This window comes from Mustela erminea, chromosome 7, assembly GCF_009829155.1.
Source record: "Mustela erminea isolate mMusErm1 chromosome 7, mMusErm1.Pri, whole genome shotgun sequence".
In the NCBI taxonomy this organism is placed as follows: domain Eukaryota; kingdom Metazoa; phylum Chordata; class Mammalia; order Carnivora; family Mustelidae; genus Mustela; species Mustela erminea.
Genome location: NC_045620.1, coordinates 17,891,600 through 18,137,664, shown reverse-complemented (window position 1 = coordinate 18,137,664; position 246,065 = coordinate 17,891,600). Strand labels below are relative to the sequence as shown.

General features: G+C 45.8%; 1 protein-coding gene and 1 long non-coding RNA gene across 10 annotated transcripts; one reads left to right on the top strand and one right to left on the bottom strand.

Moving 5' to 3' along the window:
• Positions 1 to 28,206: 28,206 nt before the first annotated feature.
• Positions 28,207 to 222,606, bottom strand: CHD6 (chromodomain helicase DNA binding protein 6). Of its 8 annotated transcripts, XM_032350647.1 has the most exons (40): positions 222,504 to 222,606; positions 209,785 to 209,868; positions 170,771 to 170,828; positions 170,001 to 170,069; positions 159,152 to 159,672; positions 141,471 to 141,618; positions 139,524 to 139,673; positions 127,343 to 127,405; positions 126,473 to 126,531; positions 125,724 to 125,841; positions 121,216 to 121,302; positions 120,888 to 121,022; positions 116,505 to 116,626; positions 115,068 to 115,311; positions 113,714 to 113,890; positions 112,992 to 113,135; positions 109,299 to 109,554; positions 108,089 to 108,299; positions 98,777 to 98,972; positions 84,284 to 84,448; positions 82,586 to 82,765; positions 81,242 to 81,352; positions 79,359 to 79,561; positions 78,492 to 78,691; positions 77,652 to 77,811; positions 72,787 to 72,876; positions 70,517 to 70,620; positions 65,057 to 65,186; positions 63,171 to 63,231; positions 58,691 to 58,731; positions 51,414 to 51,474; positions 50,505 to 50,716; positions 48,881 to 49,089; positions 46,007 to 47,584; positions 43,066 to 43,217; positions 42,483 to 42,689; positions 40,842 to 41,294; positions 39,045 to 39,236; positions 37,926 to 38,045; positions 28,207 to 31,557 (listed from the first exon to the last, which is right to left on the bottom strand). In XM_032350647.1, exons 4-40 carry the CDS (start codon positions 170,019 to 170,021, stop codon positions 30,661 to 30,663), a joined length of 8,178 nt encoding a protein of 2,725 aa, XP_032206538.1. In that variant the 5' UTR covers positions 170,022 to 170,069; positions 170,771 to 170,828; positions 209,785 to 209,868; positions 222,504 to 222,606; the 3' UTR covers positions 28,207 to 30,660. The 8 variants fall into 8 exon arrangements, with proteins under 8 accessions (XP_032206538.1, XP_032206534.1, XP_032206537.1 ...); XM_032350643.1 differs by lacking the exon at positions 170,001 to 170,069; XM_032350646.1 differs by lacking the exon at positions 209,785 to 209,868 and having other exon boundaries at positions 222,504 to 222,604.
• Positions 83,522 to 92,139, top strand: LOC116594950. Of its 2 annotated transcripts, none has more exons than XR_004287479.1 (3): positions 83,522 to 84,263; positions 86,363 to 86,460; positions 91,133 to 92,139. It is a non-coding gene; the product is annotated as an uncharacterized LOC116594950 (long non-coding RNA). The 2 variants fall into 2 exon arrangements; XR_004287478.1 differs by lacking the exon at positions 91,133 to 92,139 and adding an exon at positions 87,262 to 87,985.
• Positions 222,607 to 246,065: the final 23,459 nt, after the last annotated feature.

Here is a 246,065-nt window from a genome sequence, read left to right as displayed (position 1 = left end):
TTTCTCCAAGTAAGGTCATGTTCTAAGGTTCAAGGTGGATGTGAATTGGGGGGGAATACTATTCAGTCCACAACAGGGTCTCTGAAAGCTGGTGAAGGGACGGACCCTGGTGTGCTGTAGCATAGCTATGCAGGACTTAGAGAAAGGTTAAGTAAGAGAGTTTGGTAGAGGAGAGTAGGGTCTGTCCAGAGGGTATGGTGCTCTGGGAGAGGTGTGGGAGGAGCCAACTGGTAATGGGCTTCCCCTGTCTGCTTCTGGTGACCCACCTCACTTTAGCTAGCTCAAATGGGTTTCTGATGCCAATCAATGATGTCTAAGACAACTTTGGTCCTTTGCCACAATTCCACTGAATGTGCTTTTATATTCTCCAGCCTCTAATAGAGATGTCCTTCTGCTGGGGGCAGGATACACAGTATCCATAACATGCTCTTGACCTTGTAACCACTGGATTTTCCCTGCACTCACAGTGAGAGACATCTGGGTGGGACATAACAGAGCCAGACTCCTCACTCCGGGGCTGGGTTCTGATTGCCTGGCAGCACGTCCCAGGAAGTTCTAGAAGAACCCGCCCCCGCCTCCCCCTCCCCCATACTACAGAAGCTGTGATCCTTTTCCAAGGGGCCCCAGCCCTGCCTCTCACTCCCTACCCAGCCCAGATGTGGGACCCAAAACTCAGACAGAGGAAGCTGGACCCTGTCTGAACTTGGAAAAGTCCACATAACAGGGGGCTAAAAGGACAGTTGGACCCCACTTCCCCCTTCCCAGGTGGCTGACCTCAAACAACCTCTTCAACTGGAACAGTTTCGGGAACCAGCCCTGGGGCCGCGTCCTGGGGGAGGCGAGTTGAGCGGAGGACATCGGCAGAGGAGATACTCAGGGTCTTGGCGGGATGCAGTCCTGCCAGAGGCTGGGGTCTCCCCCGCATCTGCCAGACAGGAGACCTAGGGAAGGCAGAGACGGGGAGGGAGGCATTCATGTTCCCGCCCCCGCACTGCCTCCCCTCCACCCCCGCCACCCCTTCTCCCCCCGACTCAGCCTGGAGACTCAACACCTGGATGGAGCCAGGCCGAGGGGCCACACATAGGATCCCAGTTTCTGTTCACAGGGACCCACACATCCATTTGCCGACACATTCTGTCTGTCTGTCTCTCTCGCACACACCCAACTTCCATACACACACGCAGGAACATACGTTCCCAGCCCTTGGTAACAGATAAGCCACCTCTCTCTCCAGGGATGATGGAGGAGACCATCAGGAAGGCAAGAGAACCTTGGACAGGGATAGTGGAGCCTCGCACTTGGGGACCATCAGGGAGTGGCCCAGTGGGCGAACATGAGGGGGAGCCTCCGCCAGATACTGCAGCCTCCCTCCTGCCTCCGTGGGCTGTCTAGGGCAGAGGGGAAGAACTGGTGTCTGGGGATCGAGAAGAGGAGAAACTGGGTCCCTGGCAGCTGCAGAGATGCCGGCTCTGCATCTGGGTGGCTCTGCATCTGGGTGGCTCAGGCGGTTGGGCGTCTGCCTTCAGCTCAGTTGTGATTTCCAGTTCCTGGGTTTGAGCCCCGTGACAGGCTCCCTGCTCGGTGAGGAGTCTGCTTCTCCCTCTCCCTCTGCCCACCCCCGCCCCGCTTGTGCTGTGTCTGTCTCTCAAATGAATGAATAAATAAAGTCTTTTAAAAAAAGAGAGAGAGAGAGAGAGAGAGAGAGAGATGCAGGCTTGCCTGGTGGTAAGGCCACATGGGACTCCGGCGCTTGGCATCCTGCCCACCTGGAACAGCGCCTCCTTACCTCCATGTCCTTCTCAGGGGCCAAGGAGTTTCCTCTCCCCTCTCCAGGCTCCTTCCACCCCACCCAGGATGCCCTCCCTGCTTTATCCAGGCCCTCTGCATCTTTTAATTCCCCTAAAAGAGACAGGAATAGAAAGCTCTGGAACAACCAGTTTTGTGGCACAAGCCCTTCTAACCACAGGTGAGCCCCCGCGACAGGGAGAGGCAGGCGCGCCCACTGGTTGCCTGGTGGGGGGGGCAACCAGTGGGGGCGCCAGCCCTAGGATACAGGCTCCTGACTCCATCAGCCCTTTGTCCCTACCCACAACCCCACCCTGTCTCCTTTCTTCTGAGTGTGCACAGCCTCCCTCCCTACAAGGGGCCACCTTTGGAAGTTCTGCACAGTGAGGATCTTTCCCTGGGGCTCACTCTCTCCCCAACATAAACACCAGCATGCTCAAAGCCCAATCGGTGTTTTGATTACACCCACACTATAAAAAACAGTCACTGTCAAGTCCATACGTGTTTCTGGGGCAGGGGTTTGGAGTGACCCTTTCTAGTGAGGAAGAAGCAGGGCTTCTCCAGGGCCCCAGGGGGTGGGTAGAGGTGAGTCCTCCAGGTGGGGGCCTGGGAGAGAGGCCAGAATCATGGAAATTGGACTCTGTAAACCCTGGGGGGACTTCTACTGAGTGAGAGTTGCTTAGAAGCAACTTAAAAATTGTACTGATGGGGCCCCAACGTCGACACATGCAAACCAGATGCAAATCGTTATGCAAATACATGCAAAATACATGCGTGGGCCTCCCAACTATTGCAAATACCAGATGCAGGCCTTAGGGACCCTGACTTTAGCTGAGCCCTGCCGTGGGGCACGGAGATGGCCCTGGACGTGCCAGTCTCTAATGGTGGGCAGGGAGGCCTGAGCTCCAAGGCGACTCACATACGGGGGGGTGGGGGGAACCAGGCAGAGCTGGGTTCACTCAGGTCCATCTCTTCCACTCACAAGTTGCTCGACCTTCATGGAGTCACTTCACCCCTTTGAGCCTCTGTCTTCCCATCTGTAAAATGGTAACTACGAGGACTAAATGAGAACATTGGCTAAAAAGCTCCCATCTGCAAGGTCAGGCATCTATGGGAGCCTTAGTGAGGAGGTAGGACTCAGAGTCCCTCCCTGGGTAGGGGGTGGATGTCTGGACTTCTTTCCACTCACTGAGATTGAGGCTGCCATGGACAGGACCTCCTCCAAGGTCAGCAGTGCCGCTGTGACCTTGGGCTAGGTCAGTGCCGGATGGGCCAAGAACCCACATAGTCTTCATTTCTTTAGAAATCTGTCTGAGGGGACGCCTGGGTGGCTCAGTTGGTTAAGCAGCTGCCTTCGGCTCAGGTCATGATCCTAGGGTCCTGGGATCGAGTCCCACATCGGGCTCCTTGCTCGGCAGGGAGCCTGCTTCTCCCTCTGCCTCTGCCTGCCTCTCTGTCTGCCTGTGCTCGCTCGCGCTCTCTCCCTCTGTCTCTGAAAAATAAATAAAATCTTTAAAAAAAAAAAAAAGAAATCTGTCTGAGGTCCTACTTGACCAGGGGGCAGGGCAGATGCTGTTGGTACCCACGCCAATCCCCCTTTCCCCAGCCGGTGCCTCCAACATCTCCGCACTGTGGGAGTGATGACTGCAAATGCTCAGGGCCACCCCTACGGCAAATTGCCCCTAGCAGAGGACAGCCATCTCCCCAGGAAGTTCACACCCTGCCTCTCTGCATAGCGAATGACAGGCTGCTCCAGGGATACAGAAGGCTGGTCTCCTGGCCTACGGGGGCAGCTTAGCAATGCAGACAGGCTCTAGAGTTCCCTGGCTCAGACCACATCTAGATGCCACCTGAGATCCCATTTTATTCTGGCCCTCCCCTCCCCTCCCCTCCTCTCCCTCTTGTGTGCGTCTCTCTAGTAAATTGCATAGTCCTGAATCCCGTCTCCAGCTCTGCTGCTGGGGAGCCTGACCCAAGACAGGGGACAGACCTGCAAACAGAGAAGGACAGAGCACGTGATACTGTTATGGTCCAGGACCCTCAGGAGGCATAGGGTCTTAAGCCCCGGGAGCTGGGTCTGGGGTGGGCAGAATCCCCCCAAACAAGCAACACTGCAGCTCACCTGTGGGGAGAAAGCCTCCCAAGTGGTAGGCATGGCCTGCACAGGGCATAGAGGCAGGAGATGGCCTGGTGTGTCTGGGAAATACCACGAGCTCTGGGTGGGGACGGGGCAGGTCCCCTGAAAGGTTAGCCGGGGCCAGACAAGATGAGCCTCGGCTACTTCAGGGAAGGGTCTGGACTTAACAGCAAGGTACCAGCGCACAACAAATAGTTTTGAAAAACGTCCCCCGGCTGCTGCAACACAGACCAGGCACTGGAGGCAGGCTGCGCGGCCGCAACTGTCAGCCACAAGGGCGACAAGGGTCCAGTGGGGGTGACGGGGGTGGGTTCCAGAAGCTTTCAGGACAGAAGGCTGACGGGCCCTGGTGGCTGATGTGGGGGCTGTGCAGTATGGGAAGGGTTTACAAGGTGCCAGGCAGAGGGAAGACAAAACATCAGGCCTAGGGCAGGGGTGACTGTACGTGACCAAGTGTAGGGAGAAGGGAGGACTTACTGAGCTGTCCAGGACAGGAGTCTGCACCCCCCTGTGCTGCTCCAATGCAGCCACGGCCGGCCAGAGCCTTGACTAGGAGGCCTCTGGTAGGCAGGTGCTGACGCGAGTGGCGGCACAGGCAGGGGGATCCCGGGGAGGCTGGGGGCCGCTCCCTGCAAGGGGGGAGACCCACAGGGCCCCTGGAGTGGTTCACCCCGCTCTCCTCCAGCTCTTCTATTCATGAGCACAGGAGTAGAAACCACACTGGATTACCAGCTGGTAACACAGGAGGCAGGCATGCGATGGGCCCTGGGAAGGGGGTTGCCCTCCACTGGGGCGGGGGCGGGGGCCGGGGGCGGGGAGGTAGGTCGTTGCCATGGCAAACTCATGCCTGGATAGGCAGAACCTGACCTCCACACAGACAATGCCCTTATCTCAGACCTGCTCTGCCTTAATTCCTTAATTCTCTAGGACATTGCTGGGCACCCGCTCCGTGCTAGAAGCACAGGCAGGTGGGCCCCAGGCTGAGCTCAAGGCACTGGAGACTGGGGGCATGCAGAGGTGGCTGTGAGTTGGTAGGAGTCCCAGGAGGGGTCAGGAAAGGGGCCTGGGGAGGGGAGGGGGCAAAGAGAGTGAGGGGTGTTTGTGGAGTGGGGTGGGGGGCAGTGTGTAGGCTGAGGACTGAGGGTGCACGATGCTTGGACTTCAGCCCCAGTGAGCTCACTCACCCGCCAGCCCCTACACGGGCCTGTCACTGTCTCTGCCCAGAGGCCCCCTCCAGGCTGACGGTCGGTCGCTGATGCAGGGGACGCCTCCTGTCTGTGTTTGCTGGATGGTGAACTGGAGGTTTTAGTCACGCTGGAGCCACGAGGAGCATACCCTGGGGAGGCTGGTGCGGGACACAGGCAGGAGATGCTGGCGACGAGAGGGAGCTGCCAGGCATCCATGGCTCTGGCTGGAAAGATGGGTCAGGGCCAAGGTCACGGTGTGGACTCACACCCTGGCAGGGTCCCACCCCTGTCTCCCCGCCCATCTCACACTTGGTGCTTGGCCATATATTCGGCATTTATTCAGAGGGCTCCCTGCCATGGCTTGACTACTCCAGTTCCCCAGAGCAGCCCACCCACCAGCTCTTGCCTCCCACCAGGGGACCCATGGGGTCTTCCCTGCCGCCGCCCCCCCCCCCCCGGGAGCTTCTGCAGCCAGGGACTCCCACATTCCCGGCTACACTGGCATTGGCCTCAGTTCCTTTGGGAAAGGGCAGGCAGGAGGCTCCCACGGTGGGACTTTATCTCTCCCTTCCCTCCCCTGCCCCAGGGCTGTGCTGGGAGGAGGGGAAGGCCACCTCCACCCCCCCCACCCCCACCCCACCCCCCACCCCTGCTGTGTCCTCCCAGCGCCTCTCACCGGCCAGGCCACTGAATGCATCAGCAATTCCAGCTCCTCTTGCCCTCACCTCCTCCTCCTCCTGTGTGTCTGTCTGGCCAAGGGCCCCACTGTATGTTCAGCACCCTCGTGGACTGCCTGGCTGGGTGATGGGGAGGGTGGGGGCCAAGGAAAGGGATCTTAGTGCTAGGTTAGGTTAGGAGGTTAGGTTAGCGCTAGATCCTAGGTTAGGAGGCGATGCTGGTGCCTGGGGGGCAGGTCAGGACTCGTGTGTGGAGGTGAGGAGGGAAGGGAGTGGAACATACCCGGGAACATTAGGAGGACGGGGAAACCCTGGTGGGTTCCGAGGGGCTACAGGAAGCCTCTAGGTTTCCAGTCTGGGGGTCCTTTTTGCCGAGACAAAGAAAGAGGGGCGGCACAAGCTTGGAGGGAGGCCTGCAGACACCCTAGAGGAGAAGGGTGTCCATGAAATGCACGTATTTGGGGTGTCTCGATTGTCCGCTGCCCCTTCCCAGCCTGGGGGGCTGGGGTGTCCTCAGCAGGCCCTCTAGTGCAAGGTCAGGAGGTCTGCCCAAGACATACCCCTCCACTGCGGTTTAGGGTTCTTCCCGGAGCCATGGGGAAGGGACCAGCCCATCGTCATGGTCTCCTCCTTCCTCCCAGAGGCCCAGTTCTGTCTGGGCAGCTGGCAGAGGCCCTACATGGCCCTGCTGTCCCTCGTTTCCTGGCCTGGCACCTCCCAGGCAGCTGCTCCACCACCAACGCCCCCCTTTGAGCTGTGGTGTGTCTTCATCCTTCCTCCTCTCTGCCTGGCCTCTGCAGGCTTCCTGCCCCGCTGCCCTCCCCCTCTCCTCCCCCAAACCTCCTCCTTCTCCTTTTCCATAATTAGGAAAAGCCTTGATAGGGCCCACTGTATCTGGGACTCAGGCTGGCAGCCAGAGAAAAAGTCGTTTCTCCCACCTTCAGGGCTTATGACTTCGACATTCCAGGGCCAGGCACATGGCCCTCCCAGGAAGAGGTGGGAGATGTCTACCTTCTGCCCTGGGGAGGGTGACTCCCCTCCCCAAATGGGCTGAGTGACTTTTAATTCAGGAGGAAATAAAGACCAAAAAAAAAAAGGTTTTGTGCCCAAAACAAATGGAAGTTTCAAAAAACTGCCCTGCCTGGTTCATCTGAATGTACCAGTTAATTCCTTGACCAAAGCTAAGGTCATGGGAATGAAGAGGTATCCCAAGGAGTTCGTGTGGTGTAAAAAGGAAGCTGGGGACATTTAGGGCGAGAACCACAGAAGAAGAGGCATTGAAGGAGAGCAGAGAGATGTGCTCAGAGGAGCAACAGGGCTGGGGGGAGGTGGCAGGGGGCAGGGGAGAGGAAGAGAGAGATGCCAGCCTAGACAAGGGAAGGGAAGTCTCCGGGAGACTCAGGGAAGCCATAGGGGAGGCCTTGACTTTCCTGACCTGGAGAGAAGGCAGGACGCCCCTTTACTAGGGCCAACAAGGCTGGGCTGAAACAGGGGGTGTAGGGAGTAGGGGGTCTGTGGTGGTGGGGAGGGGAGGATACTTAGAGAAGGCCAAGGGGAAATGCAGAGGCTCGACCATGGCGTCTGCGGCAGAGACACTGTAGTTTGAAGGTGGGGGCAAAGCCGTGGCTCACAGGGCTTATCCAGGGCTATAAGCATGGGTTGGGGGAGGGAGGGAACACCAGGCAGAGTCGGGATTGGGTGCTCCTGGACCCAGCTTCCTGGATGCAAACAAATTTAGGATCAGCAGAAGCACGACAGTGCCTTTTTCCCAAGTTACCGCACCTGGTTACGTATGTTACAAAGCATGGCTTCTCCTCTTCGTCTTGAAGCAATGGAAAAAGGAAAGAGAAAATCACCCATTTTCAACGAGGAAGAAAAGAAACAATGGAGGAAAACGTGAAATGTTTGGGAGCAACCCAACTGGTGTTTCCCTGGGCCCTTCCCACCCGGTCGGTGTCCCCAGCCTGCCCCTCTGCCCGGCTTGTTTCTCACCGGGCCGGCAAACATCTCCTACTCTTCAGTTTCCAACGTGTTGACCCAAGTCGGCTGTGGGTTCTTTCTTAGTAGTTGTGATCAGTTAAATACAGCCTGTTGTCATTTTCCCCCAGGAATCTCGAGGCTGCCCAGCTGATTAAGTGATGGTATGCACTTTTCCAGAATCATGGACACCTGGCGCCCAAGTCCAAGGGCGCGAGGGCGTGCGGCTGTTCTGAGCCAGGTGCCACTTCCTGAGTGAACGCTGGCAAAATACACAAGTTTTGTGCAAATGATAGGATTTTTTTCAGAGTCTTGGTAATGAGATTTTGCGTTTTGTGACTTTTGCCAGCTTGTGGACCATAACAAGAATGAACTGTGTGAAAGCTGGGAAGTTTACTGGAATGAGAGCGTGCTCGTCAGTCTTTTCGTGAAGGCGGCATTAGGGGGTTGCTGGAAATCAGAAAAAGGACTCAGGCAAGAGACGTCTTTTCATCGGTAAGGACGAGTGGGGGGATCTACAAGAGTGTGCCAGTTCTAAGTAAATCGCTAGGAAAAATAAAAACAAATGTCACAGTTTTGAAACAATCAAGGTTTTCTTGGCTTTTTGGGGGGAAAAAAATGAGTAACGAACCTCAGATTTGGATCCACAGAGATTCCTTGTGCTGTTTCCTCCCTTACAGTGTGTGTTTAGAAATTTCCGTAATAAAAGTTTTTTTTAATTAAAAAAAGAGAGAGAAAGAAAGGATGGAACAAGTGACAATAGACGCTGGTCATTCCTCTTTCCCCTTCCCATTTTGGAAGCTCCACTCTAGGTCATCCTGCGCTTGTGCTGACCTTCCCCTTTTCTGTTTTTTCTGGAATTTCAAAAAGTTCTATTTTGCGCTTTTAGCTGCAAGCTACCAGGCAGTGTTACTATATCTCTCTAATGTGTGTGTGTGTGTGTGTGTGTGTGTGTGTTTTTCGTTAAAGCTTATTTGGTGCTTATGCTGCAAACTTTATCGCTAACTACACATGAATTAGCAGGCTTTTCGCTCGCTCTTGGGGGGCTCGCTGTTGGGGGACCATCTCCTCTTTTCTTCATCTCCCTTGCCTGCAGTCGGATTCAATTATCGCCCAATTAGGTTCCTTTATCTGGTGTTTCCCTCTGTCCAGGGAGCCTTGCTCGGGGCCGGGCATCTTTTGTATCTCCATGAGGCAAACGGCACCTTGGCTGGCCATAGGCTGCTTTGCTCTTTTCTTGCTTTGTCAAGGAGATGTGTGGCTTCTGTCTGATTCTCTTTTCCTCCCTGGAACGCGTTCCCTCCTTCGAGAAGCTTGTAAGAGTTTTCCCTTTAATCATGGAATTCAGGACTCTTCCCAGGCCGTGCCTAGATGTCTGCTTTTTTCCATCACTCCTGCCTGGAACTCAATGAGCCCTTGCAAACCAGAGTCTTTCTTTGAATCACGGAAAATCTTCTTTCTTGTTTTAAAGTTATTGCTTCTCCTCCGTTTCCTGGGTTTTCTCTCCCCTTGTAGGCTTTTTTTAGGCTTCGCATATCATGTCTCCTGGATCTCTCCCCTCCTAGGCTCTGGTTTTCCTCCACATGTGTTCTATCTTCTTCCATTTTTTAAAAAAGATCTTATTTATTTATTTCACAGACAGAGATCACAAGTAGGCAGGCGGAGAGAGAGGGGAGGGAAGCAGGCTCCCTGCTGAGCAGAGAGCCCAATGCGGGGCTCAATCCCAGAACCCTGAGACCAGGACCCTGAGACCAGGACCTGAGCTGAAGGCAGAGGCTTTAACCCACTGAGCCACCCAGGCGCCCCATGTCTTCTTCCATTTTTGCTTGGGTTTTGTTTGATCTATTTCACCTGCTCCCAGCTCTCCTTTAGTTCGTGCTAAATTTAAAATCATGCTTTCCTGTTTGGAAAGCATTTTCTTATGCATCTGATTTAAAAAAAAAAAAAAAAAAGCCCTGATTATTTCCTTTGTGTCATTGTGTGCACGCTGTGGTCTGTCTCCTCCCGCGGCTCTGACGGGCTTTCTCCCCAAGGCTGGTTCTCTCTGGCGCTCACTCTCTTCTCTGCATCTTTTCTCCCCCCAGGATGTCCATATGCATCTTACTAAGTTCCCACGTTTCCCCAGCTTTATTGGGGGTATACTTGACAGGAAAGACTGGTACAAATGTAAGTGCACGAGGTGAGGTTCTGGTCGTGGCAGAGGGATCGCCGCGATCAGGCTGACGGACGTGTCTGTCTCTTCACAGGTGTTTGTGGGTTCTTTGTGGAGAGCACTCGGGATCGACCCTCTCGGCCGAGGTCAAGTATACAATACAGGGCTGTTAACCATGGCAGCTGCGCTGTGCATCGGGTCCGCAGCGCTCGTCCGTGCTGTATAACTGAAACTTTGTACTCTTTGACCAGCCTCTCCCCCTGCCCCCCAGCCCCTGGCAAGCCCTGCTGTCCTCTCGGCTTTGAGGAGTTCGACTCCTTTTAGATTCCACGTACACGTGAAATCCTGCTGCGTTTGTCTTTCTGGGTCTGGCTTATTTCCCTTCGCACGACGCTCTCAGGGCTCATCCATGTTGTTGCAAATGACAGCATCTGCTCCTTTCTCGTGGCTGAGTGATACTCCACGGTACATATATATACACCACGTTTTCGTTGTCCGCTCATCCGACACCATTCCAAGTATCTTTTTCAAGCACAGTGAAATGGAGCTTAGAAATCATGAACAGTAGGAAAATGAGAAAATTCACAAGTAGGTGGGGACCAGCTAGTACGCTTATGAAAGACCACGGGGTCAAACAGGAAAGCGGAACGGAATTTGAAGAACACCCTGAGACAAATGATAATAAGAACACGGCGTCCCAAAACTTAGGGGACGCAGCCATAGCTGTGCAGAGAGGGAAGTCTGTCCCTACACATTCTTGCGGCTCTAACCGGCTGGAGGCTCAGGTGGAGCAGACAGGCTAGGCTGGCTGTGCCTGCAGGTGCCCCAGGAGGGTGGGCTCTGTGTCCCCATCTCCTGGGGACAGAAAAGGATTCTGCAGGTCCTTCCAGACCACCCGCGGCTGCTGGCCCCAGCTCTCTGGTGGCTCCTTGCACCAGGTTCTACCCTGGATTTGGGCAGATCTGAGTCTCACCCAAGTTGCTCTCTGCTGCAGGCCCCTCCTGTCTGGTCCGGGGTGGGGGTGGGGGACCAGCGCCCTCAGTCTAGGGCCCTTCCCTCTCCCCCACTCCCGCCGCAGGGAGCCTTGCTGTAGGAGCACACTTGTAGTTGGGAAGCAGGGAGGGAAGTTCTCCAGGAGGTTTCATTAAAAAAGAGGTTCTTGGGTCTCATGGATGCTGATGGGCTGACTGGGATCGATGGTCTCCTGCAGGGTCATAAAAATATACCTGCAAAAAAAAAAAAAAAAAAAAAGCAGCAAAGTGGAATTGAGTTGAACGTGACACCAGGTCTCTGACTGCATCTGGAAGGTACCAGCGCGCTGAGTGGCACTGAAGGCAGTTTGAGGAGGTGGGCGTCTTTCGGTTCAGGTAATAGCTCCATAAGGAGAAGGACGACCTCAGATGGCCTCCGTTATGTTCTTGGCACGACACAGTGCGCCTCCTGAAGGAATTTCCCTGGGCTCTGGAAGTGGGGTGCAGAGGAAGTGTAGTGGGAGCTGAGATGATTTCTCTAGAACCCCCGTGGCTGGAAGGAAGAATGTTCCGAGGCCAGGAGGCCGCAGCCTATCGTCGTAAAAGGCCCTCCTCACCCTGCGGCTCTCGGGGGGTCCGGTGGATGGCCCTGGTCCCGAATTTGAACTTATCTCATGTTTTAAATTTCTTTACCGCATGGTAAGTGTCCCAGGAATTTTTTTCTGAAGAGCTTCAAAGTGAAACTATAGATGCTTTCTTTGTCTCTAAAATCCAAAAAAGATCATCATCTGAGAGAAATTAGGAACATTTCAAAGCCGCTTGGGACAGAGCGGATATTTTATGCCAAAAACCAATTCCTAAGGACTTCAAAGTTGAAAAGTCCTTCTTTCAGAAGGAAGGAACTCGGAAAGAAAGTAGATGGTGGTGATTCGGTTGGTGCATTCGTTTGGCTTCCTTAAAAGAACAGTATTGAATCAGTATCTATTATAAAGGAGGGGCTCCTGGATTATGAGAGTGAAATGAAGCCTTTCCTAGAAGTGTTGGTGACAAAGTGAAAGAAACTTCTGAACTTCCCTACTCAGATGGAACAAAACAACAAACAGAAATGGTCAAACATGGGCGCGACTTACGTAGCCTGGGAGCACTTAGGGTCCCTCTGTTCAGGGTGGGTTTTCTAAACCCCCCAAAGCACCCATTCTGCTGGGATTGCATTGGGCTGATTGATCTCAGCGGCCCCATCTCTTGGTCTCTGAGATCATGCCGGGCAGGGCAGAAAGCTCATTTTCTACTCTCTGTGGCCTAGAAACCCACTTCTGCTGCCCTATCACGAGAGAGGCTCTGGCTTTTGATGGCGGCCCAGTGGGATAAATGCTTCCTGAGTCCTCACTTTTTCCAGCCACTGGGAACACGCTGAACTCACGAGTTAATTCCATCTTCAAGCAACACTTACAGAAGGGATTATTAGCCTCACTTCCTGGGTGAGGGAAACAATCCTTCCCGGGTGAAGGAAATGAGGCTCAGAGAGCTCCAGGGACTTGCCCAAGAAGATCACACAGAAAGTAAGACTCGAGTTCAGGAACCCTTCGCAGCAAAGCCACTATGATCACTACGTCATTTGTAACCAAAAGGTTGAGATCCCTCTGATGTCCTGGATTTGCCTGCATCCGCTGAGATGAAAATAATGTGCTACTACTTTAATCTAGTTAAGAACTCATTTTGGGAAGTACAATGCATCTTAATACATTTTAGGATGATTAGACGTTCAAGTGTAGTTCTGGAGCTGCCCGTTGAGTGGGGCTGCGGTCCACTCTGTCACGGAGATGACACAAAAGACAGACAGTAGAGGGAAATGTTTTGTTTTAGAAGATTTTATTTATTTGACACAGAGAGAGAGATCACAAGTAGGCAAAGAGGCAGGCAGAGGGGGGGGAGAGCAGGCTCTCCCGGAGAGCCCGATGGGGGGCTCGATCCCAGGACCCTGAGATCATGACCTGAGCTGAAGGCAGAGGCTTAACCCACTGAGCCACCCAGGCGCCCCTAGAGGGAAATGTTCTGAAACAATTCTGTTAAAAAATAAACTGCCTTGGCGAAACCAACTGTGGGTTAAACCAACTATTCGGGTATGAAAAAGGAACACGGTCCTGATTCATGCAGCAGCAAGATAGACGCTGGGCCAACTAAGCCACACACCAGGAATACTTAGTGTAGGATTTTATTTATATGAAATTCTAGAAAAGGTAAACCTGGCCTGTTCCTTTGCGCCGGGGGCCACAGGTGAAGTGGCTTGAACAACAGAAACTTACTTTCTCCTAGCCCTGGAGACCAGAAGTCTGAGCTCGAGGACCCAGCAGTGGTCTCTCTCCTTGGCTTGTAGAAGGCTGTCTTCTCCTGGGTCTTCTTCCCATGTGCGTGCACATCTGTGTCCCACTCTCTTCTTAGGAGGACACCAGTCATACTGCATTAGGGCCCACCCAAACAGCCTCATTCTTTCCTCTTCAAGGAAACCATCTCCAAATACAGCCACATTCTGTGGTCCTGGGGTCAGGACTTCAACTTACGAATTTTGGGAGAACACTCGTCAGTCCAAACTACCTAGTGTACGGTGAACATAGCCAGCGTGGCGGCTGCCTCTGGGACGACTGGTGGTAGGAAGGAGTGTGGCGGACTTCCTGGGGTTGATGGTAAATTGTACTCACTGACGGGAGTATGGGTCCCAGAGGTACCAGCCTTGCCAGAATAGTACACTTAAAACTTCCACGTGTCATTGTATGTCAATAACACCTGCAAGAAAATCAGAAACAAACATTGAATTCTAGTTAGTTGTTTGCATGCCCAGTGTTAAGGGGTGAAATATAGTGACATCTGCATCAGGGGTGAATAGAAGGGTAGAGTCAGCAACGGGCTGACAACTGCAGGATTGAGGTGGTACATTAACAGGGGTGTTCACTGCACAATTCTTGCAACTTTCCATATGCTTGAAATTTTTCATCACAAAATGTTGGGGGGAATTATATATATATATGTGTGTATGTGTATATATATATATATATATATATATATATATATATATATATATATATGAATTTCCATTTCAAAATGTTCACCAGACATTTCTCATAAAGCCTCTTCAGTGCTAGATCAAGGCCCATCCACAGACCCACCACGACCCCAAGCCAAAGTCATCGGTACCTAGGTGACCTCTGGAGTTTTGGTCTGGGTGGGAAGGGTAGAAAGACAATTCACAGACAGAGGTCTGAAGATCCTAGGGAGTTCCAGGGACTGGCTAAGGTGTCAGAGGAAACTGAGGGACAGGGTTGTTCAAGCATTGCTGTTTGGAATCCAAGACACACCACGATCTGTTTTTTTAAGCCATGACAGGGTAATTAAGGCATGAAGGGTTGGGGGTGGGCATATAACAGTAAGGACCTGGCAGCAGACAGTAGGTGCACAAGGGCTGAATAAATATTTGAATGATATTCGAGAGGCGCCTCCTGAGCACGTGGCCCTCAGGAGGCAGTGAAGTATCCGGTAAAGGGAGTCTGTCTCTACCTCTGCCCTGGCCCACCTCTGGTCTGGCCCGAGTCACCTCGACAATTGGGCCCAGGAGAGGTGGCCTGGGCTCTGGGTTCCTGGACAGCCAGAGTGAGGGCGCTTTGCCACATTCTTAGGAGAGAGCACATCCAAAACAATTTCTTTTTCTAAAAACTCAGTGTTAACGGGTTCCAGATGTCCATTTGTTATATAATGGGGTTTGTTTTAATAGCGTCAACTTCCAGATGTGCAGCCTGGAATCAAGAAGCCCATTGGCCCCCTGAGGACACCACGAGCCAAGCCGAGAGCTGCCCGGGGCGGGGGGAGAGGCAGACGTACGTGCAGAACCGGGCACGGGAGAGGAGCTGGTGGTCCCAGCCCGCCGCCTCCTGGGCCCTTCACCTGCCTAGCGCTGCCCCCTGACCAGGGAGTGGAGAGGGCGGTCCCTCCAGCTGCCTGATGGCCAGCCCTGTCCCTGAACAGGGGCTCCTAGGGGACAATCACGGCAACCTGAGGGGTGTGTGCCTTGGGATTTGAGGTCCCCGATGCTACTGGATGACCCTGATTGGGTCCCTTGGCTTTGCTGAGCTGCACTGTCCTCCGACCTGAAGTGGGTCAGCACCTTTCCACCCATGGTAGAGGCGGGGTAGGGAAAGGACACAGGGGAGATACCGGAAGCCTTGGGCCTTTTCCTTTGGTTACAGCACAGGGACCAGGCCCTCGTAACCCACCACTTCCCGACTCTCCCACCAAGCTGGGGAGCCCCTAGCCAGCCCCAGCGACATGTTCCCCCGGGACACTGGAACAGTACCACTGCCGGGCTCTCACCACCTCCCCCTGAGGCTGGGTTCGTGGCCCTGTGGCTATTCTCCCCTGAGGTGAGATTTCGGCTCTCTGGCGCCTTGCTGAGCACGTCACTCCCCGTGTACCTGAGGAAGACAGGGCCTCAGACCCCCAGGCCCTCTCCTGCCGGGTGGCTGCTCCTGTAACAGAGATGGATGCAGCTTTAGGTGCCCTGAGGAGGGGTGTCCAAGATCCCAGACAAGAAAGATCACACAACCTGGAGGTAGTCACAAGACACACACACACACACACACACACACACACACACACACACACACACACACATCTTTATCCCCAGAAGAAAACTTGACTACCGTGAAGAAGATAATCATCCCCAAATTAATCCATAAAAATAATGTGAGTCCAACAAAATTCCAATCAAACTTGGGGGGGGACGAGCTTATGATATCAATGGAAATTCTTGAAAATGAAATGGAAAATTGATTTATTGAAATTGCAAATGATTGAAAATGCAAAAATGAGAAATTGAAATGGAAAATAAATACAGTTACTAATTGCTAGGGACTGAATGTTTGTGTCCACGTCCCCCATTCATATGTTGGAATCCTAAACCCCAAAGGGGATGGTATCAGGCGGTGAGGCCTTTGGGAGGTGATGAAGACCGAAGGCAGAGCCCGCATACATGGGATTCGAGAACACATGGAAGGGTCCCACAGAGCGCGCTGGCCCCTCTTCTGTGGCCTGAGGACACAGCGGGAAGCCAGCAGCCTGTGACCCAGAGGAGGGCCCCGTCTAGAGCCCAGGGGTGCGGGCTCCCTGATCTCAGACTTCAGCCTCCAGAACCGTGAGAAACACAGCTGTTCACACACTGCCCAGTCTGTGGCGCTTGGTCCAGCGGCCTGAATGAAGACCCAAGAGCGGTAAGGTAGGACTGCCCCGAGCAAGCTGTCACAACACGGGCTCACACTCTAATACCTTGTGCAGGACCGGCCTCGTACCGATGGGACCAGCACCGGCATGGCAGGCAGAGAAATGGCACAGCAAACTGGAAGCCCAGAAATGGGCCTGTCTACAGCGCAAGAGGTAGAATGTGGTGAGGAAATGCATTTCAGAGGTGCCTGGGTGGCTCAGTGGGTTAAAGCCACTGCCTTCCGCTCAGGTCATGATCTCAGGGTCCTGGGATCGAGCCCCGCATTGGGCTTTCTGCTCAGCAGGGAGCCTGCTTCCTCCTCTCTCTCTGCCTGCCTCTCTGCCTACTTGTGATCTCTGTCTGTCAAATAAATACAGCTTTTAGAGGAAAAAAAAAAAAAAGAAATGCATTTCAGACTGAAGTCAGTGGGAATGGTTGATCGGTTCCCTTCGGGAAGAAGGACTTGGGCAGTAAGAGAGGAGGAGGGCTTGGTTTTCATGTTGTCTCTTTCAGGACTGTTGACTTTTCTGACACTGGATATGTAGTACTTCTCTCTCTCTCTGTGTGTGTGTGTGTGTGTGTGTGAAGATATTTTTATGTCAATGATGTGTTCTCTGGAGATCTTTGTTTCTTTTAGGTTTTTTCCCTTTGTATATCTCTGTATTTAAGAGAAACCTAATAGGGCGCCTGGGTGGCTCAGTGGGTTAAAGCCTCTGCCTTCGGCTCAGGTCACGATCCCAGGGTCCTGAGATCGAGCCCCGCGTCGGGCTCTCTGCCCAGCAGGGAGCCTGCTTCCTCTTCTCTCTCTCTGCCTGCCTCTCTGCCTACTTGTGATCTCTGTTAAATAAATAAATTAAAAAAAAAAAAAGAGAGAGAAACCTAATAAATGTTGAGACGCTAACAATAAAAGGTCGTAGAGCAAGCTGCTGGGGGCTGTTACCTCAGGAAGCTGGGCCCGGGGAAGGCGCTCTCACCTTCTGAGTCATCAACATCTATGACAACCGGATTACTTCTCTCCCATCTCGTCCCCCTCCTGCTTCTGCTTCTCTTTCTTCTTCTTCTTCTTCTCCTTCTGTCTCTCTTTTTTGTTTAGGTTGCAGGTATGACTTTAAACATCGAAAAGATGAGAGATGTATTTTGAACAAAATACACCAGTTCGGAAATGATGGATTACTCACTGAACGGGATTGGACAGCTGGCTAACAGTTTGGAAAAAAACGAAGTTAGATTCCTGCCTTACACCAAAATAAACCAAAGATGGCTTAACGATTTACATGTTAGAAGTTAAACCATAAGGAGAAAAAAAAAAAAAAGTTAAACCATCAAGAATCCTGATGCCTACACAATAATTTTATGATAAACAAGAATTTTCTAAGAGAACGTCAAATGAACATGAATAGATAGAACCAGACAACAAAAATATAGAAGGCTCCCTTCCATCAAAACAAAATAAAATTAAAGCCAAACGGCAAAAATAGAAAGAGAGAGGAGAAAGACAAGATAGCTATGTAACAAAGAATCAAGAATTTCTATATATAAAGAGCTCTTACAAAAACTCCTGCCCACAGTTTTTCTCTTCGAAGCCAAGAACAGAGGGGACGGAGAGCACAATGAAAGCCGAGTTTCCTAGGGCAGGCTGCAGGTGGGTCGGGCAGGGCTGGGCCAGAGGGTTCAGAATGGGCGTGAAGAGCTCAGTGGGGCAGCTCCAGGGCTGGGTGTCCTCCATGTGGCTGGGGTTCCCCAGTCTCCCTGGCATCCACAGTCCCATCTGGTGCCAGCTTCTCCAGCCCAGCCTGACATACAGCCCGCCCCAGCACATCTAACATTTCCCATTCCTTCACACACATCAGATCCTTCCCATTCCCATGACTTTTCTAAATGCTGGTCCCTCTGCTGAGCTCAGCCTCTCTCATCTCTCCCAGAAGGAAAAAAAAAAAAAAAAAAAAAAAAAAAAAACCAGCTGCTCTTTGAAAGCTCAGCTCAAATGTCCCTTGTTGTGCAAAACCATCTCTGAGCTGCCCGGGGATGGAGGAGCTCCCTGCAGGCTCCCGCAGCACCTGCCCAGCCTTCTAGCCACCGAAGCACACTTTCCTACTTACCTGTCCCGGTCCCCTGCTGGACTCTTCTTCTGGATCTCTCCAGACAGGGCTCTCTGTGGGATTCCCCCCAGTGCCCCACGGCTCCAGGTCCGGCAGGGAGCAGGTGTGCGAACATGACATGCACAAGTGAACCCTACCGTGAGCGACAGAGCTGAGCACTTGGACTTGCTCGGTGGAGCTTGAGGGTCAATCAGAGTGTTTCCTAAAATAGTACAGTTTTATTAACAGTAAGGACATGCAAATTATTGGACTGTCGTGCAATTATGAGAAATACGTAAAAGGAGAGGTGTCAAGTCGCCATAAGAGCAAAAGAAGGAAACCCACCCAGGGGCAGTGATGGCCAAATGCCCTTGAACTTCTGTGAGCCGCTGCTGGGTCTGGCTGTCATGGGCTCCTATGAGGCGTTGAACCAGGCATGCTCTGCCCTTGAGAGATACCCCAGGGGAGGGGAGGAAGAGCTATGAGAGTGACATTCACAGGCTTCGTGGTGACCCCAGGAGGGAAGCCATGGCCGTGATTGCAGGATGCTGGTGCGGGGAACCGTGTCCGAGGACATGCGAGACCCCCCAGCAGCGTGTGGTGTGGCAATGGGGACTGGAGCCCTCAGGGCCAGAGGATTTGCTCTACCGGTTCCCTGCTGAATGTCCAGCATTGGAATCGTGTCTAATGCACAGCAGGCCTTCAGCAAGTGTGTTGACAGAACGCCTGGAAACGGTCCGGGAGCTGCCTGGGGATGATGCACAAGTCCACCGGGAGGGGGTCCGCAGACGGAATCCTCTCGGGCTAGAAAACGGGACTGTTCTCACTGGCGGTTTGGCCCACAGAAGATTTGGCTCTGAGGGAGCCAAGGGTGGGCCTGGCCTATGGCAGGAGAGGGGCAGAGCGGGGAGGGGGCCACACCTGGCACCAGGGCAAAGACCCAGAGGGAGGAAAGGGACCAAAGGAAGGAGGGGAGTTGCAGGGGTGTCAGATGTGGTTCTGGGCGCCCCACTCCTCCCTGTGGCCAGAGCAGCAGGAGACAGCGGGGCGCTCCCGCAGCTCCACCAGGCCCGGGGACAGCCTGCTTGGAGAGGAGGCTACCGTGGGCTTGGGAAAGAGGCGGGCCTCCATCTGGGCTTCGAGCACGTCATGGGGGCTCGAATGAACACAGGGCTCAGAAAGGCCGGGTCTGTTCTCAAAGTCACCCAGCTAGCGACAGAGCCAGGATTCAGTGTCACAGCTTTCTAATTCCAGAGCCTGACCTTTTTTAACTGCTAAAAAAAGCGAGATCGCTGGCCCAAGGCAGGCGTGGAGCCCCGGGGCCAGCTCCATGGCCACAGCCAGCCACCAGGGCCACGGTTAGAAGCACGGGTCACTCTGGGGACAGGGCCAGGCACAACTGGGCAGCCCGCAGAAGACAGTATCCCGGGGTGAGGGCAGGGCCTGCCGGAGGCCCTGGCGCTCTCTCCACCACCCTCCACCCCAGCCCCGGCCCCACCTGACCTTCCTACCCAGAAGCCAGGAACCGGCCTGGCCCCTGGCCTGGAGGGGGCCGCCGCTGCTCCCGCAGCCCTGGTCCCAGCAGACAAAGGCGCTTTCTTTCCCAGCAAGGGTCTTGATCGTGGGCTGCCTAGAATCCAAAAGTTCTTAAGAAGTGATTCCCTGCCAGGGTGTGTGTGTGTGTGTGTGTGTGTGTGTGTGTGTATGCGTGCATGTGCACATGCATGGGTGCACGGGTGTGTGGTTCCGGGGGAGCCGGGCTGTGAGGGTGGTCACGACCCCTCTCGACCTCCCGGGTCTGGCTTGGTGTTTCTCTCTGTGCGTCCTTTGTGCGTGTCTTGGGCGGTGTGTTCTCGGGGCGGACGTGCCTGGCGGGTCTGTACGTGCGAGTGTGTCCCCGCAGCTTCCCCGCAGCTCGGTGTGGGCCTGTCTGCTACAGGGGACCCGCGCAGGTCTCTGTGTACACCAGCACACGTCTCTACATGTTTCCAGGCCTGTGTATCTGTGTCACTGGGTGCAGACCCAAGTGCTTCTGGGGTCCGTGTAGGTCTCGTATGTGAGTCTGCAGGAGACACCTGGTCCCGGCCCTCCCACTCCTCTGCCTCTGGCCGTGCCTCCGCACCCTGGCCCAGCCCTGGCGGGGGCTCTGCAGAGCGCCAGGCCTCCTAAAGGAACCCCCTTCCTCCTCCCCTCCCCTCCGCCCCCGCCTCGGCATTTGCCTGGGAACAACCTGGCCCCTTTCAGCTCTGGAAGGAAGACAGGTTTGTACAGCTTGGCTTGGCCCATATACTTACCAAAAGTTCCCTGGCTCCCAGCCGACTCTTTACAAAAAGGCTTGTGGGGAAGAGCCCAACAGGAAGGTGGGGACCTCACGAGGGGGCTCAGGACCCCCGCTCCTCCCACCAAGATGAACTGGGAGCATTGGTCAGCTGAACGTCAGCTAGGGAGAGGACCCTGGGTCCTGAGGTTGTGCTTGGTGTGAGGACAGCCCACTCTCAAGGAAGGGACACAGCAACTCAGGGCCTCATACCCAGGCTGGCAGAGGGGGCCGAGCACAGAGAAGGGAAGACCCAGAGAGGTGCCCCAGACTGTTCACGGAGCTGAGCCCCTTCCAGGCATCCTGTTGGGCAGGTCCGTGGTGAGCCTTCTGTAGGTCACCCTGGGTCTGCCCACCTTCAGGGAGGGTGGGTGCTGCTGCCAGTCTCTGACAGCCTTAGTGGGAGGCTCTGAGGCCTGGATGTCCCCTGCTCCTGGCCTGCAGGGCCTCTGGATTCCAAATCAGAAGGTTCGAGTTTGCACCGTGCTGGTATCTCGGGGTGGGTTTTACCCTGCACCCCTCTGCTTGGACTGATTCTCCCAGCCCCACCAAAGCGCAGGAGTAGGGGCTTCTGCTCCGTTCTCCCCACGCTGATATGGGGGGCACCACCCTCTAATGGCATAAGGGACGCAGGGGCCCTAGGATGTTGGAAGGAGGGTTGCCCAGTGCGGTAGGATCTGATCCTGAGTGGAGTTCAGAGCACAGAAGGCTGCCACTCTCCGTGGCTGTCCGTGGGGACACGTGAGCTGGTGCCGAAGGAGGTACCACAGCCACAGGGAAGGGCAGGCTGGGGCCACCCAGAAGAGTAGTCCCAGATGTCTGTGGTGCGGACTCGGCTCCAGGAGGCTCCTGGGTCCTGGAGTTGGATAGAACATGCTTGAAGAGGCTCCTTTGTCCAATCCCCACGGCCCCTACCCCGGCGGCCCCTCTCCTCTTGCCTTTAGGAATCTTTCCCTAGAATGGGGAGGGGGAGGTACAGTACTGGGAAGCTCTGCTCTGACCTGTCATGTGTCCAGGCCGGGGACTGTGTTTGGAACGCAAGAGCCAGGCAGAGTCTCTATTCTCGCTGCATCTCATCTCTGAGAAATGAGCACAGACGGGCTGCCTCGCTTAGCGCCAGAGGGAGAGTGGCACCAAGGATCCAGGGGAAACGGAAAACTAATGCCAGCAAGGTCAGTGTTTCGAGAACATCCCCAGTGCATCCCCAGTTGACTCTGCAAAGTACCGCTTTGGATGGATGTTTAATGTCTTTCCAGTTGCCCTGGGGGGCGGGGGAGTAGCAAGGTCCAGGCAGTGGAACATGGCCCCTGTGCCCTGGGCTTGTTTGGGGTGCTGGGTTGTGCACTAAGAGTGCCCCTTCTGTTCCCTTCCTCCATGGGACACTAATTATCTCCGATTTGTCTGGGGGAGGGAAGGAAGTGGCTGCGGGGGCTCAGTAGCAAGTCTACCTGCTGCCGGGCCACTGTCTGTCTGTCCCTGCCTCCACCCCTCTGTCTGTCTGTCCCTGCCTCAGACGCACCCCAACCCTGGCACCACTGGAGTCCGGGCCCTCGTCCTTATACACGTATATTCTGCCTCCTGATGGGGACATTGACAAGGGACTGCGTCAGAGCAGGAGGGTCCTGCAACCTGGGGGGTCCTCCAGAAGCTGGGGTTCCTCAGGCCCCTGTGATCCACCTGACAGGCCTGCACGTGCGACCCTCACTCCTCCCCAAAGACATTCATCCGGGCCTTGGCAGTCCCTCTGGCTCTTCGCTGGCCTGGAAAGTTTGGGATCTGTGAATGGAAAAGCCTGGCTCAGAGCTGGACTGGGGAAGGGGGTGGGTGGCGTGGGTGGGAGCGGTGTCTGGAGTTTTCCTGGTCTGGCCTCGTCCTGGTCAGAGCCAGGAAAGAGGTTTAACACCTCAGCCGTCCTGAGTCACTGCCTGGCCTCCTCAACCCGGACCACCCTCACCCCTGCCTCCCTCTACTCGCACCTGCAGGGTGGCCCTGGGTGCTGTCACCCCCTCTTCAGAAGTCCCTGAGGACTTGTGGTGAACCCAAGTGCATGAAGAGAGTGGAGGGGGAGGCCCAAGCATCATCCTGAGGGGGACAGGGGAACAACGGGCCACACACCCAGCAGGACCATGGAGTCCGGGGGCCTCATAATGAGACCGAGGAGGTCAGGCCGTCGGGCCTCCTGTCTGCTGCTGGCCAGCGTCTGTCTCTGCAGTGTGGGTCGCCCCCGGGGTGGAGGGCTCTCCCCTTCTGGGGGCCGTGGGCTGTGGGCGCTGCACTGACCTGGGCTCCGCATGCGTTCCTGGTGTCCTGGCTCTGAGCACCAGGGGTGACACGACAATCCCCTCCCTACGACGCCTGCCCCTTCTGCATCTTGCAGGTCAGCACTGGTGGTGCAGGGAGCCCGCCGGTGCCCGGAGGAGCCCCAACTCCTCATGCAGGGAATGTGTGCTCTGGGAGCCGGATCCAACCTGCACACACGTCTCTGGCAGCCCCGGGAGCTTTTGTTTTCTGAAAACCAAGCTGACTGCATACATTTACAAATCAGGGGTTTTAAAATATCTGAATTTTCGGGGCGCCTGGGTGGCTCAGTGGGTTAAGGCCTCTGCCTTCGGCTCGGGTCGTGATCCCGGGGTCCTGGGATCGAGGCCCGCATCCGGGTCTCTGCTCAGCGGGGAGCCTGCTTCCTCCTCTCTCTGACTGCATCTCTGCTTACCTGCAGTCTCTGTCTGTCAAATAAATAAATTAATTAATTTTAAAAAAATCTGAATTTTCATCCTCTGTTGGAGAAAAAAACCCAAAAACCCAGTCAGGGTACTGGGGACATACAGCCACCCTCCCGCGTGGCATCCTTGGGCTGTCCCTTTCAGTCAGGGCAAGAGGTTTCTGGTTTCCAGAATCCACACCCCTTCCTGTTGCCTGACATCCGGCCCCCGGCCCTCATGTTCGTTCGTCAGCCGCCTCGGCCACTAGGGGTGAAAGTCCACAAACACAGCCACAGTTTCTTAGTCCTCTTCGGGCTTGGCCATTCAGGTGGGGACGGACTGAACTCTGCACTCTGCCCGCACAGAGCTGCTCCCCTGGCCCAAAGAAGGTGGAGAGAAGTGTGGCTTGACAAGTTCTTGATAACCCCTGGCACAACTTTAAAAATCCCTCTGACCATGGTGCCCACTAGGGTTGATGTCACACGGAGTTAGCCGGATCGCCCACCTTTCTTTCCTGAAAACGTCCTCTGCCACCGCCCACGACTGCTGGCGCCCGGTGCCCGCCGGCCCATCGCCGCTCCTTCTGGCTGCCCTGCCGTAATCCCACTAGAGGTCGGGAGACCGCGACGACTGGCAGATGTAGCGGTTCCTCGGGCCAGTGCTGTCCTCCCGGCCAGACTCTGGGGTCCCCAACTGCAGAATGCTGTCTGATCTGTCTCCCCAAGCCCCGCCTCGCTCAGTGCACAGCAGAAGAGGCCGGGGGTCAGGCAGTGTTCAGGGCCCCCCTGCTGTCGGTCAAATGAAGGTTGAATGGGCCATGGGCTGGGGCCCGATGAGGTGTGTCTGCTGTCCTCAGTCACAGGTGTGGGAGGCGGAGAGATGGAAACTCACTCATCCCTGTACAGATGTGGTCCCAGCTTCTCTTTCCTGTGTTCCTCTCGACTCTGCTTCCAAGCCACGGAGGGCTCCCAGCCATGGTGACTTGCACTCCACGCTCCCACATCCGGCCTCCTGTTGCCCGGCTGGGTGAAGGTGACCAACGAGGCCTCCTCCCCCAGGCCTGTCTTCCTGGAGGTTTCCCCTCTGGCCACTCTGCAGGTAGAGAGCTCACAGCCACTGGCTGAGGCCTGTGTCACCGGCCCCTTCCCAAGGCATGGGCGGGGGGGTGTTGCCTTCTGGTCCTCAGGCCATGTCACACGTCTCCCTCTGGGCCGTGTCCTCCTGACTCTGCCCCTCCTGTCCCTGCTGGGTCCTCTCTCTAAAACCTGCCTAGCTCCTGATCTGTCCTCCAGCACTCTCGAGGGCGAGGTGGCCCCTCAGGACGCATGTCCACGGTCCCGTGCTATCTTGAAGTCTGTTTTATCTTAAAAGTAGATGTCACTCTTACAAACTACTGTATGATTCATATTTAGGCAAAACCATGTTCAAATAAATAAAATACTTTGACTTAGTTTTTGGACTAAATCTGTGAATAAAACTGATGCTCTATGACCGGGGTCACCGGTGGTTTCCGTGAAGGGCCAGATGGTGCAGACTTCTGGCTTTGGAGGCCTGGCGCTTCTGTGCAACAATCCACAAACAGCCACGGAAAGGACAGAAAGGAATGGGTGTGGCCTGGGCTCCGGGCTCTGAAACTGGAATTTGGTGCGATTTTCACATGTCACGAAATAGTCTTCATCTTTCGATTTTTCCACTATTGACAAACGTCGGGTCCCCTCTTGGCCTGGGGGCTGGGCAGCAGCAGACGAACGGCTGTGCTCTACGGACTCTGCGCTGGGACGGGGCTGGGCCTGTGGTCCCGCCCGTCAGACCCACCCCGGAATTCCCGCTGATAGCAGGTGACAGCCTTCCTGAGCCTTGTCCTCATGTGGAGGACACGCTGTGGGATGAGCTCCCGCATGTCAGGGCCAAGCGCAGTGGGCAGAACCAAATGGACGCCAGGAGGCAGAGCTGAAGCTTCCACAGGGGAGGGTCATGTCTGGCCCCCACCCCCGGGGGTGGGGGCGAGGAGCTGTATCACCTCCTGCGCTTCCCCGGCGGCTCCTGCAGCACCCAGCATGGGGGTGGCAGGCAACCCACGGACAGACACCCTGGGGTGAGGGGTGAGCAGACTACACACGGAAAAGCTGGATCAGAGCTCTCCCAGCTGGGGTTTCTGGTCCTGCGTACTCCAGCCTTGTCGCGGACCCTCGGTTCCAGCCTCGAGAGATGGGCTGCTGTCACTGGCCAGCTGCCCCCCCTCTCAGTCCCGGACTTCCCTCGGCCCCTTCCAGCTGAGACATTACACACCCCCTGCCATTTCTCACGAAGACCAGCTGCTGCTTCTCACGGGGCCCCCTTCACCTGGGCTGGTGAGTCCGAGGCCATGAATGAGACTCCAAGAACATCCTTCGGCTAGCAGCGCAGGATGGGAAGGAGACCCCTTCCCCCAGGATAACTGGGCTCAGGGTGGCTGGCACCAGAATGGCCCCTTCCCCCCGCTCATCTTTCCCAAAGCTGCCTTGGAGGGGCGGCTTGCTCCAGGCCTCAGACTAGATCCCGATCTGCTCAGCGGATGGCTCTGGAATCTTCCTGGGCCCCCAAATCCCAGCTCTGCCAGGTACTGGTTGGGTGAATTGGACAAGTTATTTCACCTCTCTGGGCCTCAGTGCTCTCATCTGTAAATTGGGGATTTTTGAATCATCGAGGGGATTGAGAATATGACCGCAAAGCCCTCAGAGCGAGCCCCCACCCGAGGAAACGCCTCGGAAACGTGCACTAGGACGCTGAGGGAGGTTATCGGAGAAAATACGGGCTGGCGGGTAAAATTCAAATTCCAGATAAGAGTTCTTAGTAAGTGCGTACTGAATACTGCATGGGGTATACTTACATGAAGAAAATCAGTGTATCTGGAATTAAAACTAACCGGCTGTCATCTTCTTCTCTCCATTTGGCAACTATGCTCAAGGAGGCTCCACGGATCCTGGAGGGGCCCGGGGCCCGGAGCAAGCCCTTCCTTTTCTGTGATTTCCCAGCGACATTCTTGATTCCACTACCCTCTTTCCAGGGGACCAGTGCTCCTTCCCTCACCGGCTACTCAAAAGCAGTCAAGACACACCGCTCAGGTACAAGCCTACTTTTCAGCACTGGACGTCGGTCGTTGCCATCAACCCCATCAACAACTCTCTGGGTGCGAGTTAGAATTCTCCCTTTTCCCTCCTTCTACGGATGAGGAAACAGGCTTGGAGCAGGTAGGGATGTGGCCCCCACCCTCCCTCCCCCAGAAGCCATCTGTTTTCTCCTCGTCTCCATCTCCATTCTGGGGGCCCCTTCGTCCTCAGACAAGGGCTGAGAGCCAGAACTGACAACAGGACAGTCTCCACAGGGCCAGCTTCAGTCATGTCCAAACGGCTTGCTCACACCACCTTCCTCGAGGGGCTATACTTAGCTCACCCCTTTCCCTTACTTCCCAGCTCACCCCACAGACCCCGCCGAGTCTGGATTAGGAGGGGGGCTGGATTAGGTGCCGGCCCCTGGGCAGCGTGTGAGCTGGGGCTCTGAGCAGCCACGGTCTAGAACCAACGTGCTTGTTACTGGGCTTGGTGAACCCCACTGCTGACCTACGAAAGAGATCCTCCTCTGACCAGGCGGATCAACAGCAATTCTTGCAAGAAACCATTTTAAGGAATTCGCTATAAATGCATCAAGCATAGAGGTTTCCAGAGGGTGTGGCACAACTGTTCTGTTTTCCTTGGTACCCATTTTTTTTTTTTAAAGATTTTATTTACTTATTTGACAGACAGAGATCACAAGTAGACAGAGAAGCAGGCAGAGAGAGAGGAGGAAGCAGGCTACCCGCTGAGCAGAGAGCCTGATGCGGGGCTCAATCCCAGGATCCTGAGATCATGACCTGAGCCGAAGGCAGAGGCTTTAACCCACTGAGCCACCCAGGCGCCCGGTGCCCATGTTTCTGAGTGCCACTCAGTCCTATCTGGTCTCTGAGGTGGAGAGGGGTTCCCAGATGGGCATCACGAAGGCTGGCCTGTTCCAACCTCAGGCTGGTGGGACCTAGCTCCAGCTCTGCTCTCTGCGCTTGATGACATAGCTGTGCAGCCTTCTGTTGGCTTTCATCCGGCAGCCTGGATGCCAGCGTCCCTCTACCCAGCAACCAAGACGCTCTGAAGACAAGTGAGGTCACTTACGGCACACACACACACACAAAACACCGCAACACGAGCCCAGCGTGCTCCGAATGCTCTCCTCTGCCCTCATGGAGGGGAAATCTACTGGGGCAGGCTCCCAGGTCAAGAGTGAACCCAAGCCTCTTTCCTGCTCTTGCTGCATCAGTTATCACCCTGCCCAGAACGAGGGCTCCGCACATCTGGATTGGAGGTCTAGGAGGACTGTGGTACATCCTGCCTTGAAAAACTGCAGCGGAAGACTCCGAGGCCTTGGTGAACCATCCCTCAGGCGTCCTCCCTGCTTTTCAGTCACCATCTGTGGGTGGGAGGCACCTAGTAGGGACCCAGCGAGGGCGAAACTGGGTGGGTCTCCTGCTCCCAGTCTGGGACTTCGACTAAAGACCACCAAATCCTTAATGAGCCTCAAGGACCCCAGCTACTGAGGCATTCCTGTGTTCTCGAGCCCGTTCTGAGCCCACTGAGGTACCCCGACCCCTGAAGTCCCAGGTGTGTGATTTGAGGGGCGAGCTTCTAGAAAGGGGTTTAAGAAAGTCGCATGGTTGAGGCATCAGCTGAGTGTTCAGGCCCCAAGCCTGGGAAGCGGGAACTTGGCTGCGCTCCCCTCCATGGCATAGGTCTTAAGCAGTGTTCTGGTGAGGAGATCCGGCCAATCCACCCCCACAAGTGAATCCTTAACGAGCCCCAACAGTGTGCCCAGAACAAACTGAGCACCTCGGAAAGATTGTGGACTGCTGTGTGCATAGGGGCCCAGGCAGCAAGAGACATCCAAGTGCCACTGAATTTTACTTTTAAAATTGTTTTTTTTTTTTTTAAATCCAGGATCAAGACCACAGACAATTTATTATGTGAGACACGGGGGTGAAGAATGACCAAGGAAAGTTATGGCTGTGAGTGACATGGAATTTAGATGAAAAGGCTCAAGTTTGCTGAAGAGTTTTAGATTTGGCTTTTGCTCTTGGAAACGTCAAAAATAATCATAAGAAGCACTTATGCCTTACAGAGCAAATAATCCACAGAGTGTCATTTTCATTTTGCAAACAGGGACACAATAGCAGTCAAAGATAAGCCTAAACACCCAGAGAGTTAACATACAGGTTCGGTAAGATATAACAAGGGATTCAGCATGCTGGTGGGTTTTTAAATCAAATCCATATTGAACCCTGTGACCTACGGGAGGTTCTAAGCGGAACCTGGGGAAAGCAGCTTTTCCATACAAAACAACGCCGACACCGACAAAGGGAAACCCAGGCTCTGCTGGATGTCTATAATACTCATTTGCAGTAAGGCTTTCAAGATACATGAATTTTTATAGCATTTGTATTTTAAGGATTTAGGGCAAATACATTTTTTTTCTACTTGATAAAAAGAAAATTAGTACTTAAAAGGTTCAAAAATATATCGATTGAGTGATTTTTTTTTTACATAAATAAATTATATTGATTTTTAGGATTTAACAGCTGAAAAAACCCTTTCTGCTTCCACTGGAGGCAAAACTGAACAAAATGTTAGTTAAATAGAGAGCAGCATTTCTAAGAAATCTGTTGTCAGCATTTAGACCATCTATGCTACAAAGATGTCATTAAATAGGATTTGCTCATTCGCTGGATTCTTTCTTCATACTCATGTGATCAGTTACAGAATTCCTTATTTTTATCTGATTCATAACGCTGGGACTCCACTGTCTGAAAATACATCTGATTTTTTTTTTTTTCCGGTCACAATTTAACAGACTTCTTTGAGATGCTCATTTTAACATTTACATAATTTATAATCCCAAATGTATAAAAGACAATGACAAAAGCATCATAAATAAATAATGCAAACTGAAATAGTTATGTCGAACTTTTGGACCTTCTGATAAATTAGCAGAACTGTAACAGAAAAAGTAAAAAATACAGTAAATTGTGACAACACAAAGTGAAACTGGTACTAGTAACACTTCCAACATTTCCAACGGTCCTGCACAGCCCTGTGCCCCCCCCAGAGTCCTGAACCATGAGCTTATTTCAAGTCTCAGAGCGTGAATGGTCGATAAAAGAGTTAAGACCCTCAGGAAGGATGGGCAGAAGGTGGGGTGAGCGCCCCTTAGGCAGGTGCTTCCCGAGGGAGGAAGAAGGGAAAATGATGTTGATTTGCAACGGTCTCAGCTAACTTGATTTGGAATCTGGGTCCAACTGCAAAATGGAAACCGGAGAGAGGGGAAAAAAAAAAAAAAAAACAAACGTTCACAGTCATTTTATAAAAGGTGGCATACACATGTTCTGACAACCTCAAACAATTTTGACGAAGGGACCTAACAAAGTGTAAAAAGTGTGGAGTGACGCTACTCTCCCAGGCTCCAGAAAGAGCCTTATTCTTGCTGAAGGGAAGCACAAGGTAAAAACCCGTGCGGGCCCCGGTAGCGGCCGGAGCGACTCTTGAGAACAAGGGGACCAGATGCCAGCCGCGTGCTTATGAGCCGCATGCGGCGCCCCCCTTGGAGGGTGAGCCCTTCGCCAGCCCCCCGCGGCCGGCAAGAACTCTGGGGTGTAAAGCTTTCTCATCCTGAGTGAGCCTCCGACCCGGGGGAGAGAGCACGCGTGCGCGTGACGATGCCCGGTCAGTGTTTCTCTTTGCTGCACGTGTCTGAGTACCATAAAGGGGATGTCCTGCTGCTAGCAGTAAGGTTTCTGTTTTATAAAGAAATGAATATATGCATTTTCAACCGTTAGTTATATACTTCTGTCTACACTACTCATTTAGTCATCATGATAAAATAGGGAAATATTGGAACGAAAAAATATGCACCAGCATTTCCTGTTTCTGTGCTTTTCGGTTTCCCCATCACATGCTTCCCATTCAACACAGCTCAGGGAAAAGAGCAGCTCCTCGCGGTCTCCGTTCTTCGGCCCTCCGGTGGGGAGTCCCTAGACAGCTTTCTTTTGCCATTGTCCCGCCTCAAATTAGTGGGAAACTTGGAGGAGCGGGGGAGGGGGCGTGTCACCAAGTACTGTATCAGCTACGGCTGCTGGAATGAACGAGTGGGTAGCAGAACGAGAATTCTGTGCCTCCTACACTAGGTCGACAACACTCAGCTAATGAAGTGGCAAGACCCTGCGACTATTAACATCCGTGACCACAGTTCTCAGAAAATTAGGTAGATAGTCTTACTTATGGAAACACAGGTTCTTATGAAGGTGAAGTGAGGAAGTAACAAACCTTTATGGGATAAGAAACTTACAAGTCACAATCATTTCTTAAATGAAAAAGTTCTAATTGGTGTCACTGTTAGAGTCTTTGAGGCCCCCCTCCCTGGCCTGGGCTGCATGTTCTCTATCCGGGGGCCCGGGGGCCCTGGATTCGGGGCAGTTCTGGTCGCTGCCTGGCTCCTTTTCGGACCCGGCAGCGGGCTCTGGGTTGGGGTTTAGACTGTCCCCTTTTGTTTTCTTCTTCTTCCTCTTCTGGCTCTCCAGACCCATCACCTCAGAGTGTCTGGCCTGCTGCATCGCCGGCAGAGCCATGCCCATGCCAGGGGAGAGAAACATGGATGGGTAAATGAGTCCAGGAGACACTCCTGGGATGAGAAACGGGTTAAAAGCCACAGGACTACTGGTAGTTATTGCGGGTTCGGACTGATCAGAAAACGGACCAGGACCAGGCTTGTCTTCAGCCAATGTGTCCGTTTTTACATCATGGCTACTTGGCTTGTCCTCGACAGTCTTCTCGGGCGCCGCGGTCCCACTCTTCGTTGTGCTTGGCGGAGGCGCGGGAGCGGCGGAGGGGCAGGCGGCGGCCATGGGCGCGTTGAGGAGGCCCCCGACCCCGAGCATTGGGGGCACCGCGGCCATCCCCGGCAGCATCAGGGGCAGCATGCTCAGGGAGCTCTTGACCTCTTCACCCGTGGGCATCGCGGCGAAGCCGGCCGGGAAGCCCACCAGGCCCGTGAGGGGGATGCCCGGCACGTTTCTCATGTTCTGGAGTCCTACCAGGTCCATCCCAGCGATGAGGCCGTTCATGAACAGGGGCCCCATCCCCGCCGGAGCGTCCGCCACGATAGCCGGCGCCTTCAGGAGCTCGCTCCGAGGCCGCCTCCCCCTTCTGCGGGGGCCCGCATCTCGAAGAACAGGCTCAGCCAGGGTGTGATTGAACTTGTTTTCTGGGAGAAACCCCTGAAAAAGGACAAAGAAACACAGGATGCGCAAGGTTACCGGGTGGCACGTAACGGTCTGGGGACAAAGACCAGGGTTCTGCACCAGTCTGGCCTGTCCCTGCTGCACGATGGACCCAGGTGGGAACACCCCCCCCCCCCCCCCCCCCCCGCCCGGCCTGCCTGCCTTGCCGGCTCCTGCCTGCCTGCCTGAAGTCGCTCTCTCCGAGGCTAAGAGCCACCAACCAGCACAAGCAGGCGGCATCTGCTCTGGAGAAGCCTGTCAGGGCTCTGGGAGCTGGAGCCCCGATAAGGACACCCAGGTCTTAGTGGAGACTTGCAGCTGGAGCCCTTGACCAAAGCAAGCATTCCTCTTCCTCGTGACACAGGAAGCTTTTTATGGGAAGCAACAGCAACAAAGCAGAGGAAGGGAGACGGAGCTTTGCAGCGGTCGGACCTGGACCTCGGTCCCAACTCCGTAACAAGCTGTGGGACTTGAGCCACAGAGGTTAGCCTCTCAGAGTTCTGGGGAGAAAGGTCCATGACAGCTATCTGGCAGTTACTGAAAACCAAGTGTGCAAGACGTTATCTGGCCCACGGGAAGTGCTCACTGAAGGGATGCCAGTATCTGCGCGCACCCCACTCCCCCTGGGTCCCAAGCTCCTGCAGGACCACCACTCAGACGCCGATCAGGAAGCCTACACGGGTGCCGGGACGAGGCACTCTTGCACATTGCTGGGGAAAGGCATCGCATCAAAGTGACGTTCTGGGTGGCCTCAAGGGAGACAATCTAGTTTTGCTCTGATCAGAGGGCTAGGTTGTGCTCGTTTTCCTGCTGAGTGAAGACCCCCAGGGCCAAGTGCCTGCAGCCGGGACTGCGACTGCGCCACGGATGTGCAGCCACGCCGGCACCCGGGTCACCAGCCCTGCTCATGGGACACCCTGCCGCTGCCTCTGTGGATGCCAGAGAGGCAGGGAGCCGCAGGGCCAGTGCGAGCCTGGCAGTGGGCTTGCTGCAGCCACACTCGCTCCTTCCTCTGTGCCTGTGGCCCAGGAGCCCCGCGGGGCAACGAGGCCGCACCAGACCCCGCTGGGGAGCCTGCTGTGCCAGGGCTCACTGCCTGCCTGCGGGGAGAGAACGGAACTACTGCTGCAATTACCAAGCATCTAACTCGAATCTGCTTCCAAAATAGCCTGAATAATCTCTGTATCCAGAGCAATGTTTCCCCCAGGAAGCCCCACCCCTCCACCCCCTGCGGTCGTCCGGCTCATCTAGGAGGTGCACGTCCACGGACGGCACGGGGGGTGCACGGGCACAGCTGCGGCTGCCACGCAATCTGTCTTCTCCGTACAGAGGAGCATAAAGACGACGCCCGTCCCTGTGGGCCCCTGAAGTCCTCTCCCCCTCCTTGTCGCTCCTGTCACAAACCTGGTATCATTCTACCACCTTCTCTGATCACAGCCACGGTGAGCCCCCAGATGTTCACAGTGGCCCTGAGGGACCTGTAACCCTGGGTCTGTCCTGGGGATGCATGTTGCCATTGGGGCCGGAACGCAGAAGCGGGGACGGGGCCCTGCACAGAGGCAGCAGGTGGGAGTGAGGCTCCGGGCGCTGCTGAGGCTGGAGCAGCCCACGCTTCTCCAGAACCACCTCGGCGGCCTTTGCAGGATTCTCAGCCGTCTGTGTCAATACCTTCCCTTCCTGCAGGGCTGGAGTGGGGAGTGGGGACGTGACAAGACACGGCTGAGGGTCCAACTGTCTAATTGGAGGCTCGGACTCGGGGACCCAGATGCAGGTCACACCAAGAGACGTGGGAAGGGCCCGAGAAACACTTTTATTAGGGCTGGAGTGCTAAAGGAGACAGGACAAGAAGGCCAGGAGCCCACAGATGCTTAAGGGCTGAGACTGGCAGCCAGGTGTGCGCACAGGCAGGAGGCCGCCTCACAGCCTGCCTGAGGACGCCCACTTGGACTTGATTCCAGGAGCTCTGGCGTCCCCGGTCAGCTCACTGCCGAACTGCTGACGAAGTCAAATCCCTCGAAAACCCAACACCTCTCTGCTCAAAGGGGCAGCTGGGGAGACGGGGTTGGTGGGTAACATGGGTTCAGGTTCCCCGGGAGCACAGGTGGGGGGCGGCAGCTGGGGAGGCAGGCACGAGGCCCATGGCGTGGGCAGCACGGGAGACCGGCGACGGTGGCCGACCCAGGGGCCGGCAGGGAAAAGAAGAGCAGCAGGAGGAACAACAGCACCACTCACCACGCCGTGACCCCGAGTCAGGCAGATGCGAAGGGCTCTGTGCGCATTACCTCAATGAGCAACCCCACCAACCCTGCAGCACCGGCCCGATCATCCCAGCCATTTCATAAAGAACTTAAAGATCTGTAGACATGTGAAAAACGTGTACTTGAATGTTCCCACATCCCCAGGAATTATGTCATTTTTGAAATTCTACATCTGTCCTTCAAAGTCTTGAACAATATTCAAGAAAAACCGGATCGTGAGCAAAATGCTTTATGACGGTCGACTCTTAAGAAAACTCTTCTCAAAAAGCCTTGTTTAGGGGCGCCTGGGTGGCTTAGTGGGTTAAAGCCTCTGCCTTCGGCTCAGGTCATGATCCCAGGGTCCTGGGATCGAGCCCCGCATCGGGCTCTCTGCTCAGCAGGGAGCCTGCCTTCTCCTCTCTCTCTGCCTGCCTCTCTGCCTATTTGTGATCTCTCTCGTCAAATAAATAAATAAAATCTTAAAAAAAAAAAAGCCTTGGTTTAGAATAGCAGAGGGAAATGAGATTGTTATGCTCTGCACCCCTTCTTTCTCATGGGACCTGCTCCCCAGGGCACAGGGAGCCTGCTCTTCGTGGGGCAGCCGCTCACTCCGGCTCCGGGGACGATCACTTGCAGAGCCATTCCCGCCTGGTTCCTATTTCCGGAGACAGAGAGTAGGGCTTGATGGAACCACGGCCAGACTAAAAGCAGGACTTCTGATGCACACCACCTCAGCCGATGGCCCTGGCCAGAGGAACCATAAAAGGACCACTGGGCATTTCCAAGACCTCTTCCCTGAAGCCCACCCACAGCCAAGAGCCAGGGAAAGGCGCCGGGGTGTGTCTTCTTCCTTTATACCCACGGAGTTCCTTTGTAACTCTCCAGCGGGCAGGGTGTGGACAGAAGTCCGAGGTTGGGAGGCAAACCCAGAGCTTGCCGTCAATCAGACACTCTCTACCATACTCTGAGTTCAACCGGGCATCTAGGGCCAGACAGCTCATCCAGACCAGCCTGCATCCTACAGGAATCTACGACGCTCCTCAGGTATCGGGACGTCCAGAAGCATCCCTCTGTTGCCCTTGTTGTGAGCCTCTGATGTAGAGAGAGTGCTGAGCTCTCTCGGAACTGGGACCCTGCCAAGGAGGCAAGTAGGAGTTGCCTTCTCCTGCTCGGATCGGAGGGGCAGCAGCAGAAAGGCCCCAGGGGTGAAGAGAACAGCTCCTCATCTACAGCGACAGACACCAACAGGGGTGCTGGCACAGGAAGTCGGATCTCACCACTTCCCGTGGGAGTGAGAGTCCCTCTAGCCGCCCAGCTGCTGCCCACCCCCTCAGCTGCCCCTCCCAGCCGCTCAGCGACCACACACAGCGGCCAAGCTGGGATTTGGCAGCTCTCCCTCCTGGTAATTATACCCCGAAAGCAAACCTGCCTCCTCTTCCAGGCGAAGCCTGGGGAGAAGGCAAGGAGAGCAAGGAAAAGGAGCGTCAGATGTTAAGCAACACTGGAGGCAAATGTGCTTTTCCAGATGATACACGGGCATTCCAACTCAAGACATCTTCACCAACACAGGTAGCGTTTACTCCAAAGCCCATGGGTTACAGCTCTTGAGCTGAACTCCGGAGTAGAGGTGGAGCGGAAGTGGTGACCAAGACTTCCCTACTCTCCCCAGCAAGGCGAGGAGATTTAGCCCACAAACATTCACTGAGTGGAGAGAGGCCTGACAACCAAAGAAGGAAGTACATGTGGGAATGAAGCTAAAATTCCAAAACACACAATAAAACAAAAACTGGCTCTAAAAGATATTTTCTTGGGCGGGGGGGTTTGCCGCGTGAGTGGCTCAGTTGGTTGAGAGTTGGTTGTCGGCTTGGGTCATGATCCCGGAGCTCCTGGATGGAGCCCTGCGTCGGGCTCCCTGCTCAGCGGGGAGTCTGCTTCTCCCTCTGACCCTTCCCGCTCTCATGCTCTCTCTCTGTCTTGCTCACTCTCTCAAATCCAAGAACAAAATGTAAAAAAAAAAAAAAGGACATTTTTGGGGATAACTTGGGGAAATCAGAATGTGGACTAAATATTATTAACATTCCCGTGTGTGGTAATGGTAATAGTTAGGTAGGAAAATATTCTTAGGAGGCACACGCTGAAGTGTTTAGGGGTGACGGGTTATCTCTGCAAGTTACTGTCCAATGACTCAACAAGAAACGAGCAGAAAACCCTACACACACGTGAGACAAAGGTAACTTCCACCTACACGCGCACGTGCCCATACACCTCTCACGCGTGACTACCACGTACCGGCCGTCCTGGGAGCTGAATCCCATGTGCAGCCCATGGCGCTCGCCCAGCCGAGCCACAGCGCACACAGCAGAAGGGGCTGAGGGAAGGGAGAGGCTTCCTGATCTGAATCTGTTTCCAGAAGCAGGGGGTCTCCGCGGGAAAGAACGAGCGCAGCACACCCGAGAGGGCTCCTGTCCCAGCAGGAGCTGAGGGAGACGGGCCCTCCTGGAGTCAGGCAGAGTGTCCGGCCTGCGCCATGCTGGCTCTTCCCCACTGGGGAGGCTGGGCAGCCCTGGGGACCAGGTGCACGAGGGCTTCCTCGCCTCACCTTCCTGCAGGACAAGGGCCTCTGAGGCAGGGACTTGTGTTTATTTCACCAAGGAGGGAAAATGCGTCTCTGGTAAAAGGCTGGCTTGCAAGAACAGCTTAGAAATGGGTTTTCTGGCAAGGCTTCAGAGCCTGTAGGAGCGTGAACATTAATTTCCAGAGAACACAAGGGAAACTGTTAGACATGTAGAAAGAAATGGAAAAGCCAAGGAGGAAACCATGTGTTTTTTTCTGATGTGTGCCTACAGCAAGAGCTAAGAGGCTACAACAAAGCAAGGACCAGAGTCTGTCCTGGATGACTTTCGCGTGACGCCATGTGTGGAAATGCCCAGAGAGGGGGCGGCAGCCTGCGGGCTGGAGAAAGGCCGTTGGGCTAAAGACTACATACAGCTGCACCAGCGTGCACAGCACAGGTTGGTCTAAGCAAAGGGGTGCTAGAGACACCGTCAGACAAGAGAACAAGACAAGGGCCAAAGGGCACCTGCCCAATGTGATGAGTTTTCTAACAAGCAGCCAACCTCGGGACGGGGCCCCGGCCCCATTCCTGCAGTGGCTGCGGTCGGGGACGGAGGTGAGGGGGCGCAGTTCTGTCTGCAGAGCTGATGGAACAATCCAACAGGTGACAACATCAGTCACAGACTCCTTGAAAACATTAAGTTACAACTTTCTTTTGCAAAAGGAGGAAATGACTAGGGTGGGTGGTCTTCTGGAGCTGAAAGAAGAAATCACATCCAGGCCATCCCACTAGGAAGAGAATTCATTCCCAGGGAGAGCTGCAGCTGGTGGAGCCTCGAGGAGAAGGCGTTCGGGGAAGCCTGTGCGTCTGGGGGGACAACCCGAGAAGAGCAGATGCCCGCGACGCTCTTCGGACGCTCCCTGTTTGGGGAGGACGCACTTTGCCAAGGTTGAAAGCACAGTTACGGATCGTTTGCCCAAGCCTGACGCATTTTCAGGTTGGAATGTTATTACTGCCCCCTAGAGGTTATGACTTTTCTATTCCAAATCGGTCCTCCTCTGTGAGCTATAATTAACTCAGATGCGTTAGACTACAACTATTTCACAGATGTCTTTTGAAGTCTCTTCCAGGCTCAGGATTCTATATGAGGAAAAGGGCAGTGCTTGGAGTCGGCTGCTTTTCATTGCCAGTGGGATAGACTAGGAGGAAATGTTTTAAATGGAAATTTCCAATAATGACATTTGTTAACACTAGAAAGAGATTCCTGATAGGGGTTAAGGTCTATTTCCCTGAACGCTCTACACTGTACTGGGACGGGGGTGCCGGATACCAAATTTTGGGAATAGTTTTACCAATTCAAACCAAAAGTTTTGGTGGTAGAGGTTGAAAACAAATGACCACGGGAAGCCCTACTGCTGCTCAAGAGGCCCCGATACCACTTATCATGACTTCTCAGCTTCCCGTGCCGGCCTCTTGTCCTCTGAGAAGGCGGCCCCTGGCTCCCCACTTCTCAGCTGGAGCTTTTCCCGAGTCTGCAAGGCTTGGCTTCACTGGGACACATCCCTCTTCCTCACCCGTAGTCCTGGCTCCTTGGGGACAGCAGGAACCCTCTCTTCCCCACTCAGGGAGTTGATGTCTAATTTTCCAGGTTCCTTACAGCGTGGCCTCCTCTGCTTTGGTTTGTCTGAAAAATTCTAGGAGGCAAATGGAAACCAACATTACAAACCATCCTGTCACAGATTCTTCTGATGAGGGTCGTGTTTTTCAGCTGGTTTTGCTCTTCTCTCATTAATGGACCTCTGTACAGGACCCCGTCAGGTCAGGCTGACAAAGGAAAGAGCTACCGGGCCCTCACCCAGGCTTTCTTTGAAACAATGGCGTTCCTGCAGGGAGCCGGAGAACAGGCTGTGTGGGCCTCTTGGGTCAGCCTAGAGCCGACCCAGTGCTCTCTCTGTGTACTGCTTACTCCCCGGCCTTCTCCTCCTCCTCCTTTCCCAGATTCTCTCTCCACGGCTACCTATCTGGCGGGCTTCGTCTCTTTGGAGGGTGTGCGTCTGTGAACGCGCTCTCCTCCTCCTCGTGAGCTCTCCGCCGTCCACATCTTATTAGTCGGATGCACCCGGGACAAATGGCGACGGGACAGGCGAGCACGTGAGAAAAGAACACCAAGAAGAGACCCCAGCGCTCAGGAGCCCGCTCCTACAGACTTCCAATCTGGAGGATCTCGGGCAAAGGCAGTTCGGAGACTTGAAGGAAGAGTGGCAAAGTTGTGACTCAAACAAAGAACGCACACCTCCCACCCCCTAAGGTGGTGATGTGTTAACTCAGAAAGAACACAGAGAAACACATTCCTGCACTGGCAGTGTTTTATCAACCTAAAGATTTCTCCGTGCACTTAGATCTTGCATGGTGATTCTGGGGGAAGGGGGTGCTGAGCTTAGGCAAGTCCTGTCCATGTAAGATGCTGCGCAACGACCTGGCACAGCATTCTGATGTGGGCTGTGATTTCTGTTACTAGAAAACTTCATCAAAATGTAAACTGAGGAAACAAAACCCCAACTTGAAAATGATGTTCTCAGTTGAAACAGAGATCTCTGCCCAACTTCCTGGTCTCCCCGAGCACGCTCCTTATCAAACGCGGCAGCAAATCAGCAGGAAGGAAACGGCAAGGTCAGAGCAGCGACAGCACTTACTGCTCCAAAGCTGGGAACCTCTAAGGAGTAGTCCGCCTGCTGCCTCAGCCAGTCCAGCAGACTCTTGCTGGGAATGGCTTTCTCGGCCTGGCTGCCGGCTGCTGGGGCTGGCTCGGGGGCCGAAGCGGCAGGCACCGGCCCTTCAGGGTGTGAGGTGCTCGGCGGGGCCTGCCCTGGGTCTTCGTGGACTTCCTGGACAAAGGAGAAACAAGTGTGTGAAGTCAGCATGACAGAATGAAAACTGGTTTCTGAAAGGAAAATGCACCTTGTGTCTTCCCATCCTTTTCCCTGAGTATTACTGTGCTGGTGCTTCAGCAAGAATCCTCCGCAACACTGACCCACGCATGGGCCGCTGCACGTGCTGGCCTTCCCTCTCATGCTCCTCACCTTCCCGTCTGCTCAGGTTGTGCTACCGCCTCTGCCACCGTCAGGGACAGTCCAAGGCCACCCTACTTCCCACACGCTGCCTCCCACCCCCGACCCCCAGCACCGCTCACAGATTTTCCAATACCAGGAAATGCCACACTGCAATTCACTTACCGGTTTCTCCCTCTACAGGCGGAATGCCTGTCTCATCTCTGCATTCCCAGTGCCCGTAATAGGTCTACAAAGTACCATGTGGCACTCAAGAAATGTCTGCATGATACATTTAAAAAATACTCTGATCACGACAGAAGAAACTATGGCTTTGCACTTCTAAAAAATGAGACAACGGTCTTAAAAGCTTGCAGGATTGGGCAGGGAAGAACCTGTCACCTCAGCCTCCCAAATTATATAGAAAGTCTAGAAGACAAAACTTTAAAATACACCAAACAAAAGAGCTTAATAATAAAGCTCACAGGCACTAGTGAACGACGTCTTTGGCTTGGTTCCCTGACCTGCCACCTTACTGGATAATCTTGGGCAAGTTATTCAATCCTTGTTAGCCTCAGTTGCTTCATCTATAAAATGGGAGTAATAACATCTTCACAGAGTTGTGAAGATCAAATAGGACAGTTACACGAACACCTGAACCCAGTGCCTGGCACAGAGCAAACAATGAATACTGGTTATTATTATTCCTTTTAAAATAAGAAAACATGAAATGTGATTTCCGCTTTGGAGCCTGAAATTCAATAAATGGGAAAAACCAAAACACAAAAGGAAGTCAGTTGTCTTTGACACATTAGGCAGAGTCTGAGGCGACCTCTCTCGGCCAGGCATACAGCTTCGAACCTTATCTGTTGTTTACAATGATCTCCTCTGGGTTTAGACTGTCTTGGCATGACGCTGGTGAACCCTCACAGCAGCTCTCTGGGGGAGATGCGACTGGCCCACTTCACAGAGGAGCAAGTGAGGCACCGCGGTGTGCCCCACGGAGCCCAGCAGGTCAAGTAGAAAAGCCAGGATCAACACAGAGAGCAGAGTCGGGATCCTGACCCCTGTTCCCCCCACAAAGCCCAGCTCCTGGAAAACCCGCTAACCCAGAGCACCACTGGCACAAACTCAGCCCCGCTGTTCTGCTTCACTCAGTCACCAGCAGCTCTTCTGAAACACGGGGCCGGGTGTCTGGGCTGTGTGTGTTTGAAACGGCAAGACCCCTGGCTCGTATCTTCAGGTTGCATGCAGGTGAAGGGTCTGTAATGGGTTAAATGTGTTTCTAGAAAAGACTGGGCAACTTGTAACAAGAGAAATTAACCAGGATATTTGAAATGGGATAAAAGATCCACAAATTTAAAAATCGTGTGTCTGATGAGGAAGGGTTTATTACTCAGGGTGGAAAGGTCAAGGTTTTATTTAATGGTCTCATATACCCACCAAGATTCCTGCCTGAAGCGTCTGCTCCTTCAGAAAGATGAGGTCCATCCCCCCTTCAACATGTTTCCGTCTCCCTCTCCGCCTCCTCGTGGCAGCGTCGTCTCTTCTGAGGCTTCCGTTGACAATCTGTCCCGTCACTGGATGGATCAGGCCGGCTTGCAGAATCCCAGACAAGTCCATGCCGAGGGCTCCTTGAAGTGAACCGATAGCCCCGATCTTAGGGGTGCTGGCGCTCACCGGGAAAGGAGACGTGGCTCCTGGGGACCCCTCTGACGTGCAGGAGAGATCTATTGCAGACTCCCCGTGCCAGCCATTGAGGACGACGGGGGGGTGCCCGTGGGTGGCAGAGAAGTGTTCCAGGCTCCGGGCCTTCACATCCCTTTCCACCTCAAACTCGTAGGGACGTCTGTGCTTCTGTTCGTCCTTTGTGAATACTGGAGCCAGGAAGCTCTCCTGCAAACACACACAGGTGGCGAGAGAGGTCTGAATGCCACTTCTGCGGCTGAATGGCAGCTCCTTCTCCGGGCCTGACTTCCTTGGGCCGACTAGGGTTCCTAATCAACTTCTGAGAAGTTCTTTCCACTCAAGCCTTCTCAGATTTTAGCACCAAATAACCTGGAGAGCTTGTTTTCAATTTTTTAAAAAAAGATTTTGAGAGAGAGAGAGCGTGCACGCTCCGCAGAGGTAAAGGCAGCAGCAGACTCCCCTGTGAGCAGGGAGCCCGATGCAGGACTCGATCCTAACACCCTGGGATCATGACCTGAGCTGAAGTCAGATGCTTAACCAGTGAGCCATCCTGGCACCCTCGCCCGGAGAGCTTGTTCAAATGTCAATTCCCTTCAGTGGGCCTGAGATTCTGTAGGTCTAACAGGTTTCCAGGTGCTGATAACGCCGCTGGTCTATGAATTACCCCCAGAGGTGCAGGACCGTAATCTGGGGAATCAACCTCAACTGTACATTAGAATCCACTGGAAAATTAAAAAAATTCCAACGCTCAGTCTACAGCCCTGACGCATTAAATCAAAACCAGCAGCTTTTCAAGGTCCCTACAGGTTCGCATGTGCACTTGGGAGAGCGCGAGCCTGTGTGCTAACAATGTATCTCAAATTAAACTTGAGTTATAGCCTGTGTTTATAAAAACCATTCTCTGATTTCCCTAATTTCTATCAGCTGCCATCATTCTCGTGGTCTTCCAAGTGTGGAATACACTGGTCCATTCACGCCTCCCGCTCTCAGTATGTTCGCCAGTCACTGGGCCGTGCCCGCCGACGCCCGCCCCCTTGTTAGTACCCACCCCACCACCAGCCTGGTCGAAGACCTCATCTCCTCCTCAGATCCCCACTCGGCCTCCCAGCCTCTGGCCCTCTTCTTTCCCGACCCTCCTCTCCCAAGGACCTGCACACCACTTACTCCTGCCGAGCTGGAAAGCCCGGTTTTCACCATGCACTTCCCGGAGCAAACTTCCGTAGCTCCCTGCTGCCTACAGGACAAAATCTAAATTCTTCAATGAATACCAGTGACTTTATAGAAGGAAAAGGAAGAAACCAAAGAGAAAACCAAAAGTAGAAAGAGAAGGAAGTCCTCTCCACGCAGTATTTGCTGAACGAATGACTCGAGTGAGAAGTGCCAAGCGGCCCTCACCTTTTGGATCTGGGCCACCAGCGCCGCACTGCTGCTGAAGCCGTGTTCCGAGGCCTCCGGCTCCGAGGCGCTGCTCCGAGAACCAGCACTGCTGCTTAAGGCCGGTGTAGGCAGTGTGCCCGAGGGCTCGTACGGCTGGCTGGAAGGCCACTTCCCCTTTAACACCACATGGCAGATATTATCCAGGCGGTTGATTATCACGCGATCCTATAAAAAAGACCAAAAGTTTTGAGGAGTAAGTACCAAGCTACCCAAATTCACAAAGTCCCTAGAGATCACGTGTCACCTTTTTCTAACCAGGAGGAGCTGATTAGGAAGATAGCACACGCAGATGTACTCACTTTACAAGTCTTATAATACTTAAGTTCTATGGTCTAGACAGTGAAAATTAAAGCCATAGTGCTTTATATATGAAGACAGTTTTATCTTCTGGTCTAATTAGCCAAGTGTCTCTTTCCTTAATGTTTAAATGTGACATTATTAATACTTTTTCAAGACATTACACATTTCTCTGAGTTTATACTCAGAAATACTCTACAAGCTGAGAATGCTTTGGGTAGAGAACGCATGCTCTGGGGAGTACCTTCGGCCACTCGGAGAAGGAAAAGAGGGTCTTCTCCTGGAGCAGCTGAGCAATGGTGGGAGCCCGAGCCTCCTGCAGGTCATCCCCAAGGTCTCCTGCGATGCCTGATGTCGAGCTTTTGCTCTCCTCCTCAGAGTACTTCCCTGGGTAATCTGCAAAGAAGGGTTCAGAAAATTAATCTGGTACTTGGGAGACAGTAATGAGCTGAACGATTAGGCCACCTGATCTCTCTTTTCAAAAACTTAGCCCATTTAGTGCTTATTTGAAATTGAACAGTAATTACCATGCTATTTCCGGCAGAACCCTATCAGTTAAGCCATACATGCAGATCCTTTCTCTAGGGCTACCCGTGCAAGTCACGTGGTAACTCTGCATGCACACACCAACGGAAACAACCAAAGAAAACAGGAGATTGTCCTGTGTACCCAAGAGTGAGAGTGGAATGAGCACCGAGAGGCTTGTACATGCAGTGCGGCTGGCAGGACGGAACTGAACACTGTAATACTCTTGTCCGTTTGAAGGCACAGTCTTTGAAATGTAACACAGCAAGATGCTGATGTTAATGACAATAGGTGAAAGGTCCTGAAACTTATAACAAAGGTAAAATAGACCTGCTTCATGTAAAAAATGATGCAAAGAAAGCTAGAACACTCAAATTACTTCACTGATGGAAAGAAATGGAAATGCAGCTCATTCTTTAAAGTTTCAGTGGTGAAACTTTATTATCCGTGTGAAATGGATACTTACTACTTACTACCACTTACTACTAAGGGAGGGAATGATAGGGAATGAGCACAGAGTAGCAAAACATCCAGTGCAGGAAAAGTTGTGAGCCTCTGTTCTGGTGAAATGACATGGAATTTGATCCTCTGAAATGTGGAGATTTCACTGGAGACTGTGCACCAAGTCTAGGGAGCTGCAGGGACCTCTCACCACGAACAGGTCCTTGCTAGGCCAGCGGATTCAAGGATATACGAGACAGATGTGGCCCTCAGGCTCTTATGGTTCACGGGGGACAGACAGTCAGGAAAACAGTAGTAATAAATGAACACAATTATAAACAGCGGCAAGTGCTACGAAAAGAAACAAGCTGCCATGATATGGAGTAAGAGTGGGCGGAAGGGAGGGCTTCTCAAAGGAGAGAGCCCCCAGGAAGAGGAGGACAATGGCTATTCTGGATGTGCTGAGGAACTTTCCTGGGGGGAAGTAAAAAGGTGAGAGCAGAAGGGTAGAATCATTTAGATAATGCTGAATTCTGTAATGGTAGACAATTTGAATTTTATTCTCGATCTGAAGGGAGGCATCACTGAAAGGTTTTAAGCAGAGAGGTTGGATTTGAGTTTTAAGAAAAAGTAATGATGTGTGAGAGAAAACCCTGGAAACACAGCCAGGAGATCTGGGGCTGGCCCTGACAGCTGTAAAGTCACTGCTCCTTTACGGCAGACTTCCAGGTGCAGAAACAGACCGAGCCCTTCTGCCCCACCTGTTCCATGTCTACTGTGTGTGGAAGACCCCTTCTGAGGGCTGCGAAAGCATTTGGAAAAGCACTGGTGCAAGGGGGCCCACCCATGGGTGTGTGTGCCGCTCACCGAAGCTGCAGCAGACGGCATTGGTAGACAGATGCTTCTCCTCTAACCCATACTCTCCCAAACTCTGTACTCAGTTCACTGCCTCGATGTCCACGGACTATTTGGTGATTTCCCCCACAACAAGGTTAAAAGAACAATGTGCGTTTTATAATCTAACACATGGCAGTGATCCTCTGTGGCCTAGGCTGAGGGCAGACAAGGTCAGAGACGGCCCCCCTACCTCCCGCCCCGTGTCAGCTGGGGCAACAAATCGATTAAATTCCTTTCAGTAGCCTCTCTTCATTATCCTAGCTAGCGTGTCAATTTTAACTTGAGTTTGGAACCCGTCTCAAGGGAGTCACTAATCACAAGGACTAGGCCAAGGGTGAGCTTACCAAAAAAAGGAAAGTTAGAACATGCAGGGGAGCTTGCCTGAGCTCCCCTCCCTTTCCTTCTGTAATATGAAAGTCACTGTCACAGAAGGAGACGGCTCTCTCTCTAAATCCCGGCATACCAGTCCCGGCATCAGGCCAGATGTGAACAGGGATTTTGGGTTTTTTTTGACAGTAATAAGGATAAACAGAATGATCTTTCTTCACTATAATATGCCCTCTTGGCCCCGAAGAAGTAAAAACAACAGTAAAAAAAAGTTAAAAACCATTTCTTGTTGCTCAGAATCTCTAATCAATGTATTTAAATCCTCCGAGGCACAGAAATATCTGAGTCATTTAGACTCTTAACATTTAAAAAGTCCTCTTAACTTGAAGCCTTATTTAAGACTTCCCTATTTAAAAAGCTCAAATCTATCTGTATTTTTGTTGAGTTACTTGTAATTGTTATTTTTATCCCTGTTGAGTTATTAAAATGAATCTAAACCAAATGCACCAATATCAAATCACAAGGTTTGGATAATGATATGAATAAACAGCACTATCTTTGCTCACCTAAATGAGGTAACATTTACTCGTATTTTTGTGGAGTTCCTGAAAAATTAACTCTCCCTCTAGAAAACTGGAGGTGCTTGATGCTCCTAAGCTTTTCTACTTTAACCGGCTGGAAGGTCCTCACCTGGTGGAAGAACAAGCTCCTTCCCCTCCGAGCGGCATCTAGTGTCTACCACCGAGAAAGCAGCTTGTAAGCCCCTCCCAAGCTACACGGCTGATGCAACAAAGGTGCTACCACTGTTCACAATCCTCCTCAGTGTTCTAGAATGATCAGTGCTAAGCTACTTTGTCTCACCTTCAGACAAGGCCTGGTCTTAGACCGCAGGGAACGTGTACAGGTGTGACTCAGAAGCCGCACATCTCCCCACCCCGCACCCCGCCACGTGAGGACCGGCTCACCAAAAATACCACAGCCCTCACCGACTGTACCTTGAGTGTGGCCGTTCCCCTCTCTGTCATAATCATCTTTGCTCTCAAAATCCGCATCTTCGGACTTGAGCTCACTGGCTTCTGGATACACAGCAAAAGCTTTCTTCCCCTCTGCACTGTCTTTCCAAGGCTCGCTCAACAGCTCGTGCTTCCCCTGGGCGGGCTCTGCGGGAGGAGCGGGGGGCTCAGCCTCCACTGGGATGCTACTGGTTTTGCTTTTGTACGCGTCTGCGTTATAACCCTTGGGTTTCTCCCCTTCAAACTCCTCGTTCTCGAGGCCACGCGTCCACCTCCCCGTGTGCTTGCAGTGACACTGACAGGCTGCTTGAGGAAGCGCCCCCCGCGGTCCAGGATTCTGGCTGACGGCCTCCAGGGTTCCTCTCTTGGCCTCCTCCACATGGAAGCCTCGGCTCTTCTCCCTCAGGATGTCGGCTGTGGGATCGGCCAGATGCACAACCTCGGGCCGTTCCCTCAGGCCTGCCGCCGCGCCCACATTGTCCTCTTCATTCTCCTCCTCCTCCTCCTCCTCATCGCTGTGGTTCTGACTCAAAACCAATTTGCTTTCTAAACTTTTGTTTTCTAATAAATCAATTAATTGCTGATCTGATGACAGGCTTCTTCTGGAGTCACAGACACTAAGATTGCACATGTCTACAAACCCACTTTCATTTCCTTGATCCAAGGAAGGGGAAGCTAAGCACTTGGCTTCCAGCTGCCCGATGCTTTCAGGTCTCTGCCCTGTCTCACTGCACAAGTCCCCTTTCCTGGAAAGAGAGAGCAACAGATGTTTTCCATTTTTGATGTTCATCTGAGCTACTCCTGCTTCTAAGCTGCTCAGAAAAGAGGGGCCCGCAGGTAGTTCTGCCTCTCGGCCACCAGGCTGGCAGTTCCCGTCCTCGCCTGCTGAGAGGGCCAGCGCATCCCTTCTGGGTTCTGTCCTGGTAGTGGGGCTCTCCTGGAAAGAGCCTGGCTCCCGACTCAGGGCCTTCTTACCATACATCATGCCCTCCAAGCACTCGGGCAGCAGACTTTCGTCGTGGGTGACGGACATGACATCCTGAACTTTAGAAATAAAGTTTTCACAAGTCATGTCAGATAAACTGACCCCAGGTGGAGTGGGGTGACCATCTCTACCTTCTATTTTCACGAGGTTCTCAGGCTCACTTTCAAGGGGCTCTGAAGTCCTGCTCATCTGAGTGTACGTGAGAGATTCGTATAGTTTAGAGTTGGTCTGGTAAAGGCAACAGAGACTTTCTGGGGCCTGGGTGTCCGTTCTCTTGTGCTGGGCGTAGTTCCTGTAGGCGTCCAGGAAGGACAGCTGGGGGTCGGTCATGATGTAATAGTCAGTGCGGTTCAGGCCGTGTTTGGCGGTGCCGACGAGCAGGTCTCGGTCGTGCTTCCCGCACTCCCACCAGACCGGGAGGTAGAGGCTGGGCCTGCAGAGCTGGAGGCGCTCGTGCAGCTGCGGACACCTCAACACCTGCTCGCGGACCTTCCGCAGCAGCTCGATGCGGTACAGAGTCCTCGCGGCCCGCTCCTCAGTGATGGGCTCCACGTAGATGCTGGGATCTGGGGGACCTGGAAAGGCCAACACAGAGCCTATCACTGAAGGCAGCCCCAGGACACCCGCCACCCAACTGAGCCCCCGTGTCTCCGGTCTAAGTGCTTCCCTCCCTGGCATACAGTCTTTGATGTGTGTGCCCCCGACACCATGAAAAGCTACGAGAAGGGAAGGTTTCTATGAAACTAGGACAGACCCAGTGAGGGTGAGGGAGGAGCACGAGAACTCTGGTTCTAGAAGATAAGCTCTCGTTTACTAGGCATGTACTCTGTGCCCAAGTACTGTACACACGTCACTGAGTTCTCACGGCAATGCTAGGCTGTAGCATCATTGCCCCCATCTGAAGGATGAGGAAGGAAGCTCAGATACGCTCCAGGGGCCAGAACCAGGATTCGAGGCCAGGTCTCGTCAGTGGGGCTGTAAGGCCCAGGTCCTTACAATCTATCCAGCTCCCTGGTTTTAATGAGAACACCCTAACCACGTCACACGGGGCATGCTGCTGTCAGCCCAGGACCCACACGGGCTGGACTCCAGGCTTGTTTTAGCTTTTCCACAGCACAGTCAGATGGGCCGTATCTAGTTCACCTACAGGCGCGAGGCGGGAGAGGGACGAGGAGGAAGCGGCTGCATCCCCGCCAGGAAGCAATTTCTCAGAAGGCGTCTCTCCCGGCTGGGGCATGTGGAAAGACAGCCATTTACTTTCCGTAGCTACAAGTCAATACACGGGAAACGAGTTCAAGTTCTTACAATATAATGTACGGCAGAAGCGAAGTTCACCAGAGTCAATCTCTGAGACTTAACAATATGCTGGAGAAGGTAATTAACACTAGCCTCTCAATACTTCTGTGCGGTGTTAACCTCAATTTCTTTTTTTTTTTTTAAGATTTTATTTTTATTTATTTATTTATTTGACAGGCAGAGATCACAAGCAGGCAGAGAGGCAGGTAGGAAGAGAGAGGGGGAAGCAGGCTCCCTGCTGAGCAGAGAGCCGGATGCAGAGCTTGATCCCAGGACCCTGGGATCATGACCTGAGCGGAAGGCAGAGGCTTTAACCCACTGAGCCACCCAGGCGCCCTGTTAACCTCAATTTCAATTTCTGTTGACATGGCATCGTTTTGGGAGAGAGATTTCATTTTATGAGAGTGGACCCAAAGAGCAGTTCACGAATTTGTGAAAACTCACTTGTCTTTCCCTGAATTCTTCAGGCAGATTCTACTCCTAGAACCGAGCCTACCTGAAGTGATTCTGTACCTGAAAATACACATGCCCTCTCCCTGTCTCATCGGGGACCCACGGACGGAGAGCATTCTCACCGCCATCCTTCCACGTGGGCAGACGACACACGTTCCGGCACATAGCCACAAAACTATAGAAGTAGTGCTCCAGGCTCTCATCCGACTTCTTGTCCAAACGGGAAATGATGCGGAACTGTGTCCAGTCAAAAGTTTTCTTTTCTTGATCATAAACGACGCCGAAGGAGGACACCGCTCTGTAGAAGTCTGCTTGCTCTCTCCTAGTCCACCTTGGGATTTAACCAGAAAGGAAGAGTGAGCTGCTTTCCCTTAAGGAAAAAAAAAAAGGCCAACAACTACTTACTTAATGAGAGCCTACTAGGAGAGTCCGCGGACTCAAGAAAGCAGGTAGGCCTGGTTTGCCTACTTTATACTTTATTTAAGTTAAGTTGGGGTGAGAGGCTTATAATGAAAATAGCCCGTATCCTACCACCACTTTCAAATCTCAACTTTTTCTCCCAGTATTTATCTATGTTTCAGTCACGTGTGCAGACTTGTGATCTCTTCATTTATTAATTTTAGAGACTACCTAGTTTGTTTCCACTGATGGGAGATGAAGGTCTTAAAATACTATGTATGTATGACAACACAGAATCCTGGAGGGACCTGAAATTTACCCCCCCCCTTCCCGATGAAGAGACTGGTCCAGAGAAGGGAAGCAACTCCCTGAGCTACACAACTCTCCCCACCCTAGTTCATGTTGGCTTTGTTTTGGTTTTATGTAGGCACGTAGCCTGTATCTGGGACGCTAAGGTTCTCCAGCCTTTACATTCTTCATGGTTGAGATAATGACAGGAAGTGGCTGGATGATTATCCCCTACCCACAGTCTTCATGAGGGGCTCCTGGGCACGGTACTCTCCATCCCCAGAGCGAGTCAGGCCAGGAATGTGGGGTGAGGGGCTCGGTGGAGGAGTGAGAAGCAGGGAAGACGGGCTTGAGTTCTTCTCTTTGGAGTTGTGAAAGACAGTATTTTCCCTGAATTACCGAATTTCATAAAGTCAGAAGGTGGTTTTACTTTTTTTTGTTTTTGTTTTTGGTATTGGTATTCTTTTAATTCACTGGATGGTACATCAGAAGGGTGGGTAGAAAGACTCTAAGAACTATAGCTTTGTTGATTTCTCCTGGTGGCATCACTCCTAGCTTGTGCTGGTCTTCTGTAGCCATTTTTGGTGTGACTCTCAGATGGGCAAGTAATTCCTGATAATTCATCTCTTCGTTCTGGGCTGGCATTTTATAGTACTTTCTGCTCTCACAGGCTTGATAAAGACTGGTAGCTACAATATGGCAGCTTCAATGCACACTATTTACTTGGCTGCTAAAAGAACGTGATGTGATATATACGCTAGTTTTAAACCACATTTCCAGGGATTGAGGTCCAACTTAAGGAAGAGGGTCAAGTTGGAAAATCATTAAAGTCTGGGGATTGTGAACAAAGGTTTTCCTAGATCTCATCAACTCCCCAGCCAAGTCCCTAGACCTCGTCAACTCAGCCAACATCATCACTGGAGGCTGGACTTAGTTCTGGAGACCACTTAAGTTCAAGATGAGCACACTGAACATGTTTGGTCTCTAGCTCTATCAGCATCCCCTGGTCACCTTTACTCATCGGCAGCTCTGTATGCACTTTTGGCCCTTGACTTTTACCTCTTTTGAGCTTCCTTGTTGATGAGATCCATTTCTGAGGTTCTCCTAAACATCTCTTCCTGGACCCAGTATCCTTGGTTACCTGGTCCCAGAATTTCTGGTCGACAGAGTTCTTTGCGGTTACAGCGCTGGTACACGGTGACCAGACGTCGGAGGCGAGCCGTGAGAGCAGATGAAACTGGCCAGGGTGATTTGTCTGGGTCGGAGCCATCCTGGGCTTCAAACATCAGTGAGGATATTAGTATTTACAAACGGAACCAAAACAAAGGTGGCTATTTTGTTGTTTTGTTTAAATAAAACCACAGCTGACTCAAGGACCAGATCAACCCGCTCAGAAGCCCGGCAGGGCCGGAAGGGCTGCGACTCTGCTCTAGAAACAGCTTTCGCTGTGGCTGGCTCGGTCATCTCTCGCATACGGATGTGTCCGTCCACAGGGCCAGAACTGATCCAAGGATCTTGCTCTAAGGCATGGGAACAAGCAGACCCTCTATGGCCTTCTCCATAATAGAACTACGGGCTTTTGTGTAGCTGAGTCTTCCAACTGCAGAACATTTTATTGAGTTTAAATTCAGAAAAAAACAAAACGAGAGAACAAACCCTCTCTAACATTTCTCTCCCTAAATTAATTAAATAAATAATAAATCAATAAAACCACAATTCCTCTTTCTCTCTCTGACTCCATCCTGACCTCAGATACCACAGATCTCACTTCTGAACTTTAAGAACGGTGGCGGGAGCTGGCCAGAGCTACATTAAAGCTCTGTGTGGGACTCCAGGAGAGTCTGATGAAGGTCAACTTGGCTTTAAAAGAGCCTCCTTAAAAAAGCCTATTTTCACTACATGTAAACCCCAAGATAACTACAAACCGCGACCTTACTCTTCTTTGCCTTCAGAGGGACGTAGTCTCACCTGCCCGGCTGTCCTCCTTCTTTTCGCCAAAAATGCCATCGCCTCCATCACTGGAACTCTCCTAAGGGGTAAAGGAAGCCACGCCATCAGCAAAAGCCGCAGCCCAGGACAAACTAGCTCAGACAGCCCTCATAGAGCAGGAGTTCTTTCCTGCCCACGAACACCTCAAAGACCTCAATCGTCCCCGGTCAATAAAGCTTACTTGTGCAGTTTTAAAAGAACCAGAAAGCAGTTTATTTCAAATGAGCATTTTTAACTGGGACTGTACGAATGATTCTGTAATGATCCTGTCTACAGAGAATCCGCTGAAAGAACGATGAGCTGGCGTGCTCTCCCCGGCAATTGCATTTTACAAGCACGACTTGAGCTGTGAATTTAAATATTTGCATTACCATCATCTCTTGCAATTTAATACTGCCACTTCACAAAGGTGGTGCCTGCATTCTGGTTTCTTTTTTTTTTCCTTTGCTGTGGAAAAGTATCATGTTCATGTTCATTACGGTTCGCTTACTTCACAGCAACAGATGCTCTTGTCCTAAAACGTGACTGCTCCAGACATGAGTCCTGATGGCGCAAAACCCCCAGGAATTTAAAATTAAAATCACAACTGAGGCTCCAAGTGAATCTGGAGTAATTTTGCAGGCATGAGCTTATCCAAGCTGGAGTGTTTGTCAAACTAGCTCTAATGGATCCCTTTACAAACCCTTTCTTGGTCTCAGAAGGGAACTCTGAAAGTTCTTTATGTATGGTGTGTGGGGGAGTTTGGGGATGGGAGAAGAGAGAGTGCTATTTTTCAACTGGGCCCCATTTTTAACATGAAAACTTACTGTCTTTTGACCTGAATGATGAAAGAGAGTAACCCCAGGATTTGAGACTCTGGCCTTGTTAGGGAGGGTCATATCAGAGTAAAGGTCAGGGATCTGTGTGGCCTGTAGAGTCTTTGTATGTCCCTCAAGCTACGAAGAGTTTTTACACCTTTGAAGGGAAGAAGAAAAAGAACGGGAAGGGAGAAGAAGAAAATGGGCACAGGGGAGAGGCAGAGAATGTGCAACAGACTGAATGTGGCTCCCACGCCTAAGATACTCACTACCGGTTCCTTTACCGGAAATGTCCGCGGCCTCCTGGACGAGTGCACACAGCACAGACCAGGAATCTAGGCTCGGTAGGAACGGACACCTGTGATTGGAAACAGTAAAAATTCTATCCGTTGTCCTACGTCCCTAATACCACGGAAGAGGCTGAAAAGAGAAAATTGAAAAGGCAGAGAGGAGCAGGGGCGCATTTTCTCTGTTACAAAATAACATCATGGAGAACACGTGAAACCCTTTACGTGGCTCATCTCCTTTAGTTCTCTGAAGTGCTTCACGAGGTAGAAACTACGACTCTCCTCCTTTTACAGATGCAGAAAACAAGCCCTAGAAAGGTTCAGTAACTTGCCCAAGGTCACACAGCCGGGTTTCACACACAGTAGTCTGATGACAACCACTCCAACCATCCAAAAAAAAAGGGAAAACGAGAGTTTGGGTTGAAGGTCTGTTCTGGAGCGCGAACGTACTTAGAGCTGGAGGACATCACTTCAAACGCTCTCGCTTGGCCCACACGGCTTCTGGCCATCTAAGTGGAGAGAGGGCGGCCTCAGGCTCATCTGCTGTACCGTTCTGGAGTGGTACTTAAATATGCTACCTCGTCCTTTCCCGCTTCTTGGGCGGGTACAAAACAAGCAAAACACTACCAACCATGTCCTGGATCCTTTCCTGCCACGGAGCACATGTCTGAGTATCCTCACAGAACCCGCAAAGATCCTCTGAATGCTCTCATTTATAATTATAGATGCTTCCAGACGGAGGAACGTTCTACAGCCTACAAAACATGGGAGTGAGGCGCCAGAGCCACCATGCTCCTTATTACGTCAACGGGTGGCTAACTTGGGCTTCCCCAAACCCCAGATCTGCACGAGGGCTCCCAGCTTGGGGTGAGGCAGACACGCAGGCCGTGCACATTTCCCTTTGGGTCCCGCTCGTGGCTTCTGCAGGTGCACAGTTAGGAACGTGAATGGCCTCAGGCGGACTCTCGAGTAAGGCAAGACTGTGGGATCGGCAAGTGCCTGTCCCTATACCCTGCCCTCTCCTGGAGGCACTTCCTCCCTCTGGAAATGACAGCACAGAGACCACCTGGCCCAGCAGCAGCCCGAGTGGGAAAGCCTCATGACTTCAGCTAACGGCCGCGGCAGAGTGAGCGTGGTCTGTGCGGCTGCCGTGGTGGGCGGGGTCACAGGGAGCCCCCGGGCAAGTCCTGCGTCTGAAGGACACAGGCTAGCATTGAGCGTTTCAACGTGTGCTCTCTCAGACCGTGGATCGATCTGAATTCAGTATTCATTTTCGAGGACGTGTGAATCTGTCATTTCAGCATGAAGGGTCCAGACTGCTGACCACAAGAACCGCAAAATAAAGGAAACTGGAAAGGTAACAACAGCAAACAACACAAAGGAAACGGGTCACACCATGTGCTGTCCCCATCTGGAGTGTGCGTGTGATCTGATTTGGGTCTGCAGTCTGAGGGTCCCCAGCCCCTTGGCCTTGGGCACGCTGTTTCAGTCTCTCCAGCTCATTTCTTCATTTGCAAAGTGGAGGCAGTAATACTTTATAGGGTGACTGTGGGGCACAAATGAGTCGATTACGTCCCATGTCGAACCAAATGCTGGCCCAAAGCAAACGCCTCCCGAGTGGTGGTGGGGGCTGTAAGATGCTGATCAACAGTCCCCACTACCAGACAGAACCTCCCTCCCTGGTCCTGTCTTTCACCTGCGCTGTGTGCTGTGAGGCTGGCTGGAGGACGCAGGCAGCAGCAGCCACGGAAGTCTCCTGGGACCCGGGTCAGCGAGTCTCCAGACACTATGGTACTTCTGACGCACTTTCCCTTCATTCATTATTCTATTTAGACAGGAGGACACTGGAATGGGGAGGATGATCATTCTCACCCAAGATCATACATAGTTATTAAGCGGTGAAGGTGGAATTGAAACCCTGAAGATCTGACTTCAGAGGCTGAGCTCTAACCACCGGGCAGGACTGCTCTGGCCAGTGGAAGCAACAGGGGGCGGAATCCAGAGCAGTGTTCATGAACTAAGTCCAAACACGTCACTTCTCCACTGAGGGCAGTGACATGCACGGACTCCTAGTTACTGAGAACAGAAGGTCCAGTCTCCCTTGTTTGTGGCCGGCCCCTTCGGGCCTGGCTGCCTGCCCTATTTGGCCTTGACGTGGATGGAGGCGGTGGCAGCAGCAAAGACCCCGTGGGACCTGCAGACCCGGGGAATGTCTCCCGAGTTCTAACAAAACCCTAGGATCAACACAACAGGCAAGGAGCTGTCCTCTTACACTGAGCAAACGAGTGTCTCGAGTGCTAGGAACTGCCCTGGATCCAAGGGCTGTACCAGTGGGAAAAATGGAACCTTTGTCCTTCCGGGGCCCATAGTCTGGAGGTCATGAGAGATACGCTGGCCACGCTGTGTGATCAGTGCTCCTAAACACAGTGGGAAAATAAGACAGAGTCACCAACTCTACCAGACCCAAATCAAATAGGGGGAAAGACATACACGAGGCTTTTGAGCTCCCTACTGAGGGACACAAAGAGGAGGTGGCCAGAAGTTAAGAGCTCTATGAGAGGTAACAGGATAAACAGAGGCAGAATTAAAAGGATCCCACTGTGGCTTCCATTTCACAGGACAACATATCCAGCATTCTACTCTTGCATAAACTTCATGTGGAAAGTAGATGCACACCAAATGTCATTAAAGTGATTCAAGGACTTTAACAGGGAAAGAGGGCAGGGTACAGAAAAAGACTGAGAAGGAGAGACACAGCTCTTGTGCCCTCTAGCCAGTAGGACTTCTTTTTTTGAAGCTGATGAAAATTATTTCAGCTTCCTGCTCTCACTAGAACGGGATAAGAGTAACGCCTAACTGGAGGGGAAGCACGCTGTTAGCTGGGAAGTACTTCACACTCAGACATTGCTACCGAGTGCAAAGAACCCTCAATGTCTGAACTTGGAAGAACAGAATAATTATTACTTCCTAACTGACTTCTTCTTACGTTGGGATTTAGACCATTTTAGGCATTAAGTTTCTCAAAAGAGTTCTTCTGAGCTCACTCTGGCTCTGACTTCTTCCTCCAGTGACAGACCTTCTGTGTCAGAAGTGGGCACGGCTGCAGAGCGAGGACAAGACACCTCATTAGAAGATGTGACTGTATCAGTGGGCTGCTCCTTGTCACCGTTTTAGTGAAAAGAGCTGTTACTCTCCCTATATCATACCGTGTTTGATAAAGAGAGATTCTGTTTACAGTTCGAAGCTCTAGACCATTCCAAACACAGGTAAACTTTCAGCCTAACCGCTGCAGAAAGTCTCTGCATATTCACGAACTCCAGATGCGTGGGCAATCTGTAACTGTTTACCAGTCAAGTTCTATTGGTATTAAAGCAGAGAGAGCGGGGGGAAAGGGTATAAACTAGATCTCAAATGTCCCTTCTAACGCTGACATCCTGATTCTCTGACCCTCTGACATCTTAAGAGGGTTGTATCTATAGTGTGCTCTGGAAGGCGCCGGAACAGCGAGGGTCTGGAGACAACACAATATAAAGAAAGCAGACAACTAGAGGCACTTCACCTGAAGAGACATTAAAAACACGAAGGTTAGTAGTTAGCTGGCCTCAAGAATTTAAAATCCTGGGGCACCTGGGTGGCTCAGTGGGTTAAGCCTCTGCCTTCGGCTCAGGTCATGATCTTGGGGTCCTGGGATCAAGCCCCGCATCGGGCTCTCTGCTCAGTGGGGAGCCTGCTTCCCCCCGCCCTCTCTGCCTGCCCCTCTGCCTACTTGTGATTTCTGTCAAATAAATAAATAATTTAAAAAATTTAAAATCCTATCAGAGAGGAAAGAAAGAACAGTTTTGTTCTTTGCAGCACCAGGAGAAAACTAACAGAATGCAGGGAACGAACTAGGAGCCAGATTTCTGGGATGGTATAAGGAAGTCTCCTTGGAAGCCAGTTTTTTCTCTTTCTTCTTCCTATGGACTCTGAGAATTACCTAAACCTACCTGGAATGACCTGAAGGCAAGGCTGCGGAGGGGACAGAACATTCAGAAACCACTTACACACGTGTTAGGGCTCCTTGTGATACTGGGATTGTGCCAATCTATTAACTGTCCCCTGTGCCCATGTGTATTTAATTCAGAGGAATTCCCCTAGTTCTAGACAATACAGGCTCTTTGGGCAGCTTTAGCCCTGCCTGATGATCTGCCTGTGAACAGAACTGGGAGAAGGAGACACCCAGCCAGTGTATTTGGGGTTGGGGCAGGAGGTATGGGAAGGAAGGGAAGCAGGGGTGGGAGAGCAGACCGCGTTCAGACGTTGACTCTCCCTCTGCATCAGAGGTGAGCTTAATCTATTTATAATATGTCCACCTCAGAATCTGGCAGAAGCCGTGCCCCATTCTATCTGCTTCTGATTATATTCTATAGCCCAGGTTTTAGGGTTTCAGAAGCAAAATAAACAATACAGGTGTTAATTTAAAAAATGAATAAAATGTAGTTCTAGAGAAGTTTAACCCTACTGTAAGGAAACTTGAGTTATTTTACAATTCTGTCATAAGGCATTCGGTGCCCAGATGTCTCCACAATCGACGGATCAGCTCAGCGTATAAGCCTGACTGTGAACATCTTTCAGAGCCCGGCTGGCGGTGGCAGCCTTTCCACAGAAGCAGTGGCAGCCTTTCCACAGAAGCGGTAGGTATGGCAGCTGAAATACTTTCTGCTTTCTTGGCTATGAAAACAATACCTGATTAGGGAACACGAGACGAGGATATCCAGAAAATATCTAGTCTGAACTCTAACCCCTGGTAGCTGTACGAATTTGGCCAAGTTCTTTAAAGCTCCTGGGCCTAAGTGACCGCAGCCCTCCAAGGGGGGCAGTAACATCAGAAGTGCTTATGTCCTCAGACGAGGTAAGGATCGATGGCAACAAATGGAGAAAGTATTTTGGAAAAAGTGAATTTCCATGAAGTATAAGGCATTACTTGCATTTCTCTGGTACTTGAATTGTTTCTACAGAAAAACACATCCTAAATTCCAGACAAAAGGAGTAACAGGAGAAGCCAGGGACCGGAATAGCAGAACCTGGATTTCAACTGCTGACATCAGAACCCAACTTCCTTTAGGTCAGGGTCAGAAGTTTCATGCTGATCTGCTTCAATCCACTGCTTCTCAGACCGAGGGGAGATATAGAAACAAAACTTTGAACAATAATTATTTCCTACTTTGGGGAAGTGATGTCATTGTTACTGTTACAGGAATTAGAGCTGATGGAAGCCAAAGTAAATACCACACATTCTCCCAACTAGAACCAAAAGAAAAGAACTGGTAACTTCTGGGTGGTGGTGAAGAGAAGATCAGAGATTATCCTGGCAATGCACTCAGTTGGGGACAACTGTACAGTAACCTCGGGGATTCAGAATCCATGAAATCCTACCAGATTCATCTGCTCTCTAACTCAAAGCCAGGGAACACGTGTGGTCAAATGGTGCTGGGGCCCTGGTAAGGTCTCAGTCTGCTTATGGAAAGCCCCAGAAACTCATTTGTAAAATGCAATGCAGACTTCTGGGAAAATGCATGTATCCCTATTGCTCACTCTAAGCCCTCTTAAAACCCGGGACATTATATATGAAACAAACGTAAGAGAACTCTGAAAGGTGAGAGAAAGCAAACCAGCTAGGGACTTTGGGACCCAGAGAATGACACAGTGGTGAGTTTCATGATTTTCTTTTTGAACTTTTATTACTAGATTTGGGAAGAAAGAAGCTGGCTACCTAGAAATGCCAAAGGGTACAGACAAAACAAAACAAAACAAAAAAGCCTCAACAAAAGCATGTTAGGAGTACACAAAATGTTAAGGCAATACCTGCTACCTCCTAGCCCAAGAACACAAAAATACTGGCTCAACACACCCATGGCCAAACACATCCGAAGGCCAAGTGGTGAATCTAGACCTCCACCTTCACCAGGCTGCAACAGAACACCCCATACTCCTGCTGGGGTGGTGTTAAAAAGCCAAGTAGGGAGCTGGGACTTTCATCGCTGAGAAGGAGTAATGAGGTCCCCATCCCCATCCACAGTGTTAGCAAAGACCATGGGCAGAGGTGAACTTCCATTCTGGTGTAGCAATAATGAAAAATATCCCCCTCAGGTTTCATTGGGGGCTGGCTGGAAATGTGAACCTCTACTCCTACCTGGCAGCAACAAGGCAGCATCCATCCCCTACCCGACTCCCCTGCAAGACAGGAGTCAGAAGTAGTCAGCTAAAACAGAAGTTTTAGTAAGATCCCAAGTCTTACAATACCAAAATATCCAGATTTCAGCAAAAAATCTTATCATTTCATACCAAGAAATAGGAAGATCTCAAACTGAATGAAAAAGGACAATAAATGCTACCACTGAAATGACAGAAATCTTAGAATTTGACATAAGATTTAAAGCAGTCGGGGCACCTGTGTGGCTCAGTGGGTTAAAGCCTCTGCCTTTGGGCTCAGGTCATGATCCCAGCGTCCTGGGATCGAGCCCCACATCAGGCTCCCTGCTCAGCAGGGAGCCTGCTTCCCCCCCACCCCCGCCTCTGCCTGCCTCTCTGCCTACTTGTGATCTCTGTCAAATAAATAAATAAAACCTTTAAAAAGAAACCTATTAAAAAAAAAAAAAGAATTTAAACCAGTCATCAAATGAGCAATTCTGAACATGCATGCCACAAATGAAAAAAATCTCTGCAAAGAAACAAAAATCTAAAGAAGAACCAAAAAGAAATTTTAGATTTGAAAAATACAATAACCAAACTCTAAAAAACAAAACAAAACAACGACGACGGACAATCTCCACAGCAGAATGCAGGAGAAAAAGAAAAAAATTAGGGAACTCAAAGACAGAAAACCATAAAGTACCTGATCTAAAAAAAAGAAAAATAGATTAAAAAAAAAAAAAGAGCATTAGGGGCCTGTGGGATTGTAACAAAAAAATTAAAAAAAAAAAAAGACTTATTTATTTGAGAGAGAGAGACAGACTGAGAACATGAGCGCGCACACAGAGAGAGAGGGAGAGGGAGAAGCAGACTCCCCACTGAACAGGGAGCCTGACATGGGGCTCCTCGCTGAAGGCAGATGCCCACCTGACTGAGCCACCAGGCTCCTGAGATCAGTGAAATTAAAAGAGAAGACAAAGAGCTGAAATAAAGAGCTGATTACTGAAGAAGATAACGTAGACAAATTTCTAGTAAGACAGATAAAGAAAAAAAGGGAGAAGACACAGATTTCCAGCATCAGGAAGGAAACAGGGAACAGCACTATAATTCAAAAGGATAAAAGAATAAAATGAACATCATGCAGATTTGACAACTTGAATGAAATAAATCAAATTCCTTAAAAAACACTAATGATTATAACTTACTCAATATAAAATAGAGTAGGAGTCATAATTTTAAAACTCCCTCAAAAAGGAATCTCCAGGATGGTTTCATGGGAGGATGCTACTAAATATTAAAAAAAAATTAATACCAATTCTAGACAACCTCTATCAAAAAAACAGTTGGAGGCAACACCCAATTCATTTATAAAGTTAACATTAAACTGGTATCAAAAGCAGACAAGGATAGTACTGAAAGACAACTACAGACCAATATTCCTCATGAATATAGATGCAAAAATCCTTAACAAAATATTAGCAAATAGAATTTAACAATATGAAAATAAAACAATTTAACATTAAGAATCATATACCATGACTGAATGGCATTTATCCCAGTTTATCCAGGGATGCAAAGCTGATTCAATATTTGAAAATCAGTCGATGTAATCTACCACAGTAAAAGCTAAATAAGAAAAATCACACGATCATATTAATCGGTGCAAAAAATTTATCTGACAAAATTCAACATCTATTCATGATAAAAATTCTCAGAAAACTAGGGATACAAGGAAATGCCTCATTTTCAATAAAGACAACCTTCAAAAAACCTAGACCTAGCGTTATATTTAATGATGAAAGACTGAGTATCCTCCTCCTTAGTATCAGGAACAAGGTCAAGAACATCTGCTCTCAGCATTCACTCAACACAGTCCCAGAAGCTTCAGACAACGCAATACGGCAAGAAAGAGAAATGTAAAGCATATACGTCAGAAAAGAAGAAATAACACTACCCTTGTATATGCAGATGACAGGATTGCTGACATAGAAAATCACGAAATACCTTAAATTGAAATAGTGCTGATCAAGTTTGCAGGATACAAGATAAACATAAATACCCCATTTACAATCACACCAAAGGAAATGAAATACTTAGATGTAAATCTACAAACATGTACAGAAATTGCTCTCTGTAAAACTACAAAATAGTGGTGAGAGAAATCAAGAGCTTGAAATCAATGGGGAGATATATAGTAAGATTCGATATAGTAAAGGTCAATTCTGAAAGGGATATATGGGTTTAATGCAATTCCTAGCAAGATTCCGGCAAGAACTTCAGTAGATACAGATAAGAGTATTCTAAAGTTTATATGAAAAGGCAAAAGAATAAGAAAAGCCAAAACAATTTTGGAAAAGAAGTGGGAAGAATCAGTCTATCCAATTTTAAGATTTCTGATATAGCTACAATAATTGATACTACATACTACTGGCAGAGGGGCAGACAAATGCAACAATGGAGCAGAACAGAGAAGCCTGAAATCGATCCACACAAATCTGCTCAACTGATACTTCGACAAAGGTGTAAAAGCAATGTAATGCAGAAAAGATAGTTTTTTGTTTCGTTTTTTTAAAAGATAGCTCTTTAAAACCAATGGTTCTAGAGCAACCGGCCAGCAACAGGTTAAAAAAAAGAACCTGAATCTAATGCTCTCCATTTACATGAAAACTAACTTAATATGGACCCCAGAATTACATGTTAAACCTAAGGAACTTTTAGTAGAAAGCAAAGAAGAAAACCTTTGAGATCCACAGAAAGGCAGAATTCTTACACTTAACACCAAAAGCATGACCCATAAAAAGAGAAATTGGTAAGTTGGACTTCCTCAAAATTAAAAACTGTTACTCTGTGAAAGACAATGTAAACAGGATAAAAAGACAAACTATGGGTAGAAGAAAGTACTCCGCAACCACATGTTTGACAAAAGCCTGGTATGCGGATTACATAAAGAGCTCTCAAATACCAACAGGAAAACAAAGAAACAAACAATGCAATTAGAAAATGGGCAAAAGACACGATGAAACATTTCACTGAAGAGGCTTACAGATGGCAATTAAACCTATAAAAAGACATTAAACATCATCAGTTATTAGGGAAATGTAAATTAAAACAACCAGATATCACTATACACCTATTAGAATGGCTCTGTTACAATGATGACAACTCCAAAAGCCAACAAAAGATGAGGAGAAAGTGGACCAACCGCTCCTGCGTGGCTGGAAGCAATGGGAAGGGATATGGCCATGCTGGAAACAGCTTGGCAGTTTATCTTATTTTATTTCATTTTTCAAGATTTTATTTGTTTATTTGACAGAAATCACAAGTAGGCAGAGAGGCAGGCAGAGAGAGAGGGGAAAGCAAACTCCCTGCCGAGCAGAGAGCCAGGACCCTGGAATCATGACCTGAGCTGAAGGCAGAGGCTTTAACCCACTGGGCCACCCAGGCGCCCCAACTTGGCAGTTTAAAAAAACAACTAAACATGCAGTAACCATATCATCCAGAAACTGTACTTATGGACATTTATCCCACAGAAACGGGAATGCGTGGTCATGGAAAATCTGTGTGCAGATGCTTCTAAAGTTACTTCTAACAGTCAGAAACTGGAGACAATGCAGACCCCTGCACTCGGACATCCAGACCACGGACTGCTACACAGCAATGAAGAGGAGGGCAGTACTGTTACAGAAACCAGCCTGCAGGAGTCACAGGGGATTATGATGAGTGACAAAAGCTAACCCCCTAGGGCCCTTATTGTTATGATTCCATTTAATAATATATATTCTTAAATTCTTAGTACATATCTTAAGAAATAATCTTAAAGTAACGAATTATAGAAATGGAGAACAGGTTAGTGGTCACCACCAATTACAAAGGGAAAAAGGCAGGAGGGAAGGGGATGTGGCCATCAAGGGCAGCATGAAGGATCTCTGTGGTCATAGAAATGTCCTGTATCTTGACTCTAACAATGTCAGCATCCTGTCTGTGATGCTGGACTATGGTTTGGCAAGATGTTCCCATGGGGGAACCTAGATAAAAGGGACACGGGAGGGCGCCTGGGTGGCTCATTGGGTTAAAGTCTCTGCCTTTAGCTCAGGTCATGATCCCAGGGTCCTGGGATCGAGCCCCGCATCGGGCTCTCTGCTCTGTGGGGAGCCTGCTTCCTCCTTTCTCTTTGCCTGCCTCTCTGCCTACTTGTGATCTCTGTCAAATGAATAAATAAAATCTTTAAAAGAAAAAAAAAAAAAGGGACACGGATCACCCTGTATTTTATCTTACAGCGCATCTAAAATCTATAGTTGTATCAAAATCAACTAGATTAAATGTCAATGCAGTCTGTATGTTGATGATTTCTATACTAAAATGCTGGGCAGAATGCAATGCAGTTGCAGCACTGCAACCAAGCTCCCCAAGCCCGCTGCCGAGACGAGGACGCGTCCCGACCCTGAACACCACGTGGATAATAACACAGCAGCGGGACTCACCGGTTGCTTCTGCGGGCTGTCTGACTTGTCTTCAGTGTTGTCTTCTTTATCCATATTGCCTCTGAATGAAAGTAAAATAAAAAGTATCATGTACCACCCAGGAGCTATTCTGCAAACAGAAAACCAAGAAAACCCCCTGAATCACTGACTGAAAGGAAAATTAGTGGATCCCTTTGCCCACAGGCCTCAAAATCTTGGTTTCTACCAGTGTTGTAACTGTTACGGGCAAGGACCCCCACTCAGTTGAAACTACAGCGTGAGACGATCTACTCAGACACACGGGTGTCCTGCCCTCAGGTGCTCTGTGCTAGACAAGGGCATGAAGCAGGCCAGCTTCTTCCGGCAGCCTACCACCTGGCTGCAGTCTACTGCAAGTTCAGAGGCCAGCTGTCTGACAGTGATACTGTCACTAACAAGGTCACGACTGCCCATCGAGAGTTACCTGAACATGGGCCTTAAATAAGAGAAGAGACTCCAGAGACTGAAGCCTGTGCAAATCTAGCGAGTCCAGAAGCACTCCCAACCCTCTTCCCCCACAGCGGGGTGAAGCTTCAGGCAGAATCCCTTATGTGGTGGCAGCCATTTCCTCAGGAGGGAGCGGAGGAAGGACATTTTGCCCTCTCAGCAGCAGACACCTACCTCGAGCTCAGTTGTCTCAAGTCTTCTGTCTTATGAGCTTAACCACAGCTGATGCCCGATCTTACATGGACTTTGAAGTGTTCCTGTCTCAAAGACTCTCATCGATGCTGCTCCTGCTCAGGAGGCAGGAGAATCTCACCTACCCTACCTACCTCTCGGACGCCCGACAAAAATGTAAGCTTTCCGCCACGTTCAGGTACCTCACCCATGAAGCATTTCCCCCCGCATCTATGATCAGTGTCACCGCTCACTTGGGCTTCTGTTAACATCTCTCCAATTGAGTCTATTATCTGCACAGAGGAAATTTCTCTTTGGAGCAGAGAATGTCCTAGTAGCTAAAGTGTTCATCATGGGTTAAGGACAGATGGAAAATCCATTTCACCCTTTTCTTGGCCTTAGCAAGTGGTCAGGAGCTCCTGGCAGTGCAGGTCCCCCTGGCTGGGCCTGGCCATAGCCCTAGGCAATGCAAAGCAGTATCTGCTACTTTTGGGGAGAAGATCAGTTCAAAGCTTACCAAACACAAGCTAAGAGATAACATAAAATGTTTCCCTATAAATATATATATACATATATTTATATATATTTACACACACACACACACACACACACACACACACACACACACGTATGTGTGGGTATATGCATGTGCATATGTATAGGTGCACCACAGTTTATGGCCATTTATTTAGCTTTCCAATAAATTTACACATTTGGAGGCTATGCCAACAGTAAGTAAAACTCAGCCAAAGGAGATGCTTCTATGCTTTTTCGCACACAACCCATAAATAAGGCCTAGATGCCACAGCCATGAAGCAGTGGCTCCTAAATTCACCGTACGCATGAACAATGCATTCTGAAATGCTGCCAGGATTTCATCTGAGGAATTTCAAGGTCACGAAGACTGTACTCGCAATGCCTTTTAGCTTTTTGCCAGGTATGAGAGGTCTGAATTCTTCCTCAAGAATCTTCTGACCAGACAAGAGATGAATAGGGTAGGATGGTGGACAGCTTGAGGAACCCAGGAAGAACAGAACTAGTATTTGGTTCAAAATGCTTAGAAGTCAAAGAAAAGGTCCGAGATGTAACAGGATCTAGCGAATGTGGCAGTCCTGGAAAGTGGCTCCAGCATGGCAAGATTTAAGGGACATGCTGGGCTGTGAGAAGAGACTGTGAGAATCCAGAGACTGGATATCCAGAAAGGAGGTCAGAGAGTCACGGCATAACATGTCACATCACGGATGGCTCACCTTTCAGGAATGTCTGAGGTCCCATCCGTAACACCCTGCTCTGCAGAAAGGGACTTCTCATCTGGCATCCCAACTTTCTCCAGGAAGCAAAGGGCTGGGTCTGCTCGCATGGCATTGTACCTCTCATACCCTGATCGGGGGTAATGAGAAATGTTAGAAGTCACCAACTCTCCCCTGGGCCCTGCACAATCATGGTTTCCCTTATTGAGTGAAAAATAAGACAATCAGAAACATTATTTAAGATTAATCCTGTAAGATCTTCCTATCAGAAGAAGATCCCTGAGCTAAAGTAGATACCTATGAGTAAGTGTTTGACCAAAAACAAAAGCTGACGTAAATGTTCTGTGTCCATGAAGAGACACAAGGTACAGATGTAATGCTCACTTGTTTACTTCTTTTGGACAGCAAAGGGGACCAGTGAAGTTGGTTTTGCAACTTCTTCCTCTCAACCCCCAACTCTGGACACACTGTTACCTCCTGATGGGCTTGTTTTCTGACAGTCCAATTTTCTCCCATGTCTTAGAAACAGAAACTGAACCAAGTGATGGATACAGGGGATAAAATACAAGGAGGCCTACCGTGCTTGTTAATCAGATTAAAAGTGATTTATTGCCTCCATATTCACCAACTCAGTATGAAATCCTAATCCACTGGCCAGGGCTTTGGAATTACCTCTCACCACATCCCCAAAGTCAAACAGAGAATGAGCATATTTCACTCAGAAGAGACCCCTGAAAGGGAGCCAAAACAATGAAATAACATCACTTTTACTTTGATAATCCCAGGCATGAGAATTTTTGTTTGTATTTTTTTTTTTTTTTTTTTTTTTAACTGAATGGAATCTGAGACAGGATCTGGTCACAGAAAAGATCCAAATCTATTGTTCTGGCAAACTATCTTGAGGGAAACACTTTCGAGATAGTCAAAACCCTTTCTGCATCGCTCCCAGGAAACAAGGTTCATTTCCAGCTCTGCAGCACGTACAGAGAGGGCCCATCGCAGGTGACGGAGAACCCGCACGGGTGCTAATAACAGACTCGGGTTTACTTTGCCGGGTGTGTGGCCTCCATGCTGGCTTTTGTTCTCTCATCCCTATGGCTGGAGTTCTGTCCTCCACCCCGCAGGCAGCACCTGGTTCTCCAACGAGCCGCAGGTACTTCATCTTTTAATCCAAAGTGACTCTTCTGCCGTCTCAACGACAGGTGCTGCCCGCATGAGGCATATGGCAGAAGAAACTGTGAGGCCTTATGTTCTTTATTTGCTGTTCCTTAGGACGATTACTGGATTATTGTCAGTCTCTCTCATGAGACTGTGGGCTCCTTAGGGAAAGAATCTGGCCCTGTTTTCTCAGCATTACACATTCTGTATCTAGTGCGGGGCCTAACACCACACACGCACAACGGAAGATCGAAGGAGGTCAGTTTTGCCCAGGTTTTCTCCAATAATCATTGTAAAAGAGCCATCTGCACCCTCTCCTCGTGTTCTACCACAGTTCGTGACGAAACAGGAATGTCCTCAATGCTCCTGCTGCCCTGAGGAAAGTCCTGCTATCTCCACCTGCTACTCCCCATGAAAAGAGGGGTGCTTCCTCTGAAGGGTGAGAGGCTGAAAGTTTTTGCCGCCAGCCTGTACACCCGAGGGAGGCTCACTGTCCGGGTGTCCTGCCCTCAGGTGCTCTGTGCTTGACAAGGGCATGAAGCAGGCCAGGTTCTTCCGGCAGCCCACCACCTGGCTGCAGTGCACTCTGCACTCTTTCTCTTATCTTGTGTCGGTCTGAAGACCAGACAGATTCGGCATTCCTATTTCTCACTGAGCTAAGAAGCTGGAGGCAAGGAAGAGTCACCGATTCAGTGTCCTAGAAAACCCCAACAACTGCCCTGCGAGTTGCAGGCCCTCTAAGAGCAATGCCAATGAACAGAGAGTAGGCGACAGCCTTTGAGGGGTATGGGCTGCTCGTCTCTTCAGTCTAGAAGCTCCTTTCTAAGAATGTCAACAAAAATGCTAAACTTCGTATCCTAATACAAACTGTGTAAATCCAGGTTGCCTTAGAGGGCACAGAGAGCTACTGAGAGCATCACTCAGAACAGGTCTGCTGCAGGGCCCTTCTTGCTGCAAACAACCAAAGGTGCAGGCAATTCTCTCACTGGGGTTAGCTCAGACACGGAACCATGGCTCTACCCCTCTGATCTGCTCATAGCAGGGTATGTCTGGGATGGCCTGCAGGAGCCATGGAACTTCAGACAATGGACGGCTGTGTTTCTTCACAAAGAAAATGGTGGCAGCATCACAGCTCATATTTAGGTCTCCCTGAGATGGAAGCAGAGGCAGAGGGCTTCCCGACACAAATTCCTGAAAAGTGAACACCACACAGCTTGGCTTTCTGGGAACCTCATACCTCTACCAGCTGCTGGGTATCTGGGGACTCGACTGTCACCTGGTAAGACCTGTTGTGGGGGCTAAGTTACACAGGGGTGGCTGGTACGTTGTCTGGATGAGGATGGGTCCAAGCCTACACTCACAGAATGTTTGATGGGTAGCATCCAGTCAGGGGCAGCATGTGATCTGGATTCTGGAAGCGTCCAAGGAGGACAAGTCCATGAAGCCAGCCACAGGCATCTGCCCCATGTAGTCTGGTAGATCCAATGTCAACATTCAACTGAACAGGGCTGAGTGCGCATGTGTGGCTTAGGTCCCGTCCCCTAGTGCTGGGTACACCTTACAGTGTCTGAAGTCGTCATACGCCACAACCAGCCACTTCAGGCATCATGCACCTGCCCCCTAAGACTACTGAGTTCACCTCAACTGGCAATCTGGGGGAATCTGAATGGACTGGGTGATATATCACCTTAGGACCTCAGGAAAATGATCAGCTTAGGAATGATTCACTTAGACCCTCCCAAACTGCTTCAGGAAGCAGAGCAGTTTTAGGTACAGAAGTGACCTCTGACACCATCTGGCTGACCCCTGAACATTCCTAATGTAAGACTAAGAGAGATCAACTGCTTAATCCTACTATCCTAAAGCTGGCTCAAGGATGATCAAGTTAGTAGGTACGGTGCCAGTGCTAACTTGCCTTTCCTACAAGAGAAACGGTCTTGTGCCCCCTTGGAGTCCTGTCCTCTGACGCATTCTGAAGCCACACTGTTGGCCACATCTTCCTCGTGAACTACACCCACCATCGTTGTGCAAAGACTCTCTTTATCCCAAACTATCCTTCCTTCCTTAAAGACCTTTGGAAAGATATGGCCTTCGCCACACCAGGTCTTCTAGGTCTTCCGTGCTCGGTTTCTGGCTGTTGTCAGTATCTGCCTGGCACACCTTGCTTTGCCCTCCCCTGGCAACCGCCTTCTCTCTTCCACCTCGTCTTCCATCTCCACTTCCCTGGGCCAAAGAGCCTTTTCTTGCCCTCTTTTCCTGGAGGGGCCTGTTTCCTTTTTCTGTGTGGGCATCAGAAACCCAGTCCCTCTGGTTTGCTGTCCTGGCAGTGAGCTTTCAGCTCTGGCTTTAAGTGACCTCTTCATTCGGGGATTTCCCTTTATTTGTTTCATGGGCAGCTCGGTAGTTTCACATTATTGTCCTAACTACCCAGGCCTTCTGTATGTCTGTGGCGTGTGTGTGCTGGGCCGGAGGAGGGCCGGAGGGGAAGTGTGTAGATTCTGTCTGCCATCCTGCTGGGGCTTCACACTGTGTCCCCTTTCCACCTCACAGTCTCTCTTCCAAGGGTGTGGTCATGTGCCCTAAAACTACCACTGAAATGAAACACAGGGTCAACAGACTTTCTTGCACACCAAGTTCAGATGCTCTAATTTGGCTGCTTCTAGCAACTGGTCTTTGGGTTCTTTCCCAAATTAGATAAACCAAGTTATGGCTGCACCGTGGTTCCCTGAGCTCAACAGAGAAGTCATGTGTTTCTTCCCACTTCAGTGCTGAGTTCCTGCACAGCCCTGCACTGTCCCAAAGAGGAACCACATGTGGTTATTTAAATTTCAATTAATTAAAATTACATAAAATTAGGAATACAGCTGCTCACATGTATCAATCATATTTCAAGTATTCAATAGTCACATGTGGCCGGTGGATTCCACAATGGACATTTCTTCCATCATCACAGGTAGTTCTAATGGACAGCACTGCTCATCCTAACCCCAGTGGTTTGACAAAGGGCTCTGGGCAGCACTGGGCCTTACGCTCTAACACCAGAATCCAAGTGTTGATGGGATTCCTCATTAAAATAAGTATAGGCATAGTTGTTACATGATTGGCTGGCCTCCAAATGCGGAATACCACGGATGACACATACCTGAGAAAGTTAACTTTCCAAAGGGAGAGGAATAAATAATAGCAGAATAGTTCTAAACATCTCCTCCGCTTCTATCTACTGCTGAGCCCTGCCCTAGGCAGTCTACAGGCCTGCTATCACTGAATCTTCAAACCACCCTCTCTAGGTGGGCTGTTTGATACTATCCCATGGTACAGGTGAGGAAACTGGTCAGAGAAATTTATGATTTGTTCAAGGTCTTAAATTTAGTAAGTGGCGAACTGACAGTGAAAGTCAGATACGACCAACTCTCCCTACTCTGAATCCTTTTCAATTTAAGATTTCAGTTATTCGGGGCGCCTGGGTGGCTCAGTGGGTTAAGCCGCTGCCTTCGGCTCAGGTCATGATCTCAGGGTCCTGGGATCGAGTCCCGCATCGGGCTCTCTGCTCGGCAGGGAGCCTGCTTCCCTCTCTCTCTCTCTCTGCCTGCCTCTCCATCTACTTGTGATTTCTCTCTGTCAAATAAATAAATAAAATCTTTAAAAAAAAAAAAAAAAAAAAGATTTCAGTTATTCACCAGGCAAGGAAGGGATCTACCAGGCACATTACACTGACTGTCACATGGCACTTCCATCACTGACCCTGACCGCTGGCTGAGGGGAGGGACAGGTGCTTAGGACGCTGCCAAAAGTGAGGAAAGGAGGTACTTACTTCAGTTCTTCCAAGATATTCAAAACCTCCCTCAGTCTTCTGGACTCTTGGTTACCATATTTAAAAAAAGAGGTTCGTACCATCTTGTATTCTTATATTGTTACACCAAGGAGGCAAAAAGATACACGCCAGAAACATGCAGATTATCTAGAATGATTTTAGAATTCTACATATATATGAAACGCTAAAACCTAACATTTTCCCTATTTATTCCTTCACTCAAGAAATGCTACGTGCCTACTGTATGCCAGGAACCAGGCCAGGCGCTGGGATTCCAAGGGTGAGGGAGAACGAGGCAGGCCAAGGCCCAACAGGCTCTTTGCTGCCACAGCAGCCCTTGTGAAGCTCCTCACTGATCCTACAAACATTCACCATATTTTCATGACTCACACACTCATCTGAGAGGACAGAGGTGAGGCTACTTTCTAGCAGAGATGTGCACAGGTTATGGTGTTTCTCAGGAAGGGGAGAGCATTTACTGAAATACACACCGTGTTTGAACACGCCTATCAGAAGGGACTTATCGGCTTCAGCGTCCCACCAATCCACCGGGATCTCCACGTAGTCAATGTCAGGCAGAGGCACTTCTAGTTCCCTGTGAAAGGAAGGGTGTGGACTCAGAGTTCCTTCAATGCAGACAGAAAACAATGCAAGAACTACTGGCTGAACCCTGTATCAAGCCACATCCCTAGTCACATGCTAAGAGGCTGAAGTTACAAGGACTTAGAAGGCTGTGGACCACGGTTTCCTAACCAGGACCTCCCCTCACCCTCATCCAGGAAACTATTCCCACGTATATACTTGCTTCCCAGGCTTCTTTGACTGGAAGGCTGACTGACACAAAACTCTGAAGCACCTCCTGGAGAACCCATCAGTACGTCTGAAAGTGGGGTCCACATGTAAGATGTAGACACCCATCTTCAGTTGAGAACCACAGCAAAAGTCATCAATGTATTGGTCAACTGAAGGAAGAACATCACCCACATGGTCGAATTCACACATAATCAAATGCTGAAAACTCCTTGAATCATCTTGGTTCAGTAAGTAGAGATCTTGAGCACTGAGAAGAAGACAGTCAGCACTGGCACATGCTGGGAGCTGAAGACAGCCTTTCAGAGTCCCACAGTAGGTGGCACCTCCTGGCAGTGGTCTGCTGGGTCAAAACTGATCACTAATTCCACTGCTCCTGGCCAAAGGGATGAATGTAACTTGATCTCAGGAGCAGGCCTATAGCACTAGCAGGCCTGTACCATCAGCCCCTCACTGAATTCTGTCCGTGTTCTGAAAGCTCACATGGACCCTCAGCTCACTGTCTTCATTTGAGCACCATCCTTACTTTAAGGCTTTGGGTCTGGGGGAGAAAAATCCACCTGATGGCTCCTCTCTCCCACCTCTCAGCTGTTTGGGATGGCTCCGCTGTAGCATCTTAAGTTTCTTCTTCCAACAGGCTCTTCTTGTGACACACGGCTAACTGCCCCTCCCCAGGCCCAGCTCCCTCAGTGGGAATGGCGGTCCAGGGTCCCACCTTTCCAGGCAGTGCTCCCTATCTGGCTCCACTGTAGGGCCCACTGCTCTGCCAGGGTGTGACCATGAGCTGAATGACTTTTCGGGGATAAATGCTTTTTATTCCTCATGGCAGTATAAGGGCCAATGACAGCCAAGATTGAGGAGAGTAGAAAGGAGGGAAGGGTGTGGGTAATGGACTCTCCATGTTCTATCCGGATCCCTCCATCTACGTGTTCTAAGAAAGCATGGTGGGATGAGAAAATTCAGGTGGTTTACTTCTGCCAGATAACACCTCATAGAAATCATCAGGTTGGATTCTGTTGCATTTCTATGACCCATAAATTGAACCTTTCACCAAAGCACTCAACCTCCTTATACCCATTAGAAATGACTACAGTAACTACAGAAAACTTTATCAGGTAATGAAGGTCATTGTAATGGCTGCTCCCCACTACAACTGCCCCGTGGGTAGGAAGGTCAATGTTGCTTACCGCTCTCCTTCTTTATTGTCCTCCCTCCCACCCTGTGACCACTAAAGCCATCAGTATTGCCCAATGGACAGAAAGAAGAAGAAACCATGGCCACAGGTAATCTCAAAGCAAAGGTGAAATCCCACCCCCTCTGGTTTTCTCCAGCAACGACAGGCACTGTAGAGGCCTAGAACAAAGAGCCTATCTGCGGAAGGTGAAGAAGCCTGCCTGGCTTTATCTAGTGGTAACTGGGAGCACGGCAGCCTCATTCTCCGCAATCTTGGGAGAGTTCCGCAGGACTCTACAGCTGTAGGAACACTTATTTACAAAACTAAGGTGCAAACAATCAAACGGGGCACCAGGTATTATTAGTATGATTAGCAAATACAGAGAACTCCCCAAATGTGGAAGAGCACCGTGGCCAAGAGTAGGATACTGACCAAAACGCCCAGCACACACCTGTCGCACCAAATGTATCAGGGTATGAAACACTTGTACCTCAGTGACAAGCTAAGGCAGAGAATTGACTGTTCAATGTTACACCACCACTGGGAAAAGCAAACCAACTCAAGACCTCGCCAAGAGCTGTGCTGTGGAGAAACGGTTTCTCCTTCATTTCGCGTGGAGAGGGCCTGCCTGCCCGACCGTGCAGGTAACTGACCCCGGGCTGGGTGTGAACACGGGCCTCCAGGAGCACAGGAGGTTTTGTCCTTCGCCAAGAATAGGCCTCGTGTGGCAGCTCTGTAGCACCGAGAGCTCGGAGAGCTCCAGCTGACTTGGTTTACCTGGCAGGGGTTCCTTCAAACGCTTTCTCAGCTGCCTCTCCCAGTATTTCGGCTTTTAGGTAGTAGAGCATCCGGACTCGCAGAAGTACCCTGTGGAAGGTGAACACATGAATGCACAGGTGTCAGAGCCACGAGCTGCCTGTCAGCTGCCACCCCAGGTGGATGCCGGGAAATTCCGGGTGTTCCCACGTTATTAGTGACAGGAAGTGATATATGAGAAAGCGCTAGAAAAACGAAACCCAAGGTATTGATGACAGATGCTACTGGGATTATCCCCACTTAACATGGAAAAATGCATCTCACCATCACCTGCCGGGTCACCCTGTGAGCCCTGGGCGGCAGCACAAACAGCTCCCTGGGCTCTATGAAAGCATACTCAACCCTCCCACAGGGACTTCCCGGGCAGCGCCGTCCCCTGAGAGGCTGGTTAACGTTTTCTCATCTCCTGAAGAGCAGGTCAGGCTGAATGGTGCTGCCTTCAGTTTCACCTGCACACAGTTTTAAACTGGATATTTAGGACTCTTTTTAACGGCAACTGCTAGGATATACCACGTCTTCTCTCCTGAGGGGCTCAGTTCCCTAGATTCTGCACGGAGCACATTCAAGCTCCGAGGGCAGGCACCAAACGAGTTCGAGACAAGGCAATTAAGCAAGTATTGGTTGGGCAACTACTGTGTGCTGGGCTCCACGCTGGGTCCCGTGAGGCACACGACGAACATAAGGGATTTGGCCCTGCTCTGGACGGGTCTACAGCGTCTAACTGTGAGATGAGACCAACCAGGAAAGAATCACAGCACAGAAGAGGAGCAGGGGGTGGGGGGCGAGGGTGGGGAAGGCTCGACAGACCCAGAACCAGGCTGAAGGGGAGGACAGGCACGGGGACGTCACCCGCGGCAAGGAGATGCTTCACATCCGCAGCAGAGTTGCTAAGGGGCTTCAAAGGGGACTGGTAACCTGTTCAAAACCAGGCAGGAGTAAAGGCCAGCTACTGTTAAAAATAAAGTCCCATTTACATACACAGGAACTGACCTCCACAGAAGTTATTTTAAAAAGAGAGAGAAAGAGGGCACAGAGCACAAATAGTATGTAAAATGCATGTTATTTTAGGGAAGATAAAAGAAGGCTGTGCATTCACCTAAGCTGGTCCATACCCAGAATATCTCTGGAAGAACCAGGTTAGCAGTGGTTGCCTCTGGGGGGCAGGGAATGGGAATTGGAGGAGGGAGGAAAGGTTATTTTTGACAATTTTTAAAAAATATATAAAGTGCCACTGTGGGCTCGAGTAGTAGGTGGCAAAAGACAAAGTAGAAGTTTCAGAATGGAAAAAACCCACTTATCTTTCTGGTAGCCATTCCTTACCTCAGCTGTCAGTTAATTCAAATGGTTCTGAGATTTATTTTTTTAAAGTTCAGATAGTAACAACTCTGAAGAACTTACAACAGTCACTGACCCTTCTACCTTGCCGACAGCAGCTGCTGGCCTCCTCAGTAAGAACCGGAACAAGGAGGCCTTGGGAATGGAAATCCTGCCTGGTTAGAGCTAGCCCCACTGGAGGAAGCGTCTCCTGAAAATGAAAGAGCTGTCTCTATTTTTCTAAACAGAGATGTGTTGATACTTGGAAAAATCTACCGCACGAGGGAACAGAATTTAAAGTAAATAGTATTCGCTTTTCTCTCAATGAGAAGCCAATCAGTTCGGAGGACGGATGGGGCAACCCTGCCCAAGTGAGAGGATAAGCCCCGCTGACCCCTAAACTCAAAGGGAAGGAGAACTGGGATAGGTCTGTAAGACCCTCACGGGAGCCCAACGAAACCCACTAACATGTGGGTGGCATCACTGCTCTTCCTTCATCTCTTTCTTGAAAACAAACACAAAAACTCTGTAACATTTTGTTGATATGAACTATATTTCCAGAAAGTGCACTTTAGGTAAACGTATAGCTAGATGAATTTCCACAAACTGTGACTCTAGGACCGCGATCAGGAAGCAGAACATGTCAGCAGAAGGCTCCCTGGGTCCGCTTCCAGTCACTACTTCCACCCCCAAATGGATGGCCACTCAGGATCCTGGCTTACAGCTTGGATCTGAAGCAGCTGTTCTTTAAACTTTTTAAAATTCTCTTGATGACAATTTCCTATCCTTAAAATCTGTGCTTCCACTGCTACTGAACAATGCCTTGGGCGCTGACTACTGGCAGTGTGTGTTAGCTCCCTTAATCCAAACAGCAGTGCTAAGAGACGGGACTGTTATCATCTTCATTTTCTAGATGAAAGAAAAAGAAGGCACAAAGAGGTTAAGTCATGCACCTGCTGATAGGTAAGAGGGCCGGGGTTTAAATCCAAGCAGCTCCGACCTCACAGTCTGTCTGAAACTTTATCAGGTGCTGGAATGGCAACACATTTGCTAACAGAGCCCACAATTCTAAAAGCACACAGTCCAGTTTTGCTGCAAAAAGTCTTCCTGTTCTCCAAGGTGCCTCAGGGCAGAACAAGGACCCCAGACCAATGGGTGGAAGTCTCAAGGAAGCAGATTTTAGATTCGATATACAAAGGATGATTAATTAGAATCATCTGGTAATTAAATGAGCCTTGCTGAGAAATGGTAAGCAAGGGGCCTTCCCGTCAGCAGGAAGGCTCAAGCACAGGCTGAAGGTTCCCTGTGGGGACCGCCCACAGAACTCCCCCGCCGAGTGGGAAGAGCTGCAAGGTCCCTGCCCACTCAGAGCCTCGGACTCTTGCCGAGCCAGAACTGAAGAGGACAGCCATATCCGTAAGATTCACGGTAGCAAATAATACTCAGCATCTCTGAATGCAGAGAAATGCTTTACTGCATTCCTTTTTAAAAAGTAATCTACACCCGGGGCACCTGTGTGGCTCAGTGGGTTAAAGCCTCTGCCTTCGCCTCGGGTCACGATACCAGGGTTCTGGGTTTGAGCCCCGCATTGGGCTCTCTGCTCAGCAGGGAGCCTGCTTCCCCTTCTCTCTCTGCCTGCCTCTCTGCCTACTTGTGCTCTCTGTCTGTCAAGTAAGTTTAAAAAAAAAAAAAAAAAAGTAATCTACATCCAACGTGGGGCTCGAACTCACAACCCCTAGATCAAGGTCGCAGGCTCTGTGGACGGAGCCAGCCAGGCGCTCCTACCGCATTCTTCAAGTCAGGCATGCACTCGGGAGACGTCTTGGGGGTGGTGGTTAAAAACATTAAGGCCTTCCTCAAAAGGTTCTGGTCACCTTCTGTGATCATCGCCGCAGCTGCCCAGGGAAGTTCTCCATCAACCTCTCTGGTTCAGCCTATTTTCAGTGCTCCACACCCACATGTACAGCTGTGAATAGAACAGCCAAATGCTGCTGCCGCCGACTTAGCAGGGCAGAAAGACCCCAGTCCTTCGTTTTGCTTTTCTTCGGTCAGTGAGTGTAAGGATCCTGATTCTGTCCTGGCCCAAACACCATTAGGCCCTCAGCCAGCGAAGCTCGGGATCAGAGAGTTAGCGTTATTCCTTGGTCATGCCTCTCACAGTTGACCCTTTCTCCCCAACTTACCCTCCTCTAGGTCCTCAAGATCAATACGTAAATTATGACAGAACACTCCTAGATGGCCGTTCTGCTCTAGGTTGACCCACTCCATCTTGCTGTTGTCAGATTAATTTTTCTCCTCAAACATCATTTTTTTACCATATGTCTCATTTGTTCAAGAAAGATGGCTGCTCAGAGTAGCAGAGCACCCTCAGTTAGCTTGCAGTGCGAGGTCTCCTGTGAGTCCTCTTACCGAGGCTGCGGTAAGTCACCACCATCTGTGGTGACTCTGAGTCAGTCGCGTGGAGCCTGCTACCAGGTCCTGCCCTAGGCAGGTCCCACCATTGAGCATGGACGTGCCCTTGGATTCTCGGTCCCAAAGAGCCTATACTTCTGGGCGATTTTTACAGTTTGGGACATGAGGCCTCTCTTTAATGGTTCGGTGAGATGGAGGTAAAGGACCAGATTTCATCCATAAAAGATAAAGAATACAACCCAGCGACAACCACAGGACTATTAGGGTGATGTCAAAGGGAGGAAAGTAAGCCCTATCAAAACATACTAATTAGGAAGTTAAACTCTTACTTATCACTCGAATTCTATGGATCCAACCAGAGGTGCGGCGGCAGAGGCCTGCTCACTGCCGAGCAGGAGTGCCAGGGAGATCACCCTTGCCAGGCCTAGGAAGCTGGAATTGGGGGGTGGGGGGTGCATCTCCAAGGGCCCTTTAAGTTCTGACAGATCCCCCGTACCGTGACGCGAGTATCTGGCTCGGGTGCCCCACCTCCCCAACCTCAACTACACAAGGGCAGTTTCATCTTCCGTCACGGTTTCCTTCGCATTCCTCCCGCGGCACGGGGCTAGCCTAGGACCCAGGGATACAGGGATACACTCAAATGCGTGTCTGTCAAACACCAGGAGACACAAGCAGCAACAGTGAATTAGGAGAGGAATCAACTTGGCATGGGGGAGGGAAGAGGCTGAGAGCAGTGGCCACTAAGGTCCGTCTTCTGCTCTCCCTAACGTGACCTCAGGGGCAGCAGGAGAGAGAACAATGAAATCACCGGTGTCCTAACTGGATTTAGAGAGTTGAGTCAGAAAACCCTCAGGCGTACAGGCTGCATCAGTAGAGAATCAAGGCTCTGGGGGGAGAGGAGATGTTGCTAAAGGAGTAAGACAGGCTTTAGGTGATGGGATCCTGACCCAACCTAGACCACACATCCTACCTTTCCAGACCGTGCACGGAGGTAAGGATCAGCAGGAGTCCCGCACAGGCCCACGGCGATCCCAGGAGTCTGGACAGCCCAAGTGGAGCTGCCAGGGGCGGGGGGAGTGGGGAGAGCAGGGCACACTCACTTGTTGCAGTGCTGTTTGAGGTGTTTCTTATAGCCGTCATCATGGAGGACCACCTCGGGGTTGCAGGTGGCCAGCCAGTCCGCATTCTTTAACTCTGGGAGCAGCAGCTGGTTCTTTGTCTTCTTCCCCTTCCTCCCTCTGGGCACCGGAGCAGACAATCCTGGAACAGAAAGGCAGTGGATGAGCCTAGGCAGCTTAAACATGGGGGGCAGAACAGAGCTGGGCTGGGGCTGCAAAGAGGCAGCCAGGCTGTGCGTGGTGGCCCAGGATGACAGACCCCACTCCTCGGTCCGCCAAGCAGGGCCGATAGTGAGGAGAAACGCCTGGGCCCCAGCTCAGTCAACTCCAGGACCGCTCAGTCACGCAGTAATGTGTACCCATGCGGATCAAGAACGTCACCTGTGTCCCCTGTGGACCTTACAACCTGGCCAGGAGAAAAGGCACCCTCGACCTGAAACGTGAGGGTGAGCTACAGCCAGACACAGAGAAGGAGAAGCACAGCACAAGCGAAGGCACAGGCAGCTGGGACCGGGAGAACGGAGAACGGCACAAGAAAAGCCACAGCGCACATGGTGGCCCCGGTTCTGAGGACGGGCCCTGTGATGCTCAGGTCGGTGCAACCTCGAGAGGGCCCCACTGGACTTCCACAGCACAGTGAGGGTGACACTGGGGGATTCTGCGGGAGAACTGGAGGACTCGTCTTCCTCTGCCACAGCTAACATTCTCCAGTGCATCCGAGGAAAAGAAGTCTGCAAAGCACAGTGACCTGGGGCAACACGGGAGGAGGAATGGGAGCCCACAGCAGCTCCCGCCAGCAGACACAGCCCTGCCACCGCTCACCTGAGTGGTTCTGGAGGGTCTGGGCCTGCCCATCTTTGGTAGGTGTGATCAGTTCCCAAATGAAACTCTTGATCTTCTCGTCCCCCTTGTAATGCTTGACACAGTATACCAGCAGGGCCCGGCAAATCATCTCCATGTCCTTCTCATTCAGATGCCACTTGAATCGCCCGTGAGTCAGGATGTCCTTCCACCGGCCCCAGCTGAGTGGAAATACAGAAGGGCGTTGGAGGGAGGAAGGGCACGCGTGCCCTCAACACCGCAGGATAAACAGGAACCCAGGGTGCTTCTTGTCCTCTATCAGGTCTACTAATCACCCTGAGGGCTATGCCCTGAAAGGTCTTCAAGGACCACATGCTGTAGCACACCAAATGTCACTAAGGTGACCTGGACACTGAGAGCTTCCTATGGCCACCAGGATGTTAACAAGGGAGGGATGCAACTATCTGGGGCAGGGGATAAATCTGGAATTAAGAGAGTCCAGCTACACTATTCAAAAGCAATGGTAAAGTCCCAGAAGCTAAACCTTCTACTTCTACCAGAACCAGAGCCCTGCATGAATCATGCCTAACTGCAACATCTGTAGGTGGACTCCTCACGCATCCCTGGGGGGGAAAGCAGGAAATCAGTACCAGGCAGCGAATTAGTAACAGAGATTTGCTGTGACAAGCACACGAGAAAACGATGGCATGTCTACAACAGGGCAGCAGAGTGTACGATGACTGAGGGAGCCATGGGCAAAAAGCACATTTCTCTTCTGCTCTCACAGACCGTTCATCAGCCTGGAGCTCTTAGAGGTGACTGGGGAGATAAGCTGGACACATCTCAGGGACTGGAGAAGAGTCACACACAGGCAAAGACAATACCCACCCAAAGATGAGCAGGTTCTTCTCCACCCGGAAGCACTCAGCTCGGAGGTAGCGCCTAGTTTTGTCATTGAGGCGTCTGGACCTCGTGGGCCTTTCATCCGAGTCACTGTCTAGCTCGGAGAACTCCATGAGCTCATCCTCCTCAAAGGAATTGTAGTGTTTGGTCTGCTTTCTCACTCGAGGCCGGTCGATCACTAAGCTCTCCTAGAAACAGACAGGTCGGTTGGGGACAGAGGCCTTCTTTGCTCTATCCCCATCACAATGCACACGCATATCCTGTGGCCAGTCCTGGGTCCTGAGGACACACCCGGGAGAAAACCACTCGCCTCACTCTCCAGCAGGAAAGGCTCTTCCCAGTACATGTGCCATGTCCACGACAAGCAGAGGGGATTCTCGGAGACTCCCTGGAGATGGCAGGTTCCCCCAAGCTGCCAGCGCTGTCCACCACCACTTGCTGTTTCTGCAGTCCTGCTAGCAGAGCAGGTATGGCGAGCAAGGCCCCCCAGCGCCCAGAACTGCGGTCCGCTCTTGCCAAGAAAGGCTGCAGGGACACACCCCAGCTGTCCGGCCCAGCATGCAGCCTGTGCTCTGCAGACAGGAGGAGCTGGGCCAGTCCACCTGCTCAGCAGCTTTCTGAAGACACACATATTTCCTGGCTCCTTTACTCTCTGCCTTCCATGGGCATGAACTGCTAACCCTTCTGTCTTTCACTGAAGACATGATGCCCAGCCCGGGATCCTCTCTCTGCCCATTCCTGCGGCTCCCCTGCCTCTTTTAACAGTCCCCATTAGCTCCTGCTCCTTATCCCCCACCCCCCCATGCCCCACACCTCTTCCCAAAGCTCAGCTCAGCTTCCGTATATGTGTCTGTGTAGCCCTGATACACTGTGGCATCACCCCTGCTTCTGTCACCTTGCTCCCCATCCTGCATGCTCCGGCTGCTTCTAAACATCTCTAGGACGAGCTTTTGCTCCCCGCCCTCACCAACCGTCCAGCACACATGGTAACTTCTTGATTGTGACCTGTTACAACAGGTGTTACTGAACAGGTTACTCAAGGGACTTCAGACCCTCCTACTGCAGAGAAGACAGTGGACCGGGCCAGCTCCGGTGACCCCATGGCGGGGTTAAGGCTGGGTGCTGGTTACCGAGTCAGCCAGCGATGTGTGGGCATCCTGGCATGAGGGGCCAGGGCCAGGGATGGAGGAAAGGGATGAGACGAACATGTACGGGGTACCTCCCCATAGCCCGGGCAGGTGGGTTCACAAGTATTATCGCCAGCTCTGTGAGGGGACATCACCACCTCCCTTTGTCCCGTGTCTTGCTCACTTATCTCAGTGGGGCCAACTACCTTGCCCAGAGGCACACAGTCAGAGGCGGACTGATGTCAGACTCTGGTTTTGTTCCAGGGCTAGTATCTTCCTCATGCTCAGAAGTAGAAGAACTCAAGCTACTGGGAGAATGGAGGGGAGACCAACAAAGCCCTTCCTCCTGCTCTGTCTCCTCCAGAGTAGCTGTCACAGGCAAAGTCTCCTTCACAGGAAGTGTGGAAGCAGAGGTGAGACAGTCACATGCCAAGGATGGGATGCTGGCTTGGGTCAGAGCTAAACTTGACCTGTGTGTGGCCAGTTCCGGTTCTAACTGCCTTTGTCAAACTTCCCGGGTGCCCAGGCGACTATATGTTCCATTAGGTCATTTAAAAATTTTAACAGCGAACATCCATCAAGCTCTGTCTATGTGTCAGGCATATTTTAAGTATGCTACATACAGCAGCTCACGTATGACCTAAGCCTCAGGACTGAATAACGACTTGAGCTGTTTGGGAATTTATGGTCCTATGAGACACACAGAAGTTGTGATGGAATCGAACATTCTTGGTACTGTACCTTTTCATTCTTTGCTTCAGTGTCCAATTCAGCTATTTTGGCCCATTTTTGCCAAAAGTTTGGGTCATCTAAGGAAATATCTGTCCTGTTTCCTGAAGCCACAAAGCTAGCCTGTGGAGATAACAAAAGTCAATAAACTGCACTTGAACATAGTACAAACTGGTAGCAGCACCTGTGTTACAGCAAACATACCAGAATCTCAAGTATGTTCTAGCTGTGTTCGAAACCAAAACCCCTAATAGAGCTTCCCAAATGAATGTGAAAATCTCAAGACTGATCTTTTCTACAGGCACTGGGTGGCTCAGTGGGTTAAGCTTGTGCCTTTGACTCAGGTCATGATCCCAGGGTCCTGGGATCGAGTCCCGAATCAGGCTTGTGCTCAGCGGGGAGCCTGTTTCTCCCTCTGCCCCTCCCCTGGCTTATGTCCTCAGTCTTGCAAATAAATAAAATCTTAAAAAAAAAATACTGTTCTTTTCTAAAGATAGGGTACGGAAATTACAAATTCAACATGTAGCATTTTTTGGAACTGGAAGTTGGAAGCAAGAGAAAGCCCCTGGAACACAATGGCAATGTGTCACTTGATGTCCAGTTCCCTGCGAAATGGCTGCTTATTCCAGCTTCCCTAGATAGGATCCTTCTTCCAGCTCACCACTTTCTAAGTGACCGCTGCAGAAAGGGCACCGAGCTGGGCAGTGAGGGGCACTGAGATGAGGGGCACCTGGAACGCACAGGCTGTCCCACTGAAGAAGTCCTACCTAAGTCAATCACACAGGCCACAAAGCTCCTGAGTCTGTGGTCAAGGACCTGAGAGTGATCTGGTAAGTGGTCCCATTAGTTCAATCCGAAATCCAGTGAGCTGAAGGGCAGAGGAAAGGGGCATGTAGACTAGCAGATGGGAATCTAGACTAACATCTCTTTTCTCATGGAATGAGCAAAAACACTTGCTTCAGTTTGGAGAATGGAATGTTCATCAGAACTGCAGGGCTTGGACAGGGGTCAAGGAAGGCTCTACGAGGAAATGCAGAGGAGCACTCAAAGAGGTCAGAGCCGTCTTTGTGAAGAGTGAACAGTGCAAAGCTGTAAACCAAGGTGTCTTTCCTGCCTGCTGAAGATCAGCTCCTGAAGTCAGGAGTGCTGTTTTCTTTCCATACAGCTTCTGGCTCGTCACTCAGAATCCCCCCCACCCCCCGAGAACCTGCATTTTTAGTCTCACACGAAACACATGTGTAGACAATCTCAGTGGTTTGATAAAGAGAAAACAAAGCCTGGCCAGTGAAGATCAAAGAACAGCTTTCTCTCTGCTCCCGCTCTGAACACACGGACTCTGGACAGAGGGTGCCGTACCTTGGCGAAAGTAGACCCTTTCCCTTCGGACTGGATGGTGATGGTGTGGGTTCTTCTCTGCAGAATCTGGTCTATGTCTTCTTCACAGAACTTGGAGCCTTCATCTTCCTCGTCCATCAAAGCTCCATAAGCGCCTTTCCGAAGCAAGTCCTCTACCTCCATTTTTGAGAGCTGTTGTACCTGGACAGGTCACCAAAGGCTACTCACAAAGCGGAAAATGCACAGGAGAGAAACAGCCTCAAATCTGGCCTTCATGATTCAGTACACACTTCCTCCACTAACCGCACAAGTCAGAATAAAGACAGGGGCTACAAGTTTTAGAAAATTAAAGCCCAGGGTGCCTGGGTGGCTCAGTAGGTTAAGCCTCTGCCTTTGGCTCAGCTCATGGTCTCGGGGTCCCGGGATCGAGCCTCGCATCGGGCTCTCTGCTCAGCAGGGAGCCTGCTTCCCTCTGCCCGCCTGACTGCTTCTCTGCCTACTTGTGATCTCTGTCAAATAAATAAATAAAATCTTAAAAAAAAAAAAAGAAAGAAAGAAAACTGAAGCCCAGATAAAGACCCTCAAGAAAACCATGGAGAAGGCAGGCAGATAATCCCCGATGGGGAGCTCTGGAATAAAAGCCAGTACATGACCCAGTGGCCCTAACATTCCTCAGGACATTAGTTACTATCAAATGTCACAAGTCATTGAAACTACGTACCATGAAGAGGATATATTTAATGTTTTAGTTTGAGTCTGTATCTTTAAAAACCTCCAGATGTACTAAACGAGCTAAAGAATGATGACTTATTCATTATTAAATAAATACATGAGTATTGGAAATGATGTCATTTCTCAACTAAAGAAAGGATCTTGTGCCAAGTGTGATCCTCTCAACTGCTTGTTGAAAACAGGAAATGGGAGTTCAAAACACCCTTTCCTGGTTCTCATTAAGAATCTGGTTCTCGTTCTATCAGTCACAAGAGGGGATTCCATGACTCCCAGCACTGGTAACGTGAAGTATTGTACTTAGCAACATATGCACGGCTAAGAGGATATAGAACATCTGGGCTGAAGAGAACTCATTTAGAAGGTTTTAATTCCCAACCTTTGATGCCCTGAGTCCAGAGATTAAGGAGATACTCTGCTTTGTTGGCCTGAAATTTAAATACGATTTAGGAATCTTAGCTGCAATTTTTCATTCCCGTGGAGGGGGGAAGAGATTTTATTAACCGTCATATCGCAAGCTGCTAATTTATTCATTCATTTTTTTCATGGACCATCATGCACTGAACATCTTTAATATGCCGAGTGCTGTCAAGGGCCATGTGGGATACAGATAAAATCGGTCCCACTCTATCCTCAGGAGGCTCAAAGTCTGGAGCATATGGTGACAAGAGATATTTCGAGTGTTAAGTATTAAGATCTACTGACTTCTAATGGGCATGGCTGGAAACTCTGCTCACTGAAACATTGCTGCATGTTGGGCAATCCTACCCCATCACTGAGCCTACGGATTTCCTTTATGCCTCCTTAAAACGTGGACAGCTGACCCGGAATTACTTTCTGCTGTGGGGAATGACTCAACAAAGACGTGTGAGCTGACTCCATTCAGTGAATGTGACTCTCCAAACAGCTGTAGGAAGGAAGATTCCAGAGGGGCCCCGGCGGTGTGATGAGTGCTTCTTGGGGACCCTGGGTAGGTACTGTCATACTCACTCCATTGGTGCTGCCCTTTCGGTTTATGTCCTGAAGAACAGCCTTGTCCAGGCCCAGCTTCAGGCTGGCCTTGTCAAACATTTCCCGCTCGTAGGAGTTCCGAGTAATGAGACGATACACCTTCACGGCCTTGCTCTGGCCTATCCGGTGACATCGGGCCTGAGCCTGGGAAGGAGGGAAGGTCATACACATCATGTCACCAGATATAATGGCAGCAGCCCAAGGAACAGGGAAACACTTAAATATCATGTGGCGTGAGTGGCTGGCTCTCACAGTTATGAGTCACGGGACGAGTTTTGGAACAAAATTCACCCAGATGTCAGCTGCCCCTTCAAACTCAACTCATTTCTTCACACCATTATTTACGGAGCGACTACCATATGCCGGGATAAAGTGATGGGAAGGACATGGCTTCCCACCCTCCCCAGCTTGCCGTCTGAGCGTAGGCGCTCATTCCCAGGAGCCTGTCCCTTTCTCTGGGCAAATGCTTCAGAGCTGGTAGCAGCACTCTCTCATTTTACTAGGAAGAAATTCTCACACAGAGACAACAGTAGAGAAAAGTAGAAAGATCTCTTATGGACAATCGTTTCTCATCTCTACCATGCCTCTACCCTCTAAGACTATTATGAAACAAATCCTAGGGATCCTAGGGTTTCATCTTTACATACTTAACGTATAATTCGAAAGATAAGGACTCTGGTCTTTGCCACTGCCATACTTCAAAACATGAAAACTTGGCAGAAACCATCCCATCAGTGTCCCAATTTCCCTGCTTATCTCATAGGCATATTAAGTGTACTTGTTTGGATCAGGATGTAAATAGGGCCCATATGTTGTAGCGGGTTGATAGGTCTCAAGTCTCTTTCAATCTATAGACACTCTTTGCTTTTCGACCTCTCCCTTTTTCAGATACAACTTTGGAAAAAAAGCTTTTATTTATTTATTTGAGAGGGGGAGAGAGAGCACGAGAGTGCTAGACGGGGGAGGTGCTAGAGGGAGAGGGACAAGCAGACTCTGCACTGAGTGGCTAGATCCACTATTTCATGACCTTGAGATCATGATCTGAGCCGAAATCAAGAGTCGGACGTTCAAATGACTGAGCCACCCAGGCGCCCCTCAAATGCAACATTTTTGCTGGAGAGACCAGGTTTCTGTCCTCTAGACAAATCCACATTTTGCCACCTGCATTCTGGCTGTGTCACTGAACAAGTTCCTACATTCTTATGTTCCCTGTATTTCCTCTAAACTGGGAGCTGGACATCTTGAGACTTGATCAGGTTAAGATTTGACTTTTGGCAAGTGTTTCTTGGTGGTGTTTGAATTTCCATCAGGAGGCATATGATGTCCTGTTGTCTTTCTCTGAGTGATAATCATTGGCTAGATCCACTATTTCATTAGAGGTTACAATCCCTCATGAATTTTTTGGTTATCCTGATGTTCCATTCCTGTAGAAAAGACAAGCTAAATGCCTGATTCTTTCTTTATTTTTTAAAGCTTTATTTATTTTAGAGAGAGACAGTGAGAGAATGTACAAGTGGGGGAAGGGGCAGAGGGAGAGAATATCCAACCAGACTCCTGCTGGGTGTGGAGCCCAACGCGGGGCTCGATCCCATGAGCCACGAGATCAGGACCTGAACTAAAACCAAGAGTCAGACATGGGACGTGGCTAAGCCACCCAGGTGCTCCTTCCTTCTCTTCGTTTAAATGTTTCCAAAATAATATCCTCTAAAAGTGACCAATGAAGACTTTTCTATTTATTTTTTAAACACCACAATGAGGTTATGCATTTAAATATATATGCTATGTTTTATCCCACTGTCGTTATTCTTTCTCCCGCGGGAAATTTCTCCTGAATTCTTCTGACATGATCCAGTTGAATACAAAAAGGAGCATGATGAGAATAAGCTCTGGTGTTAAAATGGATTTGGAGGTATCCATATAAGCCTATGGTTACAGGTGGGTGTGAGTGCACACGCGCACGCACACACACACATACACACACACATATAAAAGAAATAGATATGGACAGGCTATTTGTGTTTGCTTTCTGGTATGACATGTTCCCTGTTCCTACTATAGATTTCCTGCCCAGACCTGGAGTTCGGCCATGTTCTTCCGGGAGTCCTGATTTCTTTCAGTGACAGTCTGGATGCTCCAGAGGTGCTCCTTGTTATTAGGTAGGTCATTGTTTCTAGGCTGATTTAGAAGTGTGTGTGTGTGTGTGTGTGTGTGTGTGTATAGTGTGTATAGTGTATACAACCATGTGCATATATAAGGCAAAATACATCATAAGATCATACCATTATTTGTCATCCAAACTTAAAAGCATGGGATTCTAACTTTACCAACCACACACCTGTATCTCTTTCTAACCATGTCAGAAGGCTCAATTCTCAACCATACCAGTATCATTGTTCATTTGATTTATCCCACAACTTATGTAACAATCTCAGAAAAACTGTATTATTATGATCTCCTCAAAACATAATTACTAAAAACAATGCAAGATTTTTGTTTTCTTCCCCTCAGGGTTATATCCCACTAAGTATGTACACTCAAATTACAGTGTTTTAAATACACAGTGGCAGGTAGGTTTCTTTTTTTGCCCAGTGGTGGGGTCAGAAAAGGTGAAACTACTTTCTATGTAATATAACTTTGAGGAAATGGGTAAATATACTGAGGAAAATAGGAATTAGGGTTTTCATAGAAGAAGGAAGTTCTAAATCCATAAAGACAAAAAAAAAAAAAAACCAACTAGAGTAACTGTGGTATTAGAATGGATCTGGAGAGGTTTCAGCATTAACTCATGGCTAGGTGTGTGTCTGTGTGGATATAAACATACACATACGTACAGGTCTAGAAACAGATATGGATATATGTGTGTTTATAGGTTTATTATACATGTGTATATATACACATACAAATGAATGCATATTTTGTATCTATGTGCATTTATATTCTGTGTGTCTGTATTCTAGGTATGTCCACCAAATGCACCTAGGAGCAACAGTATCTCAATAGCAAAGGCCATAACTCACTCCCAGATCTTGGTTTCTAAATATATTCTCCATTAAGACAAAACCTAGGTATGTGAGAGAAGTAGTTAATACCAGGGTTGGGGGCAGAAAAAGTACAGGACGAGCCCCAAACATATTATTGTGCCAGAACATAAGGAAGTGGGCAAAGAAGGATGGAGACATACCCAAACAACACCATCAGCTTGAAGAGGTTCACCACTGGCTATGTCCAGGATGATCTGAGTACCAAAATAAACATAGTAGTGGAATATAACCCACTGAACGAAAAAAGAACCCATGAGTACATGATGACATAAATAAATGGGAGAAAAAAGGGAAAACTTTCTTATAGTAGAATATGACTAACAAGAGTTCAAGTAACAAAGCTTAGAAAAATATTTATTTATACAGTCTTGAAGTATCTCTCCAAAATTGCTTATTAGTTTCAAAGGAAAAAACAGCAACTTTATAGTGGAGACATCTGGTAGATACCCATTAACTAAGATATCTAAGTGCCTATTAACACACAAACAGACATCATGTTTCTCCTGATGTGATATATTGAGAAGGATGTATCAACTTCAGTGGTGTTACTAAGCTCGAATCCAATCCTGAGGAAATAAGAAACACAGAAGGAGGGATAATATGTAGAACTGGCCTGCACTCCTTAAAAACATAGGATTGTAAAAAAAAAAAAAATGAAAGATTGAGCAACTCTTCTGACTCAAGAAGACTAAAGATGTGGGCAGTAAGGTGATGGGTGCTCCTGGACTAGACGGGCTTCAGGCTGGGGAAGAGTGGCTATGAAGGACACTGAAATAAATGATAAATCTGAATATGGACTGTGGATTGAAGACCATTTTCTTATTTCCTGATTCTGAGAACAAAACTGTGGTTAAAAAAGAGAATATCTTTGTACTTAGGAAATACATACTAGAGTACTTGAGGGGGGTCAACTTACTCTCAAATGGTTCAGACCAAAAACGGTGCGTGCACACATCTGTTTAAGTCTACCTATGTACTCAGAGAGGTAGGGGAGCAAGAGGGCAAAATTATGAATCAAATGGGGCAAAATATAAAGAGTTTGTGAATCTGGATAAAGGCTATACTGAATCTGCAAACTGAAATTATATCAAAATGAAAATGTCAAGAATATTAAATAAAACATTTGAAATAATTTCTCCCTTGGGGTTACACCGTCCCTTTGATATACAGCTAGATTCAATGGTTTCATTTTGCTTCTGCACTTTAAGGATGATTCCCACCCCCCCCATACACATTAATTTAACCATAATGAAGGGAGTGGGAAAGAAGAAAACCAAACCAAGTAACTTTGGAAAATGGTATTTTGATTATATACCGCAAGACTAATGACAAACATACAAAAAAACCAACCCACTACTACAGTCCATTGTATGGTGGTAAATTTATTTATTTTACAGAATATGGGTTAGGAATTCTGCAACGAGTTTATGTACTTACTAGGATTGAACAAATGAGTAAATATACTGTGTTATTATGAGACTGAAGGAGAAAGAGAAACACAGAAAGGAGTTAAAAAGAAGGAAGAGGGGAAGGCTGGAGTGAACCCTGTGTTGTTGGACTGGAATCAGCACCCACTGAGGGTAGACAGGAAGAAGTAAAGATGTGTGGTGTAAGTGCTTGTGTCAAGTACATGTACGTGCATGTCCTAGCTCTGTCTGCTCAGAGAGTCTAGAAGCTAGCAGCAATGGGCATGCCTAGTAGCCAGATCTTGGTGGCTAAATGCCATTCCTTTTTTTTTGTTTGTTTGTTTTAAAGATTTATTTATTTATTTGAGAGCAAGCAAGTGAGCAGGAGGAGGGAGATAAGCAGACTCACCAATAAGCAGGACACCCACCCCAACACGGGACTTGATACCAGGAACCTGAGATCATGACCTGGGTCGGACGCTTAGCTGACTGAGCCACCCAGGTGCCCGTAAATGCCATTCTTACATGAAAGGAATCCGCGATCCTTGGAAGAACTGCCAATTTTACGGCTGTGGCAGGAAAAATGCAACAGGAGCCTGAACGTATTGTGGGGCCAGAAAGGAAGTGCTCAAAAACTGATGAGGGCAGGTCGAAAGGACACAGGAGCCAACCGGAAGGAGCTCCTAGTGACCAAGTATGAACAACAAAATAAATAAGGAGAGTAAGAGATTATAAGCCATAAATAAAATGAGTCCATACTGGTATAAGGAAATAAAGAGGGAGAAGGAGCTGTTCTCTATAGGATTCCAATTAATAAGTGTAAAGGAAATGACAGAAATAGAAAATTACGAGGCGCCAAACCCCACGGTAGTAACTGTTGAAGGCAAAACCACTAATGGATGCTAAAATTAACAGGCAAAAGTATGGTGAGAAACAGGATATTTACAGAGTCTCAAGATATCCCCTCCCAAGATACTAATTAAGTTTCAAAGTAAAAATAAAATAGTTATTTTACAGTGAAAAAACCTGGCAGATACTACCTTGACCAAGTAATCAAGGTTAACATCACAAGCAATAAGATGTATTAACCCATATACCCCCGAAGTGATGCACTGAGAAGGACACGACATCACTTCTATGATATTCTTGCTGAAAATGCGTAACCTCAAATCCGATCATGAGAAAACATTGGGCAGACACAAACTGAAGGACAGCTGGTCAGAACCCTTCAAAAGTGTCAAGGTCATGAAAGATAAGGAAAGACAGACTCTGTCGCAACTGGAGGAGGCTAAGGAGTCAGGATTTCTAAAGGAAATAGGAGAACGTGCATTGGATCCCTGACCAGAAAAATAACATTTCTACGAAACTGAAGTAATATGAATATGGTCTATAGATTATTGGGTCAATGTTAATGTTCTGGTTTCAGTAAGTAGGCTATGATAACATGAAATGTTAACATTAAGGAAAGCTTGGTGAAGGGTCCTAGAACTCTGCAATATTCTGCAACTTTTTTTTAAAGTTTAAAATGATTTCAGAATAAAAACTTTTTAACTTTTTTTTTTTTAATTGTTTCTAATTTTCTGAACGCTCCCAGTGTGGAGCTCAGCATGGAGTCTCAACTTAGGACCCTGAAATCAAGACCTGAGCTGAGACCAAGAGTCGCATGCTTAACTGACTGAAACACCCAGGCACCCCGGACACTAAAGTTTTTAAAAGTTAATTTTGTTTTATAATGTTATAAAATACTTAGGGTGCTTCCACAGTCAAATATACAAAAAGGCATGTTTGAAAAAAGTAGCTTTTATCCCTGTCACCTCCATGCTGTTCCCTCACTCCCCCCTATAGGCAACAATTTAAAAATAAAGCATTTTTTGTTTGTTTTATCTTTCCTTTGGGAGGCAGGGCAGAAAGAGACAAGACACACACACAGCTTTTTTTAGATAAACGCTATACATATTTTTTCCACCTTATCTCCCCCCCACCCAAAAATATACTCAAGAGACTAGACACATTCCTCATTCTTTTATGAAAGTTGAAAATACCATGGCTTAGTCAATCAGTCTTCTATTGCTAGACAGCTAAGTTGTTGAGCCTTTGGCTATTATAATTAGTTGTCACATCTCCTTTCAGTATCTTTAGTGGCAGCAGATCTATTAGAAGATTTGATGGGAGGGAACAAGGTAATAATATGGCACGTGGGACGTGTAAAGCAATATTAATATGTGGCCACAAGTAGGGACACTGATTTTCTTTCTCTGGTTCATCTGATGTTGAAGATAAATTACAAGAGGGAGTTTAAGAAATGTTCTGAGCACAGGTCGGATACAGGAGTGCTGCACACACCACTAACTACCTTCCTGGTATCCACACTCCCTTTATAGCTCACTCCCAAAACCCTGATCCTTGCAGAGGGCAGCAGCGTGTCCACCAGAAACCATCTCCAGCCTCCCCGGGATGATGAGGAACACCCTGGACAGTAAGATGCAGCAGAAGTCGATGGGGATTCTGGGAAACATCCGCTCCCCCGAGGAATGCATCACAAGCTCCTTCCCTATCCTTCCTGCAGTATCCATCTCGGAACGTAGGATATAATTCGCATTCCCTGAGGATGCTAGAGCAGAAAGACAGAAGGAATGCAGGGCTCTGATGATACCTTAAATCCACCTTACCTTGGACTACCCATCTCTAGATTCCTTGTTAATGGAGAAAATCCTACCTGTTCTGGGGGGTGGGGGACACTGTCACAAGCAGCTGAATGACCCCAGAAGATACATACATGCTCTCCCAAGAGGACTTACCTGAAAGATAAGAGGATGAGTCCTGTCACATTTAAGATACTCATCCTTTCACGGTTAACCCCCCATGGCAGCCCTCACTTCCCTAACCAGAACTCACACACAAAACAACGTGGTAAACGGAGGAGCGCTCAGAACCAGGGCAGCAGCTGAGATGACGTGCAAACACGACTCTCAGTGAAGGCGTCGGCGCAGAACCTCCGCCCCCAAGGACAGGGCGGGGAGCACCACGGGAAAAATTCTAGAGCTCTCGTGCTTTCCCGCATGATGTGCCGGCTCAGGGTTTGTTCTTTACGATTTAATACGTTCGAAGTGAACAAAGACAGGCCTACCAGAAACAAGCAGTGACGTTCAGAAGATTAGAAACAAACAACCAGGCACAGATCCCAATGACCGCAACGGGAAGAAGTCCGGGGAGCAGCTGAACTGAACAGCGATAGATTTCAAACCGGTACCAGCCCGCGACTTAGCTGTTGTCGATTCCAAATCCAGAATGTGGCATAACCTTGTATGATCACCTAAAAATTAAAGAGCTCATACAAAGAACAAAGCATAATGTTGACTCCTCTTCTGACTCTGATCTACTTTTTCAAATCATGACCTCCATTTTAAAAGTACGTTTTCTCTAATACTTTATTTACAATGCTACTTAGTCCTCAGTGAACATCTGCGTCTCAAAGAACACAAAAACAGCGGCCTGAGCCCGACCCCATGCTAGCGTGCTGGCATGGCTTCCCAGGCCCACCTTCTTTGCCCTAATATTTTATTTCAGGCCCAGCAATTTTACATCTCTCCTGGAACTCTAAAAGTCTGCATCCACTGGCCAACTATTGTTGCAAAAGACGGCCCAGCGGCTCTCCCTGCAGCAGGAACCAGGGTGGGCTGGGCGCTGTCCTCCCTTAACCATCTCTTCTGCAGGCCTGCTTTGGAATAGAAGTTTCTGGCTCCAAATTTGTTCCTTTGGGAAAGGCATGATCCTCTCTTAAAATGTAAACATTTTTGGGAAATAGCACAGATACCTGCCCTCTCCATTTCTACTGCGTGACTCAGTTTATCACCCAAACCGAAGTCCTGAGCACTGCTGTCTCCCCAGGGCCTGGCCTCTGTCTAGGGCTCACTAAAGTGGTCAAGAAGTCAGCCAAGAGCAGGCTGAGCACAGGAGAGAAGCGTGAGTAGCATGGGGAAAGGGTGCTTCAGGGCAGCCAAAAAAGTGGGGAGTGACAAGGGGAGGACGTTGGAAGGAGAGGCAGGACTCACTACCTGCAGCCGGTGGTGCGTCCTCAGGGCCCTCTCCAGCTGCCCCAGGGGCGCCACCTATGCTTGTTCCCACCCTTTGTTCCCTTGGTCTGGAACATTCTTCCTTCTGATCTCAGATTTGGATGCTACCCCTCACTTGGGTCTCTGCTCAGATGTCACCTTCTTAAAAGAAAGCTTCCTGGACCACACTCTAGGACAGGGCACTGACCGCCACCATTCTCATCCTTTGAGTTTGTTTAACTTCTTTGTAACGAGGATGGCGATCTGCAACTAGCTCATCTAGTTTTCCTTGTCGGCCCACGGAAACGAAAGCCCCACGAGAGCACTACTGGTCTTGCTCACTGCTGTGTCTCCAGCCCTATGAACAGCTGGTGGCATGCCCCGGTGTTCAGCAAATACTGAATGCATAGACCATGTAACAGAACATTCACAAATTCCCAACTTTTTTCCAGCAAAGAAAAGCAACGCCAGTGGAGTCTAGCCCTCCGAGGTCCGGGCCTACATACTGTTAACAGGGTCGGTGCCGGCAACGCGCGGGCGGCCATGGAGGAAGAGGCCGAGGAGACCGCCAAGTTTCCCTTCTTGGAGCAGGGCATCAGGCCCCTGGGAACGGACCGTGGAAAGGGCTCTCACTCCTCAGGGGGGATTCCCTCTCCCTTCCCAAATGCTGTGGACAGGCAGCTGTCACACTCCCCTGGAGCTGTGCCCTCTTCCAGCAGCTCTGCTCCCATGCTTTCTGAACCCTCCTTCCAGGGACCTCATCAACAGGAGGGACAGGCCCTACCACGTCCGGCCCTACCACGGTGACACTGACCCCGTCCGGCCCTTAGGAACTCTGGTCCAAAAGACCAAAAAGTTCCCAGAGGAGCATCTGAGGTGTCAGAGGGCCATAAGAAAGCAAGGTGTTGGTGGCCTCTGTGAGGGGACGCATGGTACCCTACTACTCCCAGAAGGCCGGTCTCTGCCCTCACAGCTAGCAATACTGCTGGCTTCCTGCAAACCAGAAGAACAGAAACCCGCTTTTCACTGCTCGCTTTCATGCTCGGGCTACAGTCAATACCTTTACTATTTCTTAACCTTGGTGCTCTGGGAAACCTGACATACCAGAACTGGCTCACAGCTGTGTCTCCCGAATGAAAGGGAGAAAGGGTGAACTTACGCTCTTGATTGTCTTATATGCACTGAAGTTAACACAGACACATTCAAGGTCTGAGGGAAGACGTGGCATTTACCGGCTACCTCTAGGGAAGATGTGCCTGTTAAAGGGACCTTGAGTTGGTTCACCTCTGAGACAGGTGCGGTCCTTCGGTGTCCCCTGATTCTCTCTTTATCCCTGAGTAGTGCCTGGCTCCTATCCTAGATCCTAATAAACTTCACTGTTCTGGAAGGGGGGACAGGGAGCTGTGGGAGGGAAGTGCTGCCAGGCTCACAGAGCAGAAGTCCTAGGTCCCCATCTTTGTGCTTCTAGAGGGAGTGTCTGCTCTCAACCCTCCTTCTCCCTGTCCGTCTTCCAAAATGGAGGAGATGGGCTGATCAGTGAAACCGAAGTGAGCGCCTGTAGACTCGCCCCTTCCCCTCCTCTCATGAGGAGTGCAGACGCTCTTCTATCAGCCACAGCCCTGATCAGTGGCAGCCTCTGTCCACAGACGGCTGCCAGCAGCTCTCTGTGGGTCGGGTCAGTCTTGGGGTTGGGGGGGTGGCCTCTGTCCCCAGATAGCTGCCAGCAGCTCTCTGTGGGTCAGATCAGCCTTGGAGTGAGGGGCGTGGCCTCTGTCCGCAGATGGCCGCCAGCAGCTCTCTCTGTGGGTCCGGTCAACCTTGGGGTGAGGGGGTGCAGCCTCTGTCCACAGACAGCCGCCAGCAGCTCACTGTGGGTCCGGTCAACTTTACAGGGAGGGTGTTGTAAGTACAGGAGTCTGAGAGAGCCTCATTCTGGCAACAGGTCAAGCTGTGTCATCTAATCCACCTTCACAGGTGATTAGAGCTGATTTTTTTTTTTTTAAAGGATTTTATTTATTTATTTATTTTAGCAAGAAAGGGAGGGAGAGAAAGATCTCAAGCAGACTCTGCACTGACTGTGGAGCCCAACATATCTCATGACCCTCAGATCACGACCCAAGTCAAAATCAAGAGTTGGACACTCAACCAACTGAGCCACCCAGGCGCCCCTACAGATCATCCTCTGATCCCCTGCTGTACTTGTGTGTCTATTTCTTAAATGGCTCAGATCTGGGCATGAAAGAGGGACAGAATTTGCTGGAGTCCTCAGGCTCTAACGAGACCAAAGGAAGGAGCGTAAGACACCTGATGTCATTTGTTTTATGAAGACCTAGATTAAAAAAAAAAAAAAAAAACACTTAGTGATTCCTAAGCCTAATTCTATCCTCAAAGCACAGAAAATCCCAGCCATACGATCAGAAGAAAACGATGAATCTGCACTGACATTTCAAAAAACAAAGGACAGCTGCCTCTAAGCTACAAAACCTTTACATAAAAATGACAATAGTGTTTAACAGTAACAATAGTGAAAAAGCACCAGAAAAGGTGTAACAGTGCTGTCTGACTTTCAGCTGAGCTCTCAGAGAAAGGAGCTATGTTCGCCAGCCATGGAAGCTCGTTTGCCTGCAGACCTGCCTCAGGGACTCAGGCCTACTTAGCTGAGCCCAGCCTCCCCTAATCAGATTGGGTTCACTTTCAAGGCCCTGAGAGGGTCTGCCTTCAATCAGTCAAGAAACAGCTTCCCAGCACTGGCACTGCTTGCCCATGCAGGCCTCCCTGGGGATATCCATGGACTGTACCAGATCTTTCCAGGCTGTCTGAGACCAGAGTGAACACTCACATCTTCTATCATCTGAACTGAGGCCTCTGGAACATTGCTGAAATCCCACTAGGGTAGGGCGTAAGACCCTGTTCATAATGAGATTCTTTTTTCTGGGGCCCTGATATTTACATTAGGCAGAACACACCTCAATCCACCCACAGATAAATGTTCTGTGCCAAGGCCACCTTCCAAAAGAAATACAATCATCTTCTATCAGAGCAAGAATTGTGGTTCTTTAATAACCATAGAGAATACGGATGACTGAAAGCTTTCACTCGTTTTATGGAAAATATTAGATTTTGCACATACGTGTGAACAACTACGTGTAAGTAAACGTGATGTAACTAAAGAAGGATAGTACCAGGGAACAGTCCGGTTAAGTTTTCTATTAGGGTGAGGAATGCATTTTGCTGATGTTCACAGCTGAACTTAGCTTAAGTGCTGGGGACCACACGATGGTCTCATGGTCCCAGTGTCCAGATTCTCTCCCCCACATTGTATTTACGGCACACGGCACGAGATATGTGGCAGGGAGAGCATGCGCACTGAACGTGCTCAGTTCTGGGGACAGCCTCACGCTCCTTCCCAGGCCAAACAAGTACACGACCTTGCTCCGTCTCTGTGGGTGACTCAGAACCACACTGTCCTTTCTCTATCATGTCCTCTTCACAGCCCACAAATCCCACTCCCCATTAACACTGCACTGATCTGACTTCCTTGCCCTAACATTACTCTTCCCAATTCTTTCATTTCTACCCAGTCTGGCTGACATTTCAAAAAAACGGGGACAGTTCCCTCTAAGCTATAAAACTTTGACATAAAAACAACAATAACAATAGAGCAAAAAGGCAGGAGATCTAGAAGACTCAGTGGACAGTCTGGGGGCCACGAGTTGAGGAATTTTCCCTCTAGCTTGGACCCGGGACTGCCACTGCCACCCTCATTTACCTTCTGCCACATTCCTGGTTCAAGTTCCCACCCTGGATGGCCCAGGGTGGTGGTGGTCTTTGTTTCTCCACCAAAGCTGAGCATTATGGCAAGTTCAAGAAACTGACTCAGCAGACTAAACGCTTCACACAGTCCAATTTCCGTCTGACTTTGCTGCTATTCCTTTTATTCATCTCGTGCCAGCTCCCCAGCAGTGGACATTAAAAACAGCTTTTGCAAAGCTTCTTCCTTCTCCCCAGACCCCGATTCCGGAGAGCCCCACCCGCCCTCTCTGGCTGCTATGCATACAGAGCAATCACCTCGGGTGACTTCGCCTTCCCCACCAGGCTCCGCCACTCTCACCCTTGCCAGATCCATCTCTGGGCACGGGCACCTAATCACAACTGGTCATGTCCAGGATTTCACCAGGTGAAGCGTGGTGATCTCCAAGTCCTTGTCGTGACCATGACCTGCCTCCAGATATCAGGTACATGCTTCCGATTTCCACCCTGGAAATTCCTCCAGGCATGCCTTGCCATCATGGGCTCAAGTCGGCCATCTCATTTCGGCATCTCATCCCATCAATCTCCCAGGTACCCAGTCTCATAGTCAGGGGAGCACGGCAAAGGAGCACAGAGCTTCACAGGTTTGGCAAGGACTTAAGGGAGCATCTGTCAGTAAATATTTTAGATGTGGGCTATCCTCTCTTTTGATAGTCAACTCTGCCACCATAACAGGACAGGGCACGTGTTTGGGTGTGGCTGTATTCCAATCAAACTACTTCAAACCGGCTTGCCAACAGGTGATAGCTTCCCACCACGTGGTCAATAACACTATCCTAATTAGGTTCTTGCTAGTTACCTAATCAAATGTTAGTTTTTGCTTATTTTTAAGCCAGTGTTAAGTACATTACGCTTTTAAAAAGTGACTATTTATTATATCTAGCAACTCACCTTTGACCCAAATATCCCTTCACCAGTAGAGAGGCCCGACGGGGAACTAGTCGTGTCCACTGATTTTCTCTGAAGCTGGACACCCAACACAGTGCCGCACAGTTTGTTTTACAAATGATTTTACCCCTTGAATTTTAGCCAACTGTCACCAACTTAATAATTTAATTCCTGCCATTTTTTCAACTAGTAGACTGCTTTCTTCAAATAAAATCTTATTTAGAAACTCATTAAATGAAAAAGGCAAAGCAGAACGACTGTGTGAAGTGGCGGGCCAGGCAGCAGCTCAAACGCCCCCAGCTGAGCTCCTCTGCTTGGCTTGCCGTCCCTCACAGGGCCCCCTGGGGGGGAAATCTCCTTCAGGTTTGTGACACAGCAGCCTCTAAACGTCTTTCATCAAACCCCTGTATCACGGAAAAGATTTTGAGCTACCCACCCCCTCCCCACTACACACCCATAATCCTAGTATTGGCAAATATCCCATGACACAATATATACTTAGAGTGAGTTCATCATTTGTGAAAACGGATGTCAATCTAGAAATCATATTTTTGACAAGTCAGAATCTTTCTGGCTGACATAGTGTCCAATGTGGCCAGAATGCCATTACTGTGAAGCAGGGCAGACGGAGGACTCTGACCCGGAGAACTGTTAGCTCTGTCATTTTCTTGCTTGTTTATGCTTATTTTAAAAACTGTATTTACTCTAATCTTTACAATAATCTTAAAGCCACCAATTATTTAATTTGGTTAAAACTAAAAAACATGTCAGCAAATTCTCTCGACTGGGCACACATAAACTGTGGCATGCAGCACGGAGTCGAGAGCAAATGGAGGAGGGCGGGTGCCTGTCTTCCGGGCCATGCAATGGAATTCTGGGTTATCTGTCTCCTTCACTACACAGGACATATGACTATCTAAGAAACCAACCAGTGAAAATGCCTGAATCACTCTGTATTATCAAGAATTAGAGAACTAGTTAGGCTTAATATTTTTATGTCGGATAATAAAAATAAACAGTAGTTTTATTCTATATTTGGAGGCTATCACTGTGAAAAACTACTTGGCTTAAAGCAAAATGAAAGAGCCACTCCCCGATTAGTGGGAAAGGCCAACACTGACTTTCATTCAGTTGACCCCTGCCCGAGGCCCTAAGCCTGCCGTCCTGCTGACAGCACAGTGTGAGGAGGGCAGAGGCTCTACAGCAAGCCGGCCCGTGGGGATGTTCTCAGACCCAGGGGCAGCTACGGCAAACAGCAATCATCCTAGTGGTTACCTGCAAGTCATTTTGTGGGTTCCAGTCTGAATCAAATATGATGCAGGTATCGGCGGCTGTGAGATTGATGCCCAGGCCTCCCGCTCTGGTGCACAGAAGAAAGACAAAGCGGTCTGAGTCTGGCTTACAGAACCGGTCGATGGCTGCCTGGCGCAGGTTTCCCCGTACTCGCCCATCAATTCGCTCATAGGTGTATCTGAGGGGACCCAAACGAACGAAAGCCCAGGTGTTAATCATACTTCAATGGAGAGCAGCAAACAACTCAGGAAGCTGTTGACCCGCGGCCTTACCTCCCTCACTTCTAAATCTGGACCAGCCGACAGCGGTCTGTGAGGAATCCCTCCCGTCCATACGGGCAGCAGGGCAGGCGCCTAAGACTGCACTGTGTCTACGGCCATACCACCCTGAACGCGCCCGATCTCGTCTAAGACTGCACTGTAAAACGTGCCCCACCCCCCAAAGACAAGCAAACAAAAAACCAAACCAAACCAAAAATAACAGCTACGAACCCACAGCATGAGCAACTTAATCTCCAGTATTTCCCAGTTATTACTTGTACTGAATCTAATCATAAGACCAGGAAAAGCAAGTAAGAGCCTCAAACATCTACTTGAAGTACTGCTCTTAAACAAGGACTCGAAGTTCAAGTCAGTGTGTAGCTGCTCTGGGGTGCCATGAAAACGGTAAGCAGACTGCACCCACACGCAGGCCTTGTGCACCTGGGCTGGTCATTTCGGGCCCATCAGTTCTCCCGGGCAGCACATGCCATGTGCAGAAACCACAGGAAGGTTTCTGAGCTGTGTTGGGGGCAGGGGGACAACAACTGAGGACTTTTTAGAGGGAAATAAAATGGGGAAATGAAGTGGACTATCATTAAGAAGGCACATACCTGTGTGGAAACAAGGGGGAAAAGCATGATGGGGGGACAGGGTAAAAAGAAGAATAAAACTAAAACTGCTATGGGAACGTATTACTATCTGTCCATTCAACTGAAGTACACAGATGGTATCTTTATCAAGGAATCATGTGATTAATACAGAACTGAAACAGATGCGGACAGCTGCTAACATCTATTTCCTTATTTACCCTAAAAATGAATAAATTCACAAGGGGATGTTACCCTCGGCCCAATCTGACCACCAAGCAGGAACTGGTTGGTAAAGTAGAACTAAAAGGAACATTGTGAGTAAAGGACCAAGTCGTCCTGGACCCAATGGCAGTCAAGAACATGGATCCTGACAAAAACCTTACCAGCAGCCCACAGTTTGGGAAATCAGATTCCTAAGACTTCAGATAAATAACTGGTAAGAGAATAAGGACAGACACCCTAAGGGTAGATGACTCTGAGCGAATGGCTCTAGAAAACAGAGTATGGCAATATAATCCTGACTTCCTCGAGAAAAAGGAAAATCCATGTAAAGAAACCATCCAAGGATATAACATGGAGAGAAACAAGACCAACTCAGGCTCAAAAGGGACACGTGCAAAGCCAAGAACCAAGTCTGAAAACACTGTCTTTTATACGGCCACAGTGCATCAACACCTGGAATTACAGGTGTAGATTTCCCCTTTTTCTTCTTTTTTTAAATGCAATAAGCTGAAGCATCGTAACGTGGGACTACGCAGCACGTAAACCAGGAGGCAGTGACTTAGAAAGGAGACTAGAATGAGCTTGTGTCAGGAGACATGAGCGAAGGGCTGTATGTCTGGATTCTAGAAAACCAGAAGGGTATTTAGAGACAATGGTCATTAGCATTACCAAGAGCCACAGCGGTAACATCAGGAGCAAGCTCTTCGGCGTCAAGCTCTGTGCCAGGCACTGTGAGACACGCTTGATATGCACCATCCCAGTTCCATCTCATGATGACTCTACAGGCTGGTTTTATTGTTATCGCCACTGTACATTCGAAGAAGCCTCAAAACCAGAAACAAAAGCCCCACAAGCAAACTAACTTGCCCAGCCACCGAGCAGGTGAGTGAGTTAAACTGAGACCCATCGGACTCCAAGTTCACATTCTTAGCCAGTCTGCTGTACGGCCTCCATACTGTACCCTACACTTCAATGTAGGAGGATGGAAAGACTCCCCTAAAAACTTAAGAGAAAACTGAAGATAAAGAAGAGACATCGGTAAATTTAGGAAGCTGTCAGTCTACTGGAAGCTGGAAAAAACGATAGGCACCGACACGGTTCTGGTAAGCCAGTACACTGAGGTCTGTACTGGGCACTCAGGAGTTTGGGCACGTGGGTGATGGCATGGAAGCAGCACAGGACTTGGAGTCAGGGGACAAGGCTGAGATTCCATTAAACAGGAGCTGCCACCACCCCCACCATCACCCGTGCGAACAAGTAATGCTAAAGGCGCAGAGGACCCAGCAGCCATCACACAGGAGCTGGATGCCCACGGCTCGAGGGGGGCAGGGAATCAGCACAGCTTTAGGGAGGAGGAGAAATGGATGAATAGTGATGCTAGAGCTCAACGCAGGGAAAAAGTTCCCATACAATTAGAGGGTTTTGCCAGCTATGATACAACACCAGTTTTAGAAACTGCAGGATGACTGAAGCATTAATTCTCATTTCTATTACTTGTTCAGTTTTGAGGGAGTGCTCTCAAAGAACACAAAACTAAAAATCCATCCCATTATGTGAGTTCTTTTAAACTGTTCCTCACCCCCTCCTTTCTGAGCCAAATCCCTTGGCTATGCCCTCACCCCGGTATGAGAATATGGCATGAAATTAAACGGGAACAAAACCAAACTGACAGCTGGAGAGGCAACAAGGCTCGAGAACAAAGAAAATCTTGAGGGCTAGTAAGTCTGAATGAAGAAATCAGACATCAAAAAATTCTCCACACCACACATCAGTGCAGCAATTAACCCTCTGCATCAACTACATTTTGAACAAAGTCCCTGGGAGTTTATGTGGCTCATCAAACTGTAATTCTCAGTCACTGTCAAATTTCAACAAGAAGCAGGTGGCAGTCTGGAAAACCTGTGTGCTTTGTTTTGGGGAGGGAGGCGGTGACGCGCTTTTGGCACAACAGGAAATGCTGACCTCAGAAGGCCTGAAGGGAAATGAAAGCTTTTTCATCTCTCAGCAATAACTAGCTGGGAAACATAAAGAATTAAACAAATAAAATCCCACTCACAACAGCCAGACCCAGACAGAATACTCAGGATTAGGCTCAGAGTGAGAACTATGCTGGACTCGGAACATGACTCTAGGTCCCATGCTGCCTTGCTCACCGTGTCCCTAATGCCTGCAAGGTTCAAGGCCCAAGCAGGTACTTCATAAGAATTTACTGAGGCAACAGTGTATGTAAAAGACCTGAATATGTGCAGTAAATATGAGGTTCTTCAGTTTGGCAAAGATGTCCTACTAAATGTGAAAAAGCCCATCAAAATCCCAACAAATGGATATATGTACGTATAAATACAAATATGCATATGTGTGTATACGCACGTATTTTTTTCTGTAGTCAGAGACTACAGTCAGGGAGAGATTAAAAAAAGTAATTCTGAAGTTTATCCTCAATAATATAAGAGCAAAGGAATAGAAATACTGATCAAAAGAAGACAAAGGTTAAACACACACCAACATAGATAATATAGTATATTTCATGGACAGTGTTTTATATGAATGGAGGAAAAGATGTACTATCTAATAAAAATCAGACACATTGGGAAATAAATTAGATCCCCATTATATACCACGTGCCAAAATTGCAGAAAGACTACAGACTGAAATGTAAAATAAAAGGCAATCAAAGAAATCCAATTAAAGATTCTCAGGTGAGAAAAACTTATTAATTCAAGGGGTGCTTTGGTAGCTTGGTTGGTTAAGCATCTGACTTAATCTCAGGGTCGTGAGTTCAAGCCCCGTGTTGGGCTCCATGCCAGGCATGAAGCCTACTTAAAAATTAAAAGAAAGAAAGAGAGAAAGAAATAACCTAATTCAATACTGCAGAATATCCAAAAGGATCAGGCATTGGTGGTACCAGGTAATCCTGAAAATGGGGATGCAAAGAGTCTGAAACAGAGGAACTGGCTGAAGGTCAAGTACCAGCCTATAGATTCCCCCACCCCAGCCTCGAAGAGGGTAGAAACAGAAGACCCGTACTGTGCTCTACCCCATGAGATACTAACCACAGCTATTTCTCTCCAGCGCTTCCCCACAATCGGCTCCCAGTACAATCAAGTTCCCATCCTCCATGCAGAAGAGAGGGAGAGACGCCCTGACATACAGACACGGGTGGTCCAGCTACACGGACAGTGTTCACGCACAGGAGGGAAGCCTCTGACCCGAGTCACGGGGGCTCTGCTTCAGGGATGGAGTGGGCAGGTCCTCACACGCCAGCCCTCTAGCAAGTAACAACCACAAATGGACAAAACACAAAAAAACCAAAAACCAAAAAAAGCCATGAATGAAGAGAAAAACGAATCTGAGGGCACTGGAGAGTTGAGGCAAGAAAGCTGATTTTGGGGAGGACCAGACACGTGCAGTTCCAGCCAGAGGGGACGCCACTGTCACGGCCGCAGAGGTACAGGGCAGCTGCCCTTCAGATAAACAGCTGCTGTCTTTTGGACCAGACGCACCAGAGGAAGGAGTCTGGGGCAACCAGGACTGCCAGTGGGGAGAAGGGATCTACAGAAAGCAGAGACACAGAGACGGTACACCCCAAACTCTGGCTCTAGACTCTCCCGAAGACAGGCTGACGTCTCCCACTCGCACATGATTGAAGGCTGCCTCAGCTCAGGCCAGAGCTGCTGCTGACCAGACACCGACAGGAAGAGCACGCAGAGTCTCACCTAGTTAACTGCCTCCAAATAAAACTCACTCTCTTTGCAGCAGCAGAACAGAATCCTGAACGTCCACAACAAAATACTGACTATGTTCTAGGGAAACCCCAAAATTATGCAATGAAATTGTGTGAAGAAACAGGAGAAATGTGACCCATTATTAAGGAAAAAGACAATCAACAGGTGTCACATCTAAAATGTTATAATTAAAGCAGCTATTATAATTACGCTCAGTGAAGGAATGTATGTAATAAAGAAAAGACAGGACATCACAGCAAAGGAACCCGAAGGTAAGAAACACGTAGAAAGCTTAGAACTAGAATACAAGCTTTAAAATACAGAAAGCACTGAAGGGGTGTAGTAATAAGCAGGGCAGAAATGACTTGAGAAGAGAGTCAGGGTGCCGGAAGACAGAAAAAACAGACTGAGACAAATAGAAAAACAGAGCTTATGCAAAGTGGAACAATAAGAGAAGGTCAAACATACAGGCGATTGGAGGCTCACAAAGAAATAAAACAATGGGGCAAAAGGGAAAAAGAACCTGAAGGAATACCGATCAAGCCCTCCAGAGCTGGATGAAACATAAACACGTACAAACTTAAGCAGCTCACTGAAATCTGCACAGGGCGAAGGCCACACATCACAGTCAAACTGATTTAAGATAAAATCATAGTAAAACCACAGATTACGTACAGGAGAAAGAGGGCCATAAATGTCGGCAGACCTTCTTGTCAGAAACCGTGGGGCCAGAACAGTGGAGTAACATTAAAAGGGCTGAAAGGAGAAAAAACGCAAACCTAGAGTTCTACCGTGAAGGGGACACAAACGAACGAAAAGAAAAAAAAATCTGACTTGGAGAAAACAGACACTGTAGGAAGATTAAAAAAAAAACAACCACCACCAAACAACCCTCTATAATGATACCTCAGAAAGGCAGACAATGCATCTGTGAAACAATCAGTTAAATGCTATGAAAACTGAAAATTTAGAGAAGAAATGTTCTAGGAAATTGAAAATATAATTACATAATGAAAACTTAGGGGTTAAAGGGGGAGGACAGAGTACAAGAAAGAATTCCACCAGAGGTGTAGCAAAACACAGTGAGATGGTAAGGAAAGAAAATCAGGTGACTGGTCCAGAAGGTCTGACATATAAACAACAGGAGATCCACAAAGAGAAAACAGAACAAGAAGTTTTTAAATGGAACATAAAATACAAATTCCCCAGAACTGAAGGAACTCCGATTTCAGATGAGAAAGACCTGCTCAGTATCGAGTTCAATGGATCCCATACAAAGGACAGTTCAGTGCAGAATTCCACAGCACTGGGAAAAAGAGGAAAAATCAAAGCTTCTGAACAGAAAAACATGTCACATGCTCAGACCATGAAGCACAGGGCTTTGAACTTCCAAGCAGCAACCATGGAGCTAGACGACAGTGGGCCAAATCCTTTAAATCCTGTGGGGAAATTATTCCTAGCCTAGACTCCCAAACCCAGCCAGACTGTTACTCAAGGAAAGCGGCCTGAAAACATTCCAGGGACTGTCCATGTTCCCTTATCATCTACCCTTCCTCAGAAGCTCCCTGAAGCCATCCATGGGATCTACCACGGAGATTTCATCCAAGTGGGAAGGGAAGACACCTGCCAGCATGATGAAGGCAGGGAGAGGTGGCAGCGGGTATGCGGAAGGGAAAGCATGTGGCAGGGGAGGGCCCGTGCGGGAGGGGCGGCCCTCAGCAAACACAGCGGAGACTGAGACCACCAGCGTATGTTTGGGAGCTGAAATTGTAATAAGGAAATAGAAAAAGAAAACAAGGCAATCAAATAAAAAGATAATTTTTAGTTTAAAAAGGTAGAAAAAAAAATCATAAACAGCACACTAGATGGCTGGGTTGTCGCTCAGTATCTGCCCAAGTCATGCGGCAGTGACGGGGGCAAGGAGAGAAGACCGTGCTCATCTCCCACACTGGGAACAGGTAATACCGAAAACTACAAATCATCAAGAAATTACAACTGCTAACATTATTTAGGTATGGCTATAAATACTCAAAGAAACAGCATAAAAAGAATTTAAAGTAAGAGTTTCTGGGGCTGGGAGGGAAGGGTGCTAACCAGAAAGGCACTTTCTCAAAAGTCTGACAAAACAGTTTGGCTCTTTAAAGTATGTGCGTGTATAACTTTGCTGGAAATAAAAACTAAATTAAAAAGGGAAAAGTTAACGAGGATATTAAGGCCAGAAGAACACTGCTGGATGCAGCTAGGGTGAAGAAACCACAAAAAAAAGTGTAAAGAAAATACTTAGGAATATTTAGATGAGTGTGCGGTTCAGGAATAGGCGAAGCCTTTTTAAGGCTATTAGTTTACGCATTTAACTTTAAATTTAAGCATAAATAAGCATTTAAGTTAATTTAAAGCTGTTGTAAGAATGCGAGTTTTGACTATTACAAAACTTGGAACTTCTAAAAAAAGGATAAACGAAACCCATACTCATAAACAAAAAGTCAAAAACCACACTGGGGAAGTATTTATGCTATATTCTTAAGTAAACAAGTTATTCTTATATTAAAAAGGCAAAGAGCAACAGAAAATGGAGGAAAAGCATGAATAAGCAGTTCACGCACACAAAACTGTAAATAGCTAATATATACGGAAAATATTTACTTTCATTATTACTCAGAAATACAACTTAAAACAAGAAACCATAATTTTGGCTCATTGGATGAGCTAAGATTAAGTGGCAAAAACATTACTGATCAGAGTATGTGGAGGGGAAAGCACTGCTAAAAGGCATAAAAGTAGCAATATCTTTCTAGAGGGTGTTTTGGAAATATGTATCAAGTGCTTTTAAAACTGTACATCAAAATTTATCTTAAGGAAATAACTGGGAACATTCACAATGACCCTGAAGGGATAACCACAGAGTTCCTTAAAATCCTGAAAAACTGGGGAACAACCTATGAGACAGAGAATCATCAAAATTATGTTGTAGAAAATGAGTTAAAAAAGATCATGATATATTAAATAAAAAGGTGAATTACAAGGTAGAACGTAGAATATAAACTAATGGACAACAAAACTAAATGCTTGTTTGCACAAAATGAAAAAGACACCTCACACCCCCGAGTGTGAGTGGGAGCCTGGAGACAGTGGTGAGGTTACATACGCCTGTACTTTCAAGAGACATTTAATACTTAAAATATCTGAAAACAAAATAAGCAATAGATGATAAGGACAAATAGGATAAAAAGGAGCTACACTGAGATTTGTACTTAGTAGAAGTCTGTTAATTACACTGTAGCTCATTTGGCGGGGGTTCTTTAAAAAAACAAACTGTGAACTAGTAGTTCTATATATTTTGAAGGGCAAGATGATGTATTTATAAGAAGCAAGTGTTCTGGCAATGTGGGTTTCTAATTGTAGGGAACTTATAAAATATGAAACTGCTTTAACTAGTTTTGATTTACTCATTATACCTTCCTCAAAGAAAAAAATGATGTAAGTCTAAGAATTCCCTACCCAAAGACCTTCACTATAGGACTCTGAGAAAGTCTTTTATTGTCTAATTTGGTTTTGGAAATTTATTTATGTAACATTGAATATCAGCATATCCCATAATTGAACGTCACTTCTTTTAACACTCCTTCTATAAATTACATGTTACAATAGCAAACAGAATTTTTAAGGATCAGAATATTTAAAACAACTGTGATTTGCTATGATTATTTTATGAAACCAAAGCTTTCCTTTAAACTTAGCAATGCCTAAGCTAACAGTTCCTATGACCTTGAAAAGTCTTTTACCATTGCATAAATTCTTAAAAATCGCTTTATCATCTTGGGATCATTGATGTATCCCAGCGACTGGAAACATAAGGCCCACTGTATAAAGTAACAAACGTAGTGCCCACACAGAATCCCAACAGCCCATATAACATAACATCACACACTTTCCACCTGCGTGAGTGACGGAATTTATAGGAATATGAACAAGAACACAGATCAGAACGCCACAGCTAGTGTATCATAAACCTTGGAGGGTTTGCTAACAAGGGACATAAAGTATCCCCAATTCTCTTTTTGTGAACTATCTGCTTGCACTTTTTTAGCAACTTGATCAGTGATGCTTTCCAGGATGTATTTCTCTCATCGTTATTAAGGGGGAAAAAAAGAAAGGGAAAAAAAAGCAAATGCATTGTTTTCTTAACCTTCTTTTCTCTAATGCTTTTGAATTCTGTTTCTTACAACTAAAGAGGATACAAATAAACATGGAGAATTTCCTTTTTAAGCAAACCAAGGGCTCCATATCATAGCCCGAGAAATTCACTTTAGGCAGTTAAAATTGGGCCTATTTGGTCACAGATTTAACTCTGAGTTTTAGTCCATCTTCAGGAGATTACTCTTCTCCATGTTTGAATGTTTAGTTGTTGTTAAAGCATAGTTTTTAGATGAATCAAAAAGGTACTCAAAAGAGAACTGCCCGCAGCACCTGATGCATGGCTTTGAGTCAAGCTCTCACCTTCGCTGGATGAGATAATCTTCCAGGATATCGAGACAGCGCACCATCTGGGAGAAGATGAGGACTTTGTGACCACCTGCGATCAGCTTGGGGAGCAGCTTATCAATCAGCACCAGCTTCCCTGCTGCTTGGATCATGGCCTGCAGCTGAAAGTCAGGGGCATCAGGGCTGTGGGTTTTTCGGAAATCTTCCAGAATTTTCTCCTCTGCCCCTGAAAAGGAATGCAACAAAACTATTCCTTGAACAAACTCTGAGGGTAAAAGTTGCTCTCTGCTTTACAGATCCTGAAAAAAGAATTATAGTGAACTGCTAGATCCAGACCAACAGTCCGTCGAGGCGACACGGTGTATGCACACCTGGTCCGTGCCCTCAGCAGAGGGCTCTGCGGTGGGAGTGGGGCCATCGTGCAGAGAACACAAGTGCTCTGCCTTCCTGGGAAACCTTACCAGGTAGAGGAAGAACTGGAGATACCAAGCTGACTCATTCAAGTAAAGAAACCTCCACAGAAAGGCAACAAAAAGACATACTGTTGACATCATAAAATCTAGCTAATAGTGAATCCAAGCCCCATTCTGAGTTAAAATTTTATCAGAAAGCTTTATCATCAAAAAAGCTTCTGACGGGGGCGCCTGGGTGGCTCGGTGGGTTAAGCCGCTGCCTTCAGCTTGGGTCATGATCTCGGGGTCCTAGGATCGAGTCCCGCATCGGGCTCTCTGCTAGGCGGGGAGCCTGCTTCCCCCTCTCTCTCTCTGCCTGCCTCTCTGCCGACTTGTGATCTGTCAAATAAATAAATAAATAAATAAATAAATAAATAAAGCTTCTGCCATGTTCTCTGGTTACTACAGTTAACTGTTAATTTACCTATGGATTGCATCATGATCATTTATTCAGCTAAGTAATACAACTCCCTGTCCCGAAGGGCACGGTGTGGGCCAGGCTGCAGGTCAACAAAGGGCAGCAGACTGGTGAGTGCCGTCCGTCTTCTGACGGCAGAGAGCTGGTCGAGAGCTGAGCTCTGTGCACTGACTACGAGATGGCTGACCCAGATCCGCCCACCTCTCTGACACTCAGCTTCATACGCTGGAAGAAGGCGAGCACCCGCACATCCTCACACTGAATGAACTCAACGCGCAGGCAGGACTGGTGGTTATCACGGGCTTTTGGCCGAGGCCACGGCAGGCCCGAGCGGCCGCCTGCTTCCCGGACTCACCGTTGATCAGGTAAGGATGGTTGCAGCACTTTCTCAGCTCCATCATGGTGTTGATGAGATTGGGCATGTTGTGCTGATTTGCCCCCTTGGTCAGGAAGGAAAAGTTCTTCTCCAAGATGGCGCGGTAGTATTTTTTCTGGATATTGGTCAGCTCTACTTCAATGATCGTCTCTTGTTTGGGGGCAAGGTTCTTTTCCACGTCATCTTTCAGCCGCCGAAGCATCATGGGTTTTAGGATAGACTGCAGTTTCTTCACCTGTCCGGGGAAACGAGAGCTGTTCACCTACCCATACCTGATTTTAATGACTGGTTACCGGGGTAGTCCAACCTTCACTACACTCTCCTGAGCAGCTAATCACAGTGCGATGGTGGTAGACTGAATAAAAGATCACGACTAATCCCCAAACATGGGGAGTCTGTAATCAGACCTCGAGGAAAGAAGGCGGGATCTGGTTTTAATTCCCGAGTAGTCACTGAGAACCCAGGTGGCAACCTTACAAGAGATAAAGGGAGATAGGTATAAAAGACAGTACCTACTCTCTAGGAGGGAGAAAACAAATCCTTCTTGCTCTATCATGTATGCACGGTGCAGCAACTGACCTGAGGACAACTGTAGCTATGTGAGGAGGGACAAGTGACACATTGCAAAGGGGAGACTTAGATACTGAGAGAACAAACTAAAAAGCAGACGCAATCTGGGGTAGGCGAAATGTGTGAAGGCAAAATGTGTGGGGTAGGCTCAAAAGGGGTGAAAACTTTCAGTTATAAAATAAGTCAGTCCCGGGAATGTAATTCAGAACATACGGACTATAGTAAATAATACTGTATATCTGAAAGCTGCTAAGAGAGGAGATCTTAAAGTTCTCATCACCAAAGAAAAAAACTATACTGTGGGTGTGACCGATATTTAACTACACTTAGCATGGTGATCATTTCATAACATGTACATATACTGAATCATTATCACATACACATGAAACTAAAGTTATATGTCAATCATATCTCAGGTTAAGAAAAAAAAGTAGAAGCAATCTGGAGGCAGACCCCTCCTCCAGCTTTTAAGTAATGGCAGCAAACATGTTTGGAGTAGCAGCATGTAGAGAGTTAATGCTGTAAGACGATGTCTCCCATGCCATCAAGCAAGCTGTCGAATCAGGGGCCCTTTGAGCTGACAGCAGTTTTTGCTATGATTTGTCTGTTCTTCTCCTAACAGCCCAGACCTGGACAGCAGATCTCCACTCACCTGACTGCACTGGCATGGTGACCTGCTCCCTGTTCCAAGAAGACAACGACAGAGAAGGGATTCAAAAATCAAGACACCTGACTTAACCCTGAGCTTTAAGATGGTACCAATAAGATTAATCCTGGTGGGAAAATAAAGTAAGGAAGGGCAAGTGCAAAAGATTGAGTTTTAAGTTCATAAAGGGCTGTTTAAAATGTTTCAGGGCACCTGGGAGGCTTAGTCGGTTAAGTGTCTGCCTTCGGCTCAGGTCATGGTCCAGGTGTCCTGGGATTGAGCCCTGTGTCAGGCTCCCTACTCAGTGGGGAGCCTGCTTCTCCCTCTCCCTCTGGCCCTCCCCGGTGCTCATGCTTTTTCTCTTGCTAGCTCTCTTTCAAATAAAATCTTTGAAAAAAATGTTTTAAAAGGGGGTACATTCTGCATAAATAAGCTGTGTGCGGTGTCAATGCTTCCTGGAAAAAATATAAAGTGACTTATAGACAGTGATTTAGTAGAGTTATCAGAGCAGATCTTAAACACTGACAAATATGCTTTGCTTTGGAAGCTGATGCCTTCTGGGACTTCTATTTCCTGTGATTTAAAATATAGACATTTGATGCCATTTTTGTGGTTTTCTCCTAACTAACCCCAATCTTAAATTTAGCCCATTCATGGAACCTTGATTTCACCAACCATGGTACTTAGGAATCTATCCCCCAAGTGGATCAGGAATTACTGTATAAGAGCCCAAAGAGAAAAGACACAACTCGATAATTTTAAAGATATGGACAAATGCCAATCTGCCACATGCTGGGTTCAGCTTTGCCCTTCACTTGGTTCCTACCTTGAATCATTTAGAGTATACTACATGCCAGACACTGTGCTGGTCAATACAACAAACACAACTTTGGAGAAGAGGTGGGCCTTGTCCTCAAGGAGGTCATTGTCTAGAAGAAAAAATGCATACCACAAAATAAGTGCAATGGGAGAAAAGGACACCTTGCAAATGGTCCAAAAATGGAGAGAGGGTTGGGAGCTAGCTTTTGAAAGATCAAGAACTACTGCAAACGTAGAGAAGTGAAATGAAGTTTGATTACTCACTGCTCTGAAAGTCTGACTTGCCACAGAAGTACAAACAAACAGAACTGAACCACAGAGTGTACTCCTGACATCTGTTAGTGAAATCCCCAAACCTTCTTAGTCCCCAAGTCTCTGCCCCAACCCACTCTCACACCATTGCTAGCTTAATTCAGCGGAACTAATTATGCAGTCAAAGCCTCGCGTTGCTTCCCTAAGACCTCCCAAATTCTTTAAACCATCTTCCAAGGCCTTCCCACAATCTAACTCTCTCCCCCTCTAGCCTCACACTTCACAATTCATCGACCCTGTTTCCAGCTCAATCAGATGATTCCCTATAACTGAATAAATTCCATAGCTGATTATGCCAGGTGTTTTATTTCTTTGCAATGCAGTCATCATCCTTTCTTTCCACAACTGAAAATACACCCACCTTTCAAAGTCCATTTCCAAACTGTTCTCTTTCCATGAAGGCTTTCCTGATTCCCAAACAGAGGTGACCTTCTCTCTTCTAATTCTATTACTTGTCCTTCTTACGGCATTTAAACTTGTCTGGCTTAATTCTGTAATTTCTAGTCAAGGTTTCCACCCAACACAGACAGATACTTATTAATATTGGCTGTTCTGAATTAGATTTTAGTCCAATAAGCTTAGACTCAAGACTAGATCTTTGAAAACCGAGGAAATCTGGGTGATTTGGACAAAACTAGACTTACCAACTAGTATATGACTGCCTTCTTTTCCTTACTACCTGTGTAGTCTGTCATACTCGAGAAGATGAGCCTGGGATGGGGCGCCTGGGTGGCTCGGTTAGTTAAGCCGCTGCCTTCGGCTCAGGTCATGATCCCAGCATCCTGGGATCGAGTCCCACATCGGGCTCCTTGCTCGGCAGGGGAGCCTGGTTCTCCCTCTGCCTCTGCCTGCTACTCTGCCTGACTGTGCTCTCTCTCAATCTCTGACAAATAAATGGGTAAAATCTTTTTTAAAAAAAAAAAAAGAAAGAAAAAGAAAAGAAAAGAAAAAGAAAAAAGATGAGCCTGGGAACGTGTTGCAGATTATGCAGAAGGAAGGATGAAGAAAGCCAAGGAAGGCACCACACTCCTGAGTTCAGGGTAGAAGAAAATCACTGACCTCCCACGTGAGATCAATGAAGGCAAGAGGCCTGATAGGCTAACACAGGCTATTTGGATGTCAATTCATTATACCTCCAGAGTAACAGGAACACCTAATAATCAGTTTGCCCTCCTCAACATAAACAAATTAAATAAAGAAGGTAACGCTCATTTTAGCAGGGATATGAGAACTTGCTAATTCCTGTCCCCACAATGATTTGTTCTGGCCTTCATGGTGAAGGTAATCATGACATAGTCTCCTCAGTCTTTCAGGCCGCTATTTACCTGTTCCTCTGTTTTCAGATCTCCAAATTCCTCCAAGAAAGCAGTCTCTGAAGGAAACTGGGATGGCTCCAGAAAATTCAGCAAGCTGAAGAGCTCCTCCACAGAGTTCTGCAAGGGCGTCCCAGTGAGCAGCACTTTGTGTTCCTGCACAAACCAACAGCACACGACAACAGTGTTGGAGCCGGCCCGCGAGTACACTTTTGAAGTCAGGGCATTCTGTGCTCATGGGGCAATTCAGTTTTGCTTTAATGAAAAGACAGGATGCCACCGTTCCAGGGCAGGCACGGTGAGTTCACAGATCAATCTTCCTTTCACATCACTGATTCCAGCAGCAATTTCACGTTAGTGAAAACGACATCCATCCATCCATCCATCCATCCATCCATCCATCATTACTACTCTCTACATACTGGGCACTGTGCCAAGGCCGTCATCCTTGCTACCAAGCTGAAATACCTTACGTTTACTGGTCACAAATTTCATGGTATTTAAGACTCCCCTGGGTACCCTTGGGAATCTACTTGTGGCAAAGGTCAAACTGTTGACCCAGTTTTTAACAATAAAACCTTCTGATGCCTGCACTATCACAGATATAGACGGCAAAAAGAAAACCAGGAATAAACAGACTATGCACAAGTAAGCTACATGCAGAATGGCTGCGGGATGCTTCCATCGTGAGCAGACGGAACCTGTGTCAATGCAAAGAGCTCCCTAGCTCTCACCAGGGCCATGAGCTTTAGACCCTCCAGAAGTTTGCAGTTCCTGTTCTTCAATCTGTGGGCTTCATCAATTATCACACAGCTCCAGTGAATCTTTTTCAGCTCCGGGCAGTCTGCCAGGATCATCTCAAACGTTGTGATGACAACATGGAACTTGAAGACTCCTGAAAGGGGGTTTCCCTGAGGGTGACACAACGGAAGGTGAAGCTTTATGCCATGATTACAGAATTCAGCTGACGTGTTCCCAGTGGGAGCAGAGGAGGCAGCACGGAGAAATGCTAGGGCCTAGGTAAGAGAAGCCAGTAAGCACTGTACTTCCTCGTTTGGAAAAGAGAGAATAGAGGGATGAACCAGCTACTAAGACAAGAGAGAGACCTTGTTACGTTGATGAAACAAGTTAAGAGACATGGGCCCTCACAATGGTGAGACATATGAGCAAATACAGAAGACAGAGCAAGGAAGCCTTTTAGTTATTAACTGCCATGGTAAGGAAAGCAGATGGGTACTGATTCACACACTGCCAGCCAGGACTGGTTCAATCACACAGAGCCTGAATACCCAAGGAGACCTTCTTTGCTCCTTTTCAGTTACTTTGTAACTGGGGTTCTAGCATAGGTTCAAAGTACGCTTCCTGATTCACCAGAACAAGACCTACCAGGCAGACACATCTTTGTCTTTTACCTATCTTAGTGTTGTCATTAAAGAGCAGAGCTGCATCATGTTAGAGCACATCTTAAATTTCTACTAAGTGTCTCCTTTTGCTATTAACGAAATCTCCGGGGGAGAGCACTGGCCCTCCTCTGGTTGGATTCATTTTTTACCTTGCTTGATTATAAAATCCAGTGCCCAGGACAAGCTTACAAGCATACTCAGTAAAGTGATTATAAGTAACAAAACCCCGAAAAGCCCCACAGTCTATTACGCTTTTAACAATTTAAATCCTGTCTTCTCTTTATCCTTCCCTGTTAGCCTCCTCTCCAAACTCCCTGGCTAAGAACCCCTCCTCTGTACACCAATTCTTCCACTCAGCTTTTTTCACTGAGCATATAACAAGTCACATAAAGTCTTCTGCATATCAAAGCAACTTCATAAGCCAATGAAGAATTCAAGTTTTCAGTATCCTAAAAAGAGCCTCTGGCATATTTCAGAGAGTGGAAAGCATGCCCTACAAATCCTATGTTTTATCACGAACTAAACTATCAAGGAGGAGCAAGAAGTCTGCCTCCATTAACAGAAGACTCTACAAAATCAGTCAACGGTAACCCAGGGTACAGGGCACTAAAACTCCTGAAGGTAAGTGACAGGAAGGCTGATCTGAACGATGACAGCAGGCCGCCTCCAGGTCTCTGAGACTCACCTGGGCGTCTCTGTACACCATCTCATACTGCTGGATCATCTGCCTGCTGATCTGGCTGCCGTGGTACACAATGGCATTCATCTCTGTCCACGTCCGGAACTCCCGCTCCCAGTTCGTAATGGTGGAGAGTGGGGCGATGATAAGGAAAGGGCCGTGGATCCCCCGGAGGAAAATCTCCGAGAGAAATGTGATGGACTGGATGGTTTTTCCAAGGCCCATCTCATCAGCCAAAATACAGTTTTTTCTGAAGAGAATAAGAAATACAGATAATTCATCATTGATACAGGAAAGCGGTAGAGGTTGGGTGTAACTAAAAAGATACTTCAGAGGCACACCTTGACCTGTAAAGGTCATCAGTGAAGGGACTTGTCTGCATTTTTTAGAGATGCAACTGAGACTCATTTTTATTCTTATGATTCATACCCTGCCTACTTCCAAAAAGGAATTATGGTAACTTGAGAGAAAATATAGGAAAAACATCCATATACTCTAAGCTGAAAATACTAAAAATTAAAATAACAGTGAGACACAAGGAGAAAAAAATATGCCTCAAACTTAAGCCCATTTCTATACCTGACAAACTTCATGGAAGCCAAGGCAAAAATAACAAGTAAGTTACGTGATTTTCATGTCTATTATTTGTGTCATCGAGGGTGAACTTTTAACCCACACAGTAAATTTCTTATCAAGGTAAAAATTTTGGTCTCTCCTGGTAATCCAGAATCCCAGACTACACAGAGCTGGGGCACTCAAAAGGCGCTCCTCCTCCTAAATCCCCCCCCCCCCCCAGCCCAGTCTACTCCTCACTGCAGAGGTAGGCACTGGAAAGCTCAGGGGAGCAGTGCTCCAAGTGGCTCTGTGAGTAGGTGGCACAGACTGAGCTAGGGCACAGGTCACCAGGGCCCCATCTGATGTGTTCTCCACGGCAGCATGCTGGCTTTAAACTCAGACTAGGGGTACACTCCAGAATGTTACAAAAATCTCAAATGTCACCTGTTTCATCTAGATTCTGATGGGAACTGAAGCATGAAGAGTCCAAAAGTAAGTGGTAAGCCCAAGTCTAGAGGATCCAAGGCTCACCAACAAGTGGCAGAGTTGGGGCTCCAATCCAGATCCGTTTCCTTTCTACAGCCAATCTTTGCTAAAGAATTAGAATGATCTTTTGGATTTTGTTTCATTGAGGTTGGGCCTAATCTTTTGGCTGGGATGGTAAAGAAAAAAGAAGCACCAAGTCAACGATGTCTAAAATCACTCCTGTAATTGGGAGAATCACCTGGCGTAGAGTCCTGGCATGCCTCATGTACAAAGATCAGTACCCTAAACCACAGCTAGGTTACACCCTCTCACCACCTTGCTAGCTACTGCTGCTCCAAGCAGGTACGACGTTTGGGGGGGGGGGGACTGCCTGTGCAGACAGCCCTGGTTCCGGCTCCTCACCTGTTATACCAGTTAAAAAGAAGCCAGTTCATCCCCTCCAGCTGGTACTCCCGGAGCTGGTTACTGTTCTTGTACTCTCGAGACTTCTCCAGCTTCTGCCAGGAGTCTGAAGCAGGCCTCTCCTAGTGGAGGAAGGCAGACAGAACAAAACACACAGAGAATGATGTTTGAGGAGTATAACACGAATAGGGACACAGGATAATAATGGGGAAGGTGGCAAATCTCACAACACTGTCCTGAAGCTGGTTGGCTTCAAGCTGCAGTTACTATGATCTGACTAAGGCGTACATACATACATACATACATACACACACACACACCCCGATATAAGGCAAGCCCCCACATTTTCTAGCTTATACACACACACACAAGACAAGCTCCTACATTTTCTAGCTTTCACCAGACTGAACTAAGAACATCTCTATAAAATTCCCAAGTAATTAACGAAGGAGGGAAACAGACCCACCTACATCTTGATAAGTGTTACACTGTTTTACTCAGACTCTGGGATGCCACTCCCACTTACACTTCCATCTCCCTGCAAACCAAAAGGAGTCAGGTGTTTTGGTTTCTACAGATAATTTTTCTGTGTGCATATGGCATCAGCTCAGGAAACTACAGTGGGTCAAATATTTTGTTGATTAGTTCCTACAGTCAATGTAAGGCAAAAAACCTGTAAAATCAAAACTGCAAATTCCTTAATATCCCCAAAACGTATTTTCCCATATGAAATACTAATTTCTAAATATAATTTATCTTTTCTCTACTGATAGGAAGTGTCCTATTTATCACATACTAAATTTCAATACATCCATGGAGCTGTAACTAGATTCTTCATTGTGTTCCACTAGACTATCTAGTACTGTCACAAAACCCAGTTTAGAATTATTATAGGCTTTTATCTGATTAGGGAATTACTTTTTAAAAATATCTCCGCTATTCTATCTTATTTGCTATTCTGTCCTATTCTCTAACTTTAGAATCAGTTTGTCAAGTTCTTTTAATTCCCATTGAGATTTTAATTAATCAGGGGAAATTTTTAAATCTTTAGGTGTGGAGAGTTCCCACTCCAAAATTTTATTTAGGTTTTATATTATTTGGGCATAGACTTGGTTATTTTGCTTACAGACAAACTCAGACTGTCAGACAAACTGACAGATTAAAAATTCCTAATTCTAGCTATAGTTACGAATGAGAACTTTTAAGACTATAACTTTTCTAAACAGTTTTAGTCTTTGGTAATTTTGCTTTGGAGTACTACAATATAGTTTATACTTGAAACACCTTTTTTTTTTTTTTAAGGTCTTATTTATTTATTTGACAGAGACAGAGAGAGAAAGAGACAGAGAGAGTGCAGGTGCACAGGCAGGCAGAATGGCAGGCAGAGGGGGAGGGAGAAGCAGACTCCCTGCTAAGCAGGGAGCTAGATGTGGGAATGGATCCCAGAATCCTGGGATCATGATCTGAGCTGACGGCAGACGCCCAACCAACTGAGGCATCCAGGTGCCCCTTGAAATACATCATTAACTAAAACTAAACCATTTGCAATGTGAAATTAACAAAATGGCCCCAATTACATCGTTGATATTTGGAGGTATGTAAGTGCAATCTATGATCTTCCAGAAAAATATGTATCACAGCTTACCTATAAAATTACTACCAGCTGTGGTTAGGCTAAGCCCCATAACACAGGACTCTGTTGAAAATTATTACTAGTGTATTATTACTAATGTACAGGTACAGGTGCTCAATTTTATTAGGGAGAAAATAATTCAGTATGTAAGAAAACAATGATTTTAAAGAAAAAGCTTTTAAGCAAAGATATTCCTATATAAACCCTCTTGCTCTGTTTCCTTAAAGAAGTTACATTCTTCTTAACCTAGGAACCAGTCAGCGTGGATTCCCCAAAGTCCACGTACACCTTTAATCAGGCACGCTTCCCTACTTTACTAGATACTGTGCGGAGACTTTCTGGAATGTGTTCCCAGTGACTTAAGTGGCTCACTCTCATCACGTAAGAGCCGGAGGATGGACTTTCACTGCAGATTTCTACTTTGCTGCCTTGGTAGCACTCTACAATAGAGTAATCACTCTCCACCCTCTGTCTTTTCATCCCTCCCCTCTGTCACCCCTCTGTCTTTCCATCCCTCCCCAGTGCTAAAGGGTTTAGTTTAACATCACCTACTGGCCAGAAACTTCAGCCATTTGAACACAAGACCTGAATTCAACTAGACGTTTCTGGTTGATTCATAAGTAGTACAGACTACAGGAAACAACACACCCCAGGGTTCCACAACCGTCAACGGCTACTTAGTTAACCTTGAAGGAGAAGTGATTCTTGGAGTTTCCAAAGTGGCTCTGGCCTGTTAAAAGACTGTCCCAACTTTGCACAATCATCTCAGACAATGTCACTTCTTGCTTTCTCACAGTTCTGTATTTTATCTATGGGTAACTGATTTTTACCAAAAGCTTTCAGGTATAAAACGTCCTGTTCATCAACTTCAAAGCACAGCATAGATCCCTTTAAAAAATTATTCAGGTAAACTCCCGTTTGGAGCTGGTCCTTTTCTTAACACATAAAAAGACAGCTTCAGTTATATTGTGAGCTACTATTCCAATTTAGAATTTCTGAGATAACATTTCAAACTGTGCATTTTAAATGAGAGAACAAATAAGTCAAACAAAGAGACAAGTGTGAAATAATACGATGGTTCACGGAGAGACAAAAACAGCTGCATCACAATAGCAAAGAAGTAAAGGAAAAGTGAAATTGCCCGAAAACACTTGAGAATTCATATTCTTGCCAAATGCATGTAGTCAGTCTGAGGAAATAAGTGGGATTCGGGTTGAGAGAGTAAGAATCCTGATTATTTCAAGATACTAACTTACAATTAGCTTCAGAATGGAAAGGCTCTCTACTCTCTGCCCCACAGCGATTTGTCCCTGCCTGTGCCACACACCCCCATTAGTCTGGTGCTGTGTGTGACCACACACACACACACACACACACACACACACACACACACCTCTCTCCCATTAACCTGTGAGCTCCCAGGGGCTGGGCACGCACCTTCTTTGTTATTATGTCACTCAAGAGTCAGCCAACAGCAGATGATTAACAATGACTGACGAATTAACAATAGACAACAGTTGTAGAGAGGTTGAAAGAGAAATTTATTAACCAGTCATGTAGACAAAAACACCATTAAAAATTATGCATATTTCTAACCACTGTTCTGTAGCTCAGGATTCCTCCATATACTTCATATGCCAAGAAACAAAAAACAAAACACTGCTTTTCAGTAGATTCTGACAGAGATCTAAGTTCAATGTCAAGCTCTTGTCTCCTGAGTCTTGTCTTTACAGGGATGTAAAAACAACAAATAATATGGAATTGAATAAAGGTTCTTCATATATAAGTGGTGACTTTTTAAAATAGAAACTCAACATTCCAGTCTATAGCCATACTCAACAACTCTGATTCTCTTCCCAAATGAGTCACATCTTAATCGGGCTCTCCTAATTCTACAACTTTTTAATTATTGAAACTTTATATACAATTACTTGTCAGGTGTGCGGGGACATTTATGCAGCTTGGTGGGAATTATCCAGATTCAGAAAAACTGATTGAACAAATACATATTGAAAACCTATGTTCTTTCTGCGAAGCCCAGGATCTACAGAGATAAGACAGTTCCCCTTAAGAATATCCCAGCTGGGGGCACCTGGGTGGCTTAGTGGGTTAAAGCCTCAGGTCACGATCCCAGGGTCCTGGGATGGAGCCCCGCATTGGGCTCTCTGCTCAGTGGGGAGCCTGCTTCCTCCTCTCTCTCTGCCTGCCTCTCTGCCTACTTGTGATCTCTGTCTTTGAAATAAATAAATAAAATCTTAAAAAAAAAATTAAAAATAACTAAAAAAAAAAAAAAAGAATATTCCAGCTGAGTAAAAGCAGAGGTCAAAAACAAAGAAAAAAGATCACTGGTGGAGCAAGAGGTAGTAGGAAACAAGAAAGACACTAACAATTTACTGAGCTTCTTTCCCATGCAGGCGTTTCTTCCATGTTCTACCTCACTGACTCCTTACAGCACCCTATACCAAGACATCTAAGCTCGTATTCAAGGTTCTTAAATGTCACACACACATCAGAATAAGAGTCTAGACCTAACATTGACCAGAGTGCTAGCAAAGTCTGATCTGGGGAGAAAAGCGCGCTGAACTGCAGTTCAACAGAGAGTGGCCAAAGGCAAGACACTAACAAAGGCCACTTCTTTTTTTTTTTTCTTTTAAACAAAGACCACTTCTGAGCAGAGCCCCATAGCCATCCAGGACTGCCAAGGTCATAAAGTTACATGTTACAAAAGGTGCCAAACAGGGATACGTTACCACATGCTTAATTTCAGGGAGAACTTGGAGAGACTCGAATTCTTTAACCTTTGCAGGATCGACGTCTTCTTCTAGCTCCCACGTGCTTTCTTCGTAAGGCAGAGAGCACCACTTCACCAGGTAATGGGTCACTTCCTGGTGGGACACAGGAGAGGAGTTCATGTTCTACTAGATTAAAGGAGTCTGTCACACTCTGGCCAAGCTCTGAAAAACCCACCCTATCACATGCAAATGCCATTAAAACAAGGACTGTGTGTTAACAAAACAAGCAAAATACACAGTAAGGAGGAAAAGCTCTTTAGGGGAGTCAAAAGGACTGAATCTCCACCTCTCCTGTCTCTGCATCTTTGGTGTGGGCCACCTCCAGGACACGATCCACTTCTACATAGTCTGGGTTGAACAAGTCTTCATCGGGCTAGTGCAAACAAAGGAGAAGAGTTAGAAAGTGTCCCCCTCCCTCGAAACCAACATCCAACCCTCAAAATCCCCTACTTTGGGCTTATAGGGAAATACAGAGTGGAAGGGGCAGCTTGAGAATAAAAGTCACAGCACAGACATTTCTTCACTGTCCCCAAATCTTCTCTCCATGACTGAAGTTACAGGTTATACCATGGGCAGAGTAAGACTCTCCTAGTGGTCATTATGGTACTGCACAAAATTCAGCACAAGGATTCCCTTTTTATTACTGCTTCTTGTTCCAAAGATAACCTTGGAAACTCAGGAATTAGTTTCTTTTTCTTCCATATACCCACAATAGTAGCAAACATTGGAAGGGGGCAGGAGGGGAGCTTCTGGGGGACTGATAATGTTCCAGGTCCTGATCTAAGTGGTAGCTACACAGGTGCGTTTATTTCGCAAAAATTCACTGAGCTGCACCCTTAGGATCTGTTTACCTTCATGTACATTACGCTTCCCAAAAAAGTGCACTTACGAAATAATAATAAGCATCACCTAGAAATATTTAACCTGTGTCCAGAGTAATGCTAAATGCTGTAAGTCTCAAAATCACTTTATGGTCTAGAAACGATCATTACTTTTTAGATGAGGAAACTGACAAAAGTCACAGAGCTGTGTGAACTCGAACATTTACCCAGGGCTTTCTAACCCAGAAGCCCTCCTCCCGCACTGCTAGAAGGTTCTTATTGCCCCTTTGGTCAGAAGGCACTTTCGGGGCTATCCAGTTTCGCCTTCAACACAGGAATGCTTTTTATAACTTCCCTGGCAACCCTCTCTCAGATTCCCTTATTCCCTGTTTGGGAATTCACTGCCCTCTACCACCTGAGCCACTGCCAAGACAGCTTTACCTCTGCCTGCCCAGTGGTAGCACCAAGATCTTTATTCAATTACAGCCCAGTCTCCCTCCTGTAACTGGGGCTTGCTGGTGTGATCGCTACTTCCAAGGTAGCAGTAGCTACGTTCGTTCTCCTTCTACGCCGGCTTTTCAAAAAACTCCACCCAGTGTGGCCAAAACTACTCAAGGTGTTCAACTGCTTCTGGGGGTCCACGTTTCCAGATCCCTTTGTGATGGAAAGAGCTAGCACTCGGAATAGTGGCCATGGGCCACCATGCTAAGCACTTCTGTAAACCCTGTGTCATTTAATCCTCAGGTGTTCTGGGAGGCTATTAGGAGTTCCGCTTTACACAGAGGAGGACATTGGGTCCAAAGGAGCTTATCCAAGTGGCCCAAGGCCACTGAATTCCATATGTGTCTGCACACACGCACGCATGTGTGTGGCAGTGGTGGGAGTGGGTACGGGGGGAGGAGCAGAACCTGCAGCCTGGCAGGTTGGCTCCAGAGCCCAGGCTCCTAGCACCGTGCAGTCCAGTTTCCATGTTTGCTGACAAGCTCTCAACTGAGCTTCCTTCACCCCAGTTAAGAGACCTCCTGCAGCTGTACTCAGGTCCACCAAGTTCCCCCAAACCTGACACTCAAATGAACAGAACACTGGGGAATGTTCTAAGATTACTGTTACTTCTTAAGCAGCTGTACCCCCTCCTCCTGACCAATGGGAAATTTGTCATTTAAAGGGCACTATCTTTTCTCCCTAGGACTGCTGGTCCGTCATTTTCCCCACTCTGAGGTTACAAAGATTTAAAAACCACAAATGTGTGACATCACCCACATTTACTGCCATTCTCTTTCATTAATCCTAGCCTGTCCAGTAAAGCTGAACACTGATTTAGTCATCTATTCTCCCAGCATCGGGTCTGGTTTCCAAGAGTCTGGGTGCAGTCAGAAGGCCTCTACTCCTGCAGAGTTCCAGAAGTCTCTGTCTCTCGGGCCTGAGTCTCTTGCACAGGTGTCCCTGGCTACTTCACAAAGCCGCTGGAAATAATGGATATGAAGAAGCTCCATCCAAAACTAAGTCATTATTGATCTCCTAAGACTATTATTTACCCAAGTCATTAATAAAAATGTTGTACAGGTCGAGAGTGAAGACAGCATTATAGGAGCTACTCGCCACTCTCCCGTCTCCTCAATCTCAGCATGTCGTCCTCTGATCTTTTCGAAAGCCCTTCCTTCCCACAAGAGTTATGTGCTCCTGGTACGACCTGGCTTCAGCTCTCTATTTCCAACCCAGTAAAAATCACTTCCTTGGGAATAAAGCAGAAAACAGACACGTGGGGCTCTGTGAAGGGCTGTGGACTTTATTTCAAGAAAACGTGAGGCGCTGAAGGGTCTGGAGCAGGCGAAGTGTGTAAGCAAACCCTGTCCCTCGTCAGGGGGCAGCCGAATAATTACTGAGCGCTGACCCTGTGCCTGGTACCAGGGACAGAAATACAAGGAGACATGTCCCCGTCTGTCTCCTAGGACTTAAAATGGAAGAAAGAGACATGTAAACAAGTTACTACACTGCAAATCCCTGCTAAAATAGAGGTGCAAATAAAATGTTCCAACAACAGAGGGCAAGTATCCAGTGGGGCCTCACGACGGTCCTCCAGTTCTACTTGTCGTCTTCTTCCCCCAGTCCTCTATGACAAGAACAATGCCACGAGCAATGCTTTCACATTCTTTGAAACAATCCCGGAGAAAGCTGGGGCCAAACACTAAGGCTAAAGATGAAGGACCCCACTCTGGGATGAGAAGAACACTTACTGACATTAACCTAAAATAACGTTCTGTCACTCGAGGAAAAGGTGCACAACATGAAGAACGAGTTGGTTAAACACTGCAGCAATGTCCTAAAGCTTGATGGCACCTGAGTGCACTCTTGAGAACCAGAGCTTGCAAACTACATTTTAAGAATAATTTTTAAGGGGACGCCTGGGTGGCTCAGTGGGTTAAGCCTCTGCCTTCGGCTCAGGTCATGATCCCAGGGTCCTGGGATTGAGCCCCGCATCGGGCTCTCTGCTCAGCAGGGAGCCTGCTTCCCCCTCTCTCTGCCTGCCTCTCTGCCTACTTGTCATCTCTCTCTCTCTCTCTCTGTCAAATGAATGAATAAAAATCTTAAAAAAAAAATACTTTTTAAGGCTTCTTTTCATTAAAGTCATCTGTATAAAATTTTAAAACTACATGCTATTTAGAAAAGAAAACATCAGCCACCACGATCCCATCAACCAGAGAAAATGACACCAGCGTTTTCATGTATATCCAAGACATTTTCCGTGCATTATCACGGTGCCTCCTTTCTCCTGCACTCCCTGAAATGAACTCCCCCCCACACTGTAAGAGGCTGTCATCTGGCACTACAGCCTCTTCCTGTGTCATTAATGACTGTTCTCCCATATCACTTTTACTAGAGCAGAGTATTCTAAGGGATGTACACATAATTTAACAGATGTCTATTATCTAACAATATGTTTGCTTGCAATTTTTTACCAATATAAATGACTGCCTATCATAGCTAACACTGTACAAAGATTCAACAGCTTCCTTAAAATATATGGCGAATTAGAACTGCTGGACAAAGGATGTGAACATTCTGAGACATTACACATCTGATGCCATTCTGTTCTTCTGACAGGTCGTACTAGGTAATGTTCCCACCCGCTAGACACAAGACAGTCTTTGCCCTACACCCTCAACAGCAATGAGTAATACCTATTTTTAAAACCTGCAAGTATTTGGTAAATAAAAACTAGAAAATTCCTATTTTAGTTTGCATTTTTTTGACTACTAGTGAAAGTGGCCACATTTTTGTAAGATTAATAAGCATTTCTAATGATTAAAATGATTTGTCGTGTGCATGTATGTCTATATAAATGGGAAGGCTCCCATACCAGATAAGAATGTATACCACATATTTATGTATATGTATAAGCTATATTCTTAGGAAATATGTGTATGTATGTAATGCACATAGTTCCTAATTATTTACTTTAAGGTTTGTTTAGGAGTATTTTCTAATATACAGACACTGTAGATTCATTTAATGCCCCAATCCATCAATCCTTCCTCTCACTGTAGGCACCATACTTAGAAATACCCAAGTTTATATAAAGTTCCTTATTTATTTACTCTCTAATATATTTAATAATAGTTTTTATTTTTTACATTTGAAGGTTATGTCTTTTTGGATTTCTGTTTCAGGAGGTGGGGGGAGGAGGGAATGAAAGAGTTCTGCAGATTTGTCTGGCCCTAGCTATTAATAGATATTCTGACCAAGATGCACATTCTCATGAGCTGTCAGTTTGTAAGGTTCAATCTTTGTAACTCAGTGGATAATTTTCTCCCTTTGGCTTAAATCTGGATTGGTTTTGCTGCAAATCAGTGCACATTCAGCAATGTGACTTGCACAATGGATCTGCCCAGGACTTCGACTTTAAGAAACTTAAACTCAGCATTTAATACTGCAAGAAAAGCAGCAATCAATTAGTTGGTAAATATTGCTTCACCTCAGTAAAAATGTGCTTCATCTGGGCTTGTTTATTCCTAAAGCGCTTGATCTTCTGTGCGATGCGAGGATCCTTTTCCAGCTCTTCCATTGTGGCCCATTTACAATGTAAGTAGGAACTATCCAAAGACACATAAATGGTGAGACAAGTGCAAACTACCAAATCATTGAGCTTTAAAGTGTTTCAGTAAACAGGGTGACCATCTAACCCAGAAGCAGTGGTCTGTAGTGAAACTGCTAGAGATTGGACTGAGACAGGCCTTGCACTAAGGGCGAAAAGAAACAACAGTGCCAGGATTCCAAACAACCAAACCCTCTACGCCTTCTACAGGAATGGCCTCAGAACAGAGCGAGGGCAGGCATAAGCAGGTTATCATTAATGCACATCAGGGAAAGTGGGCACGTAGCACAGAAATAAAGAAAAATGCGAGGGAAAGCGTGGCCCACAGGACCACGGTTCTCCACCCTGAGTGTAAATGAGAACGGCAGAGAGTGTTTTTAATAAAGCACCGATCCTTGGGACTGACTCCCAGGGTCTGAGTGAGCTGGTCCTGAGTGGAGGAAGGGCTTCCCTGGTGACTGTGCAGCCAAAGGTGAGCCCACCATTGTCTAAGGTGAACTTGAGTCAGCTGAGATCTGTGGGTCAGGCCTCAGGGACCATTCTTGGAAAATGCAGAAGATGATTTGCTGAGGAAAAGGAAATCTTATTCATAGAAATCCAAACACAAATAATAAAGGAAAAAGACGTACAAATTTCTATACTTAACGTAGAACAGCTCCAAGTCGAACGGGGGCTCTCCTGGGTGAACCTGTAACCAACAGCAAGCAGTTAACAGCCAGGCCATCGCCCTTATGCAGCACGAGAACACAGGTGAATCAACACCCCGCCTGGTTTTTGTACCAATCTCTTGAGGACGTTCTCATCTTCCCAGTCTTTTTCCTGACTCCTACTGAGCAGCTTTCCCAAAGGATAAATCCACAGCTAGCTCGAAGGTAAAAATGATCCTCCTGGTGTCCTTCCAGCGTCCAGGCTGGGACAGTGCTCCGCTGAGAAACCCAAACCGGCCCAGGGCTGAGCAGGACCAGAGCCTGCCATGCGAGTGAAAACCTGGGTCCCTGGCGTGCCCGCAACCACCACCCTGAAACATCAGTGCTGTTCACTCGCAGAGTAAGGACGTTTGCTCTCATAAATACTTGAAGGAGAAACTGTGTTCTCAACCAGCACACACGCCCTCTGCCCCAGGCATGCTCTCTAGAGGATCCCTACGATGGCCCCAGCATGTCTAAAGAACACCCCCCCCAGCAAAGGTTTTCAATAGGACTTTCCATGTCTTCTCTTCCGCCCAATGAGGACTTCCCTTCCCACTGTCCCTTAGGGCTACAGCAACTAAGGGACAGATATCTTTTGCTAGGAACACTATGGAGGAAAAAAATATTTGGGTCTCTACTCTTAAATGTTTAAGAATTTTATGACCTAAAATCTTCCATGGGGGTAAATGTTCCTGCCTAGCTCTCACTCGGGCCAGTCACGACCATTCCAGGTTCTCCAGCCAAGTATCTCTTCACAGAGGGTATATAGCCTGTGCTAGTGACAGGACTGCAGGCACATGGGCCACCGACCTCCTGGACAGTCTTAGATGCCAGGATCTTCTCGATGATGTTTGCGTCATCTTCTGGAGGCTCCTGGAGACAGAAAAGTTGAAAAGACAGAAAATTACTGGCACCACAGAATCCAACAAATAATTGTGTAAGAAGTACTATAGCAGGTACTAGTCTGTCTGAAAGTTCACCTGTGAGCACCGAGGCCTCCCTCCTATCAGGCCACAGACTGATTCAAAGATCACAAACATAGTAACCTCCGGGCACAACCCTAACACCTTCTTCTTCCGCACGAGCAGAGAAGTCACTCTGCTTTTCAGACTCAATCTCAGATCTGTGTTTAGTATCACTAAAACTGGTCCTAGGACTTCCCTTCTCTGCCAAATCTGCCTACATGCAGTGGCATAAAATTTGCAGCAAGGTGTAACATACAGGAGTCTGGGGGCCTTAGAATCGGAGAGTCCTAATTCTAACACCTACCAGCTACCGACTTTGGATAAGTCAATTAACACCTCTTAGTTTCCGTATCTATTAAAAAAGGAGTTAAAAATACTTATCTCACTGGGTTACTGGGAGGATAAAATGGTATGTGAAAATATTTTTGGAACAGTAAGCACTATGCAAATGCAAAGTATAATTATTCTCTACTAAATGATACCATCTTTCCCCTCTGTGGCTGGAAATGGTTGTTTCACTGATCATCCTCTGACTATAAATCCTAACTGAAAACAAATTAATTTCTATCTTTCTATCCCAGATACACATCAACATTTCTAAGCTCCTGTGCTCCATGAGATCTCTTTCTACAGAGTATCTATCAAACAATGACAAACTTAAAAAGGGTGCATTGAGTCAGAACGCTCTTGTGTTTGACATTCTTTCTAGGACTCTGCTGGAGCCGTTCTATTTCCGAGCTTTCATAAGCACTACATGACCTTGTCAGATCTGGTACAACAGTATACGAGAAGAACACTCATCATGATAGCCCTAACTCCCAAAATAACTTGGGTTCCTGATCAGAACTTTCCAGAAGAATGACTTATGCTACATCTCACTGTCTTCAGTCCTACCCACTGGAGGGCTCAGCTGTTCCAGAGCCGTACCATGACAGAAAACATATTTTCTAAGATCTTAAATCAAGCTTTCCCCCAGAAAAATAATACAGGAAAGGAAAAAAAAAAAAAAAAAAAAAAAAGAGATGAGGAGGGCAGATGGTAGAAAAGAAGTATGGAGGTATGGAGATCAGCAGGCGTTGACAGATGCTCCCAAAGGTTACAAATATTTATTACATTCCCCTAGACACATGGCACTGTGCTAGGTGCCATGCCAAAGTTAATCCAAAGTGACAAGAGTCTCTTCCCACTACTCCACATGAAGACAACTGAACTGTGCCTGCCAGGGCACAGGGGATGGGGAAGGGACAGGAAGATAGACAAAGCTTTTGTTTTTCTGCTCAAGTATTTTTCTGTGTTTTTTTTTTTTTAAATTTTAAATTTTTAATTTTTCTGTTTTTTTTTTTTAAAGAGAAAGAGAGGACACACACACCTGTGCACAAGTTCGGGGGGTGGGAGTGGGGGAGGGGCAGAGGGAGAGGGAGAGAGAATCCTAAGCAGGCTCCAGGTCAGTGCAGAGTTCAACATCGGGTTCAATCTCATGGCCTTGAGATCATGACCTGACCCCAAATCAAGAGTTGGACGCTTAACCATCTGAGCCACCCAGGTGCCCCTATTCTGCTGGATTCTAAGCACAAGTAAGGAAAAGGGAACGAGGCAGTTGACTATTGCCTGTCTTCTCTCATTACAGTATAAACCTTCTGAGGGCAGGGATCCTTATTTGTTTTATCCACGGCTATCAGCTAATACCTTGAAGAGACCCAGCAACAGTGGGTGACAAGAAGTATTTGCTCAATGCTAAACACAAGCAAGACAGAAAAAGAGGGGACCAATGAGGGAATAAAGCATCAAACTCATTAGGATTACAGACTGTAAATGGTTATTATTCTTCATCTACACCACTTAATTAAAAAGTCTCCCACTTCTCCAGACATTCCGATCTACCTAATACTGTCAGGACGGCTAACAGCAAAGGGCCAGAACTAAGCGTACTTTCTTAAACCAAAAGGTCACTACCCCAACCTTCCACCCAACAGAGCTCTGACTATGGCAAGTGCGCCATGAGCAAAGGAACAGGTGTTAGGTTAAGAGAAAGTAGATTAATGAACCAACTTCCTTCCTAACTTCCTACTTTATTTCCTTCCTAAATTTCTTCCACATTATTTACTGAGTGTCTGAGTTATGTTTATTCACTGGTCTTACATAACTAGATGAGCTATAGTCTTCATCAGCAAGGACTACCAGATATGCTAACAGAACGCTTTAAAAATATTGAGCTATGGGGACGCCTGGGTGGCTCAGTTAGTTAAGCAGCTGCCTTCCGCTCAGGTCATGATCCCAGCGTCCTGGGATCGAGTCCCACATCGGGCTCCTTGCTCAGCAGGGGGCCTGCTTCTCCCTCTGCCTGCCATTCTGTCTGCCTGTGCTTGCTCTCTCCCTCTCTCTCTCTCTGATAAATAAATAAAATCTAAAAAAATAACTGAGCTATGGCATTCGTAAAGTATATAGAGATCTCAAGGGTACAACAGAGGAATTTTTACATACACACATATCCACTCGCATAAACACCACCCAGATCAAGTTACATAACATTTCTGACATTCTGGAAGACTCATGCCCCCACTGGAAGTAACCACTATTCAGACTTCTACTACCATTGATTAGTTTTGCCTATTACTAAACTTCATGTAAATGGAATTATATAGTATGTGATTCATTCTTCTGTATTTCTGCATAGTATTTTGTTGCATAATTATACTACTATTTATTTGTCCATTCTATTATAGAGAAGTATCTGGGTCGCTCCCAATGTTCATATAAGTTATATGTCTTCTGGTGGACAAACGTACTCATTTATCTTGGATGTACACATAAAAGTAGAATTACTAGGTTATGAGGTAGGTTTTATGTTTTGTTTTAATGAATATTGTCAAAATTTTTTCCAAAGTGATTGTAACTATTTTTACACCCATCAGCAAATTATGGGAGGAGTTTCAGCTGACTTGATACTGTCAGTGTTTAAAATTTTAGCCATTCTCCTGGATATATAGTATTATCTCTCTAATTCACATCTCCCTGATAACTAAGGATGCCGAGGATGTTTTCATATGCTTATTGGCAATGAAGGCAACCTCTCTGTGAAGGTCTTGCTCAAGTCATTTGCCTATTTTAAGAATTGTCTTTTTTTAATTTGCAAGAGTTCTTTATACATTTTGGAATAAAAGTCCTGCCAGTTACATAGATCACAAGTATTATTTATAAATCTATGGTCTGTCTTTTGATTCTGTAAATTTGTCTTCTGATGAACAGTTCTACATAATCCACCTTACCAATCTTTTCTCTTACTTATTCTTGTGTCCTGTTTAAAGACTCTTTTGCTGCCACCAAGGTCATTCATTAAGCCACAAAAATTAACTTAAAATTTTCTGGTAGCCACATTAAGAAAGTAAAAACTGAGGAAATTAATTTTAATGAATATATTTTACTTAAGCCAATATACCTAAAAACTTATCATTTCACTATGGAATCAATGTAAAATTATTAATGAAATGCTTTATATTATTTTTTTCCACACTAAGTCCTTAAAATTCAATGTGTACTTCACACTTAAAACATATCTGAATTGAGACTAGCCCTATTTCAAGTGCTTCATAGCCACATGTGGCTAGTAGGAGCCTTACAATGTAGCTGTTTTGTTCCACTGGTCTACTCCTTGTTCTAATGGCAACATGGCCACGTCTTTGTTACTGTAGCTTGTTACAAGTCTGCATTATAACTTAGTTCCTTTTAAAGACTGCCTTGGCTATTTTAAGGTCTTTTGTGTTTCTATCATCAACATCTATCAAAAAAATACCCCGCTTAGACTTTGATTGGGACTGAATTATAGACATCTTAACAATACTGAATACACGAACGTCATGTATCGCTCCATTTACTTAGGTCTCCTGTCATTTCTTTCAGCAATGTTTTTCATTATAGAGAGGGCCTACATATCTTTTGAGAGTTACTCCAGGATCTCATATGTTTGATGATGTTACAGAGGGCATTTTACAATTTTCCTTTCCTGATTTCATGTTGCTAGTTTATAGGAATAAAATAGATGGGTTTTATATATTGTCTTTGTGTGCCAACAATTTAGCTAAATCCACATTTCTTAACGCTAATGGCTTGCCAATTCTACTGAATTTTCTATACATGGTCCTGTCATCCACAAATAATGAATCTTACTTTCTTCCTTTCCATTCTTTCAACTTTTTATTTCTTCATTTTCCTTACTGCGGTAGTCAGGACCTCCAGTGCATTTCTAAATATAATGATAAAAGTTGAATTTTTTTTCTTATTCCCAAATCCAAGGGAAAAGTATTCAGTATCCTACCATTTAATACAATGTTAGTACTCAGTTTTTATCTAGTGGTTTTTCACTCTTTGGTTTTCTACAGTTTCAGATATGCCTAGGTATGGTTTTCACTTTTGTGTTTTTTCTGCATGGGAGTTGTACCTGATGTTCAATCTATTGGTTGATATCCCCCAACAGTTTATGGAGTTGGGGGGGGAGGCGGTCTTGGCCATTAATATTACCTTCAACCACTCCTCTGCCCCCATCTCTCCTCCCTGCCTAGGATTCTAATCAGATAAACACTACACCTTTTCACTGCACCCCAACTGTTTCTTATGTCTTGTTCTGTTCTTTGCATTCTTCTTTCTATGCTTCAGGTTAGAAATTTTCTATTGATCGTCTTCAAAGTCACCAATCTTATCTTCTGCTGTATCTAATCTGCTTTTAAAGTTATCCACTGTGTTCTAAGTTTTTTTAATTGGAATCTTCAGTTCCAGACTGTTGATTTGATTCTCTTTACAGATTCATTTCTCCACTGGAATTTGTCACTTTAGAACTTTTTTGCCCATCTTATTTTCTTTCACAACACAGTCATAGTTATTCTAAAGTTCTTTTCTGCTAACTCCAATATCTGGATCATTTAGAGTCTATTTGTATTATATATGTATTTGCTTGCTTTTTAGTCACATTTTTTCCAGCCTTTTCAAATGAATAGTAGTTTTTTACTTATGGTAGATCTTGTGAAAAAAGGAAAACATAGCAGCTCCAAACAATATTTTCCACAACTGTTCCCTATTTTCTCTTGGACAAACTATGAGAGGGGGTGGTCCCTTGAGTCCAGTCAGAGACTAAATTGAGTCAGGCCTGTGTTACCAGTAAAATTCAGCCCATCTCATTTTACCCTGTTTCTCAAGCTTGAATGTCCAAGGTTACCACCAAATGAGTCTGCCAGATCTTTTTTACCCCTGAGCCCTGGAGTCTCCAATCCCAAGCAGGTTAAAAATCTCTCCTAAGGGAGAGTCTGTTCGTCTATACTGGGCCCATCCCTTTAGTGAGATTTTTCCCACCAAGTACCGTAAGACTGTGAGATTTCAATCTGCCTTCTGGATGAGCCACTAACTTCCTGGACTACCCCAGAATTCAACAAGTCTCCTGGGGAAAGCCCCTTGCTTTGGGGATTCCTCTAGTTTCCAATCATCTCACCAACCCTGTATAATCCATCACCAGCAGGGTCAGATGCTTCCCTTCAACCCAGAATAATCTGTTTGCGCCAAGCCTGATCCTCAACCCATGCCCAGAATTGAGGAATGCTCCCAGAGAAGAAACAGTCTGCAACTGTCGGCTCATCTAGGAATAGCTCTTTGCTGTCTGGAATTTTAGTTTGTCTAATTCTTGTTGCTTCCACAGATATCAGATGTCTTTAAAAATACATTCTTTGAGGGGCACCTGGGTGGCTCAGTGGGTTAAAGCCTCTGCCCTCAGCTTGGGTCATGGTCCCAGGGTCCTGGGATTGGGCCCTGTGTCGGGGACTCTGCTCAGCGGGGAGCCTGCTTCCCCCCGACTCACGCCTGCCTCTCAGCCTGCTTGTGGGTTCTGTCAAATAAATAAATATTAAAAAAAAAAATTCTTTGCAATTTACATTTTTTTTTTCCCTTGTAGTGAGTGTTACCCTGCTATGACTGACTGTATCTTCCCTGGAAGTAGGAATCCCCCAATATCAACTCTAATTGTTGGAGCTCCCTAGGGCCTACTTTTTACTCTTTTCCATCTATACTCATTTACCCGATGATCTTGTCCAGTCAAGTGGTTTTAAATACGGGCTACATCATGACACCAGCTAAGAACTTCTCAATTCACACACTCATGTATCTACTTGTTATGTGCCATCTCTACTTGATGACCTCAGAAGTATTTCACACTTAAAATGTCTACAAGTAACTCTGGCCACCCTGGCCAACCTCCCACCCTTACCCCCCTGCAGTTTTCTCCCACCAGAGTGACAGAGAACTCTATCATTCTTGGTGTTCAAACCCAAAATTTTGGTGTAATCTCTCTCTCTCTCTCTCTTTTTTTTTATGATTTTATTTATTTGAGAGAGAGAGAGACAGCACAAGCAGGGGTAGGGATAGAGGAAGAAGGAGAAGCCGACTCCCCACTGAGCAGGGATCTTGATGTGGGGCTCAATCCCAGGACCCTGGGATCATGACCTGAGCCGAAGGCTGCCACCCAATCAACCGAACCACCCAGATGCCCTTCTTGGTGTGATCCTTGATTCCTCTTTTCTTTTTACATACCATGCCTGATTAGCCAAGAAATCATGCTGGCTCCATCTTCAAAATATACCCAGAATCCAACAATTTCTCACCACTTCCACTGCTTCTACCCTGGTTAAACCACCTTTATTTCTCACCCAGATGATTTCCAAAAGCCTTCTAACTAGTCTCCCTGATACTCTATTTGTAATAGAACATTCAGAATGGCCCTTTTTATTATGTCCCTCTTTTACTTAAACTCCCTAAAAGGGTTCCCTTTTAACTCCGAGTAAAACCAAGGATTGTTCAAAGGCCTACAAACTCTGCTGGACCTCACCAAGCCTCCCATCTCCCATTAGCTTTCCATCTCCCTGTGTTTTCACCATATATGCTGGCAGCCTGGGTCTACCCCTGACACTGCATAAGCTATTCCCTCTACCTGAAATGCTCGTTTCCCCCTCATGACTCCCTCATTCCTTTACCCTCTTCAGTTCTTTGCTCAGATGATACCCTGGTGAGGCCGAAACGGACCACCCTATTTAAAACTACAACCCTCTTTCGTCAATTCCACATCACTCTTCTGATTTTTTTCATAGCACTTAACCACCATGAAAAAACTACACAATTTTACTATTTTTTGGTTTATTCCCAGCCTCTCCCTCGTTATTTCCATGCTTTGGAAGCTCTGAGCTTCACCCTTGGGCCTTCTATCTCACAAGGTTCAAAATGCAGCAAATGTGAAGGCAAGAGCACGTGCACAGTTTCGCAGGCTTCCTCCTCCACTTGCGGTGGTTCCCGCTGCGAGAGCGGGGATCCTTGTTCCTTTTGTTCCCTGAGATTATCTCCAGTATAAAATAGTCGGTGGCAGGTATCAGGTGCTCAGTAAGTATTTCTGAATAAATAATGGTAAGAGATTTTGCAATACAACATGGTCGTAATGGTATAAAGCAAGTGCTATGGGAACACAGAAGACAGGGAACCGTGTGAGATCTCTGTTAACCAGCATTAAACTTTCAGAATTGCTGACGACCTCTCCTACCTCCTCTCCAGTCCGTGTAACCCTTACTGGCCAGGGAGCGTTCACACATGTACACACATGCTGAAAGAACAACCACCTCTTCCTCACTACCGGACTGTTTCACACATTCTTATTCTTGTCTTCATGAAGAACAGAAAAAGATAAGATTTTAGTAGTAGGATTCTGGTGGCTCTTCGGGGTTTTTAAGTAGGACCAGCCAAAGCCAAGGAAAGGTTAACACATGGACAAGAAAGGACAGAACTTTACTCTGAGTAATAAATGGGAAGAGGGCTTCAAACATTCTCTACCATAGAAAATTTTCAAGTAAAAAATTAAGGAATCTGAAATAAAGTTTCAATTTATCTTTTGGCACTGGTTAAAGAAAGAGGGATGAACACTAGTGTTTAAAAAAAAAAAAAAAAAAAAGCAGTGGTTATCATGAAAATACCGTGAGCAGGTATTACCCTATCCTAATAAAAGGGAAAGGGAACAGCCTTTCCAAAATACACATCAAAGTAGGAAGGAAACTAGAAAATCAGGACTTTTCTAAACAGAGATTGTGCATAAGCACGATCATATGTGTATAAACACTCAGTGTATACAGATACACACAGATATAAACTAAATCTGCTTGCCAAACACACTTCCATAACAACCATCTGTTCTCAGCTACTTGGAATTTTCTCAAATTATCCTTCAAAGAAGGCCATTTTAATTCATTCTCTTTCATGTCAGAGACTCATATAATTTAAACATTTTTTCCTTGGGGAAAATTTCAAAAATTTTCAACCCAAGTTGCCCCCAACCTCAACCAACCACCTGATTTATTTCTACTTAGGTAGGCACATGGGAGAGGCTCTAGAAAGAAGCAAATCACTTTTCAATTCACCACATATTTACTGAGTGCCACGGAGGGTACACAGGTAGTATCAAACAAGATGGGCAGTCTCAGGAGCTTACATTCATGCAGGGAAAGCAACATAAAACATTTTTCTTAGAAACGTCCCAGGATAAATTCTAAGTGGTGTGACAGGAACCCTAAGTCAAACAAGAACACAGAAGGCAAGAACAGCTTAGATTTCACAAAAGAGGTGAGGTTTGAGCCTATTTTAATGGTGGCTCCTAAGAAGACAACAAGCAGGGGGCACCTGGGTAGCTCAGTGGGTTAAAGCCTCTGCCTTCGGCTCAGGTCCTGATCTCAGGGTCCTGGGATCAAGCCCCGCATTGGGCTCTCTGCTCAGCAGGGAACCTGCTTCCTCCTCTCTCAATGCCTGCCTCTCTGCCTACTTGTGATCTCTGTCTGTCAAATAAATAAATAAATATTTAAAAAAGAAGAAGAAGAAGAAGAAGACAACAAGCAAGAAGGAAAGCTGAAGTGAGTCCACAGGATGAGTGAGTGAGTCCACCGGAAAGCAGGAAGCATGTACGGAATACTAAGTAACAGTCTCAGGGGAGCAAAAGCACTACACAGAATGAGGAGGGGAATAAATGAGGGCAAACAGATAGTGTGTTTAAAAAACCAGGCAGCGGTTGCCTGGGTGGCTTAGTCGGTTAAGCGTCCGACTCTTGATCTCAGCTCAGGTCTTAATCTTAGGGTCATGAGAGTTCAAGCCCTGTGTCAGGCTCCGTGCTGGGCATGGAGCCTACTTAAAAAAAAAAAAAATCAGGGAGGAATTCTGATTTAATCTAGGCGTTAAGAAGCAACCACCTTAGAGCGCAGAGCAGGGGTACTGCCACCTCAGCTCGGGAAAACTGGGGGATTCCTAGGGAAGGAAACACCTGGGCTCAGCCTGCCAGGCCCAGCAAAAGGCCAGGCAAAACAGGGTACAGGCTGCAGAGACAGAATGAGGCCCAGGAGGACCCAGGGAACTGAAGCCTCATTCAAATTACAGTCCTCTGTTCTAAAAGGCAAATCATGCAAGCTGCGCAAACTCCTGGAGGCAGAAACCGAGGGAGCCTTGTAAAAATCTACACTGTACATGTGCAGCGACTGCAGAAGCCCATCGCTATTCCAGGCACCAACATCCATTGGACTAAGAAAGCAAAGAGTCACCGTCAGGATGGAAACTTCCTTCCTGCCCCAGAATCCTATACCCCAGTCAGGGGACTGTCCTCCAGGCTCTAGGGCAGAGCTGTGTCACCATACCCGTCCCGGGCTCCAGGGAAGCTGGTGTGAAGATGCTTCTGGAAACTCCCCACTGGATAACTGACGCCGAGGCCGCAATCTGGGGCTGAACCAGGGGCCGGGAGCCACAGGACCAGGCAGGGCCTGCTGCTAACACACTGCCCAGAGGTGCGACGGGGGAGCAGCGGGGCTTCTCTGCCCCCAGCCAAAGCCAGCAAGCAGGCACGACAGCCATCCAAAACACCTCGGGAAAAGGAGCTTCTTCAACTGGTTTTCTGTGCCACTGGGCACTGAGGGTTGTCTGGAATCCTAGATGAGACTCAGGGCTTTCAAACTCTGCATCAGCCTGGGAAATCTTTGTTCAAACCTCCCCAGGAAGCCCCAAATGCAAACCAGATGCCACCACGGGCTCCGAGGGGCGCTGACCAAAACCCACTCGCCGCCCCTGCAGGGCCACGTGCCCCGCCTGCTGGCCCAGACCCCCGGGCTCGCCAAACCACGTACCAGGCCTCTTTCTGCCTAAGTTTAGTAACAATTTCTGAGGCATAATTAATGCAAATTCAGGTTTCATCTTATATTTCACCATAGATTAGTTCTCTCTGTTGTATCCTCAAGAGGATAAAAAGAGGCTTGTTAAGACACGTAAAATTTCCTGAATTATTCCTGTCAGATCAGCTAATGCTGCCCTTTAGGTACCACGAAAGAAGTCATAACAACAGCTGAAATATGGCTAACGGCCGGCTAAATGGCTACCAGGAGAAAATAAATTCCCTCATAGTGTTTTAATGACCAAACCAACTGTAACATCTCCAAGGAAGGAAAATCCATTCTGGAGCAACAGATTCCTGTCGCCTCTCAGCAGTCTTCCAAGCACTACTCTACTACTCTTTTTTTTTTTTTTTTTTTTAAAAGATTTTATTTATTTATTTGACAGACAGAGATCACAAGCAGGCAGAGAGGCAGGCAAAGAGAGAGGAAGGGAAGCAGGCTCCCTGCTGAGCAGAGGGCCCGATGCGGGGCTCGATCCCAGGACCCTGGGATCATGACCTGAGCCGAAGGCAGAGGCTTTAACCCACTGAGCCACCCAGGCGCCCCCCCAAGCACTACTCTTAACTGTCTGCTGGAAGAGTACTGCGCTGGCAGAACATCCAATTACTATGCCTAGTAAGTGCTGTGTCCACTGCCTGGGTGACTCTTGGCACAGAGACCGGAAATCGGTTCTGACATGCTAGTCACTAGTCAGCTGCTGCTAGGTTATCCCATGACCCGGACGGTTCTGTGCCTGTTTCTTGTTTGTTAAAACGGGGACAATGACCCCTGCTCCCAGCTACTTTCCACGCAAGCACAGAGGGAAAGGGTATGTGAAAGTATATGAAAAAGCTTTAAGCTGGAGACAAGGTGGTTTAGAAAGATAAAGCATTACCGGCTTTAGGGAGCAACCCCCGCCCCCAGGTGCCCAGGAGGAAGGGCCGGAATTTGCGCTCTGCCGTGTACGCAGAGCACGCAATCTGCCAAGTCGGCGACAGGGACCCCAGAACAAGAGCCAGGCTGGGTCCCAGAAGGTGCTGCTGGCAATGGTGCCCCTCCCATGTGCACAACCTGTTTCTTCTCTTGCTTCTAATGTCTTCTCTGTCAGCTCCTTGGCACAGACCTTTTCAACATTTACCTCTCTTCCTTCTAGCATCTGGATATCAGGTCCCTCTTCCTCCTTGAAACTACTGCCAATGGAAATCCCGAAAGTGCAAATAGGGCCATCCTGTTTCTTCTCTGCTTGAACCCTGACCTCAATACCCTGCCCCCAACCATTTGATCTGCAGTATAAAGGCGAAATACTTTAGCCAGTATCTAGGCCCTACATGATGTGATTCTTCCTACCACTCAGGGCTCATCTCCCACTATGACGCCTCAGATCAGACCCCACCATCCAGCTGAGCTCGTCTGCCTATCACACTAGAGCCCGTGGTACCATTCAGGTTGTGGGCTTTAGTTCATGTTGGAAATGCCTCTCCTAAAATCCTGACCGCCCCCCTCTCCTGTCCACGTCCCCTTCTGAGTGGTCTCTGTATCTAGCACATTCTTCTTCTTCTTTTTTCTTAATGAGAGAGAAAGCACGAGAGCAGTAGGAGAGGGGCAGAGAGAGGAGGAGAGAGGATCTTAAGTAGGCTTCACACCCAGTGCGGAGCCCAACACAGGGCTCTGTCTCACTGCTGGGAGATCACGACTTGAGCCAAAATCAAGAGTTGCTTAACTAACTGAGCCACCCACGCTCAGTTTAAAGATTTTAACTAATCTCTAAACCCAACACGGGGCCCAAACGACTGTCCAGCCAAGGCCAGTACCCCAAACCGAAGGCCATACCTCCGCCTGCCAAGCCAGCGTGGAAGCCGAGAGGGCGGAGGTGCGGCCAGCCCCGAGAACGGCGATCGTCTCTCCATCGTCATCCACCACCTTGAAGTCCAGGTCCTCGTTGTATTTTCTGCGCTTCACCTGCCGTCCTGAACGTCGCTTCTGCAGGGCAAACACACCGACCACAAATATGCTCTGTGAGTCAAAAGCAAAAGCCTGCACAAGAAAGAACACACTCATCGACGCTCACTAACATGCATGGGAGGCCCCGCCTGCTATACACAAGCAGCCTTCCTTAGACACAACTCTTTAAAGAATTAAGTTCACTCCAAATGAAAGGTAGCTGAGGGAGATTCTTCTCTTCCCTGAGAAGAAGGTCCACATAGTCTCCAAATCCAGTGACATGTGCTGTGGTCATTAATGACAGTGGCTTTTTTTTTCTCCTTTCTGGAACCAATTTCTATTCCAGTAAAACAGGGATGGGAAGTCAACTCTGTCATCTTTCAGATCTCTCCCAGCACGGCTGGAAGCTCCGGCTTTAAGGAGATATTACTGTTTCGGTTTTGGTCAAATTCAACATACTTACTGTATTTCTTTAAACTCTAAGTAGTAACACTTTTATTAGGACTTACTTTGAGAATCTCATACCACTACTTGCAAAGCAAGGAGACATCTTAAGTGCGACAAAACAAGATTCATGAGTCACCATCTGAGGACTCATCTATAATTAAGTAACTTGTGACCTTTTAGAGAGACAACATTCTACAACAAAACAGCCCCGTGGCTTTCCTCAAACATAAAAGCACATGGTTTGTCTCATGTACACATCATATCCAAGTAGCAGAGACAGTTCTAGGAACCATGCACCAGCTGGTTCTCTCTCCAACCTCAACCTTAAAGGGCAAAAACAAAACCAAACACTATCTCCCTTATTTTTTAAAGCATACATCCTGGGCCTCTGTGTTCCCACTGTGTTTCTTCACTAGGTCACCTCTATGACACTTAACTTTCCATGAGGGATTCCTCATGAAATCCTGCTCCCCGCCCCATCCAATGTACAGATTACCATCCTGGAAACACTCAAAACCCTGCCAACTCCCATCAGCCCGACAGGCCGCCGCCTGGCCCATCAGGACACCTGGCAGCCAACAGTCTGAGTTCATGGGGATGGAGAGGGTCGCTGCTCTGACACCCCAGACACTACTAATTTCCACCGTGACATTAGAAGCTGACACTCTCCTACAGTGAGGACCATCTAGAATCTGTGAGGATTCAGAGGATATTTGAAGGTGCAGTAGTCGGATGACTTCACATGGTCCCCCAGCGGCAGCATAGCCCAGATCAACTGCTGTGTATATCAGAGGAAATAGCACTTCCAAATATCAGAAATGCTATCCAAGACAGGTGGCCTCAACTCAGGGAGGATATTCCTACCAGTCATGAGCTCCCTTCGGCAGTTTTAGAAATCTCATTCATGTGGGCAACTCCTTGTTTCCATGTTTGGCCCAGCTTCCTTGAGTATTTTGGCAAAATGAATACATTTGTCCCTGACTTTCCCAGCATCTGGGATTATGAAAATGTCCTTACACAGACTGGCCTAGCATTCTGAGCCCTAAAAGCATCACCTCCATGGCAAGTAGGCCCTCCAAGTCTTACCCAGAGTACACCACAATTCTATTTCCCACATTCATTCTTTCTGCAGCCTAACACCATGTCACTTCCCAAGAAGGAAGCAAACACCACTAAAAAAACTTAGGAGACCATCAGTATAAGGATCAGGATGTTAGGGGAAAAAGCCTGTGGTCTTCGGTGCTCACCCACCCAACAGTGAGAGCCCAGCCTGGGTCTGTGCACAAGGGGTGTGGGCTGGAGACGGAGAGAGGAGGGCACCAGAGCTGGCGTCAGCGGGATCTGTGTGGCGGCCGTAACCTCCAGCAGGGCTCCCACTCACAGCTGTACCTGGCTGTCTGCAGACTCAGTGGACTCCTCGGGACTCCGCAGGGATGAGTTCGGCAGGCCCTGATCCAGCTCTAAACTCTCCACTGTGGTTTCACTTTTCCTCTTTCCTTTCTTCTTTCTCTCCACTGGGGTTGGTCCTTGCTCCTTGCTACAAGGAGAAATTCAGAATTAAAACTCTTGGGCAGTTTTTAAAACTAAGAGCGCTCAAGGGATGAAAGTTATGGTATCACATTCTTGTCCTGGGGTAGGTTTTAATGGGGAATCTACAAGAGTTTCTTCCCAGAACTACACAGAAAGATGGGAAGAAATATGGCTTGAGGCAGAATTTACTTTTTTAAACCCCTACCATGACTACTTTGGCTATGATTAATGTGGTAAGAAATAAAATAATATGAACATCCCCAAAACCTCACTTTCAGTTTATATAAATGTCTTCTCTAGTAACGTTAATTGCCAGATATTAAGATACTGAGAATCAGTCAATTAATCTCCCTTTGAGTTACATGGGAAGAGACATTTCCCTAATCTGTCATCATCCTCTACTGAAAATGGTCTATATAAGCCTTAGAGTAAGTACTAGGAACTCAGAAATGAAAATAATACTATCCTTGCCCTTGAGGAGGTTACAATTCTGAAAATCCTATAGGCCACCTACAGCCACAGCCCAGAAGGGTAGCTGAATGCCTCTAGAGAGAGGTGAAGACAGGCAAAGTCTAGCCATCCTGAATGGTCCTAAGATGGCAACACCTCTTAAAAAGCTTTTCCTGACCTCCTAGCTGATAAACCTTCTTTTCCATATTCCCAAAGCACCTCGGCAATGCTTTGTCTAAGGTACACCAACTTTGTCTTTCACCAAAGTTAGTCTTTCACTGTGATATCAGTCTCAGAACCACTGAGTGCCTGGCTCCTGCGTAGCTGCTCCACAAACCTTTGTAAGTGGATAAATATTTTATACATCTCTGATCTCTCCTACCAGACTCTGAGTTCCTAGAGGACAGTAAGTATCTGATTAAGGTTTGTATTCCCCACAGTGAGCAGTTTCATGCCTTCTACATTAGTAAGTACCCAGTAGACGCTTACTGAATAGACGGATGCATCAAGGTCACTCGTCACTGGGAAGATACGGGAAAATGCAACTGAGCAGGGATGGGCATGGAACAGAAGTTATAACAGTAGCAGTAATAATAATTGTAGCTACTACTTATTAAGCACCGATTACACACAGGCACAGCTCTTTAAGTCTCTCACATGCATTACCTCACTTAGTCTTCACATCCACCTTACGAGGCAGAGGGTACTACTATCCTCGTTTTATCAGGAAGCACGGTGAGGCTCAGTTAGATTTCCAGGGTCATATGGCTGGTAAATGGTGAGAAAAGGATGTGAGCCCAGGCACGCTCTTAACCACGCTGGCACTCTTGGGGGGAATGGAAGAGTGCTAAGCACACATCTATTAAAGGACAGCCTGCATGGCTGGACGACAGGGCAAGTGAACAGAAGCACTAAGTAATGAGGCTGCAAGGAAACTGGTACATACTCAGCCAGAGAGCTCTGGCTTCATTCTGTGTGACAAAAGCCAGACGACAAGCCCAGGCAAGAGGAAATGAAGACCCAGGCTAAATATAATCAATGAAAACTCAAAGGTGAAGATGATTTAAAAGATCCAGGAGAAATAAAACCAGTACGTGTGAGCAAGGGACAGAACATGGAAGATGAGGAAAGAGCCAGAACCATGTTCTATCAGGTAAGAGATCAGAAGGTGGGCGGAAGAGAAGGAAGCAGATGGCCTTGTGTAGAGAGGGAGACCCAGCACGACGAACTTTTGTCAGGAATACCAATCAGTGATGATTGCTGGAATCAGCCTGCCTCTCTCTTGAACACCCTTCACTGCCCATGGACCCTCAATCAGGTCAGCACAAATAGCACGTCCTTGAAGTCTCCGGGCTGAAGAATGGCTTGCTTACCGCCCAGGAAAGGTCTTTACGAAAATTATTCTGTCCAACCTGAGGAAATTAAACTTAAGGGGTCCTGCCATTTTGGAGATTATACATTTTAATAAGGGACCTGTATTCTCCAACACGGAGGAACAAAGGTTCTACTGATCAGTTCAGAACAGGAGACACAGGTGACATAATTTATAAAGATTCTAAATTTTTGCAGGATATTCATGTCATGTTATATAGCTCCTCACTAAGAAAACTGTAAAGCAATTTACATTCTATGAAGCGCTTGTGTGTTCCACATCTCATTTCACTACTAACAACCACAGTCTCATGAGGGAGTCAGGGCAGGTAAATGAACCTCAAATTCCAAATAAAGAAAACAGGTTCAAAAGCTGCAAAGGTCCCAAAGTCACCAGCAGAGGCCCACACTCAGCTCATGTGACCCACAGCTGGTGGCTTTTAACACCATATTTTGTTTTCTGTCTTCTTCTTAAACCCCAGTCTCCCTTTTAATGTAAAAACTTCAAATCTCCTTTAATGTTATTTGAATCTCAAAATAATGACCAAAAGAAGTAGCAACAAAATATTCCAATGACCCAAATACAGAAAAATAAATCCACAAATCCATAATTGTTGACAGTTTTTTATATGGATCTCTTAACAAAAGAAGGTTTGTGCTTAATTTTTTGGACATAAATTTAACAATAGCTGATTAATATACTAAGAGTCACCATAATACAGTCACATGTTCAGGGCCCTGTTTAATCTTTAGTAAAATCTGAAATCCTTTCTCCCAACAACTGAAATCAATTTATCTGACTACTAAATATAACTTCATTATGTTACAAAACTCTGTCTACATGTTTACTCTTCATTATATGTATTTATCTGTATATATATTAAGAAGTACTCAACTCAAACTCAATCTCAAACCTACACCACGATCAAGCCACAATTAAGGAACAGAACCTCCTCAAAATATGCATCTTTACTACATGATCTGTATATATTTTATATTTGCCTTCCATTTTTCAGAATCACATTAAATAATGAATATAAGGACAAGTTACTGAGGCACTTTCAAAGTCAAGCCTGGGACACTACTAGATTTTCCTAGCCAGAAGCTGGGGCCAGGGAGTAGAGGGAACACCTTCTTAAATACATGTTGGTAAAACAGGAAAACAACTGATGAAACCTGCTTGCTTATTTGTGGGTAAGTTAGAAAATACTCCAGCTCGGAAATCTTCTAAGTGATTCCTGTAGGGTTACCTTTGGCAACAGAATCAATTTTGAGTTCCAAAAATTCTTCTTGGAGCTCTTCAGATAGTATCAGGAAGAAAAGATTATTTGTAAGCTTATAAATGGGTTTTTCAAATAGGACACAAGAAAATACCACTAAATTCATTCTCCAGGAAGAGTAGATGAAATGTGTTTTCTCCCTCTTTGGAATAACTTCTGAAAACTTAATGCTTGAGAGTTTTATCAAATGAAGACATTTAACCTCCAAATTGTTCTACCTATAGACAGATTCAGTCCATGGAAGCTTGTTTGCTCCCTGAAACCCCAGGCTCTTCAAAAATAGGGGTCAAATAACATGTAACAAAACTACGTATGTATATACCCTCTGATCTTGCAGTTCCATTCATAGGAATATACTCTAAAGATACACCTCCAACAATACGAAAATATATACGAATGAGGTTACTCACTGCAGCATTATTTAGTAACTGCAAGTTAATAGAAACTATCTACATAAAGAAACGAGAGTGAACAAATTCAGACACCTACAGTAGAGTACTATGCAGCTGTAAAACAACTAAGAATCCCACACACCGATGTGGAATGGTTTCCAAGATGCACTGCTAAGTGTGAAAAACTAAGTGCAAAATGGCATATTATGCTACCTTTCGTGGAAGAAAAAAGGGAAAATAAGAAAATATGTCTATTTGTATTTTAAAAAGAGGGGCACCTGGGTGGCTCAGTCAGGTAAGTGTCCAACTTGATTTCAGGGCAGGTCATGATCTCAGGGCTGGGAGATCAAGCCCACATGAGGCTCCATGCTGGACGTGGAGCCTGCTTGAGATTCTCTCCCTCCCAGAGCACCTAGGTGGCTCAGCTGGTTAAGCAGCTGATCCTTGATTTCGGATCAGGTCATGGTCTCAGGGTCCTGGGATGGAGCCCCATGCCAGTCTCCATGCTCAGCTTAAGGATTCTCTCTCTCTGCCCCTCCCCACATGTTTGCTCTGTCTCTCAAATAAATAAATCTTAAAAAAACAAACAAACAAACTCTCCCTGTCCCTCTAAAAAATGTAAAATAAAACTAAAAAACAGGGATGCCTAGATGGCGCAGTTGATCTGACTTCAGCTCAGGTCATGATCCCAGGGTCCTGGGATTTAGTTCTACACCAGGCTCCGTCTGCCTGCCACTCCCCCTGCTTGTGCACACACTCTCTCTCTCTGGCAAATAAATAAAATCTTAAAAAATAAAATAAAAGAATTACAGGAGGAATGTACCAAAAAACAATGATTATCCATAAGGGATAGGTGGAGAGAATGGGTTGGAACAGATACAGGAAACGAGTGACTTCTCTTTGACGTCTCTGAAAGTATCTTCTTCTAAAGATTTGAGTTTTAGAAGCATGTTGAAGTTCTACATAATAAAAAATTAAAAGTTAAAGGTGAAAACAACCTTAAATCAGTCTAAGTGTGTCCCTTCCTTCCCCCACATTGTATAGAGGGGGGAAATCTCATTAATTTATGAACACAGTAGTTGACCACTGAGCAATACAGGGGTTAGGAGAACCGACTCCCTAAATAATCAAAAATCCTTGTATAACATGTGACTCCTCAAAAACTTAGCTACTAGTAGCCTACTATATAAACGGTCAATTAACACCTATTTTGTATACGTATATTCTACTGTATTCTTACAACGAAGTGAGATAATGTTGCTAATGAAATTTTAAGGAAGAGAAAATCCATTTACAGTACTATACTGTAATTATTACGGAAAATCTGCATATAAGTGGATCTATGCAGTTCAAACCCGCGTTATTCAAGGGTCAACTGTATTTGACTACATACCTTCAGCTTTTGGGGCAGTGAAAAAATCCTGGCCTTTTTGGTAGGCATATGGGTGAAGCAATTTTGAAGCCATTTTAGATGTGATACGGGATTAAGCAAATGAGTAAATGTGTTGATGTGAGGAGTCGTGGTTCTCAATGAGGAAGAGGGAAGATGTAAGTATGAAATGTTGTTAAGGCGAGGAAGATAACAGGCGATCTGAACTGCAAGCATTAGCAGGGACTCAGGATTTCTAAAATAAGCACATATATGAACACATGCATATAAATGCACACACGGGTATTATGGATGTATCATGCTTGTGTGCATATAGGTGTGTGTACATGCATGTAATCTGCACATGTATGTGTGTGTTCCCCCTCGCTCTGACACCTGAAAGAGCCAAAAAGTGGAGACGCCGCAGTCACAATGTACCCACCCAGCGCACACACCTTGGTCTGTAATACCAAAGTTCCTTCCAGAAATAGCCAATTCCAAGGCTGAGGTAGGAAGATATGAGATGAGCCTGAAACATTCTTGCTATGTCAGAAAGTAAAGGGGTGCTCAAAAAATGAAGGCAGCTTGGCGAAAAGACACAGGAGTAAACCTGAAGAGCTCTTGTGGGTCAAAACTGGGACCATCTGAGCACCAAAGCAACTAAGGACCGTAATGAGTTACAGAAACTGAGAACAACAGGAATCCAAACCAATAACGGATAGACGGATAAATAATGAATGTGTAAGGGAGAAGGGAGAGCTCTTGCTTCCTAAAGAGCCCAAATGGTAAACGCAGAGGAGATGTGGAGGTGGAAGATCATTCTGCAACCACTAGAGGAAAGACGAGTCCAGTCCAGACCATCCAGGAATGGATAACTGTTGAGAACATGGGAAGATGAGCAGGATTTTTGGATGACCTTGAAGTGTCTCCCCACAGAGTGCTTATTAGCTGCGAGTGAACAAAAGCAGTCAACTAGACAATGGTTAGGGAAGAAAATGGTCTTACTACTCTTAGGAAAAACTCACGGGAGTACTTAGGGATAAAAAGTCAGGATACATGCACCTTATTCTCAAATAGTTCAATAAAAAACGTAATTATTTTCATATATACCTATGCCATGACTGGAGTGGATACTGTGTGTGTTCAGCATTGTTTTGCTGATAACCACTATGGACCTTCCAGACTACAAAAGTGGGCAGAAGGTCAGGCGGGACTACAGTACCCTATTCCTTTTACCACAGTGACTGATCCAGGGATGGATACATGACCCAGCCAGGCCAACTTAGCAGTCCTTCCTTTAAAAAAAAAAAAATTTGGCAGGACTGCATAGGAAAATGAGTCTCTTCCCTCCTGCATTACAAGGTTGTTAAGCTGTGAGCCCAGAGCTGCAGGCCGCCGTGGTTCAACCTCCAGAAGAAAAGCAAAGGATGGAGCTGACACCCAGAAAGATGCAAGGGCGTGTTGGAGGCAAAGAACACTAGCAGAATCCTCAATTATATTTCCCGGTTCTGATCCTTAAAATCAGTGAACCCTCTGTTACTTTTTTTTTTTTTTTAACTGAATTCAAGTTGGGTTTACGTCACTTGTAACCAAGGGAGTTCTGTATAACACAAAGACCTAATAATACTCTCACCACTTAATGGCACACAGGGCTAGATCAAAGCAATTTCATCTTTATAATCCTCTTTTCTAGCTTTCAGGGTTAGAACAAACTAACTTGCAAGGACAGAAGGAAAAATGACAGACAAGATTTTTGAAGCTCAAAGCACTAATTTTTAGTAGCAGAAGTCAAACTTGATTTTACAATAAAACATGTATGTACCACGCAAGCAGGACGACTAACCCATGTAACTAACAGCAGCTGATTAGCAGGCCTCACCCCAAAGCTCTCCGGATGTCTTCTACACAGCTTCATCAGCCAAGAAGGTTTTCTACTTCTTTACTTTCTGCAGTTTGTATTAGGAAAATAAGTAATTTGGGGGCCTTCTGAATAGGAAACTACAATACAGTAGCTACTTACAGAAAATTATATAAAAGCACTAGATAGACAAGACTTTCTCAAACTTTCCTCCCAGCCTCATCTCCAATTCCCAACCTCCAGGTTTCTTTGGTAGAACTGAGAGTTAGAAACTTAGCACCAGATCTGAATATGAGAAAGAGCTGGGTATGTGTCACAACACTGCTCTACTAGGAGTCATTCATGACTCTGCCTCCACAGATTCCAGATAGTAAGAATTTTTATCTATCAAACCCCACTATTTCAAAATAATTCATCATCCCATTTTTATTTTTTATTTTATTATTTTTTTAAAAGATCCTATTTATTTATTTGACAGACAGAGATCACAAGTAGGCAGAGAGAGAGGAGGAGGCAGGCTCCCCGCTAAGCATAGAGCCCGATGTGAGGCTTGATCCCAGGGCTCTGGGATCATGACCTGAGCCGAAGGCAGATGCTTTAGCCTACTGAGCCACCCAGGAACCCCATCATCATCCCATTTTTAAATTAAAACTTATAGAATATCCATTAAAGTCAGCAAGAAAAATCAGTTACTGCCATAGGGAGTTGCTGTAATTCCCAAATTCAGAACTGAAAAGAGCACATGATGCCAGTTACTACCTTCACAGACATGCACGTGGCTGGAGAGCACACAGCCCAGGAACTACCTCCACTCCAGGAACAACCCTTCAGAGAAGCTTCCAGTCCAGGCCTTGCCATAGGCCCTGATCCTCCTCCCAGAAGGACATACTATAAACATGGATATTACCCCCCAAAGAGCCCCCCTGTACCCTTACTGCAACTTTTACTTAATGCCCATGTTGGTTCAGTCTATACACCGAGAACTGAGTTGGCAGAGATCGCAAAAATGCTGGTTAAATGAAAAAAAAAAAAAAAGTATATATATATATTTTTTTGGTATAGATATAGTCAACTGCACACAAAATGAGAAGCAAGTCTACCCTGTCCTCTGTCCCTTTAACTGTTATCACTAGCACCATCAAAAACAAAGATTACACTAGTTTGTGATATTATCCTAGCAAAAACATTACATACTTATAAAAAAGTACAGTTTTAATAAACAATCTTATTAAAAGTTATAAAAGGGGTGTTACATGCAACTAATGAATCTGAACACTACATCAAAAATTTAGATGCACTATAATATGCTGGCTAACTGAACATTTTTTAAAAAGTTATCAAAGCAATAAAATTTCAAAAAATGTAGATTTCAAATGACAAGCCATCCCTACTTCCACCAAATCCCACTTTCTAGAAAGAACTGCCTTGGAATGAGAGCACCCTAACTCCAATGTGTTCATGCCTCTAGTTCTCCACCTGTCAACATTAAGCAACAGTGACATCCTGGTAGGAAAGCTGATTAATTTAGATCTTACGTATCTCCCCTACTCTCTCCTCTACTCAATATTTTTGTTGAATTCTTTTAGTTTAGGCAGTATGTTTTAAATTTTCATTAATTTCTTTCTTGTTTTCTGACTGCTCCTGTTTCCTAACTCATCCTTGTTTTGCAGACAAAATACCACCTTGAATCTGAGGATGCAAATTTAACATCTTTACAAGTTTTTTCCTGGACTTCTTTCTTTTGAGGACAATTGTTCTGCTCACTCCCTCTTCCTCTTCTTTGCTGCTTAAAATTTTCCTCTACGGCCTCATGATCTTTGGTGGATTGCTCTTGTTCAAAATGAAGGAGGTTGAGGGGCGCCTGGGTGGCTCAGTTGGTTAAGTGTCTGCCTTCGGCTCAGGTCATGATCCCAGAGTCCTGGGATCCAGCCCCACATAGGGCTCCTTGCTTAGCAGGGAGCCTGCTTCTCTCTCTTTCTCCCTCTGCCTGCCACTCCCCCTGCTTATGCTCTCTCCCTCTCTGTCAAATAAATGAAATCTTTAAAAAATAATAAAAAATAAAGTAAAATGAATGAGGTTGATAATACAGGTAGCTGGTGAGACCAAGTCTCACCCCCGAATGAGAAGCCTGGCTTAGTACTCTGTACACACAGGTACAATACCTTTTAGGGTATTGGCAGGGAAAAGGCAGAGCAATAGCCTGAAGTCCCTTTCCTGTTGATGGGAGTCTCCACATGGGAGTCCGAGAGCATCCCCCGGGGCAAACAGCTCAATACCTTTAGAGTAACTACCTGATTTCAGCCTGGAGCTGGCCAGCCATAAAGCCACTACATGCAGTCCCTTCAATCACCTCCACTTCTGGCCTGCCTCCCACCCCTTCTCCAGAGCTGACAGGTCCACTGTGAGGAAGCAGCATTTCTATCTCTACTACAAGGAGATCCTGCATGCTGGGATCCCCCCACAGCATCCATCCACCAGTATGATACAGTGGCCTGCCTTGCCCAGAAATTCACATTTCTCATCTTTAAAGATATATTCCCCTCTGTCCTTCCTGGCATTTCGCTATCATTTGGTTAAGAAGTGAAAATAAAAGTATGCTCAGCGGCTGTGTTCAAACTAGTAGCACCCCTCCCCCAACCTGCTATGGATTCTCCCAGGAGCCATCATTCTTCCTCTTCCCGCGAGCAGCCTGCTGTGAGCTCTGAAAATGATCTGCTACTCACCTGACCCAGAAAACCCTATGAAATCATGCAAATCAAGAGGTTCAAATCTTTGGTTCACTCCGAGAACACACGTGAAACTGCCCAGGCCATCTCGGGTGGGCAAAGCCCACCCCGAAAAGCCCCAAATATGTGACGGCCACGCTGTGCAGAAGCGGGGAGAGGTACTCGGGCACTACTGTGGCTGGGAGGTGGGCCCAGGCTGAGGAGCGGGGCTGCACGTGGGGTGCGGGGCCCACAGCAGTGCTAAAGTTTTACTGCACAGGCTTAAAAATGCTGAGAATAATGCTGACTTAAGGGTTTAGATGCAGATTCTCTGGCCATTGAGCACACCCAGGTGAACAAACCCCAAGACGTGGTGCTGAATTTACACAGTTCACAGTCAGATTAACTCGCACCCGAGCTCTCCTGGGACCACGAGGTGAGCCTTTCTGATAAAGAGCAGACCGTTCCTAAACCAGCAGAGGCGGCTGCAGAGAAGAACAAGATACCCCAGAAGAAACAAAAAACTTATGGCCTGGGAATCATTTCCGCATAAAATAAACGCAAGTAAAAGCAAATGCAGGAAAAAAACAAAACGAAACTAGAAAAGCCCCCCCCCCCACCATATTTATTTAAATATTATTTTGGTCTTTTTGCTTTAAGTCTTTTGTCTATTAACTCCTTTAATACCTGGCTCCGTACCCACCACTTTCAAGGGACTGACTTTGGCACAACTGAAACACTCCTGATCTGCCAAATCCTTCCAGTTATTCTGTATACGGTAATACTAGGGCCTTCTGCTTGTTTAAGTTTTTGCCTGATTTGGGAACCCTCGCAGGGCTGTTGCTCTAAGCCGTGAAGCTCCTCTGAGACAGGGAGGAGCACAGGCGACGCTTCTGTGCCACCTGCTTCCCTCCACTACCCCACTCCCACCGAAAGGACTCATAAATAAAGGCACACAGGAGGCACTACAAGATACAGAAAAAAGAGGCAGGTATTCATCCAGCATTCGTACTGATGAAGTGTTCTTTTCAGATTCAGTAAAAGCCCACTGTGTACCCAAGCCTAACTTAAAAAGCCCTGAGCACGACAGAGTAATAAGCACCCCAGGTGCTCCTAGAAAAACAGGAATGGAGACTTAATCCGAAACTTCAGAGGTGGGTCTCTGCCACTGTCATTCGCAGTTCCTCCCTACTCCCCATAAAGCCCAGCGGGTTCCGAGCACAGGTCTCTACTCAGAACTCGTATGTCTTCACATTTGTCTTCTTCCTTCTAATAACCGGTCAGAATATAAAAACAAGTCCCCCAACAGAAAGAATGCTGTCAACACACACTCTTGAGCCTAAGCCCGGCTCCGCTCAGCAAAGATCTGCAATCTCAACAAAGATGGGTGATTGACCTTCAAGCAGTGACACAGAGCTGGGCTGAGTTTCACTGCCCTCCTGCATCACAGTGGTAGTTGACTCACAGCTCTAAGGGTTATGGAACCGGAAGGTCTGGGCTTAACTTCCTAGAAGCAACCCTTCAAGAAGGAAACTAGAAAAGGTAAAACCTTTCTTCCAGGATACTACTAGACTTACTAGATTTGGGAAATAATATTCTGTTCTGGGTTGGCAAGTCAAAATAAATGGGGGTAAAAGCTGAGGCCCCAAACTTGGGGTTTGTTTTGGAAAAAAATCCCCAAAAAACCAAAACCAAAACCAAAAAACTCTCATCTAACAAGCAATTCTCAGGCACAGGGTATCTGAGAATTCAACTCAACTCTGACACTATCTACCTGGAGATAGCATCAGATTCCACAGGTTGTGGACGCACTGCCACAATTCTGCCCCTACCTGGCCTCCCCACTTCAGATGCCAGTCCCGAGTCCAGGTTCACCTGTGCTTCTGACCAACTGCCATACACCAGAGGTTCCAGTGACCACTCCCCTCCATCCACTCACTCCCACCCCATGTTCCATTAATTTGCTAGAGCAGCTCACAGAACTCAGGACACACTTACTTATATTTCCCAGTTTGTTAAAGGATATGACAAAAGATATAGATGGATAGCCAGATAAGGAGACCCACAGGGCGAAGTCTGGGAGGACCCTGAGCACAGGAGCTTCTGTCCCTGTAGAGCTGAGCTGTGCCACCCGCCTGGCACGTGGATGTATTTACCCACCTGAACGTTCCCCAAACCTGCTACTTTTGGGATTTTAGGGAGGCTTCCCCACATCGGCATGATCAATTATTAACCCCACTTGCAGCCTCTCCCCCCTCTCTGGATAATGAGGGGTGGGGCTGAAAACTCTAAGCTTCTAATCGTGGTTGGTCTTTCTCATGACCAGTCACCATCCAGGAGTCTACCCAGAGTCACCTCATCAGAACAAAAGATGCTTCTAGTATTCTGATCACTGAGAAGTTTGCAAGGGTTTAGGTGCCTCGTGTCAGGAACAGGGTCACAGACAAACGGTAGAACAAGGAATGCTCCTCGTGTTCTTAGCACTGCAAAGATTACAACAGTTTCAGGAGTCTTGTGTCAAGGATGGGTCAAAGACCAAATGTTAGAATAAGAGGAGACTGGTATTTCCATCACTCAGGAATGTACAAAGGCTTCAGGAGCTCTGTGCCAGGAACCAGGGCAGAAGCCAATACATGTAGTTCTTATTACTTCACAGACTCATCACACCGTTCGTCTCTTTTCCTCTTTTTGGTTTTCCATGCCGAGCACATGTTAAATATAACAATGTAAATATGCTCCACTTTCCCAGTGATCTTTTATCTGTTTCTCAAAGGATGGTCTAAGAACCAAGTACACTTTAATTATCTGGCAAGCTTTGGAATTTGTAGGTTCCTGGGTCCACCTCAGACCTAATAAATCACCCACTCTGGGGAGGTAGTCTGGAATCTACTTTCCTAACAAGCAGTCCAGGTGATTCCTTAGGCACAGCAAAGTCTGGGCTTCAGAGATCCAAGCAGACGCTCCTCCACACAGGCTAGTTCACTGTTCAGTTTCTTTTCTTTCTTCCTTTCCTATCCTTTCCTTTCCTCTTCCCTTACCCTTACCTTTACCTTTTCTCCTCCCTCCCTATCTCCCTCTCTTTCTTTAAGATTTTATTTATTTGAGAGACAGTAAGAGAGAGCATGAGCTGAGAAAGAGGGAGACTCCCCACCGCCGAGGAAGGAGCTCGATGTAAGGCTCCATCTCGGACCCTGGGATCATGACCTGAGCCGAAGGCAGATGCCAAACCAACGGAGCCACCCCAGTGCCCCCACCGGTCAGTTTCTGGACTTTTGAGAGACAGAATATAAACCATTCTGACATAAGTGGAAACTCCAAAGCTTGTGTTCTGCCTCCAACAAAATGAACACTAACATTCAAGACCCTGGCTTAAAAAAACTACCTCCAGCTCCATCCAAATGTTCAGCTCCTGATTTGAGAAGAGTGCAGCCTAAAGGCCATCAACCTAGTCCTCAGGCACTCCTCCTAGATATGGAGTAAGAACACCAGATGGCCTCACACACACTGGAATGGGTCGTCTTTCCTGCTCATCGAACCATGCTTTGATGCCATGAAGCTAACTTTCACTAATGGCTATTTCAAGAAAGAGAAGTATGAAATTCACAGGCACGCAGAAGCATCTGATCCTAAAACTGTTGCTGAGGACAGAATCCATTACATCTTGGAAGGTTCCTTAGTGAGAAATTTCTTTGGCCGCCCTAAGGAAGTGCCAAGGTGCTTTCCTAATACTGAAGCATTTTCCCAAAGCCCTATCGACATTCTGTGGCTCCCAGGATTGGACTTGCTGCCTGCCTACCTTTCTGATGCCCTTGCTGCAGCCAGACAGGCCCTGTGTGTCTACATCTGGATAGGTCTGTGTATGTGTTTGGGTGTACAGGTGCATGGGTATCTTTGTCTGTATGTCTTCTTACACCAGTGGCCCCTTCCTCTTTGGGAAAAGGTACTGTAATTAAAAAGCTGTAAAAGCAATTAATCTATACTAAGTGAAATTTACATATCAGAGTCAGGGAAATGACAGCCTTAATATGGCTTCTTCCTAGAAGAGCTTTTTTGCTTAAGTTTTACTCAACAAAGAAGTGCTCAAACTCCACGTCAGTTTGAGGAGAAAGGACGAGATGGTAGTTAAAAGTTAGTTTCCCCCTTCTCTTACTTGGGCATCACTACTGACATCACCCTTGAAAAGGACAATCTGCTAGGCCCTGTCACCTGTTCAGAAGAGGAGACACGTTCGGTTATCTGCTTGCTGTCTCAAGTGCAGGAGAAGCAGCATGGGAAAAAGCTGGAGCCGCCTCACAGTCTCTAGAGGATTCGAGGACACTGTGGGTGCACAAACTGAAATTCTACAGAAGAAGGGCCATTTCCTACAAATAAAAAAAATAATTTCTCTGACACTGGAATCTCCCCACCATTTTCCTTTCCCAACATTTCCCAGTGAGGCATTAACAGGTACGAAGCTGTGGGAGAAAAAAGTGGGAGCCCAGAGTCAAATCCCAACAGTGCTGCCCATGAGTCTTGTGCCTTAGACAAGTTATTTTTTAAGATGTTCATGTCTTTAGTTAAAGTCGAGACACCACCTACTATTATTTAACAATGGAAAAAAAATAATGGGAATTATTATATCTTACATGGGTCTTATTTTCAGGGAAAAGAGCTCTATTCATTTGTTCTAGGAAAACAAATTATATACATAAGATATATAGTGTATAATACATAATCATATATAATATACAAATATGCAAAGTATGTAAATTATATATTATAATACATAAATACAAAAACACTCTTAATGTACCGAACATCCTGGCAAACCTCTCTGGTGACTGACCCCTAAGAGCATACAAGACAAAGCACAGTGGTCCAGACCTCAGGCACTTAACTGATGTTGATGAGACAAGTCGTACACAATGACAGCTTATGACTGAAAGGCACCATCTGCGAAGGGCAATGTACAGGACTGGGGATCAGGAGGTCTGAGTTTATGACACACCCCTGTACACAAGTCACTTCTCAGTGCGTCTCCCTCTTCCTGGCTGCAGTATGACAGGTCAGACTCCCTCTCCTCAGTCTTCCCAGGGAAAAAGTCTCTAATTCACAATGCAGAGCAAGGCTCCAAGTGCTATGGAAGAGAGGACATGCCAGCCCACTGGTTTGGGGAAGCTCTATAGAGAACCAGGACTTGCACTCAGATCTGGAAATGGAAAGGACTTGGGGTCCTAGGAGAATGACAAGGGCGTCATGTGGGAGGAATATAGCAAGAGCGATCCAGAAGAAACAAGACCAGTGTCTTCAAGGGCCAGTAACAACAATCTAGCTGGTGAGGTTGCTTGTCAGAGACCAGAAGTGGGGCTAGGGTCACACTCCAAAGGGTTTAAATAACAGAGAAAGGAGTCTGGACTTTTTCTTGGAAGCAGTAGGAACAACCAGAAGTTGCAGAGCAGGCATAAACTGTTGGAGGAAATCTCATTCCCCCGTCCCCCGGTTTTACTCCTGAGGAGGGAGTAATACTGGTGACAGACTTTCAGCCGTTCTTCAAACTCCTCCCACGTCTCTGATCAGAGACCTCCCGGACTGGAGAGACTGGGAAAAGGAACAGCACAGACACGGCCCAGCATGTGCTCCAGGCTTCAGTGTGTGCGGTTCTGGGGGACAAACTCAACGGAGGGAGTAACAAGCAGCCCCATTCCAGGCACAAGATGGTGGAGGCTCTTCAACCCGGTTTATAATAACCGAGCTGATCACTGCAACTCCATCTTTGTTGACTATTTCCAAACTGATTTGGAAAGAAGAGAGGATGAAGGCATTTGATTCACCACCTTTTCCAACTACAAACAGAAATAAGACAGTAACAGTGCTTCTCAAAGATTCACCGGTGGAAGCTGGCAAGATGAACCAAAGGTGGAAAAGACCGGAAGCCTTAAATCAATTATGGAGCTCCCACGATAATCCAAGTGCCCAGTGAATGATCTGCAACTACCAATATACCAATCAATACCTACTCAAATCAAAACATGCACCTGAGCCAATCTACAAGAAAGCAAAAGAGAAGCATAAAAAACTGAGACTCAATTCCCAACATTTTCCTTCAATTAATGTCCTTTCATAACTAAAACTGCTTCTGTTGACCAGTGGGATCTTTAAAGGAACTAATGCAATTTGCTAAATATATAAAGGACAAGACATGAAAGGCTCACCAGGGCAAAATCCCACCAAGCTACACAGAATTCTATCATGTTACAAGTCAATTTTACATAGGCCCCAAATCAAGAGAGAAAGCCTCATGTAACTTGCCCATGTTGCTGAAGAGATAACCAGCTCTGCCAGCATCTTCTTAAAGGGTGTCTTCTGCTGCTAGAAGTCAGCAGCCCCTGAAAACACTACCAAGCACTTCTCCAGCTCACTTATATTGTATACAGTTTACTAAGATCACGGACAGTGATAACAGTATTGCTACACATATACAGGACACCTAAAGCTGTTCTGTGAAATGCCTCCTCGTGGACCCCAAATTATGGCAGTGTCTATACGCTTATCTCCGTGTTTCATAGCTCACACAAAGTAAATGTGAAATGCTTTAAGCAGGTAAGTAGGAGAGACCAGTGCTAGTGAGCTCGGATTCCTATGGCTTTCTAATACCTCCTACAAACAGACCAAATCCTTAGCAGAGCTGTGGAACCTCTCCTCCTATGACCCTAATTCTAAAACACTATCCTCAGGAATTCCTCTGTTCTCTCAAAGTCACCCCACCAGCTCACATCTGCTGCTCCTTCGCATGTGTTACTGCCCTGAAGAACCACTTCAGCTTCTCCAAAGTAACTTAGAGATGAGAGTTAGAGCAGAAGACAGAGACTCACCTCTGCCACGCCACATACACGTCAGAGATCAGAGTACGCTCACTCGCTCACCTAAGAAACAGAGCCCGCAAGTTTCCTCTTAGTGGAAATCCTGATTTTTACCTACCTTTCTTAACCTTCTATAAGGTACTTTAGGTCCTGTCTATAAACTACTACAAGCGTCTATGATAGACAAAAGATGCAATCCCCTCCCATGGAGAAGGGAATGAATATTGTAAGGCAGTTTTAACTTGGATTATGAAGTTATCCATCCGGTCCCAACAAAATCCTTTTGAAAATGAACGGAACTAAATGGTAATTCTGAGTCATAGGGTAAACCATCCAAAATGCTTTCCTTTCTTTAAAACTTACTTCCTCCATGCCTGACCCCATACAGGTCTGATGGTCTCATTACTGTACGTCAACATTCCCATCGATCTCTGGGTTTTTATGGGTGTTCCTGCTCTACCTTCTGCCTCTGCTCTGTGATTTTAGGAACTTAAATTCCTCAACTTCCTTTGAACTATGTAGAGCTTACATATTTTTTGCTTTACATTTCCCTACCAAGTTTAAATATAATGTTCTGCGTGAAGAATTTAGAGAGACAAAATAAAAAACATTCCATTTGTACACAATTGCAAATACAAAGTTTCCTGGGTGAAAAGGACCTGTGGATGCTGACAGAATCTCTAGCCGGGACCCCTAATGCTGCCCACCCCACGCCCTCTGAACTCTCCACTGGGGTCTCTACTGGCCTCTAAGCAGCCCCCCTTCCTGAGCACCCTCAGGCGTCTGGCACTGCGGTAGATCCTGAACAAGAGAAACACGCCAGGAGTGGCCCCATACTAGAGAGTCTGTGGCCAAGGGAAGCCGGGCAGTCCTCTCCTGTCTGCGCACACCCACGGCTCCCCCAGACTGCCCGAACACTGATTCCCGGGACCGGGCACAGCCCTGGGAGCTGTCTCTCGACCACTCTACACTGCTGCTGTCCCCCAAACTACTGCCCTCCCTGTGTGGTACCCTGGATGTCCCCACCCTTATACCCTGGGTGTGCAGAGGTATTTTCATTTTTCTTAATCCAAAAGGAATGTAAGAAACGGCAGGGCCAGTACTGAGGTTATCCTTCTCTCATCAGGAGGTGAGAAAGTGGTTCATTTTGGATGAAGCAGGAGAGCTATGTCCAGGGGCTGGAGTAAGGCCAACGGCAAATCATTCTGTGCGCACAGAGCCAAGCATGCCAGGGTTTGGGGTTGGGGGGCACTTTGGGGGGTGGGGAGAGACGCACCTGGCCTTCTTGGACTTCGTCCTGCCTATGGAGTCAGCACTGCTCCTCTTCTCTTTGGCCTCCTTGGTGCCCGAGGCCTCCCGGGGCTTCCGCGCTTTCTTGGCTCCGTCCTTCTGCTTAGGCTCCTTGGGCTCCTTGGCCCTTTTGGGCTCCTTGGCCTTGCGGGGTTCCTTTGGCTCTCTAGGTTCTCGCTTCCTCTTTGGCTTGGGCTCCCTGTCCTTGCTTCCCTTTGCTGGACCCTCTTGCTCTCCTGGATCCTTTTTCTTCCTTTTTTTCTTTACTCCAGTGCCTCCCCCTCCACTGTCCTCCATTCCATTATGGGATGTCATTTTCCTAGGAAAAAGGGCCTCGGCTTCCTCTTCTGCAGCATACAGGTCTTTCTGAGGCAGACAGTGACTGGCAACATCTTCGATTTTCTCTTCCTGATCAGTGCTGCGGTCAAACGGGGAGGGGGATTTGTAGTCAAAATTGACAGAGGCATCAGACATTGGGGAGTGATTCAGAACTTTTAAATTTGACAACTGTAAAAGAGAGAGAAACAAGAACATTACTTTTCCATTGCATGCTTCCTACAAAAGTGTTACGATGTCTGAACGCATGATTTACTCAACATTTACTGATTTCCTACCATGTGTTAGTTCTTCATGTGCTGGGTCTTGGGGAGATTGTGGCAACCAGGACACACTTTATCTGTGTTTGCCTCTGCCTTTGTGGACCTGCACCAAGCCACTGTTAGCATATAAAAAATCTGTATGTTTGGAAAAAAAAAAAATGAAAAAACAAAACCAAAACCCTACCACTCTGAAGGATTTCCATGTTGTGCACCAAAATCTGAAACACCTTAGAAGTCCCACGTCTTGAACAGACAATGATGATGTCCCACAAGGTACCTTTGGATCCTAGGCACACTGTTGACCCAGAATGGCATTTCTCACATGAGCACACAAAAGTTCTGCTCAAATGTGCTCATAAATAAAAGTGCTATCACTGGATGGCAAGGACGCAGCAGCAAACTTAGCGTGGTGCGGATTTCCCCAAATCTTTGCTCTCACTTATCTTCAAGCTGCATCAATATTCAGCAGGTTTGATTTTCAACAGAAAGCCTGGATCACTCAAACCTACATCTTTTATTTCTCCTCTGTATGATCACCTAAGCCCCCAGATGCAGCACCAAATAACCTTTGGCCACTTGCAAAGCAAACAAACAAAAAACCCCACGAAAAAAAATCCCTGCCAATATAGGAGAAAGCTTTATTGTGACAGACACCACTAGAAGGAATGTGTCAGAGAAGCTGAAGGCATCTTCCTAAACAGGAAGTTCTGAAGCTGTTTTTGAGCACCATTAAACAGAGGTGCAGCTTCCCAAGGTGGCCACTTTCAGGAAACATCCCTTTGGAAGAAGAAGTTTCATCTCAGACTCTCAGGTCTGGTTACACAGAGTGTATCTGTCATTTCACCACCAAGCTAAGGTTGGCAATAATCCGATAATGTGGGTGCTGGTTTCAGGAAATAATTTAAGGAAAGCCTGGGTAGGACAAGCAGGCTTTCCAGGAAGCTGGCTACAATCATCTTGGCGTGATGGCTTAAAAACAGCACCATTTGTGACTAGTCCGCTCCCCTAACAAGAGGCTTGGTGTGTGCTAAAGGGCACAGACACTTGCCTAGGTGGCATGGCTTCCTTCCAGTGTTCTGGTTACCCAATCTGTGCTCAGACTTCCTGGCCCACCCTGGGAGTGATGGAGTGCAAAATTCAGCTGCATGTTTCCCCTCCTGGGTTTTGCAGCTCCCTCCCCTCATCCAGTACTCCCAAACACAACACTGAGAATCCCAGGAGAAAAAGATGAAAGAAAAGAAGGATTTTTTTGGATCTTTATCATAAATAAAGTCTAGTGTCATAAACAAGCCTAAGTCCAGAAAGAATTGGTCTTTCTGGCAGCATTTACTACTTGAAAGACAGAAAGAAAGAAAAAGAAAACAACACAATTCAGTTTGACTACCTCACTGCTGACTCAGTGCTTAGGATGGCTTAGCAAAAGGAGAAGCTGCGAACTTAAAAGGAATTTAAAATCACCACAAAAAAGTGGTCCGGATGATAGATTTTATGCTACACTTTTTACCACAATAAAAAGAAAAAAACCAAGACAATAAGAAACGTAAGAGTGCGTAACAGGTACCCTGGTGAAGCTCGAACCTGAGAGGACACACCCATCCCTGGGATATTACTGAATTCTGTGCCAGGGACACCTGACGCTCAGGAAACAAGATATTGCTTAGTGTGCAAGGGTGTAAACACTAAAAAAGCAAGAGATACAAGTTAGTTTACTAAAGAGCCTTTCAAAGATGACCTATTCAAGACCAAATTCTACCAAGGCAGCTCTCTGTAGTTTTTATAAAAGTGGGACCCTCTTTTCAACTCGTACCCCATTTCAAGGTCTATCTTTTGAAGGCTAGGGTCTTCCAGAGCTGAGGCAGATGGAGGCAGGCAGTGGAAACTGTATATTCCATCACTAGGGCAGTAACAACAGCAACAGCTAACATTTGTTGCACATGTATCATACGGATATACTCAGAATTATGCAAACATGCTTCCTGATATCTCTATCTTTACAACAACCCTGAAAGGTCAGTATAAAGACACAAACAGACGACTACTGATGTTCGGTGATGTACCCAGAGACATACACCTAGTGAGTAAAGGAATTTGGATTTGGACCTTCCAGCCAAGAGCTAGTGCTTAATTCACTGAGAACTTTATGACATACATCCCAGGAAACCACAACTGCTGGCCACAAGACCAGTGTGACTGAACTTCCTTAGAAATGTTAAATGGACTTGGCCTATACAACCATTTTGGGAAAAGGCCAGGTAGTTCTTATAAACATAAACATAGAACTAGCTGACATCCCAGCAACTCTACTCTGAGGAATCACGAATAGTTACCTGCTTTCATTTTACAGAGAAGACAGGTCAGAGAGATGAAGCAACTTGTCAAAAGGTCAGATTCCAGGGCACCTGGGGGGCTCAGGCAAATAAGGTCTGCCTTTGGCTGAGGTCATGATCTCAGGGTTCTGGGACAGAGCCCTGTGTCAAGCTTCCTGCTCAGCAGGGAGTCTGCTTCTCCTTCTGCCTCTGCCTCCTCCTCACCCCCTGGCTTGTGATTTCTCTAATAATGAAATAAAATCTTTAAAAAAATTAAATTAATAAAAAATAAAAAAGGTTGGGATGCCTGGGTGGCTCAATTGTTTAAGTGTCTGCTTTCAGTTCAGGGTATGATCCTGGGGTCCTGGGTTCGAGTCCTGCATTGGGCTCCCTGCTCAGTGCAAGCCTGCTTCTCCCTCTGCCTGCTGCTCCCCTTGCTTGTGCGCTCACTCTCTCTCTCTCTCTCCCTGGCAAATAAATAAATAATTTTTTAAAAAGTTTATATTCCTAAGGAGTGGCAGAGCAGGGACATCCTACAGGAAGAAGGGAACCCCAAGAAACACAGCACAATTAGTCAATGTTAAAAAGGGAGAAGTATCCCAAGAGGAAGATATTAGTATTGAAAAAATAAAACTAAATCCCCAAATTCAATAACCCACCCGAAATGTTTTAAGGCACCTTGTTGGGGAGCTTGGAAAAGACATCTGCTGAGGATTAAAAAATTTAACAAAAAATATTTCTTCCATGTGTCTCAGGGTCAATGGAAAAGAGTCAAAGGCCTCAATAAACTGTTTCCAGCCTCTACCAAGAAAGATAGTAAATCACCACTTGGAAAATGGCCCTAAAGGGGACAAACTGGCAATGATGGGCACAGTACCAACAATATTTCACAGTATACTGACAATTTACTAAACAGAGATGAGCACCTAGAACACAGGATGAAATGGAGTGGCCAGCTATAAAAAACCAAACAAACAAAAAAACAAAACAAAACAAAAAAACCACTCAACAACCCTAGCTCATAAACTGCACTATTAGCACTAAAACCCACTTCTTTGACTCAAAATTAGCAACCTATGATATTCCTGGAAAAGACACTTAAAGATACGAATAGATAAACTGGATTTGGGTCCGCTGTAAAGGATTTAAGAACTAACAGAGAGATTACGGCCTAGGTCAATGGTTCCCAAACAGAGGTCCAAGGACAAACCAGGGTTATTCCCCCAAGAATCACTCCAGTACTTGAAAGTCAAAATAGACTCTAACTAAGAAAATCACCCACAGAACAACATGGACAAACCTTGAAAACATGCTAAGTGGAAGAAGCCAGGTACAGAAGACTACATATTGTGTAATTTCATTTATACAAAATGCCCAGAATAGGCATATCCAGAGAGACAAGAAGTAAATTAGTGGTTGCCAGGGCCTGAGGAAGGAGGAAATAAGGAGTGTCTGCTAATGGGCATATGGTTTCTTCTGGGGATGATGAAATGTTCTGGAATCAAAGAGTGGTGATCTATATACAATCTTGTTACTATACTAAAAACCACTAAATTGCACAACTTAAACCCATAATAGAATTTACAGAATGTGAATTGTATCTTAATTTTTAAAAATCCAGGATCAGAACAAATCGAAAATGGTCCTCTCAGACACCGCCGACAGCTCTGTCAACTACTAAAGAGACTCTTGCAGGGGATATAGTGACAATACCAAAATTTTAATTGTAGATGCTTTTAAACTGAGCGATTCCTCTTTTACAGCACAAGCTACGGAAACATTTAAGTTCTCTGAAGACTTAGAATATCTGATACATAATTTCTAACGGGGGGGGGAACACTATAAATAACCTATCTGTCAACCTTTAGTAAAATGTTTAAATTAATAGCACATCCATTATATGGGATAGTATTATGTAGCCATTGTTACCTTATCATATTGTATTATATTATTATTAATTATAAAGTTTTAGTTAACATAAAAAAAAGTCCACAACATGTTGGAAAGTGGGGGGGGGGGGATCTATGATCTAATCTCATTTTTGTTTTTTAAAAATGCTGTTTTTCAACACTAGCTTTTTAAAATAAAATTAGGACCATACCAGATGTTAACCATCATTATGTCTGGGTGATAGGACTGTGGGTAACATTCACTTCTTTCTTTATAACTTTCTGGAAGTTATTATTTGTTCCCATCTGTCTCCCATGACGAGAATGTAAGCTGCAGTAACTGAGGTATTCCCCAATCTTTGTGGCTTATGATAAAACTCCATCATACACATATTGAATGAGTATTTTCAATTTGAAAAACAGAAAGAAGTTTATAAAATTGTACATGCAAATTAAAAAAAACCAAATTCCTGTGTATAGAAGAAAGAATGGAAGAAAATCAATAAAAAGTTAACAGTCATCATTTGAGGCTGTGCAAATTTGGTTGTTTAATTTTTCTACATAGACATCCACATTTTCAGTAACAAGGATATTACTCTTGCAATACCTGTAATAAAAATATTTTCACATATATGTAACAGAAAAATCTTAAAAGACTTTAATAATGAACAGAAAAAGCTTTCTTGCCAGACAATTCATACTCCTCCAAACTACCATGATTCAGGAACCGAAGGCTGAAGACGAGAGGCCCCAGCATGGTGCTCACACTTGACTGAGTGCCGGGCAAAGAGAGTGCGCATTGCCTTCTGGTCGGAAAGCACCCCGCACGCCCTCCGTCCCAAAGCGCTTCGGTGTGTCTTGGACCCAGGGGTGAGCGAGGCCCAGCTCCTGCTGCTGTCTGCCTCATAGTCTACCATCTTTTCCAGCAGGAAGATGAAAATGCTGTTTAGACTTACTTAATGTCAAGAAATTAGCTTAGAATAGCTTATCTAAATTTGAGACCTTCTTACCTTTTTTAACATCTAAATAATAAAAATGAAAATAAGATCCGCTACTATTATTAATGATTCGGTCTGCAGACATTTTCAGGTGGCAAAAGTTATTTTCCAATTAAAATTCAGACGTCTTACTCTTTCACCTTCACTTTCTTCTAAAAGAGTATTTCCTATGGTTATCTGACCATGGGACAGACTAAAGGCAAAAACCCACATTCCCTCACCTTACTGCCGTTGCACTGGGCTCAGTCAGTTGGCAAACAAGCTGTGCTGGGTAAGCAAGACCCAGGAACAATGTCCAACTGTGTGTGTGTGTGTCCTTCTGTGTTTCCTCCTCCATTTAGAATATTCAACCCCTCTTTATCCAGGAGTGCTGTGCTCTGGATGACAGAGCAAGGATTCTGACCCTGATGTGGCTCCTCACATAGTCACAGCTGGTTAGCGCCAGGAGGAGGGGAGGTCAGTTTCAAGGCATCTAAGGATAATGCAGGTATAGGTGTCCAGGAGGCTCTCGGGTATAACTTCCAAAAGACATTTTTCCTTCCTTTCTCCCTTTCTTCTTCTTCTTCTTCTTCTTTTTTTTTTTTTTTTTTTTTAAAGATTTTGTTTGTTTGTTTGAGAGAGAGACAGAGAGGGCATGAGCAGGGACAGAGGGAGAGGGATTCAGGGGCTCAATCCCAGGACCCTGAGATCATGACCCAAGCTGAAGGCAGATGCTTAAAAACTGAGCCGCCAGGCACCCCCTCCAAAAGATATTTCTACAAGAATGAGTCAGAGAAGAACGGACAAAGAGAAAGCAGGACCAAAACCTGCCAAGCACTAATATTAAGGGTCCCCAAAGGAAGACCTACAGAGAGGGTGAGAAAGAGCAATTGGGTTGGTGATGTAGTGGGGAAAAAGTAAGAAAGCGTGGTATCACAGAAGCCAGAAGATAAGAGCGCTTCCAGACAGAATGACTACAGGCATCCAGTGCTGCTGAGAAACTGGTAAATTAAGGACTGAAGAGTGGTGGACAGATGTGCGAACTTCAAACTCCCTCTTGCCAGAGTCCTAGAATCTGTCATTCTTAGTCCCCATCTCTATTATCACACTTTTGCATTTAAAACCTGGGGGTGGGGGGCGTTTTTCTCACCATGTTTCAAGAGTCTCAGAGACTTAACTTCTCCAGACCTGCAAAGTCAATCTAAACCTCGTTAATTCCGGGCAGTAACAAAACCCGGGGCAGGCAGATTATTAAATTTAGATGCAGACAGTGAAGAGTAAGAAGGAGAGAGAGAAAACAATACTTCCCAAGCACCTTGCCCGCCCTCCAGTAATGCTCCCCATGGGACCATTCACATCCACAGGCCCAGCGACAGATACATGTAATTTCTTTTCTTCACAGGATGCTTTTAAACCTTCCCTTCTTTAGGCTACGTAATCCTAGCTTCATCCATCATACTTCATATGAAGTAAGTCGGCGTTCTTTGACCGTCCTCATCACTGTGCTCAGGCTTCTCAAGTATGCTTCAGAACACAGAACGAATTAGGACAATAACAAAAAAATCTGTCAAGGTACGTCAAAAGATAGAGAAAAACAGTCAATGCTCAAATTTCTTTCCTTTTTTTTTTTGGAGGAGGAAGAATTTGGGTAAGGTCCATTTTAAGTCCTTCTGAAACATGACTCCAGGGTGAGGCTGTTTAAAAGCTTGCTTCTACTGAGAAATTTACTAACACTCCCTCTGTAGGCATGTTGAAAAGGCCTTCTGGTGACTGCCAAATGGAAGGTCTGGCTGGTATCAGCTCGTATCTTAAGACCCTCTGCAATATGACACTGAAAAGTCAAAGAAATGAATTATTTATTCATCCATATGATCAACTTTGCTACTCCTCTTTCACTGTTCTGAGCTGTGGTGATGTATATTGGTGGTACACACCATCTTAGGGAGGGGAGTTCTCACCTTCCCCCCACTATAGAGCACATCTGGGACTAATTTGTTTGGGGATCTGATGGCCAGCTCAATCCATCATGCTTTTTTTTTTTTTTTTTTTTAAGAGTTTATTTATTTAATTTGAGAGAGAGAGTGCAAGTTGTGGGGGGTGGTTTGGGGCAGAAGGAAAGAGAGAGAAAGAGAACCCCAAGTTGACTCCACACTGAACACAGAGCCCAATTCAGGGCTTGATCTCACAGCCTGGAGACCATGGCCTGAGCCAAAATCAATAGTCATATGCTTACTCATATGTACTTACTCAACTGAGCCACCCAGGCACCCCAATCCAACATGCCTCTTATCTTAGTTTATCTTTGGTCACCACCCAAAGTTGAGCACTCCACACTCCAGGCCCTTCCACTCTCTCCTTTACTCTCAAATGCTTCACCTTCTCAAACCCAACCATATACCTCTCTCTTCCCTCCCAAGCTTTCCTCCTGGATCCTCAGGAACAACCTGACTAAGCCAGGCTCTACCCAGAAGACTTCATCTCCTGGAAACCTCAGATTCTCTGGTGGGGCTGACGTGCCCCAAACTTCCACACTCCCCAGTTCCACAGCATCACTCTGCCATCTGCAGTGCAGAACCCTGAGTCTTCTGAGGCTTCTGCCACCTCTACTGTAACTGCCTGTTCGTAACCAGACTAAACTTCCGTAAGAAAAGAAAACCTAACTTTCTGTCAGTTTTGTAGCTGGCCCCACACAGACCCTCAAATATTTTCTGATGACTAACTGCTGGAAAAACTCAACAAATATTTGTTTAGTGAACAAATTACATCCATATTCACTCTAGAGAAGGAAACAGGGTCTAACAATCCTAAGGCTGTTGAGATTCCCACCATATATCTGAAGAAAACACTTTCCGCTGCACCTTTTCATTTTCTGGAAGTCTCAGAATAAGGGGCTCTACTGATCTGACTTTTGGTCATGGGGTCTGGAGAGAAGGTTCTCTCCTAACTACTGCAAGTCTAGGCTAGCCTCCTGGTCAGCGCTCCAGGTTTTAACCCTATACCTATTCCTATTGCACTTGTGCTCACGAACTTTCCTCTACCTTGAATATGTGCACCAAAACCCCCCTTACCATGTATCATTATCAAATGGTATTCACCATATCTCGTACTTCTCTCAGTGCCATGCAAGGAGCTGGGATGAGTAACAATCAGTACTTCCTTACCGTAGGTTTGTTACCACTAACATGAACTACAGCTCTTCCCCTTACAAAGCAGTAGTTACTCCACAACAGTAGCGTGCAAGGGTTTTCAGTGATTAGAGTGCACATCTTATTCCTCTAGCAAAATGTTTCTCTGCCTAATACTGCTTGGTCTTCTTAGGCATTACAATGTATACATTTTTTAGTAGAAGAAGTTTATTTTTGATACAGATAAAAGACTATAGCGCCCTAGTGACTAACTTTTAAATATTTTATTAATGTCTATTTTTCTTGCAACACTTCTTTAGACAATACAGAGTCAATCTCTAAACCCTTTGTCCTTGGCACATTACTTCCATTATGCCCTTCCTGGTTAATAAGAAGTATGGTTATTTATTACTAAATTCTGATTAACTTGTAAAATCTTTCATCCCTGTTTAATTTACCTTGATAAATTTTTGGACAAGGAAATGAGGATTTTTCAAGATCAGAACACATTTAACGTGTCGTTTTCCACCTCCAGAGAAGAGGGAAAAATGAATCGATAGCAATGAGGGTTTTTTAAAGAGTGGACATTTTATTTGCTATTACTTCTAACACCTTAGAAATACAGTAAGGGAAAGGACAAAGTCTGATGGTTAATTTTCTCATTCTACTGGATGATTTCCTTGCCACTGACACACTGAATGCCAAGTACTTGATAAGCCATCCTATTGAATCCAATACCTTAGAAGGCATGTATGATTGCTTCCGTCTAAGTGATAGGAAAACAGGCTGAACTTGTCCAAAGTCACACAGTGATATGGTAGTCAGTTTCGATCTCCTTCTACCAAAATCTCTGTCAGGCACTGAACTCTACACATGTGCTCAATCCCGGTACCTAGAGATTGCTTTGGCATGAACCTAAGTTTCTATTTTCACGCCCTGTAGTTCAGTCATCAGTATGGTCTATCACCTGGAAAAGAAGCAGGATCAATTCCTCCTGAAAGTAACTCCACTGAATTAACTTGTTCCTCTACCATAGCTAATACTAATTTTTAAGGAGAAACCCTGCCCCATTGGTCAATACTACAGTCGAAATGAGAACTCATCTAACTGAGGCTGTGTGATAGCAGGCTGACAGGCTAAGGTCTCATATGAACCAGTAAAATCTCAAGAGAAAGAAACATAAATTCATGTTGGTGTAATTCTGGTAAAGAGTTTTCTTAGGGAGAGCGGTGCCTGGCTGGCTCAGTTGGTTGAACTTGAGACTCTTGATCTAGAGGTCATCAGTTCAAGTCCCATGCTGAGTGTAGAGATTACTTTAAAAAAAAAAAAAAAAGTGTTTTAACTGAAACAAAAGCTTACCTTAAAGAATGTTTAAAACATTAAATATGCAGAATTTTTAAGAAACATACACCTGCCCATGTATCATAAATGATGATAGTTTTGAAGGCTTGGGGTTCTCTTCAGTAATGTGTTCTTTTTAACACAAACTGTAATATTCCACTAGGTGGATATGATGTTATATAAACAGTCCCTTGTTTGGTGGAAATGTACATTCATTTCCATTTCTGTGCTATAAGCAAAGCAGCAGTGAAAATCTTTGTTCACCCGGTCGACACCTGTTTGAGTATCTCCATAGAAAACTCCTGGCAGATGGGACGGCACTTGCTGTAGTGTTTGTCTACCAGATGAGGACGCTCGAGAGCCAGGACGGGAAGAAATCAGTGTGGGGGAGTGTTTAGTCATCTCTCTTCCTGTTGAGAACTGGCAGCAGATGTGTCGATTTTCTCCTAAAACCATTTGTTTTGGTTTGGTTTCACAAGGACCTATCCACTGGGACAGACCAGAGAGTAATCCTTGTAACCATATCCCCAGGTCACCCTGTATCTGACTAGTCAGTGCTCCCCAGAAGCGGAGAGCAAAGTGGCTGATACCAACCAACCTCTTTGCACAGAGTCTCCATGAAGGCCAGGGGTTCAGATATCCCCAGTGACCAGACTGTCCTTCAATTCTGTAAAAGGAAAGCCAGCCCTTTAGAGACAGTCTGTTTCTAAGAGACTAAGCACTCCTCCCTGAGCCACACTGGTTGGGGTCTCTTGGTTCCTCTGAATAGGGAACCAGAAGTTTGAACCAGGAAAAGATTTTGGCAGAATGAGTCACGCTGGCCAAATGTTTTTTTATCAATTCTCCCCTTGACGAAATCGAATGCCGAATAGCTGGTGTCCACATCCTTCTCATTAGTTCACTATTTTGTCTAGGAGGAAACTTTCACAGGTCACTATGAGTATGAATTTTCTAAATGAGAATGCTTTTAGATTAAGCAAACATCCAAAAAGATAGATACATAAACTATGAAGAATTGACCACATCTCAGAAAGCTTTTCCAGGGGAGGAAAAAATTTCTCTTCCATATAGCTAATTTTGAATAATATTTTGACTTACAGTTTTCATTATACTTATTCCCATATGGAGCTGACCTGAGCACAAGTAAAAATTAAGTCATTCAAAACACAGCTCTCAGTGACCAGGCGGAGAACGGGGAAAAGCAGCAGCAGGGTAACCGCCAGAGGCTAGGAGCTAACCCTAACTGCCAGCAACTGTACGGGGTAATATGGGGATAAAGAAGCATCAGGGAGCGTAGCAGGCTGAGTGCATTCACCTAAAGATACGTGATTAAAAAAAAAAAAAAAAAAAAGATATACGATCACTTACCTGCTTCTCTTTCTTTTGTATTTTCATTATCATCTATTGAAGGAAGATACTTGTATCTCTAAAAGATTAAAAAAAAAGGCAAGGATTACGGTAAAATCCAAAATGAAACATTTAAGGTGACCTCAGGATTAACTGTGACACATTTAGAAAACACAGAAATGAGGGTGCTTCTACAGAACATTTACAACTGTGTAACAACAGTCAATAGCCACCCCTAGAGTTTTTTTTTTTTTTTTTAAGATTTTACTTATTTAATTGACAGAGAGAGGGAGAGAGGAAACACGCAAGGGAAGTGCCAGAGGGAGAAGCAGGCTCCCTGCTAGGCAGGGAGCACCATGTGGGGCTCAATCCCAGATCAGGACCTGAATCGAAGGCAGAGGCTTAACTGACTGAGCCACCCAGGTGTTGTGTTCCGCCACCCCCATGGTCCTAACCCTATCTAACCCAAACCCGAACCCTAATTTATTGCTTCAGACGGGTGGAGTCAAAAAGAAACTATCTTTGTAGGTAAAGTAAGTTTTAAGAGATGCTGGCATATTAAATTACAAAGTAAACTAAAAGAGGAATCTTAAAATAATGACGTGACTATACTGAGAGGAGTGGAAGAGGGGCGTAAAAACAAGTCCTCGTTTCTTCTGGAAGGAAATCAGTAAAATATGTCACAACTGATAAATCAAGAAATAGGAATGTACACTGTGAAAAAAAGAGAGAGAGAGAGAGAGAGATCTAAAGGATTTAAAAGTGGTTCTCTTGAAGGCCAGAGAGGGAAGCTGGTGTGAGACAGGCCAGGTCAGTCTGCCATGTCGTCACATGCCCCCTTGTATTATCTGATGTTTGAAACCACATACATATGTTATTTGACAAAATAAGCTCCATTCCAGTATCTGGTAGTTTTAAATGACTGATTTTACTGTACCCAGATTTAAGCCCCCATCTCCACCCCAACCATAACACTCATGATGACATTGAACTTTTTTTGTAAATGACTTTTGAGGACCACAGCAGTTAAGAGCCTGGCTTTAGAGGTCCAGAAGTGCTTTGGTACATCCCAGGAACCAGAAAGAACCCGAGTCTAAGAAATCTGGAATCTGGGGCTACCTGAATCACTAACTAGTAGTCCATCAGGTCTAAAGTTCTCACCTTCCTCATATACAAACAAGAGAAGGATCCCAGAATTTCAGCTCCCAGTTCTAGCTCGGATACAGATACTGCCTCGTGTTTATCGTGTACTTTGATTTCCTGGACATTCCACAGAGCTACAGAACACCATTCCCTCAGGAAACCATCCCGCAGACACATAATTATCCTTATGTTCATAATTATTTCTTATATCCCAATGAGCATGATGTGTAGGCAGCAGGCAGAACTTAAGATTAAAGTGTGAGGGACTGTTTTTTAAGTGAGTTCATGATATTTGATGCAAACTGAGGAAAATGAAGGATCTGTGATTCCAAGCATCCTTGGAGCCACAATTACAGTTCATCGGTTTAACATCTGTCCACTTGGGTTTTTTCCTCCAAAAGTCAGAGGGATTTCCTGTAAGAAGAACCATAGGGGGCACCTGGGTGGCTCAGTGGGTTAAGCCTCTGCCTTCAGCTCAGGTCATGACCTCAGAGTCCTGGAATCGAGCCCCACATTGGGCACTCGGCTCAATGGAGAGCCTGCTTCCCCCCACCTCTCTCTGCCTTCTGCTCTGCCTACTTGTGTTCTCTCCCTCTCTCTGCCAAATAAATAATTAAAATCTTAAAAAAAAATAAAAATAAAAAAGGAAGAATGATAAAATGCTATCAGGATATTGCTGTTCCCGAACAACACAGCCTCCAACTTGAGCTAACAAGTTGCAAAGTGGACAGAGTCGGGGGGAAAGGGAAGAGGGCAGAGAAGAATCGGCCAAATCAGGGAAAGAGAAAGTCAAGTTAGAAATGATGATTCTAAGAACTGCTGTGAGGATTAGCATTTGATGAAACAAGCATTCACTTCAAGAAAATCATGAAATCCAGAGAAATGGTAAGTGCTCTTAACCAGGGCAGTTAAAAGAATTTTACCCCTAATATTCATCATACTGGAGTCAACTCTAGGTAAATTATGTGAGCACAAGTTTATCTCCTTCATCTGTTGTCAACTTCAAATCATCAACATTCTCACCCATCACAAATGGCCAGAAATTCTGAAATGAAGAAAGAAGCTGGAAAAATAAATCCCAGCTAATAAAAAAGGAACAGGGGCGCCTGGGTGGCTCAGTTGCTTACACGTCTGCCTTTGGCTCAGGTCGGGCTCCCAGCTCGGTGGGAAGCCTGCTTCTCCCTCTCCCACTCCCCCTGCTTGTGTTCCTGTTCTCGCTGAGTCTCTGTCTGTCAAATAAATACATATAATCTTAAAAAAAAAAAAAAAGGAGTATTATCAATAATCAGACATAAGCACTCAAAATTCTGCCCAACAAAATTAAAATCAGTCATTTAAAAAACTACAGAAAACCCCACCAATGCTAATAAAAATTATTTTCTTAACATCTGAAGAATAAGTATACTGCAGAAGAGCCATCAAGAAACCGTTTCTGATTAGGTAGGACTAACGAGCATGCACAAAAGCGGGTTCACAGCATTGCCAGGAACGTGTGGAAAACAGGTCCAACTTATCATCGCTAATGGCACTTCCCTAATTGTTTCAGGCTTTCTGAGGAGCACTCAGGCAAGGTGCCACTGGATCTATAAACTGTTGAGTCCTTTTATCTGCCGATTCCACTTTAAGGAATACATGGCAAGAAATAAGCCAGTAGGAAATAAAGCTGGGCCATGGCGGAAGGCCAAGGAGGAGGCGGGAAGTGCGAACGTGCCCATGACAGTGGAGCCCGGGCAATGGAGTGTCCACGAGGATCACAGGCCCGAGAGCCAGCGGGCCTGTGACATCACCGGATGTGTGACAAGGCCGGCTCTCAGGCCTGTGTCATCACGGGAGCTGAGTCCACCAGAGAGGGAAGGAAAGGACAAGCTGGAGGACGAGGAAGAGGTGGGCTCACCCAGGTATGGCTTGAGGCTGATGACCCGACAAAGAGAAAGCTTGGGGAAAAAAGGGGTGGTGACGGACTCTTCCCCAAATCTCCCAGCCGCCAATTTGTTCACGGGCAAGATCCTACTACCGGCACCTTTACTCATACTCAGGTTGCATAGGTAACCCCACGCCATCCTCTGCGAGAGAGCGAGCGAGTGAGCGCGGGGGTGAAATCCGAGTGCGGTTACTGTAAGAACAATGGCTCTCATCCCTAGACGTGAGCTCGGACAAGCCTCACGTGACGACTGTGACACCCTTCACAGGCCCCGATGGATTGCCACACACCAGCACGTCGCCCCCTACAAAATGGCAGACATCGTCAGCGACATCAGCGGCTGTTCAATAAGCATTTACTGACTTCTATCTCTCCAAACACTATCTAATACTTTACAAAGCACCATCTCGAGTTACCTCTACTTTTTTACCTGCCTTGAATGGCACACGTTTAAAAAATATAAAACTAAAACTATGTCATCTTTTTGCAAGGCTATACGCAGCAGGAATGGACAGACAAACAGAAGCCAAAGCGTGTCCTTCCACACCACACTAGAAGTGGTTTCCCAACTTCTGAGGCTGTGCTGCCCTCACTCTGGAGTGGCGAGCAGATCCTCTGGGCACAATAAAAAACGAAGTAACTTTGGGTCCCACAACTCAATTAGAGAGAGAATACAGACATATTCAGAAACACCCAACTACGTGCGCAAACCAGGAAATTCATCTACAGGGAGGCAAATCACGCCTTCTGAACTGTAAGAAAACTGGCAGGACTCTGGCTTTCCTCACTGCGTTGCAGTGCTTTTGTATGAACCTAGCCTTTGATTACCTCCACGAGATAACCTGCTAACAATGTAAAAAGCAAATGTAAAAACTCCCGTTCCTTCTTATACTCACTCAACTAACAATGCTTCTGTCAAGAAAAATGGGTGCCAGGTTTCCGCAGTAACATTTTGAAAGCTACTCTGTTTTATTCCTTTCTCTCTCTCCAGTTCAAAAACCCTGCAAGCGCGCCTGTGCCATTTCGAAGTTCCTCTGTGCTGTGTTATGGACGCTTTGAAAAATAAATAAAACATCAGGTACACACTATTCCACCATTCATCCAGAAATTATCTCTATTTACTCTACCTTGAGAATTCTGCCATCCCAACAATCCCCGCTCAGTCCCGGGGGTCTATTTCATTTCAAGAACATGGGTTTGACACATGCAGACAAGTGCACAGACGGTACACTGCTCCCACGGTCCTTCATATTCACAAGGGCAGCACGAGACACGGCTGGCCACAGGGAGAACAAGGACCTTTGCTGTCAACAGGCTCCCAGGTCTTGAACTCTATCAGGCCCTTTGGAGCAAAGAGTACCTGGGAAGCAATTTTAAAAATCAGGCACACCTCTGAGTTTCCACAGTGAATATGTATTTTTACCATCTATCTATGCTCACCCTCAGCCCTAAGTCTGGTCCCTAAGAACCGCTCTGACAACCATAGGCGCAGATAAGGTGACCCCACATGATTACAGGATGGGGATTTTAGAAGGGAAAGGAACAGAACATGGGCAACATCTCACCTGGGGTGAGTTTATGAAAAGGGCAGACAGGTCTTGGGTCATGCCCCCTTCCTTAGAGCCCTGTTCAAGGACCCCTTACCAGAGCGCCTGATAGACATGATAGACATCCTAGACCACAAAAAGGGTCCAATGGATGAGACACCCCTCAACTTCTCACTTCACAACTCTGGCACCCTCCACAAACTGTGTAAGTTTACTGTCTGTCGCTAGGCTCGGAGCAATCTACAGGAGGACAACAGCAAGAGTGTGAAGTGCCAAAAAGTAGTGTAAATGATGAGCCAGGTAAAAGCTCTTCCGGTTTTACTGTGTCACCTGTACAATGGTGACAATCCTTACCTCTTAGGGATTCAGGAGAATTAAAAGGGATGAGAATCTCTAGTGTCTGTCACACGATGAACACGACTACACAGCAGCCACTGGTGTCGCTTGCCCTTACGGGCTTCCCTCCAGCATCAGAGGAAGGTGGCTCTCTCTTGAGGACAACTAACCCTTCCATCAATACTTGGGCCCAACCTCTCCCACTTCACACCCTGAGCTCAGACTCTGCACTCCTGCGCAGTCGGTCCTTCCTCATTTCACTGAGGTATCTCTCCTCAAACGTTAGTGATGTTCCCCTAACCACTCCATAGAAAACAGACCACTGCCCTCACCCCTGACTCTCTATCTTTGTACGCTTCTTTCTGGCACTTGTCAGTTACTGCTGACATTACGTCTAGTTGATTAGAAATGTCTTACCCATGAGACACGTGCACACGCACAGAAACGTGAGCCCTGTTTTGTTCCTGCTGTACTCTGAGTCTGAACAGCAAGCTCCGGGCTCACAACAGGTGCTCCATAAACATTTGCTGATGGAAGAATCATTTCTGCTCCTTATCACTAAACCTCTCTCTCTCTCCAGTTCTCTCCTCCACAAAGAGGCAGGTTAAACTTGATTCTGGAGTAGTAACTATGCTAACCAACCTTCACCCACCTGTATTTTCTCTTCTTCCCCTATTACTTCCCAAAGCCGCTCTTAGCAATGACTCCCTAGGAGCCAGATCCAATGGGCATTTTTACACGCTATTCTGTCTTGCAGCATTTTAAACCATGGGCCATTTCCCCCTCTTAAAATTCTCATCTCACTGGTTTCTTGGAGAGCATGCTCTGCTGATTTTCCTCTAATTGCAGGCTTCCAAAGCTCAGCTTCCTCCAGAGTCTTCTCCTATTATAAGGCCTATTAAATGTCAGTGTCCCCAGGGTGTAACACTGTTACTAGCCCTGGGGCCTGCTGAGTTCTCTACTCCGCTCCTAAACTTCCTCTCTCTGCACCATGACCACTGTGCACTCCCAAATCCAAGCCTTCCTCCTGTCTTCCAAGCAGACAAAGCCAACCATATCCTGGCCAGTTCCAATTAGGCGTTCAACAGATGAAACAAAAAACTCACAGCTCTTTCCAAATCAAACTCCGTACTACCTCTGCACACATACACACCTGCTCCTATGCTCCCTCCTCAGAAGCTAATGCCCCACAATCTGCCACCCAGCCCAGAATTCAGTCATCCTTAACTCCTTCCCTTTCCCCTAACTCCTTCAAAATTCCCGAGTTCCTTGGTTCTTCCCCAGGCCACTTTAATTTATTCCCACTCTTTTGGGGCCTTTTTTTTTTTTTTTAAACTTGAAATAGCCTCCCAAGTGCCCTTATCCTTCCTGCTCCGACCCTCATCCCAACCCTCACTGCACCAGGAGCACGTTTTCCCAAAGTGTGAAGAAAATTAGACCGTATCTCTGTAGTGTCTGCAGAAATACAAATGCCCCACAGCGAAGGGCCCTGCATAAGCAATCAGGCCCCTGGTCCTGGTCTCCTGCTCTGACATTACCTTCCCGCATTCATCCAACTTTTCTGAACGCTTGCACGTTCTGAAACCAGCCCTGTTTGCTCAGATCTTTTTCAGGCTGGGCTTCCGTCTCCATCTGGAAAATCCTTCCACTGCCTTTCCTCTCCAGTCTCATCCTTCAAAACTCCGCTCTGGTGTCATGTCTGACCTAACTTCCCTAAGCCCTGAAAACATCCCGTGAAAAGCACTAATAATTACAGTAACTCTATCACCATGATATCATCTCTTTCCGTTTCCCCTGTCTGCCGGTGCATCAGCTGTTAAGAGCCTAAGCACCCTCCGGGAAGGAACTCTGTTCTGTCATACCAAGCTTCATATCTGGACTTTGGAATGATTATGTGTGGAATGAGTAAGTGAGTAAATGGGAAAACTAAAGAAAAGGCTCTGAGTCCCTGTTTTCCTCACAGTAACTGGTTGGCTCTTTTTTCCCTTTCCTGTTTATTCTATTCTCCTAGTCCAATCAAATTTCTCAGTAATCTTCATTCATACTTCCTCAAAGTAATACAAGCACTTAGCTTAAGAATTCAACAATCTAGGGTCACCCGGGTGGCTCAGTGGGTTAAGCGTCCCACTCCTGGTTTCGGCTCAGGTCGTGATCTCAAGGCCTTGAGTTGGGCTCCACACTGAATAGGAGTCTGCTTGAGATGCTGTCTCTCTCTCCCGCTCTATCCCTCCCATCACCTGTGCAGGCACACTCTCTCTAAAATAGATAAACAAAATCTTTTTTAAAAAAGAACTCAATAATCTAAAGCTTAACACACAAAGTACTCCTGTAGAACCAGTTGGCTTAGGGGGTAAAACATGTGACTTTTGATCTCAGGGTTGTAAACTCAAGTCCCACTTTGGGTGTAGAGATTACTTGAAAATAAAAAACCTGGGGCACCTGGGTGGCTCAGTCGGTTGGGCGTCTGCCTTTGGTTCAGGTCATGATCCCACAGGCCTGAGATTGAGCCTCATGTCAGACTCTCTGCTCAGTGGAGAGCCTGCTTCTCCCTCTCCCTCTGCCTGCTGCTCTGCCTACTTGTGCTCTCCACTGAATAAATAAAAATCTTTTAAAAAAATTATTTAAAAAAAAGAAAATAAAAAATCTGGGGTGCCTGGGTGGCTTAGTTGGGTAAGCGTCTGTCTTCAGCTGAGGTTATGATCCCAGGGTTCTGGGATGGGGCCCCACCTCAGGCTCCCTGCTCAGTGAGGAGCCTGCTTCTCCCTCTCCCTCTGCCACTCCCCCAGCTTGTGCTCTCTCAGTAGCTCACTCTCTACCAAATAAATAAAATCTTTTAAAAAAAAAAGGTAGTATTCCCCTACTTCACTCATCCCCATTCCTGATTTACTCTTCCCACTAGAAACCATTTGATCTAGAGCCATTCCTTCTACTCCTTTCCATAATCTTTCTGCAAAATATGCTGATACTGCTATTAGATATTTTCCAAATTTATCTATTTATTTTTAGAGATTTTTCCATCAGAGAGAGAGAGAGAGAAAGAGCACAAGCAGGAGGAGCGGGAGAGGGAGAAGCAGCCTCCCCACTGAGCAGGAAGGCTGATGTGGGGTCCGGTCTCAGGATCCTGGGATCATGACCCAAGCCGAAGACAGATACTTGACAGACTGAACCACCCAGGTGCCCCGATTTTTCCAATTTTAAACATTATTTTAGGAGCGCATGGGTGGCTCAGTTGGTTAAGCCTCTGGCTCCTGATTTCCATTCTGGTAGTGAGACCGAGCCCAGTCAGGCTCGGCACTCAGTCTGCTTCAGAGTCTTTCTCCCTCCGGCTCATGTTCTCTCTCTCTCTCTCTCTTCTTCTCTCTCAAATGAATACATAAATAAATCTTTAAAAAAATATAGTTTAAACACTATTCTACTGACTTCTTCCTGAGGAATACAAGGTGGCAAATATCTTTATAAAGGCCAGATGATAAATAATTTATGCTCTGCAGGCCATAGGATGTGATCTCTGTTGCAACAACTCAATTCCGCCATGAAAATAGCCACAGACAATATGCAAATGAATGGGTCTGGCTGCGTGCCAATAAAACTTTACTTACAAAAACAGATAACCTCTTGTTATGGAAGATGGAAGTCTTAGCTTCCCAATATACTTATTATCACCATTATTTATTAAATCAATATCTAATTCACAGCTAAGCCATGAAGTATATTGTGCTAAGAAAATTCTGTGTAACTCATTTTATGTTTTTTTTTAGATTTTATTTACTTGAGAGAGAGAGAGAGAGAGCGTGGGTGCACACACAGGGGCAGGGGCGATGGGGAGAAAGAGAGGAGGTGCAGAGGGGAGGGAGACAGAAATCTCCAGCCGACTCCACCCTGACAGAGAAGAGCCACACGGGGCTTGATCTGGTGAACACGATCTGAGCTGAAACCAAGAGTCAGACACTTACCCAGCTAAGCCACCCAGGCACCCCAGTAAATATCTAATTTTAAAACCTGCATTGTAAGGCGCTTGGGTGGCTCAGTGAGTTAAGCCTCTGCCTTCAGCTCAGGTCATAACCCCAGGGTCCTGGGATTGAGCCCCACATCGGGCTCTCTGCTCAGCAGGGAGCCTGCTTCCCCCTTCTCTCTCTGCCTGCCTCTCTGCCTACTTGTGATCTCTGTCTGTCAAATAAATAAAATCTTTAAAAAAAATTTTTTTTAAACCTGCATTGTAAAATTAACTAATTAATTAATTAATTAATTTTTAAAAAAAACCTTTATTGTTTTCTCTGAATCACTGACTTACCTCAAAATGCTCTCTTCAATCAGAGAAAATCATTTTAATTCCTAATCCTGTGACAAAAATCAACTTGCTTGATATGGATCACCATTAAGATCAGTAGTAGAAGAAAGCGAGGCCCTACCAAAGCTGTATCAAATATCGTACTGCGAAGTTAGTTTATCATTGTTTATCATTACTGTTTATTATTAGACCATATGCCATCATGTCAACTGACCCAGATCAGGAATGATCCCACCAGTGAACACAGGATTGAAGAAACCAATCTCCTGACAGTACAGCTCAAGGTTCAGAGTCCCGAAAACTCAAGCTATAACCTTTTGGGGGAAGACAAAGGGCTTAAGAAATAATACTCCATATGCACTCTCAACGGGCCTCACCAAGTAACATAAGATCTTTTGACTCATCACACTTTATATGCCTTTTTGTGGGCAAACAGTAATACCCGTAGACCGGGGAGTGAAGATATTTAAGTTCTGGACACAAGGATGGTATGATCTGTGCAATTTATTCAATCTCCCTGGGTCTGTTTCTTCATTTGCAGAAGAGGGACAAAAACCACCTTTTGGGAGAGGACAGGGATGAGTTGTACTTTGGACAGGCTAAGTTTGGAGAACAGGGAGGGAACTTAAAGCTTAGGCAAAGCAATCCTTTCATCTTAAGGAAAGGAAGGGTCAGAGGAGTGTGACTGCCCAACCGCTCACAATTATTCCAAAGCATGAGAACTGCATTTCCAGGGTTCCGATTCAGCTCTCAGCACTACATCGAGCTGCCTTGAGCAAATGAAAAGCAAATGAAAATAGCAAAAGTGAGAGGTCGGGATTTGGAGATGTTCTATTTGGGGTACTCAGAGAGTGGGCAGAGGTTACATGGATATTCCATAGATAAAGTACAACAGTCTGGAAGAGGAGAAAAGGAAAAAAGGAAAGCCCCACATGGCAGCAAGAAAAAAAAAAAAAAGCAGGCTACAACAGAGGGAGGTTTTGATCCATCCACCAGTGAAGAGGAAGCAATTAAAACAGCTTGATAAAACTATCTGTCAAGAAGACCGATTAAGCACGTTTTTAGAGAAGATGGATGGACCCTTCAGATAACATTACATACAAGGGAAGAAAATATTTCATGAAGTAATTCTTACCATAAACACAGATAAAATTTTCAGGGATATAGAACTGTAAGTAATTGTTTAAATTCTTTATCTATTTTCATAACACCTTCCATCTGAATTCTGAACTGTTACACAAAATTACTTTGGAGTAATTTATAGTAAGGAATAAAGCCTATCTGATAGCTATCCAAGACAGCAGGGAAACAAAGTAAACACGTTAACAGAATTATAATACAGATGATCCTCAGCAGAGTTTCTACTTTGGGATAAATAATAAAAGAAAATTACATATTTATGATCATCCAGGCTAAGCATTCTTTATTCTATGGGAAACAGAGGAGCCAGTCCAAGAGTAAACCAATCTACAATCTGTAAACATCCCCATCACCTACATTTTGGAATTCCTAACACTAAAATGATGGGCTTTCCCACTACTTCTACAACTCCGTTGTGTTCAAGTAAAATAAAGAGCCAAGATGTTTCCAAAGAGCTTTTCTCTGTCATATAAAGACAATACAAATAATGGATTCTAAATCTGACACAAACTTCCTTACATTCCAGTTTTAAGGTAAAAATCCTGACACCTAACTTGCACATCCTCCGTGTGCTCGCCGGCTGCAAAACCAGGAAGAGGCGGCAACCTGACCAAGTCCACCCCGACTTCAGTCCCTAAAACCTGTTCAACTCCGGCACGTCCTACCCTTCCCTTAGGGTCTAAGAATTCAATAGAAATTGAGAATTTTATGAATTTTTCAAAAGATGAAACAGTTCTCCAAACCTCTCCCACCCTCGATTCCCCCATCCCAAAAATCCCTCCCCCCAAAGGAAGAGAGAGCTGTGATAAATGCAGAAGCGGTGGGCGGGGCGATACAGAAAGCAAGATGCTGTGTTACTGACACGTACGTAAGCAGTTCTTGCAAAAGCACGCACGGACAACACCAGCCTAATGGCGAGGTGGGCGGCGGGCAACAGAAAGCTCTCGTCAAGAAAATGCCCTCGTTCTCTGAACCTGGCAGGAGGGCGCAAAGAGCGGAAACGGCAGGCAGTAAGCTGAACAGTCAAGAAGCCACCTGCGGCAAATGTAAGCCAACTGACTGACAGCTGTTGACACCATCTCCATTAGGCGTGGTTCACCTGACTACAGATTGGTAATCCGATGTAATCACCTATTTTAAATCAACATATTAGCAAACATCCGTACTGTTAAAACCACTGACTTCTAACACCTAACACCTAAGTAATTACTTACCTGTAAGTAACACTCAGTGGTACTGTTTTAGGAAGACTGGTCTAAGATGTTAGAATCATGATTGAACGAGCAAGTAAACCACACAGAAAAGCCTGTTAGTCTACTCGGCAAACAGGATCCATTCTCAGATCAAAGGACAACCGTTTTTGAGATATAAACTTCTTAACACCCATCACCTCATGCTTCTATTACATTACGTTTGCACTGCCATTCCGATGCTCCCTTCTACCCTCAGCACTGAGGACCAGCTGTAGTGATGTGATTTCAGACTGTTCTACATACAGATGACCAGTCTGGAGGGCAGAAAATTTCCAAACTGCCACTCTGGAGTACATGTGCACAATGAGATTCATGTCTTCAATCGCGGGCCCCGTTTCCTTAAGATGCCAAATTTGCAATTGAAGCCCTTTATTAGTGGTACAGTATAAGCCCAGACTAGTAGTAAAATTAAGTAAATAAATGTCAGGAAACTCATGTGCCTGGATATGAAATCCAAGTATCAGATCTCAAAGGCTCAAAAGAATCCTAAAAGAGTTGGTAACAAAGCTGTATGTCACAGACAAGTAGAATAAAGGCAGCCCTTAAAGAGAATAACACAAAACAATGATCCTCCAGAGGGCCTAGGGACTGCATCGGATTCACATTTGAGTCCCCGGAACCTAAGACAGGGCCTATGATACCGTAAATACCTATATACAGATTGGGTAAATACATGTACTGGATTGTTGAATGAAAGGCCCATTGGCTAGTTTTACCAGTCACACTATTTTTTTCCCCTTTACCCTCAAATGACTTAAGGTCAAGAAATATAAGGAAACAATTTATGCAAGGGAATCAGTCACTCTAGGTTCTCAGCCTTCTGTGTTACATGTTTGTGGCTACTCTTACCTTGGTCAAAGCCTCACTAGTGAGAGTACAACCAGCCATTCAAAGCATGAAAAAAACCTCCTATCCTATCAATGTGGAGATACCAAGCTCCCTAGAGAAAAGTCGGTAATACTAATTCTATTACCACTATTCACTTCAATTTAATAACAACTGGGCTTTAAACAGCCAGCTCCACTAAGTTCTATCAACAGGGTACTGCCAGAGTTTCTTAGCCACCTTCGCTTTCTGGGAATACGACTCCTATCTAGATTCCATATCCACCTCCTAGACCCAGGTTTGACTCCCAACTTGTGGATTCCTTCCCTTCTGCACCCAGACTGACTCCTGAACAAACCATAGTACGAAGCTGCCTTTTTAGAGCTTTTAAACCCCCCCGCCCCGAGTCTGTCCTATCACCACCAATTCCTGAACCAACCATCTACTGTTTCCACTGTCATTAACCCCCATATGGAAGTTACCATGGTGGGCTTCCAAATCTCTCAGACAGGAAAAAGAGGGGCCGGTGATCTGTCAGTGGCTGTAAGAGGAAGGGCATATCACGACAAAGATAACAGCAAAGATAATGCCTACAGAGAACAAGAGTGATATTTTATTTACACTGTATCTGAAACATTAAAAAAAAATAAGAAGCTGCTGTTCAAAGACTTGGTAAGAAGAATGGCAACAAAAGGAAGTAGAAGCTACTCAATAGGTGGCCTCAGTTATTAACAATTTGATCCCAAATGAAAAGAAAGGTGGCCTGGCAATGAATATTTTTGCTGAATGAATTAGGGACACCTGGTTTTCGACTTCAAGATGTACAACTCTCGGGGTGCCTGGGTGGCTCAGTGAGTTGTGTCCGCCTTCTGCTCAGGTCATGATCCCAGAGTCACGGGACTGAACCCTGAGTGTGGCCCCCTGCTCTGCAGGGAGTCTGCTTGTCCCTCTGCCTCTCTCCTGCTGGTGCTCTCTCTCTCTCAGATAAATAAAAAAAGAAAGAGAGATGTACAACCCTCAAATCAGTTTTTAAAAATAACAAAAGAGTGAGATACCCAGGATTATTTTGTATTTCCCCTTTTCTAGACTGGGTCTTCCTTTTAAGCTTTCACTTTTAGAATCAAACTATAGCACATTTTAACTTCTATTGAAGCAGAATATGCACTAAAAAACTAAACTAAACTAAACGCAAAAACAAAAAAACCAGCACCCTGCACAAACTGAACACACCCACACAACCAGCGTCCACATCCAGAAAAAGCACACTATACCACGGAAGGTCCATCCATGCTCTTTTCTGGTCACTACTACTTTCCTCCAAGGTTAACCACTAGCCTGACTTCTAACAGTAGAGTTTCCTTGTTTCTATACCTTATAAAAGCGGAACTACGTTGGAATTATATAGTAACTGTGGCTGGCTTTGGTACTAGCTATCAATACACTGCCTCTCAACTCCAAATTCACCCTTCAGTACCTGCTCTGTGAGAAGAGACCGAGCTCCTGAAGCGTTTCTCCTCGACAGAGCACGATGTTAAGCTTGGCCAGTAGAGGGCGCCCGAGGGACGTCGCAGGAGGAAGGGAGCTTGTCTCCAGGCTCCAGAGTACAGTGCTTGTGTTTGTTCTCGCCCCTACACAGGGTCGCCCTGAGAGTATATAGAACACCTGGCGGTATGTTCCGCCCCAGTCACATGCCCAGAGCATCAGACTATTTCTCTATTCTCAGAGATGATCTGGAAGATTTAACTGGCCAGCACAGGCCCTACCTGTACTTGAGGAAAATGAAATCATCCTACTGCTTTATACTCCTTTAAGATAAATTCTCCCAGGTACTTAATATTACTTAATACCTGATATATTTTCTGTTATCTCCTGAGTTTTCTATGTTCTGTATTTCCCTTAATTTGCAAAGTCAAAAGTGGAACTAAGTACTTTAGCTGGTTAAAGCAGTTATCATCCCTTAGTAACATCCACTGGAAACCAAGTCAAATCTTACAGTGAAATGTCCAAAGCAGTCCTATTAAGAAGTCAGGAAAAAGACAAGGATGCCCTCCATCAAGAGCTGCTCTGGACATTCTAGAGAATATGGGGAACAGCTATGAGATGTGTAACTTTGACAGAAAGATACAGAATTATTATTTATTTATGACGTGACTCCTTCTCTTATAAGCCCAAGAAACAACTTAAAAATTATGAGAAGAAAAAGACGATTTTGCAAAATGATCAGTAAAAAATATATTTATACAAATGTCAGTAACCCAGTGGGAAGAAACCTCAAGCTTTCTTCATGTGTGCAGCTGCTGCTGTTCACATCCTACATGCCAAGGGAAACCAGCTCTACTGCTCTGCCTCTGACTACCTATTGAAGGGACTAGGACCGGGGTAAAGGCCCACTTACACAGGCCAGGCAGGAAAGGCCAACCTCCTACAGTTTAGCACCATAGTGGAACTGACCCAATCAGCCGAAAGGCCATGCAAGGACAATGTATGCTTAGCTCATCTTTATTAACCTAATACTTTATGTCCAACATAATATTCATTTTGAAATTCTATTTTACCAAATTCAACCCCTTATCAATTTTCTCCCTCTCATTTTGGGGTTTATTGTTTCTGAGTGAGGAGCGGCCTACCTCACTCAGGAACCAGCAAGAGAAGATATGCAGGACAGTCTCCAATGAAACTGAAGAAGTGACCATTTTTTCAACTATAAAATGAAATTGTTTGACGTGAGATTTTGAAAATCCTTTCCTAGGGATCCTATGCTCTAAAATCCTATACTTACTTCTGTGACCTCTGTACACAGAATAACTACACAGCAAGAGAAAAAAAAAAACCTATGGAAAGGGAATCCTGCAAAAATGTTATTATGTTCTCTATTTTACTGAGTTTTCCATTCTCTAAGGAATAAGAAAGCTGGGTAAGAAATTCTACCCTCCCCCCACCCCCAACCAAGAAAAACTTACTAAAAAGGAAGGGCTGCACTGAAGTCAAGATGATGATTCAGGAACTGTTTCTGTTTTAGAAGACATGAATGTCCTTTCTAAAACAAGCTAAGTGTTTTAAGAAATTCTCTAAATTTGGGAAAAATTAGTGATGCAACAATTATCAAAATTATATACAATGTCAACATTTGAATCTGTAAACAGAATAAATAAAATTAAGAAACAGGTTGTCTTTAAGTCCATCCTCTCTCTCTCACTCCTAGAGAATCAGTCCCTTGAGGACTTTCCTATTAAATTTTACCAGTGGCACGCAACTGCTTGAAGCTTCAAATGCAGAGTGAAAAACACTAGATAAATCCATCTCTTTGGGATCCTGACTTGAGGAAGCTTCCTCATTAGTTCTGTGTTAACACATCCCTGTCCATGATAGCCAACTGTTCAAACCATCAGATTTTTTACAATATTCAGATTCTTGAGGATTTAGACATTTTCTTACCCAGCTTAACCTCTTATCAGACTAATACAAAATAAGCACAGTTCAAACATAAAAACATAAAGAACGGTAGAAATTTTCTTGTGGAAGAACATGATGCTCAAATTATTCACTGTTCTCATCTGAAATGACATTCAGTAGAAATAAATTCACTTGCTAGAGTAAAAACAGAATGAAGGACAGAAAAAGCAGTGAAGAAAATTACTGAAATTTGTTAAAATATGAGATACACCTCAATTGAAGAAAAAAATCACTTAGCAGAGACCAAAGATAAAATTGGGCAAGACAATTTACACAGTGCCTCCTGACTCTTGGTTCTATAATCAATATCTATGACTGCTACTTATTGTGATTTGGAGAATCTGAAAAACTATTTCAATGGTATTGAATACTAGCTATTTGGCATTCTGCTCCAAAAATATGTAGGTAAGGTCCGGATGAATGGTTAGAGTGCAAGCAACCTGAACTTCAGGCAAAAAGGTCCAAAGGCCAGAGCAGTACCCTGTGTGAATCTGACTGAGACCTGAAGCTGTCTGCTAGGTTTCCTTTGGGGCCTCACCATCTATTCTGACCTCGTAAGTCCCTCTACCCAAGATGATATTATTAGAGTCAGGACACTGTTTCTACTCCACCTAAAGTTAAGAGATTCAAAAAAGGTCTCAGAGTCAGAAAGACCTTTTTTAAAAAAAGATTTTTATTTATATATTTGACAGAGAGAAGGATTTATTTATTTGACAGCTAGAGAAGGAACACGGCAGAGGGACTGGCAGTGAGGGAAGCAGGTCCCCCACAGAGCAGGGAGCCAGAAGCAGGGCTCGATCCCAGGACCCTGGGATCATGACTTCAGCCGAAGGCAGACAGAGACACTTAGCTTAATGGCTTAACGAATGAGCTACCCAGGCGCCCCCAGAAAGACCTTCTAAAGGGGAAAACTCTACGTATTTGTTCCTCCATGTGGACATGAATGCTATCTTCCTCTCTCTCTATATATATACACACACACACAAACAGGCAAACAAAATACACATATATGTAGATTATTTACATATGAATACAAATAGATTATCCTCCAGGACTAGTAGAGGACCATACACTTGAGATATTCTTCTAGTAACAGAGACACTACCTAACCCACTCCGTCCTTCTGCTACAGCAGAGCATAAATTCTACTCCAGCAGAGCATAAATCCTACAACCAGACTATCTAGGTCCGAATCTAGGCCCTTGACATTCATTAGTTGTATGACCACAGCAAATCATTTAATCTCTCTGCCTCATTTTCCTCGTATGTAAAACAGGGCTGATAATCACGTAAGAACTGAATAAATTAGTATACACAAATTTAGAAGTATAGTGTCTGACACACAGGAAATACTTTATAATGTCAACTATTTCTATTGGTATTATAGAACAGCCTTCTAGGTAGGCTTACCAAAAAAAAAAAAAAAAAAAACCCCAAAAAACAAAAAAACAGAAAACAAAAAAAACCCATAAAACAAAAAACAAAAAAACAATGTGACCACAACAGTGAGAAGAAATGACCTACATGGATTCAAGTGACCTATATGGATTCATGACCCATACTCCCCAAACAAAGTAATCTCAGAATTTTACTATCCTTGGAGCAAAACCCAATGTAGATAAAAATACTTCACAAACACATAATAATCCGAAAGCAGGAATCTAACTCAAAATCTGTTCCCATAAAACCTTTTAAGGACAACTTATTCAAAAACAAATTTACTTAGCAGTAAATTTAGCTAAATACACAACTTTTAAACATTCTTTTCTACACATGTCCTTTACTAGCCATAATCAGAGAAAAAAACATATTTTGCACAAGTTTCCAGACACCTCAGAGTTGACCTGCAGTTTTCTTCTCAAAGTTCTTAATTAAAAATTTTCCTTTCCTTTTCTATAAGTTTCTCATGTCTTCTTAAAATGTTAACAATAGTGAAACAAATGATGCAGGCCATAATCACCCATGAATGTTAAATTAAAACCATTAGCTGGAAGGTACAGATCTGGAAATCTATAGGTTGTCGCAATGTCACCCCACGGATTTTGCAGGTCAAATGGGGAGGAAAAACACCTGATAACAAAAGGCCAGGCCAACATGAGCCCACCAATCAATCTTAGTATACAAAGTAGGACAATCAACACGGTCTTTGAATGTGAAAAGCAGTTTAATACACCACGTACAAATAATAAAAAATACGAATGATTATAAAAAGTTAAGCCTCAATCTAACTAACTGTTTACAAGGAAACATGGAAAAAGAATAGCATGTTACATAACACGGGGAGGAGGGAAACACCCAGTTTCTTCAATAAATAAATGGTATAAGCAAAAAAAGAAAATAAAAATTAAAAAGTATATTATAGATTTAAAAAGATTAAAGAGATAAAACAATGAAATGCACTAAGTGGATCTTATTTGGACCTGATTCAAAAGAGTCAGGACGCCCTGGGTGGCTCAGCTGATTAAGTGACTGCCTTCAGCTCAGGTCATGATCCTGGAGTCCCAAGATTGCGTCCTGCATCGGGCTGCTTCTCCCTCTGGCCCTCCCCCGCTCATGCTCTTTCTCTTTCATTCTCTCTCTCAAATAAGTAAAATCTTAAAACAACAACAACAAAAAAAAAAACCAGAGTCAACTGTAAGAAGACATTTTCGAGAAAAATCAAGGGAAGAGATTCAGTATTAGATAATATTAAGGAATTAGGTTTCAAGAAATTTTGGGGGTATGATAATGTGCTTTTCTATAAAGTCCATATCCAATAGGTATAAAAACTAAAATAGCTATAGATGAAATAACAGGTTCTCTGGATGTTCTTTAAAACAAGTCAAAAAGAAAGTGAGAAAGGGGGCACCTGGGCAGCTCAGTCATTAAGTGTCTGCCTTCAGCTCAGGTCAAGATCCCAGGGTCCTGGGATTAAGCCCTGGGTAGGGCTCCCTGCTGAGCAGGGAGCCTGCTTCTCCCTCTCCCACTCCCCCTGCTTGTGTTGCTTCTCTCACTACCTCTCTGTCAAATGAATAAATGAAAGAAAGAAAGAAAGAAAGAAAGAAAGAAAGAAAGAGGAAGGAAGGAGAAAAGGAAGGAAAGAGAGAAGATAATAAAATAAGAATGGTATGATAATTTGTTGTAGCATTCTACTTGTGTGTAAATTTGAAATTTCCCATAATAAAACATTTTTCAAAGGTTAAGGGAAAGAAAGAACAGGAAATCATAAGCAAATCTAAGTCTGGCCACCATCAATTCACGAGGCAAGAAAACTTGAAGAAAGCCTGTATGTAAAACAAACACAAAAAAAGCTGACAGTAGTGGCCTCTAAAGACAGTATGTGAGATACTTTGGGCAGATTTCTTTTGTCAGCAGAAATTCTACAACATTCCCGTGGGGGTGTGCTTTCCATTAGGCAATGTTCCATTACCAAGGTGTGGAGATGTCTTGATACCTCTTCACTCTGAGGAAAGTTGTTCAAGGAAACTGACTACCAAAACATGAATACAGTTGTCCTCCGAACAACAAGGGTTTGAATTGTGCAGGTCCATATATACGCCTATCTCTTTCAATAAATACAGCTCAGTACTGTAAACACATTTTCTCTTAAGATTTCCTTAGTAACATTTTCTTTTCTCTCACTTTATTGTTAATACAGTATGTGGGGCGCCTGGGTGGCTCAGTGGGTTAAAGCCTCTGCCTTCAGCTCAAGTCATGGTTTCAGGGTCCTGGGATGGAGCCCCACAATCAGGCTCTCTGCTCCGCGGGGATCCTGTTTCCCCCTCTCTCTCTGCCTGCCTCTCTGCCTACTTGTGATCTCTGTCTGTCAAATAAATAAATCAAATCTTTAAAAAAAAAAAAAAGAATACAGTATGTAACAGACAAAATGTGTTAACTGACTTATCGGTAAGGCGTCCAGTCAAGTGCAGGCTGGCTAAGTCTAAACTGGTTAAGTCTTTGGGGAGTCAGAAGTTATATATAGATTTTGACTGTTCAGGAGTCAGGGACCCTAACTCCAGCACAGTTCAGGGTCAAATGTATTTTTAAATGGCAACTGGTCTCTTTATACTTTCCAATTTCTCTAACATTCATACAAATAAATGTGGTTTTCCAAATTTAAGAAATAATATTTTGTATTATAAAAAAAAAATTCACTGTGGCTAAAAAAAGTTATTTCAGTCCTCCTTCTTCCAATCCCTTCCCCATTCCCATTCCTAGTGTTACCTCATACTTGCTATCCGAGTAGTTCAAGCATTACCTAATTATACGAGATCTGTGGGTCCAATATATCACCTATTTTCTTCCAAAACTTGAAAAATGTATGAATAATTATCCTTGTCCTACATATAGCAGCGTATGGCATTTATAGAAGAGGATACTGTCTAAATGTGATAACTACTAACCTAATAAAGGGGTTCAGTGATAGAGGCACCAAGGGTACCCAAAGCATAATCCTCTCTGACCCACAACTTTGTTTTCCACCTCTTCTTGTTAGCTAAGGAAAACTGTGAATCCAGAATATTGTGCCTTACCAACTTTAACAGTATCTTCCCAACAGCTGTCTGCCAAACAGTTTAAGTAACTCTCACCAGGCTATCATCACCTTCCCATGATTCCCTCTGGGTTTTATGTATCTATTCAAACATAATTTGATCAACAGAGGTGGTAAAGAAGAAGATGCTGTAAAAACAAACAACAAATAATACCAGAGGATGATTACAGTTTTAACTGTAAAAATGAGCTGGGGCACCTGAGTGGCTCAGTGGGTTAAAGCCTCTGCCTTCAGCTCAGGTCATGATCTCAGGGTCTTGGGCTCTCAGCTCGGTGGGGAGCCTGCTTCCTTCTCTCTCTCTCTGCCTACTTGTGATCTCTCTCTGTCAAATAAATAAATAAATAAAATCTTAGCGGGGGTGGGAAATAGCGAGCTGTAAGTGCCTTTGGTCCCAGGGAAGGCTGACCTGGGAAATCTATGTCTGTACTGACCTTATTCCCCTAGAATAGGGCACCCTGTCCCTAGGGTAAGAGAGAAGGCATAAGAATATATTATTGCTAGTAAGGTAGCAACTACTCAGTTGTGTTCCCTTTCTACTGTAAATACTCACACCAAAGGTTATTTCCTTAAGTAATACAGAAGTGGTTATATTTATCCACACTGGGACAGATGGTTTTACAATATTAAAAGTCCTCCTACTGAAAGAACTTAGCTTCTAAGAACTTAAAATTGGATGTGCCTTTTTAACATGCACTGTTAATAATAATTAAACTGGAACGCACCAACTAGCATTTACGGCATTCTTTTTTTTTTGTATTTGAAAGAGTGCATGTACAGGAGTATGAGGAAGGGAGGAGGAGAGGGAAATGATCTCAAGCAGACTCCACACTGAGCGTGGAGCCCAATGTGGGGTTCAATCGCATGATCTTCAGATCATGACCTCAGCCAAAACGGAGAGGTGGACGTGTAAGTGGCTAAGCCACCCAGGCACCCCTCAATAATTTCAATTCTACTCAGAAAAGACTTGCATCTAAAATGTGGTTAAAAGACTACAGAGATCCAAATATAAGTAGACACTCTGCCTTCTTTTAAAAACTTTCAGTCTAGCGAGAAAAGACAAACTTGTTAACAAGTATCATTTGGTACAGCATACATCAGAACTAAAGAAGAGTTTCAAATACAGTAGGAGCCAAAGTAACTGAGAAAGCAATTACAAGGGGAAGTCCTGACAAGGTAACTTCTGTGAATGCTATAAAAGAAAAAGATATGAAAATGTGAAATTCTATAATAACTGAAAAAAAATAATAAAATTAAGTTCCTAGTCCTAAAACAGGTCATGAATATTCTATATATACAAATGTAGCAACTTCTCTCCCCTAAAACCTACCCCTAATGTAACAGTAGACTCAACAATATTTAATGTCCACCTCAATCTCCTAACACTAATGTCCAGCAGGAGACCAAAAATTAAAAGATACACACAAAGCAAGGAGACAAAGCAATCAAAAGAACCAGGCTGAGAGATGACCCAGATGCTGTAACTAAGGGAATTTAAAATAACAATGATTAGTAAGTTAAAGAAGTTAGTAGACAATATGCAGGAACAGACTGCAAATTTCAACAAAATGATAGATAATTCATGAAAGAGTCAGAAAGAAATGCTATTTTGGTAAGTTATCAGAGATGAACAATTTCTTTGTTGGGCTCACCCTAACACTCAACATAATCAAGAATGTAATCAATGAACTTGAAGATAAATCACCAGAAATCACCCAAAAGTGAAACACAGAGAGAACAAGAAGTGGGGGTAGGGGGCATGTGCACAACAGAAAGAACACTGAACAGCTTTGAGAAATGATCAAATGATATCATATACGTGGAACCAGAGTCCCAGGAAGAGGAGGAAGAGAACAAGGCAGAAAGGATATTTGAAGAAAAAGTGACTGAGAACTTTCTAAAATTAAAGTCATCAAGCCAATGATCCAACAAGCTTAGAGAACTCTACTGAACAAATACAAACAAGTAAGCAGCTAAATAAATACAACAAAAAACACCCAACTGGTTCATAGTCAAATACTAAAAGTCAAAATGAAAATCTTAAATATAGCCAGAGGGGGGAAAAAATTACTCTCTGAGGAAGAAAATTACATTTTCAGCAGCTCACTTATCAGAATTTATACAATACAGAAGATAATGGAGTGAAATCTCTTAAACCACTTTTTTAAAATAATCGCTAAACCCAGTGTGGGGCTCAAATTCACAACCTCAAGATCAAGAGAATCTCATGCTCTTCCAGGTGCCCCTAGAATGAAATCTTTTAAGTATTAAAGGGGAGGGGGCTTTCATGAATACTGAGCAAAAATATGTTTCAAAAATGAAGGCAATAACAGTTTTCAGATAAACAAAAGCTGAGGTAATCCAATGTCTGTGCACCCCTGCCAAGAAATGGTGAAGGAAGTTCTTCCAGTAGAAGGCATATGACAACAGACAAAAGTATGGATCTACAAAAAGAGGTTAACAGTTCCAGAAATGATAAAAAAAGGGAAGTATAAAACACCCTTTTTCCAGGGCACCTGGCTGGCTCAGTAAGTTAAGCGTCCAGAATCTAGATTTGTCTTAAGTCATGATCTCAAGTTTTGGGATGGAGACCCGTATCAGCTCCCTGCTCAGCAGGGAGTTTCCTTAAGATTCTCTCCCTCTCCCTCTGCCCACCTCTCAAATAAATAAATATATCTTTTTAAAATGCCCCTTTTTCCACATTTTTAATCACTCTAAAAGAGAAATGTCAAAATTAAAATAATAACAGTGTATTGTGGATTTATAAAATACGTAAAAGTAAAATGTATGAAAACAGTATCACACTGGATGTAAGGGGAAAACCAGAAGTATAATGTGTTGTGACTTTAGAAGAGATACTAAAAGAGACAAAGAAAGCCATTCACATAATGATAAAGGTTAATTCCCGAAGAAAACATAACCATCCTTAATTTGTATGCATCTCACAAATGAACTTCACAACACATGAAGCAAAAACTGAGAACTCAAAGGAAATATATATATAACATATAATAAAATAGATAACAATTATGTATGTATTATAGGTGGAAAATTAACACTCCTCTTTTAGTAATCCATAAAATGAGTAGACAAAAAACTTGTAAGCATATAGAAGATAGGGATAAAGCTATCAACCAACTTGACCTAACATTTAGAGAATGCTCTACCCTGTAAGAGCAGAATATAAAATCTTTTTTTTTTTTTTAAGATTTTATTTATTTATTTAAGACAGAGATCACAAGTAGGCAGAGAGGCAGGTCCGGGGGTGGGAGGAGTAGGCTCCCTGCTGAGCAGAGAGCCGGGTGTGGGGCTCGATCCCAGGACCCTGAGATCATGACCTGAGCCAAAGACAGTCGCTTAATCCACTGAACCACCCAGACGCCCCTAATCTTTTTTTTAAATTAATATACAATATTTTCAATATGCACAAAGGACATTCATCAATATAGTCTATGTTCGTGGCCATAAAACAATTCTCAACAACTTTAAAAGAACTGAAATTACAACAAAGTATATTCTCTGACCACAAAGTAATTAAATTTGAAATCATTAACAAGAAGGTATCTGTAGAGACCACAAATATTTGGAAATAAAACACACTTCTGAACCACCCTGAGTCAAAAAGGAAGTAATAACAGAAATTAGAAAATGTTTTGGGGCGCCTCAGTGGCTCAGTTGGTTAAACAACTGCCTTTGGCTTGGGTCATGATTCTGGAGTCCTGGCATGGAGTCCCACATTGGGCTTCCTGCTCAGCAGAGCGAGGAGTCTGCTTCTCCCTCTGACCCTCCCCCTTCTTGTGCTTTCTCCCTCTCTTAAATAAATAAATAAATAAAATCTTAAGGGGGAAAAAAAAAGAAAAGAAAATATCTGGAATTGAAAGAACATCAAAACAATATATGAAAATTTATAGAATGCAGCTGAAGCAGTGCCTAGAGGAATGATTATAGCGTTGAAAAATTATTATAAAAGAAGAAAAAGTCCTCTGATAAACTAAGCTTCTACCTTAAGAAACTAAAAAGGGAGACCAAAGTAAACCTAAGGCAAGTAAAAGGAAATAAATAATAAAGAATAAAAATCAATGAAGTTGAGAACCAAAAAATAAGAGAAAAAATAGTGAAACCAAAAGCCAGGTCTTTAAAAAGATCAATAAAATTCTAAATCTCTAACCAGAATGATCAAGAAAAAAGACAAAAGACACAAATAACCAAATTCAAGACTCCAAAGGGAGACATCTCTAGGAAGCCTACACACATTAAAAAGATAACAATATCTGAGGTGCCTGTGGGGCTCAGTTGGTTAAGCATCCTACTCTTGATTTAGGCTCAGGTCATGATCTCAGGGTTGTGAGACCAAAACCTGGTGTTGGGCTCTGTGTTGGACATGGAACCTGCTTCAGATTCTCTCTCCCTTGCTCTCTGTCTCTCTCTAATTAAAAAAAAAAAAAAAAAGAAAAGAAAAAAGAAAAAAGGATAATATTAACATCACGCCATACATCTGCATAACTTAGATGAATCAGGTAAGCTCCTAGAAAGACACAAATTGGCAAAACTCACTTAAGAAGAAATAGAGAACCTAAAGAGCCCTTCATCTATTAAAGATACTGAATTTACAGTTAAAAACTTTCCAACCAGGGCACCTGGGTGGCTCACTCGGTTAAGTATCTGCCTTTGGCCCAAGGCATATCTCAGGATCCCTGCATTGGGCTCCCTGCTCAGGGGAGAGTCTGCTTCTCCCTCTCTCTTTGCCCCTCCACCCTGCTCATGCTCTCTCTCTGAAATAAAATAAAAATCTTTAAAAAAAAAAAAAAAAGGGGGCAAATACAAAAAACTCCAATAAAGAAAACTCCAAGCCCAGATGGCTTCAATGGTGAACTTCATCAAATATGTAAGAAGAAATTATACCAATTTTACATATACTCTTCCAGAAAACACAAGAGGAGGGAACCCTTCCTATCTCACTTTATGAGGCCACATTACCCTGACACCAATCTAGCAATACAAGAAAGCACAGGGCAAACACAACAATCAAAACAAAGACATTAAGATCCTTAACTAAATACTAGAATGAACTGAATACAGCAACAGATGAAAAGGATAATACATCAAGACCAAGGAGGATTTATCCTGGGTATGCAAGAAGGATTCAACATTCAAAAATCAATTAATGTAATTCACTGTATCAATAGACTAAAGAAAAAAACCTACAGGATCATCTCAATAGATATACAAAAAATATCTGACAAAATCTGACATCTATTTATGATTAAAACTGTCAGAAAACTTGGATAAAAGGGAACTTCCTCAAACACATAAAAGGCATTGATGAAAAACCTAAAGTTAACTGAACTGCATCATTTCCACTAAACTCAGGAACAAAGTAAGGATGTCTAATCTCATCACATCTATTCAACATCATACCAGTGTCCTAGCCAATGCAGTACGACAAGAAAAAGAAGGTATACAGATTAAACAGGAAGAAATAAAATTGTCTTTATTTGCACTTGACATAACTATCAATGGAAAAATTCCAAAAGAATCTACAAAAAGGCTTCAAGAACCAGCAAATTCAGAACTTCAGAATAAGTGGACTTATTTGCTTCTCAGCTATGGAAAGTTTTGCACAAGTCAGCTTTTCTTCCAGTAGATGATCTCTTTTCTCACATCTTCCCTTGAAAGAGGTTCATCCTGAGAATTCATGCTATAAGGTTGATATCTTAGAACTAGGAAACTGAAAAATGGAATGCAGCCCCAGAAAATTAAATGCTTTCAAGAGCCAAGTTAAAAGCTTCCCCTTGGGTGAACTGATGAGCCCAGGAACTGACAAGCTGTAACACTCACTAAAATCCTCAGATGACATAAAACACTGTGTAAAAGACTTGTCTTATCACTAAGTCTTCCACACATTCACAGCCTCTGTTAGTAAGGCAAGGACTAAGCGCCTACGTATTTCAGACACATTCCTCCTCCCAACACACCCCCACGCACATCTTCTAAGACCAGAGGCAGACCCCTAAACCAAAGGCAGCCAATTCCCATGAAGGCCAACAAGTGAGGACAGGACATTTCTGGGGTAGGGGAAAAACAGTAAAAGGCAAAACTGATTTCCTCTCAAATCTGAAATCTAAAGAATAAGATATTAAGCAATAGGAGTACAAGTTGAGAAATCGTGAGACTGAGACCATGGAAGAGCCATTGGAACCTTGTCATGGAAAAATTAAGAGAGGGCATAACATATAAGTAAACAGGAACTATAAAGGAAAGGAGAGCAGTAAGACAGAATGAGGAAGCCAATGGGTGGGGAGAGAAAAGTGGGGCAGATTGACTGGGAGTCCCATAAACAGTAAAATACTAGGAGAGACCATGCAAGAGAGACAGTCACTAAAGGCCCAGGAGCTGTCCTGGATCCAGAACTATATTACTCATCTATTGCCAAAATAATGCTGTACAGCGAAAGACCACAAAATCTTAGTAGCATGCAACAATAAGCATTTAACTTTACCTCGGGCATGTGAGTTGGGTTGACTCTGCTTTAAACTGCGGGTCTGCTGGGCGGGCCCTGTTGCACTGTCTCACTCTGAGGTCTATGCTGAAGAGGCTATAGCTACTCAGGGTTCTTCTCTTGGTGATGGCAAAAACATGAGAGGACAAGTCTATCTGAATAAACCTGCTGCAAACCTGTGCTTTCCTGTCTACTAACATGCCACTGGGCTAAAGCAATCATCCAGCTAACCCTAAAACCAAGGGATAGGGATATCATTCCATCCATGAACTACAGCAAGGGTATGAATGTAAAATACTACAGAAGAGTGAATAAGTAGGGCCAATGACTCAGTCTACTACACCATTTCACACCACTTTTCTACACTAACTTGGCCTAAATCTCTGTTCCTTGCAATTAAAAAGATCCAACTAAAACACAAGGATTAAGAAAATTCTCTAGGGGCACTGTCAGGCTACACTGGGAGCTCCTAATCCCCAGTGCAATGTAACCTATGGATTCCATTTCTCCCTTCTTCCCTTCAAGAGGTCAGAAAACATCTGAATTATTTGTTGAAATATTTCTAATTAAAAGGGGGTTAAAAAAAAAAAACCAAACCCTCTTAAGAAAGTCGAGACCTGGGGCGCCTGGGTGGCTCAGTGGGTTAAGCCGCTGCCTTCGGCTCAGGTCATGATCTCAGGGTCCTGGGATCGAGTCCCACATCGGGCTCTCTGCTCAGCCAGGAGCCTGCTTCCCTCTATCTCTCTCTCTGCCTGCCTCTCCGTCTACTTCCACAAAAAGAAAGAAGAGTGGACAGAGTCAAATCTAAGATTAGAGTAGAATGAAATGGTAGAAAAGAAAATAAAAACAAAATATAAAAATTTGGAAAGTTTAAATATTGAATTTGCTGGGGATACAAGAAATACTGTTTACTGGATTTAAGAGAGAAAGTTTTGAGAAAAACAGTCCTGCTTCTTCAAAAACTAACTAAAATGCTAGGTACACTTTTGAACTATGACCCATTTCAAACAACGAACTTACTCCTTGTTAAGTGAATTAACAATGACTCCATAATACCTATTAAAGGAACCTCATTCCTCAGTAAAGAGCTAAGTAAGTCAAAGACAACACAAATATTCTATTAATAAAGCAGAAATTAGAGCCACAACATACACTTCCTTTGACTGCTGTCCAAAGATTTTTAAATGCTTACTTCCAACCCAGACCATCCTGGCAAAATGGAACTCATAGTCAACCAGCCCACCACTAACGGGTGCAACAAAAAGGCACTGGAACTGCACTGGCATTAACGGGGATGCAACATGAAAACACTGGGGTATGCCAGGACTTCCCAAAATCCCTGCCTCTCATCAGGCTAGGTCTAATATGAGTAGATGTGAGCGAACACATCTCATTCAACTCTGCGTAAGTTCTCTTAATACCCTAGAAGCTTTAAAGATCTAATTCTGGAACAGGGTCTTTGAACAGCGACTCTGGGACACAGACCATTATAACACCACTATAATAAACACCATTACCTTGAAAAAACAAAAACTTCCAATTATCACGTATGTATAACAAGCCTCATCTGCTACCACAGAATTCCAATGCAGATTACAACAAAAGCAGTCCTAATAAGAGTTCTCTGTCTCCAAATAAACTCAAGGCGTGACTCTCTAAAAGCACTTTCAAGAGATTTTGTCAACAGAAAGAAAAATACCCACCCACCACGCTCTCAGTGGCCACCACAGGAGAAAATTCAAAATAAAATCCTTCTACAGACAACAATTTCCTGCCCGCAGGAGGAGGAAGGTTGAGGTGATCTGATTTAGAAATGACTCTCTGGTATTCAAACACTTTGATAAGGAGAATGCCAAGGCTGTTTTAACGCCAGCCTAGTCAGAGAAAATGGTTAGATGATAGATCAAAGGGATATGATTTGTTCAGCCCAGGAACAGATTATCACAAGTTATTAAAGTAATGGGGCACCCGGGTGGCTCAGTTGGTTAAGCATCTGCTTTCGACTCAGGTCGTGATCCCAGGGTCCTGGGATGGAGCCCCAGCTCCATGCTCAGCGAGGAGTCGGCTTCTCCCTCTCCCTCTGCCCCTCCCCTTGCTCATGCTCACAAGCACACTGTCTCCGAAAAACAAATACATAAAATCTCTATTTTTAAAAGATTTTATTATTTATTTGACAGAGCAAGAGAGCACAAGCAAGAGAGCACAAGGGGGAGCCTGATGCGGGGCTCGATCCCAGGGTTCACAACCTGAGCTGAAGGTAGATGCTTAGCCATCTGAGCCACCAGGCGCCCAAATACATAAAGTCTTAAAAAAAAAAGTTATGAAAGCTATGAAACTATCTTTGTGATGGCTATCTGGCCTTCACTGTTTAGGTTCTTTTCTTCCTAGTTCCTATTTTCACCCTTCATTAATGGATAAAATACCACAGTCTTAATGGTGTTAGACATAGTAGCCAAGGCTCACAGGTCTGTGTGTGCCCATGGGCCACTCTGAACTTAAGAGACAGCCACTGAGGAGCAAGCCCAGCCCTCAGAGGGTTATACCAGACTGGTCTGCAACCTGCTTTTCCTGGTGCTGTCCTTGCCCACCCCCCACCCCACTCTTCGCCCTTGCACAGCCCAACAACATTATGGCAACTTCTCAAACATTGGTGTTATGAAATGAATCATGTAGCCCCCTCCACACACCAAATTCATATGCTTAAGCCCTAACTCCAGTACATCAGAATGTGACTGTATTTGAAGAAAGGGCCATTAAATAGGTAATTAAGTTAAAATGGGGTCAGTGGAGTGGGCCCTAATCCAATACAGCTTGTCTCCTTTTTAAGTATAGATTAGGATGGCGCCTGGGTGGCTCAGTGAGTTAAACCTCTGTCTTCGCCTCAGGTCACACAATCTCAGGGTCCTGGGATCGACTCCTGCATCGGGCTCTCTGCTCAGTAGGGAGCCTGCTTTCATCTCTCTCTCTCTGCCAGCCTCTCTGATTACTTGTGATCTGTCTGTCAAATAAATAAATAAAATCCTTAAAAAAAAAAAAAAAATGAGGACACAGCATAGAGAAAAGCCCATGTGGGGACCATGGTGAGAAGGAGGCCTGCAAGCCAAGGAGGGCCTTCAGAAACCAAACCTGCCACCTTGATCGGGGGACTTCTAGCCTCCAGTTGTGAGAAAATTAATTTCTGTGAAAGCCATCCAGTCAGGGTATTTTGTTATGGTAGCCCCAGCAACATTTGGAACAACATTTGCTACAAAATCCCATGACTGAGGACAGACCCTGCATTTAAAATCCACTCACAGGGAATTTTTTCCCAAAGATTTAGAGCAAAGGCAAGTGGGGGGAGGGGTAAAGGGAGAGAATCTTCAAGCAGACTCACCACTGAGCACCGAACTCAACCAGGCCTCCACCTCTGGTCTCATTCTCACGACCCCTGAGATCATGACCTGAGCTGAAACCAAGAGTGAGATGCTTAACCGACTGAGCCACCCACCTGGCTCACCTCAGGGAATTTGTGATGGCTTTATGGGACATCTCGAGTCATCTCAATTATTGAAAAAATATCACCTTCATAATAAGCATTTCTGCAGGTTCACCTAACCTTATAGAAGTCTTCCTCAACATTAACAGTAAAGCACTACTGGAAGCTTCTCCTAAGCTACAGCAATCACCACATTTCCCTTCCATTCCCTGCCATCTCCACGATGACACAATCACAACCATTCCCAGAGTAGTCCTCTCCCACAGCCCTAGCCCAAGAGGGAGGTCAAACTTATACACCGATGGTTTCCTCAAAATGTCTTCCCAAAGTATTATTTTTGGCATTCTTATACCTCTGTATCAATCTAAAATCAAAGGACTCTGAAGACACCATGCGGCTTCATATCCCCACCTGTGTCACCCCCTCTGGACCACCTGGAAAACTTCTAGTAATCCTATACCGGAAATTTCACCTTCTCTATAAAATCTTTCAAAAACCACTTTCACCTCTAAAAGGCGACCGATTCTTCGCTCTCATAATTACGTAAGTACCCATCCTGTTCACCAGACTGATAGCCCCGTGACGGCAAGCACTCATTCTCTTTGGTTGTCACGCTCTTGCAAAGCACCTGCTATGTGGCACTTGGAAATGGTCCCTGAATCAATGATTGCCAGCACTCAATGGCATCAGTCACATGTGATTCTTCTAGGTCTCTTCCTGGCAGGGTGACCAGTAAATAATCAATGCTCCCCAACAAGCTGGGTGAATTTCACAATCATAAGGTTGAGTGAAAAAAGCTAGATACAAAACAGTACATCCTCTTTGATTCCACTTAAAAGTTCAAGAAGAGGCAAAACTAATTTTTGGCAAAATATATGATTCAGAATAATGTGGCAAAGGGCCATGAGAGAAATTTCTGGGGTGCTAGAAATGTTCTCTCTCATATTCTGAATATTGTAGTTAAACAAATAGATTCACAAGTGAAAATCCACCAAGCAGTACACTTGAGATCTGTATGCTTTACTGAATAATGATATACTTCAAAGACCCAAATGCTTTTTTAAAAGATTTTACTTATTTATTTGTCAGAGAGAGAGACAGAGAAAAAAAAAGAGAGAGCAAGTGCGCGTGCACAAGCAGACAGAGGCGGAGAGAGAAGCAGGCTCCCTGCCGAGCAAGGAGCCCCATGCACGACTCCATCCCAGGACCCTGGGATCATGACCTGAGCCGAAGGCAGCGGCTTAACCCACTGAGCCACCCAGGCGCCCCAAAGACCCAAATTCTACATATGGTCTTCATCTACCCTCCATCCCCAAAAACTCAGTGTTCAGAAAACATCTGTGGTTGAATGACTGAATTCCTTCTGAATAACAACAATTTATCAACTATTTTCACACAAGAAAAGAAATATCTCAGGGTGCTTCGGTGGCACAGTCGGTTAAGCATCCAACTCCTGGTTTTGGCTCAGGCTGTGATCTCTTGGTCGTGGGATCAAGCCCCACATTGGGCTCCATGCTCAGCAAGGAGTCTGCTTGAGTTTCTCTCTCTCCTTCTCCCCACATGCTCTTGCACCCTCTCGCACACACACTCTCTCTCTCTAAAATAAATAACTAAATCTTAAAAAGAGAGAGAAAGAGAAGAAAAAGCTCTCCAAGCAACTGCAATCAAAGCCTTGGTTAGAGCTAGGCTACACGAACTCCCCCTCCCCCAAGGACGTTTGCATCTGTCCAAAGCTGCAGCACGTCTGCGCATGCTACGTGGGCAGCATCTTTCCTTCTTACAAGAGGCTCAAAGCATAATCCCCACATGTACAGCATTACTGCTGAAGCCTGGGATCCCGATGGTATTTCAAGACACTAGGGGGAAAAAAAGAAATTTTACAATTGGAAGCTCTTTCTATTGCATTAAGAATCTAAACACACGGCGATAGTATCAGAAGGGAGCTTCTGTCCATCTTCCCAGCATTTTTCACTTAATTATTCTGCGACTGTCTACCTACCTGATAAACCCCTATTTATCCTTCAAAACCCAACTTGGATGTTAACTCCTCTGGGAAGTTCTTCCTCATCTTACCCTCTTGTATGTTCCTCTCTCTGTTCTACTTACTTAGTTTCACTGCAGTTCCAATATCGGTCTTGTCTGTTTCCCCTACTGCACTGGGACCACAGGTATTACCCCCAGCACCGAGTATATGGCAGGGAACTCAGGAAGCAGGCAAACGCCTCCTGAACTGACTTGAAATATGCTAAATTGGACAAATCTTACCATTTAAATGTCCAACTCTAGAGTCCTAAAATAAGTGGTATTTCCCAGATAAGGCACAGTCTGTACTCAAGAGGGAGTGAAAAAACTATAAATATTGTCTAGGACAATGTTATTTTTAGTATTGTGGTCAGCAGCCTCTAAGAATGAACTTCAGGGTGGCAACCTGGAGACGAAATCACTTCAGTGAGGACCATGGGATCCGCCAGGTAGACAGTGCTCTTGAAAAGCAGTATGGCACAGCAGACATGGCCCGAAAGTAGCGGGTTCACCCTTCAAGGCAGGCTCTCCAGTGCCCTACACACTTCTATGATATGTAAGAACAAGTAACCATGTGACCCTGAACTAGTTTCTTTATTTCTGTGTGCCTCAGTTTCCTTCTTAGTAAAATGAGGGAGTAACAGGTTATCTAAAACCCCATACTGTTTTAAAGGGTCAGATGAGAGAATAAATATAAAATGATTAGTACCTAGGACATAGTAAGCACTCAATCAAAGTCTGCTTTAATTATTCTGCTCTCTGGAATGGGATGCCTCAGCTTTATTCGGTCCTATCATATTTCTGCCTTGCCTGCCACTGGGGCCAAAATTAGATGGGCAAAACCTAGTTTCTGGGCCTTTCTAGCACGGGCTTCCATGTTTGCACAGCTGATACCCTATAGCTATATGCAGGGCTTCCCTCTGACCATGAAGATACCCCAAGAGAGCAAATCTACGTCTCCTCCTTTACACCCTCTCCTCTGCCGTTCTCCTAATAAAAACTGGAAGTTTCCTATTTCATTTCCTCAGTGCTCTATACTCTTAGCAGATTAATGACAGCAAATTAATCAAAGACACAGATCCTTACAGTCACTTTCTCAAATATTCTTATGCATAAACCCACTAAATAATGAGAATTTCAAGAATTTCAGGCTCTATTACGTAATGTTAAATCAACCTTCCTCCCTACTAACCCCCCTCCAAACTGACCTCTCTTCCTTCCTTCCTCTATTTTAAGGGGGGGCAGGGCCTACTGGCACCACAAATCAAAGAATGAAGTTGCTAATTTCACCTTCCTGAGAAGCAAGCCATGGTTGCCATCAGAGCTGTTTTACCTGTGGGCTTAAAAATCTCAACTGGCAGCGGTTCCCTGCCATGAACTCCCCCGCCTTCTTCCATGCCAAGGAGTAAAACTGCCAGCCTGGTCAAGTTCAAGGTCATTTACTGAAAGTCCAATGACTCCAATGAGCACAGTGTTTCAGGACTCTGCCCATCCCTTTCTTCCTGCCTTTCTGGTGGACGGACGTACAGTGGTCTCGAGACCAGCTAGCTACACCTTGGCATTGCTCTTCCTGCTGGCTGTCATGTTTCTGAAAGTCAATGGGTCACAAGCAACATTTCTTTTTTTTTTTTTTTTTAAGATTTTATTTATTATTTGACAGAGAGAGAGAGATAACAAATAAGCAGCGAGGCAGGTGGTGGGGCGGGGGGAAGCAGGCTCCCTGCTGAGCAGAGAGCCCGATGTGGGGCTTGATCCCAGGACCCTGAAATCATGACCCGAGCCAAGGGCAGAGGCTTAACCCACTGAGACACCCAGGGGCCCCAAGCATGACTCTTTATTTTGACTTAGGTCATGATCTCAGGGTCATTAAGATTGAACCCTGCACTCAACGTGTATCTGCTTGTCCCTCTCCCTCTGCTCCTCCCCCCTTCCCCCACTGCTCACTTGCTCTCTCTCTCCCTAACCTAAGTAAATAAAATCTTTTTAAAAATTTTACAGAACAAAAACAGGTGACTTCATGGTATGTAAATTATCTTAATAAAACTATCTTTAACAGAAAACAGTGGATACAGTGCATCACAAGTAGTAAGAATAAATACTGAGTGTCAAAACCTTTGAATTACATATATGTGTATATTGGGCACAATATATTGTGTAGTTATTATGTGAGCTGTGGTCACAACAGGATTACGAAACTGTCGCTTCAGCAGTCAGATGCGAGCCTAAGGTAAATTCTCTGGGGACAATAAAGATGGCAGGAGGACTCTTCAGCCTACTTTGTTTCTAGGCATTAGATTGCTTCCAGTGTAGGTTAAACTATGCATTTTCAGTGGGGCAGTATCACTCGAAGGGGAAGGAAAGGCAAGGCCATGAACTATAATAGAGACAAGGTCATGATAATCAGTGGTCCTCAAGAAATAGCAAAAGACAACTAACTTCCAAGGTTTCAGCTGATTTATTTTTATTTTTATTTTTTAATAGTCTTTTTTTTTAAAAAAGATTTTATTTATTTATTTGACAGGCAGAGATCACAAGTAGGCAGAGAGGCAGGCAGAGAGAGAGAGGTGGGAAGCAGGCTCCCCGCTGAGCAGAGAGCCCGATGTGGGCTCGATCCCAGGACCCTGAGATCATGACCTGAGCTGAAGGCAGAGGCCCAACCCACTAAGCCACCCAGGTGACCCGGTTTCAGCTGATTGAGAATCAATTATGAAAATCTTTTCTCAAAGTCTCATTGATATGATCACAGTTCTTTTTCTTTTAAAGATTTTATGTATTTATTTGAGAGAGAACGAAAGAGAGCATGAGAGGGGGAGGGTCAGAGGGAGAAGCAGACGCCCCCTGAGCAGGGAGTCTGATGCGGGACTCGATCCTAAGACTCTGGAATCACGACCTGAGCCAATGGCAGTCACTTAAACCAACTGAGCCACCCAGGCATCCACATTTTCTTTTTCTTAGTGAAGCTCCTGGGCAACCGGAATGGCTTTAATTCTAAGACAAAAAATAACCCTGCTCAGGATAAAGCCTCTCCCAGCCTCAGGAAGATGTGCACGGGCAGGTCTGGCCCGGGCGCAAGGTTCCACTTCAGAATCTGCCACGAGTCTCGGTGGGCCCACTCCGAGCCAGCCGGGGAGAGCATGGAGGCGAGCTGGGAAGAAGGATGGGAAGCTGGGCCGCCTGTGCAGAGGTTTTCATTTCCATTTCTGAAATCCTGAGACTACTGGGTCACACTAATCGATACTAGGATGTTCATGACACATGACAACTTAATACAATGTATGGTCCTTCACTGGATTTGAGAGCAGGGAAAATACATGGGCTGGAGACTACGTGACCAGTAAGATTTAGATACGGACTAAGTACTGCTTTTATGTCAAGTGGCCTGAATGACACAATTATACTGTAATTACGCGTACCCTCTCAGGATAAAGATGGGCAAGTATTTAGGGTGAAGTGTCATAATGTCTGTCTGCAAGTAGCTCTCAAAGGATATGGCTAAAAAGAGGGAGAACGCGTCCGAACAAGCAAGCATGTGAAAATTTGGCAAAACAGTAACTGGCGAATCTGAGTAAAGGGGAGATGGGTGTTAACAGTACCACTCCCCGTAACTTTCTGTGGGTTTGATGTTTTTCAAGATACCAAATGGCAGAGGGGAGGTGTGAACGGCGTCAAGTATAAAAAAGTTTTTAATTTCTATATGTTCCAATTCCCATCTCTTAGAACAGAGAATGAAGAGCTGACATAAAAATGATTCACGGCATTTTTTGAATACTATCCCCATTCAGAAACAAATATATTTGGCGAAGAAAAATTATTTCAAGTGCACAAGGCAAGTCAGATTCTATATACCACATGGATAAATTCCTGAATTACACAAATTAACAGAATCCAGTGTTAAGGCTCACTTCCTACATATTATTGTGGAAGCTAAACCTTAACACTACTTTAAGAATCTCGGGGTGCCTGGCTGGCTCAGTCGGTGGAACGTGCAACTCTTGATCTCAGGGTTGTGAGTTCAAGCCCCACACTGGACGTAGAGATTACTTAAATAAATAAAACTTTTCAAAAAAATACTTCAAGAATCTAGATACTTCCTGGGGATTCTTTAAGTAAACAGTGTATCACCACTGATGGGTTTTACATAAATGTCAAGAGTTAAAGGCACACTTGCTTATTTGCACTACTAAGGAAAGATCGAAGGGATAAACCAAATCCATATGCAGACTTATTGTTGAATTATTGAATTTTAACTTCCTAAATCTTTAATTGGAACTATGAGGAAGTAAAAGTGACTAAAAAGTCTCATTTCCATCCACTAGCGTCCCTAAAGGAATTTCTATTTAATAACAAAAAAGGAGGGACGCCTGGGTGGCTCAGTTGGTTGAGCGCCTGCCTTCGGCTCGGGTCATGATCCCAGTGTCCTGGGATCGAGTCCCACATCGGGCTCCTTGCTTGGCAGAGAGCCTGCTTCTCCCTCTGCCTCTGCCTGCCACTCTGTCTGCCTGTGCTTGCTCTCGCTTCTCTCTCTATGATAAATAAATAAAATAAAATATTTTTTTAAAAAAATAACCAAAAAGGAAAGAAGTAAATGAAATAAAAATGCCTTAAGTACTCTGAGTACCTGAACAAAAGAAAACGAACTTTAATCAAGGCGAATATTTACTGAGAACCTACTATGTACAAATCTCTGAGGAATTCAAAGCCCAAACACTGGACCTTGTATCCCTGGGGAGAAGGGCCACAATTTTGTTGAAAACACAGAGGAAGAAAACTGAAGAAAAATAACAATGGCTGGCTCAGTCTTCCTTGTCCTGTTCCCAATTCCCAAAGACTTCTTTCCTAGCCGGCCACAGCAACAGCCTCCGCATTTACTGACCCGTCATCAGGCCTCTCAAACCACAGGTTCTCAGTCTTGGGTGGCACACTGGAATCACCTGGGAAGTTATCAATAACCCAGTACTGGTGTCCCTCATCCAGACAAGGATTTTACTGGGTGTGGCCTGGGCGCTAGTATTTTCTGAAGCTCTCCAGCAATTCTCATGTGCAGGAAGATTTGAGCACCACTGATCTAAGCCAACCTCTGCTGCCCAAGTACAGCACACAGACTACACATTGGTCATGATGACTCCTCAGGGCCCACACAAAGCTCAACTCCTTACGTCCTTTTCAAAGCCTTTCAACATCTGCAATCCACTCCTCCAGGTCTATCGCCCACCACAAATCTACATCCCTACACTATACTCCAGCCCCAATGAACTTACCACCTGCCCGCCATCCCCGCGCAGGGCAAGTCTCACACAAAAGGTTCTCCGAACTCACAGATACCAATCCCCATCTCTGGCTATTAAATTCCAAATCAACTTTCAGGAACCAACGGGGACGTTTCTTCCTTTCAAAACTCTTAACTCCCCTGAGTAGATGGTCGCTCCCTCTTCTTGCATTCCAACCAAACTCCGGACACAGCTCTAATTTGACATTTATCCTGATGTCTGTAGTAGCAGCTTACATTTCTCTCCTTCTAACAGACTGTGCATTCCTCAAGGGCACAGACCATGTGCATTTATCTTCAAGTTCCCAGTGCCCGGCCATGGCTGAAACAAACTGAAAGCCTGATAATTTGTTTACTAAATAAATGGGCATCACATGCTTTGTGGAATAATGACGAACAATATGTGAAAAGACAAAGGCAGTTAAATAAGAAATGCCAGGGGCGCTTGGGTGGGCTCAGTCAGTTAAGTATCTGCTTTTGGCTCAGGTTGTGAACCCAGGGTCCTGGGATTGAGCATAGCAGTGGGCTCCCTTACTTCTCCTTCTCCCACTCCCTTTGCTTGTGTTCTCTGTCAAATAAATAAACAAAACCTTAAAAAAAAAAAAGGAAATGCCAAATGAGTCACATAGGTCAAAACTGACTTGACAAGTGCAGAAAGGAAAGAGGGTGCTTCCAGCAGATACAGATGGGGAGAGCCTCACGAAGACAGTGGGACTTGAACTCAAGTCTCAAAGGAAGGAAAATATCTTGACAGGCCAAGAACAAAGAACAGAGAACTACAAACACAGAAAATAGCAAAGATATGGCTCGGTGCACATGAAAAAGCCACTCAGCTTGGCTTTGGGTTTCTTCAAAAGATACCCTAAGAAAAACGCTAGAAATGAATCATCATATTGTTCTTAGTTATATAAATCTGTATGTCACTATACTCTCCTTAGTCCTTCTCTCCGCCTGATACATTATGGCTCTGTATATTCATATACTGTAACACAGCACCTTTTGTAAGAGCAGGAACTTTTGTTTACTGCAGCGTCCCCCCAGGCTTACATCAATACCGAGCACACAGTAAATGTTCACTACATATTTGCCCAGTGGATGAACGAACATGTTTATGACAGGCCTCTGATCTAATGTTTCCTTTCACCTGGAGGCTTCCTCCCTGCCACACCCCGTCTCCACATCTGAAGCCTGTCTACCCTTCCAAACCGAATAAATGCCCTGACTCTAAGCCTTCTCTGATATCCTTCCTCCCCCTTGTCTGAACTCCCAAAGAACACTTTTTAGGGACTACCTGGCAACAGCACAATTATCTGCATACAGGTATTTACATATATCTTACCTCCCCTATAAATTCTTTGAGGGTAAGCTCTAGGTCATTTTCCCCCCAGAGGAGAGGAGCCTGTATAGAGTTGCTCAGCAATCCCTGTTAAATAAAAGGAAAAATTAAATTAAGTGTGGTATTAAGCCTTTAAAATATTAATATCAGAAAGACCAAGATCAGTAATGATTTCTCTCCACACATCTTGGCCCTGTGAATGCCTGATTCTTTCAAATCATCATATCCAACACAGACCATGCTTACAATGTGCCAGGCATTATTCCAAGGCTTTACATAAATTAACTTAATCCTCAAAAGGACTATATGAGATAGGTATTATTATAACCTCCATTGCACACATGAGGAAACTGAAGAATAGGGAGGTTCGCACAGCCAGTAAGTGGCAGCTCCAGGATTCAAACTGGTGGTCTGGCTGCAAAGCCATGCCCTTAACTACTGTGCAGGAAAGCCTTGTGATTGCTGGGCAGCCTCCTACTCATGTAGCCGAATGTGGCCTGTGGAGAATGTACTGTAAAAATGTTAGAGATGCAGAGATGCAAGGATATCTAAGGCAAGGAACGATCCCCGTCACAGGAAAGACGGAATTCCGGAAGGCAGTAAAGCAGGTAACAGCTGACAGAAAAGGAATGGAGGTTTCTGCAGTACAACACTGGAAAAGATAAATGCTGGGAAGAGACCCTCGGACCTGGAACTTCAGGAGCCTTGGGAGAAAGGGCTGAACAGAGAAGTAAATAGAAGCTCTGGCATGAAATTATGGGTACGGAGTTGGTACAGCATACAGAATGGCAGCAAACTTACGAAGTGCTTAAGAATGCAGAGCTCGGGGCACCGGGGTGGCTCAGGCAGCTAGGCATCTGACTCCTGATATCAGGTCAGGTTTTGATCTCAGTCAGGGTACTGTGACTGAGCCCCACATCCAGCTCCACGCTTACAAGGGAGTCTGCCTGAGGATTCTCTCCCTCTCCCCCTGACTCCTGCCCCGCTCACATGTTCTCCCTCCCTCTCTCAAATAGGTAAGTAAATCTTTGGGTGCTGGGCGTTGGGGGAGAAGGAAAGAAAGAAGGGAAAAAAAAAGTAGGGCTCAAAGTGCTGGGGCTACCAGTTCTGCTAGACAAGTAAATAGAATTCCTCTGCCTCCATTTCCTCAACTGCAAAATGGGCTAATGTCAGCATTTAGCCTTGAGGATCAATGAGGAGAATCCAGGTATACATCAGGATGGGCTGGTTTAAGCTACAGTTAAAACTCCATTTAAAAAACTCAGTGGTTTAAAGCATAGGCTTCCTGCTTACATTATGTAACCACTTCAGATTCCTTTCAGAAAAAAAGAGATACTTGCCTAGAAGTGTCTCACATCACTTGCACTCAAATTTCAATATCCAAAGCGAGTCACACAGCCATGCTCAACTTCAAGCATGGAGAAGTGCTACCCTACCATATACGCAGAAGAAGAAGAAGAAGAAGAAAAAAAAAAAAGATTATCAGTGAGCAGCTCTAACAACCACCACACCACGAAAGAGACTTGCACCATACTTGTCATGCAGTCAGCACTCAATGACTGACAGCTGCTACTATGATCCCAGTAACTGGGGGGTCTGGGAAGAAACCTGTTCTACCAACCCCAAGTTACTGAAAAGCTAAACAAGTACGCAGATGTGGGGGAAAAAAGTCCACGTTATTTGCAATAACCCAAGGTAAATTTACAAAGGATTTCACAATGCTATCATGGAGAGAGATGCCAAAAAGTTTCTAGTAAGCAAAAAATAGTAAACAGGAGTTACCAGAATAGTACCACAAGCCTTTTACCAAGATATAGAAGGGAGGCACACGCCAAAATGTTTCTAGTAAACAAGACATAGTAAACAAGAGTTACCAAAATAGTACTACTCACCCTTATTCATTTAAGACATGTAAAATTTCATTGATACCTTTATTCTTAGAACATTAAAAAACATTATTCAGCCTTTCACAAATTCACTTCTAATCTCAGAACACAACTTCCCCATATTATTCCTGTAAATTCTTAAGGAAATTCTCCCACGGGGGTTTTTAGGACCTTAACCATCGATCAGGGAGAGACCTGCTTAGTAAAATGAGAACTGAATTCTAAGCCAAATTTGGCCCTAGACCAGCTCTATGGTCTCACAAAATATTTACACGACTAGATATCCATTCAATCATCCATAAGATGACGAAATTGGACTAGAGGGCCTCCAAAGTGCCTTCCAATACTACTCTTCCTCAGTTCTAAGAAGCCAGAAAGATGCTCTGGTTTGGAAGAATCTAGCTGAGATGCTGAATTATGTAAGCCCTGACAACGCTTCAAGCTTCAACTAGAAGTTAACGGCCATAACCACAGCTATAACAGCAGCAAGAAGGCTGAGTTCAACACAACACAGGGCAAGTCAGTACCCAGGGAGAGCCCTGCCAGCATGGAATGCCCCATGAGAGCGGAGAAGGCCGGACAGAGTAGGACTACTCTGTGTAAGTAAGAAGACTGCTATTTGGCCATGGCTTATGAAATCGTCTTTTAATAACATTTCTTTCTTTCTTTCTTTCTTTTTTTAAGATTTTATTTATTTGAGAGAGAGAGAGAGAGCATGAAAGGGGCAAGGGACAGAGGGAGAAGCCGGCTCCCTGATGAGCAGAGGGCCTGATGTGGGACTTGATCCTGGGACTCCAGGATCATGATCCGAGTCGAAGGCAGTTGCTTAACCAACTGGGCCACCCAGGTGCCCTCTTTTAGTAACATTTCAAACAACATTCCAGTCCCAGCTCTGGGACCTAGTGACAGTGATGGGAACAAACTTGAAGGAACCCACAAACACTTTAAACTTGGTATCTGTCAACTGTGAGATTTCAGTGCCAACACACTAGGTTTTTCAACTCCTTAAGACTCCAAAGCAGGGGCGCCTGGGTGGCTCAGTTGGTTAAACGTCCAACTCTCGCTTTCAACTCAAGCGAAAGCGAGAGTTGGACGTTTAACCGACTCTCAGGGTCCTGAGACTGAGCCCCATGTCCGGCTTTGCAATGGGGGTGGAGCCTGCTTGAGATCTTGAGATTTTCTCTCTGCTTGTCTTCCCCACACCCTCCCCACCCCAAGCGTGTGCACAATCTCTCTAAATAAATAAATAAATAAATAAGAAGACTCCAAAGCAGTAATCCAAATGTATGTCTAGAGGTCAAGAACTTGAAACTCTTTGGACAAAGTCAAACAAAAGAGCCCAAAGCAGCATGTTACAAAGTGTTAGGCCCCCAGATCAGCCATACCGGTGTCCTTTTCAGCCAAACAGAAACTCCTGCCAGGACAACCTGCCAGGACATCTTTACTCACTCTGAGAACTAAGACTGTCCCTACAGCAAAATGGAAAATGGTGCTGCTTTTTTTTTAAATTATGTTATGTTAGTCACCATACAGTACATCATTAGTTTTTGATGTCATGTTCCATGATTCATTGTTTGCGTGTAACACCCAGTGCTCCATGCAGTGTGTGCCCTCCTTAATGACCATCACCAGGCTAAACTGCCCCCCCAGCCCCTCCCCTCTAAAACCCTCAGTTTGATTTCCAGAGTCCGGTCTCTCATGGTTCATCTCCCCCTCGGATTTCCCTTCCTTCTCCTAATGTCCTCCATGTCATTCCTTATGTTCCACAAATAAGTGAAACCATATGATAATTATCTCTCTTTGACTTATTCACTTAAAATAGTGCTGGTTTTTCAAGAACACCAATGGAAGACAATACCTTAATTCACGCCATAAACAAAGCTGAAAGACGCTGCTACATTAAAAATTTTGCTATTCCTGCAGCCCTAACCATGATCTTTAAGGAACCTACTATGAGGGTGTAAACAATTTGGGACACCCCCACTGTCTCTCCTGCTTCAAGAGTCACTGCCTATATGCAATCTCCTGCCTGAAAACCTAAAACCTGGCAAATATATTTAATAAAATTATGGTACAATTAGAAAAGACTCACTGTGTCTGGACAGCATTTTAAAAAGCTATTTACTTTCACAGCTATGCTTCCTGCTACCTGTCAATTACAAAATAATCTCCAGTCCTGCCATGAACACTGATGGATATATTAGAGTCGATGCTATCCTTGATTTTGGGGAGTTTAAATATGAAGTACAAGTAGATGGGGACGGAGACAGGGAAGCATATACAACCCTAAATGAGTAAAAGAAATCCTTTTAACAAATCAGTTTTTAAATATATTGGAAGAGGACAGAAGACATGGCTCAATTTTTCAAGGGAGGTTTGGTGAATATTATTGAAAACGAAGATTACCTTTATAGAATGCAAAAACCGTCCTCTAAGTAAGGTGATAAAGCAACGATACTTTACATAGGAAAAACCTCTATTAACCAGTCCAAAGTGATGAGAACTCCCAATGATCAGTGCTTTCTACTGAGGACTGGAAAACTGCAGTACTGCACTTAAAAGCTTCAATATTTACAGAAAAGACAAAATCAAGACATCATGCAAGTTAGTCACAGCCATGAAGGGTCACAAGGCCTCACTAAAACAGCTACCTTGCTGTTTGCAAAACCTTCTGTGACACAGATCTAAACTTATTTTCTGACCCTACTATTTTCTTAACATCAAATCAACTTCTAGATAAAAAGAGGTAAATATAAATGGGCAAATAAGTGCCAGCTTTTATTCTATGATTTGCTCAGTCTGATTTAAAGCTATAGGACAGTATTGTCCTATCCTGTATTTTCTAAGTGAAAGGAAGAAAAATCCACTTTTGCTGCCCCCACCCTGAAAGGGGGACCCCGAAGTATCTAGACCCGTGGTGTCAAATGCCCATGCCACTATGTGACCAAATTTAAATGAACTAAAATTAAATAAAATTTAAAATTCTGTTCCTCAGTCATACCAACCACCTTTTAAGGGCTCAAAAGCCACATGTATGACTAGTAGGTTCTGCACATAAGACATTTTTCATCATAGCATAAATTTCTACTGAACAGCGCTGATCTAGAACAACGTTTCTTAAATTTAAATGTGCATAAAAATCATCAGTATCACCTGCTAAACAAGATTACTGGGTCTCCACCCCAGGTCATTTATTTCAGATCAGTCTGGAATGGGGCCTCAAAATGTTCATTTCTAAACAAGCTGCAAGATAATGTGATGTTACCTATCCCTTTAAGTAGTGCTGCTGAGGGTTAAGAACTACTTTTGAGGGGTGCCTGGCTGGCTCTGTCAGCAAAGCATGGAACTCTTGGGTTTTTCTTCTCCCAGATCTTATTTATTTATTTATTTGAGAAAGACAAAGAGAATGTGTAAGCAAGGAAGAGAGAGAACATGAATGGGGGTGGGGTGGAGACAGAGGGAGAGGGAGAAGCAGACTCCCCGCTGAGTAGGGAGCCCAGTGTGGGGACTCCAGGACCATGAACAGAGCAGAAGGCAGAGGCCTAACCTAGTCACTCAGGGGCCCCAAGTGTGCAACTCTTCATCTTGGAGTTGTAGGTTTGAGCCCCACAGTGGGTAAAGAGATTACAAAAACAAAAACACAACTTTTTGTTATTTCTCAATCCATCGTGGACTAATACTTTTATAAAATACCAGAAAAATAAATTACCAGGAGGAAAAGTTTTTTTTAAAAGAAAGACTATACTATAAACTTACATGTCTTAATAGACTCAACAGACAAATCAATTTTATAAAAAATGCTCTAAAAACAGCTACATGTTTCAAGTGCTCTACTTACCTCATGAGACAGTTAACAGTTCACAGACCTGCACAGATCTGCAGATTATGAGTAGCCTTGATCTAGAAAAGCTTATTTCACATTTTAACAATTATCTCTGACTCTGCCACATGGTCAAAAAGGATGGTGTCCTGACTTCTTCAGGCTAAGCTACAGTTGAATTTAGACTGCTAACTTCATAAGAGTTGTTAGACCAAAATATACAAATGAACATTGATAACATCTTTGTGTTAAATTATATAAAAATTTCTTTCAGTAGGGGCGCCTGGGTGGCTCAGTGGGTTAAAGCCTCTGCCTTTGGCTCGGGTCATGATCCCAGAGTCTTGGGATAGAGCCCCGCATCAGGCTCCCTGCTCCGCGGAGAGCCTGCTTCCTCCTCTCTCTCTGCCTGCCTCTCTGCCTACCTGTGATCTCTGTCAAATACATAAATAAAATCTTTAAAAAAAAAAAATTTCTTTCAGTAAATAAAATCTATGATCTGCACTGGCTCACTGGACATAATCTTTCAAAGAATTTCTTAGACTACTGTTGGCTTCCTTGAACCCAAAGTAAATAGTCCCAGCACACTTCTTTGCTCATATGCACTTAGGGAAGGAACAAACCAAACAGAATCCCTTCACAGGAGTCAATGCCCTTCCCCAAACTGCCTCACGCTTAAGGTGTTTTCCTCCAATGACATATCAAACCAAAAAAATGGATTTTTCTTCTAGTCAACTTCTGGTCTGGCCCAACAAACAAACTTCTATGAGAAAATTTCCAGGATTTCTCTTTGGCCACTTCCTAGAGACTACTTCTGGAATTTTCTTGTCACTCTAAAATTTTGTTTTACCAATTTACTTGACTTTTACTTAAGCAAATTATAAAACAAGGCTCTGAGAATTTTAACACTTGATTCTTTCTCCTACGGTAACATCTGGTTTAACAGAACTCGACATATACCCATGTTATCTGTAAAATAAGCTCACAAGCTCAAACAGACATTAAGAAAAATTCAACCTGAAATTAACCTTAACAGAAAAGTCAGAAGGAATCACATACAAAGTCTGGGGACTATAAAAATGGGTGGATTTTTTAATTGTTCCTCTTACAATGTAAGGGGGAAAAACCCTTTTCCTCCTAATATATTGAATGAAGCAGTAACAGAATGATTAAGAAGTATTCAAAGCAAGAAAATGTCAGGAGAGTTTGCCATGGCCACCCCTCCAGTCCCATCTGCAGAGGCAGATGGTTGAGGCAGAGAGGCCCAGGACCCTCTAACACTGTTTTGCATTTGCCCTCATGGCTCCTGCTCCAACCCTTACTCTTTTACCCGTGCGCACGATCAAGGGTATGTAACAGCTTCCCAAGTGTAAAGATAAGGTAGGGAAGAATTCGGGATAACCCTTTGCCCAGAGGCTGCCCGGAGTGATACCCAAGGGCTTCACCAGACGGACACCACAGAACCTCCTAAAGGCCCAACAAAGTCAGCCTCCTAGAAAAGATTTTGCTCCTAACAAAACAACTATTTCTGAAACAACCTAAATCCATGATCTTCAATATTGTTTTTGTGTGTGGATGGGAATAAATGATGGGGGAGGAGAAGGCAGAGGGAAGGGGGGTGGGAGTCAGAGATCCCTTTGAGAATCACAAGAAGAATGGACTCACGTCTGATCGAAGTGCACCAACAAAATTTTCTATGCTATTCTGTGGAGTTCACAGACAGACCAGACCTAAGGGTCCGGGAATCCCAGGATAAAAAGCCTCGACCTAAATAGGTAGGAACCAAAGGCCAAGGTTACCACAGTAGTTAGACCTCCTTTTAACCTGAAGCCTGACCTTCTATATAAAGACAATCTTACAATTAAAAAGTATAGAGGGGTGCCTGGGTGGCTCAGTCGGTTAAGTGTCTGCCTTCATTTCAGGTCATGATCCTAGGGTCCTGGGATTGAGCCCTTGTCGGGGTTCCTGCTCAGCAGGAAGCCTGCTTTTCCCTCTCCCACTCCCCCGCTCCCCTTGCTTGTGCTCCCTCTCTCTATATAAAATAAATAAATAAAATCTTTTAAAAAATAAATAAATAAATGAAATTTAAAAAAACAAAAAGTATAGAGATTCCAGGGGCACCTGGGTGGCTCAGTTGATTGAGCGACTGACTCTTGACTTCAGCTCAGGGTACAGATTTCAGGGTTGTGAGATGGAGCTACACTGGGCTCTCTGCTCAGCAGGGAGTCTGCTTGGGATTCTCTCCCTCTCGTGCCCTAAGCCCTCCACCCCACTGCATGCGTGCTCTCTCTCAAGTAAATCTTTTGTAAAAAAAGGTATAGAGATTCCAAAAGTAAAACACCTTGGTCACATAATGTACCAGAAATTTCAAAATATATTTAAAATTTACTGACAAAATATTTGGTCCATAAAATTAATCAGGGAGGGACGCCTGGGTGGCTCAGTTGGTTAAGCAGCTGCCTTCGGCTCAGGTCATGATCCCAGCGTCCTGGGATCGAGTCCCACATCGGGCTCCTTGCTCAGCGGGGAGCCTGCTTCTCCCTCTGCCTCTGCCTGCCATTCTGTCTGCCTGTGCTCGCTCTCTCCCCCACCCCCCCGATAAATAAATAAAATCTTTAAAAAAAAAATTAATCAGGGATACTTCCTACAAGAATCTTTAGCTAATAAAGGAGTAGAAAAATAGAAATCTCCTTTTACTTTTTTAGAAAATTCAAAACCAACTTACATTTTGACTTGTGTCCTTAAGTTATCTTAAAATTCTACTTCCTAGTTTTCCTCAAATTTTCAAATACTGTCTTAGGAGGTTAAGTCTTCTGAAACAGCCAGTGAATAAAAGTACCACAGAAATCTATTAAAATATCAGGTTTTCTCCCTTGCTAAAAAAATTTTAAGTCCTCCATTATGACAATAAAGAAAAAAAGTTCATCAACTTAAAAAAAAGGACTCTTCAGAATAGGAACTATAGATTCTAAAGGTCTCAATGATGGGAAATGACAAAAAGAATTAAGTGTAGGAGGATGTAAAGAATCACTATTACAAATGATAAAAACCAACGAATGCAGGTACTACAAGCAAAAAGAAAACATTTTTCTCTGGATTTTATGCAAATAATTTAGTTCAGAAATGGGAACGGGGATGGATATTTTAAAATAACTCCATTTTACTACCTTCAGGACTTTTATGGAAGTAACAGAATTTCTCAAGAGGGTATCAACGCCTCCACAAAATGAACTAAAGAAAAGAACATGTTGGCAAGGAAAAAGTGACTGCATTCTCCTTCTGCACTTCATGGCTATTAGTACCAGGCTAGGCTGAACTCTTAAGTGCCCTACAAGGACCTCTCCTACACTAGTGAGGCAAGGGGGGGGAGGTTAAGGGTGCCCTTACTGTATCCTAATTTGCCTCTTCAGTGACAAACTCTTGAAATGAGGAAATAAAAATAGATGAGTGTGTAGAACAACTTCTGTCAGTGAACTTAACCCCATACCACTAAACATGACAGCACACTCCAGCTTTTAAAGAAATCTTGAGAGGGCAGCAGATGAAAAGAATATTTAAATCCAGCTGATCTGGGTTCAAATTCTGGCTTCAACATTCACTAGCTTCAATAGCCTTAAATAAGCCACCTCACCTCTCTGAGCTTCAGTCCAGCCTCCTGGAGTGACCATGAAAATGGGAGACGTTTGTGCATCTCCGCTGCCCCAGTGCCTGGCTGAGTGCTGGACACACACCAGGTATTTATTCAGTGCTAGTTCTTTTTGCTTGTCTCACAAGTATGCCACATTCTATTGGAAGGAGAAGAAAAAAAACAACAAAAAAAAACCCCAAACCTGTTCTCTTGGAAATAGGTATCTAAACCCTAGCTATTATTTTATGTATCAAAGAGTTTTCAATATAATAACCTGCTACAGGAGAATGCAGGCAGTCCCATGGAATTCACTGCAGCTTTTCACCTGCATTAAACTAAAGCTCTGTATGAAGAAGGTAAGTATAAAGTGAACCGCCAAATATTTATTAAAAATAATACTATTTCGGGGCATCTGGATGGCTCAGTTGGTTAAGCCTCTGCCTTCAGCTCAGGTCATGATCTCAGGGTCCTGGGATCAAGCCCCACACTGGGCTTCCTGCTCAACAGGGAGTCTTGTTTCTTCCTCTCACTCTCCCCCTGTACACTCTCTCAAATAAATAAATAAAATCTTAAAAAAAAAGAAATAAACTATTTCTAACCTTGTTATCCGGGGGGTGGGGCGCCAAACTGGATGGCAGGGAGTGAAAACATAGTCTCCTCAGTTGATTTAGATACAGTCACTGTCACATACCAAAAATATTTTTGCAGGCAGAATCCTTGAATCCTCTAACCTGTTCACAAGGATTGAGAACATTTTTATCTCCACTTGGCCATTACCAATACAGAGTCTATCTGTGAAAACTGAAAAACACAGGTCCCTACAGTGAGAATCAAGCCTGAGAGTGTGGAAGGCTTTCTCCTCATTGTTTAAGAGGGGAAGACATAACCACGATCTCTGCTTGAGGTAAAGCCATGCTTCCAAGAAAACCGAAAAACTTGTCTGAAACTTCTATAAATCAAAGAGATCTCTAAGACGCAGGGGCCCAAATGTCTGCTGTTTCTGGTAAGTTTTCTGTAACGTAATGGCAAAAAAATAACAAATGAGATTTGGTTTCTAAAGAGATATGATTCTGCTTGAGATCTTTGGCATTGGAAATGTTATAAGAATAGTAAATCAATAAAAAAAAAAAAAAAAAACTAACTGCCGAAGGACCATCCAGAAATACAGCAAGTGTTACTTGTGGCTCTCCCATTTCACTCCAAACTGGTCTTTCAACTTCTTGTGTGGTTGGCATGAATATACCGATGAGTTTAGAGAACTTCCAACCATATCAATAAATTATAAAAATAATGATAATGGTAAGGACAGAGTATTAAAAACCATGGTAAAAGTGATCACACTGAGTCACCACACTGTAACAACAGAAAAGCTAAATGTAAAAAAAAAAAAAGCAAAGAAATAACCGATGTAATTCCAGGCAGACTGTCATAGCACTTCGAGACACAAATAATTTCACAAGAGATCTAGATTTATTTTGCCCACGGCCAGACTGCAGCAAAAACAGTATCATATTCTGGTTGCTATAAAGGAGACTCCAAAGTTAGCAAAAAGGAAAAAAAAAAATTATAAAGGTTAGCTTTTAGTAGTAAGTAGCCCATGAATGAAGAAAGAGTTTAAATAATCCATCACAATTTATTTAGATCTGCCCTGGGAAGAAAGAAGCCCAAAATTAATCATTTACCACTTCCCATTTTCCCAGGCCTTTGGTTACAGTCACGCATTGCTTATATGAAACCACCTGTTCAGGCTGGCATAAACCATGGTACTTGAAGATTCGTGCCTAATCATTTTTTCATACATAGATCTCAAACTTGCTCTGTCCTGCCAAAGAGCCACAAAGTTCACAAAAACTATATCCCTGAGGTTGCCAATGGAATCTACCAATTTATGCTACCAACAAACTACTGTATAGTGCACAGCCAGTGACAACAGATCTCCAGAAAGGAAGGCAGCTCGCAGTTAGCCTTGGGAGCATAGTACTGAGGTCCCTATGAGGACTTTTCTAAGTACCACAAGCACATCCCCATAAGGCATGTCAAAACTGGGGGCCTCACAGGACTGCATCCCAGTATGCCATTTGAAAAACAGTAACTGAATCTCCAGCAACACTGCAGACACTCTAAAAATTAATTAAAAAAAAAATTTTTTTTTAATGTCTACCTTCTCTGTTCATGGAACTGTTACATCAGAATGAGCAGTTTTGAAAGGTTGGGGAATAAGGCACATACAACAGCTCCAGAGACGCCTGGAGATGCCAAGGATTCACTAGAAGCCTTGGCCAGATTACTAATGGTCCATAAACCCTAATTTGGAGAACACGGGCCTACAAGTCGAAAATTGAATTATATTGCCTTATTAGATCCCACACTACCGAAACCACAGTCACATCAGTCATAACTGGAACGAGGAATACTTTATGTACACAAATATAAGTGCCTGCTTATGTATTTTTAATTGGATCAAATAAAACTGAAGCTGCAAACAAACTCAAATTTCAATTATCTCACTAGTGAGGGGATTTCCTAATAGCGTCTTTTTAAAAACCAAGTAGCTGCCAACCGTCTGCACATCTGACAAGCATGTCCCTGGAAATTTGGGAGCAAAAGGCTCCCGTTACTTCTCAACAGCGAAGAAAATAAATACCCTAAAGGGGACAGATGATTCTTTTTTTTTTTTTTTTTAAACTCAAGCATGCAATCTAATAATGCACAAAACTTGGCTGCGGGGCTGCTGGACACCTCCGGGGTTCCAATTTTCGGGGCGAGTGCGCGCTAGTGCGTAAGAAGGGGGCGGAGGGGGAGCGCGCTCCGAGGACGCGCCGGGGCCCCCGCCCCCTCCCGGAGCAGCAGCCTGGCACCAGCCCACCCTCCTCCACCCCTGCAAACAGACGCAGGACGCCAATAAAGCAACTTCTCCGCGGGGGCGGCGGCAGAATAGCGGTCACCCCCGCCGCGCGCGCCGCACCACCCAGCCCGCCCGAGGGGTCCCTCTACGGCCCGCCCCAGGGGGGAGCCTCCGCACGCCCCGCCCCTACCCGCCAGGCCAGGGGCCGGGGGCTGCCCGGACCCCCGCCCCTCCGCGCGGCCCGCAGCGGCGCACTCCCAAGGACGGCCGCCCGGCCCGAGCGCGGCCTGAGCGCGAGCAGGAGCGGGGCGCGGCGGAGGCCGGCTCCTCTCCTCAGGCCTCAGGCCGCCGCCTGCCCTCCGCCAGGCCGCCCGCCGCCGGCCCCGCTCGGACCCCGGCCCGGCCTCGGCGCCGCCGCAGCCCCTCATCCCGGCTCCATTCATAGGGGCACCCCAGCCCGGCCGGCGGGGCGGGGCCAGGGACCCGCGGACAAGGCCAGCCAGAGGAGGCCAGGGAGGAAAATAAAAAGTTAAGAGAAGAACTTACCTAAAATGGCTCCTGCAGCAGCCAAAATACAAACAGCTATTATTTGGTGAAGTTTAGCTCAGACACCCTGCAAGGACACCCTAACCCAGCTCGGGCCCGCCTTCCCTGCAACGCCATTGGGCTTCGCCAGCCCAAAACACAGAATCATTGGTCATTCTGGCTGCCGCTCAGGCAGAAGCCCATTTCAAGCTTGCTTGCAGGGGCGAGTGATGGGCTCGCTCCATTGTGCTCGTATTTGCATGGATGTGATCGCGGCGCTGATTGGACGGCGCCGGGGCCGCCCCGCCCCCTGCCTCGCGCCCCCCCCGCCTTGGAGACGCTGCTGCGCGCGGCCCCGCCCCCCGGGACGGAGCGGCGGGGCCACGGGGGCGGGGCGGGGCCGGGGTCCTGCGGGCCGAGGGGGCGGGGCGGGGTCCTGCACGCCGCAGACCGCAGGCAGGGGGCGGGGACCCGGAGTGCGTGCGGGCGTGGAGGGGTTCAGCCGGCAGGTGGAGGTCTCGCAGGTAGCAGGCTAGCGAGCTGGAAGATTCGGGGCTGGCGTCTCCCGGGGTGCGAGAGGATGTGGCTGGGGTCCCGCGACAGAGAGAGATTCTGCTTGGGCCGAGGTCCCGCAGACAGAAGCGAGGAGAGGCAAGGGTCCCGCAGGTCAGAAAAAGATGCGGAGAAGCCAAGCAAAGAGCCAGGGAGTTTCATTCTGTGTCTCCAGCCGCATCTCCTACCGCTCTGCCTGGTTCCCTGGCACTCCTGGCACACGACAGGCTTCTTCCCAAGGCCGCTGTACACCCCGGGAGTTTTCAGCCCCAGGGATCCTGTGGCGCCTTGATATACCTCCGAAAGATCAGGTGTCGAGCTGTGGTGTATTTATGTTCAGGCCTATCTCCCCCTCCATCCTTGCAGCATCCTCAAGGACAGGGCCCGGCATATGGCAGAGATTCAACTAATTGTTTAATACTCTTTAATTCGTTCGTTAGCAGTTAATTTTTGAATAGTCACCAAATGCCAGGCATTGATGTAAGAGAGGAGATACAGCGGTCAATAGGACAAAGGCCTCGCTCTTGTGGAACAGGCATGTTAAGGGGAAAGAAAGACAATAAGTAAATACAAGGGGGCAGTACTGAAAATTTCCATAAAGAAAATATATGGAGAAAGGGAGGGGGGTGTTATCCACCTGCCTGGTCCAGTATCCTGTTACTGGCCTCCTCCCCAGTAGTGATAGTCACCTGCCCCCTCCCTCCCTGCTTGCCCCTATTGCGGGTGTTTCCTTAACACCCACTTAAAAAAAAAAAAAAAGGCTGGATTATGACTGTAGAGGCCCATTTTACCTCAAGTAGGAATGATCTGAGTCCTGGTTGATTCCAAAAGCAGTTTGTTGGATACATTTAAGATGAACACCGCTTGACTGTCAGGAGTAGCTGTAATGATGTAGCCAAGCCTTACTGTACCCCCAGAGAGAGGATATTTTTAGTTTCTTTGAAGCCCAAGTGTTCCTGTGGTTTCCATCCTGTGACCCTAGCTCCTATCTGAGGATTACTTCTTGACTTCTTGGCAGACACCAGAAACACCAGAGATTTCTCCAGTTTGAAAATACAGAGATAGCAGAGCCCCCCGCCTCCTGTCTACCTCACTTGTGCACATTTCTCTCATTTCACTCAAGGTTGGCCAAGATGCCTTGTGGTCTTTCCTTTCTCCTCTTTCTTCCTTCCTTACAAATAAAATATATTTATTAAGCACCAACGGTGTTCCTGATATTGTTGTAGATACAAAGGCAGACAATATCCCTGTCCTCAGGGAGCTCATAATCTAGTTGGGATCAAGATGGAAATGTACACATTGATCCTGAGGACCTCTAGTCCTGCCAAGCTGTTGGTGTGTGAGGATGGAGAAAGAGGTTTGTTTCCCCGGTGTCAAAGGGACAGCAAGCTTGCCCTCCGGAGCCAGCTGCTGCAGAGCCTGAGGCAGAACAGGGAAATTAGTGGCCACAACCCCTTCAGTCTGACATAGGATCAAGACTGCTGATGGGGCTCAGGTCTGTGCACTTTAGTTTCTGGAAAGAGGCTGGGCACTGAGTTATATCAGAGAAGACTTGGTGAGTCCTACATGGGAGTCAAGTGACCCTCCCTTTACCAAATCATGTCCCTCGCTTACGAAAGATGAAATAACATAAACGAGGTGGGGAAGAATGGAGCTCCAGGCAGAGGGAGCAGCGTACATATGCCAAGGCACAGAAGCAAAAGACAGCAATGAAAGGTGTGGGAGCAGGAAGGAGGCAAACTCGTCAGACGGTAATTCCTGTTCTTAAACTTGAGAAAAGTCTGTAGCACAGAAGTCAAACATAGAGATACAGATGTTATGTTACCAAATAAGAAATCAATAGCAGTACAAAATTGATCCACAAATGAATGGTACAGGTACAAGCAAAGGAAAGGTCTGGAGGCTCCACTCCACTCACTCCACTCAACTCAGTGAGCTTGACCCTCATAGAGTCAGGTCTGCAGGACAGAACAGGATGAGTGGAATCTGACCCTTAAAATACTGGTGCAGCAGGGTACCTGGCTGGTTCAGTCATTAGAGCAGGCTGCTTTTGATCTCGGGGGCATGAGTTCGAGCCCCATATTGGGTGTAGAGATTACTTAAATAAATAAATCTTTAGAAAAGGGGAAGAAAAACACTTCTCCAGCATCCAGGGACCCACAGGTAGACATTAGGGGAAAAGCTGTCTGCTAAGTGGCTTTTAGCTGTGTGCATCCATGGGGATGTCTTAGCCACTACGACACAGAGCTTGACTCTATTGGGCAGAAGTGAGAGGCAAAAGGAGGAAGATAGGAAAGTGAAAAGAACCAATACCAGGATGGTATCTGGCCTCTACTTCTTCATCTGGCCTCTACTATGTGTGGCTGATGGCTTCAGCAGAAGGGATTATCTTCTGAGAAATCACATGACATAAGGCATAGCATAGCCTATGGGAGAGGAAAAGGAAAGAAATTTATCCACCAGCTTACATCCCATGTTCAGTAGTTCATGCACAGGTGCCAAGTGGGGCTTTGGAGTGTCCCAAAACTCAGTGTTAAGAGGCTTACGGCAAGGTCATGAGGCAGAGATTTATCAGGATACGGCTCATGAAGTCAAATGGAGCCCGTGTAGAGCTGAACACCATAGCAGCTGCCGGGACAAGAGATGGTTGGCACTAAGAGGCCCTGAGGGTCTGTTATGAAGGGGACAGTGATGATGCCAACTTTCCAGACCATATAGTATGTCCATATGTACAGCGGGCCCTAGAAGAGCAATTCTTAGGAGCTCTGAAGGGGAGCCACAGAAGGGCTCCCAGCAATTCTAGAACTTTCTGGTAGGAACTCCATAAACACAGGTTATATCCTGCCTGACCATGTTCTTTCTTGCCTTCCTGCCTCTGTTAACTTGTCTGCTTCCTCCATTAGACCGTGAGCTTCTCTATTGTTCTTGTTTACATATCTCTGTCACAGAAAAGGCTATTTACACCAGTCCATTTCATTTTCATCCTAGGCTTGTAGAAAAAACACATTTCTCAGTAATCAGATTGGTCCACGTGACTAAATTCTGGCTAATGGAATCTGGTCACAAGTGATAGATATATCTCATTTCTAGGCATCCCCCAAAACCTCCTACGTGGGCATCCAAACTCTTCTCCTTTCCTCATTTGCTAGCCAGATGCAAAAATATCCAGTGGAGGACTTAGAGGCCCCCAAAAGCGGCGATGGAATGAGCCTGGGTCCCTGACTGACTGCATGGAGCAGAAGCCCTGTGCTTACCCACAATGGACTGTGCCTAGAGTAAGAAGTGAACTGTCTTAATGCCAAGTCACTGAAATGGGAAGATTGCTTATTATGGCCATTAGCAGACTCTGACTAATACAGTGCTTGTCTAACTTTATTTGATCTGATATCCCTCCAGGCCAGGGATTCTGTTTATTTGGCTTTGGAAGGCAAGTACTAGTGTGTTGTATGATACATAGTAGGAATTGCTTAAAGCATGAATGGAGGTAAATGAGTTAATACATCAGCCTGGTCTTAAAGGATCAGAGGTAGAATACCAGTCAAGCAGGCAGGTAGAAAGTGTTCCACTCATAATGGCATAGCATATGCTGAGTCAAAGCGACTGCGGAGAACAGGCGCTGTTCTCAACAGTGCAAATGGTTCGTGATGTGAAAAGGAGATTGCTAAGATGAGGCTAGAGAGAAGGCAAGGGCCAGATCACAAAAGGTCTTATTCATTACATAAAGGAGTTTCCACTCTATCCTATAGAAATTGTTCAAGGATTTTAAACAGATATGTGATATTGTCAACTTTATGTTTAAGAAAGCTCTAGTAGCGTAGAAGTATGAATTAGAAAGAAAGAAGCAAAAATATAAATTTTTTAAAAGATTTTATTTATTTATTTGACAGACAGAGATCACAAGCAGGCAGAGAGGCAGGCAGAGAGAGAGGGGGAAACAGGCTCCCCTCCGGGCACAGAACCTGAACGGGGCTGGATCCTAGGACTCTGAGACCATGACCCAAGCCAAAGGCAGAGGCTTAACTAACTGAGCCACTCAGGTGACCACAAAAATGTAAATTTTTTAAAGCAACTTTTCCCACTGCCCCTAAGTCATTCATTCTATGAGATGATCCAATAACAAGAAGTTTCAGGGGGGCACCTGGCCATCTCAGGGGTATAGCATGCAACTCTTGATCTCGGGATTATGAGTTCAAGTCCCATGTTGGGCATGGAGCCTATTTTTTAAAAATATAAGATTAAAAAAAGAGGTTTCAGGGTCAAGTTGGTTTAGGAAGTTGTGCATACTCTAGCCCATCTTGGAGGTTACCATTGCTCACTCACATATTAAAAACTGAGAGGTGTTGCATTAATGAAATTGGTTAAACTTCAATAATTCTCAAAACTATTTGACCACAGAACCCTCTTTTCATTTAATACCTATAAAAACTGGTATGGTGATTAAATTTGGCTACATATAACAGGGAAAAAAGGCATAATAACACTGAAGTTTATTTTTGTTCCGCCTAAGAGAAATAGGGGAGGCAGGGAGTTCAAGAATGGCATAGCTATTCTATGGGATTGTCAGGAATCCAAGCTTTAATATTTTTGCTTTCATTTCCAAGGTCCGAGATGTCTGCTGGAACACCAGTCCACATTTCCTTGGAAGGAAAATTAAAGTTCTTGGGGCGCCCGGATGGCTCAGTCAGGTAAGCGTCTGCCTTCGGCTTGGGTCATGATCCCAGGCTTCTGCGATGGAGTGTGGAGCCTGCTTCTCCCTCTCTCTCTGCCGCTCCCCACCACTTATGCTCTCTCTCTCTCTCTCTCTCATAGATAAATAAAATCCTTTAAAAAAAATTTGAGCTTCTCTCACTATTGAGTTGAGAGACTCAGCTAGCAGTCTGTGTCACAATGCCCCACAGAGATAATATTCCATGGAACATCATTTGGGATAAAATGACTAAGGAGATTGATTTTTTTAAATATATTTAATGGCTTTATTGATGCATAATTCATATTCCATACAGGTACTGCAAATGTACAGTTTGATGATTTTTAGTAAGTTTATACAGTTGTGCAACCATCATCCCCATCCAATTTTAGAACATTTCTGTCACCTCCGAAAGTTCCCATCTTCCTGTATACAGGCAATCCCTACTCCCACCCCCTAGGCCCAGGCAACCATGGATTTGCTTTCTTCTTTGTAGTTTTTCCTCTTCTAGAAATTGCATATATATGGAATAGTATAATAGGTAGTTTTTTATGTCTGGCTTATTTCACTTAACATAATATCTTTGTGGTTTACCCATGTTGTAGAATGCATTGTTCTTTTTTATTGCTGCATGGTACACCATTGTATGGACATGCCACCTTTTGTTTATCTGCTCACCAGCTGATGGACATTGGGATTGTTGCCCCTTTGGGGCCATGATGAATATCACTACTAGTAACATTCACATACAAGTCTTTGTGTGGACATATGTTTTCATTTCTCTTGGGAAGGTACTGAAGGAGATTGATGTTTCAAATGGAACCCATTCACTGAAAGAACATTTACTGAATGTCCAGGTCTGACTTTAATAGGACTGTATTAGGTGCTGGGGATACAATGATGGGTAAAATGCAGCACAAATTCAACCCTTGTGAGGCATGTGCAGTCTACAGAACAGGCTGGCATTAGTCGAATAGTCGTGCAAACAAATGTAACATCACAGCAGTGGTTAATGTCACAAAGGAGTGGCACATGGTGCCATGAGAGCTTATCCTGGAAGGATGCCCCTCAGTCAAGGTCAGGAAAGCAGAGGTATGCCAAGACTTCTCACCCCAATGAATTTTGTCTTTCAAAGTAATATCCTTTGAGGCCCTGTGCTTATTTCCCATAATGCTGCCCTTCTACACAATTCCAAGGCAGTTTATAGGTGTGCTAGTCCTGGGCCTGTCTGTCCTCAAATAAAGTCCTTATGTTTTAACCTCTCAGAGTTTTTGGTTTTCTGATTAGACCATGAATAACATAACAAGTCACATCAGAAAATCAACTGCATTCCTTTGGAATCACATCTCACTGCCAAAACCGGAATTCCCCTGCTGGGTCAAGGATCTTATATCCCCAGAGCTGGGGGAGAGGTGTTCGCGGCAGTTTGCAAAAATAAAGTTACAGATATCATCTGTAAAAGGAGAGCAGACAGTGTCAGGTCTATTCTCCCTGACAGCTCAAAAATCATGTGTCTGTGGCTTGCCACTGAGGAGATCCCCAACGGTGACCCATGGCGTGTACAGGTAACTTCCAAAGAAGATATAAAAGGATGTGTGTAGCCAATGGCAGTGCCCTGGCCTGGCAAAAGCACCCTTCCCCAGGACAAAACTGGGTAAGACTAGTTAAGCCCACAGGCTTTGGAGGCCAAGAGATCTGGTTCAAATCCCAGATTCACCACCAGTGAAGTTTTTTGATTCTGATAACAGGGTTGTTGTATGGATTAAGTGTTTCATCAACTACTTAGCACATGAAAACTGCTCAACAGATTATTAATTACTCCATTATTACATCCTTTAGTCTGGCCCTCATTTCTCCCTGCACTGTGTAGACCTGCCCTCTTCTGTTGACTCACTCTTTTTGAAACATACTAATTCCACTGATTCGACTGAAGTCAATCTCTACTCTTCTTGCCTTTGGCCTGAGGGACATTTTGTTTTTTAAAGTGACTTCGGGTAGTATATGGCTTCCATCCCTCATGATTTAATCTGACTGATTTAACTCTTAAAGTACTACAGAGCTCTCTCATGCATGTCTAACAAACACTACTACTGTTTTTACTTCTTTTTAATCTGAGTTTATACATATGACTGTGCTCACTTTTAGTAATGATGATTTATGAAAAGTCATACCTCACATGTTCTTGGGTAGGAATTTTTTTAAACACCGGTCACCTTACGCTTGAAACAGTTCCATAAATCCTTCATTCTCACTCAGCACTGTGCTTTCCTGCAGTGACAGATAATTTTAGCTGTTAAAAATTTGCTTAAGCCAAGCTTTTCCACCAAGCCTCAAAGTTATGGCAGAATCCTTGTCCTTGTGAACACAATTCTACCATCAGCGTAACTGACCAACTCAGAGATAGGACCACAAGCAAATTAACAATAAAAGAAGCGGCACTTTGTACCCTCTAGGAGGAAAGCACTATAGTTGGGGTTTTTTTTTTTTTAAAGATTTTATTTATTTATTTATTTGACAGGCAGAGATCACAAGGAGGCAGAGATGCAGGCAGAGAGAGAGAGAGAGGTAAGCAGGCTCCCTGCTGAGCAGAGAACCCGATGCGGGACTCGATCCCAGGACCCCGAGATCACGACCTGAGCCGATGGCAGAGGCTTTAACCCACTGAGCCACCCAGGCGCCCTGAAAACACTATAGTTTTTAAAAATTAATCCGTTTCCATGTTTCTGCTGAGGAAAAGCATGGTAAGCATCCTTATATTGTTCCCTCCTATCCTCAATGGCACCTACTAGGAATGGCTCACAGTGTGAAAGCTGTTTGCCATCTCTGGATATTAACTTTCTAGATTGTCCATAGAAGGGGGCAGGCCCTGTCTAGGTAACTTCTCAGAGCTGTAGAATGTGGTGTAGAATGTAGCGAATGAGGCGTAGCATGTGAAAGGGCTTTGGCATGAACCTAAGAATTGTTTTTGAGGATTTCAAGTAGTGTTTTATATGAGACATTGAAGTAAAACCTTTTATGTATGATTTGCACATGTCTTGGTGATGGCCAAAGCGTCCATTCATAAACCAGTGACCTCTCAGTGTTGGAATGCCAGTGCCTTCAAAATCTTTTGATTCAGGGCCCTAGAATCTCTCAACTGCTAAGAAGGGATGTCTTCCCAGACCAGAATGTCACTCAGTCATAGAGAATTGTCAGAACGCTGCCCCTTTTCATTCATTTCTGAAATATTCTTTTGGCCAAAGCTCCAATAGCAGCACAATTTCCATTAGGACCTCTTTTTTTTTTTTTTTCTTTTTAAGATTTTATTTCTTTTTCCGACAGAGATCAGAAGTAGGCAGAGAGGCAGGCAGAGAGAGAGGAAGGGAAGCAGGCTCCCCGCTGACCAGAGAGCTTCAGGGCTTGATCTCAGGACCCCGGGATCATGACCCCAGCTGAAGGCAGAGGCTTTAACCCACTGAGCCACCCAGGCATCCCTCTTTTAGGACTTCTTGAACAGTTTTGAAAAAGTGTAGACTGTACCCCCGAAGGGCCCGTTTTGAGTTTCATGGAGATGTACCAACACTTCTGCTCACTCAATGAATTCATGGTATCTGCCGGACAGGAGCTGGTCTACGAAGACTTGCTCAAACAGTTTCATTCCGGTTTAAACTTGTGCCCATGATGAATTTTTTTACCTTAAAAGTGTATAGGAATATATATATATATATATATATATATATATATATATATATATATACACATATATATGAATATATAGGAATCTGGCAGTCATTCAGTCATGGTCCTCAGTGGTCATGTCTTGACATGGTCAATGATGAGGCACATGGCAAGTGTCTTGTCACTAATGAGATACCTTGTAGAAAAAAATTAAGTGGGAGTGGGTATTCTTATAACAGTGTCACTCCTATTTGTATTCTGACGTGCTCTCCTGAGCAACAGAGCAGGGGGGTGGCATTTTAGCTGAGTGCTGAGAATGTCACACAGCCCACAGTCTACCTTATCTGTGGCTCAGCCAGTGGTGGGAGACCATCACCAGTCTAACAGCCGTAAATTATGGTGGCATTTGTAAATGAGTGGTGATGTGCCAGCTACTGCCACTCTGAATGCTTTGCTTCAGTGATATGTACTTTCTCACCTTATTAGTAGTATCTTTTGGGGAAAAGTCTGAGGGGGAAACAAAACTGGTTAAAAATATAGTGCACCATGTTTATTTAGTTTGTCCTAATCTAATGGCAATTTTTGAGAGTTTTAAATGACTTTTTTTCATATTTTCAAAATGTTTTAAAAAATATTTGTTTATTTATTTTAGAGAGAAAGAGAGCATGAGGAGGGAGGGCGCAGAGGGAGAGAAGTAGACTCCCCACTGAGCATGGAGCCTGGACACAGGGCTCAACCCCACAGCCCAAGATCATGACTTGAGGCAAAACCAAAGTGGGACACTCAGTCTTCTGAGCCACGCAGGCGCCCCTCAAAATGTTTTTTTTGGCCATCATACCACAAGTGTTTTCTGTACTATTTGTCTTACTCCCCCAGGGAGGGGGGAAATCAACCTAGACTGTGAGGAGTATGACTTTCATTCAAAGCTCCTTATTGAGAACAAGGATAGTAGGGCAGAAGAAATCATGGAGACACACAGCTCTACTCCAGAACTTTCCCAATGCACACACTCATATACGACAGGTTTGCTTATTCTCTTCACTCCTTCTGGGCATAACCAGGAGAAGGGCAGATCAGGGTCAACACAGAGTCAACACAGGCAGGGTTCCATAAACTAAGATTACAGGAAGACCCACTGGCATGCAGCCAGTACAAATTACTACAGGCAAACCTGAGAGAGGCTTAGGATCCAGGAGCTCCAAATCATTTGGAGTGAGGATCAGAAAAAGAGGAGATTGAGAATAAATCACCAGGTAGGATGACCTGTTTTGGTCATTAGGTCCAAATTTTGGTGTGTGTGTGTGTGTGTGTGTGTGTGTGCATGCGCACACAGGTACACATGTTTGGGGTCTTGAAAGGGTACTGCTTAATTAATCAAAAGGTTAGTTTAAAGGTTAAATAGTTAATTAAGTGGTTAAATAAAAAGATCAGAGGCAAGGTAGATAAGGGTAGTTCATGACTGATTAGATGAATGGTTACATAGGTGGATAAGTTGATGCATCAATGATTGGTAGATGAATGGATATTGAATGGATAAATGGAAATAATGAAATCAGGATGGATGACTGATAGGACAAATGAATGGGTGGTGGGCAAGTGAATGGTTAAATGAATAGATAAATAAATGGACAATTGGATGGTTGGATGAATGGATGGGAAGTTTGATAGGTGATAGACAGATGATTGATAGATACATAGATACATTGGTATCTAACTAGGTAGTGAATGGATAACCAAATTGATGGATTAGTAGATGAACACAAAGATGAATTAATGAATGAACTGGATGGATTGAAGCATAAATGGAGGAATGGTATGGTAAGCAGAATAACGGCCCCCAAAATGTCTATGTCTTAATTCCCAAACTTTGTGAATATCTTAGATTACATGGCAAAGGGGAATTAAATTAGCTAATCAACTGACTTTGAAATAGGAAGATTATCCTGGATTATCTGGATGGACCCAATGTAATCACAAGTATCTTTATAAAAGGAAGGCAGAAGGGACACAATCAGAGAGAGGTTTGAAGATGCACATAGATTGTGATTTTAAACTCTGAAGATTGGAAAATTTGAAGTTGCCTATACATGCTGGTTTCAAACTTGGAGGAAGGAGACAATAGATCAGGAACACAGGGGACTCTAGCAGCTGGAAAAGGTAAGGAAACCAGCTCTCCCTAAAAGGACTACAACTCTACCAACATATTAGTTTTAACCATGTAAGACCTATTTTGGACTTCTGACCTCTAGAACTATAGTTCTTCCTTAACATAGAATGGGGTTACATCCTGATAAATCCATCATTAAGTTGAAAATACCGTAGGTCAAAAACGCATTTAATACACCTGATCTACTGAACACCGTAGCTTAGCCTTTCTTGCCTTGAATGTGTTCAGAACACTTACATTAGTCTATAATTGGGCAAAACCATCTAACACAAAGCCTAATTTATAATAAATGTTGAATATCTCATGCAATTTATGAATTTGTTGTGAAAGTGAAAAAACAGAATGGCTGTATGGGTGCAGAGTGGTTTTAAGTGTATTGGTTGTAATACCCAGCTGACTGGGAGGTGTGCTGACTGCTGCTACCCAGCACCATGAGAGAGGATAGTATAACAAATGGCTAGCCAGGAAAAGATCAAAATTCGTAATACCAAGTATGGTGTCTGCTGAATGCATATTGCTTTTGCACCATTGTGAAATCGGAAAATCTTAAGTCAAACCATCATAAGTTGGAGATCATCTGTATAAGATGGTCTGTGTTGTTTTAAGCCACTGAGTTTGTGGTAATTGGTCATAGTGGCAATAGAAATGAGTACATCAGTGGGTAAGTAAATGGATGGAAGATGGATGAGTACTTGGATGCTTAAATGAATGGATGGTAAGTGGATAAATACACAGATGGATGGGTGGACCAATGAGTGGAAGAATGGGTGAATGGGTACATAAATAAATGGTTGGTTGGTTGGAAGGAAGGTGGAAGAAGACTTGTTTCTCCACTCATTACACTTCTGAAACCAGATGTCTGCAGTTTTTCCTCACATTAAACAGTTCTGACACTACCTGGAGTTAGCCCAGGTCCCACAAGTTAAGAGCTTATCCCCGTAAGACTAACCACTCACTTCAGACACCAATCACAAGTAGTGGGTTCTCAGGCTACTCACACTTTTGTCCAACTTAGCTATAAATTGGAACTTCCCACAACCCCCTCCTCAGGTTGGGGAACTTGCTATAATGGCTTATAAAACTCATGGAAATGCTTTACCTACATTTACTAGTTTATTGTTAAGGATACAAATGAACAGCCAGATGAAGAGGAACATAGGGCATGTTCTGGAAGGTTCTCAAGTGCAGAATCTTCTGTTCCTGTGGTGGTCAGGGTGTCCACCCTCCTGGTACATGGATGGATTCACCAACCCAGAGCCCGTCTAAACCTCATGCTTTAGGGATTTTTATGAAGTTTCATCACATAGGCATGATTAATTAACTCAACCTCCACCCCCTCTCCTCTCCTCAGAGAATGGGGAGAGATGAGGCCAAAAGTTTCAAGCTTCCAATTATGGCTTAATCTATCTGTTCACTAGTCCCCATCCTGACGCTAATTAGGAGCCCACCAAGGGTCACAACATTAGAGCAAACGGTGCTCTTATACCCAGCAAATTCCAAGGGATTTGGAACCTCTGTGAAAGATAATTCTATCAACCCCATCACTCTGGAAATTATCAGGGTTTTCAGAGTTCTGTGTCAGGAACTGGGGATAGAGACCAAACATATTTCTTATTATGTTGCAGAGGGATAAATGATTAGATGGATACAAGAATGGTACATGTGGGTAGATGGCATAGATAGATATGTGGGTAAATGATTAGATGAATAGATAGGTGGATGATAGGTAAATGGATATATAAACACTAGAGAGATAAAATGTGTGTAGATGTATAGATACACGGATTGATGGATGGTTGTCTGATAGATGGGTAACCAGACACATGGATTGATAATTAGTATGATGGATGACTAAATGGATATATGAATAGGTAATTAATGACCAGATACTTGGTTGGAGATCTGATTGGATAGATGGGTTCTTGCACATATGCATGAATAAATGAAAAGTATATTATGCTTAAAAGCAGAAGCACAATCTTTGCCCTGGACTTGTTGACCATTAGGAAAGTTTCCAGTTAGGGAAGGAGACGTCCAGATAGAATGTAAAATGTGTGCAAAGTCCTGATCGCGCACTAAGCCTCCCTCCTCCAGGATGAACCATTTAAAACAAGGAAACTTTGCACTTAATGATTCCTTTATCTGGAACATAATACGCTTCCTTCAAGCAACTAACCCTATTTATTCCCTGCATCACAACACAGGCATGGCTTTCTTAGGGAAGCCATACCTTATAGTATTGTGTGCCTTTCCTAATAAGTACTTGTTAAAATTTCAATTTTACACTAATTTGATATATAATCATGTGATTAGTATCTGTCTCCCCCACCAGACTTTAGCTCTAAAGACCAGCAATCAAGGAATTTTGGCATACCATTTGGTCTGCATCATTTAAGTCCTGTCTGGCACCCAGAAAGTGTGCTTTTTGTAAGTGTTTTTTTGAACGCATTGAAACCTTCCTAAGGCTTTCTCACCCAAATCATCAGGAAAGATCTCGATGGGTTGCTGAGGCATTACTGATACCATGATGGCTAAGTCCTGATTTACAGATGTGAGATTTCGACAAGGAGAGTGTTCCTCCAAAAGGGAGGAGCCATCCCCTTGAACCCAGAGTCCCAACCATCCTAGAGCTACCAGGGCCCCTGTCTCAGGCCCCGCCCAACCATCTCTTTGCCTTCCTCAGTCTCTCAGACTCTCAGCTGTCCTGGAAACAGCGGCCTCTGGGACTGGATGAGTTCCTCCAACCATCCTCACCTCTGTCAGGACCAGCTCCAGACACCTGCTCCTGCCTGGCTCTGGGCAGGCAGATTCAGAGACCACACTGCTTACTCACGGCTGGCACAAACTCTTCTGTCACTGTGACCATCCTTTTCTCCAGTCTCCTGTCCGTTTCACTTTGATCTTCTCAGTTCTCTGCTAGGCTTCAGTTTGAGTTTTGTGATCTATTCTTCCTTTCTGTACCCAGTACACCAAGGCTCTGAGAGAACTGGACTCAAATCCCAGCTCTGCATGAACTAGCTGTGTGCCCTTGAGCAAGTTACTTAACCTTTCTGCGCCTTTTAGCTAATCCACGAAATGGATGCAATAGATCCCTCTTCCGGGTGGTTGTGGAGATTAAACAAGATGATATAAAGGATGGATCTAGCACAGTGACTGACAATAGTAAGTGATCATCAATTATTAATTATTAATATTATTAATTATTAATTTTCCTTCTTAAAAAAATTTTCCCTTCTTTCTTTCCAGGTTTCTCTCTTGTTTCTTCCTGTGGCACAATGTTGTCTCCCTTTCTGTTTTCCACTGTTCTGCCTACAGAACATTTCTAGCTTTCATAAAAATAGCACTACATAAAACAAAATTGCACAGTATTTTTATATCCTCTGAATAACTCAATTCATTTATAGACTGGTCCATTTTAGTTATCTGAACCTTATTAAGCCACCTGAAACTGGTAAAGGTCTATAGTCAGTGAGAAAATAAAGAGCTAAATCAATACTTTAAAAAAACACCAAGGGAAAGACATTTTCCTGGAGGCCCACAGCGTCATATGGAATGTGCCAGCCTATTGCTGCTTCTTCTGGCTGGAAGACAATGCACAAGAAATCCTTTATATTTTAAATTTGACACAGCAGCCATGACGATAGTGGGAGAATGGATGCCTATACTTCCTGGGAAGAGGGATTTGGCAGGTGTTCCCTCTGTGTTACCCACAGGTGCTCAGATGTGTGTGTAAGTGCTGGAGATTTGAAAATTCAGAAAGAAATGAAGAAATGAGTGGGGAAGAAAAAAGCTTATCAAGTTATTGTTGGTGTAGTTAGTGGAATAATTAGATACCAGTAAGGATCTCCAAGTTAAAGGGAGATTTCAAGATAAGATGATAATCAACTGCTACAAACACAAGCATAAAGGAAAGCAGGTAGTCTAGGGTTCAAATACTGGCAGCACTATTTTCTGACTTTGTAACTTCAATCAAGTAACTATGTCTCTCTGGGCCCCTTTTCTTTCATCTGTAAGTCAGAAAAAATGTTGCTTACGTTATGTTGGAATGTTGTAGCTGTTAAATTGTCCATTACACATACCAAGAACAGTGCTGGGCACCCAAAAAGTACTTATTAGGGAGTAGGTATGATTACTTATTATTATTAGTTATAGGGTTTCTGACACCTTCAGCCCCACCACTTATTATTGAGAAAGATACTTGCATAGCCATGGAAATGTTGGGAATTATCTGCAAGAAATAGTGTGAGACTGACATTTCTCAGAAAGTTCTGGATGAATTAACACAACCTAGAGTCCAACTCTTATACTTACAAATAGCCTAGGGACCTGATTTGTCAGCACTGAGATTAGGGCAGACTCACACTAACCAAACTCATTAGACCAATGTATAAGCCAGATCACAGCCAATTAATTTTCTTCCTTCCTTCCTTCCTTCCTTCCTTTCTTCCTTTCTTTCTTTCTTTCTTTCTTTCTCTCTTTCTCTTTATTTCTTTCTAAGTAGGCCCCACACTGGGCTTGAACTCAAGACCCTGAGATCAAGACTTGAGCTGAGATCAAATGTCAGACACTTAATTGAATGAGTCACCCAGGCACCCCCATCATAGTCAATTAATTTTCAATAAGATATGCAGCTTTGAGAAGACTAGAATACTCAAGTCTGTGTGATCAGTGTATTTTCTCCCTGAACTCAAATCTATGCTGGAAGAAAAGTCTATGAAGACAAACTACATAACGAGAAAATTTATATCAGAGCAGTGAGACATAGAAGATCTAAATGTGCAGTGGTTGCAGTCCATGCTACTTAAACCAACAACTGCATATTAGGTTAGCTTTTCCCATGCTGTGTATTGTGAAACTTTATCCTCTTTGCCAAGTTAACAAGGAAACATTCATTGATGATTTTGATGATTTAAAGATTTTAGAACTTCTGTATAGCCAAAATACCATAAACAAGTCAAAAGACAAATGACAAACTAGAAAAGAATGTGTAACACATATGGCAATCAAAAGGTTAAAATCTAATATACAAAGAGCTTTTATGAACCAATAAGGAAAAGAGCAATGCTACCTCAGAAAAACGTGCAAAAGCTATGAATAGGTAGTTCATGTAAAAAGAATACAAGTAGTTTATAAACTGTGAATGGAAGCACACTGTGATTATGAGTAAAGAGCTTACAAACATTGTCAAGCTAAGCGGAAATGATATTTTCTTATGGTTGTTATTTGCCCTTTTTTCTCTTTCCAATTTGCCTCTTTTGGTTAATTGTGTACATATAACTGTATATTTGTATGTATATGGTATTATATTTGTATATGGTTAATAGCCATTAAAATGTATTATTTTGGGGCTCCTGGGTGGCTCAGTGGGTTAAAGCCTCTGCCTTTGGCTCAGGTCATGGTCTCATGATCCTGGGATTGAGTCCCGCATCAGGCTCTCTGCTCCTCGGGGAGCCTGCTTCCCCTTCTCTCTCTCTCTGTCTGCCTTGTGATCTCTGTCTGTCAAATAAATAAATAAAATCTTTAAAAAAATAAGGAAAATATTAGTTGCTTTTATTAGTTGCTTTTATTTTTTGCCCATTTTTTTTTATTGGAGTATCTGTTCTCTTATTGACTTTAAAGAACTCTCTCTCTCTCTCTCTCTCTCTCTCTCTCTATATATATATATATATATATATATATATATATATATTCAGGTTTTAACCCTTTATACATGTTGAGTAAAGCTTCCCCCTTCCTTGGGCTTCTTCAGATAGGATCATGAGGAGAAGAAGAATATCCATTGTGTGCCAGATTCTTTCATATAAATTATCTCATTTACCCTCACAAGAATCCCAGGAAATAGGTGCTGTCATCCTTATTTCGCAGCTGAGGATCCAGGGGCCCAGAAAGACTGGCTAACTTGCTCAAGAACACATAGCTAGGGAGGACTATTTGAACTTGAACCTAAAGCCATGCTCTTTCCTCTCATCATGCAAGTGCCTTTTCAGAAAGCTTCAGGCTCTTCGGACCATCACCTAATCTCTGACTTGCTACAACATCTGGGAACCCAACTGCAGGGCTAGACAGCCTGAGCTCATTCTCAAAGCAACACAAATGGGGCAGAAGAAACAGGTACCTAACATTAGTCACTCTGTCCTTTTTCTAGCATGTTCCGTGTTTGGGGGTGAGTCCTGGACTTCTGAGTGTCCACTGAATTGCAATTTCCTTTCCCTCCTTGCCTCATTTTCCCTGTTCCTCTGAGCCCAGGCCAAGTCAGACTCCTATGCTTAAAAGAAGAAAGGAACTCATACTGAACAGGAGCAAGCCATCACCTATCTCCCCTCCTTTAAGAGGAAGTTCTGTAACTTGGTTGAGTTGGATAGTAGAGCTGTGGGATAAGAATCCACGACTAGTGGATGGGATCACCAGAACCACAACCAGGAAGGCATCCCTTTCTTGGACCTCTCATCAACATCTGTGACGTCTGCTTGTCATGCCCTCATATGCCTCAGGTGTTCCAGTCCCATCTAATGATCTGTAGTTGCCCAGCAGGCTCAGCAGTGGTATACTTTATGCCAACACACAGGCATCTCTTTTCCACCTAGTAAATACTTAGACATCCTTCAAGAACAAACTCACCTCTATCGTGAGAGACCTCCAGACCCTCCCCTCCAGTGTAAAGGATCTTTCAGTTTCTCCCCTCTACTGTGAAGGACCCTCAGACCTTCCCCTCCATTTTGAAGGACCCTCAGATTTTTCCCTCCACTATGAAGGATCTCTAGATCTTCTTCTTGAAGAGGCAGAGTCAGTCCTCCTTCTCTGTGCTCCGCAGCCCCTGTGCTGACCTCTGCCATAGCCCTGACCAAGTGTTAGTGTAGTCTGTTATATGTTTGGGTTCCCCACCAAATTCAAACTGGGATTCCCTGTAGGGCAGGAACCCTGCACAGTCATCTCTGCATCTCCAGAGTTCAGCAGGGGAATGAATAGTGGGGAATGAATAGTAAGGCTTATGATCCTGAGGTCTCTCCTCTCCACCCAGCCTGCGCCCAGACTTACAGGGCTGGTTCCTGCCTTAGATCTCACCCTGACTTGCTTTTTTGCATAATTTTCTTCCTTCCTGACCCAACATTCTATGAAGATTAGTTCCTGTCTCCATCTTATTGTGAGGGTTTGATATACCTCTTACATTGTATTACCTGCCAGTGGCACTTGCACTACGAATTCTGCCCGCTTAGTGGGAGAGTCTCAGAGCCTGGGCTTTAGTGAGAATCTGCAAGCTTTTAAGTCCTTCCCAAGCTGGCTGAGTTACCCCAGCCCTGGCCGCACTCCAGGTTAAGTTCAAGACAGGGCTCTAACCCTCCTGGCCTTGTCCATGGTCTTGTGGGCATGAGGCCAGGCCTCCTCGTGACTATAAGGTTCAAAATTTGCTTCCAGCTTGACCCCCTACCATTCTGCTCCTCCCCTATACCACTTCAAGTATGTCAGGAGGCAAATCAGCTGAGTCACTCCAGGACTAGGAGTCCTGCAGCATCACGAGCAAAAGCAACAGAGCGAGAAGAAATGAGCTCATCCCACAGAGAGGCACTTAAAGCAGCCAGGCAGCCTTCAGCCCCTGGCAAACCAGGCAAAGGACCACCTAGATCACAGCTGTGTCCTCTCTGCTCTTGCCGTTCTTTGGAGAGAAGTGCTCTTGGGGCCAAGCCTACAGATGCATTCTGTGGGATCCCACCAGGTTGTTGCCAGGACCCTCATTTTTGCACACTTTCCTCAAGACGAGCTGCTAAACCAGGAGATGGGGGACTGTGCATCCTGATCTCTAGGGGAAGGCTGTTTGAGGGTCATTGCTGAGTTGGTCTTTAATACTCACGGACATCCACTCCAGGCCAGCCCCAGAGATCACTGGATCATCATTTCTGCCCAGAAGGGTTCATGGTCCAGTACATGTGAACATTAAAACATTCCAGACCAGTCTCTTGTAGAGAAAAGAAAATACAAGTAGGGACAGAGAAGTCCAAACAAAGCCCCCTTGTGTGGAGGGTGGTTGAAAGGAAAGAGCATCGGCCAGAGGGTAAGAAGAGCCGATTTCATCTCAAGAATTATATATTGAAAAAAAAAAAAAAAAGAATTATATATTGAGAAGTTCAGACGGTTGTGGTACAGAAGGAGTGCAGAGAGATGAAGCCAGGGGATTGGGATATAGGGAGGACTTCCTTTTCAAGATCAGATTGTCATAGCAAAATAGAACATTCACTGAATTCGGGTACACAGAAGAAACAATGAAGGGGAAGGAAAGTTGACATGCTTAGGTTTGTACACCTTGAGTCTGAAATGTTGGGTTGGAGTAGAACCCATTAGCTCTGTCTGTTTGCCCTTCTTGGCCTCCCTGAGCCAGGTGACCAGAAGCTCGAGGCCTTGGGCAGGGCCCTCTCAATGAGGAATGACCAAAAGGTCTAATCACACCCTCTTCGGGATGCTTGGATCTAAGAGATAAACCCAGACAGTAGAGTCGCCTGCAAGCTGAAACACAGAGAAGAGGCAGGGAGCCGAAGCAATGAGGTGGCAGAGACACTTGGCAGAAGAGGCCGTGGGGCGGGCAGGCAGGGGTGCCTGGCATGAAGCTGTGACCCAGTGAGAATAAATGTTTGGGAGAGGTAAGAGAAATGAATGCACTCACCAGAGGGAGAAGCCATGAGATAGACGTGGAGCTAGAAAAGCATTAAATCACAAGCACGGTGAGGTGACAAAGGCAGGAAGCAATGGTGTCCATTTTCTCGGGGAACCATTGGATACCTGGACAGAGAACAAGCATTTTCTGTTCATCCACCGCTGCTGGACGCCAGGGAAAGATGCATGCTCCTCTCTCCCTGGCTCTCTCTCCAAGCAGGACACATGCAAGTATGGATGGGCCAAGGGCCAGGATACTAACTGAGTCACAGGGTGAAGTCCGAGTTTCCTCCTTATGAGTAGCAATTTTCTGATACTCTCCTTCTTCTCCTCCTGAGTGCTTGAGAAGGGAAATGGCTTAGGTTTGTTCTCACTTAGGATCTGTGTTTCCAGCTCATCAGGGAAAACCTGGAGTGGGTGGCTAAGTCAAGATGAGCTGTGGAACGTTGAATCTCTACCCTGCTCTGTGTTTTTGTCCTCGGGCTTTGCCATTTTGCACCGGTGGAGTTGGGAGTGAGAATGGGACTTACGGTGGGGATAGGATAAAAAAGATGTTGAAACATTTGAGGTTTCTGGTCTCTTGTAGTAGAGACTGTGTACCCAGGGATCTTAAAGAAAAAGGGATTTACTGGAAGAATATCAAGTAGCTCAGAGAACAGATAGGAAAGCTGGAAAATTGGTCTCTGAAAAGCTAGGTAAGATCTTACTACAGGGGCCATCCAATTAGGTCATGGCTGCTGCCCCTGGACACATGCCTCCAATGTGCTGGACTCTGGATTCCTCCAAATAGAATGGGCACTCCGACGCAGAGTAGCCCAAAACAGCACATGGTGTCTTTTGAGGTCAGTGAGGTCTCCCTCCAGCCCCGGTCAAAGAAATCCTCCACATTGTTCTGTTGAGCACAGTGAGAGGCCAGAAGCTCAGAGAAAGAAAGTGTGCATTTGTCTAGCTTGGTTCTCTGGGCACATATTTCTTTTAAAGTTTCTGAGAGAAGGAATGAGCAGTAGCAGTTGTGGCAGGATGGTTTCTGGTCTCGGAGAATCTTTGGGCATCGTCCAAATTCCATCATCTCCAACATGACTTAACTCATCACAGTTGGCAACCCCGACCAAGAGAGCCCCAGACTGGGACCTGAAGGGTGAGTAGCTGTTAGCCAGGTGGAGAGGTGGTGGTGGTTGGGGGAGGTCCTGGGGTGTGAAAAGGTTTGGTGCATTTAAGTAACTGAAATTGGTTCTACGTGTCTGGGAAGACAGGCAAAGGAGACTGTGGGGTGAGCTTTGCTAGAAAGGAAGGCATAATAGAGAGTTTGGATTTTATGTTGATGGCCGTGGGATGCCATTGATATATCTGAAGTTGAAGACAGACACGTGACGTTTGTGCTTTAGGAAAGACAACTGACTTCTATAAGGATGGTAGTTCTGCAGATAAGGACTTTGCTGTGCTTACCATTTATCACTGGTACCAAGTATACAGGAGGTGCTGGGTAAACACTTGGGAAGTGAGGGAAGGCATGACCATTCTGTGCAAAGCCATCAGTCAGGAGGTGACCATTAAATAATATTAAATATCAACAAACTATGGTGGTCTAAACCACAGTGTTGGGCTGTGGGGGTGGGGGTGGAGAGAAGTGACCAGATTCATGGGATGTGTGGGAGATAGAATAAATTAGATGCTGGTAGGGGGAGCAAGGTATCAAGGATAATGTCCTGGGTCCTTACACAGACAGATGAATGGCTGGGGTTGGGGGTACCATCACCCGAGATAGGAAAGGTGGGAGGTCTGGCACAGAGATGAACAAACTCATGTGTCGACCCAACATTTTAGGCGTCTCCGGAAGGTCCAGGTGGAGAATTCCACTGGGAAGCTCAGTTCAAGAGGTCGCTAGGGAAGCACATCTACCCCTCAGAGAGACTATAGGCGGAGATGGAGCAAAGCCGCTGGAGAGCGGTGCTAGGGTCTGTGCCACCTGTGCCACCTGAGCCCAGAATGCTAGGGCCCTGGGAAGTCCCATGGCCCAGACCCTGGCCCTGCCTCTGCCCTTGACTCTGCCATTAAACATTTATGTGATAAACATCGAGGGCTCACTCTGTGGCCCTCCTGATGTCTTCCCTTCCCATCTCCAGTTCCCAGGCTCACCACTTCCTGATGACGGCAGGGAGGACAGCCAGCTCTGCTTTTAGGGAGACAGCCTGATTGCTGCCCCAGACCTCTTTCCCAGAATTACATAAGCTAGTCCAGAATGCCAGAGCCTCGGTGTAAGACAGCACAGGCTGATAAAACGGAGTGCTCACATCACGTGCTTATATTGCTTTTATAGTTAGAATTGTAAAACCCAAACAAATCACCTAACAAGATGTTGATGCACATTCTAATGGCTCCTCACGTGAGGAAAAGAACCCTGTTTTGTCACGGTGCTGCTGTCATGTCATTATGCCGCTCCCATTTCTTGGGGTTCAGATGTGAGGACAGCCTGTCTTACAGCAGCTGGAAAATAGGCACGGAGGAGGTGGGTTGGCGGGGAGGATGGGAGGAACTGAGTGATTTGTGTTATTCAGTCTCCGGTGGAAACTGCCCTGTTCTCTGGCTTTTCCACGAAAAAGGACTTCAACCACCTTTTTTTTTTTATTATTATTATTTTTTTAATAATCTTTACACCCAATGTGGGGCTCAAACTCACTAACCAGAGAATAAGAGCTGCACACTCCACTGACTCAGCCAGCCAGGCATCCCTCTACCACTTCCATTTTGACCTTGAACTTTCTGATTGATGAAATGTCTTCTTTCCAGCTTATCAATTAACTCAGGCAAAAGCCCCTACAGGCAAAGCGTTCCCTGATGGGAACTAAAACCACCCCCTCAAGCAAGAAGGACTGTCCAGAGCCAGCAAGACCCTGCGGGACTGACCCCAAGACAATGATGGGCTTGACCTTCACTGCCCACCTGCACGTACTCACCAACCTTTGCCCCACATTCTCCTTACATAAACCTGGAAGTATTTTCAGCACTTTGCAGTCTTTGAGACATTAGTTCACTGTCTTCCTCGTGTTGGCCTCCCTGAAACAAATTCCTTTCTTGTTTCACTACCACTTATCTCTCTGCCTTTGCATTTTGTCAGCAGCAAGTGGCTGGACGTGGTCTGTCTGGAAACCCCAAAGACCTGTACTTTTCCACCCCTGCATCTTGGTTATGTCTAGGGCCTGAAGGTGTAGGGATGTTGGACCACTGCTACTGGGGGAGAGGGGGTAGTTACTGTATCCCTTCACCCTACAAACTTATGAGTCAAAGAAAATGCCATCAACATGAACTGGGAAGAAAGGGAACAAGTTTATGGATTATATTGAGAACATGGTCAAGATAGAGATTTTTCTAGAAGAGAAGGCTTTCCTATTTTGCGTGATAACTCAACAAGGAATCAAAATAGCACATGCATTCTGAACCTTACATACTTATTAGGTGCTATTTAAATGCTAAACTCATTTCATCTGAAAAGTTAAATAATGCTGTAACAAATGTAATACAAATAATGAAGCACATGCTGTCCAAGTTCTGTTTGCTTTCTAATGCATCCTGTCCTTCCCCTGCTTCGCTCTAGGTCACTGGGGGTTGATCCCACGGCCTCCTTGATCAGCTGGGTTATAGCTAGGTTGAGCATGGGAGGCACGGGCAGAAGCCTGGAGAACAGGAGGAAAGGACATCTAGACGACAGTGGGGGATGGAGAAAGGGACATCCCTGTGGAATCCAGTAGGGTTCTCTGGTAGCAAGCGACAGATACAGACGTGGGCTAACTTAAGTATAAGTGGGATTTATTAGGAGACTACAGGAAAAGCCAGAGAATTGTTTAAAAAAAAAAAAAAAGCTGAATCGTCAGCTCTTGGA

Coding starts and splice junctions, on each gene's coding strand:
- CHD6 (XM_032350643.1), bottom strand. CDS start 170,803: ATGATAATGAAAATACAAAAGAAAGAGAAGCAG. Junction 50,717..51,413: donor GAAGGAGGACAGCCGGGCAG/GTGAGACTACGT, acceptor TTTGAAGCCCAG/GATGGCTCCGACCCAGACAA. Junction 38,046..39,044: donor AGGTTCCCAGCTTTGGAGCA/GTAAGTGCTGTC, acceptor TTTGCCTCCTAG/AATTTTTCAGACAAACCAAA.